The following is a 238215-nucleotide window of genomic DNA, read 5'->3' as shown; positions in this document are numbered from 1 at the left end:
CATCACCGAGGAGGAGGAGGAAGGAGCTCTGCCTCTGGGTGACTCAGGGCTGGGAGAGGGGACGCAGCGGGACCGTCCTAGCAGCGCTGGCAGAGGGACCCGCCAGCTCCTACAAACGGAAAGGAAGGGGGCTATGAAGTACCTGCACGGGCAGCCCTGCGCGTGCCCCTCGGCCGGGGCGCTGCTGCCGGGCCACGGCCAGGCACCAGGCAGGTGCCTTTTCTGGAGGAAAAAGAGAACAAAAACAGCTATGGAACAAGGCGGTAGCATTTAGAGCATTAGAGTCCAATTGCTCTACTTGGAAAAAAACCTACAGAGCCAAGCACCGGCCTTCGGGACCAAAACAGGCGTCCCCTCCCCACCTTGTTCCCTGCTGGAGCCAGGCTGGGGCTCAGCTGGGGGGTTGGGGGGGGGCAGCACTCAGGCCATGGGCGCTGCGGCCGGATCCAGGCTCGGGTTGTGCAGCCATGGTCAGATCCCAGCTGGGTCCATGAAGCTGCGGCCGGATCCAGGTTTGGACTGTGCAGCCATGGTCAGATCCCAGCTGGGTCCACGCAGCCATGGCTGGATCCGGGCTCGGGCTGTGCAGCCGTGGCTGGATCCCCGCTGGGCCCCCCGTGGCGGTGGCCGGATCCGGGTTTGGATGGTGCAGCCATGGCTGGATCCCGGCTGGATCCGTGCAGCCGTGACTGGATCTGGGCTCGGGCTGTGCAGCCGTGGCTGGATCCCGGCTGGATCCGTGCAGCCGTGACTGGATCCCGGCTGGGCCCGCGTGGCCGTGCCCGGCCCCATGGCCGCATCCAGGCCTTTGTTCCAGCTCCGGCCCCGCTGCCGCGAGATGGCGCCTGCAGCGAGCTCCGGCACGCTCCGGCACGCTCCGGCACCGCACACCCGCCCGCCAGACGCCCCTTGTTGTCCGGCCTCGCCGTGCAGCAGCACCAGCCCCGGGGCCGCTTTGTGGCCTGCTTCCTCCTCCTCCTCCTCTTCCTCCTCCTCCCTGCACCAAACGCCCCAGCTCCCGGGGACAGCCGGGACCCGCATCCCCCCTGTGCAGGGACGGGGGACACCACGGCCATGCCGCAGCAGGGCTGGCACCGGGCACCCCAGCACAGTGGAGGGGGGGCCCTTCCTGGTGCCCCCCAGCACAGACCCCCGGCCCGTGCCCGGGGCGCCCGGACCCCTCGCTGCGACCCGGCCGGGCCCGGGGTGGCCGCTGCTGCTCCCGCCGCCTATCTAGGCCACCGGAGCACCATCTGTCCCAGCAAGATTATTGCAAATGAAATAAGAAAGGTCTTAGCCCGGAGATTAAATATTTAATAGACGTGTTTTTTCCCCCAGAGGAGCCTTGCGCCGGGGAGGCCGGTGCCGGCAGAGCTGCCCTTTTGCAGCCCGCCGTGCCGGGGCCGCACTCGGGGAGGGGCACGGCCGGGCGCAGAGACCTGGCCGCTCGCTGCACCGGTGGCGGCCCCGGGAGAGGAGGGTGCCGGCACCCGCGGGTGCCCCAGGCAGCCTCCCCGGCCGCGCGGCGCTCGGCGAAGCACCGAGCTGCTGCCTGTTTCCCCAGCAACAGCCGAGCACTGATTTATTTCCAGGGTAATTAAAATCGCCGCCAGCGCCGCGGCCCCCTCCGAGAGGCGGCGAGGCTCCGGGGTCCCGGCCCCCCCCGGGAAGCCCTGCCCTGCGCTGGGCGCTGCAGCCCCCAGCCCCGGAGCAGGCGGCGAGGGAGACGCCGAGGCCGAAGGCCGCCCGGATGGAGGCAGCCGCCAGCGGACTCGCCCGCGCCTTATCTCGGCGGCCGGGCGAAGGGCACCGCAGCAAGGGAGGGGACGGGGACCGGGGGGGGGGAGGAACGAGGCGGCGGGCGCTGCGAGGAAACCCGTGTGTGTCCAGCCTTTCCCGAGGATGAGGGTTTCCTTCCTCCCATTGAGCGGGACCCTGAGGTTAGCACGCAGCCGCGGGGCGCCCGGCCCCAGGACGCCGAGGCCCGGCGCGGGGCGAGAAGCTTGGCGGGGGGGCATCAGGCCGCTTCCCGCTCCGCACGTTTTGCCCCGCTTTTCCTGGTCCCGCCGCGGGCTTCCCTAGGCGCCGCAGGATTTTCTGGATTCCCAGCAAAGGCTGCTCCTCCTCTCCCGGCAGCAGGGAAAGGCTGCGCGGGGCGAAGCCGGGGCAGCTTTCGGTTCCCTCTGACGCTGCGGTTGCAAGAGCTGGGTTTTCCCGCAGCCCCGGGGCCGGGTGGAGCGGGAGGCCTGGAGATCCCAGGGCGGGAACACCCCTGCCGGAGCAGCCCCCTCGGCCCCCTCGGCGCTCCCCGTTATCCCCACGCTCCCAGCTCCGACTCCGGCTGCCCGCGGGCGCCACTGGGCTCCATCTGCCGCCCGCCCCGCTAATCCCGGGATTAGCCACCAGCTGCCCGGCGCAGGTTTGCCGCAGGTAACGGCTGCCCCGCGGGATCACCGGCGTCAAAGTGCCAGCAATGAAGGCTCGTCCCGCATCGGTGCCTAACGAGCTGGGCGGCTGGGCAGGCCGAGCTCGGCACATTCCCGGCCCCGGGAGGCTTTGCCGGGACACGTGCGCCCGGCATCGCATCGCCCAGCATCGCATCGCCCGGCACCGCTTCCCACCAGGGCAGAGCCGGCGGGAAGCGGCTGCTTTTCCCGGGAGAGCCCGTTGCAGGGGGTGGCTGCCCCCGCCGCGGGGACCCCCATCCCGCTGGCCTCGCCGGCCCCCCGGCATCTCGCGCCCGGGCCGGTCTGGGGGGAGACGGAGGGGCCCCGGGGGCAGGGGCAGGCCCCGGTCCTCCACCCCCGGGGCTGGTCCTGGGGCCAGGCCGGAGGCGGTTGCCAGGCAACGCGGCTCTCGTCCAATGGGGGCTCGCGCCGATGAGGTAATGGCCCTCGCTGGGCTCCCATTGGCCAGGCAGAGCCCCCCGGGGACCAGCCCGCCGCTAAGTGATGGGGACCCCCGAGCCCCAGCCGTGGGTCAGGGACCCCCAGCGGTGATGGGGGATGGAGGGCAGGGACTGCCCCAGGGCTGGGGGGCTGGGGGACACGGGGGTCAGGGACCCCCAGCACAGTGATGGGGGACCAGGAAAGTGGGGGCTCAGGGACCTCCAAGCCCCGGTGATGGGGACCTGGGGGTCAGGGACCCCCAAGCCACAGTGATGGGGGACCAGGGGGATGGGGGGTCGGGGACCCCCAGCACCAGTAATGGGGGACCAGGGAGGTGGTAGTCAGGGACCTCTGAGCCCCAGTGTTGGGGGCCTGGGGCCAGGGACCCCTCAGCACTAGTGATGGGGTGCTGGGAATCTGGGGGACCAGGGCCACCCAAGCCCAGGCAATGGGTCCAGGGACCCCGGACAACACCCCGGGGCCTGCTCCCCACCAGTCCTGGAGGCTCGGGGGTCTCCGCTGAGCCCCTGCACCCCGAACCCAGGAGCCGCTGAGCTGGGAGGAGCCGCCCCAGCAGTGCCGCGCCGGGTGTCTTTGGGGGCTGGGGTGTCAGTGCTCGCCGGGGGTCCAGGGAGGTGCAGAGAGGGGTCCCGTTCCCCCTCCAGCAGGGCTGCGGAGGGGGGAGGTGAGGGGCAGGCCTGGCGCCCCGACCTCCCTCCCCGCTGCCCCGGTGATAGGAAGGTTTCCCAGCTCCCGGTTTTTCTGGTTCCGTAGGAATCCCTTTGAAGCCGTGCTGCCCTTGCAGCCGCACCGAGGTGCTGCACGGCCCGGGGCGAGCGCGCGGTGCCGAGCCCCAAAACACACTGCCGCGGGCCGACTGCTCATCTCCACGGGCTTTGCAAGCAAGGGGGGACGGCAGCTGCCGCAAATCCGCCTCTGCTCATAACACGAAGGTGCCGGATGCCCCCGGCTTGGGGCCTCAGTTTCCCCATCCGGAAAGCGCAGGTGGCTCTGCCCTGGCACTCGTGCAGCAGCGACGGCCCCGGTGCCGTGCCGTGCCGGGTAACGGCTTGCCACGGGAGCCGGGAGCCCTCCTCGCCCCGGCCAAAACTGGGGCAGGACGCAGCCCACGAGGCCCCAGCGAGACGGGCCTTAATTGGCAGCACGCAATTAGCCGGTGCAGCTCCTCATTAGCAATTACGCACGCACACACGCCCTGGTTTTCTGCTCCAAGCGAGCTCAAGCCTGGCGGAGGGGCAGGCGGGGCGGAGACCCGCGGGCCCGAATTAGCGGAGACCCGCGCGCCCGAATTAGCCGACGGGCGAGAAGCAGCACGAGCAGCCCCGGGGCGCGGGCGGCCGAGCGGGGAGGCGAGCGGGCGGCCGCGGTGCGGAGGGAGCTCCCCCGGCGCTTTGTGCGGCTGGCTCCATCCATCTGTTCATCCCCCCTTCTCTCTCTCCCTCCTCCTTTTCTTCTTCCTTCCCCGCTTACCTGGATTATCCCCGCCGCCGCGCACGGGAGCGCCTCGCCGCGGGAGGGCTGCCCGCCCGGTCCCCCCTTTCCTAACCGCCCGAGACCGCTAAACTCATTGCACTTGTGGAACGGAGATGAGGGGGAAGCTCGGGGCACGTATTCACCGGGCTGCACCACTGCTTCCGCTGGGACCGAGCCACAGCCGCCCGCTGGCCCTCCATGGGCCTTTCGTGGCCCCGCGAGCCCCCGGCGCGATCCCCCCCACGGCAGCAGCCCCCGGGCAGCGGGGCCGGCCCGGGCGGAGCAGCACCGCGGCGGTGGCAGCGAGCAGATGGCACCGCGCAGCGCGACACAGCGCGGCACAGACTGGGGGACAGATGGAGCGCAGGGCGAACGGAGCAGCGAACCCCCCCCCCCCCCCCCAGTTGCGCTGCCATTTTACTAAACGGGCTCCAGCAGCGCCCGTGAACATGGAGCAGCTCCAGCCCCTGCTCTGCTCTCGCACCCCCGGCAGCTCCCCGCCGCCGTGACCCTCACCCCGGCACAGGGCCGCACGGGCCGCGGGGGTGCCGATGTCGCGGGCCCCCCAGCAGCATCGCTCTGCCGTAGCCAAAAGGAGGTTTAGGGGAGGCTTTGCAGGATGGGGGGGCAGCGTCACCCCCCCGGGGGAGCCGGGGCTGCTGCAGCAGCGTTTCCCAGCACCTTTCCCAGAGCCCGGCCAGGGTCTCCGGGGCTGAGCCGAACGTCCCGGCGTGGGCTCCCCACTGGTGCTGGGGACGCCGGGGTGGATGTGGCATCTCCTGGCCCGGCAGGGATGTCCTGTGCCCCGGCCAGGGGACAGCACAGCCTGCTCCTGCTGCGGCCCCTCACCGTGGCCTCTGGGCGTCTCCGGCTCATCACGCCGCAACAGCCGGGCCGGGTGCCAGGAGCTGTGCAGACCCACGGTCACGGGTCGTCTGGGTCCCCAGGAGCTCAGAGGTTAAACCTTCAGCCTCGTCCCTACCCCTTATGGGGCACCCGACGGCCGGGGTCGCACCCGGGCGGGTGCAAACCGAGCAGCAACGACCCGGCGTGCGCCCGCAGCACTTCCCGGCGCCGGTATCCCAGCGAAGCCCCTGGAAAGGCGGCTGTGGGGATTTCACCACTCCGGCACCGAAGCAGCTGCAGCCTCTCCTGCGGCAGAGCGGGCCTGCGGGTCCTGGCGTGCCGAGGGCTGCCGGGGGCACGCCGGGACCTGCACCCGCGCCGGTGTGCACGGCCAGGAGCTCCCGCAGCAGCACCGTCCTGCCGCGGAGGGAGGCTCTGCCGGGCCCCGGCGGGGCTGCCGGGACGTGCCGCGGGCGAGCGGCTCCGCAGGCTTTTCCAGCCCGGGCGGCCGGCTCGGCCCCTTTCCCAGCCCCCCCGGCGCGGCCCTTCCCGCTGCACGCCGGGGTGGAGGAAATCCGCCGCGGCCGCCCGGGCAGTGCGGCGAGGTCCGGCCACGGCCCCCGGCCTTTCCGCCCGCTCTTCCGCCGAGCCGGGGCCGCCGGCCGCCTTCCTGCCCGGCCCGGCCACCCCCGTTTCCCGCGCCCCGGCCCCGCGCCGGGGTCGCGCATCAGCCCTTCCTCTCCCCGGCCCCGGCGCTGCCCTGTGTCCGCAGATCCTGCCGGAAGCCCGGGCCTGGGATCGCAGCCGCGGCCGTGTCCCAGCGCACGAGCGAGCCAAGCGCTCGGCCCTTTCCCACCTCATCCTCTCCCTCCGGCTCTGCCCCGTCCCGGCCCCCGCGGCCCCCCGCGCCCTGCCGCCCCGGGGCTCGTCCCCTCCCTCGTCCGGCTCCGGCCTCTTCCGCCGGCAGCGAGCGCTCTGCTTTCTTCCAGCTCAGCGATAAAGCGATCGAACGGGACGAGTGGCCTTTCCCCGACTGCCGGCACTTTTGGGGAGCTGCCGCTGCCCTAGTTGGCAAAGCACCGAGCCGGGTCTCGCGCGAGCCCCTCGGGCAGCAGCGAGGCAGTTGCTGAGCAGGGACCCAAAACCGCCCTGTTCCAGCCCAAAGCCCCAGTCGCCCGGTCCTGGGAGCCAGCCATGCCGGCGGGAAGCAGCGACGGGCACCGGCACGGCCCCACGCGCCCGGGGCATGGAGGGAAGCGAGGAATTTCCTTTCCCTCCTCCAGCAGCGGAGCCGAGGCTCCCGGGGACAGGGAGGCCGGGCTGCTCCCGGTGTCCGGCGCAGGGAGGGGTGGCCGCGGCGCTTCCCGCGGGACAGCGGAGCCACGGGCCCGGCTGCCTGCTGTTCCCAGAGCCGCAGCATCCGGGCTTTAATGAGCTGGAACAGTTAATTAGTCAGTGTCAATTTATGTTAATTAGCCAGAGGAATTGCAAGAGTGATTCCTCCGCCACCTGGCTGGCACCGGGAAACGCAGCGCTGGGGCGAGGGGGGGACGCACGAGGGCGCGTGCGCGTGTGCGTGTGCGTGTGTGCACCTGTGGGCGTGCAAGTGTGCATGCACGTGTGCGTGTGCATGCATGTGCGAGTGCATATGTGCATTGCGCGTGTGCATGTGCGAGTGCATATGTGCGTTGTGCGTGTGCACAAGTGCGTGTGCTCGCGCCTGCCGCGAGCTGAGCCCCCGCGGGTGCCCGGGCGGCGCGGGGGGGACGAGCGGGGCGGCCTCGGCCCCGGGGTGCAGCGGGACGGACGCGCGACGCAGTTCCTGCGGATGAGTCACCCGCTTCCTTGCGCTTGCTGCTGAGCGAAACCGCACAGGAAACCACAGGGATTTCCAAAAGGGCTCCGAAGGCTCTCCCTGCCCCCACCAGCACCGATTTTGATTTCCAGCCCCGGCCCGACCCGCTCCGGCCCTCGCCGGGGCTCTGCACAGGATCCGGCCCGGCAGCCCCCGGCTCAAAGCAGCCGTCCCGGTTTCCCCCTGCCAAGAGCTCCCGACGGGCGCCCGGGGCTGCCGGCAGCACGGCTGCGCTCGCGTCACTTTCCCACGGGCCCCGCTGGCTGCTGCCGGAGCAAATCCCCTGCCTTCCCGCCGAGGCTTGCTTTTTCTTTTTATTTTTTTGCTCCCCTCCTTTGGAATCGCACGGCTTTGCCATCACAAAAACGTTGCCGGGGCCAGCTTGAACGCAATATCGCACGCCGTTCCCGGTCAGGGCGCTCCTGGGCCTGCCGAGGACGAGTGCCGCGGGCTCCAGGTGCTGCTGCGTGCGGCCCTCGGCTGCTTTACAGGGCTGATTTTCTCGGGTTCTTTTTTTCCTTCTACTTAAAAAAAGGCTTCAACTGTTTTGCTATCTGTCTGCCCTTCGCAGCAGCCGAGCAAGCTGCCGTCCGCAGCGGGGTCTGGACGGGGCGGCCACGGCGGCAGCACCAGGATGCGACCACGGGAAAAAGGCGAAACCTCGGTCCCCAGCGCCCAGCTGCAGCCTGGCACGCGGCGGGGGGGGGGGGGGGTGAGCGCTCCGTGCACATCTGGGCAGATGTGCGCCGGGCGGCCGCAGCGCTGCAAGGGGCCGGCGCAGGGCAGGCTCAGCCTCCCGCAGCGTGGCACGAGCCGGCGCGGGAAGGGGGCCCTCGCCCGGGGGAGGCCCTGGGCACCCGGGCACGAGCCCCGCGGGGGCACAGCGCCCGGGTCCAGCCGCCGCAGCTGAGGCTGCCCGCGGCCGTGACACCGATGGGGGGGACGAGGGGGTGGATCTTCCGCACCGCTGGCTCGCGGCGGGGCCGTGCCCGTGCCCTGCACCAGCAGCGCCGAGCCGGAGCGCGGGAAGGGCTGGAGCTGCCGGGGATCCACCCGGGAAACCCCCCGCGGCCCCTCGCCGGAGCGGCACAGGCGGCTCCCGCGCGGCAGCGGCGGCCGGGGCGAGGGCAGAGCCGAGCTCCCCCGCGGGCCGTCGCTGCGCGTGTGCACGCGCGTGTGCAAGCCCCCGCAGGCCGCAGCCTGCGTTTTGGGCGTTTTTAAGAAGAACAGGGTTAGTGGGTCACGCCAGCGCCCGAGGCTCTCCTCCAGCCCAGCTGCTCCGCTGCCAAAGCCGCCCGGGCTGGGGGGCCGGCGCCGGGAATGCGGCTGCGGGCCGCGGGCAGCATCTCCGGCACCGCGGGGCCGCCGGCATCGCCGCTGGGACCCGCGGCCACCTGAACGCGGGGCTGCACATCGCCCCCCCCCCCCGGCCCCGCCAGCCGGCCCCTTCCCCCGCCTGGGCCGCGATCCCCCCTCCGCCGCAGCCCCCGCCCCCCGCCCGCCGCCCCCCCGCCCGGATCCTGCAGCCGGAGCAGCTGTTGCCATAGCTACGGACATGCAAGTCTTGGCGAAGATGCATCTGTCGGCGAAGTGCGCCGGGCGGCTGGGGGCGGGGAGGCTCCCGCGCTGGCGAGCACCGCTGCTGCCGGCACCCCCGGCCCCGGGCAGCCCCTGCCGGGACGGGACGAGACGGGGAGGCCGCCGGCCCCCCGCAGCACCTTGCACGGCGCCCGTTGCCTGCCGGGCGGTGCTGGGCCCCTGCACCCAGGGTGCTGCAGAGCCGGTGCACAGCGGGACGAGATACCTTACGGCATCGCCATGCGCCCGCCACCCTGAAAGCTCGGGGCGAGAGGGTGACGTCCCCCCCCCCCCCCCCCAGCACCAGCCCGGACTGGGGTTCCCAGGCTCCGTTTCCATGGCGACCCGCTGAACGGCTGCCGGGGATGCGGGTCGCTTGCAACCGGAGCATCCGTGCGCCTGCGACCCGTCCTGCGGCGCCGAGGCCCTGCGTGTTGCAGCAGCCCCGCGGCCGCGTGCCCCGGCTCGGAGAGCGGCAGGCGCCTGATTTCAAGCCGACCCAGCCCGCGAGGCTGCAGGCGCCTCCCCGACGCCTGGAAAGCAAAGGGCTGCCCGGTCTCCGCAGCGCCAGGCTGGGGCAAGGCGAAGCGCCCGGGAGCCCCTCACCCGGGTCTCTGGGCTCCGCCCGGTGCCCAGGCTCCCAGCTGGGCACGGACCCGCTTGCCCTGCTCCCTGCGCGCGGTTATCGGCCGAGCGGGGACGCAGGAACCCCGGGGACACTTTCAGTTTTGTTCTGAGCGCGAGGGGAATTTTGCTCCCGGCGATTGAGCAATCCCGGCCGCTGCGGGCAGGCGAGAAGGGAAGCGGGGGATTTCTGCTGGAAAGTTGCAGGCGCTCCTGGGGCTGCCTGCCGGCCCGCGTGCTTCCCCGGCACCGCGCTCGGCCGCCCCGGCCCTGCCCAGCTCATACGTGTGACGAGCGCGTCGGGCGGCCGTGGAGCCGCAGAGCGCGACGACACCGGTGCCGCACCGGGCCCCACCGGCAGCCCCGGGCCGCTCGCGACACCGGGATTTACACGGAGACAGAGCCCGGCTGCCGCAAGGCGAGGCCCTGGGCCGGGCGCAGGCGTGGAGGGAGGCCGGGAAAACCGGCTCTGCGCCCTGGGCTCCCGTATTCCCCCTCGTCCCGGGCACCCCGGGGCAACGCCCGGAGCACGGCGAGCTCAGCGCCCCGACACGCCGCCCGCCCCGGCCCCGCGGACCCCAGCGAGCGGCTGTTTGCAGACACAGCGCAGCCGGGTGCCCGCACGGCACCGCGGGGCTGGAGCATCCCACGGCTGGGAAAAACAAGCGCCCGGCAAAGCTTGCAGCCCCTCGGGCCCCACGGAAAGGACGTGCCCGTCCTCCAAGCATCCCTGACCTCCTCCTCCCGGGCACCTGAGCATCCCTGCCCGCCTCCTCCCAGGCACCCCAGCATCCCTGACCTCCTCCTCCCGGACGCTCCCCTTCCCTCCAGCCCTTCCTGCCCGGCAGCGGCAGAGGCCCGGCCGGGTCTCCGCGTCCGGCATCTCGGCGGCCGCCCGGGCGTCCAAGTCCCTTCCCCCACCTCCGTCCTCCCGCGCACACTGGCCTCTCTCTGCCGGGGCCGTCAGATGTTGCTGAAAGGGAACAATGCGACGTATTGTCTCGCCCCGCTCCCAGGCAGCGCAGCCCGGCAGCACAACAAAAAGACACATTGACTCGCCGGGAGAAAGAGGCCCATACATCGCCCGCTGCTCGGGGGGGGCCCGCTGCGCCCCAGCATCCCAGCGCCCCGTCCCTGCCCCGGTCCGGCCGCGCGGCCCCGTCGCTGCAGCGGGTGCAGCGGGCGCAGCGGGGGACCCCCACGGCTGCCCACACCCCACAGCCAGGGCCTCCCGCCCCGGCGACGCGCGGCCACGCTGCCGCTGCACCTCCGCCAACGGCTCCGGAGGAAACGGAACGGGAAAAGCTCCCTTTGGCCCGAGAGCCGCTTTTGTTTTTGTAATGAACTTCCCTTCTAACGAGGAAGGCGGCTTGGAACCGCGCTCAGCCCCCGGCCGCGGGGACCCTCCGGCCGCGCTGCCCGTTGGCCGCCGCAGCCCCTTCCCTCCCGGCTCCCCGCTGGCAGCTGCCTGCCGCCGTAACACGCCCGCACCGGCAGCGCACGGCACGCTCAGGGTCGGGCGGCTCGTTATCAGCGCCGAAACGGAGCCGCCGGCGGGGACGAGGGCGATAAGGCGCGGGGGCGAGCGTCCCGCCCGGGCGATAGCCTTGCAGCGAGCTCCTGACGCGGGAGAGGCCGGCTGCTGGGAACAGCTCCGGCGATGCCGGGCATGGGCTGGCACCACCGGGACCCGGCCCGCGGCAGGGAGGGTGCACGGCATCGGGGAGCCCCTGGCTCCGGCTGCAGCACCCGGCCCGGGCTGACGCAGCTGGTCAGGTCCAAGGGCTCTGCGCTGTTTGCAGATGCTCAAACTCCCGGCCCAAAAGAAGGGCAGATGGTGTCAGAGTTGAGAAACCGCAGGGCAACAGCCTCGGGCGCGCGGAGGCGGTGGAAGGTCCCTGGGGCCCCGGCACCGCAGCACCCGCTGCGACCCGTGCCGGGGGGGGGGAACAGCTCGGTCGCACCTCCCGTGCAGGACGGACGGCTGCGAGAAGTATGTTAGCGCACTAAAAAGCAGCCACAGAAATAGAAAACGCCGTTACACAAGGCTCCGGTTGCCATGGGATCTGCACAGCCCGAAACGGCTGGCGACCGCGAGAACGGGCCCTTTCACGCGGTTCTAGGGGAAGCGGGTGCCCCGCGGCAGCCGCCCCGGGCAGAGGCTCCCCAGGGCGGCCGGGCTCGGCGGCCCCGGCGGCTCCCGCGAGCGCTGGAAATCCCTCTGCTCCACTCCCAGCGTCGCGGGTCGCCCTGGCTGGGCCTCCGCTGACTTGGCCGATCGGACGCTCGCGAATGGCTCCGGATGCATGAATAAATAATTGCATTAATTCTTCACCGGGGCGGCAGAGGCAGGGCCGGGGCGCCAGGCCGTGACCCGCACCGGCCGCCCCCGAGCCCCGCGGCTGGCGCAGGGGCTGCGCTCGCTGCCGCGTCTTGCAGACTGTCAGCGCTCGACACCCAATAAATTAATAATCAGCAGCAGTTTAAGTAGGTCTGCAAAGTGGAAAATAACAGCAGCAAAGCTCCTTCGTCCCTGAGGCCTTTCAGACGGCAGCGCGCAGCGAGGCAGCCGGATTTGTCTGCCCGTCCATCTGCCGGGACGCGGGCAGACCCGTAAGCGCCCTTCTGCCTGCGCCCTGCAAATCCCGGTGCTCCCGGCCGGCCGCAGCCCTGGAGCAAAGCCCCAGCGCGGACCGGCCCCGGCCCCGGCCAGCAGCGGCCGGGAGAGGGAAACTGCCCGTTTGCGGGCTGAAAACAGGGAAATAACGTGCCCCGGGCTGCGGCTCCCGGCTCGGCAGCAGCAGAAACCCACGGCGGGTTTGCTGCCGGCGGGGTGGGCGCGCTTGGCCCGCTCCCTCCCCAGGGAGGTCCTTCCCTCCCAGGCCTCCGGAAGGCCGGGAAATCCTCCGCGGCTCCTGCCACGGCCCTTGCGGCCGCTTGGGCAACTCCAGGTTTTACATACGGATCGAGGAGCGGGCGGACAGGCGAGAAGCCGCAGAGCAGCCATTCAAAGGCCTTTATCAACTGACAAGCAAAAGTCAATAAGGAAGATGCCGCCTGTTTTAATTAACACAGAAATTTCACTCCAACGGGGGGGAGACGATGTGTGTCGGGGGGGGAGGGAGGCCAGAGACAAAACATGACCTTGTTGGCGAGGCGCGCACAGCGGCGCATTGTTTTCCCCGCGGAGACGCTGGCCTTGATGCCGCACGTAGCTCGCGGCGCGCAGCTGGGCACCGCGGCGGCAGCGTGGGGCTCGGCCCCGCCGGGCTGCAATGGGCTCGGAAGAGCCCGGCCGGCCGCTTTCCCGCGGCTCGCGGCACGTCTCGGTGCGGAGCGGAGAGGTGCCAACGGGCCTGGCTGGCAGGAGCCTCCCGCAGCCCCCGCCGGCACCACGGGAGCACGAGGCACGCGGGAGCGAGGCCACGTGCGACCCACCGCGCTGGCGTGGGGCGGCTGCAGGCCCCTGGCCACCGCCACTGGCACCCGTCTGGGCTCGGCCCTACTTTCCTTTCTCCTGCGCTCTCCCTTTCCGGGAAAGCGGGGAGGAGGAGGAGGAGCCGGAGGGGAAAACCCGACCCGTGTGCGCCCGGCGGAGCGGAGCAAAGGGCAGGGCACAACCCCGGTGCAACCCGCCGCCCGGAGCGGGACCCCGCCGGGGCGGTGGGGCTGGCGGCACCCGTATGGGGGGGACGGGCTGGGGGAGCGGCCCCCGGGGGTGGCAGGGCCGGGGCAGCCGCGCCCTGGAGGTGATGGCGTCGGGGGCAGCCGCGCCCTGGGGGGGGGGTGTCTGGGTTGGGACCCCCCGTCGGGGGGGATGGGGCTGGCGGAGCTGCCCCCGCCGCCCTTCCCAGCGCCGCCGGGGCGGGGGGAAGCGCGGCCGCGAGAAACCCCCATCCCCGACGGGGCGGCGGCGGCGGCCCCCGCCCCCGGGGCGGGCTCGGCGGCGGCCCGCCCCCGCCCCGCGCCTTATTACCGGGGCGGCGGGGGGCTCTGCCCACTGCCTCTCGGCGCCGCTCGCCCGCCGAGCCCAGCGCCGCGGCGGGGCTGCCGGCTCCGCGCCGACGTGCCGCACCATGGGCAGCCAGGGCTCCAAGGCGGCCAAGGCGGAGGTGAGCGCCCAGCCCGCCGGGGCCGCCGCCGCCGCCGAGCCCGCCAAGGCCAACGGGCAGGTAGGTACCGGGGAAACGGAGGGGGGGAACCGGGGCGGGGGGGGCGTCCGCCGGAGCGGACAAAGGCGGCGGCTCGACGGGGCGCGGCCGCGCACCGGGCGCTGCGGCGCCGTCGGCCCCCGGGGCCGCTCCGCGGGCGGCCGGTACCGGGCGGGGGCGCCGCCGCCAGCAGAGCCCCGGCCGCCGCCCCGCCCCGGTCCCGGGCGTGGAGCGCGGGCGCCTCCCGGTGGCGGCGCAGCTCGAACCGCCCCCCCCGTCGTGCAGCCCCCTCGGCTCGGTGCGCCCCGCTTCCCCCGTGGGCGCGGGCTGGGCTTCCCCCGCTGCACCGCTCCCCCGCCCCGGCTCGCTGCAGGCAGGGGGCTTGGGTGCTTTTTTTGGGGGTGGAGGGGGGCTTGGGTGCTTTTTTGGGGGGTGGAGGGGGGGCTGATTCTTACGCCGCCGTGCCTAACGCGGGGGTCCGCTCTCCGCAGGAGAACGGCCACGTGAAGCTCAACGGGGACCTCTCGCCCAAGGCGGGCGCCGAGGCTGCGCCCCTCAACGGCAACGGCTCGGCTGAACCCCTCAAGGAGGAGAGCAAGGGCGAGGCGGGCGGCGGGGACGCCATCGAGCCTGCCCCCGCCGCCGAAGGCGGGGAGGCCAAGCCCGAAGGCGCTGCGGCCCCCAAAGACACCCCCAAGAAGAAGAAGAAGTTCTCGTTCAAGAAGTCCTTCAAGCTGAGCGGGATCTCGTTCAGGAAGAACAAGAAAGAAGCCGGGGACTCCTCTGCGTCCTCGCCCACGGAGGACCAAGGCAAAGCAGACGCCAAGGGAGAGGAGAACCCCGCTTGCTCCGCGAGCGACGCGGAGCCGACGGCCCCCCCCCAGGAAGGGAAGGCGGAGGAGAAGGGCAGCGCGGGGGAGAGCAGCGCTGCTGCTGCTGGGCAGCAGGAAGCTGAGCCCAAGCGGGAGGATGCAGAAGCAGGGGAAACCAAGGAGGAAGAGAAGCAGCAGCCAGGGGAAAGCCAGGGGGACACAGCCAAACCAGAGGAGCCCTCCAAACCTGCAGGGCCTGAGCCTACAACAACTCCTGCGGCAGCTGAGCAGAAGGAAGAGTAGAGCCCACTTGGCACTGTCCTAACTTAAGACTCTTACGCCATCCTCTTCATCCCAGTAACACCACGGACTCGCTGCCTTGCCCACACACCTTCCGTATTCAACGTAGAACTGACAAGCGCTCTCTAAAATCGCCCCCCTGAGTTATTTCTTCCCTTCTCCTGTTAGAAAACTGGTCTGGATTCCCACCACCATCACCACAACTTGGAGTAGTTTTACCTGAATCCTTTAAAACTGTGGAGGAAGACTATCCTGGACATAACTGGAATTTACAGTTTGATAAGAACCCAGATTTTTACATCGTGCTCTGGTATCTCCGCTGGCCTGACTGTTCCCGCTATCTTCCAAGCAGCCTGTGAAGCCCAGCAAGCCAGTGACTGTTCAACGGATTCTTTTTCTCAGTTCACATTCCTGGTTCTGACTTCATTTAAAGTATTTTGTGCTTTTTATAGAAATCAATGGTTTAAAAGCTAATCTGGTTAGTTTTTTATAATGTCTTACTATTGGCTTAAAACCATAAAGCTTGTAAGTCCGCTGTGTTTAATTCTGCTTCTGAGGGATAACTTTTGGGGTGTGGGGGTGGAGGGAGGGGGTGTGCCAGCTGTATAATGTGAAGCAATGTTGTTTTCTCTGTAAATAATTTTTTAATGGCCAAAACACTTGATTTGCAATTTTCTAACTTCTAAAAAAGCTGTATGGGTTTTATTGTAACATTTGAAAGGAATAAATGGTGACCCCTTTATGGGTGAGCTTGAGTCCTTCTTGCCTCGGATGCCAAACAAGGGCCAGTGAAGATGGCAGTTGCTGATTTAGTTCACCAGCTGCTGCATTTAATCACTCCAGCCCTAGCTCTGCTAGCAGTTAATTGACTTGCAGCAGATGTAGAGCTGCAGCCACAAAGGACTTTCTCACACAAGCCTCTTGCCACTGCCTTAAGCTCACTGTTCATCTAGCTGCTCTGGACTGCTGTGTTCTTAGAGATCTACCCAACCTTCTCCTGGGGGGTGGGAGGTGAGCCCACTCTTTACTCAAACAGGCCCCTGAGGTTTTTCAGGGTTTTTGTAGGGTTTTTTGTTTGTTTTTTTTAAATGCATGGTTCCTCTAGACAAAGCCTCAGCATAAAATCTGTTCTTCTTCCCCTAAAGAGAAGTGCTAGATCATAACTATGGTATCTATGTCCTCCCAAGCACTAGGAGGAAAGATCCACTTTCAAAGAAAAAAATGAAGGCAAAGCAGGTGCCTCGATCATTTCTGCTGTGATCTATGCAGTGATACAGGCCAGCTAGGCATAAAGCAGAGGGCAGGAGCACTACCCAGCTACAGCAGCTCAGAGCATGAAGGTTACAGCCTCATTAAGAGCTCTTGCTGCCAGCTTATTGACTGTAGCAATAGTTCACAGCCTCTTTCAGTTGGTGGCCTACTTCTAATTCCCTGATCGATCAACTGCCTCTGCTATTTCAGCTGGCAAAGAGGAGTCCAGAGGAAAGCGAGCCCACCATCAGCACCACGCCTGGTAAGCTAGGGGCTGGTGCGGGGAAGATAAATGCTCTCCTGGGGCCCTCGAGGTAGATGGAAGTGGCCTGAATCTCAGTTTTATGCAGTGCATCCTATCAATGGTGCAAAGCTAAAGCAAGGGACCTGCTCCCAGATTCAGTATTTGAGGGACCAAACCTGGTCTTTTAAATATAAGCAACGTGATCTGCACAGCGTTTCTAAGCTTGCAGGATTGCTGTGTGCGCCACGCTAGACGCAGCTGCAGTGTGCTCCAGCTGAGATACCGGGCTCAGCGCATCTGCCAGGGCGAGCAGTATTCGCTACCATACAGCCTCACGGCAGCCATTTTAAGAAACACTGAAAACAGAGAGAAGGACTGCAGTGGCACACGGGCAGGCATGATCGGGCAGGGGTAAACTTGAATTGTACGGTTATTTTTGTTGAAAGAAAAGAGCATTTTGATTGTCTGCTATAGGAAGAAGGATAACTAAGTATACTGGAGTATTATTACAGCAATGAAGGTCAACTGTGCCACTCAAAGCTTTTCTTTAACTATATAAACAGGAGATTTGGCTTATGAACCTTCAGTCTGCATTTCAGCTATGTGATCAGTACTCAGTTCTAGCAAGGCAAAAAACCTGCTCCTGATTTCATTAAAGAAACTTTTTCACTTCAATACCAGATAAAAAGCGCTTAAGTTCATCCAAAAATGCTCCCTTCCCATATCTAATTATTCCCTTTCCAAATTAACATTGCAAGAATCAGCTGCACAGAGTACTAAACTCTGAGCAAACCGCAAACCCAGTGAGCATCAGCAATGCTGCTGGACGTGAACCCAAATGCAGTTTAGGGAAGAGAGAGAAGAATTGCCCAGTGAGCCTTAGTGGAAGAGGTGTGAGCAAACAAAACCGATCGTATTTCCACTTACCTTTCCTGGAGAGGAGTCAGGAGGAGAATTTCAAGGCTATTTTATAAAGTGGAGAAAAAAAAAAAGGAACTAGAGCAAGCTTTTACATGTAGCACAGAGTATGTTTCACATAAAATGCTATAGGCTTTGACGGATCAATTTTGGCCAACATATCTAGCCCCCTTCCTGAAAGAGGGGGGGAAATAATCACGGCTCACCTTTCTCCCCAAAGCCTTCTTTCTGCTGCTTTTTTTGTTGTTGTTGGAATCTATACTACATCATGATCACGACCAAGCTGCTGCACCATTTTCCAGCAATGACTGAAAACAAACAGAACTCCCACTCTAACCTAGTGTTTCCTCTCAGCAGAAAGCAGTACAAACTCACGCCAACCATAGAAATGTACCAGTTTTATTACAAAGATTCTCAAAATTCAAAATAAAAGCATCTTTAAAAAACCACAATATATTTTCCCCCCAGACACAAAGATACACTGATCTCTCTCGCTTCACATACAAACACTGAAGAGCGGGAGTGACGTCACTCAGATTCAAAGAGACTAAAAAACTCACGGTGGAAAAGGGGAAAAAAAGTATTTAAAAAAATAAAACATTTAAAAAATAACCTGTGTTAAGTTAGCAGCATTATTAGAGTTGAAACCATCAGCAGCGCTCCGTGGGAGGTACAGATCCTCTTGTGGACAGAGGAATCCCCCTGAGAAAGGAGAGCAGCGAGTCAAAACTGCCTACAAAATTTCTGCAAAGCTGGAGCTCAGCAAAGCATTTCACAGAAAACTCGTCTAACGATCAGCTGTAAAAAGTGAGATGCAAGAAAAAGGCCAGTTCTGGTCACAAAAGGCCTTTGGGGGTGAGATAACGTGTGGGAGTAGGAAGAGGAGTAGTTATAAAGATGTACAGAGCCCCATCTGCTGTTCCCTTGTAAAGATAACAGCTCAGACTGCAGATAAAAAGGTTCTCCACATTTACTGGCCTTGACAGCAAGAGAGAGAAAAGGTTCAATCTGAAAACATTTGTACTTCACTTCAGAGAAGAATTTTTCAGTGAGTGACACACACTGACAAGGGGTTTCAGCTGGGCTCTGTTCAGTCTGGTCTTTAGATGACTTGGGAATTTCTGCAGTGGTTTCAGCCTAGGACACAGATTGGTACTGAAAAAGCACATTACAGCACGTGTAGCCAAGGGCAGAGCAAGCAGGGAAAGCGAAGTTGGAGGCCAAATGGGCAGTAACTCACTTCCCCCCCTGCAAAGAGGGGCATTGGTATAGAAAAAAAATGTATAAAAATTTCATCCCTTCTCTTGAGATGCATAATGCTGCCACACTAACTGGATCTGCGAGATCGTGGAAAATGTTAACCACCGCACTGGGGTGATTTTCATTTTGTATTTTCCAGATCTGCACCTGGAGGGCTCTTGGGCTGATTCACTAAAGCACTTTTCAGATCTGCTTTTAAGCTGCTTCATCTCTTTCCACAAGTTTGCTGCAGGGAGGTAGCCAACTCTATTCAAGAACTGCACTATTTGACCCTGAGAAGTGGCACCAGCTTGCAGTTACTTGCCATGGTGGAATCAGACTGAAGACCAAAGGAATAGTCGGTCTCTCACAGGCTTCATTTGGGAACTCGTATCTCCCACCAAACAAACAAACAAAAAATTTCATGGCCATCTTTCCACCTAACCTGAAATGCAGATACTACTTCTACTTAAATTATTCTTTTTCAAGGGTGGTTACTTCAGAGGAGAAAGTAAAGAAAGGAAGTGATTTTTTAAAGACACACCAAGGAGGCAGTGGAAGGCAAGAGTGAAACTTCCCAGTCACCAGTTCTGGGCAGTGCAGGTCTGTCTACTCCGCAGAATCCTCCCTATCTGCTCCCAGCAGAGTGCAGCAAGGAATAATTTACAGTTCTCAAGTCATTTATATATTTATATAGAAATATATACAGAAACATATATAAAATATAAATCCTGTGGAATGGGAGGCAACCAGAGAAGCTAACCTATGGTAACTACGCACTGACAGGTACTGTCCAGCTGCAGCCATCTCAAGCAGATTTAGTCTCTTCCTTCACCCTGTGAAAGCAAGCAGTGGAGAGTTTGCTTTAGACAAACAACTCAGGCTGTGCCAAAGCTTCAACAACAGGCTAGAGCCACAACATAAAGAATGCTGCTTAGATGGCCTGTCCTAAAAACATTTACCATACTCTGATGTCAAGCTTCATCTAAAACTTGCGCATCGCTGACACGCAAAATGTTACTGAATGAATGCCCAGCATTTTTAAGCCCTCTTCATTGAGGGCTCTTGCAGTGCTTTATCAGTCATGCTGTTCTACACACGCAAACTCCTTCCTGTCACAAACCCACGACAAAGCCATCCAAACTACCATGCCTCGCCTCCAATCCCGCAAGTTATGCAACATCCCAACACGGGCATAGGCAGATGCATAAGGAAATACAAACGCAGCTATTTAACTGCCATGCCAGGATACAGGGCTCACCCTTTGGGTTCTGCTTTCTCCTCTTTTGCTTTTTCCTCTTCTTTCTCATCTAAAAAAGAAAAAAAGACACATAGTAGAACAGTAGGAAAATAGCCTGCAGGGACACAGGACATTGAAAATGGAGAGAGGATGTTAGACCAGAACTGACTTTTTTAAAGCCCAAATTAAAAATCAGAAAGTAGAGCTCCCCTCAGTCCTTCAAAAAGAATAAACGTCCCAAACCATGAGAGAACAAGAGCGAGCCAAGGGTACATGCATGCCAGACAAAGTTCCGTGAAGCTAGGAGGACTTCCAGTCCTAGCTCTCATGCTTACCTTTCTTCTCCTCTTCCTCCTTTTCCTCTTCTGTTTTCACACGCTTAGCTTTCTTAAAGTTGGCAACATTTTTGCGGCCTCCTTCCCCTTCATCTTCAGAGTCAGAGAATTCTTCATCACAGGATATTCTCTTATCAGAATTGCGGACTGAGAATGAAGGGGACAAGTGGTTGTTTCAGCAGGTTTAGAAGTCAGGAGACAGCAAACACTAACTTCTCCAAGTACATCTACACACTGGAATGAACTGAGCCTAAGTAAGTCACAATAAGGCCTCAATAAAAACACTTCATCTTTCTATCTGCTTTATCTGTTAACTGATCACTCTTGACTGCTTCCGCCTAAGGTCCAAGATCACATATGCCATTGCATCTGCACCACAGTAATTGTTTAAACTCTCAGATTAAAGTCCAGGTTCTTCCATTATGGAAATTATCTGGCGAAAGTACCATTTCTTCAAGGGAGAAGGACTCTACCAACCCTGCAAAGCTTAGCATCAGGGCTTGGTCTTATAAAATCAGTCACAAAGGTGATTCAAACTGAAGGACTCCAGAATCAAGAGAGAAATTTATATCACATATCCTCCTCTGTTTAATAGAGTATCTCAGCTTAGAGCCTGCACACCTCTCCAGCCTCCCAATCCTGCTCAGCTTTGGCACCCACAGGCTCTGAGCAGCATGTTTCCCAGCAAGGCAATGCAACCATGCCCAAGGCAAGCACATACTTGAAATGCGTTTCTCAGGATCTTCTTCCTCTTCATCTCCACTGTCTTCCTGAACAGCATCCTCAGGAATTGGCTGCATCTGGACGCCAGGGGCATGAGGCAGCATGCGCAAATTCTCAAAGAGACGTTGCCTAGATCCAGCCAAGAAAGGAACACCTCCGTCAGCAAGGAGCCATCCACAGCTGTGAAGCCCCCAGCAGAAGATGCCAGTCTTGCCGAGAGAAGCAAACACTTACTTAATCTTTTCAAGATACTCATTTGTATTCTGGTTGGTCATGTTTGAGGGACTGATGTGGAGTTTAAAGTCCGGCCCAAAGTACTCAAAATAGTCATTATATGGAAGTTCTGCAGAAAAGTCAAAACAGAGCAAATACCAAATTACCACTGGACCAGCAGTGAAATACCACATACACACTGCTCTTCAGTGCAACATAAAGACACAAGTGCATTACCCTAGAGGTAGGAGCTGAAGTTCTCACAGGCAAAACTCAGATCAAAGCAGACAACCTGGCAACAGTGAGGTCAAAGCTCACTTGGCAGCCAAACACTATTAGCATGCACAAAAGTTTTCAGCAGAAGGCCATCTCATTTCAGTAAGACAGCAAGACTGCTGGAGACTTTTCGCTGGAGGTGAGAGCTACAGGACTAAAACGTAAACAAGAACAGCTACGAAAGATCAGGTTTTCTAAAAACTCTTCCACAGTAATAATAACGAGCTAGTGAAATATCTCAGGGTTGTTACACCACCCACAGCAATATTATTTCCCTGAGCTCTGTTGCTAGATAGTCATTTTCTTACTCTTGCTTCAAAGACTCCAGGGGAGAATTACCGTTCGGAATTTCAGTGTCCAAAGCCACAGCGGTCTCATAGGTCCAGCATCTAGCCACGTTGCGGATTGTATAGCCACCTCCTCCCAGCATCAGCATAGGCAAATTAAAACTTTTTACAAACTCCACACACTTGGCATGACCTGTAGCAAGGGCGGTGGGAAAAAGGTCATAACCTCATGGCATAAGGAAGGAAAAAACTTTTCCATGCAATCTAACTATATTAGTTACGCCAGTTTAACGTGAACGCTCTACTGTACAGCTCCAGCCTCTCAAGATCACAGACCCAGCCTGGCTACTTTGGTGGCAACGCTGTACTCTTACCTTTGATGGTCAGATTAAAACAACCCAGCCTGTCCCCTGACAGAGAATCCGATCCGCACTGCAAGACAACTGCACTAGGCTGGAACGTCTCCATCACTTTAGATATCACCTAAACAAGAAACCCGTTGTTACACTCTCTCCACAGGACAGTGTCACAATAACACAGCAACATCCATGTCAGCAAGTGGCATGAAGACATCCCTAGTGTTCTCACAGCTGTTGACTCCCCTATACTGATAACACTGGGGCTCTTACAAATAGAAGTCTACCAATGACAGGCTGCAATTGTTAGGCAGAAATACAGCCCTGAAGAATCTTATAACAGAGGACAATCTCCCCAAAGAGCACTCCCCCCCCGAGCCACCAAGATGACAAAGTACCACCCCATAAAGAATCACTCAGCAAAGACACTTACCGGCTTGAATATTGCCTCATACGACTCATCATCAATTCCGTCCCGGAGCGGATAGTTGACAGCATAATACTTGCCTTTGCCTGCACCAATATCCTATTAGAGTGAAAGATAGGAGACCACAAGGTCACCAAAGAACCAACTGCAACACACAAATCATGTGCCAGCTTAGGAAGGGAAGTCTGGGATTCCATCAGTGTTATCCAAATCTAAGCCTAGGCTCTCTGGGACAAATACTGTCTTGGCATGAAAGGACAAGAGTCAGTTGACTCCAACAGAGCCATGGTATAACCATGGCAACGTGGCATAAGTGGGTGCACTTGGCCCTCACTATTCAACTCACTAATTAGACATTAAGAGTCCGAGAGTATTGTGGGATTACGTTTAGAAAAGGGAACGAAGCGAGCACCTTGGCATTCAACTTGCACCTTAATCATTTCCTCAACAGGTAATCACTTGCAAGTGAAAGGCAAGAGAATTAGATCAGGGGAATCTAATTCCATATTACACCAGAAAGGGCATAACACGAGTAAGAGATCTTTCACCCCTGAGAACAGCATTCCGGCAACAGCAGAAGTCAAAGTGAACCACACCTGTATCTAACTTGAAAGAGTGCCACAGGTTACACCGCATGATTCATTAATGTGCAGAACTGACTCATAGGAGGAAACGCCAACAAGATATACCAACACACACAAAAGCACTCCCTGACAAATATGCACCAAAAGCTCCTGTGACCAAACTCAGTTTGCAAGTAGCTACTGATGACCAAGATGCCATCTTCAGAGTCACTTTTCCGAGCGTAATCCCACCAGAAGGGTGCCAAATGACTGATATTCAATTCCTGATTTTATTACTGTACAGGCTATACATGATCCCAGGAACAAAGCACCCACTCCAGGAGTCAAGCCAGCTGCCTCACATATACACATTTCCTCCTCAGTAAAAGGATGCTATTTTGAGAGCATACATTTAAAGTAGGAAAACCCGGAAGAACAATGATTTTAGTTAAATTAGTATGACAGCAAAGGGAGGGAAGAAACCAAATTTCAAGGGAATTTTCTGCTAAGCCTTCATTCTCACCCTCAGGTCCCCTGTTCCTGGGAAGTATTCTCCATACTTATGAAAGGACACAGTCATGACACGGTCCGTGGTGTAAAAGGCTTCCTCCACGCCATCTCCATGGTGAATATCAATGTCAATATACAGCACTCTCTGATGATACCTAGGATCAGAAGGGAGTCAAAATGCTGCATTTCTTCAGAGCAGAAACTGCCTTTACCAGCAGAGCAAATGGGAGGAGAGCAAAGAACGCGGTGCTAATCCCCAGGCTGCACAGCTAGCAGCCAGCTGTCTCTCTGGAGTCAAAGCAAAAGGCAGGCGCAGAATGGCCATATGCCTTGGTCAGCAGTGGAACAGAATCACCGAGGAAAACAAAGTGGCTTTTACTGCTGCAACCGATCTTTGAAGGCAGATTCAACTCAGTTCATTCACATTCAACCAATAGACTCTGCGTTTTATGTTCAAGCCTCCCACTGAGGTTTGCCTTGAGCAAAGAGCTGTCAGGGTGGTAACCAACAGACACATCTTACAGCAGTGCCCCCTTTTTGTGCGGGAGAAGAATGGTCTAAGAGCAATCAGACAATGCTCCAAACCTTTTGCCTACTGCACAATGCCACAATTAGAGAGACCCCTTTCTAGAGAGAGGGTACTGCATCCCAAAAGATATCTGATTAAACCCTCCCCAGAAAATACAGAGCTACAAAGGCAACAAAAGGAGCAGACTGGAGGAAAAAAACGCTAAGAACTCAGAGGAAATGCAGCAGAACAGACAAATGAAAGGGGTAAGTAGTACTGGGCGTACTTTAGGAGCTCCAAGATAGCTAAGACAATGTCGTTGACATAACAGAAGCCAGAAGCCTCCGACTTCTTAGCATGGTGAAGGCCTCCTGCCCAATTCACGGCAATATCTGTCTGTTGCTTGTTCAGCTTCACAGCACTGGCTGTAGGGAGAAGAATTATAAAATGTTAGCAAAGGAGTATAAAATAAGGGCAAAGGACTCATGACAGAGACTGAGGGGCAAAAAACAGGCCCTTTACAATCACATCATCACGTGTGTGTGTGTGTGGATATTTTACAAAGCACAAACCCAAAGTTTTAAACACTGGATGTCTTGACAAACTAACAAAAGGCAAGGGAAAAGAAATTCAGCCTCTACTTTGCCTACACAAGCACCACTTCCCACTTGTGCCTCAGAGCATAAAATCTGCAAAAATAAGCCCACAGCATTCTAGTTTGGGTTGCAGATGAGGGTAGTCTAGATTTCTTATTGCCCCAGACAAAAAACTGTAATGAAAAGTTTTATCTACTATATTATTTAGGCCCTCACAAAATATGCATTTAGGCAAAGAAAGTTCTCCTCTTCCCCCAGCTCCTTCACAAAGTTTCTGCAATTTTGCACGTCTCCCAGGACCAAAACAAATGATATTTTCTGTGGAATCTACAGCCTTGGACCAGAGATCCTAACTATTTCAAAAACTGCTGTAGTCTGTGCTTGTATAACTGCTGAAGTGTTACAGGAAATAAAGATTTCTAAATGTCATTGTGGGAGTAGCAGCCACAAAGTTTTAATGCTTGTGTACAGTAACACAGTTCCACAATATTTTGTCTTTCTGCAACAAAGTATCTGAAAACAGTGAAAGCATTTTAAATGTTCCAGCTTTCAGAGAGCTTACTGAAACCTTTCAAATCCTATTTTGCCTCATGTCCAGAGACAAGTGGCTTTTTGTTAAAAGCAACAGAAAAAGCAGTTTTCCTTTCCACATTACACTGACCTGGAACAAGGCTTTTTACAAACAGGGAAGACACCTCTTCTGTAAAGCTCACGTGGATTTTTTTTATTAGACCGTCACTGCTGTTCTTGTTTTTAAGTCATCACTTGCAATGCTGTTATATCACTCAAAGATTTCTTCATATATTCCCTAAAGTAACTTGGACTAGTGAAGGTATGCTTAACCAGTGTAGAGGGATCTGTCAATATGCAAAGCCTTCTCACATGAGAAGAAATATGGATCTAGTTTTTAAGGAAATTAGAAATAGGTTCACAGGGCTTCAATGAGTTCCCCACTACCACCACCACCAAATTTCTCTCCTAGACAGAAATATATCACATACATCTGCTCAAGAGAAGAAAAGCATGTAGGATTTGTGAGCTTACCAACTGAGCCTCCAGCAGAGAGCTGACAAAATTCAAACAACCCATCAAATACAGGGCAGTCTTCCCCAACATTGACTTGAAAAGAATACAAAAGAGTTAGTGAGAGAAAACCACAAATAAATGGCAAAGCCTATACTACCAACGTAATTTAAAAGCCGAGCGGATAAGCTATCAAACATTTTAAGCAGAAAAAATGCCACATGCATATAATAAAGAGTTAATGCAATCAACCTTGGATTTCCTAACGGGGCGAAAAGGTTCACTACTGCTGCTTTAGGGAAGCTGCTCCCGACCTTCCTGCGCGTTGCAAGCAGGCGTGAAGCAGGTCCCCGGGCTCTGGCGAGAGAGGCACGCCATCTACCGGGTGCGCTACAGGGGAGCCAGCACTCAGCCAGCCGCGGTGCAAAACGAGTGGGTGGAGAAGCGACGCTGTCAATAAAAGCTGTGTCATACTGACACACATCCTTAGCAGTAACTGGAAGGTCATTTGTTGAGGCTGCACATCTACAGTATTTTGTTCTATTCCAGCAGCACATGCTGGTCACCAGGGGCATGTGACACAAAGGGTGCAAAACGGGGACCAGCACCCCTTGCTATCCCACGCGGGTCGCAGACAGAACCGGGCTGTCCCTGGAAGCTCACACCTCGCAGGAGCAGCGCTGCCTGCCCCCAAGCTCCGTGCATCGGCCCCAGGGAGAGGGCACCGCACCGGCCGGGGGGAGCGCTGCCCCTTCGGGGGCTCCAGGGCTGATGCTGAGCTCCGTGTCACCACCCCACCTCACCAGGCTGAACGTGAAAGGTCTTTGCTCCTGCTTCCCGCTGTACTGCTGACACGGAGCTGAGAAAGCAAACAGTGCCAGCACTGCTGGAGGGAAGCGGGGAGGCAGGGGATAGCTGCGTGTACTCGGGGAGGAATTTACATCCACATCCGTTCTTTCACACTTTGTATATTCCTTTCGCTTCATATTGGACAGTCAGCTTTTAAGTTCGCAGCAGTACTATCATTTTGGCCTGGATAAATTTCACAGTAAATAGTTTCAAGATTAAAAATAAAAACAGTAACAACAGACTTGCACTGAACCTAAGATTTGCTTTTATGAACAAAAAAATCTGTATTCTTGTAACAACATCTGTAGAATACTTTCTTCCACGCTTAATGAGAAAGGAACAAATAGCACAGATCCTTGCAGCATGAGAAACTCCTCAGTGCATAGACTCCACAGAGATTGTACGGTGCGATAAGGGAATTTAAAAGGTTTCAATTCGGGACTGAGTTCTCTGAAATGGACAGCACCCATCAGGAGGCCCAGCAGGAAATAATTGCTCCTGCCTTTCCAACTGTTTCAGCAGGGCACTGCAAGTGGCAGAGTTGAAATAATTAATTCAAAGAGGTGGTTGGAAGCTTTCCCTGTTAAGCGAGGAGAATTCAAGTTGTCAATTTCTGCATGCTTCTCATTACAACAAATTAAGTTTCTTGCCCTTTGGGTTACAGAGTAGTCTTCCCCAGGCCTCCGACAGAGAACAAGGCGTTAGCAGAAAAAAATTAGACACTGCTCACTACCTTTACTGCCTCTCAGAACTTTGTGGGCAGCACCGACAGCATTTGAAGGCTTCCCTCTGCGATACTGGCAAAGACACAAGCTGCTACTCTGGGGAAACAGAAGCCAGTTAGGCTTTTTCCCACCGGGCCATTCAAAGCAGCCAGGACTATGAGGTGAGATTATCAGCAACAGGAGCCAATCATTCAGCTAGAGGCATGAAGCTCTGGCACAAGATACATAGATGGCACAGAGGGCTCAGATGCTCCTTCTTCCTTACACTGAGGAGCTTCATATCTGGGAGAGTGACCAGACAGAGCCCAACATGGAAACATCCGCAGGGAAATCCCAGCGCCTGCTCCTTCCTCAAAAATGAAGCTAGAGCACCAAGCAAACTACAGAGATCTGCCACTGTACTTGGGAGTGGTGACCTTGTCTCCTGTACTGCTAATCTCTGTTCTGACCCTCCTGAGCTAGTTCCCTAGCTAGGCAGAGGCTAGTATTTTGCAGGTCTTGTTGAGAAAATATCCGTCTCCCGCATGTTTATGATTAGTTTTCATATTCTGCCTCCTTCGGATAAAAACATTTCCATGAAAGTACAGTGCAGAAAATATTGACTATCAGAAAAAGCAGAGTGGGTGTTTATGAGCCGTATCAGCTTCAGGGGTAAACAGTTCAGTTTGTGTAAATATGTACTTTGGTACATTAAGGCATATTATTTTCTGTAGGAAGTCTTCTGACATATATTACTCATGAACCATATTACCCATTCCTCTGATGTGCTTGTGCCTAAATATCCTGTCCCTTTTGGCTTATACCAGATTTTCAAGTGCATCTGCTTCAGACTTGAGACCCATAATTCTTCCAATTTGGAAATTACACTCACTTCACATAAATGAACCCCATGGGCTAACAACTGTTTTCTGCTCGAAGACTACAGTGTGCATGATCAAAATACTCTGTGAATGAACTTTGAGCCCTCCCCCCACATTTGTCTATACTAGCTAGAAACCTAGTCTGCTGCACAGTAATTGCCGAAGAACATCAGCACAGATTTGCAAAGAGGCCGTAAAAAGGTTTCTACAACAATAAAGTTGCAAAGAGATTCTTAGCACTTTCACAGACTCAAGGGGTTAGAATGAGAGAATAGCTCATAAAATTCACCACTCTAACACAGAAAAAATGGACAGCTATCACTAAGCAACTCAAATCACCTGTATTTCCAAACCCTTCTCTGGGCCCTGTAAATCCTTCAGTGCTACTGCAGATTTTGGACACAATCAAATACCTTCTTTCAGGGGAAAAAAAAAATTGCACAACCCTTTCCCACTTGAATACTTTTTGGTTAAAGATAAGCAATGACACAAAATTCATGCAGCACAAATGGAGTAGTTTGGACATCTCTGAGCCAAGTTAATTTAGAAGAGCTCCCATTAAAACACAAGGCCAAAAGAGACTGAATTATTTCTAAAATGCTTGATTTGCCAGGTAAATTAAAAATAAATCAGGAGATATTCAAGTTTCCTGGGCTTCCTCCTACTCTTTTTACCACAATCCCCTAAAGTAGACCCAGAAAGCAAGAATTTTACAATTGGCAGAAACTATACTAATATATACATAGCTTACATCTTTGCATCTGCTTGCTGTACTCAGACATGTTATCAGGGCGAATAGATCTCAGAAATTTTATGTAGTCATCACTGTGGTACTTGGTCATTTCTTCTGCGTTTGCCTTGTGAGGACGCTGCAAGGACAAAAAGAAAGCAAGGTTTGTTTTGAAACATAACTCTTCTCTCTCTCCCTAATTCCTATCCCCAATCTCAGATTTACTCTCAGGAATAGCAGAAAACTCAAAACAGCAGCACTGAAGAAGAGAAACTGATTTTCAAAGACAAGAATTATTGGAGACTGGAACTTTTCACATATCTAGTCAGAGAAAATATGTAAGTTACAGAGAGGAAAGCAATTTTCCAGTTTCCAAAGCTTATCTGAAGCAAAGAACATCTCACTAAAAGAAAAAAGCAGAAATATATCAACTCAACTATTTTCCCCCACCTCTCTTCTTTGGCTTGTCAAGAGAGAACATGACAGTCTGAAGCATCAGAGCTAAAACTGGTAAGGGGAGAACAGGTAAACTAAGACCTTTCCTACACATTTTTCTTCATGACCAGCCCTGTACTTACATATATCTCCATCTTCCTGTAGAGGCCATAGTTCAGCAGTAAGTTGTGGGTCATCCGGATCCTGTGGGGTTTCATTGGATGTCCCTGGCCATAATAGTAGTTTCCAACATCACCTAGGAGCAAAAAAAATTCAGTTTCAGCAGGGAAAAATATGAATTCCTTCAAACAGAATCACAGCTGAGCTTCAAGAGCCACCATTGGTTCATCTGCCATTTTATCTGTCCTTCTGCAGTGCATCTCTTCACAGGGTCTTGCTCACACACAGATCTCTGTAGATTCAAAAAAGTTTATCCTAGACTCAGATGAGACAGACATTCGTAAGACAAGGTTTGGCCAAACAAGGGAGTTTTTAATGCTCATTCTGGGAAAGGCACTCCAAGTACAGACACTCTGCGCAACTAAAATTGTGCTGTAGAAGTTAAAAAGGGGGAGCTCCAGCTTCCCCTGGACAGGGCAGCTTTGGGCACCACGTTTGCCTATCCTCAATAAATGACAATTCTCTAATACCCTCTTAAGACGGTTCTGATCCATTTATGACATCTCATATTTACAGAGCACACAGATTTCACTGGAGCAGTGCAGCCGTACTCCGAGCAGGGATTTACGTGCCAAGAGGCACACGAGCTTCGCCCCAGCTCGGAGGGTGACTCACTGCTCCTACCAGGTATGTCAGTTTCCTACTATTTACTCAACAGAAAGGGGATACAAAGTAGCTAATTCTCACCCAAACAAAAACAACCAGCTGTAACTTTACAGCCCCAATTTTGCCCTTTATGGTTGCTTGAAATACCTCAGAAGAATCTCAGTCCCTATCAGCTGTGCAGCCACACAGGTGCACCCTGATGAGCTATTTTTCTGGGCACCAATGTTAATGAAGTTAGCTTCCTACAACTGTGTCCCACAGGTAATCTCCCCATGTGGATTCTCTTGTACCTGGTAAAAGCTGAGTTTGTACTGCAGTGTCCCATGGTAGGGGTCATTAATCATGTGCCCCCCCCCCCCCGGTACTTATTTTCATGAAACTTACAGAAATTTAACTTTTAGATTTCTGCCCCATCTGATTTGTTTAAGAGATGCACAAGGAGGAAGTCTGCAGACAGCCACATGCAGCGACAATACCCCATAAGCCTCATTTTCTTGGGAAACCTGACTAAGAAGTTCACATAGCTTTACAACTCTCAAAGAGTTTAGGAAGCAAGAGACCCAATCCAGTCTGGCTGGTGACTCAGCTGGGAGCATTAATATTTCATCATCAATCTTAACATTCAGGAGAAACTGCTACTTCCTCACAGCACACAGCTGTAACTCTTCCTCGTGGGTACGGCCCTATTTACAGTCAAGCAGATGAAACAGTGCAAATCCCGCACCCACATGATTCTGCTGCCGAGGTTTAACTGCACGTAGCACTACAGTGAAAATGGATGCTCTTTGTCTATGCTAATGTTTTTTACTGAGGCAACTATGTCTACACCAAAACCAGGTTAAATCAAGCTTTGGGGAGCTAGAGATGCTCAAAACCCTATCTAGAAAATACAAATAAGAAATTACAGAAAGCTTTGGGAAATTATCATCTGCCTTCTTTACTGCAAGCTGCCAATGAAATGCCCCAGGCAAGCCCCAACTTCCAGAGTCTTTTTGGGTTCATTCTGCTAAATATAATGCACCAAACTCCCACAGAACAGCAGACGAGCCTACAGCTTTTAGCAGCTTGCCTGCGTGTTCAAGTCAGCGCAGATTAAGAATGTGTGAACTTAACAGATACCTCTTCCTGTCTGCTAGGGTTAAGTAAGTTCCCACATGGGGAGTTAATAAAGAAGAAGTTACTGTTCTTTAAGTTTGGATCCTAACTTAGCAGTTCCCAGAATTTCCACGAAGGACCCTTAAGATGCCTGACTACTTTTTCCCCAGCTTCCATCTCCCATCTAGGCTCTCTCCTGTACTCAGGGAACAATCTCTACAGCAGTTTCCTTCTCCATCCCAGGACACTTTTCTGCCACATGAAATTTATGCTCAAGGAACAGACCCACCCAGTATCCAAAACAGCCTCCCAAGTGCCCTGGGACCTCCCTTTTAGGAATTACTGCACTAGATTATTCCACCCTCTACCTCCCTGCATAAGAAAAAGGCCATCGTAAGCCGGCCTCCTACAACTGCAGCTTTGCCTTCCCTGACAATAAAAGCGCACTCTCGCTCTAGGATGCACAGTGGATGCTTGCCAGCCCCTCATAAAAGAGCAGTTGAAACAAGGCACTAAAACTTTACCACAGAGTAAATTAGTGAGGTCAGCTATAGACAAGAGTGTATAATGCTAACTTCACATCGTTACCATGCAATAAAGACTACAAGGATATCATCTCTACTTAGCATTTTAAAGCAAGATGACTAGTTATTTTGTGTTTAAAACATCATCTTGTGTCTCTAAAGATTTCAGCTTGCTCACAAACTGACAAGCTTTCTTTGCGGAAACGTTATATCCTAAGGACAAGGAGCAGTTTGGACGTACAGTTTTCTTTCAACACCTAGGTCACTCGCACACGTACGGCATTCTGGTATTTCCTGCAACTATCCTTCAAGTTTAAAGTAGGCATTTTAGGGCCCACAGCACCAGTACCCCACTGTATTTTGATCCGCTGGGTATTGCACAGACATCAGTTGTATGTGGCACTGGGAATGGAAAGGATGGTCCGTAGAAGCCAGGCTCAGTTTCACTGCACCGAGAGTCCTAATTCGCACTCTTCCTCGCCACACTCCCCTGAAGACTCTGGCTGAGTCAGAGACCTGGTACAGCTATCGTTACAGATTACAAACCTGCCACTCAGATTTCGAAAAAATAAATGCCCTCACTATATGCCTGAGACACTAAAGCAGTTTAAAAGAGACCGCTTTACTGCCTTAATGAACGCTGAACACATCCACTTACCACAGGAAAAAGCTTCGAGAAAAAGTTTTTATTTGACTTCAGAGACTAAAACCCATGATGAAATAGAGGAGATTTGCACAATACCTTTCACACAGAGTGATCACAGACTACAAGATCAGCTCGCTCACCACTGAAACACCAGTTCCCCCCTCCAAAGGGGGGGCAGTTGCGGATGTGCACAGACTCCCCCCGCTAAAGGGGAGGCAGTTGTGAACGTGCACAGAGGTGACGCAACTGTGATTTCTCTCGAATGCTATAGGGGAAGACAGGGAAGCCACACAAGTCACCTTGTTTGAGATCCGGCCAGCTCTAATACCCTATTACTCGCCCACCCCAATGGGATGGTTACCTAGCCAGAAAGCAGTGTTTCTCTATCCTCGTGAAAGAAAAACAGAACAAAGCAAAAAACACACAGTCTACAATCCAGCCAAGTTTAGAGCCAAAATTAAACAATACTCCTAGACACAGGAACTCCCTACAAATAACCAAGCCATTGGTCTGGCTGCCAATGTCTTCATTTTTGTCCCTTGCTTGATAGTAACAGCACGGATCCAAATGAGTTTCAGGAATGCCTCTTCCTCTTAACGGGGCTCCCAGCGGCTCTATCCCCCCTTAACCCTTCCTCTCCCCCCAGCATCTCCCGAGCACTCCCCATCCCCCAGAAACCTTCCTCAGCATCCTGGCACAGCTCCCAGAGCCTCTCTCAGCCCCTGCCCCTCTCCCCATCTTGGCCCCTTCGGAGCCTTTCCTACTTCCACCCCACCTCCAATGCCCTAGTTTTCTACTCCTTCCCAGCTTATTCCACCAGCCTCCTCCTGTTTTCCATCAGTGCTGCTCCCTGTCTTTCCCCTGTCCCTTATCCTTCCCTTCTGCCCTCCAGTGTTTCCCCACATTCCCCTGCTGAACCCCCTTCCTTTGCAGGCCTCCCAGTGCTCCCCTACGCCCTTCCCATGCTCCCCACATCCTTCCTGTGACCCCCAGTCTTCCCCAACCTTTCTCCTGCCTTCCAGTGCCCCCTACCCCTCCCCTCACTGCAGCCCCCCATACACCTCACCCCCATCCATGCCTTAACCTCTGTGCCCCCACCCCCAGTGCAGTCCCCATCCCTTACGTGCCCCTCAGTGTCTTCCACTACCCCACCCATGCCCCAGTGCAGCTTCCAGCCCCCTATGTCCCCCCATTATCCCTCCCCCTACCCTTCAGTGCAGTCCCCAGCCCCCCATGTCCCCCAGTGCCACCACTACCCCCCCAATGCACCCCCAGCCTCCCCGTGTCTGCAGCATCCATCCCCCTATTACCCAGTTCAGCTCACGCCCTCCCCATGACCCCTATTATCCAGCCCCCAGCCCAGCCCCCAGGCACCCAGTACACCCATTATCCAACCCCCAGTGCAGCTCCCAGCCCCCCACATCCCACAGTACCCCTTTATCTGTCTCCTAGTGCAGCCCCCAGCCCCCCACATCCCCCAGTGCCATTACCTATCTCCCAGTGCAGTCCCCAGCCTCCCATGTCCCCCCAGTCCCCCTTTATCCATTCCTAAGTGCAGTCCCCAGCCCCCCATGACCCCCAGTGCTCCCATTACCCATCCCCCAGGGCAGCCCCCAGTCCCCCACATCCCCCAGTGCTCCCATTACTCATCCGCCAAGGCAGCCCCCAGCCCCTCAAGTCCCCCAGGGTCCCCAGTATCCATTCTTCTATCCCCCAGTGCAGCCCCCCATGTCCCCCAGGGCCCCCATTACCCATCCCCAGCCACCCACGGCCCGCATTACCCATCCCCCAGGGCAGCTCCCAGCCCCCCATGTCCCCCAGGGGCCCCTTTACCCATCCCCCAGGGCAGTCCCCAACCCCCCAAGACCCATTACCCATCCCCCAGGGCAGCTCCCAGCCCCCCATATCCCCCAGGGCCCCCATTACCCATCCCCCAGGGCAGCTCCCAGCCCCCCATGTCCCCCAGGGGCCCCTTTACCCATCCCACAGGGCAGTCCCCAACCCCCCAAGACCCCTTACCCATCCCCCAGGGCAGCTCCCAGCCCCCATGTCCCCCAGGGCCCCCCTTACCCATCCCCCAGGGCAGTCCCCAGCCCTCCGTGTCCCCCAGGGCCCCCATTACCCATCCCCCAGGGCAGTCCCCAACCCCCCAAGACCCCTTACCCATCCCCCAGGGCAGCCCCCGGTACCCCATGTCCCCCAGGGCCCCCCTTACCCATCCCCCAGGGCAGCTCCCAGCCCCCCATATCCCCCAGGGCCCCCATTATCCATCCCCCAGGGCAGTCCCCAGCCCCCCAAGACCCCTTACCCATCCCCCAGGGCAGTCCCCGGTACCCCATGTCCCCCAGGGCCCCCATTACCCATCCCCCAGGGCAGTCCCCAGCCCCCCAAGACCCCTTACCCATCCCCCAGGGCAGCCCCCCAGGTCCCCGGTACCCCACTGCCCCCCTCACCCCCTCCCCCTGCCGCCTCCCCTCCCCCCAGCGGTGCCTCCCCTCCCCCCCGGCGGCCCGCCCGCCCCCCAGCCCCAGCCCCGCCGCCCCCCCCCCGGCCCGGCGCTGCCCGCAGCCGCCCCCGGAGGCGCCCCGCGGCCCCTCACCATCGTAGTAGTAACAGACTTTCCGCCTGGTCCCCTGCGTCAGCGCCATTTTCCTGCCTCCCGACAGCGACAGACCCTACCGCCGCGCAACCGAACCCGCCCCGGGGCCAGGCGCCCCGCCGCCCCCCCGCAACCCCGCCCCCGCGGGGCAGCCGACCTATCGGGGAGGGGCTTCACGCCCCCTCTCGCCAGCCGACCAATAGGAAGTCCCGGCGGCGAGGGAGAGCGGGCGCGGGGGAGCTAGCAGGCTAGATCGAGCACCAGGGTGCTTGGACCGTACCAAGGGGGATGGAGGAGGGGGGGACCGGGGCGGACTACACCATCGCCAGAGAGAGGGGGGGGGATGGTGGGCAAGCTAACGGGGAGGGGGCCCCAGGTGGGTGGGGCGGAACCATTGGCGGGGGGGGGGGGCGCCAGGTGGGACTGCACCATTGCCGGGCCGGGGGGGGGCCAGGGGGGCCGGGGGTGGTATGAGGGGGCCGGGGGTGGCATGAGGGGGCCGGGGGGGCCAGGGATGGTGTGAGCGGGGCCCTGGACCCCCAGTACACTGGGGCCAGGGGTGGCGTGAACGGTGCGAGGGCTCCCGGCCTCGCCACCGCGATCCTCGCCGGCCTCCTTCCGCCCGCAGCTGCCTCCGGGGGCTGGTTCAAAGGCCTTTATTTTCCAAAAATAAGACAGCAGTACGAGACAGGTCTTGGCGAATAAAACATGGGGAGAAAGAGGATCCTACAGCCAGCGTCCGGTCCGTCTGCATGGCCCGTTCCTAAACGGGCAGCGTTTCTGCTGGAAAAGCCTCTGATGGATGGACGCGCGCGGCGTCCCCGGCGCTGCAGGGCCCGGGAAACCTTCCCGGCTCCGGCCCTCGCCTCCCTGCGGCTCCCCCTGCCCCTCCGGCGGCCGCAGCCCCGCCGGATCCCCGCTGCGTCCTGCTGGGCCGAGTCCGGGGGAGCCGGGGCCCGGTGCATCCGTGTGGCGGAGAGGCCGGGAGGGGCCCCGGCAGAGCTGCGCGGCCCCCTTCGGCACGGGCCCGCTGCCGAGGGCCACCGCTACGTCCCGACGCAGGGCCAGGACGGCTGCGGGGTGCTCCGGTGGCGGCCCCCCCGGAGGAGTCGCATGGCAGCTTTGGGTCATCACCTTCTTCTGGGGGGGGGAGAAAAATCCGCTGCTCCAAAAATGCGTCAAATCTTTACTGTGGCCTGCGAGAGCGGCGAGGTCCGTGTTTGCAAACGGTGTGCGGGGACCCGGCGGACGGGGAGCGGCGGTGACGGCGGCCGCCGCGCGGGCCCCTCACGGCTGCTGCTGGTACTGGCCCTCGGTGGCCGTGAAGAAGTCCTCCAGCACGCTCTTCATGTACTCGAAGGTGGGCCGGTCCTCGGGCCGCTCCTTCCAGCACTGCACCATCAGCTCGTACAGCTCCCGCGGGCAGTTGTCGGGCTGCGGCATGCGGTAGCCGCGCTCCAGGTTCTGTATCACCTCCGGGTTCGTCATCCCTGCGGGGCGGCAGCACCTCACATCTGCAAACCCCAGGGAAAGCTCCCCCCCGCCGCCCCCCGCCACGGATGTCCGGCCCCCCCGGCGGTCTGTGGGGCTGGCAGCGTGCGTTGGGAAGCGGGCAAAGCCGTCGCGGGCCGGGGGGCCGGACGGGGCGGCATGCGTGCGTGCGTGCGTGCGGGAGCGCATGTAGGCGCCGGGCACCCGCGTGCGCCTGCGTGTGCCGGACCCGCCGCGCAGCGCCGCAGCTGCCGGGAAATCCTGACCTGGATACGGGATCCGGCCGTAGGTGACGATCTCCGTCAGCAGGATGCCGAAGGACCAGACGTCCGACTTAATCGTGAACGTCCCGTAATTAATAGCCTCCGGCGCCGTCCACTTAATGGGGAATTTAGCCCCTGCGACACAGGAGGACAAGTTAGAGCCGAGCTGGAAGCAACCCCCCGGCGCAGCCCTTGGCCCTGGGACATGCTGGGCGCGGGGGCTGCGACCCCCCCGACGCAGCCTGGGGACCCCCCCCCGGGGCCCACGCACCCTCGCGGGCCGTGTACTCGTTGTCCTCGATGAGGCGGGCCAGCCCGAAGTCGGCGATTTTGCAGCCCAGCGTCTCGGACACCAGGATGTTGGCGGCGCGCAGGTCGCGGTGGATGTAGTTCCTGGCCTCGATGAAGGCCATGCCCTCGGCGATCTGCGGGGCACGGCCGTGGCGAGGGGTCCGGCGCCGCCCCGGCCCCGCCGCCCGCTCCCACCCCCCCCCCCCCGGCGGCGGGGGCCCCCTGACCTGCGCGGCCATGTCCAGCAGCTTGTTGATGGTCAGCTTGACGCCTTCCGCCGTCTTGAGGAAGTCCACGAGGCTGCCTGCGGCGAAGGCGGCGGGTCTCAGCCCCGGGTGACCCCGGGCTGGCAGCGCGCTGGCTCGGGAGCCGCGGATCCGGCGCGTTTCCTCCGGGAGGGCTGCCGGCTCCCAGAGGAAGCCCCGGACCCGGAGAGCAGCCTGTCCTCGCCCTCGGGCTCCGGCCTCTGCGACACCGCTGCTGGGAAGCTCGCGGTGCCCGGAAAGGCGGGGGGGGGGGTGGAGGGGACGGGAGACGGCCGTGGCGGCAAGGTCCTTCCCTGTGCTGGGAACGATGCCGGAGCCTCGTCCGCTCCGGCCGGGCCATTATCAGCACGGAGAGGCGAAGGCAGCGTCCGGCACGGGGGACGGCCGGCGGCACGAGCCCAAACCTCGGAGACGTGGAGCTGGCCACCACGGCACGCATCCTTGCCGGTCACCAGGCGTGGGGGGACCAGCAGCCCCCCGTGGCAGAGGCACCCCCGGCTCCACAGCACCTTTTGCACGGCCCTGCCCGCGGTATCGCCCGTGCCTGGCAGCTCCCCACCTTTCTCCATGTACTCGGTGATGATGTAGATGGGCTCCTTGGTCACCACGGCGTAGAGCCGCACCAGCCGCGGGTGCTGCAGGTTCTTCATGAGGTTGGCCTCGGCCAGGAAGGCGCTGGGCGACATGCTGCCCTGCTTCAGGCTCTTGACGGCCACCTTGGTGTGGCCGTTGTAGAAGCCTGCGGAGAGACGGGGCAGTGCGTGACGGGGGCCGGGGGGCCCCCGCGGTCGAGCTGGAGCATCCTGGCCCGAACCCGCACGAGCGGGAGACGCGGTGCAGGGGTCCTGCCAGCCCCGGACGGGGAGCCGGGAAGCCTGAGCTCATCCCCTGCTAGGGCAAAGCAGAGCAGCCCCCGGGCTGCTCCGGCTCCTGGTGCTGCGGTTTGGCCCCCACTCACCCATCCAGACTTCTCCAAACTGCCCCGCTCCCAGCTTCTCCACCAGCTTCAGCGACTCCCGCGGCACCTCCCACTCGTCCTGCCACCACGGCTTCTGCGGCTTCTGGGTCCGGCAGGGCTGGCCCAGGCGGGTGCACAGCCCGTCGGGGCTGTCTGCGGGGCCGCGGCAGGCAGAGCCGGCGTCAAGGCGGGCGGAGGGCGCGGGGGGCCCCGGGGCGAGCTGCTGCCATGGCTTCACGGATAGGTCCCATCCCACCGCATCCCACTGCATCCCATCCCATCCCCACCCCATCACATTGCATCGCATCCCATTGCATCGCATCGCATCCTGTCCCACCCCACCCCATCCCACCTCACCCCATCCCATCCCATCCCATCCCATCCCATCCCATCCCTTCCCTTCCCACCCCCATCACATCCCATCCCAGCCCATCCTGTTCCATCCCATCCCATCCCCACCCCATTGCATTGCACCGCATCCCATCGTGTCCCATCCCATCCCACCTCATCCCATCCCATCCCTTCCTACCCGCCACCACATCCCATCCCATCTCATTCCATCCCACTCCATTCCATCCCACCCCACCGCATCCCACCCCACCGCATCCCACCGCAGCCTCCTGCCGGAGACCAGACCCCCCGGCGCGGGGCTGCCCGGCGCTGCGTACGTGTGTAGTACTCCACCAGCTCGTGCAGGCTGCCGAAGGTGACGCGGGGGGAGATGTAGTACCCGCCGTTGTCCAGGTTGCGGATCTTGTAGTGCTTCACCGTCTCGCCCTGGTTCTGGTCAAAGTCCCTCACCGACAGCGAGTAGGAGCCTGGGGGGCCGGGGCAGCGCGTGGGGCCGGGGCAGCGCGTGGGGCCGGGGCAGCGCGTGGGGCCGGGCTCCAGGGCCCGTGGCGGGGGCGGCGGGGGCGGCGGGGGCTCCCGCTGCGCCGTCGGTACCTTTGGAGGTCTCGCTCTCGCGGATGAGGAAGGAGCCGTGCGTGTTGCCCGAGGCCAGGAGCTGCCGCTCCGCGTCCTTCCTGCTGAGGTTTTTGAAGAACCACCTGGGGCGAGGGGAGAAGGGGCGGGTGGGCTCAGGCGGAAGGGGCGGGGGGGCTCGGGCCCCCTCCGGCACCGCCACCGTCCCACCCCGGCGTCCCCCGGCCGAGCCCCTACTCACGGCTCCGGCTCCAGGCTGTTGACCATGGCCACAAAGTTGCTGGGGATCAAGCCCTCCTGGCCGGTGGTGAGCGACTGCGCCTTCCACCACTCGCCCGTCCTGGAAGGAGACGGCGGTGGGATGAGGCCCCCCCCCAGGCCGGGACCCCCGGGGGCTCCGGGATGCCGCCGGCGGGGACGGGGCGCGCTTACTCTTCGAGGATGCGGAGCTTCTCGCCCTTCTGCAGCCCCAGGTCTCCGTCGTGGTTGGGCTCGTAGCTGTACAGAGCCACCACCAGCTTCTCTGCGGGGGGGCAAAGCGGAGCGGCGGGGTGGAGGCGGCGGAGGGGGGGTCCGGCGGCCGCCCCCCCCCCCCGCCGCGGCCGGGCCCTACCTTGCAGCGGGGAGCAGGGCGGCGCGGTGGCCTCGTAGGACACCAGCGGGTCTCGCACCTCGGAGCCGTTGCGGAGGAGCCTCTGCGGGGAGCAGGGAGCCCCGTGAGCGGCGGAGCCCCCCCGGCACCCCCCGTGCCCCCCCGTGCCCCCCCCCCGCACCTGCGCCTTGCTGGCGGGGTCGATGGGGTAGTTGCAGTGCTCGCAGATGTCGATGTTCTCGATCCAGTCCTCGTCGTAGTCCGAGCTGCAGCAGCAGCCCATGGTCGCTGCGGCCGGCGAGGGGCCCTGGGGGAAGCTGTGCCATCCCTGTGCCCCGTCCGTCTGTCCCTGTGCCCCGTCCGTCCCGCCGCCCCCCGCCCCGGCCCCCCCCGGCACAGAAACCTCCCACCGAGGCTTTGCCGTCGGGGCTCCCGAAACCGAGCCCCTCTGTGCAGCTCCGCTTCGCCCCGCCGCGCGGCACGGCCACATCCTCCGCGGCACGGGAGCCTCGCTGCCATCGGCCGCAGGTTTTGTTCTGGCTTCCTAATTAAAAACTCCGGCAGCAATCAGTGCCGGTGCTTCCCGGGCTCCGGGGCGGCCCGTCCGGCGCGGCCGCCCCGTCTGCTGCACCGGCTCCGTCCCCCTGCCAGCCCGAGGCTGATTCCTGCCTTCTCCCTTTTAGCTCATCATCTTCTCACTAACAGCAATTAATAATTCCCGGCATGAAGCGGCATCAAGCGTCTCACGAGGTTCTGGGCCTTAAAAGCGGCTCCGCGAGGCAAATTCAGCGGGCAAGAGCTGGTGCCCCTCCACGCGCCCCCGCGGCGCCCCGGCTTCCTCCTCGCCCCGGGGCTTCCCCAGCCCTCGCCCGCGCGGGGCCGAGAGCGCTGCGGACCGCGGCCCCCCCGGCCTCCAGCATCCCCCGGCTCTGGTCCAGCTGCCCCCGCCCCGGCAGCTCTGGCCTGCCCGTGAAAGCCGAGCACGCGACGCCGGGAAAAGCCTCCTCCGCAGCATCCCCGTGCCGCCGCGTGGGCACCGCCGGGCGCTGGAAACGCTGCCGCGGCCGGGCAGGGCTGCCACCGCCTCGGGGCCGCGTCAGCAGCCGGGGCTCGGCTGCGCTTTTTTGGCATTTCGTGTGTTTTCTCCTCCCCGTGCAGGGACGGCCGTGACGGGGGCGTTTTTGAGGCCGGTGAGCGTCCTGCCTCGCCGCGGAGGAGCGCGAGGGGCTCGGCGGGGCCGGCACAGCGGGGGGACGTCCAGCGAGCCCGGCTGCGCCGTGCCCTGCTCTCGGCTCCGGCTACGCTCCCCAAAATGCTCTTGGCTGAGGCCACTGAGCCGGGTGCAGCCAAAGCAGGGCGAAACCCCGGCCCGGCCGAGGAAAAGCCGTGCGACCGCCCGAATCTGAGCACTGACGCGCTCGGAGGCAAACGGGGCCGAGGGGTGTTTTTTCCTTTCCGCGAGAAGCCGGGGAGGGAGGGAGGTGCTGGGTGCCTTTCTTCTTTCTCAGGCACTCAAGCCACAGCGTAATTTCCACCGAGCAACCGTTCCACCTGCTCGGCGCGAGGGGCACGCCGGGCTGCCGGGCGTTTGAAGTCGGGTTCCGCTCCCGCATCTGCGTAACCGAATTTCTCGCGCCGGGGCTGCGTGCGAGCGCTGTGTGTGGGTGCCGGGGCCGGGCGCGCAGGTGCCCGGGGCTGCGTGCAGGTGCCGCGCGCGCCCGCGGCCGCCGCTCCCCGGCCTGCTCGCGAGCGTGTCCACGGCCGCGCGGCTGTTTCCGGAGGAGCCGCGGCGTGCCGGCCCGGATGCCGGGGCTCCGTGCACGCGCCGCTTCGGCCAGGCCTGGCCGGGTTGGTTTGCAAGCACGCGGGCGGCTGAGCGGGAAGCCCGGCGAGGGCCGCGGGCCGCCGACCCCCTCGCGCCGCTCTCCAAGGGTCCCTGGGTGCCCGGTGGTCCCCAACCGGCTCCGGCCCCGCTGCCCGCGGGCACCAAGGTCTTGCAGCAGCGAAGCCGCTTGCTGCAGAAAGCCCTGTGCCCGGTCAGTCCCGCGGGCACCGCGCAGCCCAGCCCCATCGCTGCCATCGGCCCCGCGCGCCTGCCCCTTCCTGCCCCTGCGGCACCGAGGCGTTTGCAGGGAGAAAAACACCTAAAATGGTCACGTCGCAGAGCCTGCAACCGGCCGGGTTTAACCAGGCGACGGGCACCGAGAGCCAGCCCGGCCCTGGTCCCTGCCGCCTGCACCGGGGAGCCGGGACCCAGCGCCCGGCACCGCCCCGGCTTTGCCCCGGGAAGGGGGCTCGGGGCCGGCCCCGCACGCCGGCAGCCCCACGCCGGGCGCGGGCTCCCCTCGGCCCCGTCTCCGTCCGCACCCGCGGCCACGTGCCGGGAGCGAGCCCGGACAGCGGCACCGGCCGCCTCCCTCCCGGGGCACCGCGCCGACCCCGTCCCCATCCCTCCAGGGCGGCTTCGGGGGTGCAGAGGGCACCGGGGCAGCACCCGCGGGGTCCCGGCCAGGTGGCACCAACCCTCCGCCCCGCCGCGGGCGCCCCGGGGCCCCGCTACCTGCGGCGGCGAGGCGAGGAGCGGCCGCGCTCAGATCCCCATGGCCCGGCGGCGGGAGCGAAGGCGCCGTCCCCGTCACGTCCTGCTCGCCATCCCCGGCGAGCCCCCGGGCGCGCGCCCGCCGCCGCCGCCGCTCGCCGCCTTCCCTGGCTTCCTGCCTCACGAGCAAACTCTCGAGAAGCTGGTTCGCAGCTCGCGCCCGACCGCAAGCGTGAGCGATGGCCCCGGGGCTTCCTGCCAGCCCGGCCGGGCCGTCGCGCCGCGGGCACCGGCACCGGGGACCCCGCGGGGGTGGGAGGGGGCTGCCCCCAGCCCACCCGCCTTAATGCAACAACACAAGAGGGGGAAAAGCGAGCTTTGGGGTCTTGCACGCCGGGAGATGCTGCGAGGGGCCGGGGCATCATCACGCCACCGCGCCGTCCCCCGGTGCCCTCCGTGGCGCAAGGGGCCCCCGCACGCGGCCACCGCCGGGTCGGTGCAGCCGCGGGGCCGGGGAGGGGGCTGCCGGCCGCGGGGGCTCCGGCGGGCGCGCGCAGCGCCGTGCCACCTCGCCCGTGCCGTGTTTTCGGAGCAGAGCAACCGCAAAGCTATTGTGTTGGCTTCGGCGCTCGGAGGCGAAGCCGCAGGTAGCTGCAGGCTGCTGCGCGGAGGCAGGGCAGGAAGCCCAGCCCGCGCCGGGGGGCCGCATCGGTGGGCCGGGGGCTCGGCGGCCGGCACCCCCACCACGCCAGGGACCATTCCCGGGGCTGGCAAGAGGCTGTGGGATGGGATGCAGCGGGAGAGAGGATGGGGGCAAAGAGCCCGGGCTGGGGGCTCTCACACACACACACCCACACACACCCACCCCCGCCTCCGGCTCAGCCTGCGTGCGGTTTCAGCATCGCTTCCTGCCCTGGGCGCACCCCGGCCCCCCGGGCGCACGCGACAGACCACCGCTCCTCTCGATCGGCTCCTTTTATTGCTCCGCGGCCGGTCGCTGCGCGCGTCGGCCCCGCGGCTGCCGGGCCCCCGGGGCGCTCAGCACAGCGAGAAGCGGCGGGAGTTGATGTTCATGCGGGTGACGCCGATGTGCTTGAGCGGCATGGAGAGCAGGAAGGCGGCCCGGGGCGGGATGTTGCAGAGCAGGTCCGAGTCCTCCTCGCAGCCCTCGAGGCCGAAGGTGGCATCGTCCAGCAGCTCCTTGTGCCGGCGGCAGGCCTGCTCCACCTTCAGCCGGTGCAGCTGCGCCCGCAGGCGCATCAGCTGCCGGGCCAGGAGCTGGTCGGCCGCCTGCATCTCCCGCTGCGCGGCGAGGGCGAGCCGTCAGCACGCCGGGGCCACCCGCGGAGCCCCGGCCCTCGCGGCGGGAGAGGGGGAGCCGGGCTGCGGCTCGGCCCCTGCGCCACGCACGCACATGCATGCACATGCACATGTCCCCAGGACCCATGCACCATGCACACGCATGCACATGCACATGTCCCCAGGACCCATGCACACGCACGCACACGCATGCACACGCATCCCCAGGACCGGCACGGCTGCACAGCTCTTGCCACCTGTGCCAGCTGCTGGTGCCGCAGCCATGCCACCAGCAGAGCAGAGTGGAGGGGGCGATGCCCAGAGGCGGGCAGACCCGAGGCCCTGGACCACGGCACCGTGCAGGGGAGACCGGCAGGGATGCGGCACCGCAGAGCGTGCACACCTTGAAACCCCCACCCCACCCCGTGCCCCGGGCACGCTGGGCGAGAGCACAGCCGGAGCGCCCCGAGCCCCACACACCCCCACGCTTCCCATGCAGAGAAGCCCCGTGGCCGCCCCGAGCCCTTCCCCATCCCCCGGGACCCCCGGGAGCCGCGGCTACTCACCAGCTCGGTCCGGAGCCACTCCAGAGCCTCCTCCAGGGAGGCGAAGCCGCAGAGGCCGCTGGCCGCCGGCTCCTCAGGGCGTGTGGGGGCCCGATCTGCCCCCCGCGGCCCCCCGGCCCCCTCGGGTGCCCTGCTCGGCCAGGGCTGCCCCTGCACCCGCGCTTTCCACTCCAGGTAGGAGGGCCGCCGCGTCTGCAGCTTCAGCTTGGCCGCCAGCGCCTTCACGCTGTCCAGGCTCTCCTCGTCCGAGCCGGGCTCCTCCTCGCCCAGCTCCTTGAACTTCAGGTGGCCCAAGGGCATGGCGGTGCCCACGCAGTGCCCAGCGCTGCTGCAAACGCTGCTGCCCCCCAAAAACCCTCGTGCAAATGCTGCCCCCCCAAAACCCTCGTGCAAACGCTGCCCCCCCAAAACCCTCGTGCAAACGCTGCCCCCCAAAACCCTCGTGCAAACGCTGCCCCCCCAAAACCCTCGTGCAAGCACTGTCCCCCCCTGAGCCCTCGGCAAACAGCGGCGCGGGCGGCTGAAGCCCGCTCAGCCCAGCTGTGCGTGAGCCGCGGCTATTTATTTATCCGCAGAACAATAACGGCTGGGGACGCCGGTGATAATTTTAACGAGCAGGAACTTTGCTTATCCAGAGGGTTGCGAAGGCTTGGTTTGTTTTTTTTCTCAGTTCTGTTTCTTTTTTGAGTGTTATTGTCTCCGGCTGGGAGGAGGCTCCCGCTCGCGGAGGAAGCGCTCACGGGGACAGCGAGGCCTGCGGGCGTGCGAAGGGGTTATCCTGGGGCACTCCTGCCCTCCCGCACGGTTATCGGCCGGGGCGGACACAGCTGCCCCGGCAGCGCGGGAGGGCTGCGAGGCCGCCGGCGACTCGGGGCTGCCGCCGAGCAGAGCGAGAAAAGGGGAAAGGGAGAGACCAGGCTGCTCCGTCCCGCAGCGCCGGGGTGGGGGACGCCCACGCCGGCCCCGGGGACTGCAGCCTGGGGTGCTGCCGGGCTCCGCGCGCAGGGCTTTGGGCGGCCCCGGTGCCAGCTGTGCGGCCAGCTGTGCACCGCCAGGTCGCTGCAGCCCTCGAGCTGCTGCTCGCAGCTGCACCGCCGTTAAGGTGGAACCCGCCAGCGCCGGCGGCAGCGGCGGCCCCCGGAGCCCCGTGGGCTCGGCCAGGCCCCTCCGCCGCCCGCTCGGCCCATCCCCGGTGCCCGGGGTCCCTCCCCGCGGGGTCAGGGGGTGCCGGCACCCGCCGCGGAGCAGCACCGCCGCGGGGACCCGGAGGAGCGACGGCAGCTCGCGGCCACTGCTGCCCACCGCCACCTCTGCGAGGACCGTGCCCACCGCCGCCAACCCCGCGGGCAACCTGGGGACGTCCCCGAACGCCCTGCCCGCAGCTCCTCTGGCCCCCCACGCCGAGAGCCCCCGCGGCCCCGTGCGCTGCCGCCCACGCTGCTGGTCCCGGGGCGCCCTCGGCCCCTTCCCCATCCTGCCCTCGGCCCCTTCCCCATCCTGCCCTTGGCCTCTTCCCCGTGCTGCCCTCGGCCCTTTTCCCGTGCCGTCCGTGACCCTTTTCCCGCGCTGCCCTCGGCCCTTCCCTGCCCAGGTCCGAGCATCCCGCCCTGGCACGAGAGCATCGCCGGCGGCCCCGGCGGCACGGCGAGGGCCGGGTCCCCGGCGGCAGCACCGCGGCAGCGGCGCCGAGGCCAGGCCACCTTAAACCCGACATCCTCCCGGGCGCCGAGCCCGCTGCGAGCCTCACCCGCAGCCCTGCAGCCCGCTGCTCAGTTCCTGCGGCCGGGGCCACCGCGCCGCCGTGCCCGCGCCCTCGCGCCCGCCGCCGGCTCCCGCCCGGCCTGCCCAGGCCGCCCGCTCGCACCGAGGGCCGCCGACCGGAGCGGGTAAGCACGGCGGGGGCAGTGGGGCTGGGGGGGGGGCAGCCCCTGCTCGGCAGGCCCCACCGTTGCCGCCCGCAGCTGCTCCCTGCAAAGCGGTAGTTGCATTTTCGCCCGCCACCAAAGCCCTCCCTGGCAGCGGGGACGGGGCGCGGGGGATCCGGCTCGGGGTCCGAGCGCCGCCGGGGCCGAAGCACCGTCGCCGGCTCTGCCGGACCCACCGCTGCGCCGTGCCTCAGTTTCCCCCCGTGACAGCGCAGTTTGGGGGGAAATGAGCGGTTTTCCCTGCATTTTGCAGCAGGAAGCACCACGTGCCATAGGCACCCATGGGCGCCGGAGCCCCGGGCGTGCTGGGGCCGAGGCCGGTCGCCGCACCGGCGCGGCGGGAGGGGGGTCTCGGCGGCCGGGCCGTCGCGCTGCAGGGTTTCCCCCTCCCTCGCCAGCCTCCCCGGAGCAGCGCTGGCGCCGCCATGGAGTTTGCGGAGCTGATCAAGACGGCGACGGTGGAGAGCGTGCTGCTGTCGGGCGCGGGGCTGCCGCCGGTGCGGGGCACCCTGTGCATCACCAGCCACCACCTGCTGCTCTCGTCCCGCCCGGGGGGGGACGGCGCCCCGGGCTCCGTCGAGCTCTGGCTGCTCATCCGCAACGTGGACGCCGTGGAGAAGCGGTGGGTGCCCCCCCCCAGGCATCCCCCCCCCACCCCCGGGCTCGGCGGCCCCCGACGCCGCGGGCTTTAACCTCCTCTTCTCCCCGCGACCCAGAGTGCAGAATCTAGGCTGGTACCAGCCCCCCCGGACTAACGGCTCCCAGCGAGACACCAGGTTTGGCTTCTCGCACCCCCCCCAAGCCCCGCTAACCCACCCGGCTCAGCGCCCCCCCCGCAGCCCCCCGCTCGCAGCAAAAAGATGGATCGCTGCACAACCCACGGGGGCAAGCGTGCCCCCAGCTCGCCCCCCCCCCCCAGGCACAACCCCTCGTGCTGTTTTGCCCCGTGGGGCGGCTGACCCCCCCCCGCCGCCTGCCTCCCCCAGGCTCGCCGGCTCCTCGGGCACCATCACGCTCCGGTGCAAGGACCTGAAGGTGCTGCAGCTGGAGATCCCGGGCATGGAGGAGTGCCTCAACGTGGCCAGCTCCATCGAGGTGAGCGGCGGCCCGGGCCGCCAAGGGTGCCGGGGGGGGGGGAAGCACACCCGCCCGCCCGCGCTGTTTGCTCTGCCTTCGTCACGAACGTGGGTAAACACGCGGCTCCGGCTCGCACGGGCACGGCCCTGCCGGGCGGCGCAGGGCTGGCGGAACCCCCCCCCGCAGCGACGGCCGCCCCCGCTCCCGCCGCAGGCCCTCTCCTCCGTGGACTCCGTGATGATGCTGTACCCCTTCTTCTACCGGCCCCCGAGCCTGCGGCTCGAGGCGGGCTGGCACCTCTTCCCCCTCGAGCGGTACTACCAGCAAATCGCCGCCCAGGTGAGCCCGGAGCGGGGGGCCGAAGCCTCGGCTCGGGGGGGGGCACGATGCCCCGGGGTAGAGCAGCCCCGTGGGAAAACGGCCCGTGGGAAAAAGCACCCACGGGAAAAAGCCGCGACCCCGCTTCTCCCCCAGACGAGCCAGTGGCGGCTGAGCAGCATCAACCGGGACTTCAGCGCCTGCCCCACGTACCCCCCCGCCGTCATCGTGCCGGCGGCCGTGGACGACGAGGCCCTGAGGAAGGCGGCCCGGTTCCGGCAGGGAGGGCGATTCCCCGTCCTCAGCTACTACCACCGGAAAAACGGCACCGTGAGTCCGTCTCCCAGCGCCGCCCGCGGCTCCCGAGCCGCCGGCACGGGGACGGCTCCAAGGGCCCCTCGCCCGCAGGTGATGCTCCGCAGCAGCCAGCCGCTGACGGGCCCCAACCGCAAGCGCTGCCGCGAGGACGAGCTGCTGCTGGGGACGGTGCTGGACGAGGGCGAGCGCGGCTTCATCATCGACACGCGCTCGGCGCAGGCGGCGAAGCAGGCCCGCATGACCGGGGGCGGCACCGAGCCCAAGGCCTCGTACCCGCGCTGGAAGAGGCTGCACCGGCCCCTGGAGAGGTGAGCACCGCGGCCGCGCTGAGCCCGGCCCGCTCGTGACGCGAGTGATCGCACTGCCCCGCCGTCGGCATGGCGAGCCTGGCCCAGGACGGTATTTTCTGTCCGTGCCAGAGGCCGGCCGCTGCAGGAGAGCTTCGCTAAGCTGGTGGACGCCTGCAACGACACCGCGCTCACCATGGACCGCTGGCTGAGCCGGCTGGAGAGCTGCCGCTGGCTGAGCCACGTCAAGGCGGCCCTGAGCACCGCCTGCCTGGCGGCACAGTGCCTGGACAGGTGAGGGGGGGCCCCGTGCCCCAGCTCTCCCCCCCCCCCGCAGCACTGGAGCATCCCCAGCCGTGGGGCAGCGCAGGGGTCCCCCCACGGCTGGCGTTTCCCCGCAGGGAGGAGGCGTGCGTGCTGGTGCACGGGGCGGAGGGGACGGACACGACGCTGCTGGTGACGGCGCTGGCGCAGCTCATCCTGGACCCGGGCTGCCGCACGCTGGCTGGCTTCCAGGGGCTGCTGGAGCGCGAGTGGATCGAGGTGGGAGCCGCGGCGGCAGCCCTGGCCCTGCTGGGGACCCCTCGGTCCCCTTGGCCAGGGTCGAGCCTCAGCGTTGACCCCCCTGCCCCTTCCCCCCCCCCCGCGGGGGCCCCCAGGCCGGCCACCCCTTCCACCTCCGCTGCGCCCGCTCTGCCTACTCCCACGCCCGGCTCAAGCAGGAGGCTCCGCTCTTCCTCCTCTTCCTCGACTGCGTGTGGCAGCTGAGCCGCCAGTTCCCCTTCTCCCTGGAGTTCGGCGAGCAGCTCCTCCTCACCCTCTTCGACAACGCCTACGCCTCCTCCTACGGCACCTTCCTGGGCAACAACGAGAAGGAGAGGCGAGTGGGGCCGGGGGCTCCCTGCAGCGGCCAGGGCAGAGCCCTCGCGGTAGCAAGGCGGGGTAAACCTGGCCTGCGACCCTGGGCGAGGGCTGAAACGTGGCTCGACTCTCCTGCAGGTGCCTGTGCAAAGTGAAGGAGAGCACACACTCGCTGTGGGCCTGGCTCAACGAGCCCGGGGAGAAGAAGAAGTACCTGAACCCTCTGTACTCGCACAACGCCCTGGTCATCTGGCCCTCCGTGGAGCCGCAGAGCATCCAGCTCTGGCAGGGTGAGCGAGAGCCTTCGACCCGCTGCAGGGAGCCGCGCTCGCCCCCGCAGCACGGGTTAGGGGAAGCTGCTCTGCTCTTCTCTCTCCTCCCGAGGCTACGGCACAGCTGACATAACACGAACCCACCATCTCCTAGGTTTATTCTTCCGCTGGATCCGTTCATCCGAGTACCTAGATGAGGCCTGGGCTGAGATCCAGCGATTAGTAGAGAACGATGACACCTCCGTGGAGGAGAGCGCGGGGAACAGACAGAGCCAGGCGCCCTCAGACACCGCTGCCCAGACTGAAAACAAGCGATAAGCGGCAGCACGGGGGACGACGCGGGCGCAGCGCGGCCGCTCCCTCCCGCCACCTCGGGCGCCTGCAGGCTGCCGGGCCCAGGCAAGAGACGCTGCAGCTTTCCGCAGGAAGCGCTGCGCAGGACGCGCGCCCGGAGGAGCCCCGACGTGCCTGCAGCGCGAAGGACATCCTTGGGAGGGTGGGACGGACTCACGCTAGCAGCCTGTGGGCTACGCAGACTGAGCTTGTTACAGTAAAGTGGTCTCTGTCACAGTCTGCTCCTGCTTTCCACGCGGGTGCTCCTCAGGCAGGAGCTGGGCAGCGCAGCTCTCGGGAGCAGCAGCAGCAGGCTCCTCGGAAGCAGGGCTTGTTCCCGCTTTCTTCCCCAGCAATATTTCAGCAGCTCTTGCACCGGGACCGCCCGCGGAGCAGAAGGGCAGGAGACAGCAGGAGGTCAGTGTGCCCAGCAGCCACCGCCTGCGACAGCTCCCGCTGCTGCGTCTGGCTCGCAGCCCCTGCCCCATGACCAGGGCACGGTTGGCACAGCAAAACCTAAGTGGCAAAACACGCTAAACTCACCCTCTGCACAAAGGGCGCGTTGGCTGCGGCCTAGGTATTGCATCAGTCACTGGGACAGGGAGCCAGCCTGAGAAGTCTGCCCTTGAACCCAGTATGGAGGAAGGAAAGAGCTGCGAAGCGCCCCTCCACACAGGCACGGGGAGAGAGGGTGGAAGGAGCAGGAATTGCAACACGGCCTTCCCAGTGCAGGAAATAACTGTTCCATGAGGAAAGTTGGCTCAGGGTCAGTCCAGCAAATAAACAAAGCACCAGAACTGGGCACGCGTGTCATCTGGAAAACAATGACTGACTACTACATTTCCAGCCTGTTTACAGATTCAGCATTTCTAGGCTTTGGCCCGAACAATAGATGTAGATCATCACTGGGAGAGAGTTAACCTGGGCCTGGGGGAGGAGAGAAGCCCGGGGAAAAACAGCATTGCTGTCTTCTGACAGCTGGAGAGAGCAAGGCAGCCAACATAGCCGGGAAAGCAAAGAAGTCAGGTTAATTTTTTCCCAGGCCAAAAGAACAGAGGCACTTTTCATTGTCTTTACAAAAGATTTCTATTTATTTCCTGTTGGTTTTTTTCCCCACTGATATATAAATATGCCCAGCAGGGCAGGAAGTTAGCATCCACAGGAGCAGGCAGGGAGCCAGCCCAACTCCTTTCCCTGCCTTCACTCTACCTCACGCGAAAGCCAGTCCTGCTGTTTCGAGCTGGCTTGGCTCCTGGTTCACCACCTTCGCGCAGCCCCAGCGTGTGCTGCTGACCACTTCCTGCTGCCTCCCGTGGAGCAGACTAACTTCAGACCTTACAACAGTTCTGCAGAGAAGCCGACGGATTGGGAAATGGAGTGGAAGAGGAAAGAAGAGGAGACGAAGTGCTCCTTTAAGCTTCAAATTCAAACTCAAAGTACTGGGGATCGAAGTAGTGGATGCGAACATAGCCATCCTCACCACCGCTGCTGTAGCTGTATGGGAGAAAAGACAAGACAAAAATCACCAAACCTTGTCAGGAGCTCACTGCTTCTAGGTTTACACCAGCAAGTGTTAAGAGTCTGTTTTCATAACTCCCTCCCCAAACTAACAAAGGAGTCACAAGATGAAAGTCCAGCCAGGTATAATCCATGCAAGGTGGATGTCACAGCATCCTGTCTGCAGGGGCAGGGGGAAAGCCTGAAGGGAGAGAGCACCGAGGATGCTTCTGCAGAAGCGATGTTAGAGAACTGCCTACCAGCTCCTTGGAGAGGTCAGTTTTGCATGTTGGGGCACTCAGGAAAAGAGAGAGGAAAACAGAAGTCAATAGGCCTAAGTCAGGTGTGTTAAAGCAGCCAGTTTATCAGCAGATGTTCTTGCACAGGCCCCACAGCACCAGCGTTGCTTAGCTGAGAGCCAGCCCAGCTATAGGGAGTTCTGTCCCCAGGACGGCAGGGCAGACTGCCAAGAACACGGTGTTTTCTTCTCCCGGAGAGTTTGGAGATGCTACGTGTTAGTCTGAGGAGTCAGAGACGCAGCCAAAATGTGCAGCAGGGCGTAAGTGAAACCCCCAGCCAGCTCTGAGGGAGGCGGCAGGGTTGGCAAGGTGCTGGGGCCGTTCCCCCTGCAGAGCCCTGTGAGCCAGCCGCAGCCCACGTTTCAGTTAGGATAAGCTTGACCTGGCCATGCTGCAAGACCCACACAAATCCTCACCTCTTCCCATCGGGGTGAAAAGCAACGCTATTTATCGGACCAAAGTGACCCTTCACTCTGCCAAACTCTTCTTCAAAAGCCAAATGGAAGAACCTGAGAGAAGGAAGACAGTTTAAATTACCACAAGAAGTTGGGAGCCCTGATTGGGCACAACCAGGGTTTCCTGAAAAAGCTCTGCAATTTTAATGACTCCTTCAGGTCTGCCAGGAGCAAGATGCTCGGGGAATTGCATCCGCTGGCTGTGAGAACTACTCTGAGTGAGGAAAAGGGCCAACCTCGCCTCAAATTTGCCAATCCTGGTGGAGGTCGTGGTCACATCCATGGCCTCTTGCCCACCACCAAGCACAACCTGCAAAGGGGAGAAGTCACACGTCAGTGCTGCTTACACCACACGCAGTCGGCAGGAGCAGGAAAGCAGAGAGCCAAGTCCTGGAGAAGCCTCCTACTAACTTGGCAGATCCCACAAACCCGTTAACAGGCCAGGTTCCAGTCCCAGAGAGGTTCCTGCCTCTCAGACACGTTTTTTGCAGATAGGAAACAAGGCTTTGTGTTCTCTACAGAACACAGCAGCTGAGTTCCCACAGCCCACCCCACGGCCACGTTTTTTAGCACAGACTGGGCTGGTGACACCGCGCCTTCCTGGTGGAATTTCCCAAGGAGCTCGGCACGCCTCCCTCCCCTCCCCATCCCCAGCCGGCGTCACGAGGCGGGCGATAGCACGGCTGCCGCAGCCAGAGCTGCCAGGTGGCACCACAATCTCCCAAGTGTTTACGCTGACAGACACCACAACAACTCCGAGCAGGCCGGGCTCACAGCCGCACTTCCCTGACACGCTGCACTGCCGGGAAAGCCCTCGCTCCCCTGCTGCGAGGCTCAGCAGGCAAAGCCTTTCCCCACCACATTGCCTCTGCCAGAAACTAGTTTACAGGCACCTGCTTCACGCCAGCCCCCGCCAGCACACAGTGACAAATGACGAAGCACTGCGCAGTGTATGTGCTTGCAGGGCTTCCTGCAGCAAGGATACAGTGTGAACACAAAGACGGGAAAGGGCAGCAGCACTAGAGACACCAATAAATAGGATGAGTATCACTTTCCATAATCCTCCTCACATCCCGACACCAGAAACCACAAGGTACACCCTGCACGCACACACACGCACGTGCCTCCCATTCCCGCTACCTGGGACAACACGGGAATCACAGTAAGACCTAATAAGATCATTCTTACATGATCAAAAATGGGGGAGAGTGCTGCAGAGTTCACTGGTCGCTCTGTCCGGAACGTCTTCAGATGCTCAAGTGTTGTGCAATCAAATAGCTAGGAGACAAAAGGAAGAGAGAGTTATTCTGCAAAAGAGCTGGGAGAATCATCAACTTACAAGCAGACCCTGTGGTTTTTGCACAGGCAACAAAAATTATAAAGCAATTAACTGACACAGATCCCAGCCCCTGGCTGCCAGTCTTCACCTGAGCAGATGTTAGCTCTCCAGTCTCTAAGGCCTTTCATGGGCAGCCAAATCCCCAACACATTTCCACAGAATCCCAAAATACCAGCCTAAGGCAACTCCCACCTCTGTCACCTCCTGGAAGCAGCAAACTGCAGTCTCAGTTTTGGCAATATTGTCTCCGATGCCTGTGTACTAATCTAATATGGCAGGGCCTCCCCTTGCTCACTGAGCTTTCCCACTGAGCTTTGACTTTATGCCTTCTCAATTTTCTAAGGAATAAACCTCTGCGACAGCCATGTCTTTGAACAGGGTCCCGTGAGCAAGCGTCAGAGTCCACTGTCTTACGAAGAGGAGGCCTCACCTTGGCTGTGTTGTCCTTGGAGGCAGTGATGAACATGGTCATGTCCCTGGAGGTTTGAATATCATTGATTTGCTTGGTGTGCTCCTTGATGTTCGAAAGCTGCTCCCCTGACTGAAGGATAAACAAGGCAGTTCCAGCATGCTGGCAAGCAAAGCGAGCATAGAAAGATCCCCATACACGCGACTTTCCCATTAAAAATAATTTAGGAGATGCCACTGTCAGCGGCAAGGCTGACACTGATATATTAGCCTTGCTCAGAGAAGCCTCGTATTTTAACTAGTCTTTCCATGAGTCTGCTGGTTTGAGCCAAAAGTCCATATTCTGCCCCGTGGCCACAACAGGAACACTGCAATATCCTCCCCCACACAGATACCAGAGGGAGACGCTGCTTCTTATCACACTGACCTTGGCACTGAACTGGTTCAGCTCCCCGCTCTCATGTCCTGCAATGATGAATTCTCCCAGAGGGCCCCACACAGCACTTGTGATTTTAGAGTCACTGCAGGGGATTTTCATGTAAGGCTCATTTTTCTCTGCAGGAAGGAAGGAAGGGAGACAGACGGACAGAATGGCACCAGCTCCAGCTATCAACACTTCCCCTTAAGTCCCTTGTGCCGGCATTGCCCGGATTCCTTACCAATCTGGCTGGAGTCACGAAGGTCGAAGAAGCTCACAAAACACTGATATCCCATCTGCTTGTCTGTGGAAAACATGATGATGTTTCCTCCAAAGTCAAAGCCACATGTCCTCACGGCTGAGCTAGTCTTCACCAGAGCAAGCTGCTTTCCTAAACACAGGGCAGAAAGCATCACCTCACCGGGTCTTTCACGGCAAGATTAATGAAAATAATCAGTTTAAATACAAAGTTAGAGTGATGGCGAGAGCATCCAACATGCTGACAAGCAGGTTTGGTGACCTGCAGGCGTTAACCGCGCACTGACTACTTGGGCAATGAGATGAGTAAATAAACTAAGTGTTCATTAGAGACCAGGAACATAAGCAAACCCTTTCCTCGAACAGGCTGAGCTGGGACTTGGACATCTTTCAGCAGGTTAAACAAGCACGTGTTACGCTGCCAGCATGTACTCCAAGCAGACTTAACAGCAAGGCAGAGCTGGGAGTCAAACCCAACAGCTCGGGGAGAGGATCTTACCCGTTTCACAGGATCTTACCCGTTTCACAGTCCCAGAGCCGACAGCTGTTGTCTGCAGAGCCAGTGAGCACATGTCGCGTGTCCCCTAGATCATCGGTTAGGGAATATCAACATGCTCCAAAAAGCTACTGTCTAAATAACCAGCTAATAGTTATACACAAAATAAAAACAGCATTGTTACACAGAGAAATTGCAGATTGAGCAACTTCCATTCCAGGACTGGCAGTACTTCAGTACAGACAGACACCGAGTCCAAGCACTCGCATTGCAAAACCCCAAACTTTTCTACTTGACATATTAAAGAAAAAGGTTGCAGTTCCCAAAGTAACATAACCTTTGCACACTTCCATCTCTGTTATCTGCTGCTGGCATTAGAGACAGAAGATCTTGTGTGATTCAGGAACCCTCCCAGAACTCCCAAGGCCCCGTCAGCAAAAGCAACGGGGCACAAGTGTGAGCAGAGGGTGCACGTTGCTCTCCGCTGCAAATTGTTCCAAAGAACAGCTGGGGAAGAAAGGAAAAATACCCACAACAGGGAGCAAGGGGAAGGCAGCAATACAGTTAATTGCACTGCAATGCCCCTGCATGCTCTTTGGGAAGCATGGCAGCACAGCTGAGAGGAAACCACCGACCGGACAAGCGGGTTCGAGCAACCAAAGGATACAGTCCGCGTCCACGCACCAGACGGCTCCCGTGTGGCCATTGTAGGTGCCGAGCCTCTCTCCGTTGACCGAATACCAAACGTTGACAATCTGGGAGAAGACGACAGTCAAGAAGACAGTCAAGCACCACCACCACCCTTCATCGTGCTAATGGACTAGCGAGGCCCGTTAGGAACCGACCCCTCTTTGCTGAATTATCGAGACTTTTTGCCACCGCACACGCGGGGGCGGGGGGGGGGGAAGGGAAGGTCCCCACGGTAGGGGGGAGCCGCACTCACGGGGTCCTTGGCCACGGTGAAGAGCAGGTCTCCCTCGCGGTTGTACTTGATTTGCGTGATGGAGCGCTCGTGGCCCTGCAGCAGGATCGGCTTCTGCGGGGAGGGGAGAGGAGGGGGGAGACGCCATTTAACGCCTGAAGCGAGGCGCGGCCTAGGCCCCAGCCGGAGCTCCCGGGCCGCGGGGGGATCGGGGGCGGCAGGTCCCTGCCGCCCCGATTCCCCCCCGCGGCCCGGGAGCTCCAGCTGGGGCCCCACATCGCCCGTCCCCGCACCCCATCCCGCTCCCCCCATCCCGCACTCACCATGGCTGCGGCCCTGACAGGATGGTGAGGCGCAGCGGCTGCTTCCGGGTCACAGAGCCCACCCTTCCCCTCACCGGGCGGAAGTACGTCACCGTAGCTATGGCGTCGGCGGGTGAGCTTCCGGGGTAGCCCGTTGCTAGGGGGCCGGTGTGGGGCTGAGTGGGGACGTTGCCCCGGGCCCGGTGTGGGGCCTTCCCTGGGGTGGGGGGCACGGCGGGAGACCGGATCTGGTGTGGGGCCTTCTCTGGGGGGGGGGGGGCACGGCGGGAGACCGGGCCCGGTGTGGGGCCTTCCTTGGGGGGGACATGGCGGCAGGCTGGGCCCAGTGTGGGGTCTCCCCTGAGGGGGGACATGGCGGGAGACCGGGCTCAATATGGGACCTTCCCTGGGGGGGGGGGGAATGGCGGCAGCCTGGCCTCGGCGTGGGGCCTCCCCTGAGGGGGGACATGGCGGCAGGCTGCGCCCAGTGTGGGGTCTCCCCTGAGGGTGGGCACGGCAGGAGACCGGGCTTGGTGTGGGGCCTTCCCTGGGGGGGACATGGTGGCAGTTCGGGCCTGCTGTGGGGCCTTTTCTGAAGGGGACGCCTCAGTGAGCCAGGCCCGGCTGGGCCTTCCCTGCAAGAGGATCTGGTGGCAGGCCAGACCCAGCGTGGGGCTTCCTGGAGGAGGCCACGGCCCCTGTGCGTTCCCAGTGCGGGCCCCCCTGGGGGGGACGGCAGCCAGCTGGGCCTGGTGCTGCCTGGCAGCAGCAGCCCGCTGAGGCACAGCCATGCTGCAGGAGAGGCCGCGGCGCTGGTGACGGTGGCCGTGCTGTGGGGCGGCACTGGGCCGTTCTTGCGGACAGGCGCCGCGGGGCTGGAGCAGGTCCGGGGCCAGGGCCGCCTGCGGCAGCTGCTCACCGAGATCTGCTTCCTGGGCCTCAACTACAAGGTGTGACCCCGCTCTGGCTTCTGGGCCAGGGAGGTATCCGGGTGTTAAGCTGCCTTTCGGGTCATTTCTATCCACTCACTTCTAGACTTGCTATTTTTATTTGAACTACTAAATAGCCCGGCTATCATCAGAATTACTTATTCTCTGTAATATTTCATTTACTTGTATACAGCACTGTTCTCCCGTTGCTGAATTTAGACCATTTTGTAGACAGCAAGTCATTAAGCCTCTTATTTTGCATAAAATAAGCACTATCTGCCTTTTTCAGGTCAGGAAACTAAGACATTGAACAGTTTGTTACCAGCAGCAGAATCACTAGTATGCTGCATTTCTGCTGCTAAACAAATCTCAGAGCACAGGGCAGAGCAAGGGGGTCTGGATTCCTTTATTGCCCACTCCTGGGGCTGCTTTCATGGGGTGTGTGATGGTTTTGTGTGCAGCGACTGACAAGCTCGTGTTCTCTTTGCAGTACATGGTGCCATTTCTGCTCAATCAATGTGGATCACTCCTTTTCTATCTCACCTTGGCATCCACAGGTTAGTGCTCATTGCTTTTGTGGAGTGGGTGGACTGGGATTTTGGGAGGAGCAGTCTTATTCATTAGTCTGGTGGCCCAGCTAAACATCCAGCAGCTGCCTTGTAATAGCAGCAAGGTCACTTACGTACTTAGTGCCTGTGATTTGTAGAAGATCAATCATTTTTAAACTGTGTTGAAACTGTTTAATTTCAGATCTGTCCCTGGCAGTGCCGCTCTGTAACTCTCTGGCTTTGATAGCCACACTAGTGACGGGGAAGATTCTAGGAGAGGATATTGGTGGCAAAAGTAAGTTAGACTTGAAATACATTTTGTCACAGTGCCTCCTGCACATATTTGCTGACTTGATAGCGTAGGCTGCTATGTTTTGGTGTGGTCTCTTTGGTGTTTTTGGGGTGGTTACTGTTTATTTCTGTAGGGGCTGTGGCAGGAATGCTGATCACTGTCCTAGGAGTCACTCTCTGCGTAGCTGGTTCATACACAAGACACAGTGAGAAACAGCAGGAAGAAAACCTGTTCCAAGGTAACCCCCGGGTCTGAAGAGGGGAGTTTCCAGCTCAGCAGCAGACCATTGGGCTCAGTTGCATCTAGGAAGCTGCATTTTGACACACGCATCTGAAAACATGGATTGTATTCCCTTAGCACCATGGTGGAGCAAGGCATTTTTCAAGGACATCCTATTTGATGTCCTGGGTTAAGGAATTTTTTCCATGAGCATTTTGAGTCAGGGATGACTGAATTCTCTTGTTTGGCACTGCAGGGATAATAAATTGTTAATAAATCCTTCAAAGAGACTCTCCTTTGAAAATTACTTTGCCTTAATTATGAGCCAACTGATTTTCTGTAGAAGGAATCAGTTGGGAAGTCTCCTCTTTCATGGCCGAGGCTGTGAAAGTGGCTTCCTTCATTGCTCTCAGCTGCAATGTATCCAGGTCATGTTGCACAGCGCAGAGGTATACCACAGGGCTCTGCTCCGTATTCTTCAATCTGTAAAATAACAACAAGTGCAGTTTGCTGCTACAAAAGGAAGCGTCTTTCTTTTCAGTGAAATCCCCAGTCCAAAATACCAGATAGATCACTGAAGGAACATCTTCGTTACCCTTGTAATTAATCATGAACTCTAAGGAAGGATGCAGAAAGTCTTGCACAAAGCGTGTTGAGACAATAGGCGTTCATTACTATGACTTTTCCTGAATTAGGCAGGTGGTCTTAAAACAAGTCTGCCAAATTTGGGAGCAGATTTGATTGCTGCAAATATTACCCAAGCATTCCAAATTAGAGGGACAATGATGCTATGAAATATTTTTAAAAGAAGTACCTGACACAGCAAATTTTCTGGCAGATATTTTATTATAAAGGAGTAAATTCTATTTTGTAATTCTTCCTTCCCAAATTCAGATACAAACCAGTTTCTACATTAGACTTCAGAAAAACAGCCATCTCCTCTGCCAAATCATCATACTGCAGAGATGAGGAAAGGAGGAGTACTTGTATTGTTTAACAAAATTGTGCATCTGATTCCTAGTTCACTGGTAGCTTCCCTCTCAAGCCCAGATAATTAGGGTGCTTGATCTTAGAAGAGTTTGTTAATTCATCAGAAACCTTGGCCAATCTTTGGTGTTACATAAATCTGAGAATCATATGCTTTTGCTATCTGTGGCTATCCAGATAGCAATCTACCTAACTGTGTCTCTCCCATCACAGTCCCTTTGTGAAGTCTTCAGAGCTCCTTGCTGCCAGGGAAAGACATCATTCAGTGCTTTTCATCCTTGGAGTCGCTGGCATACCTTTGCGTTGCCATGGTCTTTTGTGATTTGTCTGTACTCCACACCTTTTTGTGTTAAGAAAGAAATACAGTTATTAATGTAGCACTTTCTGCTGTTACAGACAGCTTCTGGCACTAAACTTCTGAATTCTATTTCCAGTCTTGCCATGGCTTTGGCAGGCAAACTTAGGTCCCTAGGCATTAAGTAAGCCACTTTTGAATTTAATTGAATGATTCTCACTGCAGGGGAGAGCCATGAAACTCAGATAACAACACCTGTACAGCAGCGTGATCTCATGGGGGAGGAAAGGCCGACTTAAAGCAATGGCATTGGAGTGCCTCCCCATACCCCGATAAAGAAATGCTGGCCCAGCCTCTCGGGTAAATACAGCACATCAGATTCCACACTGAGCCAAGAAGTAGCTAATTCTTTACTAGGGTTTTCTCTAATTTAAGTTCAAAGGATGCATTTTCCTTTGAAGTTCTAATTAATCCACAGAGACTAACTAGGCAGAACTGTGAATCATCTTTAACATAACGTATGTCATCCCATTACATCAGTTCTAAGCATCCTTATGAAGACTTTAAAACATGAATGCTCCACTAACACTAAGCATCTTTCAGACATTTTTCACACAGATTCTTGTTTTTAAGATGTTTTTCCTTTAAGTTTCAAACTTACTATTACCTAACAAATGTGTTCAGTCATTTTAGGAATTACGTGTTTATAATCCTGTTGGCTTCCAGTCTGCACCTGCCTAGAGGCAAATTCTGCTTAAAAATTATATTTGAGGCTACTAAGTTTTAGCATAAAAAATCTGCACTAGAACACAGCCAGGAAGGATCTTACACATTTCACAGAAACATCAAGTAGAATAAATACCTTGTTGTGGTTTCTCATTTTGGCTTTTTCTATAAACTCCTCTTCCACAGTATCTGCAGCTCTCTGGAAGAGGGGTAAGGACAGAAGTAAGACCAAAAAAAAAAAAAAAAATCCAGGAGAGCCTTTGATATCGCTGCTATAGTGGAACACAGTTCCTCTTACATACCAGGAAAAGGGAAATGTTCATTACCAGATTACAATCTCTAGACTTTCTAAAATGCAGAGCCCTGCAGTAACCCAGTGTCCTCTGGCTTCTGAAGTTCCCCCTCATGGTTACTTTCATTGCTACAAATTCCAGAGGAAAGTGCTGTATAAACCTAGTGTAAAGCCTGACTGAAAACAAGCAAGAAAAAAAGGAACCACTTCCCCAAACCATTGTTTTAAGCTACTGATTAATCTGTTCTCACAGCTGTCTCGCAAAAAGGAAGCATTTCTCTATTCTCGAATGGCTGTCCCTTGGAGTCGGCCTCCCTGCTGCGCAAAACCAGGAGCACCGATAGATTCTAGTGGGACCGTGAATACCTCCCTGCAGCAGCGTGAGACTCCTGAGAGGGCAGAAAATTCTCTCTCATACCTGATCAATGGGTACCTCCACCTTGGTGTGTTCATCCTCTTTTACTTCCTGCGCACCTTGCATCTCCTTCCTGGGATTTTTGGCTTTATAAACACCTTCTGCAAGGAGGAGAAAAGCTGTTAAATGGGTATTGCAGGTAGACATGGCCTAGTCTTGTTAAAATTGCAGAAAGGTCATGGTCCTCATATGTGCCCCGATGAGAGAGGAAGGAGCAGAAATACAGACGTTATTAGGTACACCACATGCCTGCTTTCTGTTAGCACATCTGCAGATATTTTGTCCTTTAGCATCAAAGTAAAGCCAGTCTTTCTCAACATTTATAGCCAAATGTCCTTTACCTTGACCAGGCCAGTGCTGCACATTTGTGTTACTCCTCCTGTTTTGTCCTGCACGGACAGGTTTAGCATAGAAAACAGACTCTTCCTCTTGGAGGTGAGATTTGCTGGCTTGCTTTGACAGTGGTGGTGAAGCAACTGCAATCTTGTCTTTCTCTGTGGCTTCTGTGGTCTGCACCCTGCGACTGTCCAGCTGAAAGTATTCATCACACGCTTCTGTTAGGCCTTCATGATAGAGCAGTTTACAAAACAAGCAGTTTTGCAGGGCAGTGCAGTAAAAAACACTGCGACTTCCTGCCCATGAGCCCTAACCCTGACTGGTACGAAGCTGTAACATTGCATTCTCTTAACAAGGTTTTAAGTTGATATTACAAGTGAATAGGTACAGGGAACACACAAAATTATTTCTGTAGTCACTACCTGTTGAGGTGGGAAAGCAAGAGCAGAGTCGCTAGCTCTGTCCTGGGAGGTGGTGGAGAGTTTGCCAAACTGAAAACAAGAGGAAAAGGAAATTTTAAAAGCAAAATAGCACTTTCAAAATAACAGAGAGAGCACAGATCCTGCTTTCAGTGGACAATCCAGGAAAGCCCAGCTGCTATACCTGCAGTCTCCACTGCATATTTTCCCCACACAGTGAGCAGGAGAGAGCTCTCAGCCCCAGTATGGATTCTCCCTCTCCACCAGCCAAAAAGGAGACGAGATGAGTAAAGCCACTTTAAGGAGATTTTCTTCAGGCAATGAGATTTAATTCAAGTGCAAACTTGCCATGTCTTCAGCTGCTCCTTTGGGGATGGTGCCAAGTAAGGGTGCTGCAACCATGGCAATTGGGAATGGAAATTGCTATACCCACCCATTGCTTATGGACTGATGTCTGCACAAGCGCAACTGTGCTCACAGCACATGCAGTTCCACACCAGCTGAGCCACCTACCCTTTTGCTGTAGTTTTTGCGCCTGCTATTTGGGTGGTTCCTGTAACAAAGAAGCAGCAGGTTCTCGTTATCAGGCAGAAGTCATGGAAGGCATGATCCCCCCTCCCCTTTTCCCACAAGGAAGAGCCCCGGAGGCATCTGTTCTCAGCACAGGTAGAGCACACTCCACAGCAGCACATGTTCCCCCACCAAGAACAAGCAAGTCTGATGCAGCTGAGGCAGACAGGACACAAAAGGCCATCCTAGAGGCAGACAGCTTTATATTACACTGCTGACCACAGGCCTATGAGAGTCAACGCTATTCCTAATATGCAGGTGCTCTTCCGTGCTTGCTGAACACTTGAGAAACAACCAAACCACTTGCTTTCTCTGGTGGTGAACTCTGGATTTGAGGAGCTCTTACACCAAAAGCTCTGCAGCCGTATTCTTTCTACCTAAACTTCCATCGCATGAAGCAGAATTCAAGCCTCAAGGCAGACAACACTGAACAGAAGGGCTACGGAAAGGTGGGCTTTAGTTAAAGACCATCACAAAGATGACTCTTTAAGCCAGCCAGCCACAAATACCTGCCTACATACCATAGTGTCCTGTACGCAGAAGTCTGGGGCACCAACAGCTCAAAGTAGGGCAGGTTTTTGTATTTCTCAGTTCCCACTGCCACATAGTAACCACCATTCATCAGCTCCTCCCCACCTGACACCTGCGTTCCATCCAGCCTGCAGAGCCTCAAGGAAAAGATATCAAAGAGTTTAAACAGAGCATGCAAGGGGAAGTCACAACCCTTTCAGCGTGGAAGCAATCAAACAAGTGCAAAGTGGTAAACACAACGAAGGCAGGTCAGAGGGGATAAATTTATTCTTAGCATTACTGTAAGGAAGTAGGTGGAGATATTATACCAGAGGATCAGTAAGATCCAGTAGATTTCAACTCTCCTTGGGTGTCAGCAGCCTGTAGTAACTAGATGTTTGAGGAGAAGGTGGACTGTATTTTTGAATAAAAGTGCCTCCCTCTTCCCTTCCCTGTAGATATAAACCCCTTTTTATGGCATGCCTTATTGTTTGCTTATTGCTGTTTCACCTGACCACCAGCAACATCCGGGCACTGGGGTTATCCCTGATTTAAAGATGGGGAAACCTAAATTCCAGGACCATGGAAGCAAATGAGCTTGCCAAAGCAGGTTAGAAGCAGCTGTCTGAACTCCCAGTCCTCTGCGCTAATCAGTGATGCTCATGTCCCTGGACAGAAGAGCCCGCAGTGTCTTGTCTGGATACCCACTTGTGAACAGCTCCGCTGCGCAGGTTGGCTTTCTCTGTTAGCGTGGTCAGGAGCGTGTCCCACTCCAGCGAGGTGCTCCTGGAGAGCTGCAGTCGGAAAGGAGGGCTCAGCAAATCTCCGTTCCGGAAAACGCTTCAGGAGAGACAACGCAGAGCATGTGGTGAGCTTGTATTCACGCAGCTCCCACAAAGACAACGCTCACTGCGCCAGGACATTTCAACCCCCAGGCCACTGACGCCCCTTATACGGTGTTGGGTGGGTCACTCGCCACTCAAAAGGCTGCAACCAGGAGTCACAGAAATGTTCTAGTAACGCTTACGAAGACATCAGCTCTCCCTGCACCTAGTGGTTCCTAATCTAAGGACATCGCCAGGCACAGGGCAGTGACGCTGGTAATTGTGCCAGGACACCAATGCCTGGACAATATTTGCAACAAATACTTCTGGCAGAGGCTGGGAAGTGTCCCTGTAGGGCAGTATTGCCAGGATCACACAGAAATTCCCTCTTCCAGCCTCTGAAAATGATCCCAGAGCCACCCCCAAAGGAGAAAACACTGAGGCACTTACTGTATCACGCAGGGCAGGTGGGTATGCTTCTGCCATTGCGCCGAGATGTTCTGCTTCCAGGGTGCTACAGTGCGGGGCTGGAGACCAAGTTCAGTGCACAGAAACAGTCACAGCCTTGGCACAGAGCCTCTCAGGGCTGTTCCCTCTTCTCTGGCAGGAGCTGCCTGCCCTGCCTTCACACTTGCTGCTGCTAGGTGGGGTTTGTTGTCAGCAACACCAAGGCCTGGAGAGGCTCTTCGCATAGCTGGGTGCATTCCAGGATCACCAGCACCCGCAAACTGCTGTGCACAGATCCTTCCCCTGCACTATTAAGGGGGATGGAAGGTACCCAGCAGTGGTCCCTGCGCTGTCACACACACAGAGAGTCCTACTGATTTCTGTGGCACTTTTACCTATCTCCACTGGGCACCTGGCAGCCTTTCAGCTCAGCTTTTGTTTCATCAGCATCTTTCACACTTCTTTCCAGCTCATTCTGTGCTTCTGCCTGCCCCCACTCAGCTCAGGGACTCACCTGCATGCCATTGCTGTTCCTTGTCTCACTGAGTTGCTTCATTCCATGATTTAAATAGCTGCAAGAACAAGAAGAAATTACCACGTACTAACTGGGACAGTTTGTGAAGGGCAACACTTCCCAGGAGCTGTGACCACTGGCATATGAACAAGCCAAAAGAGAAAGAACAGGCCACTAGCCATCGTGGCCAGATTTTCAGCTGCAGGCCAAACCATCCACATGCAGTATTTGGGAAGTGGCTTGGTCAGTGCTGAAGCTCCAGCCTGACTTTTAGGTGATATTTCACACTGTGGAAAGGGTCCAGGTCCACATCCATGCAGCTTCCCTCCTAGCAGTCTCACTTCGAGCAGGTTCTTCTCCTTCGAGAATTACACATGGCTCACTAGTACTTTGACTTAAGAAGTGTCACACACACAAAGTGAATCTGTGGTGCGACCAGAACTGAATCCTGAGCCACAGCTGGCTAGAGAGCTGTAAGGACATGACTGACCCCTGCCTCAGTGTGTCACAACCGAGTATGTTTATTGTTGGGTCACTTCTGAAACAATTTTCCAGGCTTCTCATCTCTAGGGCCTTCAGAACTTCAGGCTAAATTTAAGTGTTACATTTAAGAAATTTCCAGCCAAACTCGGAGCATTTCAGTTCTCCATGCTGAAGACATAGAAAACATTTTGTCCTTTGAGCTAATTGCTGATCCAGGCTCCCAGGGCTGACCAGTATTAATACAGCTTGGACCGCTTCCTCAATAAAATGCAATATGCACAGTGAGCCAAATTTAACCCCCCTACAGTATCACACAAATCCCCGGAGGATTCAAGTGATGCCAGGAATCTTTTTAGGCCTCTGTCTTTCAGGATATACCAAAAGCTCCTCATGCATGAAGCAGAAACATGTAGGATTAAAAAACAAAAAGCACTCCACCAAACCAATCCAGAAGTATTTGTCAGAGTGGAGACAGTGCAAACGGTGACTCTGACAGGGAAGCTGGCAGCAGAACCTCCCACACGCCACAAAGTGAGATGTGTGCAAGGCAGAACAGCACCTATCACAACATCCCCAGAGAGTGCATTCCTCCCCCAGCATGTTTTCTTCTGAGGGTCAAATGACCTTACCAGGAATATTTGCACTTTCCAAGCAATCTGGAATATATCCAGTAGATTCCAATAAGAAAAGAAATTAAACAGAGAGATCTGTCTCTGTTTTTAGTTGCGTTTGCACCCCTTTTACCTCTTTTATTCATTCACACCCCAATATATCCCCCTACAGAGGTGATTTAAAGCCACTTTCCAAACCCAGAAACCAAAGGTCCATCTACTCACTTGAGCCTTTTGAACCTTTCAAAGCCTGCAGCCACGTACTGGCACCCATCCTGCAGGTCCCCCAGCTCAGCGACACGGTGGCCCTGCCTGGGCGTGTAGAGATTCCTCACAGCCAAGGGTGCACCGATGCTCCTGGTCACCTCATTCAGAAATGCCTCAAAGGTCAGGAACTGCCGCTGGTTCACCACAATCTTTCTCCCGTAGAAGAAAGGGTCCCCGTTGCGATACACCACCACATTCTTGGCTGGAGGTGCCAGAGCTAATCCACGGGAACCCATCACCTATGGGTCAAGCAAGCTGCTCTGACCAGAGAGGTAAAAGGACCAGCGTGGGGCAAGGAGAGCTCTGCCCAGCTTCACACTGAGCCAAACCCCTTCTGACCAGGTGCCTTTGTGTTCTGCCTCCCATCTCAGCACAGCCCCAGGAGCGACTGGCCGTCTCCATGGCTGCAGGCCCAGCAGGAGGAAGTTGTGGGCCAGTCCGGAGACCACATCAATCAAACTGCAGAACATCTTTTTGTTTGAGAACCAGGAACCGCACAGCTCTTTAACCCTCACTCTCACCACACACCGAGTACTGTGAGCTCCCTCACTGGCCAACGTGGCCACTAGACTCAGATTAAGGGCAGTAAGTGTCAGTATATTTATGGCAGCAGCTCACATCCCATCCACGGCAGTGGTATCCAGAAGCCCTCCTCACCTTCCTATGACTTGCCCCCTATGCGAGAAGTGCAGTGTGTTTCTGTCCTGCACCTATTGGACAAATATCAACACCACAAGGGGAGGCACCACCGTTTGCACTGAAATTATTTTATTTCAGTGTTGCCACAGGTCAAAATGGGCTAGGGGCTCATGTGGCTCCATCCAGGAGAGGAAGGCAGGACAGACAGGGACAGGCGGATCCAGAGACGAAGTTCAGGAAAACTTTTTATTTGCAAACAAGTCAGCATCATCAGAAACAAAAAGCTTTATCCGCCATACGGCAAGAGTGTTTGCACAGAAGACTTAGGGTCACAATAAGGAACCACAGCACCGTGTGGAAAGTCCCTTTCTGAGGGCCATCGGACACCCCTGAACTAGAGCAAAGTGAGCAAAGCATCTCTGGACAAAGTGCTTTCAAGGCATGACACCAAACCCTCTAAGTCCTTACTTGCTTCCTCAAGCAACGGGGGTTCTGCCTGAGTGACTGCTGCATACCTGTGTTACCGCTGCCAGAGACGTGCAAGTCAGGAACCAAGCCTCATCTCCTGAAGGTCAGATTTGATGTGCCATCTCTTCCCACCAAAGCTAGGAAACTTTCCTCCTAACTTAGTGCTTCAGCTAGGTGTTCCCAAAAACCTACCACAAATGCTTGGAGATCCCAGATACTGCAGAGCTGTGACATAGTTCAGCAACAAGCAATCGGCTGGTCACTTGGAGCTGGTCAAAAAGCACCTTCTAAAGGCTTTCTTGCCACATTCATCTGAAGTGGAGAACATCAACCCATGGAGCTGGAGTTCGCCCAGGCTGCTGCTGTCCATGAGGTCACGCTATGATGATGGTCCCCCAGTTCAGCTGCTTCTCCACACCAGTACAAATTTCCTGCATCCTCTGGAATGCCCTCCTACAGGTCAGGAGTCCCCAGCTTCTTTTTCAGCCTCAAGTACTGTAAGAGAAAGAAAAACAAGTGTTGATGATTAAACCTAGAAGTAGGAAAGCCCCTGCCTTGGCAGACTAGCCAGTAAAATCGTTAACACCTGACCAGAACATTCACGTGAGTCTCACCTTTAAAGTAATGCAAATAGCAACTTGCTGAGTGCCAAATATGTACTGGTGTATTGTACAGACATGATATTTATCAAAGAAGCAAAGTCTCTGCAACAGGCCAGGAGCTAACCTTGTAACCAAATCTAAACAGCCTCTCTTTTCCTTTAGCATTCCTTATTTTCCACAGAAGGAAAAGAAGGAAGAAAGAAAAAAAAAACATTGCTATCATCTGATCTAGTCCTTGAGTAACTGAACTTTCACTGTTCAACCCCCAGTCTCACCACAGACGGCACTTCTCTGGCTGCAAACAGGCACCAGTCCAAACCACTGTTTTGCAAGAGGCAGGTCAGGCCCTTACATTTTTACGGCTCACGATAGCTTGTTGCAACCACTGCAACTCCATGATCAAGTGATTTCTATAGGACAGGAGGCCAGGCACAGTCCGAGGAAGCTCCTTGAAATCCTCGAGTGGAATTTCTGCAAAGAAATGGACAAATAAACTATTATCAGAACAAAAGCTTGGTAGCCAGTCCCCTTTCCCCTGCAGCCAGAACCAGAGAGAGCTAAGAAATATTCTCCCAGATTCAGCCCAGTTTCAGCATAGCTGGACACTTTGCCAACCAAGCTTCAGTTTGTCCTTAGCTATAGCCATAGGTAAGTTACCTATAGGGACTCTAACTGCAGAGAGCAGTGCTAAGCAGATGCCACACATCTTAGAAAAGGGATTTCAACCAAAGGCCCAGGCCAGAGACCTCAGATTGCATCTATTGTCTCTTCTGCAATGAGTTACTTGGACTCGCCAGTATATTCTTGAGCTTTTGGCTCTCCAAGACCTCCTTCGCCACCCTCACTTACTGCTAGGTCAGTCAAACTACACAGGGAGAGCCCGCAGCTCTGGTGTGTGAAGTGACTCCTGTCCCTTACCCAAGCTGACTCCGGGGGACTCCATCTCCAGGACAGTGCTGTCCCATACAGACGATACGCTGCTGTTGTTCTTCAACCCCTCACCTTCTGCTGGGGCACTGCCCTGCTTTGCACTGGATTCATCTGTATCAGTCCCTATATTTGGCCTCACTTCATCACCTTCACCTTTGGAAGTCGTTTCCTCACTCTGCAGCTCAGCTGTAGGTTTCACGGTGCTGCCACAGCCCCAGTCTTTTTCTGGCTCAGAGGCCTCCAAGAGACATATCTCCTGCTGCAATTTTTCTGTGCTGGCCTTATCACTTGATACAGTCTCTTGTGTAGTTGAACACTTTACTTCCACCGGCTTCTAGAAGAACAACATGCGAACAACTGAACACAGAGACAAAAATATAAAAATCTCAAAGGCTGGCTCTTCTGTGGGCCAGTGTTTTTGTCCCAGCAGAGACCTGCAGTTAGCAGTAACTCTGGCACGATACCAACACATGCTGGTTTGAACCATCACTAACGTTTTAAAGGGCCTTTGTTCCAGAAGTGGTGAGCTCATTAAAGAGCAATGCTCAACCACCGCAAGAGCTGATCAGATTACTCAGGGTGAACAAGCGAGGTTGGTACACATGGGCAAAAACTGCAGGAGTCATGTGCACAGTTCACATGTTTAATTTGTGGCTAAGGTTCATCCACAGGAAGAAATCCTCAGTCTGGAACTCAATGACACAAATCAGGGAGACCAAGACAGGCCTTTGCTACATAATCATCATTTTTTCTTTGGTAGAAATACAAGCTACTGAGACTACACTGCTGAAGAGAATCGTCAGCAGCTTTGCTGTCTGGACATCAGGCCCCACCACTCGCGTGGATCAGTTTGGTGCTGGCGCACTCTTCCCTCTCAGACCAAGCTGCGAAACCCCAGTCCACCCTGCAAACCAGCTTTCCCAGGAATGACAGCACGGGCGAAGGCACGGACCTTCTCCACAAACACCGGCCTCAGCAGGTACTGCCCCCTCCACTCCAGCTGGTCCAGGTCTCCTTCGATCTCCCTCACCACGGCCTCATACTCTGCCCTCAAGCTCTGAAGCTGCTTCCGCCACAGGTAGCCCCTGACGCAGGCCTGCAAGCACAGGGCAGAGGTGCTGGTGGAGCCGGGGGTGCCGTTAAGACTCTGGATGCCAGCGAGACCCCTGCCCGCCCCCTCCCCGGTCTGTGACCACGGAGCCCCCAGGGGAAACGTGGATTACGGACAAGGAAAGAACACGCTCTCTGTTGGCTTTTGGATGGTTTCAGCTTTAATGAAGCAGTGCCTACAAACTGTCCCGCTGGCCCAGGGCCCCTCCCGCCGCGCAGCCTCCCCCAGGGAACCCCATCTCCCCGCTCCCCCGACCCCCCAGCGGTGCCCCTATGGGCCCACCCGGCTGTGCAGGCCCCGGGGCGCCCCCCCCACCTGCCCCCCGGGACCCCCCCCCGCCCCCACCTGCAGGCGGATCAGGCCGCGCAGCCGCCGCCGCCCCTCCTCCCCCGACCCCAGCTCCAGCTCCATGGCCGCCGCCGCCCGGCGCTGCCGAATGACGTCACCCAGCCGCGACGGCGGGGGGCGGGCCCGGCCGCCGCCGGGCCACGCCCCCTCTCGCCGGGCCACGCCCCCTCCCGACCGCCACTCGTTATTGTGGGTCCCACCAAAATGGCGGCGGGGGAGGGGGTTGACCAGGTCTCCCTCTCCCCTCAGCCCCCATCAGTGTGATGAGTTGCCCCAGTCTCAGCACAGGGCTGTGTCCCCACCACGCCGCTTCCTGGCAGGGGCATGAGGGCGGCGGGCTGGTGGCGGCCCACAGCAGTCAGGCCGAGGCGACGTCCTCAGGCTCCGGGTGCTCCGCCAGGTGCAGCTTCTGTCTGGGCCGGGCGTCAAGGGAAAGCGCGGCCACGCGGCCCCACCGCCATGGCGGTGCCCACCCTCCCAGCGCCCTGCCCAAGGATACATGGAGTTGCTGAGCTCCTCCAGCTGCAGGGAAGGAAAGAGGAGAGCAGCTAGGACGCCGGCCGGCACACTGCAGCCGCGGCCGAAGCCGGAGCAGGACCGGGCCGGGCAGGAGGAGAAGGAGGAGGAGGAGGAGGAGGAGGAGGCTCACGTTCATCAGCAGCTGGTCCAGGTTCCTGTCGGCCACCGTCTTCTTCTGCTCCTCGGAGAGCTCCTCCACGTAGACGTTGAGGCCGAAGTGGAGGCGCGCCAGCTTCTCCTGCATCTCCCGCACGTGCTCCAGCTGCTCGAAGGAGCACTCCTTCCCTGCGCCGGCCCGGAGGCACCGTCACGGCCCGGCCCAGCCGCCCCGGCCCCCGCCCCGCCGCCCCGCGCGCCCCGGCCCCGCACCGAAGGCCTGCAGCTTGCCCGAGTGGAAGTCGTTGAGGAGGTTCAGCAGCCCGCCCTCCATCTCGCAGACGTCGGAGACGTCCGTGAGGAAGCTGTGCTGCAGCGGGGCCCCCAGCGCCACCCCCGCGCTGCCCCCGGCCGCCGCCACCCGCCCTTTCTCCTTGCTCGTCCTGCGGGGAAGAAAACACCCGTGGCGTCGCCCGGCCCTGGCGCCGCGGGGGGCTGCCGCCCGCCCCGAGCCGGCACTGACCGCCGGAGCTTGGCCCGCTGCTTGGGCGAGGGCAGGTGGGGCAGCGGCAGCGCGAAGGAGGTGCTCTTGCTGGCGGGCAGCGGCAGCCTCCGCAGCGTCCCGGCGGGCGCCGGCTGCGCCAGGCACGCCTTGGGGCTCCGCTTCTTCTTCCTGTCGTCCATCGCGGGGCCGGCCGAGGGCTTGGAGCAGCGGGGGAGAGACCCTGCGCGGGAAGGACACGAGGTTCTTGGCAGCTCCGGCCCCTCCAAAGCGTTTGTGACCCTGGGGGTCTCCTGTCCTTGTGCCCCCGGAGAGCAGCAGGTTCCCTGGAGCCGATGGGGACGCGGGATCCCCGTGGGAAGCGCTGCCCGTCCTGCCTGAGCTGTGCCTGGGTTTTTCCTTGGGCTCAGGCAGGGCACCCCAGGACCCCGCCGTGCCGTACCGCACCAACTCCGAGTGCAGCTGAGCCGCGGCAGGGCTCCGCGGGCTCCGGCAGCGGCACGGCACGGCACGGCACGGCAGCAGGCAGGAGGGCCGCAGCCCAGGCACTCGCCGCCGCTCAGGCTGCGTTATCCCCGCGTCTGTGCCGGAGCATCCCGCAGCGCGGAGCAAAGCCCGGGGGCCTTATCCACCCCCACCAGGCACCGAAGAACGGCCCGGACATTCCCGGCAGTGAGTTTTTTTCGCTGGCGTTCCCCAGAGCTGCGGGAAGGGAGGCCAGGGCAGGGAAATGCCCCGGCTGCCCGAACCGAGAGCCAGGGCTGAGCCCACAGGAGGGGCTTGGGGGGGCTCCCCCACCACCCACCGCGTTTCGGCCCCAGCCAAGCGCCGCCGTCCCCCCGGGCCCCTTCGCGGCAGCGGGACGGGGCTGATCGGCGGGGGCCACGCGAGCCCCTTTGTCCGCAGGCTCCGGCCGCCCTCCCCGAGCAGCGTGGCCCCGCCGGAGCGGGGGGCACTGACCTGCGCCAGGCCGCGGTGCCCGGCGTGCGGTGCTGGCCGGACCCCGTCCCCGAGCCCGCAGGACACCGCGTCCCAGCTGCAGGCCCAGGCTGGGATTTGCATTTAAAGGGGAAGGGAACTTCCTCCAGCTCCCGCCTGTCCCCGAAGCGGTGGCACTGCTGGACTCTGCGCGTCCGAGCAGCCCCCGGCGTGCGAACGGGCTGCGGGGCCTGGCCTGGACCCTGGCACCGGCTTCACACGGCGGGGGGAAAGAGGGCAGGATCCGGCCCCCGGTCACGCAGAGCCACGGGCCGGTTTGCACAGCGAGGGCCTGATGAGGGCCGGCTCCTGCGCACCTTCCCCAGGGCACCGGACACCTCCCGCACCAGCGGCTGCCGCCTGGCATCCCCTCCAATCCGCCGGGGCTGCCGCTCACAGGGGTTTACACCCCGTGTGCCCCGTTTCTCTGGTTTTGGCATCCAGATTCGTGCGATCACAGGAGCCCTTTTCACCAAAACAAGCCTCCAGCAGTCAGCCTCAAACACAAAGAATTGAACACTGCTTCTTGTTTCCGTCATTGCAGGATTTTAAGCCAGTCTTAGGCACCCGGGGGTGACACGGATGCCCAGGGCTGGCCGCTCCGGGGGGTTTGATCCCACCAGGATGTTTCCACCCGCAGAGCTGTACCTGCGGCCGGGGGGGGTCGGGCGCACCGGGAGGGAGGCTGGCTGCCCTGGGGGACAAACCCTGGGGGCTCCCCACGGGCCAGGACCCCCGCTGCTCCCGGCCCTCCTGCCCCACCGGCCAAGGGGGCCTGGGCCAGCGCTTGTTTCCTGCAGAGGAGCTGGGGCCTTTCCCTCCCCTGCCAGGAGCGCGCGGGGCTGAAGGCCACAGCTCTTCCTCTGCTCAGCTCCTTGCTTCGGGCACTTGCAAACAGAGGAAGCCTAAAGGCTGCTCAGTGCCACGCGCAGCCCCAAACAGCCCCTCATCACCAAACTGAGCGGGACAGAGACAACACAGACACCAGCAGCAAGTTTGTGTGCATTTCTATTGGGTACGCGGATACATACAACAAACCCCACGCAGGGGCTATCTGTACCATAACAAAAAATAAAGGGGTGGTGACTTGTAAGAGGTTTTTCTGTTACTGAAAGAGCAGGAAGGAAAATCCGGCGACAGGCTGCAGCCCTCGCTCACACAGGCCGCGGGGGAACGGTGTAGTCCCGCCAGGCCAGGGCTACGCTCGCTCGCTCGGGGAGAGCCAGCTCCTGTCAGAGGCAGACACATCCCTGTGCTGGAAGAAGTGATACCGAAAGCGAGGGACCAGGAGATAAATCCAAGCTAAGTCCCGGGGAACATGTCCTGCTGCATGTTCAAGACTGCAGCTTGGCCGAGGCTCGTTAGAGCCCGTCTCCGCTGCAGATGACCACGTTTATTAAAACTGAATTTGCTGGAAACCTGGTGGAGGAAGGGGGGTGCAGGGATGCAACTCCTGCAGGCTGCTCCCCCCAGCAGCGAGGCAGGTCCTTCACAACAGTGCTGTACATTTGCGGAGAGAAGACGTGAGAGCAACCGTGTTGCCGGAAGAGAAAGTTGTTCCACTAAATACATCCACCACGAGGAAGGGCTCAGGCCAGCTCATTTCAGCTTGAAGCAAAAGGAAGGCAATGCTGAAAATAAGTCTGTTGTAAAGAGAAGCTGCAGCAAGAAAGTTTCCAAACAAGCAGGGGTCTCCCAGAAAGAACAGGGAAAATAAAAAGTCTTGAGAAACTAAGCAGAAGTCCCCCATGCACCGTGCTGGCAGGCCTCACGCATCTGTCCGTAAACAGCCTCCAAGCACAACGTGGTCCTTTGGGCAGAGCACTTCAGCATTCGTTCACCCCATCCCGCGGGCAGGAGAGGCCCCAGGCGTCCTCCCAGACACGGCGGCGGTGGCGCAGGCAGGGTGACAGCAGGGCACTTGGGAGATGCTCCTCCAACAAAGCGAACGGGTAAAGAAGAGAGAGGCCTGTCCTAGCCCCAGAGCACCAGCACAGCCCGGCGGGAGGGTGCGACCTGCAGAGGGACCAGCCCAGAGCACGGTCCTTGCAGCGGTCCCAGCGATTCAGCTAAAGCAGCGAGTCCTGGAGCAGACGCAGGGTTTATCCTCCTGGAGCTCCAGCTCCATAAACACCTCCGAGACCGCCCCGCTCAGCACTGTGGGATGGGCGCTGGGAAGTCCAAACGCAGGGAAGAGGATTTCAGGTGGAAGGACCTCCCCGTCCCCTTGCACAACTAATCACACGCGCTTGTGCAAAACATTTAGGAATTAGACCTTTGGATTAACTGTTTAATACACTTGTGCACATGTGCGTATAGCAAAGAGGCAACTGTGAATCATAAGGCTATTGAGACATTGGCAGGTTTGGGGAATAGCAAAGGCCCCGTGGGAGGCCTGTGTGTACCAGGCACCCACGATTACTCTGCTTCTTTTTGTTCCCATTCAACACACAAACCCAGACAACAGGGGAAAGAGTCTCTTTCTCTGTCGTTTGCTGAGCTCACAGACGAGAGAGAGTTGCCAGTCAGGACATGAAAACATGAGAACAAGTCCAGGAGCTCCCTCCTGCCTGAGGCCGGATCCAGAGGAGGGAGAAGCCAGTGCTGGGAAACGCATCAGCTCTCCCCTGCTTTAACTCGCCTTGAGAGCGTTGATCTGAAGCTGGAGGAGGCGACGCGTCCAGCTGTCCCAGTGCCGCGGGCTGGAGGAGGGCCGGGCAGTTCCACACACCTGCTTTCCTGAGCTGTGCTAGATTTTAGGGGAGTCACAGCCTGCCAATGACAAGGTCTTTTAGTGAAAGGGACGATCAGTTGAGTCTCCATATATTAGTTATTCACACACACAGGGAGGTGGGTCATTCTAGTTGTCATATATATCCATATATAAAGTGTATGTTGCCCTGCACATATTTTATATATCATATATATATATCATATATATATATAATTTTAAAAACCCTCCGAAAACCTAAACTAGGGAATCTCAAAGCCCATGGAGGGCTGGCCCCTCACACTGGTCCAAGGACTGGGACGGGGTGTCAGGTCAAGTCTGTGAAACATTCACGTTACCCTCCCTTGCCCTACCTCTGGCTACTGCACAGCGGGCTCAGTCAGCGCCCTGAGTGCGTTCCTCAGTCCCACTCTGCCCCAAGGCTCCTATGCTCAGTTCTCCCAGGCTCTCCGCAGGGTCTGGGCTGTGTGTCGGCTTTCCTGAGTGAAGGCAATCCTCGGCCAGGCGCTGCTCCGCTGGCGCACCTCCTGCCGCCACCTCGGAGCCGTCCCGAGATGGGTCCTTCAAAGGCTCCGACAGGTCCGTGTCGGCCTGGGGCGCGTGGGCGCACAGGTCCTGCACCTTCTTGTTGAGGTCGTTGCGCTCTGTTTGCAGGGCTCGACACAGTTTCTCCAGGCGCTGGATTTTCACCTGAAGCCCCTCTAACTCCTTATCCCGAAGGGTTTTCTGCAAAGAGAAAAGCAGCTCAGATTTTACCGCTCTGGGGAGGGAGGCAGAAAGGGAGAGAGAAAACCCCAAAGGGAATTCAAGGGGAATATATCTGTGACTGAGCAAACATTCAGCATTCAAAGGAGCTGGTGCTATTGTCACCACTTCTTTGTCCCTTTGCCCCGTGGAGGCCAAGTGCAGCTGAGACCGTCTCAGACTTCTTCCAAGCACCTCTGTGTTCATTAACCCTCACTTCTGCCACGCAATAGAGGGCTCTATCACCATGTATAGGAAAGGAAACCAAGCTGAAGGGAAAGACAATCCCCACCATACGGCACGTCCACAACAAGACAGGAGCTGTCCTGCTATTCCCCAGCTCTGGCCCAAAGCTATACAGTATGTCACCAGCTGCCTGAGTCAGCACAGGAAAGAAAAACAGCCAGAGCCTCCTTACCTCTTCAGCCATTTCCAACAGAGCCTTGTTGCTGCTCTCCCAGCGAGAACGGTACATAGTGGTCTCTTTCTCTAGCTTCTTGATTTTCTTAGTCATCTATAGAATCACAGCAACAAAAAAAGAAACATATAAGCCACAGGCAGAGTGCCACAGCTGGTTACATGTAGGATACCCTCAAACAGGCACCCACTTTCCCAGCACAGACAGCGAGACGTTGCCATCCTCACTGGCCTGGGAAACGTCTCCTCGTCTTGCTGGAGTCAGCTTCCCCAGTGGGAAACACCAACCAGGCAACAACAGATCCAGGAGCCAGAGGTAGCCCTGCTTGTTCTGATACATGTGTGCGCACAGCAGTCACCTCACAAGGATGCATCTGTCTTCTACAAGCAGCCAGCTCATGGCCGATTTTAATATCCGTAAAATTGAACAAAACCAAGGAGCTGCTGCTTCTTGGCTCGCAAAAGCAGCGAGGAGAGACAGGCAGTGCCTCCAGCCCATGCTAGCTCTGCGGGGCAGTGACAGAGTTACCCACCTTCTCCATCTCCTGTTTAAACGTCGTGAACACTTCACTGCTTTTGGAAAGGGTGTTCTGGAATTCTTCAAACTTCTCTGTGTAGAGAGCCAGCTGGGGAAGAGAAAGGGTTACAGTGCCTCGCTGCTCACCACGGCACCTGACGGTCTTCCCACTCAGCCCTCCCCTGAGAGGGGAGATTTCAGCCAAGACTCAGCTAGTTATCTTGGGGCTGGACTTTACAACAAACAACTCACAGCACGGAGCTGCTTTGCCAACACAGGCAGGGCAGAACGGGGAACAATCCTTCCACTTTCTTACAGGGACAGCCTTAGAACGATGCGCCCTGCGAATGTCTCCTGGCCTCAACACGAAGCACTTGCTGGGTCTGATTCAGCAAGGTACGTTCACACAAAAGCCCCCAGCACTGGGAAAGGTGCTGGTGAAACCAAGGCCACTTTCTCCAAGGAGGCTGAAGAGCTGAAGGAGGCCCCAGCTCATGCTGTGCTTCCTGTGCTAACATGGGCTCACCAATGTCAAATTCAGGGACAATCCTGTCCCCGTGTTTTCCAGCTTAAGGAGCTTAAGCAGCTCAACCCCGCTGAGGGAGGAGGGAAAACCAAGCAGGCCAAGCACGCAGACCAGGTAACTCACCTGCTGCTTGAGATGGGTCTCCTGCTGCTTCATCAGCTCACACATCCTCTGCGACTCCACAGCTTCCTTCAGCAGCTAGGGAAGAGTAAACACAGTTACCTTGCTGCCACCAGGGAAGGCTCTCAACATGTCCCTGCACAGCTGGTGCTTGGCCTGGAGGCCGCAGAGGGCTGGGAGAAACACGCAGAGCAGAGCAGGGGCTCCAGTCTTGCTCCTGAGGCAGCTGGGGGAACGGTCATGGCTGGGTACGCGGCAGGCTTGGGATGGCCTGATCCAATTTGGGCTCTGCACTCAGAAGCTTAATGGTAACAAGCCTTCACAGAGCGATGAGGCAAAGGGTTTGCTGCCATTAAAGAATCGCAGTAAGACTTACAAAGTCCTTCTCCCGCTGGTGCCTCTCCTCTGCCTCCTTCAGCATTTCCTGCGCTTGCTGGAGCTTGGCGTCCACCAGCTGCTGCTGCAGGTCCTTGTGTTTGAACACCTTATCGATGTGCTGCCAAGGGAAACACGCCACCGGTCACTGACCTGCTCAGCCGGGGCCCTGTTGCCCACGTGGCAATGGCAGTGATCCCAAGGGAAGATCCCAGGAGCCCAGAGGTCCCCTCTCCCCTCTGAAGCCAGCAGCTGTCACCGCCCCAGGGACACACTCCACTGGGCAGAACAGAAGCACCAGAGCAGCCCTACACCAGGCCTCCTGCCCTGACCCACCTCCTCCCGCAGCTCGTACTGCTCGATGAGCTTCTTGAGCCGCTCCGCCAGCTCCATGTTCTCCTGGCGCAGCTTAGAGTTCCTCTCATTGTGTTGCTCCATCTGGAGCTGGATGTCGTTCAGTGTCACTTGGAAGTGGGATGTCACCTCCTTCCGCTTCTCCTCCTCCTCCCGTGCACGCTGGACACCCTCCTCCTGCATGAGCAGGGCAGAGGCAGCAGGACCACGTCAGCCCCTGTGCTGGACAGGCAGGGGAGCAATCCTGCCCAAACCGTGGTGAATCCACCGAGCCTCCCACTACTGCTTACACTGATTGAGAAGACACTTTGCGCCCTGCTGGACTGCCCCTTCCTCAGCCTGCTCTGGGCCTTTCCCCTCCATTTCTCCAGCAAACAGGCCCTGAAATAATGCTCGGGCACAGTGGGCAAGTTATATTTTGCCCTCCTAGGTGTCTGTATGAATTTACCTCAAGGGCTGAGGTGGGCAGCACTGTTTGGGACATAAGGACGTGCAGAAGTTTGCTGACCCCAGAGAACTCCCCTGTTCAGCTGCAGCTCTAGCAAACAGCTGGATTGACAGTAACCAACACTCCAGGTCACTGCTGGTCACGGTTACCGAGACACACGCTAGGTCCCGGCCACTGCCCCACTTGCCTTCCCCTATGACATTTGAGCTAGCCCACAAAGCACCCTGCTCTTCTCCACTCAAGACAAGATCACGAGTGCTGACCCCCTTCCCTCCTATCGCTTGCCTTTTTTGCAAGATGATGGCTTAACAGCAAAATTAAAGCGCTGCCCTGGACACTAGACTGTGGGCAAACGCAGGTGAAGGTCAGTCTGCCAGTGGCTTGCAGCCCCGCAGCAAACGATCCGAGTGCTTGGGATCAAACAGCTCCCAGAGTAGTGGGAAAACACAAGGCACTTGCCTTGAGCGTGCGGTTGTGTCGCTGTAGCTCGCGGCACAGGCTCTCCAGCTTGCTGCGGGCCAGGATGGCCTTGCTGTGCTCGCTCTGCAAGTGGTCCTTCTCTTGCACCAGCTGCGTCTGCTTCTTCTGCAAGATCTTCATCTGTTTCTGGGAGTTACGGTGCTCTTCCAGCTACAGCAGAGGAACAAAAGGAACAGATGCAGCAAAACACATCAAAGCAATGCTATGCCCTTGGGAGGGGACTTGGGAATCAAAGAAGTGCTTGACGTCTTCCAAGAGGTGGACAAGAGCTTTAGATCACAAAAGCTGCCACTCTAGAGCAGAGCAGGACTGCCACAGAGTCCAAGATTGCCTCAGACATGACCTTTCTGCTTCCCAAATTGATCATCCTGCTGGAATCTGAAAGACTTGCACATTTATCCAGCATTTCCACACGCACATTGCTCAAACGGAGCAGAGCTCTGAGCACACGGCCGGCTGCATGGCAATCCTGAACACGTCCACTTTGGACACGCATAGAAGGCCCAATACTTCTGTGCGCTGGGTCTAGGCACATACCTGGATCTCCCAGCCCTGCTAAACGTGGCACATGGGACTCATCGGATTTTTTGTGTGCACACTCAGCTGTGCAACACACACAGAGCAGTGCAGCGACTCTGGCAAACACACATTTCTTGTCAAGAAATTATCAACAGAAACACAGTGACTGAGTAATAAGAGACTGGAGAAAAGCATTCGTGCTGTTCTCTATCACAGCTAGGCCTGCCAGCATGCAGCTGAGCACTGCCTGCAGAGAGAGATCAGGACACGCAGGCCTCAGCATAACAGACCTGGCCACAGGACTCTCCTGAGACAGGACGGGCGACAGACGCAATATTAAAGGAGAGAGGAAACAGACCTGAAATCCTCTCCCATGCAGATCTGCCAGCACTACTCCTGTCCTCACTTGCACCTCTGCAGAGCCCCGAACAGTGATGCCTGGCTGGACCAAGCAACATCTGTCCTCTGGAATTTGGATATCCAGCATCGCAGGGAGCCCAGAACATACATGCAAAGCTACATGAGTGTACCTGGACTGTCCCTCCCAACGCCAAGGGAAACAAAACAAAACAAAACTACAGCCATCTTCAGCTTTGTGAAAAAGTCTCAGTCCTTGCTGTTGTGGAGCGTCCTTCCCCAGAGCCTGGAACGAAGAAATACGGACTCACCAGCTCAGCGTATTTCTTGCACAGCGCTGCCAGCTTCTCCTCTGGCGTGCTCAGGGTGTTCAGCGTCTGCATCAGCAAAGTGATTTCTTTGCCTGGAACGAGACATAGAATTTAAAAAAAATGTATCCCTTACACAGAGTTCTGGCTCATAAGGCAAAAACAGGAGAGAGAAACCAGGCATCTGTGCATACCCTGTCTCAGCCACAGCTACAGTCTCCAGTGCCTTCTCTAGGCTCTGCCCCATAGATTTTACTACATACAACCAGGGGGGAAATGAAGCAGGTGTGGGGAGACTTGGCTTTCAGAACGGGCACAACCACTGGGCTGACTAGGCAGAGCTGTGTCTAGCAGAAGGGAAATGCGCAGAATTCAGAGGCTGCAGCAGCACTCGGGACCAGCCAGTGCCTTTGCAGCTCTCAGTATGTTTCCTCACGTACCACAAGAAGGAGATGCCGTATTGTTTCCAAACACTGCTGTACATCATGCACATAAGGTGCTTATTTCACCGAGGGCGGTCAGTGCAGTATAAAAACAAAAAAAATCAATGTCTGCACTGAAGTTCTCAAGCTGGCTGCCTACCACAGTGGGGAACCTCTTACCCAGGCCTTTGGCTTTCTTCTTTTCCTGAGCCTTCTTCTGATCCCGCTCCCCACACTCCTCGCCGGGTCGAAACTCTTCGGTCCCCTTCGAGCTTTCCTTCTCCCCGTTCATCTCGGGGCTGCCCGACTCCTGGTCGCCGTTCCTCGGGGACTCGCTACGACACTTCTCTGCCTCTTCTGGCTCCGCAGGCTCACTCTGTCCGCCGTCCTCGCCCGGACCCTCCTGGCTGGCATCCACACAGTACGTGTTCAAGATGTCCTCAAGCTGTCTGCTCAGCTCTTCAGAGACGTCACGCACGGCAGGCCGGGAGGACTTCGTGTCCTCCTGTGCGAGAGGAGCTGGGGGAGACGGGAACACAAAAGCATGATACTTCCCCCACACGGTCTATTCTCTCGTCTCTGCTACGGCCCTATAAACACAGAGCACAGGAAAGGTTTCCCCAGCACCCCACTGCACAGGGCAGGCTAAACTTGCAGCAACATAAGCTGCTTTGTTCTGGCTGCGTCTCCAGCCAGCTGCCCTGACAATAGAGGTGCATTCCTAACAGCCTCTCTTTTGATCACGAGAGCATGACCAAGCCCCTGACATCTGTCAGGAGCAAAATTTCACACCCCCCACCATCCTTTAACGAAAGCAGGTTTTGCATGAGTTTCCCTTCACAGGAACAGCCTGCTAATATCCCTGGAGCGAGGCTTTTTAAGACTACAATAGATTTAAAACCCAAGTTAGTCTCTCTTGTCACATATAGAACAGCTGTATTGGGTCAGATCAAAGGTATCTTGTCCCTAAGAGCAACCAACAGCGGATGCTCGGGGAGGGAGCAGGCAGCACACCCCTCAGCACACTTCTGAGCTTCCAGAGTTCCCCCAAATGAGACTCCTTGACGACAGACAGCAGTTGGTTATTAAACTAACTCTACGTGCTGGGTATTCGCTACACCCCTCACTCGCTAGGCATCAGAACATAAGGCAGGGTTAATTTCAACTAAGCACCTACTTTATTAGACATGTTTTTCTTCTTCCAGAGAATTATTTTTATGACTTGAAAAGTGCCAATAACAGGGCAGGTCACTCAGTATAACACTGTCCCAAGGAAAGACCTGTCTGACTTTTTCCTGTACAGGATCCTTAAGGTCTAAGCAACAGTAAATAACCCATCACGTTCAGGTCAGGATCAGAGGCAGATGCAACTCCACACTTTGGTAACCTGTTCCCCAAGGAAGCAGTAACTACTTCAGAGCTGCCTGTACATAGAAGTGATAAGAAACAAGGATGTTCTGCTCCTGACATCACAGCTGCTCTTATACAAGTAAAAAGGGCTGGATACAATGGCCCACCCTCCTACGGAGAAAGCAACAACCCAGCTCTTTTCAGGCCTAAAACCCGCCCTCCCACTTTTCCTGCGCCTCACTGCTCGGGCGTCAGCACTGTCCCCCGCCACCGGCAGGGAGCTGCGCGTGCCGGGACCTGCGGACTGCCCACCTGCAAGGGGTGCTGCGGCCTCAGGTGAGTCGCCTTCCTCCAGCGCCAGGCCGCTGCTCATTTTGGAAGAACTAGCAGGCCGCGGGGCAGCTTTGGTCTCCCCACCTTGGTTCTTCATCACGACTTTTCTCCCCACTCGGTCTCAACAAACCCTAGTGAAAGAGAAACAGCAACTACATTTAATTTTAAGAAGTAACAGTTTGGGGGATTATAGTAGGATTCATCACCTTGCTGGGGAGTCAGCGACAACCGATGCACTCAGAACGGAGAAGCGACTCATTTCTGGGGAGGCTGCTTCCCTGCTGCCCACCTGCAGCTCAGCATTTCGTGATTTGAGCCTCACTGCAAAGGCCACTATATCTAAATAATTATTATTCTTCCAGTTGAGAGATGCCAGAAGCAGCCCCTTCTAGGGCAAGGCAGCAAATCCCGAATCAGGCACAGCATGTAGCTTTCCTAATCTATAGGGCACAACCTCCTCAGTGCTGTTACTTCCCCCTGCCCCCACCACACTTTCCCCTTAGAACATTTCTCCCCCCGCTAACAAGCGTGTTTCACAGCTGAGAGTGATCTGCGCAGGCTGCCTGCGAACCCCCCTCCCCACGTGGGAGGCCCAGAGACCAAAGCCTCCACGGGAGGAAAGTCAGCAGCAACTAGAACAGTAACCCGTACCTGGCCGGAGGAAAGCGTGCGGCTCCCAGGCAGAGCTGGAGCTCAGCGCTGAAAAGATTAACTAGCATCACCATGAGCCACGACTAACAGACCGAGCTCAGCTCCCAGCTCCTCGCCTGTCTTCCCCCTCTCTCCCCGGCAGGGCATGTTCTCTCTGACTCTCCCCCCTGCACCCTCTGCTCCAGTTACGATGCTAATTACAAAGCAGAGGCAGCCAGCGCTCCTACTCTAGAGCCGAGGGATCATTCCCCAAGAGGTGGGGAAAACCTTCGCTGCAATTCCGCAGCGGTCACCCAGTGAGAGCTGGGCTTTTTCTCTGAGAGCAACCCAGGACACGGCTTACGAAGTAAAAACACAGGAGAAAATCAGGAGCAGGCGCAGGAGCCAAGCACGCGTACCAGCCGCCCACCCGCGGCCGGCGAGGCTGTGCCCCCTCCCACGGCAGGCCCGCAGCACCCGGCCCGCTGCTCTCGTGCCCTCAGGCGCCCCTTTTCCTCGGCTGCCGTAAATAGCGCAACTCCCGCGCGCTTCCCCGGGCTCCGCGATGACAACCGGCTCCGCGGCACCCCACGCGCCCAGCCCGGGCTAGAGGCAGCTCCTCCGACCCTGCCCGGCCTTGGCCTTCCCCTCCGAGCCCGACCCGGCACCCCGCGCCGCCCCCTGTGTCCCCACCTCCCGCCCCACCGTGCAAAGAGCCCTGCTCTCACCCTTAACACCCCCGCGCTGACCCACAGTGAACGTTGCCCCTCCTGCCCCTCTCCCCCGTCAGCACCGACCCCCCAGTCGGTACCCCACACCTGAGCCCCCGGGCAATGCCTGCCCCCGGGGCCCTGCCCCCCACGGCAGTGCCCTACCCTGCCCTCCCAGCCCCTCCATTAACACCCTGACATCTGCCCCCCGGCCACTGCCCCCATCCCCTGTTATACCCCAGCATCTGCCCCCCTGGTCACTGCCCCCCCCGGTTGCTGCCCCTGTCGCCCGTTATAGCCCAGCATCTGCCCCCCCGGTCACTGCCCCCCCGTTATACCCCAGCGTCTGCCCCCCCATCATTGCCCCCCCGCTATACCCCAGCATCTGCCCCCCTCCCCTGGTCACTGCCCCCGTTATACCCCGGTCCCTGCCCCCCCCCCGTTATACCCCAGCATCTACCCCCCGCCCTGGTCCCTGCCCCCGTTATACCCCGGTATCTGCCCCCCCCGCGGTCGCTGCCCCCCATTTCTCCGTTAATTCCCCAGACCGGCCCCACCCCCGTTAATACCCCGCCCGTGGCACCCCCATGTGGCACCCCCGCGGCCTTGCCCCCCCGACATGACGTGCCAAGCGGGCACACATCCCCCTCCCCCTCCCCCAAGCACCGCAATGACGTCATGCACGTACCCCGTGACGTCACCGCCAGGGGGTCTGACGCGCGCCCCCCCTCTCCTCAGCCAATCAGCGAGCGGGACCCAGCGGCGCCCCGGCACATCGGAGGGGAGCGAAGACGGAGCGGCCCCCTCCCCGGCGCCGCCCCGCCGGTCCCGCTGCCGGCGGCGGCTCCGCAGCTCCTTCTCCCCGCCTCCCCCGGGCTCCGCGCCGAGGAAAGCGGCTCTGGCCCGGGCCTCCGAGCGGGCGCGCAGCGCGCATGCGCCCCCGAGCCCCGCCGCCCAATCAGCGGCCGCGGCGCCGCGGCGCCCGCCGGGAAATACCGGCGCGAGGCGGCAACGGCGGCGGAATGCCGGTGGCACTACAGCTCCCGGCGTGCCTCGCGCGGAGAACAACTCCCGGCGTGCCTCGCGCGCGACGCCCGTTACCGGCGCTGAGGGCCCGCTCCCCACCCCACAAAATGGCGCTGGGTGCCCGGCGGCGGAAAGGGGAGTCTGTCCCCGCCAGTGCCCCGGGAACCCGCCCGGCAGAGGGGCCCCGACCCCGACCCGCCCCCCGCGGCCCCGCCACAGCCACACGGCAGTCCGATGCACAGATGTAGTTTATTCGTTTCACAGCAAAGGGCTCGCGGCCGGCGCCGGGCCTCGCGCCCACCCGCGGGTCCCTACTCCAAACCCGAGCGCGGGCAGCGAGCGCCGCGGCACCGGCCGCCCCGCTCTTCGTCACCCCGCGTGTTCAGCTCTGTGTTTAAGGAGATCTTGGCTAAGTAAACTCAAGTCTGGTAGAGGAGTTTAAGACAGATCTATGTTTGCTTATACAGTACGTGAGTAAACAGAGGAAAAGAAGCAGGACAACCAGTGAGTGAGTTCACAGACCGTCATTTCCAGGTATGCCTGCCTCACAGTGCTCTATTTACATAAATTACAGAAATTTCATATATATTGTTCTCTGAAGCCCAATTAGACAAATATCTACCTATATATAATATAAAAAATACAGGGATTTGACTCTTCCTTTTGAAGTAAAATGTACATGATCCAACTGTGAGCAGGAGTTAAACCTGAAAACTCAGGCCTGTTGCTACTGAAGTTAACACCACACACAACACTGCTGTCAAGTGTAGCTATGTCCTCTTCCTCCCCAGCCCAGATAATGATCCACCCCAACCCAGTCAGAAAACCCAAAACTCAAAACATGTTTTCATGAAAAAAAAAAAAAAATTCAAGTAAGGATGAAGATGGGTTTCACCATTTCAACAGTTTGTGACTTCAGTCAGTAGCAATGCAAACAAAGCCTGTGCAATGGCAGCTGTGCTTCCTCTTTCAAAAGCCACCCAAGCATCCCACCCTCTTCATAGTTACCATCTTTGGGGTTTTGTTGCTTTTTTCCTTGTAAATACCACTAGCAGTTCTTCAAAAAAAGAAAGAAAAAAATCTAGACAAAGGGAAGAATCCTTCCCCCAGAAAGCCTTCCCAGCAGTGGGAGACTTCCCTGCTTCTTTGTCCATTTACAGTATATTTCAGGGGAACTTGGCCCAGGTCCAACAGGACTGTCCACTGAAGGAAGGTCGCAGAAAGGCCAGGGCTAAACTTTGCTCTTGGCAAATTAGAGTCTTTAATAAAGAGTAACATGTGCAAAAAATTAAATAGATCAACCCAGGTTTCCAGAATTATTGTTGTCAGAATGCTTACTTTCTATTTGTGTTCTTACCCAACCCAATGCTGAAATCTCAATTAAGTACCCGAGGTAAAAAGTGACATTTGGGAGAGATCACCAAAAAGAAAAAACAAACCAAGAGGTGTAATCTGTTACCTCAGTGTCCTTCCTCCACCCAGATGCCTGCTTTAAAGACACATATGCAGCAGCAAAAAGAAAAAGTGTAAGAACATCCCCTTCTCTCCGTGAGGACAAAGCACTGCTTCTAGTTGTTTTTGAAGGAGGAATTGTTTCCTAACAGGTGGAGTGGGTGTTTAGCCTTCCATTTGCAAGGAGGGGGGTGGGACCATCAGCTGTTCCCAGTTGCTTCCTGGCAAGTTTGTGGTGTTCTTTTCCCCTCTGGACACATTATAGCTGGAAACCTTCCATCGGGGCTTCAGGTTGCTGGAAGATGAATTGCTGCTGGTTCTCATCTACTTGGGGAGCTAGAGCAGAGTCATCCTCTACTCCAAAGTAGTGCTCAATCAGGTCAAAGGCCTTCTGGTAGATCTCTTGGTTCTCATGGCTCTGCAGGAACTCTATCTTATCCAAGCCTTAGAGAAGAGAAAAGTGGCATGTAATGAAACAAGGAGATCCTAATGTTTACGCTGTCCCACAACCATCCTTGCTCCTGTTCAGGACAAGACCCCTGCCTGTGTTAGATCTGCATTTTGTCAGCAGCACTCTGACATCTAAAGCCAACTCTTCCTGTTACTCCAGAGTCGCTTGGGGATTTTATCTGTATCAGACAGCACTGACATCTTCACAACAGTAGGTTTAGCTGATACAGCTAAAGCAGATTTGCTCACATCTCCCTGCTGAAGACTAAACTGAAATCAGTGAAATTAATACAACTGGCTGTGAATGGTTAGACAGTCCTGGGGTTGGAAGGGGGAAGAAACAGGCCCTGATCCAGTAGCCTCCCTCCAGCAGGAGGGCAGTGACTGCTTTAGCTCTCCAAATTAAATCCATTGCTGGAAAGGAAGCAGCCAAGCAGTAAACACTCTTGGGAATTTCAAGAATTGCTCTTACTGGGAGAAGAGAGACATTTCCAAAGCTAGTTTGGAACATAATCCCTTGTCTGGTACACATTTAAATGCTTCACAGGAATGAAACCAAAGTCAGCAACAGACACCTGTCAACATATCCTATGGTTTTCAAAGTCAATATTAGCAAGGCCACCAGCCACAACCTACCATAGGCCTCCTCGATCAGGCTGCAGTAAGGGTTGATGCCTGTCCCGCTCTGATTGGCCTCCTGCTCTCCAAGCCTCAGTATGTTCTCCAGGCCATTCAATGCCACCTGAACAATCTTTGAGTCCATGACAGTCAGCAGGTCACAAAGAGGCTTGATACAACCCAAGTTTACCAGGTATCTACAGAGAGAGCACCAAGAATGTACACTCAGCTTTCAGGATAGCAAGCATCACCTTCATTCGTTTAAGAAAAGCTCAAGAGAATGAGTCAAACTAAAATAACGTTACCTAATACAGTAGTGTGTTTTACTGTTTTGCAGCCTTAATCTGTATCCACTTATTTCTATTCATATACAAACCTCATTTAAAAAAAGAGCTACCAGCTCCCTTTGAAATCCAGGTGATACTCAGATTAAGTCCACACTGAAGTTTAATTTGTAAGTGAGGTTTGGACATGCAGCCTAGCTATTTAAAAATGGGGAGGGAAAGCAGTTTGGATTAGCCTGACACTTGCTTATCCTATTTCAGAAGGAAACTGCAATGCACAGCAGAGCATACTGTCTAGCTGCAACTTTGCCTGTGTCTCAAGTACTCTCCCACAGGTTCTCCAGATTGCTCCCTTACTACTTTGTCTTGCAGTTCCAAAAGACATAAAGCTGCCATACATTCAGAATGATTTTCCCTAAGAGGAGCCATAGGGTACCTGATCTGTTCTGGAGTTCCTCCTGACGTTGCATTTGTAATAGCCCATGCTGCCTCTTTCCTTGTACGGAATTCTGCTTTCTGCAAGATTTCTATCAGCACCGGGAAAATGTTTGCATCTATGACTGCCTGGGGAGAAAGAACAGTAAGAAGTGTTTGAATTGGCAACATGGTTTCCAAAAGCAGCTGAAAGAAACCTCTATTTTACAATACACTTCCCAGCCTAAACCTTTTTCAGCAATTCCTCCATTTTATTCCTTTACTAAATCCTATTAATGTAGGATATTCAATTCCATAACTAGCACAGTAGACAATCCCTCCTTATTGCATCAGTACTGTAGAAAGTCTTTCATCATTTTATCTGCCTTTATATGTAGGCCCTTAGAAGGCCAATTAAACCTCAACAAGCTACAGGTTTTCAACAGGGTATCTCTAATTGAACATGGAGAAATGGTGGCTTTATGTCCTTTTCTTATTCCAGTGATCCAACAGGGGGTACTCATTTTAGAGTAGTCTCTTTGTAGGTACAATTAGCAAATTTTAGTTATTTTATTTGGCAGACAGCTGGGAGCAGCCTGCCTGCAAGAAAACCTGCAGAACAGAAGTTAAAAAAGCCTGTACATGTCAGATAAACTTCCAGACTCTCAACACTGAACTTGGAATCCAAGATCACTACACATAAATAGAAATGTCTCAAAGCTGTACCTGTATTTGCGCTCTGTTTCCTGCTGTGATGTTAGAAATAGTCCAGCAGGCTTCTTTTCTAATTGACTCCTTGGGACTGCTTAATAAGTGAAGGAGACAAGGCAGTGCTGAACAGTTCAGGATCACCTTATGAGAAGGAAAGCAGAAGTGAGGTCACCAGTATTAGGTACAGAGCTAAGTTTTCCACCTTCTTTCAATTCTCACACAGTGGATATGCTGTATGGGTGCTGCATTTCCTCCTCCTCTTTCTGAAAAGGTCAGGGAGGGAAAGGTACTTCTACTATTATATAGTTGGGAAAAAAGGTACTTTGCCCCATCTTCCATGTATCTTGAGATCAGCCTTTCTGAAGCTCCATTTAAGAACCACACAAAAACAAAACACCCACCACACATCTAAAGTAACAAAGAAAAGCAGATGCTATTCTGATGTGCTTTGCCTTGCTGCAGCAGTCAGACTAAACCATGCTGATGGAAAACAGACTACTACCAACTAAAGCACTCACATGGAAAGCGATCATGCACTGATATGCAAGAGACTTTCTGACAACCATAAGTGTCATTAGTATCAAGAGTTGTACTCCTCCTTAGTTGCACCTGTAAGAGGGTCAGATCCCCTCACCTGGGTCTGGATGTCATCGCCTGTCACAATGTTGCCAACAGCTCGCAAAGCTGGGGAGGCCACTTTGTAATCATTGTGCCTGCAGAAAAGATAGTGTAGGGATAACCACAGATCTGTCAGATCACATGCACCTGAATCTTTAATTCTCTCCAGTTTCTCATCTGCACCATTTAGAATTCCATCCCCTAGCATACGGGGATGCACTATGGACAGAAGTTTTCCATACTACCACAGGATAAGCAGAGACTGAATATAAACTTGTGATAGGGACAGTTTTGATCTTTTACATCCTAACTGCATCACCTTCATCTCAAGTACATTATCTGACCCCCTTCCTGAACACAGATGTTAATGCAGTGAAAACACCCAGAATTTTTCCAGGAGAATTTTGGAAGCAAGTAGCTATCTATCAATTATCAAAATTTAATTAAAAAGAGAAGAGGCCCATGCATTCAAACTGCAAACAGAAAAGATTTTTGCCCAAGTTTCCATGTAGCTATCAAAAAGACAAAGCCAAGCTGACTTTTACTAGACGCTGTTGTTCTTATTGTCCTATTTGTCTAGTGACTACGCTTCTGTGAGCACATTTGAAGAGTCTGAGGGCGTGAGACGGACTACGCTAATCAGCACAATACTCTTTCAGAGAGTAGCCTAAGTGTCAGTCTGGACTTCCATTAAGTTCTTCCCAGTATACAGTATTGTTACTCCAGCACTAGAACACTCAGTATCTCTCAAAGAAAAGCCAATAAGCTACAGCCCTCAGCCTGCATCAGCCCCTAACGTAACTGCTCCAGATTTAGCTAAGGTATCCGAACAATCCTAGATAGTGCCTGGATTCTGTGCCCACCAGAAGCAGCAAGTACGCTGTGGCAAATTTTGGTATGAACACATGCTCAGCCACGTGCTGCCCATTCTCACTGCTTCAGCCCTGAGAGAGACAAGATACTTACATTAACAGCTCCACCAGTCGTCGACACACACCAGAGTCAATAACTGCTTGAATTTTCTCATTTGGGCCATCTGATAAATAGGAAAGAGCCCAGCATGCATCTGCCAGCAAGTCAGAGTCACTGTTGAATAATAATCGGGACAACACTGGCAGGCAGGGAGATACCTACAACAACAGCAACCACCCGGGAAGTTTAGTCACATTCTGTCAAGGACCGCTGCATTTGCATGTAAACATCATGTGGCTATGCTGACTGCTAAGATAAGTGTTGTATGTCCAGTTTTCTTCCCCGAAGTCAGCAGCTTCCCAGCTGGTTTACATGGCTCAGAGAATCTAAGATTGCCTCAACAGCTTTATTTCTAAACTAAAACTATATCCCTTCCTCTTGGACTAAGTCTAGACTCCCAAGGCAAGTGCTACTGTGCATGCTACAGTTTGGAAGCTACATACATTTCTTATATAAGAACACTACTCCATTTCTTGCTCTTAATAATCCTAAATAGTTCAGTACGCAGAGCTGGAACCATTAATAGTTCCACCTCTGATTACTCTGCTCATTTGTAAGTGTCTTTATTACACTCAATTCAGATTTCATCCCTCACTGCAGGCTCCCCAGCTTTCACAAGTGAACTTTCAAGTGAAATAGATCTTAAACCCTTTTAGTTCTACCAAAAAAGGATGGGACAGATCTGAATGGCCAGTAGAGCCCCTTAGTGACAGTGGCACAGCAGGAAAGGGAAAACTATCACAGCTGTTTGGTAGCTGTAACAGTTCTGAGGGAGTCCTGTTTTGTAGCATTTAGAAATCTCAGAATCAGGTTTTAATCATGATTTGGAATGAAGCCTCAGACGTCCAGAGTTCATCCCAAAAGGGTTCAGAGAAGCCCAGAGCATGTACTCCTTGCACAGAAGTCAGGGTTCACCCCTCGCTTGAGCAGCCCAGCTGATGGCCTGTCAACTGAGCGATGTTAAGAGGTTGGCAGAAAGCTAAGTGGGCACTCAAATACCTGCTGAACAGTAAGATCTCAATCTCAGCAGGAAGAACCTCACCCTATTCCTTCCTAGAATGCCTTACAAAACAACTGCCAGAAGTAATTTGGACCAACACCTTGACTGGGTGTCTCCCCACCAGCTGCCTGCCAATAAGGTATTTATTCTCACCTTATCAAATTCAGGCGGTGGATTCTTTCCTCTGCACAAGTTTGACAAGGCCCAGACAGCATTTCGTGTCATCGTCAACCTGGTGGACTTCGTAAGGAGCCTAAAGAGACAGTTACCATGAATTATAGCCTTAGTGTAGAATGTAAGTTACTGGGAACCAGCAAGGGAATCAAAATTGAAGAAAGCTAACTTCAAGGAAGCCAAGCCACTATGATACTTGCTGTAGCTCAAGCCATGCTGTTTGTCACTTGAGCCTCTCAATAAGCAAGAAAGTGAAATGCAGCTACTTCTAGGATGAACAACTATCGTTCCTAACAATGTAAAGTAACACTGAACAGGAAGGCAAGTACCATGGTAGGCAAGTTGCAGAAGGAAGTGTATGTTAGTAGAACGCAGTTCCAAATTTGAATTCAGCCAAGGCAGATACACACTTTTCTGAGGTCAGATGGTTCTCACTAGAGACCAGCTGACAGGAACTGCTGTGTCTCAGCTCTAATGAATACCATGAGCCCTGCTGGCTGAGGAGGACTTCGGTCAGCAATTGCTGCTGAAAGAGGAGATTGACAGAAGTGTAACAACTTAAGAGTTATTTGTGACAAAGCATCAGTTTGCCAAGGACAGCTAAAGTAAATATATTTTTTCCAAGAGCAGCAATTAGTGCTTGAGAGCAGGCTTCCAAGACAGAACATGCCACACACTAGCTGCAGAGAGAAGGCAGTATGCAGAGACCTGCTCCCCTTCCTCAGTCCTAGAGGAGCCCATTCAGACAAGCTTCTGAAACTCGTAGCGTAAGCATGAGGAGCAGGCATCCAAAAGGACACATTGAAACAGCAAGCCCCATGACTTCAGAAGGACAACCACACTGCGAGGGCACTCACTTCAGATTCAAAGCAGTATAAAGGTCTGTGAGAAGGCATGTTATCTACCAAGTCCCACTCTACTTTATCAGATATTGTCTGAACAACTGCCAGTTTATCTGTTACCAATGGTTTGATTCCCAGTAAACACTGACACATATTGCTAGGGAGCCTATTCACCTAGCATGCATATTGCTCTGCTGTAGTACAATGGGACTTCAAGAACTGTATTGGCAAGTATTCATGGCTACTCACATTAACAAGGGAGGAAGAATAGCGCAGTTAAGGACATAATCTCTACACACAGAGCTGTCTCCAGCAATGTTCCCCAATGCCCAGACAGCCTGAAAGGAAAGAGCAACAGTTTTAGCATTCACAAAGTCTCTAAACAGAGGAAGAAAAGGGCAGTGTGCTAGAAAGGCATTTTCCTACAACTCCAGGTAACTGATACTTCAGTTCGTGTCTGAAGCCAGTTGTCAGATACCACTCATTTTGAACACTGCATTTTAATCATGTGCAGTCCACTGTGGTTCTTTCCTACCCCTAAAGAAAGAAGTGAGCCTTACCTGTTCTTGAACATCCTCAAAGTCAGAGTTTAACAGCTCTATAAAGATAGGGACTGCCCCAGCCTCAATTACTATTTTCGTTTGTTGGGAGGTTCCTGATGCAATATTCGTCAATGCCCAGGCTGCTTCAAACTGAAACAAGCAAATAAATGATACAGGCATGAATAAAACAATTTTGATACAGCAAGATATTCACCACTGAATTTCGGTTGTTATTCTCTTGTCCTCTACTAAACATAAAGGTTGAGAGAGGAGAAAAAAGTTACTCCATGAAACACCTCAGTACCTGAAGAAAACAGATTTTACCGTCTTGAACAACAGACAAAACATGTCCACTAAATGCTTTCTCAGAGGCTATAGCTTCTCAAAGAATTAACAAGTGAAAACACTGTCAGTCACACCACATCATCTCACTTATATGTCATACTGGAAAGTGGCCAAGTGAAAACATGTAGCCTAGAAATACACATGAAGTAGAAAGTTTAATCTATCCAGTGCAGACAGCCAGTTCTAATCTACCCCCCGATCTGGGTAATACCACAGAAATGTCTTAAGTTAAAATGAAGTTGAGCAAGAAGTTCTCCGCTTTTGTTGCTTATTCATTACTTGATTTAAATATAGATTTCCATTCAGTTCTCCTTGAAGGTAAGCCCCTATGAGATAAGGTCTTGGGCTGGAGGGCAGGAAGGAAGACTGTCATCAACTCTGACATCAAGTCCCATTTATGGAAGTATTTTTAACCCCCACAAAGTAACTATAGTTATTACCAAGCTGGAAGGAATCTCAGGAAGCCATCATCCCTCCGCCCCACGGCGGGATCAGCTCTAAGCCATTTCTAACAAGATACTTCGCATATTCTTAAAAGCCTTCCAATAATGGAGATTTTTCCCTACACAGTTTGTTCTAAGGCTTAAGTATCTACCAGCAGAAAGGTCAGACACAGGAAAGCCAAACTTTCTTTTGCTGCAACTTAAATATGATTTCTTGTCCTACCTCAATTGACAGCATATTTAAGTTATCATTTTTACTAATATTTTTCCAGGAATTGGATTTAGGGCAATTTATAATTCCCTCCCTTTTGCCTCTTTACAAGCTTTATGTGCCATCTTTATCTTTTCACATCCACAATATGATCTGCATCTTTGTGTTCAAGACATCACTTTTCCCTAATGGCACTTTTGGGTTCATGTTGCTCAGCTGTGAAATTAATGGTTACATGGCATGAAAAAATCATACCACAGAGTCTCCCTTACCTGTAGCGTGCAATTTTCACTTCTTTTCAGGAATTCAACAAATCTGTCCACCACTCCCTGAGTGTTTATCACTTCATCTATCGGAGGATTTGGCTCTGAAATAGCAAGGCAGCGTCAAAACAGTATATAGGCCTAATACAGAGGAGTAAACAAGCATGGACAATTATGGAACTGAATTGCTTCCAAGCTGTACTCAACTGGACAGATCAACTCCCCAGACTCACTTTCTGAACAGTTCATCCAATCATAAATCATTAGCAAATTTACTAGATGATCAAGTTTCTAGAATGATGCTTTCCCCAAACCCAAAGTTGCTAAGCTTCTGTATAGCACAAGCCCACAAATGCTCTCAATAGAAAAGCTATGTCTGATCTTGTAACATGGATAAGATCAGTCATATTTACCTTTGGACAGTAGCTTCCTGAATTTCTGGGTGGTTGCTAGCTGTAGATCAGGGTCATCTGAGAAAAGCATCTCTACCATCTCCCTTGTAATCACTCCCTCCTGAAAGGGCAGAAAGGGGATAGAAGTATTCCATTTCACACCAAGGTTACTAAAGGTATTGCAGTCAAGACCACCTATTGATTTTGTGCTTAGCTAGTAATCCAAAGATTCACAACTCAAGATTACAGCACGCTATTTTAATTCCTGGAAGACTCCTCCAGTTCAATATAGAACACTTGCAACATTCCCAAAAGTGGGGAAAACAGAAAGGCAAAGCTTGTTAGTTCTATACAGTCTGCAGCATTAAATCTGAAGGTGCGACTGCAACAAAGAAAAGGCGCCTTACCCCACATGTTGTGGAACTGACGTAAGAATCCGCAAGAAGGCTATCAAACATGGAGGCATCTTCATTAATCAGTTCCACATTTCTTCTTTTAAAGAGCTAGGGGGGAAAAAAGAAAAGTCTTTATTAGGAAGCAATGATGAACAATCTTCATAACTAGATATTCTTGTTCCACAAACAAGATACTGTCAGCTAGACTAAATGCAACCTGAATAAAAAAAGCAGTCATTAATAACAGCTCTGCACTCCGAAGACCAGTTTGGCATACAAACCTTGATAATAAAACAAGTCAAGTCTTGCCCTCAAATATGCAAATACCCAAGTCACTGAAACACTGGTATGGACAAGTGCAGAATTTAGCCTAACGAGCTCAGGAAACTAGGGAGAAGACAACTTGTAGACGGTGCACTAATAGAGCACATATTTAGTCAGAGCCACACACATCATTGGGAACTCACTTTCATAGACCTCCAAGCTAAAAAACAGCTCAGAGTTGAGAAATACTTTCAGCCCATACTTTCATTTACTTTTTCTGCTTCTTGAGGAAACAACCCTATTCACTAATTGATCAAAAAAGTCTTAAAAGCAAGGATCCATTAACAAAAGCCTCCAGTACCCCAAGGACAAAGAGCTTGGAGAGCTCTTGATGTGAACTACAGTCTGTACTAGATGCACAGCAAAAAAATCTCAGCTGGAACAGGAAAATGACAACTGCCAACAAGTCTTAATACACCAACTCTTGAAGGTTCCAGTCTAACAGGAGCACACTCCCAACTGTGTTAAGGCTGTATATAAGCTAGTCAAGGTGAGTTACCTGTTGCTCTCGTTTCTGTTTGCGCAGTTGGATCCCTTCCTCTTCTCTTCTCCGACGCATTTCCTCAGGATTTAGGGCTTTATTCTTGTAACTCTTCATTCGATAGTTATCCTTTGCAGGGCTCGCCATGGTTTCTGTAAAGAGAAACTATCTGCTTCAGATTTCTTTTCATTCTCCATTCTATTAATCCACCTGCCCTCCTCAAAGTCAACACACACAAGACCAGGCATGGAACAGCCAGATCAGACAGCCTTTTAGATTAAAAAGCAAGAGTTGGTTTCTTAAACGCTGAAGTAGAAGTTTCCAGTTAGAATGCAATTCTGACCTTAGTTCACATGATATGTGAAGACAAGAATATTATGAAGTTTCTAGGAAGTACGAGAGTAGATTTATTGCTCTGAAAGCAACCTCGACCTGACTTCAATATCAAGCACACTACCCATATGAAAGATTTTTACTTACACCTCTTGAGGACAATGAAGCCATTTATACCTAACTTCTACTTGGGTTTTCAGCAGAAACTGTTTCCCTGCTATCATCATGGCATAAATCACATCTTAAAGATTCTTTCCTAGATTCAAAGGCCTATCGAAGGCCATCTGGCAAGAAATGGATTGTCAATCAACGCAACTACGTCAACTTCAGTATTTTTAGAGCAGCCTATGAAAGCATCCAAATTCGTACGCATGGCAAAATACAACGGAATGTACAGCAAACACTGAGGCCTTGATTTCATGCTTCTAACAAAAAACATTGAAAAAAAGAATAAAGCTGTACATAACAGAGTAATCTGGTGGGACAAACATGGCCTAAGTGTTCAGTTCTTGACCTACTTATTTTGCTGCTTTGTATTTATCTGCCTAATGCAGTACTTCAAACTCGATTACTTATTTCCCTCCTAGTCAGGGAAATGACACTCCACTATCTGGCACAGTGAGAGCAACCAGTACCAAGCAGTAACTTGAGTACAAAAGGATATCAACTCGTTAACTGCATCTTTTTACTGCTTTGACCAGATCAACTCCTTGCATCTTTCCAAAGGCTCCCTTTCTCCAACTTATGAAACAGATTGTTTGGCTTCATTTCTGTGACCTTCAAAGGACAGGAAGGAAACAATTATGATATACAGTATCAAAATGCCAATTAACCCTGTGACCAACAACTTACTTTACTCTGTCAGACTGCTGGATACCAGTATCTTTGTTTTCTTCCACCTGCCTCTAGCATTGGAAGGAGTGTCCTGGGAAAGTCTGCAGTGCTATCTCATTATAACCTCTTCTTTCAAACTTTGAGCACTCCTCAGCCATGTTACTTACAGAAAATTTAACTGACTGTTATCAACCGCCTCCAGACATTCTGGAACCATTCCAAAACCAGCTGTAGAAGTTTCAGAGCTCACCGCCCTACTACTGGGAAGGCCCACAGCCATGCCAGGGGAACGGACACACAAGCAAGGTATAAATACCCAACATTTCACTGCCATGGAAAAAGAAAACCACTTGAGGAATTCATGTGTTAACATGAGAGGCAACAAAATACTTTTGTTCTGTGATTTCAGAGAAATAGCTAAAAGAGACAGAACACTAGGTACGACCAGGAAAAAAAAGAAGACTCCATTTCATAGTATCTGCTGTTTAAGAGGGCATTCCCTTACCTAGCCAAGGCATCAAGAGGCTGTTCTTGTGAAAAGCAATGGAAAAAGCGAAAACCCCACCAAGATCCAAGTTCCTCTAGTCATTTGCACTGTAACAAGTACACATGTCCCTGGTGGACAGCCCTGACCCCACACTGTTCAGAGTTGCAAAACCATTTTGAAGCTTGGCAACTGACAGCTGCAGCCAGAGACATGATGCTTGAAGAGATGAGGTAGCATGAGCTGTAAGTTTATTAGCAACTCGAGTCTGAAAAAAAACCAACCATAACTCTTCATCAGCAAAAGCAGTATTCCAGTGCAAGACTAGAAAGTCCTTTCCAGTAGCCTGCATAAGACACACTAACAACCTGGGTGTGTGCCTAAGTGGGTCAGAATTTGTAAGAAAAAGTGACTACATCATCCTAAGCACCACGAAGGAAGATGTATACAGCCTCAAAAAAAGACTGCAAGACAAGCAGAGGCTGAGGACCGCAGAGAAGCTATGCAACTGCTCCCACTCATCCATTCCTCTTCCCAGCAGCCCTTTATGTCAAAATTGCAGGGAAGGCATCTTATTTACTGAATAGCAACTAATTCAGAAGGTAGAGAACATTCAGAAAAAAGTCTATAGGCTTTAGGGGTTTATATCTGCTCCTACAGTAGCAAGATGTCATCTATACACAGATTTTAATTCAGGCAATATTTAACTACTGCTGCTTGTTCCGCAGGTGCAAGTGTTCCTATTACTATCCCAACACTAATGGCTGTTACATCTACACAAGAGAGTAACGGTGGCTAGTTCAATTCAGAAAGATTACAACACAACCCCTAACAAAGTCAAACTTGTTACCTCCCTTTGGAAGGTGAGGTCTCCAATTAAGAGGTAGTTTTAAGAAAGGGAGGAGGAAAAAGTGATTAAGCAGGTTAATACTATATACAGGATTACCAGCCAGTTAGTCATATAAATAGCTAAATGACACATGACAGTTCAGCTGCCTGGGAACTTGCACAATCCCACTCAGCCAGGCGCACCCAGCGCACTGCTCTGGACAACCTGCGTTCTGGGTGTCGGGAAGCAGCTAGGAAGGAAGTTAGGCCACGCTACGAGCTCTCAGAGCACACTAAGCAGCTCTGTCATACAAGGTACAGGGCATAAGAACACTGTTACACTGTAGGGAAACCCCAGAGATAAAGCAAGCCACTGACGAGGGAGCTTCGTGACAGCTGTCTAGCCATACACCACTGCCCAGTGGTGTACCTGGCACTTGACTTTATTATATCTTGCACACATTTACCACTTCAGACACTGCTTTTTCCAGTCTGTCATCTGTCCCAATACTTTAATGAGATTGGAACACTAATTTGTTACATTACATCTAATTTCTATGGAAACAGATGAATGTCACAAATGCAGGATTATGACTTCACTGTGAGCTCAGCAGATGCTGGAGGCAGCACAGACTGCAGCAAGCACAAACCGATGAAAAACAGAACAGACAGCGAGATGCCAAGCACATACAAATTCTTTACTTGCACTGTTTCAGTACAAAACATCTAGCTAACCCAGTATATCTGCAAGTCAGGCTTCAGTGTTAACTATTAACTCAAATTCTATCAATGTAAACAGCCACAAAACTATCTCACTAAGTCAGACTATTGGAGTGATTTGGATTTTATAGTTAGGAAAAGCAATCATCCACTCAGAGGAGTGATGCTCAGACAATACTCAAGCCACAGATTTTCACGTTGCATTTTAACTGTTGCTCTGAGAAGTTTCTGCTTTTAAAGAAGAATTCTTGATTGCAAGATGGCCAAGTTTCTTTAAATGCAGCAACTAAAGCTTTGGAGCTTCTATTTAAGACAGCTGCCCTAACCTTTAAGTGCCGTCCTACTAGGACAGCATCTTATACTCTCTCCCAGGAAAGATTTTTCTTCTCTAAAAACCTGCTAAGCCCTACCTTAAATCAAGATAGCATGAGCTCACACCCTGGAATTATGAAGTTGTTCTGATGTTATTCCAGTCAGGACTCTGAGCTCAACTACAGCACTCAAACTATGCGAGAGGACTGTTTCCTCCTACACCACAGTGGTCATGCCACAACCTGTCAGCCAACTGCAGCATGCCCAGAGCAAATCACAGCCTCCCGGTGCCCCTTCTCCGAGACCACAAGCGGCCTGCACACCAGAGGAGCTGCCCCGGCCGTGCCTGCAGCCTGCTCACCACTAGCCTCTGCCCTCAAGCCCTGACCAGCCTCCTGTCAGGACAGGTATGGGCACCCATTGCCAGCACGGAGGAAGAAAAGTGCAGGCACCCAAGCACAAGCACCTTGGGGCTCAGCTCTGAGCCAGCAGAGCCAATCTAACAGCTCACTGCACAAAGAGGGCAGACCTACTGCACGTATTATACATACACCTCAGCACAAGACAAGGAGAAAGCTATGCAGCCATCTAGCTAGAATGGCTGGACACCACAATCCCAGCACAGTCCCTTCGCAACAGGCACAAGACCGTATTTTCACTCCTAGAGCTGCTCATGCAACAAGGTAAGCTCAACTGAGTTTGCTCAGAGTAAGGCAAGGGGGAGGGAAGCCACCCACACAAAACAAACCCCCCAAAACAAAGCCACATGCATGTCTTTTTTGGAGCAATACTGTTCGACAAGGGCCAGAGCTTGCCCTGCTCTACTAAGAGATCAGCACAGCGTGAACACATTGGTAGAGAAAGGAAAACAGTAAGAATTAGGACAGAAGAGCCTTAGCATGAGGCACCTCCTCCACCAGGAGAAAGAAAAGCAAATAGTCTTTCCAAGTAACAGCAAAAGCCACTCCAGCTACTTATATTTCAGGCCCTTGCTCATGCTTTGTTCCTATCACCCTAATCTCCTGCTGCAAAAGACAGCCTAGCTTTCTAGGAACCTGGTTTCCTCTAAGTTCAGCATCCCTTGGATTAACCTAGAACATTAAAACCTGTCTTTTCCTTTTCCATTGGTCAATTAAACCTGATTACTGAGAGTTCCTTAGAAGTATCCAAGTTTCCTGAACAGTATATTGCCATTCACATACCACTCGTTACAAAATAGCTCAAACTGCATTATCCTCAGGTTAAACTCTTCTAGTCAGGTTCATCTTCCCCAGTGCAGAGGTAAAAAACAGAGCTAAAGCTTGTACTGCCTGTTACAAATACAGCCTGCAGAGCCTTCAACCCATCTCCTCTTAATACCTCTGCAAACAGTTCCACTAATCTACAAGAGCATTAACTCACTTTCCAAATATGAGGATCGCTTGAGGATCTGCTATTTCACAATGAAAAACTCATGGTGTTCATTCAAGAAAAGCACAAGGAGACTTACGTAGTTAACCCCACTTAAAATAGTGTTCTGACCAAGCCTGGACCAGATACCACTTCTGCTCTAGGAAGCCCCGACCTCACACACTCCCTAAGTTGGTGCCTTTCACAGCCACGTAGCTCCTTGCAATAGCGAGGTTTATTCACAGCAGCTCCCCTGAAGAAAAGTGACAGTATTTGCATTTAAATAGAGCTCTCCTGTTGAGCATCTGAGCTCTGTACCTCCCATCAGATCTGCCAACTATTAGCCCCAAGATGCCAAACCAGACATTAAATTCAGTGCTAACATGACACATTAAATAGATTTAAGGATTATCAGGTGCATACATAAAGATCTATTTCTATATCCTGAACACATAACAGCAGGTAACCCCGGCTCTGCAGGACAAGTTTTGAAATCCGTTTGTACACGTCTGACAATTTGCTTTAATAGAGCTCAGCTATGTAAAGCTTTGCTTAGACACCTCAGCAGCCACACAGCTGTAAGGCTCGCTGAAGAGCCAAACTCTTCCTAGCCCTGGCTCAGAGGGGCTCCTCTCTCCTGATGAAGAGCAATAATTGGTGAGCTTTGCAGAAAGATCAGAAGAGAACACATACTAAGTGTCATATAAACTCAAACATACCCTATCACCCCTCCCAGGCTAAACTGAAAATACCGGGGATGACCACAGCACAAAATTAGCTTTTTATAACTTTTTAAGAAGACTGGCCTACATCCTCAAGACTCACATTATTAAAAGCCCATACGAAACAATCAGCTTCTCTATTATTCTTCATTATTCCCCCTGCCCCAGAGGCGTGGAGGTGGGGGGGGAAGGCCCACATGGGATTTCCAAAGCCCTGCAAGATCTTGCCTCCTGGTATACAGCACATCTTCAGCATACACAGTTAAAAAGTCCTCATGCCAACACCTTTGGAACCAAGTTATTCACAAAAAAATATGCAATTTAAGTCAAAGCAAGGCTTTATCAAGCTAGTCATAATTCATACTGGGAAGGACTTTAGTATTCTGTGAGCTGAGAATCCTGTTACAAGAGCTACAGAAGCAGTCAAACTTAGGGACAAAGTTTAACTGAACGATACCTTTTCCTTTCAATTCTTTGTATTAAAGAAGCCCTCAGGAGACAGGAGAATCTTGGCTCCTGCTGTAGGTCTTGTTGGTAAGTTTGCTTCACTGAGGAAAAATCCTTTTGTGTTCTATTCATTCTTCAGTCCCTACCATATATTGAATGATGAAGAAGAGTATTCAGTTTAAGTAAAAGAACAAGAAAAAACAGTGAGAAAATTTGACTTTGAAGGCTCAGCAGAGCACCCAAATCCTGTAAGCATCTATGTAAAGGCCAACATAAGCTACAGTTTTCAGCTAGAAAACTAATTCCAGGGCCATTACTGCCACACCAAGATTATCAATTTCTTAATGTTACTGGATCAGAAACCCAATCTCACTTTTCTCCAGATAATGTTCTCCCCATTTCTCTGCATTACAAAAAGCATTTGCTCCAAACATTTTTCAGCTGCTGATTAAAGCTTCCCAGCTGAGTCACTGCAGGGACTCATATGTCTAAATCAGGACTTGTGCTGCTGAGTCAGACTGAAGCAACAGAACAGAGAAACAGTTACCCTGACAAATTTGACAACTGTTTTTAAGCCTAAACACCCTTTCACAAAGGTAATCTTTATAAGATACCCATTACAGCTCTGTTACTGGGCATAAGACATTTATCCCTAAGACAAAGCCTGCCGGCAAGGAAGACTGACAGCCACATGTCCAGGGTGGGATATGGCAGCAAGAGTATACAAGTGTAACCAATGTATTTGATGAATTCTATAAGCATTGATCAATTAGCGCCTACGTGGTACATTTCAAAGTTGCCCAGCTGGGAACAAGGGTTGGACCAGATGACCTCTGAAGGTCCCTTCCAAACTGCATTTTCCTGTGATACTATAAACTTGGTCAGTTACAGTTAAGAAAACAAACAAACACAATTTGACTAGCAAAACACAGTAAGTGAACTACAAAGTTCCATTTGACCAGCCTTGCTTGCTATATTCCCTGGATTTTTTCCATCTGGCAGCAAGTTCTTCCATTTCCAGAGGATTCCAGAGGATTTCCAAGCTCCTCCAGGCCTGCCTCCCCATTTGCACAGGCTCCGAGCTAAGTACCTGCCCCTATGGCATCACACCCCTGCCCTGCTGCCGCAAGGCAAACTGCCACAAGTACAGCAGTGGTTACCACTCTTTGCTGTCCTCAGTCTCCTCGTATTCATGGTCCAACACATCAGACAAGATTTTTGTCACACTGAGTTGCGGGGGGATGCAAAAAGCCACTTCACAAATTCATACAGGTTTCCCCCCTTTCAGGGCACCAAGGAGATTCACAAACTGGACAGAAAACACAGGCCTCTCCCTTGGAACAGTTATCAGGAGAAACAGCTTGGTAGATTTTTCTCTGTAGTTTTTGTTTTCAACAAAATGTTTGTGCTATTCCTGAAGGGCATGGTGTTGGAAGCACAAAGTTTAAATTAAGCTGATTTAGCAGTAAACATCGGAGCAGTTCAGATCATATGAAGTGAACATTTTACAATTAGAAGAACAAGGTAACAGTACTAAAACAGAGATTGAAGACTCATATCACCTGAAAATGTTCATGGCCTCTTGCGTATATTACAGTTACCAGGGCATTTTTTTAAAAAAGAAAAAAGAAAGCTTCTCTGATATTCTTAAAGCTGGGGAAGGAGGGGACTGGAAGAATATGCCAATTATTATCTCAAGCTACAAAGAGTCAATAGCAGGCAGTGAGTATTAGGCTGACTATACATTATGCCTTCTGGAGAAATGAGAGATCATGAAGCAGTGAATACTAACATTTGTTACTCAAATTCTCATTATTTCTGCAGTCAGCTAGTCAAATACAGCTCACGAGAACATGCTGACAGTTAAGCCTTGGAAACTTGATTCAGTATGAGCTGAATGCCCAGCTATATCAAGTATTTTGCTTTTTTGAGTCAATCAAGCCAATCAGTAGCTGTGGTATGAATCCAAAGTACTTGGAGATCACTGAGTAGATGGCATTGTAGGTCTGTCATGTTAGTTTTGAACATTAATTTCTTTTTGCTATCATCTATTTACAGCTAGAAAGAAAACTTCTGGCCACTTCTACGTTCTCTAATTGACACTTCTTTCCTCAAACTGTCAAAGCTGCTGTTTTAAGTGAACAAACAAAACCATTCAATGTAACAGACAATGGAACAGTATTAGGCATTTCTGAAGTGTTTCAAAATCTAATCCCTCTCTAGTGTATTAGCATTAATCAATAATTCCTTTGTAAATTTAAAGAGTGTCACTTTGAAAACCATTGCTGAAGTCTTGCAGCTGAAGTAGTAACATCTGAGGCTACCTTAAAATAAATTGCTAAAACTACTTCTAAGTTCACTCTACAATTAGCAGTGCTTACAGAGGGAACACAGAAAATTCATGTGTGTCATTTTATCATTTGTGAAAGAGTTCCTTAACTTTGAGAAGCAACAAAAAATTCATCTGCAACTCAGATCACGTAATGTATTGTACATCATTCGGACCGTTGAGATGTCCTTAGCTGAGCATATTGAACTGAAACACCTGCTTTACAAGGCAACAGAAGAATTCTTCGTAACAGCAGCTACAAATAGGGACATATCAGCTTCTCTATAGAGGGTTCTCTTCAAAAAAGTGCATCTCATACAACTTAACTACTTCAGTTGAGACTGTAGAAAGAAAACAGTAAACAATACATGCTTCTTTAATACAAGTCAAATGAATTTTGTAGAATTACTTGTATGCACCCATATAAAAAGACAACGCAAACTGCTATCAAAAACTAGCTAAGAATAGGTTCTTTTTTAAATCTGTTATTTTATCTACCTGCAATTTGATAGTTTTACAACTAAGAACAAACTGGGAAAAAAAAATCACTTCACTGCTCAGAAGATGCAGAGGGACAAGGAAACCAAACAGTTATGCACACAGGAAAAAAAACAACTACGTAAGAAGTCCTGTCAAAGAGACAGCTACTGAGGACTTTTCCATTACAGTCTTGAAATTATCCCAGCTGGTGTTAAACCTTGGAGAAGTATCAAGGGTTTGTGGTCTTGTCACTTGTGCACTTCTGTTTTGAATGTTTTAACTCTGCTGCTTTTCTGTTCTCATGTAGATTCTTCTCAACTGTTTACTACGAACGAGCACCACACGGATTCAGTAATCTCCGAGAGCTGTCTTGAACACAGCCTGCCACTATCCCCGAGCTGGGTGCTTTACTAGCACAGAATGTACTGTGTGCAAAACGCTTATCCATGCAGTTATTTGGCTGTCTGGTGCAGCAGTCACCATTGGCTCATTCCCTTCTGTTTTAGCTACCAAGAGCCAGTGATGTGATATCATTACTGGAATGCGCAACCGCTTTGCTGATGGTGCTGGCTGCGAAGGGGGAAGGGAAAAAAGCAAAAAAACATTTTCTTTGGGAGAATTAACAATCGTACAGTGTACTTGTCTTTCATTAGCGTCAGTCTCGCATTAAGACTCCTTTTACAGTATCTGTGCCCCAATGTGAGAACCCACCTAATCCTAAGTCTGGTTCTCAAAACACTAATTTCACCTCTACCTAACCTTTTCACCCCAAATCTAAAGTTTGGGGGCTTTAAGTTCTTTGCAACCTGATTCCCATGTTCTGAGACATTCAGATTTCCTTAAGAGCATACCAATGATCTACCAGGTATAACGATGTCTCACCAGAGGCCAGACAGTCCTTTGTAACAGTTCTAAAACAAACAGACAATAAGTCTTTGACTAAGCCAACTCAAACTCAAGACGTGCATGAGCTACAGGAGTTAAAGCAACCAGAAACAGTTGAAGGCAGTTGGAAAGCTCTAAGATCCTGACAAGCTCATCCTTCCCAACACGTGCTTTGCTACAGAAACAAAACAAACAGTACTGTCTGGTTTTTGATGAGCAAATTTGATGTTGAGTCTCACTAGTACAATAGTTGAAAACTGAAAGGATGAAAGAATTAGTACTTTCACTGTTACACTAGCCATTTTAATAGCTGAGCTCCCCTTTACAAAGTTCATGTTTGCTCTCTGCTAAACACAAGCAAACAAAGAAAACTAGCCAAGTAACTAGTTAAACTCATCATCCATCAGCCACAGAAGCTTTGGTTTAAGAATCAACCGTTACATACTGCTTCATACACTGTGGCACAATAAAGACATTTAGACATGCAATTTGCACAGTGAATGAAGGAAGACCTGATGACCATTTCCAGTAACACTGGCAAGACCAATATTCTACAACTACGTACAAGACACAACTGTATTCAACCTGCAACATACAAAAAAAGGGGTAGCAATGTTGTCCTTCCACAATATAGCCACATTACCCCAAAACATTGACAAAGCAGACTTGGTTTATTAAAAAAGACTTTAAAAGTTACACTAGAACAACTCAACGAAGGACGAGTATTAAGTTGTTGCTGTCAAGAAAAAAAGACTCTGCTTGAAGCTCCAACAAGCAACTGAGGAGTGGGAGGGGAAAGGAAAAGCTTCTTTGCATAAGTGTCCTCAGCTATGCATAACACACACAGTTTTCAGACATTCACGAACAAGCCTGAGGACATTTTTCTACTCAAAGTTGCCACTCAAGATTTTAAATCTCGAGTTATAAGTTTTAAAAGCTGCTCTAGACTGAGTAGTTCTGTAGCCATTGCATATGCAGACTTGCAGCCACTTCTGGAACATCACAAGAGATGTCTGAAGATGGAACAAGGGTTTCTGACAAGGTTGTTTTGATCAAGCTGCATCCCACGATGAAGGGCATTTTTAAGACTTCTGAAGGCAGGGCTGGTTAAAAGATAATAGTGCTGCTTAAAAGCAATAAGAAACTAGTCCTTACTTCACAAAGGAGTCTTACTCTACTTCGTAAGGGATGAGCCTGCTATAGGCCTGCTTTTCACCTTCACCTCATCCATTCAAAGCCTGCCTTGCTACTTTAAGCCTCAAGAAAGTGACAGTCTTGCTTCCTTGAGTGGGGAGCCTTGATTTGGAGCTATGTCAGAGACAACAAAAGAAGTCTTCTGTTATTGAAATGCCTTTTAAAGGGCAATGCTCAGTTATGATTTATGTGTAGCTAACAAACTATCTGCTCTCTCTCCAAACCCTTGCTTAAATATATTTAGTTATACTGCTTATGAATATACAAAGTCACCCACTCTATTTGCTTCCCATACAGTGTCAGGAGATGTATTTGTTTCTTTTGTCTCCAGTGACATGCTGTACAGAATCAATGCTATGTGACAGCCTCTACGCTTTTATGTTCGCATTTAATACAACATCAGCAGTAGTGTGAAGAGCTCACTCTAGGTTTTCTACCATGGCAAGAGACAAACATAATCGTGTGTAAGTAGGGTTTTCATCTAGCTTAATTTGGAGTTATAGCGTGGAATTGAGATTTATACAACACAGTAAGGTAAAAATCATATCCTCCTGCATTAGTGTAACACATGAGGTAAAACAACAGGGCCCGCTAGGTTATGAGAACACTGACCAGTATAGTAGGAGCTCACATAAGCGAGTCCTAGACTCTCACAAACTTCAGGATTTAAATTAAATCAGACACCCGAGGGGTGACAGGATGCCACCGACGCTTGGATGAAGCTGCAGGAGCAGCAGCTCCCCTCAGCCACTGCTGCCTCCGAGGGCTCCGGCTCGGCGCCCGCGGCAGAGGGAGCTCCCCGCCCCCGGACGCTTCGGTACCGAATAACCCGCTATTCCCGGTGTCCCCCCGCCCCGGGCAGGGCCCAGCCCGGGCTGCGCCTCACCAAGCCGCTCTCCCACGGCCGGGGCAGCGGGCAGCGACCCCCGCGGGCAGCAGCCCTGCCGCCGCGCCCCCAAACCCCCGAAACGCCCCCAAAACCCCCCGGCCCCGCCCGCAGTGGGCGGCCCCGGCAGCCGCGGCCCCCCCACCCGGCCCCGCCCGCAGCGGGCGGCCCCGGCAGCCGCGGCCCCCCCACCCGGCCCCGAGCCGCCCGCGCCCCGGGGCCCGACGCGGCCTCCCCCGCCCCCCGGCCCGGCCCGGCCCGGCCCGGCCCGGCCGCGCCGCACGGCGGGCAGGCGGCCCCCGGCCCCCCTCAGCGGAGCGGCGCGGACGGGCTGCCACCGCCGCCCGGCGGCGCCTCGCCGCCCTCCCCGGGCTGCCCGCGGCCGCCCTCACCCATCGCGGCTGCTCCGGCTGCGGCTCCCGAGCTGCGGCGGCCACAATATGGCGGGGAGAGAGAGGCAGGGCGAAGGGAGAAGGCGGCCAACGGCGGCCGCGAAGAGACAAACCTCCTCCAGCGCCGCGGGCGCCCCGCCCCTTAAAGAGGCGGGGCGGGGAGGGGGCGGGGCGCCCCCGCAGCCAGGGCGCCCCCAGCGGGCGGGGGCGGCGCCGCAGCCGCCGCGCCGGGCGGCCCGGGAGCGGCGGGGGGGTCCCGGCCCGGTGCGGCCCCCCGAGCCCCCGGCGGCGGGCGGACAGCGGGCCGGGCCGGGAGGCGCCGGAACGCTCTAAGAAGTCCTTTTATTATAAAGTGCGTCGGCGCCGCGGGTGCCGCGCCGCCGCGGCGCGGGGCCTCAGGTGGTGCGGGGCCGGCGGTTGCCGCCCATGGCCAGGAACACGTCGATGGGGATGTGGGGCAGCGTCAGGCAGTGGCTCCCGGGGCATCGTCGCAGCTGCCTGTGCAGGGAGAGAGCAGCGTTAGCTCGACGGCGTGGCGGGGCGTGGCATGGCACACTGGGGCGCAGCGGGGCACGGCGTGGCACGGCACAGCGTGGCCCAGCATTGCATGGCACAGCACGGCATTGCATGCCACCTCTGGGGCTGCATGGCAGAGCGTGGCACGGCATTGCACGGCATCGCATGCCACCACGGGGGCTGACCAGCACAGCGTGGCACGGCATTGCATGGCATTACATGCCACTGCTGAGGCTGCACAGCACAACGTGGGACGGCATTGCACAGCGTTGCATGCCCCTGTGGGGGCTGCATGGCAGAGCGTGGCACAGCATTGCACGGCGTTGCATGCCACTGCTGGGGCTGCATGGCACAGCGTGGCACGGCACAGCATGGCCTGGCATTGCACGGCACAGCGTGGCACGGCACAGCACGGCATTGCATGCCCTCGTGGGGGCTGCACGGCCCAGCGTGGCCCAGCGCTGCACGGCACAGTGTGGCATGGCCCAGCACACCGCCCGCACTGAGAAAGCAGGAGTGGACCAGGCCTCCCCCGTGGGACGAAGGGGCTTGGGCCGTCGGGGCGATGTTTTGGGGAGCAAACAGCTGCATTCGCCAGGGAGGGGGCACAGTGCGTGCGCTGGGGCCCCCCCGCAGCCCTGGTGCATCCCGGCAGCGCGCAGCCCTTACCTCCCCGCGCTCTGCTGAGCGGCGACCGGCTCCTGCGCTTCGGGAGCCACAGCCAGGCCGGGAGAGTCGCCCGCCTCCATGGGAAACCTCCGGGCCTGGGGGGTCTCCTGGGAGCTCATGTCGGCGCCCGGACCTGCGCGAGCGGAGGGGAGCGGGGGCGTGAGGGCGGGGGCGCAGCCCACCCGGCCGCTGGCTGCCAGGCGCTGGCCGGGCCCGGGGCACGCGGTGGCGGTGGCAGTGGCGGGGCCAGGCGCTCTGTGACCCGCCGCGCACCCCCGCATCACAATGCGCTGCTGGGAGCCCCCCGCTCCCCGGGGAAATTCGGAGCGGAGCCAGACACAGCGAGGCGGGAGTGGGGGGATGATGCTGGCGATGCGGCCGAGGAGCTTCCCCACCTGCTCCCACTCCCCCCCTCTGCTGCCTCCCCAAATCCTGCCCCGGGGGAGGATCAGAGCGGCAGGGCTGGGCCGTGGGGGGGGAAGAGCCAGCGGAAGGACAGGGAGGGCTCGGGGGGGCCCCCAGCCCCGCGCCCCCCCACCTGCTCACGACACCCGCCAGGAACCCGTCCCGGCACAGCCCATCACCGCTGCCACCGCCCGTTTCGGGCCCGGTTCACGCGGCGTCACCTGCATCACAATAGGGCACCCGCGTCTCAAAATGTCCCCGGTGCCCCCTTGCCCGGGGCCTTTGTCCGGGCCGGGGGGGCCGCGGCGGCCGCCGGGCGCGGGCAGCCTCTCGCCGGGCCGCTGCAGGATGCCCTGAGCGGACGGACGGGCCCCGTCTGCGAGCGGAGATGGAGGAGGTTTTGCTCGCCAATGGCTACCAGCTGGGCAGGACCATTGGGGAGGGAACCTACTCCAAAGTGAAGGAGGCTTTTTCCAAAAAGCACCAGAAGAAAGTGGCTGTTAAGATTATCGATAAGAGGGAAGGCCCAGACGGTAAGAGGAGACCCTGGAGAGGCCTCGGGGCTGCGGCTTGGTCCCTCCTTGGAGGCTTCTCATTCTTGGCCGAAAACTAGTTTCCCAAACTTTCCTCCTACAAGTGGACGGGGAGGGTCTCGGGGGGCACCAGCCACCCCTGAGCTCCAGAGGGTGGGAGAGCTCCTGTTTCCCTGCCGGAAACCGCAGCCCAGGGGCTCAGGCCGTGCTTCCCCCATCCCTGCAGGAGCAGCCCTGCCGGGATGCTCAGTGCAAGGCCATACGGAGCAGGGACCCGTGACAGGACCTTCCCGCGCTCCGTGGCCGAGTCCGGGAGGGGTGGCAGGAGCCAACGGCTTGGGGACGGAGGGCCGCCCCGGCCCCGCAGCGCGAGCAAACCCCCGTCTCTCGCCGCAGAGTTTATTCAGCGGTTCCTGCCCCGGGAGCTGCAGATCGTCAAGCGCCTGGACCACAAGAACATCATCCGCGTGTACGAGATGCTGGAGTCCGCCCAGGGGAAGATCTACCTGGTGATGGAGCTGGCGGAGGACGGGGACATCTTCGACCGCGTGCTGCACGAAGGGCCCCTGCCCGAGCACCGCGCCAGGGCCCTCTTCCAGCAGCTGGTGGAGGCCATCCGCTACTGCCACGGCTGCGGCGTGGCACACCGCGACCTCAAGTGCGAGAACGCCTTGCTGCAGGGCTTCACCCTGAAGCTGACGGACTTCGGCTTCGCCAAGCTGCTGCCCAGGACCCGCAAGGAGCTGAGCCAGACCTTCTGCGGCAGCACGGCCTACGCGGCGCCCGAGGTGCTGCAGGGCGTCCCCCACGACAGCCGCAAGGGCGATGTCTGGAGCACGGGCGTCATCCTCTACGTGATGCTGAGCGCCAGCCTGCCCTTCGACGACACCGACATCCCCAAGATGCTGGGCCAGCAGCAGAAAGGCGTCTCCCTGCCGAGGCACCTGGGCGTCTCCGAGGAGTGCCAGGACCTCCTGAAAAGCCTCCTGGAGCCAGACATGATCCTGAGGCCTTCCATTGAGGAAGTCAGCTGGCACCCGTGGCTGACTAGCCCCTGAGAAGGGCTCGTCACGCTGTCCCAAAATAAAGGGGACAGATTGCTTCTAAAACGCTGATACATTTCGATGTCAGTGTTTCCCATCCACACGTCCCCATGGGGGGACAGAGCCAAGGAGATGATGGGTCCAGCCCCTTCTCACTCAAAGCCCTTGGTCTTCAGGGGTTGAGGAGAACAAGGCGTGCTTTATGTGAGCTTTAAGGAGCTTGAGCAGTGTTTGCCCACCTTCCCAGTCATCCCAAGCACTGGCATGTCCCACAGGGCTGGTGGATCCGCAGCAACGCATCCCCAGCCACGAGCACAGCAGGGAATCTGCACACCAGCCCTTCTCCTGCCCATCTAGCCACCGTGGAGAAGGTGCAGCCAAGGCACTAAGCCAAAGGACAGTCCAGCATGTCCCATCCCTCTCTCCCAGCATCCTCCCAACCAAGCGCACATCCCTCGGGGAGAGGTGGGAGGGAAGGGAAAAATGAAAAGTAGCCTAAGAGATGCAGACCCTCTGGGTGCAGTCCCCCACCCCACCGGCGGACGAAATGAGGACACCCAACGCAGGCAGCGACTCTGTAGAATTCCTTTAATTGCTGTTAACTGCAAGTCTGTAAAAGGTTTGGAGAAAGTCGTCATTACAAAACTACCAGCTGTTAGAATTGTTTCTGGTTTTCACCCCAGCTAGAAAAGGCTCAGGGAGATGCAGAATAGTTCAGAACAGAGAATATTGCACAGACAACCAAACGGTTAATTTGACTAAAGAAAAAAAATGACACAGACGAGCACTGCACCCTCGGCAGCTCCGCTGCAGGCCCAGGGGTGCAGCCAGGACTCACCTTCACACCCCACAGCAACACAGCCCAGCAGCGCCCACGCAGCCCTTCAATAGAAACAGCCCCACCAGCATCAGGGCACCAACCTACAAGTTTCCCGCTGTAGCTAAACTTGGCTCCTGCCTCTGTACAGCGAGAATGCAGCTGCCTCCTTGGGCTGTGTCAGAGCCCAGGACAGGGCAAGGCGGCAGCACAGCTCGGAGATGCTGCTGGGCCCCTTGGACATGAAGAAGCAGGAGCTGCGCTGCAGCAATCCCGGGCCCTTGGGACTTTTGCAGTACCAACAAGCTCTCGTGTTTGGGCCTGAAGTCACCATTAACAACCACCAAGCCGTGCAGGCAGCTGCATTTAAGAACCTCCCCAAAGAAAAAAAAACTCTCCCAAGTACCCCTAAGCTAAGGCTATCCAGAAATGGAAGAAAACCCCTAACTCCAAATAAGCAGCTCTCAAAGAGGCAGAATGACAAAGGTAGCATGGATAAAATCAATGCCTGAAAGGCCAGACACAGGGGTGCGGGCTCTGTCCCTTTCGGATGACTGTAGATTAGCAACATCCATCAAGGAGCATTTTATGACATTAGAAGGGAACTGCTCTGGGGATAGAGGCCGTGGGTCCCAAGGGAGCATTGCAAGCAGTGGCAGCGTGGTTTAAGTGAAGGACACCAGGTGTGCACAGCAAGGCTGGTAACCCTGGCAGCCACGTGAAGCCTGGTGCAGCTGGGACATGAGGGAGGGTCAGACCAATTAACACAGTCTCAGCCAGCAGGTACCAGCCACACTTGCCCCCCCTGCCCTGGGAAGAGAGGGGATCAGCTGAGCCTTGCAGCCAGGGCAGAGGCTGACATGGTCAGTGGGCTGCAGTGGGCACCACAACGGAGAGGTTCTGCTCCCAGGGTGACCCAGATCACTGCCAGCCAGAGTGCTCAGGTAACAGCAAGCCACAAGCACTTTGCTTGGAGAATTTAACTAAAGTACTCAAAACCCAGCAGAGGAAAGTAGTGCAGCTGGGATGGCTGCAGAGGGGAAAGCGTCAGCCCTTGGCTCTTAGAGAAGCTGCTGCTCTTGCAGCAGGAAACAGGAGTTTCCATTAGAAAAAGCTTCCAAGACAAAAAGCCAGGCCAGGCAGAAGCTCAGGAGCTGGCAGAGAGTTTGGCTCCTTCCAGTAGGGCCCAGCTTTGGGCCAAAGCCACGAGCCAGCTGCCTTTCCTCGCGGTGCTGAGTGCTAGAGCAGGAGCTACTTCAGCTGCAGCATCTCCAGCCCCCGGCCAGTCCCCGTTCAGGGGCTTTCTCCAGGGACGGCTTGGCAGCGCAGAGCAGCAAGCGAGCGGGAGCAGCTTGCCTCGAAGAGCCTTTGAACTGCCGCACGGTAGGTTACGCACACACACAAGCAGACAATCAGCCAACTGGCAGTCTGGGGGCACCAAGCGATCCTGCCAGGTGTCTCAGTGCCCCGCTCACCCTAGGGACCCCTCGCTGCACCACACCTGCCTCCACCCAGTCAGGGGCAGTCAGTTCTGGCCTTGCCAAGTCTCTAGGACCTACGGACAGGATGGGCTCCCTAGCAGCTAAGTGTACAAGTGAACTCCTGCTTCCTCCTCCTCCAGCTCTGAACAGGTCATTTGAGTTGCCCACAGGATTTAGCAGGGATGAAACTCTTCCAGCCTGGAACTGCAATCCCCAGCACAGTTACACACAAAGGAATAGCCGGTCCGTGATTTAATTCACATTCGATGGTGGAAATGAGCCTGTGACACACGCTGGAAGCAGTCGCTTTATTCCCAGTCTTCCCACTCTTCATCTTCCAGCTGCAAACAAGAGAAACATCCCTCAGTTTCTTTAACTTACCAGCCATCTGTCAGTAAAGATCCCCCAGCCCAGGACACCTGAGTCGGTGCAAAGCCTGACATATCCACACACATCCATGCCCTCACAACAGGGAATTGCTTGCCACGTCCCTCCCCTTGGGGAACTTACACATTCACTTCCCTTTAAGCACACTCAAAAAGCCATTCTCTCCTTCTCTAGCTAATACCCCCATGACTTCCATGACAAGATCCCAAGCTAAATTTGTCTTCCTCAAAAAGGAACCATGCCTCTGAGAAATTCAGTGCTGCAGACTGGATGCTGCAGGTAGCCAGGGACCTACTTCCAAGCCAGCAGCAGCCACGTCTCCCTGAAACATGCTGCACAGCCTTGGGTCCTGCACAAGGGCTGGAAGCAGAGCTCAAGCCAAGGGATTTGCCCTCTCTCCCCACCCAATCCTAAGCCCGGGGAAGCCCTCAGCAACGCAGAGCTCTCAGTATCACCCCAGGGAGCTGCTGAAATGCTGATGCTTTCTGGGAGGGACTTCCTAGCCTATGTAAGCCAGCACCTCCCCTGCACTCACCTCCCCACATACTTCCACCTTCGAGAGCGCCAGCTGCACCTCCTCTTCAGTCATGTCCAAATCAAAGTCCTTTTCCCAGTCCTCACTGATATCAGTGCTGGAGCCTGTAACCACAAACATCAGGACTGAGCCTAGCAGGCTTCTTCTGGGAGGACCCAGAGCTGTGCACGCTCTCCAGACACTCTGGCCAAAGCTGCTGGGCAGCTGCACAACTGTCCGAGCAGGCTTATAAAGCCCATACAGTCACAAGGCTTGGATCTAACACAGCCTGACCCAGGACAAAGTCTACCCAGTTCCCAGTAACATGCTGTCAGCTTGCTAACAGAGATGGGATGGGCTGAGCGGGACTTCTATCACGGCAATGACCGTTTCGTTTAGTACAGAACAAGTGGGAGAGGCGAATGCCAGAGCATGTTCTCCTCCAGCCCCAGAGAACTAGGTTGTGTCACGCTTCAGTCACAGAGAAATTACAACAGATGAGGAATGGCAAGAGTGACCTAGATAAGGGAACTGAAACAAATCCCAACAGGAATCACAACCTCACAGGGCAGAGGAGCAGCAGGGACACCCCAAGAGGTGATATGAAGAGGGGAGAAGACACTTTTCCCACACACAGACCTCAGCCTGCCCCCCTAGTATCCAGCAAGCCAGGGACGAAAAGCACTGCCTACTCAGTTCAGCAAGGAGACTTCATTTCTTCCTTATCTAATTTGATTCTGCTCAGCATGAAAATAGATCCAGTGCATGATACTGAGCCACTTTCCCCAAGCTTGGGTTATTTCCAGCTGCTTTATAATCCTACAATTAGCATAACCATTGCACTAGAAGATGTACAGCAGGCCCTGCTGAAGGCAGCATCGCCTGCAACAAAAGCTTTGTAAACAGCATCGGCCAGAGCTGTAACTCTTCCTCCTTCTCAGAGCCAGGCAACATCACCGAGGAGTCTTGCCCTCCACTCTCCCAAGGAACAGCAGACACTGACAATCTGCCATGATCAACCTGACCCTGCCCAACAGCATAAGGATGTGTTTCCACTTTAGTTCAGCTATTGGGCAGTGTTTGGACCACAGCTCAAAGCCCAGAAAAGGCTGCACCCAGGCTTCCTTTCTGACTCTAGCCCCTAGCCCCTTCCCCAAGAGTTGCCATTCCCAGCGGAGGGTTTCCAGGCACAGGGCTGGTCCCCGCGTACGCACCTTTCTTGCCGTTGTTGGAGGGCGTGGATTTCCCACTATCAGAATTCAGCTCGAAGACTCGTAAATCCGTTGGTCCTTCCTCTTTCAGAGTCTCTGTCCTGCCCTGGGCTTTGCTCTCCACCTCCTTGGGCTCTGTGGCAGCTGGCTGCTCTGAGGATGCTGGCGGCTCCGAGGCAGCGGCAGAAGGATGGCCAGGCTCCGCAGGCTTCGGCGGGGAGCCCTGCTCTTCCGAGGTGGCCTCCAGCAGCCTCTGGGAGAGGTCCCGGGCCCCAGCTGGTTGTGCTCCAGTCTGTAGCTGCGCGGCAGGCACAGAGGCAGGGTTTGCAATCTGAGTCACAAGGGAGACGCTCTCACTGCTCTCAGAAGGGCTCCCCTCTGCTGGGGCCGACTCGGAAGGGGGGACAGCCCAGCTTTCCTCTGGGGGTCCCTTGAGGGGGGTGGGGTGGCTTCCCTCCGGGGCTGCAGGGGCAGATTCCTTCTCTGCTGCTTCTGGAAATTTCACATTTGCACAAGGCAGGGGTGACATTCCCAAAAACTCCTCTGTAGGAAGGCAGAAGAGAAGCAAGAGATGTTTCAGCAAGTGTCATAAGCTGGGAGCAGCAACAGCACCACAGCCTGGCAGTCCCCAACACTGGGCTTGGAACCACCGCAGGCCTCTTCTAACCAGGCTCAACCAGCCTCTTCTGCCCAGCCCTCCAGGGAGGCCTCCCACATCACCCCACCCTTCTTCCCCCTCCCACCACCCTCCCCAGGGGGCTGCAGGGCTAACTCCCCCCGAGGCTACAGCGCTGGGCGTCTCGGTGTTCAGTCACTGGTGCCGTGCAGAGCAGATCCAGTCGGAGCAGTGCTGGGGGATCAGCTTCCTCCATGCTCTAGCCAAGCAAAGAGCAGCTGAGAGCAACCACGAGCAGCTGGAGCAGCTGGTGGCCCAACTACGAGTGCAGCGGCAGCTGACAGTGAGGCAGGAATGGCTGTGGCCAGGCTGGGAGCCAAATTTGTGGGAGTGAGAAGGAGCCGCTGCCCTCTCAGCTCAGAGCTGCTGGGGTCCGCGTGAGCCCTCCCCATAGATCCTTCGCCATCCAACCCACCTTCATCCTCCTCCCAGCCTGGCTCCTCTCGGTGCATGCTCTGCTCCACCCTCTGCTTCAGAGCTTCCCTCCGGACCTCATCCTGCAGGGAAGCCAGAGTCAGCAGCCAGTCACAGCCCCAGTCCTTTCCTCCCCAAGGCAGTCCAGCGTCAGCGACAACAAACACACGGAAAAGGCAGCCCAGAGCCCTGCTTTTCAGGGGAAGGCACCTTCCTCTCTCTCTTTGGTCTGCATTAGAGCGCTCCTCGGCCCACTGAAGAAAGCACCCTCCTCCTGACCTACCTGCTCCAGGCGATGCACTTTATAGAAGTAGCGCTGCCAGAATTCAGAATGAGAAACAGCCACGGGGACCTGGGAACAAGGCAGAAAATGCAATGAGTCACTTTAAAGTGACAGCTGCAGTTGCCACCTTGCTCCTCTCTCCTGAGACTTGCAGTTACCCTGTAACCTACACAGGTCACCTGCACTCTTAGGGGCTCAGTCCCATGCTGAATTGGGACTGAGCATCAGGTACACACCTGCAGGTGCTCGGGTAGACACCAGAGAGCTGCAGAAAAACATGTCTGTTTACTGCACAAGCACAGTCCTGCCGAAAGCTCCAGGGCCCAAGCAGCTTCGGGCTTCCCTGTGTCACACCCAGCTCCCAGTCAGTCAGAACTTGCCCACGACAGGTGCCTCACCATCTTGCTGTAGAGCGCGCGGATGGAAGGGCTGGTCGCCAGCAGCTCTGAGATCTCCCCTTTCTTCTCCTCTAGGTTAAACTGAGAGAGCCAGGCCTCAAGGAGCTCAGCAGGGCCTGTAAAGGACAAGCACAGATAGCAAAATCCTTGGCACAAATACAGCAGGAAAAGCTTCATGGGAAAGATACTACAGACCAGCCCAGCTGGGGTGAACAAGGAGCAAACCACCTTTCAGAGGCCTCACGCTGCAGACAGCAGCTGGGATGGCATTCCCAAGCTGGATGCGTCAAAGCAGAGCAACCAGGGGAGCAGGCAACAGCCCAAGTTCACAGCTCTTTAAAAGCCAGGGGCAGTCAAGGCATATGGGGGTGCACACATGCCCACCCATCCCTCCCCCACACGCTGGGCACTCTCCCCTTCCCTGGGGAAAGGGAGCATTTCTGCAGCTCAGCGAACACCTTGCTGCTGCAAGGACTGCACGGGGCACCCTGAAGCCCCAGGAGAGGCTCAGCAGACAGCACCTGAAGGTCACACGCTAAGCGACGGGCACCAGAATCGCACTGGAAGGGCTGAGGGGGAGACATGGGTCCCTGAGCCCATCCTACATCCTGGGTCCTCCACCAGCAAGAGGCCAGACAGCACCAGCTGTGGAGGTGGTTTAAACAGACCCAGCAAACTCAAAGCACGGGTTAGTCCTCAAGGGCAACAGACAGATCTGCTTGCTATCGCTGGTGACCCAGGCTGCAGCCAAACCAGCAGAACCAGGCGATTCGGGACAGCCCACGGACACCCACACAAACACCAGCTTTGCTCGGCAGCCCTGCCCAGCCCCACGCGTACCGTCGGGTTCGTTGCAGTAGGTGGCTGGGTCTGACTGAAGACTGTAGAGACGAGCCTGGAGGAAAACACAGGAGGGAAGAGCTGTCGGCAGAGGAGCAGCAGCTAAGCCCCGAAATGACAGGGCTCAGGACTCCACACCCCAGGTGGAAGCTTCAGAAGGGGACACTCACCTTAGCACTGTCATAGGGCTCCGTGGTACCCGTGGGTGTTGCCATCAGCGTTATGACATCGCAGTCAATGGTCTTATCTGGCGAAGGAGCAAACGTGTCCGAGATGACACCCAGGAAGTCGGAGAGCCCTTTCCTCACCTTTTCAGTTGCACCTGAGGAACCTTCTGTCTTCTTGAAGAGAAAAAGCAACATAGCATAAGTAACAGCGCCTGAAGCAACAGGACAAATCTCAAAGAGTCTTTCCTGGCTAGGGTCCTTCACAGAAGAAGGATTTTTCACCCCTCAAATACACGCTAGTGAGACAATTGCGTGGCCAGGGCTGGGCTATGAGAACCGTGCGGTAGCAGGAACCAGCCTCAGGTGGTGGCAGGCAGGTGGTGGCAATAAGCTGGCAGGAAACCAGGCCTGGGTTGTGAGATGGGAAAGACACAGCCAGGTTTGGGGGTTGGACAGTCACAACAGCTGCACAGGACAATGCTGACGGCCTGTACAGAAATGCGATGTCACATTACAGCGACACTGCCAGTAACCTGTCTACATGGCACAGGGGGAGAAGGGAGAGAGAGGAAACCCTTCTCCACTTGTCCCCAAAGGCTCCTCCCCACAACACAGCAAGATCGCACAGGGCTTGGTACAGAATTGGCACTGGGGAGAAAGTCTGAAATCTGAAGCCCAAGTTTATATCTTGGGTTTTGTTTAGAAAGGATTGTGTCCTTAGAGGCAGAACCCGTCTGCCTGCTGCAGGCACACCTTGTTTACCCCCAGTTCTGCTTTCCGCAGCAATCCCAGCTCCCTCACTCCTATACTCACTGCCAGCTTGTCCTTGACCACGCTGGCCGTGGCGGCGATAGTGCAGGCTGTATCGTGCTGCACGACTTGGGTGAACTCGGCCAGGTCCCGCTTCATGAATTCCAAAGCTTCTGTCGACTGTAAGGAGGAGAAAGGCAGATTACGTGATCCGTGGAGTCTCCGACAAACTCATTAGTGCCCTACGAGCACGCGATAACGTTACGAGTATTAGTGCGTCAGAGCCTTTAACGCAACTGAGGTTCACACACAACACGTGCAAGGGGTGAGACCATAACAGCAACAATAACAGTGGAAGACAGCTACTCCCAAACCACATTAGTGGGGTTTTTAAGCTAAGGATGGGGAAAAAACAAGTTAGGAAAAGCAGTGTTCTAAGTCTTACATATATAACTAGTATAAGCAATGTGTCACAGGCAGGAAGTTACACACCAGAAAGCAATGCTATGAGCACTCATCCTCGCGGTTCAGACGGAGATTTTCGCATCACGGGCAGAGCCCCCCAGGGCACCGAGCCCCCCGGAGCGAAGCAGCCGGCCCCTCCACGCTGGGGCCGGTAACAAGCAGGGGCCGCGGCGCAGGGGCGCGGGGCAGAGGGCTGCTGCGACCAGGCTCCCTGAGCTGGGGATCGCAGGCGCCCCGGGGGGGGCAGCAGGCCCCAGGGCCGGCGCTAGCTCGGCATCTAAGGCGGCTGCGGCCCGGGGGAGAGGCGTTGGCGGAGCCCGTGGCACGGGGGGTTGGGAGGGACGCCCGCTCACCCGCCGCCCCGGGGCCGCCACCGGCCTCCTACCTTCTCCTTGACGGCCTGGTAGCTCTGCTGCAGCCAGCTCCGCCACCAGCCCGCGTCCTCCCTGCGGGACACGCGCGTCAGGGGGGCCCGGCTCGGGGCTCAGACCCCTTCCGGCACCCGCCGCCCTCCGGGCCCGGTCCGGTCCGGTCCCCGCCACCGCGGCCCGCTCTGCCGACCCAGCCCGCTTCTCACCGCCCCCAGCTCCCGGGTCGCGCCCCCCCCTGCACCGAGACCCCATCGCCACCGCCCCCCGCCGCGGCGCTGCTCTCACCCCTCCGCCATCTTGGCCACCTGACGTCACCACTATTTACCGACCCCTCACCCCGCAGGCCCCGCCCCCGGGGCGGGCCGCCGCCGCGCATCCCCGCTGCGCCGGCGGGAGGCGGCCCTCGCGGCCGACGTCACTTCCGCCTTCCGGGAGGGCCGGCGGCGGTACGGCGGCCGCGGGGGGGGCAGGGGGCCGGCGGCCGGCGGTGTGTGGCGGTCGGGGAAGGTGAGGGCCGGGCCGGGCCTGGCAAGGCCGTGGGGCTGCCCCCGGCTCGGGGCCGCGGGTGCTGCGCTGCGGTCGGGGCCGGGGGCTTCAGCGCCCTGGGAGCCGCGGCAGGGCCGGGCCGGGCCGGGGTCTTGCGGCTCCCTGGTTCGTGAGGCCGCGCCGCGGGCCGCCCCGGGTGGAGGCGTCGCGGGTTTGTTGGCGGGGCGGGGCGAGGGCAGGGCCGCGGCCCCCGGCACGGCTTCCCGTGCTCTCTCGGGCTGCCCCCTCCCCCCCCCCCCCACACCCCTTCGGGAAGTTTGCGGCTCGGCGGTTTGGCTTTCAGGGGAGGCTGGCGCAGGGGACGCGCCGGGGTCCCCCGCCCTCCGCGGGCTGCTTGTGTAACGGCTTCCTCTCGCTGATTCTCGGCAGCAACCGGAGGCGGCGGCGGGAGCGATGGAGATGCAGTCGTACTACACCAAGCTTTTGGGAGAGCTCAATGAGCAGCGGAAGAGGGACTTCTTCTGTGACTGCAGTATCATCGTGGAGGGGAGGATCTTCAAAGCACACAAAAACATTTTATTTGCAAACAGTGGCTATTTCAGAGCCTTGCTGATTCACTACATCCAGGACAGCGGACGACACAGCACCGCTTCTTTGGACATTGTAACGTCCGAGGCCTTCTCCATCATCCTAGATTTCCTTTATTCAGGGAAGCTAGATCTCTGTGGGGAAAATGTTATTGAGGTCATGTCTGCAGCTAGCTATTTGCAGATGACTGATGTGGTCAACTTCTGCAAAACGTATATAAGGTCGTCATTAGATATTTGCAGGAAAATAGAGAGAGAAGCTGCTTTCTATCAGGCTGATAGCGGGAGTGCTAGTTCTGCGAGAGAGGGCACCTCTTACGGTTCAAAGAGCCAGTGCTCTGCCTCTGTCTCTTCCCTGCAGGAGAAGGAAAGGATTTCAGATTGTCAGCGAGATCCTCCCTGTGGTGAATGCAGCAGCTGCCATCCCTTGGAGCTCGTGGTGAGAGACCCCGTGAGCAGCGACTCTCCAGATGACGTTAATTCCTCGCTGCCCAAGGGGGTAGAACCCAAAGTAGAGTTTGACCCCGATGGAGTAGAGGTAGAAGTGGGGGAACGGCTGCAGCAGTACCCGACTCCGTTGTCCCTTGAGCAGATGGAAGAGGGGCTGCACGGTGGGCAGGCGATGGACCTGGCCTGCAATAACTATCACATGAAACAGTTCCTAGAGGCCCTGCTGCGCAACAGCACAGCTCAGAGAAAGGACGATGTGGTTCACCACTTTGTTCGGGGCTTTGAGGGTAGGCCAGAGGATGCAGGGGTAGCCATGAGTTCCATGATGGACATTCACAGCGACTGGTATGGTGAGGATACAGGTGAGAGGACTCCTGAGGGTGTAGCGCGTCTGTGTAATTGATGAGGAAACTGCTTAGCTGTGCAACTCCCTTTGTTAATTGAACAGTTACTCTCACTCTTGTTCAGGAATATATTGCTGAATTTTGTGCCATAGCAAAATAAACTATTGTTGTGGACTTCAAAGAAAGCTGTACTCATTTATTCAGTGCAGCATTTGGAAGGTAAGTATTTCTGATAGTTTTTACAATCTTTTTGAAGCAGATCCTGGAGCTTAATGTTGGTGACCCTGCTTTAATAAACCATCTCATCTGGGACCTTGTTGGAATGGCAGCTGGATGTTAAAAGACAATCTTCATCTCATGACTTCAGTGGTATAAAGAGCAATCAGAAAAACAAGCTGGGCTGCCCTGAGGGGGATGTACTGTAGAAACCGACACGCCAGAGGTAGCTATTTCCGCTGGAGCTCCTGTCAGCTAATCAGTTGCTGGGTGATAGCCTGTTTGCCGATACTTGCTTTGAACTTCAAAAAGGCAGAAGTCAGTTTTATTCAATACTAAGTGGTACCTAGAATGTCTTTAATGCCTAAATGTCTAAAGCACTGAAAGCTTAGAGGCAGACTCCTTTTTTGGCTGCTGGTTGTCTGGGCTTCTGCTGTTTTCACTAGCCCGGTGTCCATTGGATTGTCTTAGCACTGGCAGGGATGTTGCATAGCAGCAATGTCAGGGACCTGCAGAAGTTCGTGTCCGTATGCGTCTCCTGAAACGGACACTGAGGATTTGGGCGTTTTATCTGCTTACAGTAATGCTGGAGCACCACTTACCTTGTGCAAACTGTCTCATGAGGGAGGGAGGCTGCTCTGGCGTACGCTGCAAGTGTTACAGGCTTTCAGGATATAACAAGTTAAATAGAGGTGTGGGCAGCACAAAGGAAATCTTTCATAGACCTAGACAGCAAGCTTACTTTCATGCCATTTCCAGCTCAAGCAAGCATGTGTGATCTTAAAGCCAATAAAAGCAATATATCCTCTCACTGTTTTAAAATAACAAATCTGATAAAGTCACTAATCCAGTCTCAAAGCTTCACCAAGAGACTGAAGTTATCAGAACAGAGTGCTGTCACCAGATCATGTCTACACCTTTTAAGTGTTGTGGTAAGGCAGGGGCATCTAACAGACAAACTGTACTTAACTATTTTCCTCTTAAAATCTTCAGATGGTTAGCGTAGCATTGAAACGTTTCTAAAATTTGATAGAGAATATGAGGTGTTAGGACAACATATTAGAAATGTTAAAGCTAGGAGTGCTTTAAATAGGAAACAAACCCCTTCCATTCAGTTAGTGTTTCTCTGCTAAAAATGAACATCATAAGCATACAGTAGAATGGGAATATCTCTTCACTGCTTTTAGCGCTCCTGGTATCTGCAGTGTTTTCACAAGAAACAACCATGAAGGCAGGTCCTGATAAACAAAAGAATGACTCTCTCATACACTCAAGCTTTTTGAATGCAAGACAGATGAGGTAAATACCATTTAACTTTAAGCATCCAGATCTGTTCTAGACATCCTGGTCTTCTTCCTAGCTGGTGGAGGGAAACAGGCACCTCTAGAGTGGCACTTCTCATCCTGAGGCAGACTCTGGAAACCTTGTAGAGCTCTAGAATTGGGCCAGTTGAATTTCTCCTGAAGGCTGCATGTCGATACTTAACACTCACTTTTCTTGAGACTGAGATGGACAAAGTTTAATTCAAAGAATGCTCTAAAGCTCCATCTTCTTTGGTCTAGCTATTAAGGAGCTCACAGCTCAGTATGCAAATACTTTCCTGAATCAGTACTTAAACTGTTAAGGAAAGCTAATCTTTCAATGTAACACCTCAGTCTTTATGCTACAAAGGAAGCTCAACATGTGGGCTGCTACTGAAAAACTTCACAATACTCATGTTTATGTAAAATATAATCTTCAAATTAAATTCTCAATTTTTGCATCTGACCTCATAAATTAAATATTTATTGTGTGTATTAGACTGATTCTAGGAAAAGTGAAACAAAATGAGTAAATACATTGGAATACTTCATCTGTTATTTCCAGTAGAAAGGCTAAAGTGAATGAGAGTAGAAAAAAATCTTCATCTTTTTAGATGGGTTCCCCACATCTAAATTAATGCACATTGTAAAAGCATGTGGGAAGCACTGCACTACTTCTGCCTGTGGTTTATGTTAAAGATTCTAATATCTAAGGCTGTTTAATGCTAATGGCATCTTAAAAAAAAAAAGAGAGAGAGAAAGACTTTTTGTGGCTGGGTTAGTAGAGAGGCCCCACTGCTCTAAACACAGATTTTTGGCACTTAATTAAATGGCTTTTTAAAATAAAATTAATTTGTCTTTCTGTTGTGAGCCAAGTCACTCAGAATTGTGATCCACAGAAGTATAGTCAACCTGATTTTCAAGGGACTTGATCATCTTCAGCTGCATTAATGTTTTCTGAAATTGTACAACCTGCAGAAATCCCAGGTAAGCCAAATGCAAAAAGAGGGGAAAGTACAGTTACCTTGATTCAGATTTGCAATGAGGGTAAGAAGCCAACAGAGCTAACGTTGCTGAACTGCCTAATCTAATGCACTGTTTTCTTTTCAAAAGGTGATGTGTTAGTTGTGCCAATCAAGCTTCACAAATGTCCATTCTGTCCCTACACGGCTAAACAGAAAGGAATACTAAAACGGCACATTCGCTCTCACACAGGTGAGAGGCCCTACCCCTGTGAGACATGTGGGAAACGTTTCACTCGGCAAGAACACCTTCGGAGTCATGCTTTAAGTGTAAGTTTGAAAGACGGTATCTATTAGGAGATTTAAAAAAACAGAGGGTCTTTGGTTTTTTGCAGTCATTATGCTATCCTAGGTAAAAGTCATATTCATCATATTTTGAATTAAGGCTGTTTTAAAATACATTGGACTAAATGCTTGCTGCCACCATGTGAGACAAACTTTGCCAATAATAAGTTTAAGCATCTGCCCAATAACTTAAGTGTAGATTTCTTTCTGTTGTAGGAATATATATATGCAAACTAGCCCCCTGAAAAAAGCTAAGGCAAGAAGGCAGGTTGAGTTTTTACCGTGACATTTTATTTTTAACTTTAGGTGCATCGATCAAACAAGCCAATTATCTGCAAAGGTTGCAGAAGAACGTTCACGAGTAGCATGTCTCAAGGATTACGACGCTTTGGCCTGTGTGACAGCTGCACGTGTGTGACCACTACACATGAGGACTCAATGCCCATTAACCTCAGCCTAATGGAACCTTCCTCAGAAGGCCAAGAGAAGGGTGATACAGATAATGATTGGCCCATATATGTGGAGTCTGGAGAGGAAAATGATCCAGCTGATGATGATGATGCTGATGGTGATGATAAGCAGGAAATCCACAGGAGCTTATCAGACCGAGAAACACTTATGTAGCAGTGAGACGAGAGTGGGAGGATTTAAAGCGACTCTGACAGTGGTCAGTCTGCAATGGAAAAATGGGTATTTGTCCAGTTAGTGAGACTGTACTGCTTTTTATCATTCAATTTTTTAAAGAACAGTGGGGAGAATTGGAATTTTTAATACTTTCAAGTTTTCAGTGCTGTGCACCAGAATTCTCTGGAGAATCTTCTGTCTAGGGTTCACAGAGGTTGTACTTGAACAATCTCCCGTTGTGTCTCTGCATCCCAGCTTTAAGAGACAGCACATTTTGCAAATGGAACATCTCTGTTATTTTGATAGCAGGTTTCTTCCAGTACTGTTGTCATGGCCCTTAATCCCTGATCTCAAGCAGTCACGGCGTTCTCTCTGAAGAGAGATGTAGATTAAAAGAAATGTAGTTTTCATCCATTACCTTGGACTTTTCCAAACTAAGTTGTGATCCTTCTCTGTTAGGATGGTATTATCTAAACCGTAAACCTTAGCTGTTTGTTTAGACAGGATTTGACCTGGTAGACCAACCAGGCTAACAAAAATATGCTGCAGATGAAAGTATAGACAGTAAGAATAAATATATTTCACATATCTTCAGTCGTAGGTACTTAGAGAGCAAGCTTCTTTTTTGAATTGTTTTCCCTGCATCTGCCTCTCTTGAGATTGGACTACAGATCTTCAGATGTGTCTTTAAAGACATTCAGACAACACTAGATCTGGCTTAAGAAACACTAAGCACACTTAAGATGTTATAACATTATGGTGTCTAATGCTCTGGTCACTCAGTTGAGAATAAGTGAACTGCCCAATTCTCTTCACTTTTTTACAGTGGAAGTTAAATCTGTTAATCAGGTTACTTAGGAATTCTAATACTTAAATATCCAGATTCACAGCTGATGTAGCTGAGGAGCAGTTAAATATAAGTATCTGAGCTATGCATTATGAACCAGCTCTGTATACCTTTTGGAAGCAATTGGGTGGGAAATTTCAGAAATTTGTACTAGCTTCTTTGTATGCACATCCTTTTCTTTTTCTCTTACTGTATTTTATTTTAGTCTTTGGCAATCCTCCTCATGGTTTACATTGTTGTGCAAATTTATCCAAGTACTGTTTTGCTGAAACTCCACTGTGGACCTCCTGTTTCGCTGCTGAGATAGATAAAGGTTGGCTTTCAAAGGAGGTGAGGTCATGTTACCTTTCAGTTACCAAATTGATATAAACTATGAAAATCAAGCTGGGAAGCTTTAGAAGAAAACGAACCACCAACAGAAAGCCTATTTGTTCATGCGTAACCTTCTGTTTCCTAATGAAGAGACAATATTGAAAGATTCTGTGAAGTAAGACTGTATAGAGTTAATACTTCTTTGTTATAAGTGTTTAATGAAAAGGCAGATTGTATATGAGTCTTTCTAGCTGGAGTTAAGTGCTAGATCAGAGGGAGCCAGACATGGCTGGCAAAGATTAAGTTCCTCTGACTTAATAAGACAGTATTTCTTGAAGTTTTAAAGAAATACTTCACAGTGGGGAAACATACCATGAAACCTGGGGGAAAAAGTCCTCTGATTTAACCAGTTATTTTTGTATATCTTGTGCTTTTATTTCACATATTGAATGAGAACAGTTCAGTTTCTCTATCTGCTTCATTCTGCAGTGAAGCAATAATCCTGTTGCAATGTCACAATTTATTTGTACAGAAGTGATTCTGATATCACAAAGCAGTTAAGAATTCATTGCCAGATCAAGCAGGGTGAGGAAAGAAGAAATAAGCTTATTTTTAAACAAGTTGCTTTTTTGCTACTTAATGATTCATAAAAACAGCAGAAGGTAAATAGACTTGTTTTGAAATCTCTCTCTAGATCTGCGTTCTTGGTAAGTGCCACCTTCTCAGGAAGATACTGGCATCACTTCCTGAGTTTATTTTCTGAGACTTAAACTGAGCAAGCAACATATCACTTTTAAGATCTGCTATTTATAGCTGCATTCTGAGTTTTAAAACTTTCACTCTATTCCACCCTATTCCAGATCATTTATAAATTGGGAGTTTGTAATAGCTGAACAGTATCATAGTGACACGAGAATAGAAAAAAAGCATTGAGGCAAAGTTTTCAAAAAAATTCAGGACTCTATAGTCCCGGTCTTAGTCATCTAAATAAAAACCTTTGAAAAAACAGTTCATGTAGGTGCCAGATTTGGAGCAGGGCTCTTTTGAAAATCCTACTGTAATTCTGAGTGCCAAACACTTTTGAATATCTACACAAAAAGTAGGCTTCTAAATCACGTAGGCACGTTTGAAAATCCCCCCTGTAGCTCACTGGGACTACTCTTTTGGACTACTCTGTTTTCGTTGAGCCCAACTTCAGAGGGTATTTTTTTGGTATTTGATTATCTGATAAAGGAAGGACTTCTGTGTGTGAGAACACCTGAAAGGGAGTCATGATATCTGTGATTGCTGGGAGACTAACTGGCATAATGAAAGTGGGGTAGGAATGTAAATAGGGATCCGAAATGGTATTTAGTGACTAGGCATCCCAATCTCTGGTCGTTCTAACAGGAGAATGCCATCTCATTGTAAATATTGTAGAGGCCACTAGACATGGAGTATCCGCTGGGCATGGTGCTGGCTAGTGTGCTACAATTAAACTGTCAGATGATTTAGCTTACCACACTGTTGAACTGTGCTGAGGTGCAGACTAGCTAACTCTGAAATTTTGAGGACATTCAGAGAAGGGAAAATTAAACTCTTATGAAAGTCTGTATGTAATAGAGTTAAGAGCTGCAGAAAAGACTGCAGAGATCTTCAGCAATTTTACTTCAACCTGCTTTGTTTGGTATTAGAGATTATTGTTGTGTGTCTTGTGCGTAGAAAATGCAGCTGTGTTAACTTTTGTGTAACACGGGGTAAGGGGTGGGTGGGGGAGGCATTACATTCACATTTCAGATTGAAAGTGACCACCAAAACTGATGTTTCCTGTTGATCTGTCATATCGTGCTACTTTGTTTTTAATGGAGTCCTTTAGCCTTTGTATTTAGTAGAAGAGGGTGTAATTTACCCACTTCCTTGTGACCATGTTCATGTAAATCTGTTTGCTGTGCTTTCCACCTAGTTTTTTGGTGTTTTTCCTGAAATCTTCCATTGTAAATCCAGCCTCTACAAGCTTTGAGAAAAGGATGTGGCTGTTTTAAAAGGTTCTTATGGTGCTTAATGAAGAATCAAAAATAATGTTTTTGGAAAAGTTATTTCTAATATAATCTCTTTCTCAAAGTTTTTAAAAGGCCATGCAGGCGCATATCTTAAAGTCTTAGCTCTATGTAACCCACTTTGTTTAGGAATATACATTTTAATGTACTTTTGCACATAACTGCAATGTATTTCACTAAAGGAATACATGCTGCACTGGTATTAATAGTGCATTTTACCTCTTGGTGCAAGACCTTGTAAATCTTCCAAATGTGGTCATTTAATTTTCTGATGTTTTGTAAGGCAGTTTCATAACTGGAGTCCTTTAGTCTAGTTTAAATGATGAATTCTTATAAACCGAAACCTTATTTGTGGAAGTAACTTAGCTATAATAGTGGATCTTGGAGCACTTTGGAGGTTTTTGATTGCCTAGAAAATAAAATAGTCTGGGAGGGTAGCTTTTTTTTCTTTCTTTCTTTCTTTCTTTTTTTTTTTTTTAACATTCACAAAGTTGACTAAGATATAGATTAAGTCTTGCATTTAAATTTTGGGGAATTAAAAATGAATATATCCATTGTTAGCACAAGATACCATGCAAGCAAAAATCACATTCATGTTAGGAAAAGATTAAAAGGATGCTGTCAACTTAAAATCTAGCCAGCTGTTTTTTTGGTTTTTCTTATAAATTCTTTTATATTATTAACACTAACTTTGTTTCCCTACCAGTTTTTGTAGTTTTGTAATCATCTTAACTTTTTAAACTCTTTTTTTAAAGCTTTCCCTTTTTTATGCCATGGGAAAATATGCACGCAACTGGGAAGCAGTCACTGATGTTGGCCGGAAGAAAATGTTCTCAAATGCCTACAATAAAATGCCTGGAAAAAGGGGGGAAAAAATCCTAGATTGCTCTGCAATGACAGTGGATATTTCACAATCAAACTTTTTTAAAACCTACTTTTACAGAATATATTTAAAACCTATATTTATCTGTTGATTTAGACTATCTTGAGTCAATGGAAAATATAATAAAACCTACTTTCTTTTCACTGTTTTCATTTAAACAGTGAAATCTGTTCATTTTTATTTTATTTGGGATCTTTATGTTAATATTTTTGTGTTTCAGAAGTGCCTGGGAAGTATTCCTGTTTCAAAACCTGTTTTTTGAATTTTTTAAATCATTAAAACCTTTCCATTAGAATTAAAGGTTATGTTTATAAAACTGAATTTTTTTTGAATCCAACTTATGTTGACAGTGCTTTCTGCCCTTTAATGTGCACACACAAATTGTATTTATTCTGTTAAAGCCTATTAATATTATGCCAACCAAATAATTGAAGACAGTCTTTTTTTCTCTGTTGTTGAATTGTTTAAAATTCAAATTTTCTATATGTCTGGAAATAGTTTTAACATGTATTAGAATCTAAAGGGCATTAGTTGTTAAAACCTTTCCAATGGCTCCTTTAGGCATGCACATGTTTTAGTAAAACAGAATCCTGACGATAACTACAACAGCTTCTTTGTTTTCTATTAAACGTTTATAGGCAGTAGTCTGGATACTAGTAAATAAATTTAAAAAAAATCTCAAAACAGTAAGTACTGTACACAGCAACTTTAAATGCCATTCCAAAATATCCAAAGGCAATATGCCAGACCTCAAACTTTGCACTGCCAATCAAGATGCAAAACATTTTATTTGAAATGAACTGCTAAAATATATGACTCTGTGCTTCTTGCATTACTTTAGCATAACTAGCTCAGTCTGCAGTTCTGTAAAGGCTTAGACACGTGATCGATCCCATTGATCATGAGCCTAGTTACTAGGGTAAAATTTAAGCATACATGAACAGTTTTTCAGAATTAGAAACCAAATCAGGTCTTAGAAATACAACTTTCTAAAAGTGTCCCAGTACATGAAAAATATGGGCACTTAAAAAAAGAAGACAAAACAGTATCTAATATTATTTTGTCAAGAAAGAGAAGTGCTAGGGAATGGAAGAAGGGACTGACAACCAGTTTTTCATGCTCTGGTTCCATCAGATTTTAGGGCCAGTAATTCTGTGTGGGGAAAAAGATCATGTAAAGTTCTAAATCTGGGATCTTTATAGTATTTTACAAAAGATAAACTTTGCAATATTTAGACAATTCAGAGTACACTCCACATAGCGATGCTAACCCAGCAGACCTTTCCAGATTTAATAGCTGGACAGTTTCCACAGATCAGTAATACAGAAGTTGTACTGACATTATATCCGGAGCTGCCAGACTTGCAAGTGTATCTGTCTTGATGTTGAAATGTCTGTGTGTGTATGTATTGGGGTGGAAGAGATAAAAATAAATAACACCAAAGTTGAGAATTAATGTGCATCACCACTATATAGGCAATTTACCCTTTTAAGGGGTGGGGATCAAATCTTTTAAGTGCTTTTTGTAAGTTTTTTTCTATAGTGGTGCATAACTGAATCTGTCTTTATTGTATGTTAAATTACACATGTACTATATATGTTCATATCATTGTATGTAGTCTGGTTTTTTTATAGTTAAAGAACAGAAAACATTAAATATTAATCTAACATTAAGTGCAATTTTTTTTCCATTTCCCACAGAAAAGGAGGACACTGGAGTTAATTAGATATCTTGGTAGTAATCTTGTGAGATTTTTTATCTGGGGATGTGCTTTAGCAGAGATTTGCCAGGGTTACTTTGGGGGCAGGGAAAGAGACCTGGATTCAGCAAGGCTGTGTAGATAAATGCATAGAACCATTCCTGCAGTTTTGTCATATCCTGTACTCTTCACAGGTTGTAAACATAATGTTTAGAAGATAGCCTACTCAACTAAGGTTTGGCATACTGGCAGTTAGAAGATTCTTCCCGATATTTAATAGTTTAGGACAAGATACAATAATTTCCTTTTCATCCTGAAATAACACTGATTCTGATAAATCACAGAGCTGTGACATTTCACACAAGAAAAGAATCATTTCTGTGTTATTGTATTACAAATATTTTTTTACCTAAATTTTCACAGATCCATCAGGCTTGCAAGCCAATACACGGAAAGTGTAAGTGTCATATGATGTTGACAGGACAGGTAGTCCAAGAGGGGACAAGGTGTTACAGAGTGTGTAATGAGTGTCTGCATGAACCTGGCATAGAAAGTATTCCTACTGACCTGGAGGCTGAACAAGCATTTGTGTTCATACTAGAAGACAACAAGGGTGCTAGCTAGGGATCTCAGTGAAGACCACAGAGCTAAAGAAATCCTGTACAAGTCTACTGCCTTTGTCATGCAGAAAGCTGATGAAAGTCAAGATGATGCTAAGACAAAAGAACTAAAGCCAAATATTAGCTGGCAGTGTCTTACATCACAGTAATAATCTCATCCTTAAGCTCATTTCCGGTGTCTTGCTCCTGGTTCTCCTTTCTCCATGTCTACTTAACTTCAAAAAGCTCTTTCATTATGACTGTGATATGTTCTTGTCTGCACACTGTATTCCTCAAGGCATCAGGCCCTGTAACACAGAAAAATATCCTGAGATGAAATGATGAACAACTCACCTACTAACTACCAAAATAATATATTTTTATGTAACACAAAGTTTCTCAAAAGTTTTCAAACAAACAAAAAATGTTCACTGAAAACTACTTTTCCTTTAAGAGGTGTAGTACTATTTTAAAAGCAATAATTTTTGCAAGAATGTAGATTATAATTCCTGTTGTTCACATTCTCTCATTATGTACGTTTTACATCCAGGAAAAAAAAAGAAAGAGGCAACTAATTAATCCTCCAAGCATGGTACATTTCTGATCCAGTGGAAAAGACTGGCAATTACTTTTTCCATGATGGAATGAGGAAAGGAATTGCGCTGCTTTAGCCCCAAGCTGTTTGTAATTTTACTTACACTTTCATAATTTAAAAATAAATTTAAAATAAAAATGTTGGTAAACGCATTTTACTTCATTCACAGATTTGAGAATCAATGCATATCAGTCAGTGACTCTATAGTACCTCAGTTGTACTGTCTTGAATTTCTTTGGCAAGATGTATCACATAATATTTAAAGACAAAAATCATACCCTAATTGAAATTATGATTTCTCAGAAATGTTATTTTTAAGGGAAACTGAAATCTTTTAATTGGTGCTACTGTTAGTTATACTTGGTTACTGAAACCCAAATAAGACAATGCAAAATTTATGTTAATAATTTTCATATCAGCACTAACAAAGAAGGTGATTTTGTAAAGTCCTGTCTGTACATTGCTACCTAAAAGGCATGCTATCAATCTTTCATTTGAAACACTCAATCTCATGTTGCTGTGAGAAGCATGTCCTCTACATAGTTGCTAAGTTTATTCCCATTGCATAGGCTCTCCAAGCAATATCTCATCTTCAAGTGGAGCTTTCTTGGCCAGGAACAGTAACTGAAAAATTTAGAATTACAAAACAAAGCACAAGATTAAATAACTAAATACACTTCTAGAATCAGTGTATTGTTTGTGATGTATTGTTGTGCAAAACAGGATGAAGTCAGTCCCTACGTATGAGAAAACCGATAGTCAGTTCCGTGGCTGCTCCTAGCAGCAGTGAGCAGACCCAGGGCAAGGTCACTGAAGTACTCCAAGCAAAGCACTTGCAACCTCTTTGAAAATTCTAATTAAAACTACTCTAGATATCACTGCATTTTTTCCTGCTTTTAAAATTCTATTAGTCTGCTCCTAATAGATGGGGAACCCTTGAGTTCTCACTGGCATTCATACAAACTGCCATGCTCAGCTCTCACTGGTATACAAGTGAGAGTACAAATTATCTGAAAACTCAGCTAAGTCAAATAGAACAACATATGCCCACAAATAGTTTGTTTCAGAAGGAAGTTTTCAGCAGATGAAATATTTTGGGCATGGATCTTAAAAAAATGTGTAGGATGTTATATAAAAAGTGGTGCTACTTAGTTGAATTTGCAGGCAAAATCCAACTTCAGAGGAATGAATTCGAGCACTATAAAAGCCTGTTACTGCAAATAAAAAATCTTCTTTAAAGATTTATAATAAATTTAAGTATATTACTATGTGTTCCAGTTTTTGTTTCTGAGAGAGTTTAATCTTAGTATTCTCACACAACGTTCCCTAGTTCCACACATACAATGCTTTTTTTGTGGAAAGTACGGAAAAGACTTCAGGTCCAAGGACTCAACCCTGTTTAGCATGGTCAACCTCTGTGCTTGTGCATACATCTCCATAGAAATCAGCAAGTATCAAAGAGACAGCGATCTGCGTTGGCAGAACAATTTACATAGTGGTGATATGTACAGAAGACTAGGAAAAAAAAGGCTGTATTTGAAGAAAACTTGCTAACTGCTTATTAATATCCTAAAATTTGAAAATAAATATATTTGTTGAAGATGGAGTTTTGTTTATAGCAAGATTATCTGGATTGACAGAGTCTAATTTTAACTTATTCCTGACTTTAGTGACATTGCTAGATGTCTCACAACTTAAACGTTGAGAGGAATTTACCTTTGGAATAAAGCCATCTGTAAGTGGGCACCTTCAAATTCAAACTGGGCACTCAACAGCAGATAATAGGGATATGCCATATTGTTACCTTTTGTGCTGTTACCTACAGAAACAAGCATACTTTCACCATACTTGCCTGATGAAATACTGGCACTTAGAGACACTTCCTAAATAGGATTTACCAGTAGCTGTACAACAGATCCTAAGACTACAAATATCAGGAAGGCATTTAATAGACACCTCTCATTTTTACCACTTTCAAACAAAAGGGATAGAAGTGCATATTTGTTTATTTCTGTAACTAAAATGTCTAAAATCAAGTGAATTCACCATTTAAAAACCTGAAGGAAATTATTATGAACTACTTACGTTCAAAGAAAAGTGTTGTGCAGCCCATTTGCAAAGACATTCATTTGTCCTGAAAGATAGTTAGCCACTTGGTGGTTCATTCACCTTTCTTACAGCTGGACTTTTTCCTGACGTAGAGGAGCCAACTTGTCTCCTTGTTTATGTAATCCACCGCAGTGGTGGTTTCTCTCATTGCCTGTATTGACTTGCTTTGGACTACAGGTAAATGTGTCACATGCCAGGTGAGCCTCTCTAAACTCAACTTATATCAGTGCAGAAAGGAATCATGACCAAAGATACGACGTTTGATTCTGGTACTCCTCAACCTCGACAAGAAACATCTGCTGCCACAGATTAAAGCAAGCGCAAATAAGTGTCTGCAGATACACACTGGATCTCTCCACTGGGGAAAAACAAAACACATACATACTAAATAACTCTCACAGTAATTTCTATATAGTATTTTACTGGAATACAAATAAACTTCATCCAAGGCTGGAAACTGATAAAGTTGGCATGAGAACAGGCAAATGCACACATCACATGTCCACAACTTTTAGGCATGAGACGGTAAGGTCTTCTGTGGCTTGCAGAAAGGAATACTGTATGCGTTATGAGTGAATGCAATATTAATAAAATGTGAAAGATTGTTTTGTCCTGTCTTTCCTCTTTCTGTCTGTTTGCTTATGGCTACAGCCTCTTTCCTTTCTTGTCCAAATTCTCTTTGCTTCTTTGGGAGAAATCAGGAGGAACTCATTTTGTTTGCTCTGTCCCTGTCACCAGCTAGCTTCATTTGATACCACCTTCTTCTTATACTGGAGTAAGCAGTGAACAATCAGTCCTATTCATCTACTTGGGACTTTATAGACTTTCATCTTACCTCATCTGCCTCATTTTTTTTCCAGTTTGGAAATTCCACACTATATAGACGTTTGCACAAAGCTGTTCCAGACCTTTTATCATTTCTCTTTCCCTTTTCCGAACCGTTTCAGGCTCCTGTGTATCCTCTTTGAGATGAGTGACACCTGGACTGTACAGAGTAGTCAATATGCAGGTGTGCACTATTGAATAATGTAAGATCTAGGAGCTGGGTACTGGGTAGTTGGGCTACCCCGAAAGATGTGTGGAATGATGAGGAGGAAGAGAGTTACTAATGGTCCCCTGTACTGGCTTTGGAATCAGTTCAACTAATACATTATTTAGACTTTGACGTAAAGGCACAATACAATGTTATGAAATTTGCAGATGACACATTCTAAGGAATTGCCAATACCATGCAAAATGGAATTTACAGGATAAACTAATGTCTTTTTGGACTGCGCTAACAGAGATGGGGAAAATTAAACAGTACGAAATGCAAAAATCATGACTTTAGATAGAAAAATACATATTACAAGCTATTGGAGACAACAGAAGACTAGAGGGATGTACGCACTGATCACAGGATGACTATGAAGCAGCACTGTGACACGGCTTGAAAAGGCTGGTCAGTTGTAGGATACAGCAGATTCAAATGTTTTCAGTTGTCAGAGCATTAATACCATTGTCCAAGGCACTGGAGTTTCATGTCAAATACTGTTTAAGCTCTGATCACTCTTATGTTCAAGAATGTTTAATTTAAACTGGCAGGTCTTATGAAAGATCTGAGAGTGCGGCCTGCATATCGAAGTTTGAAAGGAGATGGAATCCACAAAACTAAGGAAGATTATTAAAAAGAGTGAATTAAATTGACCTTAAATATTGTTACAACATATATGGATATAAATGGGGTATGACTAAATTTATATGATATACTGAGAGAACGTTTCTAACTATCAGAGCAAAGACTCTTTAGATAACTTTCCCTTTTCCCCATAGTGGGGAAAGGAACGTAAATTGTTTCAAGATGGAATGTCTTAAGTTTACTGAAGGAAGGGCTAAAAAGGACACAAAGGATATGGTTAAGGCAGAATGGCTCCCACGGGAAAAGAGGTATTTATGAGAAATATCTGGGGTGTCAGAGCACAGAAAAGACCCTGGTGGTAAGAACAGGAAAGAGAAAGATTCCAAACTTCAAGTGAGAGAAGGTGAGAGGCTTCGGTGGAAGGATTTCAGACATCATGGTTTCTTCAGAAGATAATGGAGATATGCAAAAAAAGAGGAATACCACTTCTCCTCTTGAGAAAGCTGCAGGCATGTGAAAGAGGGATTTGGGTCATCAAGGCCCCTGCTATACATAAAGGTGTGAGAAGGAAGCATCTAGGGCATCACATCCCCTCTCGGGTAGCATGTGGGTGTGAGAAGAGGGAAGCAGCCCAGACTGCAGGGCGATCAGGCGGAGGAAGCTGCTGGGCTGTGCCTGCAATCGGTGCGTTGCCCCTTTAATTGTGTCCCCAGCCCTCGGGCGTCTCTGTCCAACGCCCACGTCAGCAAATACCTTTTGTTTCTCTCACGTTCGGGCTTCCAGGGTTTGGGGCTGCGGGACCAACACATTGCCTTAAACCGCAAAGAGCCCCGACGCGGGGGCCGGGGATCCCGCATCCACCGCCTGCTCCTCTCGGCTAAGCGGCAGCGGCAGCCACCCGCAGAACCCAGCCGGTAAGTGGCGGCTCTCGCACGCCGGCAGGCCAGACAGGGCGTTGGGATTTGGGGGCGGAAAGGGCCCCAGAGCGAGCCTGCTGCGAGGGGCAGCGAGGGACGTCCCTCGGCTCCGCAGTCCCCGCGGGCGCCGGGGCCCGAGCGCGGCCGGCGCGCTGCCCGCCGCCGCTCGGAGCCGCTCGTTCCCCGGGCTGCACAGCGCTGGGAGAGACCTAAGCGGGCGCCATTTGCAGCCCCGGGCGCGGCTGCGAGGAGCCAGGCACGGCAACAAAGGGCTGCGCGGGAGCTGGGCGGCGGGTGCGGGGCGAGAGGGGCCGCGGCGGGGGACGGGGCGCGGGCAGGGCGCTGCCGGCGCGGCGCGGCGGAGGCGGCGGGCAGCGGGGGCAGGAGCTGCTGGGGCCACGCCGGGCGCCAGGCGCCGGGCTGCCGCCGCGCGGCGGAGCCCCCGCGGAGCCGGGGGAGCGGGAGCCGAGGCTCCGGCAACGCGGGCGGCTCCGCGGTCGCTCGGGGCTGCGGCCCCGGCGCGCCAGGCGCGGCGTCCCGCTGGGGAGCGCGCAGCCGCCCGGAGCCCTGGCGGGCGCTGGCGCCCCGCTTCCCGCGGCAAGCGGCGGCGGCAGGACCGGGGGCGGCAGCCCGCGCAGCCAGGAGATGCCTCCGCGCCTTGGCGGGCGGGCCCTGCGCCGCCGGGCGTCCCTGGCTCCCGAGGGTCGAGCGACCAATTCGGCCGGGCGGGAGGGTGAGTGACGGCGACCGCTACCAATGCCGGGGAGCCCGGGCCGGGAGGGCTGCGGCCGCCGAGGGCTTCGCCGCTGACTACCCATTTCTGGTCCCTTCGGAGGCGAGGATATGAGCCCAGCCGGACCAGGGCGATGTGATAACGTCAACTCACGGCATGGACGCACTCTTCAACCGAGACACTCACAACTGCTGAAGGGCTCGTCGTCTTGTTGCTGACTGTCTGAAGGTTGTACAGCTTCCAGCGAGTTGCACACATCCTTAGGAAGTAGATGCTCCTAGCTGTAGCACACGCATCTCTGCCAAATAACGTGTACAGGTTTATTTGGCTTTTTCTGTTTCTGGAGTCTTTTCTTTTCAAAAAAAAAAAAAAAGTATGGTTACGCATATTGTTATTTAAAAACATATTTTAAGAAAAATTATTTTAAAAGATACCTGTAAAATTGGGTCCAGTATCTTTGGCTGAGTTGTAGGATGCAGAACTCAAGACTTTAATTATGTTTTTATTTTAGAGCAACCCTACATTTCACCTTTTCTGGAATGGAGATTTCTTCTCACCAGTTTCACCTCCTGCAACAACTAAATGAGCAGCGCAGGCAAGACTTATTCTGTGACTGCAATATCCTGGTTGAGGGAAAGGTCTTCAAAGCACATCGAAATGTGCTGTTTGCCAGCAGTGGCTATTTCAAAATGCTCCTCTCACAGAGTTCAAAGGAGACTAGTCAGCCAACAACAGCTACTTTCCAGGCATTTTCTCCTGACACGTTTACAGTTATTCTAGATTTTGTGTATTCGGGCAAACTGTCTCTTACCGGTCAGAACGTCATTGAAGTCATGTCAGCGGCTAGCTATCTTCAGATGACCGATGTTATCAGCGTGTGTAAAACATTCATTAAGTCATCACTGGACATCAGTGAGAAGGAAAAGGATCGCTACTTCAGTCTTTCAGACAAAGACGTAAATTCAAATGGTGTGGACCGCTCCTGCTTATATGGTGCTGGCTGGAGGGCAGAAAGCAGCCCTCCACATTCTCACTTAAATCCAGATCAAGGGACATGTATGATGGGTGGAAGTGCTTGGAGCAATTTCAACTACTATCCAGCTTCTCAAAGAAATGCACAGCAACAGCTGTCCAAGCACGAGCAAAGGCAGGATTCCATAAAAAAATCCAGGCACCTAGGACTGCAGCAGCCTTCTGACATTCCTCACTATAAATCAAGCAAACTTGAGGACAGAGCTTCTGAGCCTGCTGGCCACGTTACTCAATCCGAGGAGCAAGTTCAGATTGAAACAGAAGTTGAATCTCCTCATGTGGGATACCAATACGGTCAAGGGTCTGATGTGATACCAAGGAGTTTGGCTGTATCACAGCAAGGGCATGAATCACCCCGTTCTTCTGGTAAATCCAAGTCTTCAAAAGCAGACGAGCAGTATACAAGCATGCCCTCGATTCTAGGTGTCATGGGAAGCTGGGCTGAAGGTAAGAGTTGTTTTTAATGCGCTAAGTACACAATCATCTGTTAATCGTTTGTTCTGTCAGTGAGAAAATACACATTACTAAGAAAGTGTATATTGACAAAAATTCATCTGTATTGCCCAGAAATGTAAGTTTGGAAAGTTTAATGCTATTTTTTAATAATTATGAATGATGGAAATATCTGTCTTAAATTGGTCCTGATAGCTGTACTAGTTTATTAAAACTAGCCTTTCAAAATGCATAACCTTTAGTGTTTCCACAGCTTCATCCTGCAAATATAAGTCATTAGTCTTTTTGGATATTTTAAATCCACTTTAATATAGCTAATGGACCACTCCATTTCCTTTATTGCACTCTTGTGTAATTAACAGGAAAGACAAGATCTTTGTATTTGACAAGACCTATAATAATATTTTTTTAAATAAAAAGGGCTTATTTGTGTTGCTTTTCATAACTAGAATAACCTTTTCCTAGAATATTACATGACTAGAGTTGTTATGACTTTTAAAGTTTTTCTTAAATTATTTTCTAACAGATGATCTGCCCAGGATGCGGTTCAAGTGCCCATTCTGTACACACGTGGTGAAAAGAAAAGCAGACCTAAAGCGTCACCTTCGCTGTCACACAGGAGAGCGCCCTTACCCTTGTGAGGCATGTGGAAAAAGATTTAGCAGGCTAGATCACCTAAGTAGCCATTTTCGAACAGTATGTATTTTTAGTAACTGCATGATTTGTTTAATGTGTAAATCCAACTGTGTTAGTATAATTAAACACAGTATAAGTGTTATCTCGTTGATATACGGCCTACCTTAAGAGGTAATACAAAATTAATCTGGTTTTGTTTAAGTCAATGATGTGAAGCATAATTCATATGAAAATTCATTGTTAATTGATGGCTCAGAAAGGTACTGTGCTCTATGTAAGTCCTGAATAGAGTCTAAGTGGGGAATTACAGAGCCTGTGTTTGTTTCGTTTTTAACATTTGGATGACTGTCTCTCAAAATGAGTTAACACTTCTGTTTGACACTACTCCAGCCCTACTTTTTGTTATCTGAAAAAACACTTCTTCCCTGTGGATAAAATATCAAATTTATTCATTTCAATTTTCCCAGATTCATCAGGCTTGTAAGCCTATCTGCAGAAAGTGTAAACGCCACGTGACTGAGCTAACGGGACAAGTGGTCCAAGAGGGGACAAGACGTTACAGACTCTGTAATGAGTGTTTGGCTGAAGCTGGCATAGACAGTATTCGCATTGACTTGGAGGCTGAAGCACCCCTTGAATTTCCACCAGAAGGGGATAAGGATTCCAGGTGGCACTATGGGGAAGACAACAGATCTGATGTGGAGATTGTGGAGGATGGGTCAACCGACTTGGTCATTCAGCAGGTTGACGACAGTGAGGATGAAGCAGATGAAAAGGAAGTAAAACCAAATATTAGGTAGTTGTGAGATAAGAATTAGTAAATTATCCCTTTTACATTGAATTCCTGTGTCTTGACCATAAGCCCTCCACCAGCCTGTTATCATACAAAGACGTATTGCTTTCTCTTGAACAGGTCCAAACTTGCATGCATTTATGGACATGCCATTGATCCCATTTTGAATTTTGTTATCAAAATACGTGTATTTTGCTTCATTAGAAATAATCCATCCTTAAATGGAATAATGGATGAACAAGGAAACTGAAGTACTACATGGATAACTTTTTATAGTAGGCAATGGGTCCCTTCTAAAAGCCTCTTTCAATGGGGTAGAGTCTAAATACTTAAAAAAAAGTGACAAAGCATTGTAAATTATCCACTTCTTCAACTTTTAGAGATGTGGGTTTTATATGCAGTATCACCTGCTGATCAAGAAAGTATTAATACCCACCACCACCACTATAGAATACAGAGAAAATCTCTTTCCAGCATTCAGAAGTGAAGATTCCATGAAATTTCATGAAGTCTTCATATTGTGATTAGAAAAGCCAGGCAGAGAATTAAGAAAGAACATACAAAAATGTTTTAGCATAAACATCTGGAAAAGCACTTTCTTTTAAAAAAATATTCTGATAAGGAGAATCTTTGAATCTTTAGGAGATCATTCATTCGAGAAATATTTCTTTACAAGAAAATAAAACACATACGTACTATTCCTAGTCAACGCATCACAGATAAAATTATTACTCATATGGATCATTAATTCATACAGGTAGATGTTTTATTCACTGTGAAAACTGGGAACTCAAGTTGGGGTGTGTTTTAGTAACCATGGGAATTTTTTTTTTTTTTTTTTTTTTAATCTCAGAAGTGCTGATGTGATGTGACTGGTAGCTCAGCATCCACAGCATTATCAGTGGCAGTGCCAGCTTTTCAATGCCAATGTGAAGGAAACAATCTTTACAAGGTTGCTCTGGCCTTTGTGTTCTTTCCTTGTCCCCTATTCTAATTGCCAATAATGATGGCAGAGCCAGCTAACTTGTACACTATATATACTATATCATTAGAAATGGAACCGATGAGATTTACATCTGAAGCCATTGACTGTTCTTGTTTGTATTGACCTGTACTCAGTTTAAACTGATGAGTTTTAAGATGCAGTCAGTATCAATTTATATATTTGCAGAGTCATTCAGTCACCAAGAGATTTTTAACCTTTTTCAGTTTCTACTATACACCAGTGAACAGTACGTACTGAAAGCTCTAGACATTTATTTGTGTTACTTCACCTACAGTTAGACTACAAGAGATGACTAATGGTGAAGAAAGTTTACTTTGAAAACAAAATGAGCCACTTTATCTTCTAACTTAGTGAGTTTATCTTAACCAGCACTGTAAACAGGAAAAGAGCAGAAGTATGCTGCTAGGGTGCTTTCACTCTGTATTTTCTTGGACAGATATGAGTATTACTACAGGCTTCATCCTCTGATCACTGAAGTCAATGGGTAAAGGCTTAGAAAACTTTTTTTTTTTTTTTTTTTACTACTGTGTAAGCATGTTTGGCTGAAACCTGGGATTAATTACAGAACAATTCCGTATATATACTATATAATCTCTTTCCCAGGGGCAGCTACAAAGTCACTATTTTATTTTTATTTCTGTAAAAACTGTATAGCCTTATTAGTATCATCATTACCAGAGAGTGCAGCATTTTCTTACCAGTCTGCAGATGGCTAGCCTACAAGTCTCTTAAATGAGAGCTCAAGCGCTACCTTACCAAGTTGACAGTGTAAGCATTAAGTGCTTCCCTCCCCACCACCCCCGCAAAAAAAAAAAAAAAAACAACTTGCAAGACTGTCAAGAAATAGCCTGCTCGTATGTTCTAAGGATACTCTATTTCTTTTTATCCAGTTGGGGACCAGTGTTTATTGCTCCTACAGAAATTATCATTCATTGGCTTGGATTTGGGGGGCAGGTGGAAGGGCGGGATTTATCAAACTTTCTAATAACCCTCTATTTTATGTTACATTTTATTCAGCAGTCCACAAAATGGACTTGATGTGAAAATAGCTAGTAACTTCTTGGAGCTTATTGCTCCAAAAATTTGTAATACAAAATGGTTAAAAATATTCCATGAACAACCTTAACTAAATCAAATATAGAACAAAGGAATTTATAAAGGAATATGGAATGGCTTCAATCAATTACAAATTCCAAGAGAAAATGCTTGCAGAAATAGAATTTAATAGATTTTTCCCTTTCCCTTTAAATTAAACAGTATGCACAATAAATTCTAGGTATCTGTGCCTACTGTCCCAGAATACTAAAAGAACTGGGATGTATGTATGTGTGTGTGTGTGTATTTGGGGATGGATTAAGGGGATGGGAAAAGACAGTGTCCCTCGTAAGACTGAAATCCTTCCAACTGCCAACTATAAAGATGAGAATATTAAGGAGTTATATATGTCTGGGGAGGGGTTTCAGAAACAAAGGGATTTCTGGATCAATATTCAGTCTGATTACATATTCTAAATCTAAGAATAGTGAGGACCAGATGCTTCAGAAAAAGATGTGAAATACTATAATGGGCAATTATACAAAGAACAGTCTATCCATATGAAGACATTTACTTTTTAAGTATAGGCAGATTAACTGCTGATTTATGTCTTGGCAAACAAGGGTTTTTATTGCTTTTTTACATTATTATTCTCAGTAGCATAAATAAATATTTGTAGTCATTTTTAAAGTATCTTGCTAAGCTTGGAGTTTTAGCTCAAGACTGCAACTCTCATAGGTCAATTATGTTTTGTATTTAAAAAGGTATAATTTTTACATTTGTTGCCTTATTTCAGTTGTTGTTCCCTTATTTTTGTATTGCAAGACAAGATAAATGTAAGTGCCTTATATTTTCTACACTGTCCTTCATTTTACATATCCAATCATATATTTTGCTTGTTTTTCTCTAAATGAAAGAAATCCTCTTTTCTTCTTTTGTTTTTTTTCCCACCTCCTTGCATTTCCATGCCTCTGGTCACTCTCTTCTCCATGTTCCTGTTAATATCACATACCACTCATTACCAGAAGTAAGGTTTTCCTTCTTTTCAAGGAGGAAACCAAAGATCTTGTAGGAAACTTTAAAAGAAACAGCTTTGACAGTTGTTCATTTCATAGGATTGTTCCCACAGAATTTAATTTATTGATAAAAGCTGATTTTAATGTGTAGCTTTTAGAACTTTGCCAGGTTACAAGTAAAGTACCTGATTTTATCTTTAAATCCTAGAGAAGGCTATTTAGGACTATATTGACTTCTTCTGCTAACATTGATCCATTCAGATTCAGTTTCTGTACTGTCTCTGTATGTACAAATCTCAGTTTGGGGGGTTCAAATTGTGCAGCACTGGAACAGGTTACCCAGACAAGTTGTGAGAACTCTGTCCTTGAAGGTTTTCAAGACTTGGCTAGAAAAAATCTTGGCTGATCTGTTGTGATCTTGGTGCCAGCCTTGTTTTCTGTGAGGGGTGGGATTAAAGACCTTCAGAAGTCCCCTATGACCAAGAGTTCTATGATTCCCTTCAAACTGCTTTTTACTAATGTCTTCAATGTGCCTTTTACTTCTTTCTGCTTCTCCATGACTGTTTGCCTTGGATGCTCTTAAATACTACTTGTTAATGCATGTTTTGGTTCTTCACTGATTTTCAAAATGTCTTTCTCTTGTCTGCTGCTTTTCCATTCCCCATTTCAACTGACTAACATTGGGGTGTGTCCACTTCAAGTGACACTCCTCTTTTAAACCTCTACTTTCTGTGGAATCCTACTGTCTTTGTCCTTTTGTCTCCTCTATCTATACTTTGTCACTGGAAGACTGTCTCTGTTTGCTTGGCTCATGTTTATCATATGTTCATGAAACTGTGGTCAAGAATGAAGACATAGATTCATCATGCTCTGTTTAGTACCTGACCTCTAACTATCCTTGCTTTGTGGTGACTACCTTGCCATCCGCTCAAATGCTAAAATACTGTATTCTAAAGCATTTCTCCTTCCCCTCTTTCAGAGGAACTGAGTAGATACTGACACTGTTACATGTATCATCCTTTCTTTACTTCTGTCTCTTCAGAAAAAATACCCCATCCTCCAGGATTTTGGTACCCTTCTAAATTTTTCAATGACAATTTAGGAAAAACTTCTCCCTTGGATATCAAATTATTATGAAATATATTACAACATTTCTTCCCTGAAGCATCTGGTCACTGTCGGAGATTATATTATTCCATTATCTAGCTATGCCAATGTCAGCATTTCTTAAATTTTGGTCTGTTAATCTGCACTGGCAGCAACCATCACACAACAGTATTAAGACAGAACACCTGCAGTATAAAACTGAAATCAATCATGCTGTTGTAACATCTGATGTGACAGCTATGATTAACAAGCATGCTGCATGTTGATGTTGAGGATGTGGTGGCAGGAGTATTTTAGATTTACTTATTAAGATTTGAGTTGCATCCTCATCTTAAGTATCTTATAACATGGAGTTGTCCCTTAACCCTGTATCTAAGGCTTGTACACAGTATCTTAAAAAGAGACGGATAGTTCTAAGTTCTAATACCTTCAGTTCGGGTTTGTATTACTTTTTGGTGGACTATTTTAAAATGCTGCTGAACTGATTGTGTGCATCACCTAGCTTCAGTCACTGAACAGTTCCACACAGGATAACTTGTACTTTCTTCTGAAGGTAAGCTGGCAAAAAATCATTTCATATTAACCCTCTACACATTAAAGATAAAAGCAACATTCAGTAAAAAGCAAGCAAACTATTTTTCCAATATTTTCCAATAGTTGACATTTTTACCAGAAACTACCTATTAAAGGTTCTTTTTCTTCACGAAAGAATATAAATATTAAAAATCTACCAAACCAGATCTTGAGATGACTTCTAGGTGCATCTTAGAGTTTTATAAACTGAGCAAATTCTTTTAAAAATCCCAATTTACTTCTTTAAACAAAATAGCACAAACTTGAGAACACATGAGACTATTGCTATTAGCATAAGAAATCAATAGTACAAGGCATATATATTTTCACTACAATGCAAGACATTCATCCATTTGTATAATTCTACTTATTTACAAAGATATAAACTATTTTATATTAACAGATATAACAGAAACAAACAAGCCAACAGTTTGTAATACCCTAGTCTAATATTTTAGTAGTTGTCCCCAAATGCTGAACTTCTACTCTCTCAACTCTTTCCTGACCGTCTGTCCTTATATCAGGCAGCCTATGCTTTTAGCCAGAATAAGGTTAGAAATACTTGGCTTTGAACTTCTGATAGCCTAAATAGGGATGATAATAGCTCCATATCTTCAGCACCATTTATTATTTAAATGGACTTTGATTAAGCTGAAAAATGCCTGACCTGCCATCTGGCTTTAATCGAGTCAATGACTGTGTCTGGATCCCAGGATCCCTTTCTGATAGTCATTAGCATCTGTTAGCACAACAGTAGTGCTAAATTGAATATCTATCTAAAATCTTAACTGCTGAGGCTTAGTAGAGTCTAGATTGGTGTTAAGTGAGGATTACAGTTAAACTAAACTTGTTTAATTGAATTTATCCTAAAAAAGCTTATTTTTATTCAAGCCAGGAGGCTAAAGTTAGCATTACTCAGACTAGAATAAGCACAAGACTGCTGAGGCCAGTACCTATGTGATCTGGTGAAGCTGGTACTGGTGACTTCCAATCATTTGCATGGTAGAGAAATATAAATTACAAACCCAGAAAAGCCCAAATAGTTAATTCTATAGTCCTTTCATTGTTTCTACATGAATAAGTAAAACTGAATTGTAAATGCAGTATTTCAGTATTCTAATATACCCATTCCAGATCTGCCTTTTTTGTAGAATATTTCAGGAAATTTAGAAGCCAATCGGGGGTTACTATTAGTTCAAAGGCAGCCATAGTTAGTTAAACTAATAGCACGATATTAGTTCAAGAACCATTTTCTGTATTATTTAACTTTAAAAAACTCCAACATTTGAGTTAGCCTAACCATTAATCTTATTTAACTCCGAAATCCAAAGAAAAGAGGTGTCTTATTTGATGCATCAAAAAAAACCCAGGAACACAGAACAAAAAAACTCTTCTCTAAGGAAAAGCTGAGAGAAGTGGAAGGCAAAAGATTTTGCTGTCTTGGTTCATCTCCTGTACTAAATGTAACACTAATGAAGTTCTCTGCAGCACTCCAACTCCATACCCTTTACTTTGAAAATGGGAACTGTTCTTTTACCCTATTCTAATTGGCCTGCCTTGAAGAAGGGGTTGTACTAGATGACCTCCAGATGTCCCTTCTAAATGAAATTATTCATTGATCTTCAGGAACAAGACTGAAACTAACTCACATTCTTACAGGCATCCTGAATTTTTTATTCCACAAACAAACAAACAAAAGGAAATAAAAGGATTATCTCTAATACTGCACTCCCAATTCCAGTACTTGAGTTCTGGATGATCTCCATTGTTAGAATACAAAACTTCCCTGCTTATAAAAAAAATGCTTCCAAATCGAGGAACGTAATGTGTCCTACTCCATAGTAGTACAGATATTTCCCATTCAGGTGGTGCCTTCCTTCCACATACAACGCTATCCAGACTAGCCTTTAACAATAGCGATGCATTGTATGAAGTAAGTTAGTGGGCCTCTTGGGTAGCATGTGGGTGTGAGAAGAGGGAAGCAGCCCAGACTGCAGGGCGATCAGGCGGAGGAAGCTGCTGGGCTGTGCCTGCAATCGGTGCGTTGCCCCTTTAATTGTGTCCCCAGCCCTCGGGCGTCTCTGTCCAACGCCCACGTCAGCAAATACCTTTTGTTTCTCTCACGTTCGGGCTTCCAGGGTTTGGGGCTGCGGGACCAACACATTGCCTCAAACCGCAAAGAGCCCCGACGCGGGGGCCGGGGATCCCGCATCCACCGCCTGCTCCTCTCGGCTAAGCGGCAGCGGCAGCCACCCGCAGAACCCAGCCGGTAAGTGACGGCTGTGCAATACACCGACAAGTCGGATCGGGCGTCGGGGCTGAAGGCGCGCAGGGGCGAGGGGCAGCGAGGGACGTCCCTCGGCTCCGCAGTCCCCGCGGGCGCCGGGGCCCGAGCGCGGCCGGCGCGCTGCCCGCCGCCGCTCGGAGCCGCTCGTTCCCCGGGCTGCACAGCGCTGGGGGAGACCTAAGCGGGCGCCATTTGCAGCCCCGGGCGCGGCTGCGAGGAGCCAGGCACGGCAACAAAGGGCTGCGCGGGAGCTGGGCGGCGGGTGCGGGGCGAGAGGGGCCGCGGCGGGGGACGGGGGGCGGGCAGGGCGCTGCCGGCGCGGCGCGGCGGAGGCGGCGGGCAGCGAGGGCAGGAGCTGCTGGGGCCACGCCGGGCGCCAGGCGCCGGGCTGCCGCCGCGCGGCGGAGCCCCCGCGGAGCCGGGGGAGCGGGAGCCGAGGCGCCTTGGCGGGCGGGTCCTGCGCTGCTGGGCGCGCCTGACTCCCGAGGGTCGAGCGACCAATTCGGCCGGGCGGGCGGGTGAGTGACGGCGACCGCTACCAATGCCGGGGAGCCCGGGCCGGGAGGGCTGCGGCCGCCTCCATGTGCGGTTCTGGTCCGCTCTGGGAGAGGCTGCGGCCGCATCTTGCAGCATGTAGAACCAGGCACGAACTCGCTCTTGAATCGTGGCACTCCGCACTGCTGCAGGGCCAAGCTCTTTTTTCTTGCTGAATCTGTGAACTATTTAGGTTTCCATCGACCTAATCTGAATCTTTTGATATGAATGCCGTAATCTTGCCGAGGCATCTTTCTTGCAGAGGTGTTAATTTCTCCTCCCTCATGTAAAGCATATGTGGTGGGAGGAGAGGTGGGAAATAGAAACGTATTGGGAATGTAGTAATATGCACGATTTTCTTATTTTTAAAGAAAGGACTTATCTGTTCTTAAAATAGGATTCAGCTACGTTGGATTATGTGTAGATTGTCATGCTTTGTGCTTATTTACTTTAGAGCAAGACTTCCTGTTATTCCCTCATTGGAATGGAGATTTCTTCCCATCAGTTTCACCTCCTAGAGCAGTTAAATGAACAACGGAAGCAAGATTTGTTTTGTGACTGCAATATCCTGGTCGAGGGGAAAGTCTTCAAAGCACATCGAAATGTGTTGTTTGCTAGTAGCGGCTATTTCAAAATGCTCCTTTCACAGAGTTCGAAAGACAGCAGTCAGCCAACAATAGCTACTTTTGAGGTCTTCTCTCCGGAGACATTTATGGTTATCCTGGACTTTGTATATTCGGGCATATTGTCTTTAACTGGTCAAAATGTCATCGAAGTAATGTCAGCTGCTAGCTATCTGCAGATGACAGATATTCTTAATGTGTGTAAGACATTCATTAAATCCTCACTGGACATTAATGAAAAGGAAAAGGATCATTACCTTAGCCTTTCAGCCAAACGTACAAACAATGAACCTGCTCACCCATCACTTTATCGGTCAAGAAGGAAAGCAAAGAGCAACCCAACACGTTCCCATTTAATTCCAGATGAAAAGGCAAGTATGGTGAATGAAAATTCCTGGAGTAATTACAACAGCTATCTGTCTTCACAGATAAGTCTTCAACGGCCAGAAATGCAGCTATCAAAAAGAGGCCGAAAATTGGGCCCAACAAGGAAGCGCCGAAAACATCTAGGACTGTCACAGACCCGTGATTTTGTGCAGTATAAATCAAACAAAACTGAGCAGACTAGCGGAGGTTGTAATGCATCAGATTCTAGCCACACCTCTCGGGCAAGAGAGGAAATTCAATTTGATGCTGAGAATGATGTTGATCATGATGATTATGGATATAATCAAGAATCAGAAGTCATACCAAAGAGGTGGTCTGTTGCTCAGCTAGAACAAGAACTTTCAAGAAATTCTCCTGAGTTAATGGAATTAAAAGCAGATGAGCTGTACACGTCAATGCCCACAATTTTAGGTGTAATGAGTAGTTGGAATGAAGGTAAAAATCAGATATGGTTTTGGAAAGTTTTTCTTTGTCTGGAAGAAGTCAGCAGATCTTTTGGAGAGAATCCTGGATGGATATATTGGCATGAAAACCAAAATGATGATTGCAGATTTTCTTGCTGTACTTTATAGTAGTGCCTAACAGAATGAGAGACTTTGTAAAGTCAAAACACAGCGTGAGAATTACAGTCAGAGAACCTGGCCCAGATATTCAGTGGAGTTAAAATAATATATGTCAGATTATCTGGACCCAAGTGGAGTTCATGAGGCCTATAGAGCTGAAATTGGCTTGGGGATGTGGCAGTATTTGCACTCAATCTACTGTTTTCTTTGCAAGAGAAGGTCATGTCATTGGCCACGTAGGATCTTTAGACTGAAGCATTCTCCACTTCCCTTATGGTCCAAACAGCCTAAACTTCATGACTGTTTGGTCACGCTACATAAAGCATCAAGGAAGTCCCTGATGAACGGAGGGCATATGCCTGAGATGACAGAATAAAGTAGACGGGTGTTTTCTTATAGAGACTAATTTAATGTATCAATATTTAATTACAATCGCATAATTTTAAGACTTCAGGCAGCCTGATATGCTATATAGGGTTTATAAATATCTAAACTAAAAGCTATTTCTTGATGCAAATGTATATTGCACTTAAATATTTACAGCCTTCTATATGTCTAAAGAACACTCACTCTGTGCGAGGGGAAAAATATACTATCAAATACCTGTTTAACATATTCTGTAAAGAATATTGTTTGCTGGAGAAGGATGGGAAGAAATAGTTTGGGGTTGTATTTTGGGTTTTCTCCTGTTTAGTGATAAACCACAGGACAAATGAACTGCTTATTTAAGCTTAAAAATAATGAGATTACTGTATAGAGAAAGACTATTAATATTTGACATATTATGTTTTTCTCTGTAACAGATGATCTACCTCGAATGCGATTCAAGTGCCCCTTCTGCACGCACACAGTGAAACGGAGGGCAGACCTAAAGCGTCATCTTCGGTGTCACACAGGGGAGCGACCGTATCCATGTGAAGCATGTGGGAAAAGATTCACCCGACTAGAGCATTTACGGAGCCACTTCCAAACAGTATGTCATTTCAATCAGATTCAGCTTCAGAGAAGAAAACAAAACAAAACAACCCCAAGATGCAATTGGTAACAGCTGTTCAGTCATTTCAAGAACGAGTACCGGAAAAGCTTCCTAGCTGCAGCCTTAATTATTCATTATTTAAATTGGCAGATTGGGCTGGTGTTCATGGAAGATACACATCTGAAAGAAATTTGATTATCTATGCTGCTCCTGCGGTATTTATTGTCTTTCTTTTGCTGCTTGTTTTTCCTCCAGAAATTGTGCACCAGTGTGGTAATTACAACATAGAAAATATTTTCTTTCTTAGAGATGTTGCTTTTATTGCATAACTGAGTTTTTTTGTGAATAACTGAACAGCATTATAAAACTAGAGTGAGATTTTGAAAACATAGTTAAAACAGCAATGTATTTTAACAGACTTTTTATAAAGTGATCTGTGCTTATCTTCTGCTCCCAAATTTTTATATTTTTACTTTTATTTTCAAAATGATTTAATGATTGTTTTTAAAAGAATAAAGAAATCTGCTTTTGGATGAGCACTGACATTTTCAACTTCTAAATCTCTTTAGATACATCAGGCTGGCAAACTAATATGCAGAAAGTGCAAGCGTCATGTAACTGACCTAACAGGATGTGTGGTTCAGCAAGGAACAAGGCGCTACAGACTGTGCCACGAGTGTCTAGCAGAAGCTAGTTTTGACAATATCCCCGATGATCTAGATGCAGAGCATTCTCTTATCACCTCTCCAGGAAACAAACATTCCAAATGGGCTTTGGAGGAAGAACAGAAATCGGATGAAGAGACAATGGAGGAGGAACCATATAATTTGGTTATCCAACATGTTGACGATGATATTTCAGATGAGGCAGATGAAAAGGTGAAACCAAATCTTAGGTAGATATATTTGTATGTTTGTTACTGCTATATTCAAGATTAAATTACCTGTGTCCTGCCAACTAACACTGGCTTATTAGTTTCATTAATAAAACTTTAGTGATATTTAACTCTATGAAAAGCAAAATAAGGTCTACAAACACACTGTTTTGTACTTATGGACATGCAACAGTATAACTACTTCTGGATACTGTCCTAAAATTATTTAGTATTTGGAAACTATTTAGCAGAATTGCTTTATATTTAATCAAAGACTTACTCTGAGTGTCTGTTCATAATGGAAGTGTGAACAACTTTACAGTTCTGCAAGGGAGATTCTATACTATATAAAGAAAAAGCTACTATTGATAACTTGCTTTGAAAAAGTCTTACTAAAACTAGCAGCTAAGAAATGTAATCTAAATTTTTGTAGACACTAATTAATGTGTAAATACACTTGGAAAACTTCATAAGAAAGGAGTAAAAAAAAAAACCAAACAGAAATTCTTCCAGCTGACTGATCTATTTACTAAAGCTGTGGTTTTTTTGAGTGAACTTACTGCTTCTTATAGTTCAGAAAAAGCATGAATAGTTTAAAAGAATACACAAAGCCATACAGGGTAGAATAGTGAACAGAGCAGCTATAATGCATTTGGCTAGCATGAGTTTGCTTCTTCAGATATGCAGTGCTTTTGTACTATGAATTTAAAAAAAAAAAAGTTACACTAACATGGTTCCAAGTAAATAAAAGTACAATCACTGGAAGTATGATTAACACGTTTTTTCCATTTTTTCAGGACCAGCGCAAGAAACTCTTGTCTATCTTTTGGAAAGATAATAAATAATAATAAATGAATAAATAATAATAAACTTGTCCTAAGTCCCTTTTATTTCAACGGGACACCTGTAACTTAGATCACGTAGCTACTTTAGGAAGCCTTTGCAGCTTACATAAATTTAGGAAGCTCAGAGGCTGGCTGGGCAGTCAGTATAAAAACACTTATTTCTAAATACAACTTCTCTTATAGTTTAAGCAACCTTTGTTATTCTGAAGTTTTTCAGTTTTAGTAATCACGTTTTTCTGGACTCCCAGAAAGTACCTGCTAGCTGATACCTGTCATTCCTTCAGCTGTGGAAATGAAACAAGGAGAATGTGAAGCCTATTTTCAGTAAGTACTTAATAAATATTAAAAAAAAATAGATGAATAAAACTTACTTAGTGAAATCCCAATGTCCTTCTACCAAGTTCCAGTCACCAGTTTCAAAGCAAAGCAGTTTACTGGTGTCACTGCAGTCTGTGACTGAAGGCATAAACAGGGCATCTTAACACTTCAACAAGATTAAAACTTAGCGACATAATTTTCTCTTCTCCCTTTTTAGAGGGCTGGGCAAAAGGAAAGCAGCCGCCGTCGCACTGCCGTCCCCCAACGGTCGCGACTCCCTCAGGCTCTGGAGAACAAAGCAGCCTCAACTCGACGCCCGATTGGCTAATCCCGGTCGCCTGACCCAGCCAGCCAATGAGGTGTCGAAGCCGGAGCTGAGGGACCGGGCGTTCGGTGCGCGGCCGCCCTGGCTGCCTGCGCCCGCAGTTCCCAGTCGCTTTTAGGGGCGATAAGGTGCGGAGGGAGAGGCTTAAAGCTGTTTATTTGGAGCAACTTTAACCGGCATGCCCCGGCCTCACTTCTCCACAGCACCCCCACTGCGGCTGGCATCAAACCACCGATGGCCTGGCTCCATGGTGAGCAAGTGCTGGAGCCCTGAGGCTCCCTCTGAGGAAGAAAGTCCTGGGCATGCAAATCATAATAATTTATGCATCATCTACAGCAGGCATTTCTTAATTATTACTGACACAAAAATCTGTTCACCTTGCCAGAGAACAAAGCGCAAATGTTAATTTATTAACCTCAAAAATCCACTGGCCAAAATTACTCACACATGCACATATCTGTAATTCTTTCTTAGTCCAGGTTTTATTTCAGTATTAAAGCTTTATCAAAAAATAAAATGATTTTATCCCCCATCTTCACAATAAGGAAATAAAACCTCAGTCTTCTCTGTTTAAGATGATTTTACAACAAAATGAAGATGAGAAGTTACCTCGGGAGGTGAGGCACTTGCAGCATTTACCAGGAAAAAAAAAACAGGTCACGTCAGCCCTGACTTTGTATTCACTGTGCCCATCTCACGTTTAAATAGCGACGGCAGATGACACACATTAGCTGTCCCATGATTTAAAACAAAACACACACTTTTTGATTATTATTCTTGATTCAGTGAATAAAAGTTAAAGAGTTTTCTGACATTAAAGGCAAAAGGAAGCTTTTCCGGGATTTGCCACACAGTCTCACAACTCTGTAGTATAATGAAGACAGATAAAAACCATAAACTCTTCTCAGCAGAAGCAGCAGGAATAATCAGAGTTACAGACACGTGCCTCACCACACAGTCCTCCTGCATGGCGGGGGGGAAGCTCTGTATTGCTGTACTTTTTTTTTTTTTTTTTTTTTTTTAAGAGGAAATGGAATCTTATTTGAAGTGTCTGCTTAGTTCTGTTTTAAAAGGAAATGTCTTTATGATGAGACATAGTTGGGAACAGAGCTGCAAAGAACTCCAGTGCATCCCTTTTCACAGCAGCAGCAAAGCAACCTCTACTTTTCAGAGTGGTAATAAGCGCTACTAGGATTCCATTATACATAGTCACACACTTTAGCGCTTCGCTTGGAAACTTATGGCAATTCAGCACCACCTGGTGGCATTACCTTTTTTTTCTTTAAGTACTCTAGAAGTTTTTTGAAAGATTGGTTTACTTTCTTTGGCATCCTCCAAACAATCAGAAACTTTTCTACATTAAATCTGACTCACTGCAGGTATTTTGGAGCCTTCAAATAATATGGAGGGACATCACCTCAGAATTAGAATATTTAAATCTGCAAATGAAGTCATGCAGATTAACAATTATTATCCTCTGCCACCCTACAAAAAAGCAGTATTTTCATTACTGGCTCCACTAATCTATTTAGTTCATATTCCACCTAACACATACATCAACCTTAAAAGTTGATATAAAATACCAACTTTCCTGAGAGACTTTCAACCCCTACAATTCTCTCATCTCCCCCCCCCCCCCCCAAAATAAAAGCCAAACAGAAAACCCCAACTAGTTTTTTTTCCTGACGTACAGGTCTTTGTCTGGCTCACCGTCCTCAAGTCAAAACACAGATGTACATTCCCTGCAATTACTCCCTTCAACTTATGATTTGAATTGGCCAACTCCTTAGTTACTTCCAAGAGGACTGCTGTTTTTGAGGGACTTCTGCTAGCCAGTGATAAGTATCCAGTCATTTCATCACACTTTTGCTTTAAATGTCAATGATGACAAAGACTTCTGGCTTCTCTTCTTCACAGATCTGCATTGCTGAGTAAGTTATGGCTTTGACCTCTGTGCCCTACAGAGAAAAGACAAAAAGCATGGATTTTCTAAAGGAGGATTGCTTACAGCAGTTCTTCATGACAATACACAATATTTACCACTTTCTACAAATGCTATCCAGATTAAGAGTTTTTCCCTCCCAAAAAGCTGTAACTGTATTTGTTCTGGTGAATACAAAAGTTAGCATATTAATAGCAGTGACTTGGTCAGACCAAATACTGAACAAAACTCCTTCCTTCTTGTACACATTTCTCCTTTTATCTCTGACAGAACATCAGCATTGCTATTCTCATACTGACATAGCTAAAGAGCAGGCTGGGAGGTAAGAATTGGCTTTTACTAATTCTTTAGAAAATAAACTTGCAAAAAAGACTAAACAAAAAGCTGCGATAACTGTATAAGAACCAAACTCATGCAAACATTCTGAATACAGATTGGTTTACTGTGTTATTAGTATCACAAAAAAGGAAGCCAGCTGTTCAGTTTTATCAGTGCTGAGGAACCATGAGATGCACAACTCAACAGTTTCAGAAATGCATTCACAAAAAAAGAGGTAGGAAGTGAGATCTTAAGTTATTGTGGCTTCTGAATGCTAATTCAGAAGTGTTTATGCTCCAATATCTTGATAACTTAGAAGTCTCATTTAGAAGAGATTTCCCCCCCCACACACACACATCCTACCCTTAAAAACATAAAAGATGTACAAATAAACCATTACATACCTGAGGGTGTTTGGGTAAAGAAAACTCTTCTCCCCACCTTTAATAACAAAAACAAAACAGGTGGTTGGAATTTTGGTTATATTTATCAAATGTTATAACTAGTTTCATTAATGAACATGGGACAGTGAAGCTTTCATTTAAAGCCTCAAAAGAAGAAAAGGAAGTCCACAATCCACTTTTTAGAAAGCATCAGTGAACTTCAGCACATCATAGTATTTCAGAGTGATCACTAAAGGCAGTATGTAACCCTCCCAAAGTGTTGAGTGTTTCCAGTAAAGATATTCATTACTCAGTTGATCCTTTAAGCTCACCCAATTGATCTTATTTTGAATTGCATTCGGTCAATGTGAAGCACTTTCACCTCCTGCAGAGAAAGAAAGAGGAAAAACATGTCAGTAAAGTCTTCTATCTTCTGGCAGAAAATCTCAGCAAATCCCCATTTGCAAGACTTGCATTTCCACTGTTCTAAATAGAATCTGAAACCAGGGAATCTGAGCAACCTCAGAAAGACACACTGATACTGGGAACTTAAACACAACAGAGCTGTCTCTATCATATAATGACAGCTAATGGTGGTATTTGTGATAACAAAGCTAACAGTTTATATATTGGGTCTTTCTACTTTGGTATCCTCCATGCATTAAGTAATCTGTTGTATCTTTTTTTCCTAAAGTAACATTGTATTCAGAGTAGGTGATATCAGAGCCTCACCTACGAAATAGAAAAAGAACAGAACACTTACCCTGGGTATAAAGAACTCATTAGCACTGAATTTATACAGCCACTCATCCAAAAAGTGAAAAAGAAGAGACAGCATGTCATGTCCTGCAAGGTTGAAGGAGAGAAAGATAGTCAGCTGGTTGTCCCAGCAAGCACATCGAAACATTTTTTAGAAGTTTGTCAGAAGTACAGGTTCTCCACTAAGAGAAGATTAGTGATGCTTAATCAGGCTTTAATTAACTGCAGCAAAACTGCATCTAAAGATTCAAAGGATTTTTGCACCCTTCTCCCTCAGGGTTCATACAGTTCCAGTATAAAGTCGCTACAATCTTACCTTCTGCCTGTACTTCTACAGTATCCAGAGGTTCCACAGTCTCTGTATCAGTCATGTAGCCAAACATGGCCATAACACACTGCTCAAATGCTTCTTCCAAAGTATCTCCCCAGGCATGGAGCCTAAAGAGACACAGGATAATTCATGGGATGGTAACCACAAAAACACCTAAGTTTTATACAGGTGAGGCATCTGAACATGAGGATAAATGCAAAGAAGTGAATGAACAAAAATGCTGGCCTTTCTATACCTATGCATTCGGGCAGGAGATTACATATATAGAGATATTCCTTCTTGCAGTATGTGAGAAGAAGAGAGTTTCTTCTTGAGAGAAAATGGAAAATAAATATTTTATCAGATAACAGGAATGTCCTTTCTTGCTATGGCTAAAAAATAGACTATTCTGAAGCAATTTGGCTCTAAAGCAAGGAGATTAAAAGCTCCATTTTGAAAGACATTTTCAAATAATATACTAATAAAATAATAATCAGAAGCACCAAAGGATTATTACATTAGAGGAGAAGCTAAACAACACAATGCTTCTATACTCTCCCAAGAGCAGAAACAAAACAGACCACCCAAAAACCCAGTGCGAGTGTGGCATTTCATAGCTGCATAAGGTATACATCTGAAACCAGTCTTCAACAGTCATTCCTGATTTACAGCAATATAAGAAATAATCAATTTGTTATATTGTGAAATCCCAGCTGCCCGTACTTACTGCACATCTGCTGTGTGATCCAGATCTGAGGGTGGAGGAAAAAAAAAGGCATGAAGTCACCAAATGTATTTTTTAAATGAGGAATTTTTAAAAAGAAAAAACAGATACTGTTATACAAGAACTTTTTGTATTCATCTTGACACCTCGAACAGTGATACTCTTTATTTTCCAGTATATTAGAAAAGCTTCGCACAGGTGAAATCTTGGATTCTTTCTTGCCAAGCTTGACAGAAGAAAAATAGTGTTTAATATAAATTACATCACTGCCCTGCATGTAGAGCACTGTGTACAAGGTATGGCTGTTGAAAGGCAACAGGGTTCTGCAGGTTAATTGCAATAGAAAAAAAAACTTTAACCAGGGATAAGTGACTTTTGCTGAAGTCTGCAGGACTGAAAATGAGTCACGCAGAGTGTAAGATTTGCAAATGTTTGCAGCTCAATGAACAAATATACCTGTCCACACCCAAAACACCCATTATGTAAAAAGGATACTTTGAAAAAGTATATAATACAAAATATTCAGTAATCTTCATTAACAAGGTAGTATTAACATCCCAAGCATGTATCAGGTTTTACATGAATATCATTCATATTCACTTAGATGGATGACAGAAGTGCGTAATAATACCAGGTTGGTAGAAACAGAGCTAACTTGGGACAAAGAACGAATGCCATGATCACTCCAGCTGAAACACTGTTCTGATGCTGCTTAGATCACCCACACACTATTAATGGTTCTCAACAACTGTCTCTAAAGCAAACAAATTCCAGTGGATTTAAAAGGAGAATAAAACCTCTTCCAATTATGGAAGGAGCATGACTATTGTAATAGGTCACTGTATTTCTGCACTGCTATCAAATAAAGATCTAAACACATCCTAAAAATACATATTCTAACACGGTAGCATACAGCATCCCTCCAGAGAAACGCTGCTCAAATAGAAAGACAGTCAGACACTGAATGGTCTGCAAGTGCCTGAAGCTAGTCCTTGGGCTGACACCCACTTACTCAGAGATGTTCTTAGAAGACATTCCAGGGGTGGGGAAAAGGGAGAGATAATGATCTTTTAGTAGTGCATGTCAGGGGAAAAAAAAACAAAAAAACCCACTCACTTTTTGAATATCTCTTTTTATATAAGAGAGGTAGAAAAATGTACTGCCTAGCTAAGAAATGGCTTGAAAGGGGAAAGTTTTCAAGGTAAGACCTGTAATTAATTTATTCATATCATCATTTCTTTAGCACCCATGACAGAAAAGGCATTTATCTGCAATAAATATGACCATAGATATCTCTATTATTCAACTACAGATGCATCCCACAGCCCGAATACAGGACACCGGCATATTAAGAAACCCCATGTGCCTAAAAAGACGTATCCTGCTCACTTCCTTCCTTCCCTTCTCCCTCCCCCCCACATTACGCTGTCACACATGCGCTCTGCCTGGGTAACATTAGAAATACTCACATTCATACTTCTTCTTGACTGGTGGGTATTTGGCTTTGATAGCCTTCTGCTCCTCCGTCAGGTTATAGTCCCTCTCATCGCCTGCCATAGCTGTTGGGCTTGAATAACGCTCACTCACTTCCTGGTCTCACGAAAAATGGCCACCTCCATGCACGCTTCAGTCTTGCCAGGCTTCCCATGTGATGCTAGTATTAAAAGGGAAAATTCCCTTTTAGTTCAGTTTCTTTCACTTGATACCAGTTTTGTAACAGTTGTACACACACTTATATTTTTTAAACAAGACTTTAAATGCATATCTTTAAGTTGTTTGCTATTAAAACTGTCACTGGGAGATGGGTTTAGAGCTCAATCCTCCACCGCTTGCCTTACTAACCTATTTAAGTATATTCAGTCAGTGAAGCCAAAGAATTGCAGTCCTTACATAGAGAACACACTTAGGCCTTTTCAAGGATCTTCAGGAACCACGTTTCATCCTCTCTGTTGCATACAGCACCACACATTTGATTCACTCTCAAGTAATAAACAATTGTAATAATGAAAAATAATCAAACAGCAATAAAGTGGATTAAACTGTTACGCTACTACATTTTGGGGTTGAGCATACTCAGCCCACTAATGTGTTACACAGCAATCTGAAATATCCATTGCCTCCAAACCACAGGACGTGATAGGAGGAAAGATCTGTAGCCCTCAAGTAGGACCCTTCTCTAGAAGAAGTAACTAAGCTTTTTTAGGACAGGGACTGCAATTAAGGCTTCAATCCTGGAATCACATACATGGTAAATATGGCTCTCATACAAGCACAGAGGTTTTCCTATATTAATTTGCTTGCAGAATTTGTCCTTTTTCTTTTAAGCAAAGAACTATATCAAGTCTCTGCTTAAAATTCTCAGACCAGAGCCTGAGTTTCATACAAGTTTTTCATTTGTAAATCTAACAGACACAAACTTCACAATCCAATCAACTTCAGGCCTGTTACTCAGACCAGACCTCTGCAAGTTCTCACGCAAAGTGGTCATTCCTGTGCCCTCTTAATATTTTTGTGCACTGAAAGATTTATTCACAGCTTCCCCAAATAATGGCAATGATAAATTTACAGATGACACATGACACCATCAAGTCCCCCAATTTTCAATCTAAGGGTCAACTCGTGGTTCTTATTGCTAGTCCTAGATACGACAACACGGTATGGGGCCTCCCAGCTTCCATTTCCCAAGAAGCACCTAGGCCTACGTGGGGCAAAGAAGAGCTTGAAACTGGGAGGCCAGTGCTGCTCAGAGGGAATAAAACCAGGTGAGCGTAAAGCTTGATTTTAAACCTGTTTCTTGTCTGCTGCCGGTCAGATCCGCGACTGATTGTGCCAGGTTATCCACAGCTAATCGGGCTTGGTTTATATACCGGTCCAGTTGTCTCTACAGCCCATCTCTGCAGGGAATTATGAGGAAAAAAGGGAAGTTATTAGTCATTATCAGCAATTAATAACCCAAGAGGAGGCAGGAGGATGCTCTGGAGGTTGCCAGGCCGCTCTATGGAGAGGCAGGGCTGGGCTGGGCCGGGCCTCGGCCCCCCACACAGCGATGCCCCGCGACTGGAGCCACGGGGCCTCACGGTACCGGGCCGGGGCCTCGCCCAGGAGCCGCGGGGACTCGGTCGGCGACAGGAGGCCGCCGCGGGGTGGCGGGTCCGGGCTGGGCGCTGGCCCTTTAAGGGCTGAGTGAGGGGCGCGCTGCACCCTCCCCCTTCCCCTCCGGAAAATGGCGGCTCCCAAGGGAGCTTCAGCAGCACCTTCCTCTCCCCGCCGGCCTCCCTCCCACGTGACCGCCGGGCGCGCTCGCCTGCCCCTTGTCCCCGCCCCGTGCCACGCGCCGATTGGCGGCCGCGGCCCGGCGGCCGGCGGCTATTGGCCGGCGTTGGCGCGCGAAGGGGTGCGCGGCGCCGGAGCGGCACGCAGCGGGGGCAGGAAACAATAGAGCCGCGGCCGGAGGGGTCGGAGCAGCGAGCGCAGGAGCCGCCCGCCCGCCCCCGCCCGCCTCGCGCCCCGGAGCCGCCCCGCGCCCCTTCCCGCCCCGCCATGGCGGACAAGGAAGGTAGGGCTCGCGGCGCGGCGAGGCCCCGGGGCGCGGCCTCCTCCCCTCGGGGCTCCGTGAGGCGCGGGGCGCCCCCCCCCCCCCCTCACGACGGCCGCCGGCCTGAGGCGAGCGTGCGCGGCGCGGCGGGGCGGCCCCGCCAGGGGGCGCGCAGGGGCCGCCGGGGCGTCCGTGTTCCCCCCCCCCCGCCTCCACGCGAGGCAGGGTGGCCCCACGCCGGGCCGGGGGCCCCTGCGGCCTCCGAGGCGGTGCCCGGTGCCCCCCCCCCCCCATCCGCTTGCCGCTGCGCCGGGCTGGGTGGCGCTTGGAGGAGGAGGGGGCTGATTTATATATTTTTATTGTTATTTCCGGAGGGGTGACAGCGTGCCGGGAGCCGGCCGGGCCTGGCGGAAGCGCGGAGCGCCCTCGGCAGGGCTTCCCGGCCCGCGCCCGGGCAGGGGGTGCGGGCAGCCGGGCGCCTGGTGCGGACAAAGAGGTGCCCGGGGCCACCCGGCCATGTCACACGTCGGTGCGCTGCCGGGCAGCGCCTCTGCTCCCTGGAGCTCCCATCCCGCCTCCCAACCAACGCGGATTATAACCGGGTCAGACCAAAGGTCCCTTTGGACTCATGTCCCCAGCAGAGGCCAGCGGCAGAGGGCACGGGAAGGGGCGTGAGGGACACTAATGCTGAACGAGCCCTGGTACCCTCCTGGACTTGGCAAATGAGTAGGTCAAGGCTGCACCTGGACTGCTGTATTTTACAGTTTGCTGCACCTCCCCCATTTAGTCATCTTTAATACTCTAATTCTTGTTTCTGCAATATCCTGTGGCACAATATTCCACAATTTCACTATACTGCTCCTGTTAAGATGGTGCAGTTTGACATAATGGAGGTTAATTCGGAGCCATATATGTGGAAACAAAAATCACGTGCAACAGAGGACTTTGAATGGTTTAATAACTGCTCTGTTAGAGTAGTCTACCAGCAAATCAGCGTGGTGGTGTAGGTGGCTTGCTATTCAGTGTCCACTCAAAGCTTTGTCTATATGTTTTGAATATGTTCATAAAGGCTAACTTTATGTATTAAAAAAAACTTTAGCAGCCTTTGATGATGCAGTGGAAGAACGTGTGATCAATGAAGAGTATAAAATATGGAAAAAGAATACTCCCTTCTTATACGACCTGGTAATGACCCATGCTCTGGAATGGCCCAGCTTGACTGCTCAGTGGCTTCCTGATGTAACAAGGTATACCGGTCCTTTTATTTTTTAAAGAGGAAGATATAAGAGTAAATTTAGGATGCCTTTTGTTCTAAGACAGTATATGATTATTTTTGGTTTTAATCAGCTTTTTGCACCTTTGCCTTACCAAGAGCAAGTTGGAGGCTGAACATTGGAGAGAGAAGCAGCATAGATGTTTTTAATTTGTAAAAATGTCTTTTATCATTGAGAAGACATTTTCATACATTTGATTTTGGAGCTTTTTCCAGCATCACCCTACCCTTAAGAAACAAAAAAACCCTCTCCACAAAAACAAAAGTAAATATAACTTCATTATCCAAGGGCTGTGGGCAACTCATCTTGTGCAGTATAACCACCATGTTGTCCTAAGCTTCCAGACGAATGTTCTTGCAGTTAATGTTCATGTACCTCAAAGTTTTATTCTGTGAGAGTTGCAAATGTCTGTTAAAAGAAGGCCAGGGAATAGTGGTGGTGTGTTTCCGTTATTTAGAGATAGGGACTGTGCTATGAGAATTTCAAGTTGAGATCTGTCTGGAGTTAGAGTAAGTTATTTTTGTCTGAAGGAAGAGGATTTGGTGTTGGAACAGGAGAGCAAGGGTAGCTTTAAAAGGTGTTGCTAGTGTTAGAAGCTGTCATCAAAAAAAAAAAAGTGTTTTAACCAGCTCAGTGTCTGTGTAAACTGCTTCTTTTGTTTCTCATATAATTCTCTTCTCTTGCAGACCTGAGGGCAAAGATTTCAGTATTCATCGATTAGTCCTGGGGACCCATACTTCAGATGAACAAAATCATCTTGTGATAGCTAGTGTGCAGTTGCCTAACGATGATGCGCAGTTTGATGCTTCACACTATGATAGTGAGAAAGGAGGTAAGGGACCAGAGGTGTGAACCAAGTGGAGTTTTAACTATCTTTTCCTCCCCATTCCAAGAGAATATTGGTCTTTCCTTAGCTCTCAGGCAATAAAGTATAGATACTATGTCTAAACTAAACAAACTAGTTTATTTCTAAGCTGTATCCTTAGTGGACAAATGTAACATAGAACATACATATAGAATGTTTTAGTAATATCATTTTGAAGAAAGGACGTGGTAGGCTTACTGCAAAAATATATAGGGAAAAGACCTCTCCCTTCCCTATTTCTCACCATAAGTTGGCATTGAGTTTCATGCAGTGTTGATTATTATTCTTTTATTATCATTTTTATATAAGTGATTTTCTCACTGAATTTATTTTAGATGAGTGTAACATTTCAAATGTTCTTCTCCAGTTTGAATTCTGCTGCCTGATATTTGTGCCAGTCCCTCTTGAATAAAAAGATGACTGTATTTTGTTCAGTTTTATCAGGCTTGGATTCTGTGCTTTCTGTAATCTTAGTTGGCTGTCAGCATTGCTACTACTTAGGCATTTCTCATTTTTACTTGATTGAATCAATCTTTTTACATGGTGAAAGTCCTTAATGATCCAACTGTTAGCTGTTCTTTTTGCCAGAAGCCTGGATTGTGCAACTGGTATTTCAATCTTTCGGATTCTTAGAGCTATTTGTGAGCACAGTGTTGTCTAATAAATACTTGTGTTAGTATTTCTATTTTATTTTAGTATTTCTCAAAAATAAAATATTCTGTTTAAAAGCAAAAAAAAACCCAACCAAAACTCTTTTTGCCAGAATGGTCTTGTGCAATTGTGTGCATTATTAAGTTACTGTAACTTTAATTGTAACGAGAAGGCAGCTTTAGCAAATTGTATTATGGTTCTGTATCTTAAACATGGTGTAGCAACTTGTTTTTACCAGAATTTTCACTGTTCTGCAATGCCGAATTTTGTGATGTTTGAAAGTGTGGTTACAACATATCTATTTCAATAGAGCACTACCTTTAGTAGAGGTAGGAGTTTTAGATATGATAAATTTTGAGCTTATGCTGGTAAGTCTGAAAGAGTAAGAAGTTTCCAGGAACAAACTGTCTTTAACTGGCTCTGAACTTAGATAAAGTCCTGATGTTTTCATATTACAACTACTGATAGTGAAAATAACGTGCCATTTGAAAACTGGGTTATTTTAGTTAACATGTTTCTTTCTGTGACTGTTCCATCAAAATATGTGCTTGGTCATACCCAGTAATTGAGTATGGATCTCTGTATCTTGGTCTGAAAATGGTGTGTTATTTACGATTGAATTCTGTTTCCAGAGTTTGGAGGCTTTGGGTCAGTTAGTGGAAAAATTGAAATTGAAATCAAGATAAATCACGAGGGAGAAGTTAACAGAGCACGTTACATGCCGCAAAACCCATGTATAATCGCTACAAAGACACCATCCAGTGATGTCCTTGTCTTTGATTACACCAAGCACCCTTCTAAACCAGGTATCTGCATCTTTGTTATGTCTGTGCTTCAGAACTCATGCAAAAATCTCTATTAGCCGTTCCTTAAGAAAAGGCTGATGGTGGTGCAAAAGAGACTGAAAAGTTCTGTGGGTTGCATGTCATCTGTAATTTGAAAGGAAAGTGGATATTGACTGTAAAATATTATTTTACATGAAGCTTAAACAAAGACGTATCCAATATATGTCAATGCAAAAGTATATTTGTTTATTTTGCTTCTTTGTTTTGTGTTTTGCCATGTCACTGTGTGTAATGGTATTTGGAAGGGTGGAAGGTGCTGAGTGGCTAGCTGGAAACTGATTTGCTGGGTCACTGAGCTGTTCTGGTCTGTAAGGATAGTAATAGGAATTTACTGATGAATTGGGCAAGATCATATAGAATAACTAATTTTGCCACTTGTGGGGAGGATCAGAAGTGCATTTCTAACCTTTAAGTGCAGTTGGAGATAAAGAAACACGATGCACCAGCAGATTGTTTAGGAAGGATTTTTTGAGCAGTAACGGTTACTCCGTTTAGCTTGACCAGGTGTGTCATGCCAAAGCATGGAGGCAGCTAGCTGGGTTTCTTTGACTCTTCAGCAAGTAGTACAGTGTGATACTAAATTAGAATGGACCATTCCTAGATGATTCAGCTGGAAAAAACCCCCATCAACTTGGAAAAACTTGCAGTGTGCTTTTATTAGACCAAGAAGACAATCTGCTGTGTGTTGCCTTGGTACATTCTGTTTTTATGAGGTGATTCTTTGCTTGGGGAAAACACTCAAGAGGGTAGAGAGGGGTGCTGTTGGAAATGTCAAAGCAAAGTTTAGTAAAGCACAGCAAGACTTATGCCAAATATTCCGTGATGTGCTGGAGGTGATGCTAGGCACTGGAGTTCTTACGCTGCGTCTTTTCAGACCCTTCTGGTGAGTGTAACCCTGATCTGCGTCTTCGTGGACATCAGAAGGAAGGTTATGGGCTGTCATGGAACCCAAACCTGAGCGGGCATTTGCTTAGTGCTTCTGATGATCATGTGAGTACTTCAAATACAGCTGCGATGCAGTCTGCACTTTGTTTGGCAAAATTTCATGTTTGGGGGTTGGGGGGTGAGAATAGAGTTGCTGCCTAAAGGTGCAATCTTTCTATTGATTTATTTATTTATTTTAAGACCATCTGCTTGTGGGATATTAGTGCTGTTCCAAAAGAAGGCAAAGTGGTGGATGCAAAGACCATCTTCACAGGGCATACAGCAGTAGTAGAAGATGTATCCTGGCACCTGCTTCATGAATCTCTTTTTGGGTCTGTTGCCGATGATCAGAAGCTCATGATGTAAGTGGGGGTAATATCTTTATAAATTGAGAGCTTCCATCCCTTTCCTTTCCCAGCTACACCCTAGTCCCTCAGTAAAATGGCATCTAAACCTTTCTTTCAATTCTATGTTTTCTTTTTACAGTTGGGATACTCGGTCAAATAACACCTCCAAGCCTAGTCATTCAGTGGATGCTCACACCGCTGAAGTCAACTGCCTCTCTTTCAATCCCTATAGTGAATTTATCCTGGCTACAGGATCAGCTGATAAGGTATGTCTGCCTTGAACTCGAAACATGTTTGTTTATTTCTGATACATGAATGTGGATGTGTGTGTTGGTTACTTCAGAAAAAAATGTGGTTTTTGTTGTTTGTTTGTTTTTTGACTAGACTGTTGCTTTATGGGACTTGAGGAACCTAAAACTGAAGCTGCACTCCTTTGAATCACATAAAGATGAAATATTTCAGGTATAACAAAATATCTTTCTCTTTTATGCACTTAGACTTAGTTCTTCTTAGCTATCTTGAAAAAATGAAAAACATTCCTTTCTGCTTATGTTTGTATTAAATATGTTTTCATTAAAAACTCATGTATTCTTTTCTCTCATCTGCTCATGGTTTTTTAGCTTATTGTTGTGGAGATGTGTAGCCGTCTGTGTAGGGCAGAATTCTCATACAGATAGGGGTGTCCAGAAAGCCAGGCGGAGGATGTAACAAGGAAATGGCAGAAAGCTTTGTCCGCAACAGAAGAGTGAAATGCTAGCAGTACGGAGCAAATCTAAATTATTCATGGCAGCAGATTGAAGCAGGGAGGCACAATGAAATGGCTGCAGCATTTTCATCTTCTCAGCCTGGTCCTACAGGAAGGCTTTGGCCGGTGACCGATTAAGGGGATTGCCAGGCCATCTAGTGACAATGAATGACTGCAAATTTTACTAGTGTAAATATAGAACATTAACATCATTGGTAGCACGTGCTTAGGAGAAACAATATTTCCATCTCCAACTCTTGCATGACTCAGAAGAAAAGTATGTAGAGACTTTTTGATAGAAGGATTGTTACTTGAAGACCATAGTTACTTCTAAATAAAATTATACATGGAATCTTGAAATGTCAGGTTTGTGTGCAGAACTCTGTGCTCTTTCCTAATCTTGTTATCCTATTAAGCGGTATGTTTTGGAGAGATTTGTCTCCAGCAGAGGTGGTAAATGTGAGCTTTTGGGCCATTAAGCTTAACTACAGTCTGTTTTGTTTTGTTTTCATTTATAAACCATTCCTCCTATTTCAGGAATACATAGTTTGTGTTCGTGTGGTCCGTATTAAGGTGAGGAGCAGCTAATATCCTTGGGAGTTGTTTACACTTTGTAACATGTAGTCCTGGTTAGAGAATAGCTTAAAGTACATGTGATACATTTTGGAGCTCAAATGCTTCTTTAGTGTATGAATGTTCACAAACATGCTTGCTGTGTTAGAATGTTACCAGTGGGTGTATTCACATGTTAAGGTGTTGTCAGTTTGAGTTTTCATAAAGCTTTCCTGATACAAAATACTGTGGTGTCTGTCCTGCATGTCTGCCATGCTACATCTTCTTAAAACTAACTTCCTTTCTAAATTCATTCTTGTCTGTAGGTTCAGTGGTCCCCCCATAATGAAACCATACTGGCTTCCAGTGGCACCGACCGCAGGCTAAATGTTTGGGACTTGAGGTAAATCCCCAATTAGTCACGTTGTCCTGACAAAGTATTACTCTTGAAATGCATCGCACGGGGCAGGGGGAGAAAAGCAAACTCATTTTCCCCTTGTTTTTATTACAGTAAAATTGGAGAAGAGCAATCCCCTGAGGATGCTGAGGATGGCCCTCCAGAGCTGTTGGTAGGTCTTTTGAGTCTTATTAATTTTTGACCTACTATTCATCTCTGTAATGTGGATTTGAAAACATTCCCCTCTTATTTCTCCAATACCAGTTTATTCATGGTGGTCATACTGCAAAGATATCTGATTTCTCCTGGAATCCCAATGAACCCTGGGTAATTTGTTCTGTATCAGAAGATAATATCATGCAAGTCTGGCAAATGGTAAGTTGTTTGGGAAAGTGGGGGAAGCGGTAGATAAGAGCTAGTGTTGAACTACCTGGATTTCAGCATTCCTGGTTTTATTTACAGCTCTCAGAATGACGTGCTTTGTAGCACTAGCTAAATCTCAAAGGGATTGTGAAATCCATTTTAGGTTTGATAGAAACAAGGACTTACAAATACTGAAAATCTGTTTCATGTTTCTCATGATAAAAAAAAAAAAAACTACTGGAGTAGAAATAAGCCTTTTCCCTTTCGTGTTTGAATGAAAATACAGTGGATGAGAACCAAAGGTGAAATTGAGGTTTCTGTTAGGTATTGTGTAAAAGAATGAAATCTCTGCAAATAATATAAGTGTCCTCCTGTAGATGGAGAGGGGTGGGAGTAAGTAGAAAAAGTATGCTGACCTCAAATTAGCAGCTGTTAAAAGCTTTAGAAAACAATCTTGTGTACCTTGAATAACCTCCGACAAGGTCATTCTCCTAATTTTTGTTTATCTATAAATTGGCTCACAGCGGCTCTGTTCTGAACACCATTCTCTATAGTTCTTTTGGCAAATGCTGCTGCAAAGCAGAGAATGTACTATATGTATGCAAAACACTGCAAGAGTTACTTTAATTAAAAGAGTAATTTCTAGCTTAAGAAGGCAGATACCTAAAAGCTACAATAACTTGCAGAATACTTCTGAAATGTTTTGAAAACATGACTTTTATGAAAAAGGTCGTTCATGCTGCTGCTTTAATGTTAAATGGCCTTGAGGGATCATGGATAGGAGATATCTATCTGCAGCTGAAAAACTGCCAGAACTCTTCAAAGTGTTCTAGCAGATGGAATCCTGTTCAATGTTATGTTCTTCTCCAGCTCTTCCATCTCCTTTATCTTACAGGCTGAGAACATATATAATGATGAAGACCCTGAAGGAAGCGTGGATCCAGAAGGTCAAGGATCCTAGATGATGACCTTTTCCTGTTTTTAGTCTTTTTCCCTTTCTTCCCTCTCAACCCTCAAATTGACTTAACACTGGTTTTGAGACACACGTAGACTTTGTGTTCAGCCATCTTTATGTAGATACCATCAACAATGCTTTTTAACCCAGACAGCGAGTACTCCCTTAAATGAGGGCTTAGCCTGACTCAGCTGTTCCATGCTGTAGCTTCTTGTTCAGATTTCTTACAGCAACCTCTTGTGTATAGAGCTGGCTATCCCATTTTAGCTGTCTTTGTCACACAGAGCAAACTTGATTTTTTTTTTCCTTCTTCTGTCTTTAGCTTGCTACAGCTATGGGTTTTTGCCTAATTTAAACAGAAGTTAAGTTGGTAGAGCTGCCAGAATATGCTTGAGCGAATGCCATACACATGATGAAAGTGTTAATCCACTGGCAGTTCAGAAATGGAGGGTGGAAGGTCTTGTCCTCTTCAGCAAGACTCAGAAGTCTTGGGATTCCTTTAGTTAGTCTGTACCTGTGTGGATTTTTCTGCCTTTGCAGATACCAAACAGACATGCAGATTCTGACTTAACTAGTATTACATTTCTTTCTATGTTTTTCCTCTCTACTGGTAATTCTGGGGTTTTCATTCTTTCCTTCCTTCCTTCCTTCCCCTTTTCTCCCATCTGCTGGGCAACAGCGGTTTGGATACGTTAGCTATACCTGCAGAACATTGTTCACCTTCCATGTATCTTGCTCTATTGTGTGTTTCTTGAGCTGTGTTTTCACATATATTTCTTTCCTTTCTGTGAAATGGTTTTAAAAACTTGGGGCCACCAAGTTGTAAAGGTGTATGTTTTTACCGACTGATGTACCACAGATGGCATGCCCAGTAATCTAAAACAGCATTGGTAGCTGGTATATGTAAAGCAAATTAAATGTGGATGAACTACTTTTTTTAGGAGTTAGTCCTTGACCACTAGTTCCTGCACATCTTCCACTAGGGTATCCTGTTCCACCAGCAACCTGTTACTCTCCGTGCTCTTCATGACTAATTGCGTGTAAGTGCTTCAGATGGAATAAATTTTTCTACATAAACACTGTGTAGCTTTGTTTTGTGCAGATGTTTTTCTTCTGCTTTAACTACTTTCTCAAGGCTAAACTGTACCTCTTAAGAAAGCACTGAAGTAAATGCGTAGAGGTTTTATGCCCATAAAAGACACTAATGACTTCTAGGAGGACTCTTAAGGTTTGAGCAGGAAATTCTGCTGTGCAGAAAACAAGGGCGTAGTCTCTCTCTGTATGTGTCCAACGAGACTCTAGGTGCTGGTATGGATATGCCTGACACTTCCTCTGCCGCTTCGTCAGGTTATTTCCTATACAGATGGTGTGCCAAAGATTTTAAAACAAACAACCAACGTCTGCCTCTCCCCCCCCACCCCCCCCATGTGAGTTTCCCTTGCTGAGTTGTGGGGTACCGCAACTGCATCTTTTGGCAGTCTTCCAAGAGTAGGTTTTCAGATGTTGGTAGCTGTGGTGATGTTTTTATGTTCATGAAGGGAAAATACAGTTTTCTGTAACACAGACACACTCTTCTTCAAGGACACCAACTCGTGTTTCTGCTTCTTTCGTTGTGAAAAGAGTACTTAATATCTCCAAGCAGTCAAGAATGCACTGAACTGTGCATTCGATTGGAAGCGTTCTGCTGCCTGAATCTCAAGACTGCCTGTAACCCTTGGCACTGAACTTTTTTTTTTTTTTTTTTTTTTTTTTTTTGGGTAGTCTGTAACATGAATAATTGGATACCTTACAAATATCTTGGTTTGATCATAGGAGCTTGTTCTTTTCTCTTTGAGACAGAGGTTTGAGAAATAAAAGGATCCTTAAACTCTGGCCTTTATTTTCAGTGTGAGACTTTCTACAAAGTGGAAACCATTTATCCACAAATTTCAGTTTGTGGCCCACATTGAACATGTCACAGCAGAGACCCATTGAACTACAAAAGAAAATCCTGTTAAAAGGATAAAGCTTCTCTTGCATGTAAACTTTAAAAATCAAACCCCTAACACAGGCTTCCAGAACAATACTTTCTGCGCAAGCTTATACAATCCATCTACAAGACAAGATACATTTTCCAAACACAGCAAAACATACATCTGTTATTCTTCATATATGTCTATTTTCAGTGCAAGTATACTTTTCTCTGCTCCTCTCTGGAAAAGCAGTTTTATTAGAAGATCGACAGCAGCACCTCAAGAAATACAAACAAGCAAATGATTGTCTAGTATTCCTGATTTTAGGCAGCTGCTATACATCAGGTGGGAAAAGCAGCAAGAGGGAAATGTCCCCTGCAGATGCCTCTGTCCTTCGCTTTTGCTAAAAAGGGGGAAAGTCCATCATTCCTAATAGTCTTGGTCTGCTTTTTCTTCTGATTTGCAAAGGTGTCCATAGATTTCTAAGCAGCCCCTGTATGGGTAGAAAGTACGTTTAGGCTACTGAATACTTACATGAAGTGTCCACCTGGAGAAAGCAGGAGATGGGGACATAAGCTAATTCTGAAAAGCATTCTTCCTTCTCACGGTATGGAAGAAAAGTAATCTGGTAAGAAGCTGGCTACGTGCATGGTGTGGTGAGCATGCAGACCTAACCCAGGCTTTCTAGGGACCAATGAGAAGCTAGCTCTAGCAGAAAGAAGGGAATGTAATCTTTGGTGTAAGCTACAGGAGAAAGCAGCTCAGAGACGTGCTTAACTCTGAGATTCCCCCACTCAAATGTGAAACTTAATGAGGTGGTCTGATATTTAAGCAGTCTTACGCACTATCACTTCCACTGATGGCAATTCACAGGTCCCCAGGAGTTATGAGACACTGCTGCTGCTGCACCCAGGCTTAAATATTGGCCTCTACAACCTGTGATTTAGAAGGATCCCAAGTAGCAAAGACATGCGGTTGCTGGTATCTGTTCAGGATCCTGAATACAATTACTCTTGTTCATAAATATTAAGAGAATGTCTGGTGCCATGACAGGCTAAAACAGAGAGATATGTGCATAAAATAAAACTATACCTACTCGTGGTAGGGAATATCCTTCCATGGCACATTTGCATGAGCAACTTTGGAGGAGGAAATGGGGAAAAGGGATGCTACAGTAACAGTGAAGCTACAGAAAATGGTTAAGAGTGTGTACAACTGCGGCTGGAGCAATACGTAAGAACGCAAAGTTTGGTAAGTAAAATAGTCCACAAACTTATGATCATTTTCTGGAGCTTTAAAATATCCCATGTAACAAAGAAGTCCTGAGCAAAGCCAGCAGCATGGATGCACAAGTAGAAGATAGCTCTTTGTTGATGAAGAACATCCGCAGTGGTGTTTCCCAAACTTAAAACTCAGCTCCTTTCCGTGTGTTGCTAAGGGAACAGCTAATTTTTAGGTTGCCAGACCTGTTTCTTGGAAAACAATCTCTACTTTTAATTTGCACAGAAATTTCCATCAAATTACTATTTGCTGTAGGGTGAAGGGTCTGGAATTTCCGCTGTGCTACCACAGCAGACTCCTTGTTCACGCAACTTCCACTCGTGCAGGAACTGGGAGCCAAAGGTTTAGCTGTCTAAGAGCTAGTAACCTCCATCTAGAGCCTGAGCCGCGTTGCAGTGCGTTCTCCACCAGACTCTTCCTTGCCGCCCTGCTATACAGCTTTGCCTCAACAAAGTAAAGAGAAACAGACTGACTTGTAAATGGAGAGCTCCTGGTGGAGGCTGGTCCTCAGCTCTTCCAGCTCTTGATTCTTGCGCTGCTGAAGCTGGACGCCGTTCTTCAGCTCTTTCAGCCTGTCTTCCAGCTCCTCAACTTGTTCCTGGGGATTAAAAAGACGAGACTGAGTTATTTGGGGGAGGCAGGCTGCTTCAGAGGCTGCGGGCAGCTGTTGCTGCTGCCCGCGGGGGAAATGCCTGTGCGTGCTCTCGGTCTGGGCAAGTGCGACCGGGCTGATGGTTGGCCAACCAAAAGCTTAAAAAAACCTCCGCAAAAAGCTTTCTTTTTCTAGCAAGGCAGGAGCTTGGGCTTAAATGCAATGCACTGGTTCCTTAGGCTTCTCTTTGCTAGTGGGGTGTTTCTCTAATCCTCATTTTTTAATGGATTATTTTATCCCTTAGTCTATTTTGTGTGTGTGCTGAAAAGCTATCAGAGATACGTAAAACTGAAACTCAGAGGAGTTAAACAAGGAATTCAGGAAAAGACAAGGGGAGCCGCATGAGGGATTTCTGAGTGAGCGGCGACGCGGCCGCGAGGGTTCGGTCCCGCCGCTCTCGCTGCAGCGTCCTCGGGGGCAGCGGCGGGCGCCTGCCGGGACGTTTTCAGCGGGGAGGGAAGGCGACGGCGGAGGGGGAAACCGGCTTCCAGAAGCTGCCCAGAGGCAGCCCGGGGAAGGAGCAATTGCAAACCGAGGAGCAGGGAGTGTCGCAGGGCTGGAGATTAATTGCGGAGCCTCTTTGCCAACTGCACTCTCGGAGATATTGAATTGCTTTTCCTCCCGACGCAAGACGAAGCGGGGGGCGGGGGGGACACGTGTGGCACTGCCCTGGCCCTTGCTTATAAATAACCCCCGTGGGGAGGCAGCCCGGCCCCGGGGACCGGCGCGGGGGCCAGCCGCGTGCTGGCGGCGGGGAAGGGGCAGGCGGCCAGGCAGGGATCTCGCCCGGGAGCAGCTGCCAGCCCCGTCCTCGGCCCTGCGGCTAAGCTCTCCCACACCCGCGCGTTGGCTAGCGGTGAAGGATGGCTCCCGGGTCTTTGGAAAGCGAGCACGGAGACGGCCCCGGCCCCGGCCCCGCCGCGCGGCCCCGGCGCCCCGGCACGCGTACCCGGTACTGCCCGACTTCCTCGTCCCGCTTCCGCTTGGCGAGGGCGATCTGCTCCTCCAGGCTCCGGTTCTGCAGCCGCAGGCGGCCGACCTCGCCCTGCAAGGGCCGCAGGGCCTCCTTCATGCCCTGCAGCTCGCCCTGCATCTCCTGCAGCGCCCGGGCACCGGCCTCGCGCCGCTCCAGCAGCCGCAGCAGCTGCGGCTCGTAGTGCTCCTCCAGCCCCCGGCGGCTCTCCGCCACGAAGCTCTCGAAGGCCACCGACAGCCGGCGGCTCTCCTGCAGGTACTGGTTGTCCCGCCGGCACGGCGGCGCCTCCAGCTTCTGCCTCATCTCCTCCTTCTCCTTCTCGCAGCTCTCCTTGAGCCGGGCCAGCTCCTCCGCCAGCTGCCCGGCCCGGGACTCCAGCTCGCCGCGGTAGGCAGCGGCCTGGCCCAGGTCGTGCCGCCGGCTCTCCAGCCGGTACTGGCAGGCCACGCACTCCTTGGTCACCCGGAACAGCTTCTGCTTGATCTGCCGGATCTCGTCCTTCAGGTTGTCCCGCTCCAGCTCCACCCTGGCCAGCAGCCGGTAGGCGGCCAGGATCTCCTCGTGGGCCTGCCGGATCTCCCGCAGCGCCGGCTCCCGCAGCAGCGCCAGCTCCCGGATCAGGCCGTCTCGCTCCTTCTCCAGCCGCTCCACGGCGTCGATGCACTCCTGGAAGTAGTCGCCCAGCTCTTCCAGGGTGAGGCACCGGTGCTCCGAGCCCTCCGCGGCCAGCGGGGTCCCAGCCCCCTCCGCGTCCGCTTCCCACGGGACTCCTGCTCCTTCCGCGTCCACCTCCAGCGGGATTCCTGCCCCCTCTGCGTCTACATCCAGCAGGATCCCCGCTCCGTCTGCAGCCACTTCCCACGGGATCCCTGCCCCACCTGCATCCACCTCCAGCGGGATCCCTGCTCCGTCTGCACGCAGCTCCCATGGGATCTGTGCTCCATCTTCATCCACCTCCAGTGGGATCCCCGCTCCGTCTGCACGCAGCTCCCATGGGATCTGCGCTCCGTCTTCATCCACCTCCAGCGGGATCTCTGCTCCGTCTGTATGCAATTCCCATGGGATCTGCGCTCCGTCTGCATCCACTTCCAGCGGGATCTCTGCTCCGTCTGCGTCCAGCTCCAGCGGGGTCCCAGCCCCGTCCGCGTCCCCCTCCAGCAGGCTCCCCGGCATGTTTAGCTTGGAGGAAGGGTCTGGGAGAGCTGCCTGCAGCCCCCGGCGGGCGTCCGGGCCGCCCGCGTCCGCGGGAGCAGCCGTCGCGCCCGGCGCGGGAACCGAGGGGCCGGCCGAGACGCCCGGCTCCGGAGGCGATCCCGCGGGCGCTGCCGCCGGGGCCAGGGAAGCTCCCGCCTCCTCCACGTGCGGCTGTGGCGCGGGCGCTGGCGCTGCCATCAGGTCCCTGGAAACGAGAGGCGACAGGAATTAGAGCAACGACTGCAACAGGTCTCAGCCTTTCCTTCCCTCCCGGCGAGGCACCGGCTCCCGGCACGGCTGTGTCAGGCCGCCTCCCCGGGTCACCCCGGCGCCGTGACACCCCGCCACACTTCCAGCGATCCTTCTGCCCTCGGCGTTTCCCCCGAGCCGCCGGCTTCAGCGTGCACCGACACAAAGGAATAAAACATGCCAGAGCGACGGAGCGGGGCGGAGGACGAGCAGACGGTTCAAGCCCCGGCAGCTCTCTGGGTCCCCGGGGAGGAGCCCCCGGGGCAGCTCCGCTGTGCAGCGTCACCCGAGCCGGTCTCCCCCCCACCCCGTACCTGCCACCGCCGCCAAATCCCGGGGTGCCGCCGGCGCCGGGGGCCGGGGCCGCGCCGGGGCTCGCGGGCGGCGCGGGGATGCTCGCACCTCCACGGCCCCGCGGCCCTGCGGGCTGAGCTAATGTCTAGTCATGCTCGGAGGAATGAGCGCAGGCTGGCACCGCGGCGGCTCGGAGAAAGAACTGATTTTCACCGATACTTTCTCTCCTAATAAGGTAGTTTTCTGCAGCGATGACACATCAGAGCCTCGGACCCGGCCGCCGGCCGTTGGAGACAGGGAAGCGCGCGGAAAGGTGGGGAAAGGGCCCCGCGCCGTCGTCCTCCTCGGCTGCCAACGCTCATTTCTCAAACTTCCCCGCTGCTCGGCGGCGCGGGGGGGCGGCGGCGGCCTCGGTGCCCCCCGGCCCGGCCCCCCCGGCGCGGGGCTGCTCCTACCTTGCTCTCCGGGGGCCCGGGGCCTGCCGGCGGGCTCGGCGCAGGGGCGCAGCATGGGGCGGGCGGGCGTTATTAATAACCGCCGCTGGAAACGAGACGCCGCCGAGCAGCCGCCGCGCGCGGAGGCCAGCTGCGGTGCCAGGCTGCCGCCCTCCCTCCGCCCCGGGAGGAGGAGGAGGAGGAGGAGGAGGAGGGCGGGGAAGGCCGCGCTGGGTTGCCAGCCGCAGGGGCCGGCTGCATCGCTGCGTCCCCGGGGAGCATCCTCCGGCGGGCGCTGGGTTTAAGGGGGAGGTTTTCCTTCGCGCTGCCTCCAGCCCGCCCTGCCCTCCGGTGCCGGATCCCCCTTCCCGGAGCCGCGGGACCCCCGGGGTCCCAGTGCCACCAGCCTCCCCCGGGGCACGTGCTGGGGGGGGAGCACCAGGGATGCTCTGGGATGCGGCGCGGCCTGCCCGAGCGCTTCGGCCGCATCCTGCACACCCGCCGGTGCCCCCGCTCGCGGCTGGCGGCGAGAAACCGAGCGGCAAAGCCTCGGGCGGCCGGGCCGGCTTGCAAACGCCGCCCTGGCTCGCGGCCTCCGCTCGGGGCCCGAGGCGTCGCGGGGAGCGGAGGGTCCCTACCTCGGCCGCGGCCCCGCGCCGGCTCCCCAGGAAGTCGCTCGCCGCTCAGGAAGTCGCCCGCTTACGTGCCCCGAAGCTGCCGGGCGCCGCCGCTTGCGACATGCCCGCGCCCGGCCCTGAAAGCGGGAGAAAAAGCCACTTTTCTCGTTTGCTTTCTCAGCCGCCTCGCTCCCTCCAGCACCTTTTTGCCTCCCGCTCTCGCTCCCTCGCCACGAAGCGCCTGGTTGCGCCGGGACGTTGGGCTCCGCGGCGGAGGAATGCCGTTAATTCGGACAAGTCGTGTGTATAAATATACATCTATATCTGAACGCGCCGGGGGGCAGCGGCGGGGGGCCGGGAGGGCCGGGCGCAGCAAGCCCGGGGAGGGGAGGGAGCCGCGAGCTCCGTCTGAGCCGGCGCCAAGGGCCGGCGGGGCCGGCGGCGGCTCAGCTGTTCCCTGCCCGTAAGCGGATCGCCCGGCCGCCGCGCGCGGCTGTTTTGTGGACATAACCAGGCAACGGGCGGCTCGGGTGTCGGGGCGGGCAGGGGACGGCCACCGCGCTCTCCCAAAGCGCCCGGCTCCCACGGCCGGGAGAAACGCCGCCGGGCGCGAACCGGCCTCTTGGACTTTGCTCCGGCACCCGGCGCTGCCAGGGACTTATCAGCCGTGCTGCCGGAGGGAAGAAGCCAAAGGCAGGGGCGTATTTAAAGGACTAAGCGTTCCAGCTGTTAAAAAAAAATAAATCACAGCATCTCCCATCGCTGCGCGGCGCTTGCTGGGGCTTTCTCAGGGTTGGACCTGGCAGGCTGCTAAAAATAGCCGGTCACCACCGAGAGCAAGAAGTGCACTTAGGTCATCGTTTTCCCTCCGCCTCGTTTAACCGTTGCCGGCGCTCGCCGTCGTCCCCGGCTGGGTTTCCCCTCCCTGCCAGCTGCGGGCCGTGCGCGGGGCCCGGCTCGGCTCTCGCCAGGGCTCCCCCTCCGCTGCCGTCCCCCCGCGGTGCCGCCGCTCCAGCCCGCCCCGTCCCGCGGGCTTGGTGCAGCCATCGCACCCATGGGAAAAGGCCGCGGCGGTTGGGGGGGGGGGGGGGGCTCAGCCACGGGGGGATTCGCCCGGCACTGCCGGACCCGCTCCCGGCTGCGGCTGGCTGCGGCCCTGCGCGGGTGGGAGCTGCAACCTGATCCCACGGGGAAAAGGTGAATCACCGCCGGAGCCGGGAGCGCGTCCAGGGAGGGAGGCCGGTGCCGCAGGGAGGCTGCGCCGGGCGAAGGAGGCACCATCGCCGCGACAGCAGCTCCGAGCGAGACACCGGCCCTGCCGCGGGTGCCCTGCCCGCACCGGCTCGTGGGTGCACGAAGCAGCGCTTGGCCGCGCTCCTGCAATGCCGGCTGCTGCGTGTGCATGCGTGTGCATGCGTGTGCATGTGTGTGCTTGGGTGCATGCATGTGTGTGTGTGCATGCATGTATGTGCAAGCACGTGTGTGTGTGCACGCGTGTGCGAGCGTGCAGGATAGCGATCGGGAGCAGCGGCACAGCAGCCGGCCGGCGACGTGGGTGTGCGGCCCAGCCCGCGTGAACAACCCCGTGACAACGAGCCGTCGCAGCCAAAGCCCGGCCCTTACGCACAGCCCGCGGCGTGAGCGGTGCCGTGTGCCTGTGTGCTGAGTGCGGGACCTTGTCCCGGCTGCCGCGGAGCCGTTAATGAGTAACGAGGCTGCGCCGGATGCAGCGGGCGCCAGCCCGCAGCCGGGATCCTCCGGCGCTGGGAGAGAAACGGGGCAGGAAAAGGGAAAAGGGGCTCGTTCCCGCGGGGCGGCTCGAAAGCCGGTGCCCGGGAGGGATGCGTGGTCGCAGTGGCCACCTGCCGCAACCCTAACCCTAACCCTGACCCTAAACCTAACCCTAGCCCTAACCCTAACCCTAACCCTAGCCCTAACCCTAACCCTAACCCTAACCCTAACCCTAACCCTAACCCTAGCCCTAACCCTAACCCTAACCCTAGCCCTAACCCTAACCCTAACCCTAGCCCTAATCCTGACCCCCCCATCTGCTGCAGGGGTCCCACGCCGGCCTTTTCCGTCACCCGCCAGCGACTGTTGGCAAAAGGGTGTTTTCGCCTGTTGTCACCCTGCTCCCCTTCCCCAGACCCTCTGCCGAGGGCGGTCTCCCCGCAGGGTGACCGATGCTCTCGTCGGTCTTGCCGTAACGATCCAACAACCGCAGTGCCTTGTGGCATTTGCCAACCGTGTGGCAATATTTTGCAGCTGGTCCTGCTGACGTCCGCGGAGGGGGGAGACACGGAAACCAGGACGGTGTTTTTGGAAGCTCTTCGCTGGGAAGCTGGAGCCGGCGGCGGAAAGCCCAGGGCCGGGATCACTGCTGCCCCGCGCAGCACAGCTCCGTGAGGCCGGGGAACGGCAGGGTTGGGACAAGCCCTGGCCCTTCCTGGGGACACCCAGGACTCGCCGTCGCCCCCGCAACGGCGAGACCCGATACCTGCCCCCAAAGCCGGCGCTCCGGCGGGGACGCAGCCGCGCTGGGGTGTTTCTCCGACTCTTCCAGGCGTTTCTAGCAGTTGGCCAACGGCCCCAGGAAGGCGGCCAGGCTGCTCGGGAGCCTCCGCAAAGGCTGCGCTTAAGTGCACTTTCGCGGCTTTTCCCACGGGGAGCGCGGCAAGCCGAGCCCAGCCGCAGCGAGAGCCCGGGCGCTGCTGCCGAAGCTGCCGCTTTCACGGCGTTTGCAGCCCCCGTGGCATTTGCAGCCCCCATGGCATTTGCAGCCCCCCATGGCATTTGCAGCCCCCCCCGGCACACGCTCGCTGCGTGCAGGGGCCGGCAGAGCTGCAGCAAGCCACTGGGAGAGGAAAAAACCCCAATCCTCTGTCGTTTGGTTTTCAGGGTGTTGTTTATTCTTAGCAGCACGAAGCAGCAGGGCCCAAGGTGCTGCGTGGGGACGGACGTGCTGCTGCGTGTCGGTGGCCCGGTGGCACCCGGAGTGCCGCAGCCAGGAACACCCCGCCACCGGGTACCTTGGGGGCCGTGGCGAGCTGCGCCCCCTCCTCTGGGCAGGGGGAAACCGGGGAGACCCCCCCCGGGACGGGGACGCCCACCCGGGTCCCTCGCGGGCAGTTCTCGGCGGTTTCTCACGGCCCCCCGGGCAGGGTGTGGGGCACTGCGGGGGGGGGTTCAGCTCCCGGGGCACCCCAAACACGGCTGGGCCCCGAGGTCCTCTGGCCCAGGCACCCCTTAGCCTTGGGGGGGGACCCCCAGCAGCCTCGAAGAGGGGGGGACAGCTCACTGTTCCCCATCTGGGGACCCCCCCGCCATCCCTGGCCTGGTGACTCCCAAAGTCCTGATTGGGGGGATCTCACAATGTCCCCGTCCAGGGGACCCCCAGCAGCCTTGAAGGGGGGGGATCCATCACCACCCCCAGCATCCTCGGAGGGGGGGGACAGCTCCCCATCCCCAACCGGGGCACCCCCGGCAGCCCTGACATGGGGGGCACCCTCGCCGTCCCCAGCCCGGGGTCCCCCAGCAGCCTCGAGGGGGGGCACCCCTCGCCATCCCCGTCCTAGGGACCCCCGGGAGCCTTTGGGGGGGGGACGGGGACCCCCAGCAGCCTCGAAGGGGGGCACCCCTCGCCGTCCCCGTCCTAGGGACCCCCAGGAGCCTCGGGGGGGCCGAACCCCACGATGTCCCCACCCCGGGGCCCCCCGCAGCCCCGGCATGCGGGACCCCCCACCCGGCGCGGGGACCCCCGGCATCCCCGAAGGGGCCCCCGGCGCCACCTGCGCGGCGGGCGTGTCCGGGGGCGTGTCCCGAACTCGGGGGCGTGTCCTGCACAGGGGGGGCGTGGTCGGGGGGCGTGGCCTGGACATGGGGGCGTGTCCGGGGGCGGGGCGCGCCCGGGGCTCCCGCAGCCGCCGCGCCCGCAGGCCCCGCCCCGCCCCGCAGAAACTTTCCCGGGCGCCGCGCGGGCGCAGCCCGGAGCGGGGCCGCCGAGCCGGGGCAGCGGCAGCGGCAGCCGGGCGGGCCCGGCCCTATGGGCAGCGGCGCCCCGCGCTCCCCCCCTCCCCCGCCGCGGCCATGTCGGCGGCGGCTGCACCTGCGGCGGGCGCCGAGCGGGAGCGGGGCGGCGGCGGCGGCGGCGGGGCTCCGGCCGAGGCGGCCCCGCGGAAGAAGAAGGCCAAGGCGGGCTCGCTGCGCCGGGCCCTCAGCTGGCTGCGCGGGCGGCGGCGGCGGCGCAAGGACAGCCCCCCGCCGGGCGCCGAGCCCGAGGCGCCCCCCGAGCCGCGGGGCAAGAAGGGGCGAGGTGAGGGGCGGCCGCGGGGCCGGGCCGGGCGGGAGGCGGCTGACGTGGCACCGGAGGGGCCGGGGTGGTGGCCACGGGGGTGGCAAGGAGGGGCCGGGGTGGTGGCCAAGGAGGGGCCGGGGTGGTGGCCGTGGTGGCTGGGGAGGGTCAAGGTGGTGGCCCAGGTGGTGGCCAAGGAGGGCCTGGAGTGGTGGCCAAGGAGGGGCCGGGGTGGTGGCCACGGGGGTGGCCAAGGAGGAGCCATGGTGGTGGCTGGGGAGGGTCAAGGTGGTGGCCCAGGTGGTGGCCAAGGAGGGGCCGGGGTGGTGGCCACGGGGGTGGCCAAGGAGGAGCCATGGTGGTGGCTGGGGAGGGTCAAGGTGGTGGCCCAGGTGGTGGCCAAATGGGGCTGAGCTGGTGGTCACGGTGGTGGCCTGGGAGGGGCCAAGGTGGTGGCAATGGTAAGGGCCGAGGTGGTCGCCAGGGAGGGGCTGAGGTGGGGGTTGTGGCGGTGGCTGAGATGGCCAAGGAGAGGGTCGAGGTGGTGGCCACGGTGGCACCTGGAGGGGCTGAAGCGGTTGAGGTTGTGGCTGTGGTGGCAGTTGACGGTGGCTAACGAGGGGGCTGCGATAGCGGCCGTGGTGGTGGCCAAGGAGCGGTCAAGGTGGCCGAGGGGGGCTCGAGGAGGAGGCGGCCGCGGTGGCCGCCGTTGCGGTGGCCGCAGCAGCAGGCCAGATCCGGTTCCCTCCGGAGGGAACGGCAGGCCCCGGTGCAATCTCGTCCCTGCCCCGAGGGATGTTGCTGGTTCACTGGGTAGGTTTGCTCTCCGCTGAGTCAGAAGGTCACCGGGGCTGAGGGAAACCTGGACCCATGCCATCCGCCTCCTCCTTCTCCTCCTCCTCCTCCTCCCCCTCCTTGGGAGGGTGTTTGCCCTGCTCCAGGTGTGGCCCTTCCTGCCCTAGATACGGCCCCCACCCCGGGCCGGCGTCGCGGGGCGCCGTCCTTGGCCACCTGGGCACATCGCTGCCTCCGCCCGCCAGCCCGGGAGAAGCCCTCGGGAAGGGTCTTGGCTCCCGCTTGGCCCCGGGGCTCGTCCTGCAGCCGCGTGTGTCCCCTTTTCGCTGCCCGGGGGGACGTGACGGGGAGCCGGGGCCCCGGGCGGGCGGTGGGTGGTGGCACGTCCCCTCTCGCTGGTCTTCTCCCCGCGGTCGGTGGCCCAGCGAGAGCAGAGCTGCCGGAGGTGCCGCCCGTCGGCGGAGGCGTGCGCGGCCGCTTCCGTTAGGGACGCGGTGGCCCTTCCCGCAGGGCACGTCGCGGAGCTGTCGCCGCCTCCCGGGCTCTTGCCGAGGGAGAGGCCGCTGGTGGGGCACCCCGGCCTCGTGCCGCTGCCTCCATCCTCCCGGCTCTGCCTGCGCCGTTCGCTTCCCGGCGGCTACACGGGCCTGTTTACCGCGCCGCGATCTGCGATAAGGAAGGAGCCGGGGGAGGCGAGAGGGGATCCTGGAAAGAGGCTGCACTTTCGCTTCGGAGGTTCCCCCGGTGCCGCCGTTGTCCGGCCGCACCGTCCTCCCGGCACCGCCGGGATGGGCCCGTGGCCGCAGCCCGAGCGGAAAAGCGCCACCGTCCTCCTTGCAGCGCGGGAACGCCCGCGCCGGCTCTGTCATCCCGGCCGGCATCCGCGGCCGCCTCGCTCGCCCGCTGCGGGTCGGACGGTGCCTCCGAGGCCGGGAACGCCACTCCGAGCGCCGCTTTCCCGCGGCGGGCTGGAGGGGCCGCGCGGCGTCCCCGCGTCACGTGCCCGGCGGCGGTGGGCAGTGCTCAGGGGCGCGCGTGTGCGCGGGGGGACGTAGGACCCTCCGCCTCCCGGGCTGCCTCGCTGCCGGCCGGGAGCATCCCCCTTCCCGGGCAGGCCCCGGAGCCGGAGCCGCGCGTTTCCGCAGCACGGCTGCTCGGAGGTGCGCGGCCGGGACCGGCACGGGCGTGCAATGATTGCAGCTGGCGTGCCTGATTAACTCGCTCTCCCCGTGCTAATACCAGCTCCGTGCAGAGCAGCAAGGGCCCCACCCGGTTTAACCGTCTCCAGCCCGGCCGCCGGGCCCTGAATTTCCCTGGGGCTTTGCCACCGGAGCGGCGCGAATCGGGGGCTCGAGCACCGGCTGCAAGAGGAGGAAGCCGGGCGGCGGGACGGGCTGGCTGCAGGGTGACCTTGGATGAGTCAGGCTCTGCCTTTCAGCGTCCTTCGCCGGGCGGCGGGGCCGGTGGCACTGCCCCAAGCGCCGGGAGGTCGGGGAGGCTCTCCCGCTCCGGCGCGGTCGCGTTGCGGAAGTGGAAAGAGTGACAGCTCTGGAAGCGCCGAGCTGTTTGCCGCCCGCGGATGCTCGGTGCGGGGTCGGGTGACGCCGGGCTGCGGCCGGGCCAAGCGCTGACCTGCCTGGGGGCTGCTCTGCCCCGGCCTGGGAATTTTTCCAAATGGGAGGCCGGGAGCTGCGGGATGGAGGAAGAGGAGAGCTCGAGCAAGTCATTGTGGGCTCTGGCTCTGCCGCTGCCTCCCTAGGCGCCTCCCTGATGCCGGATGCCTCGCAGCACACGCGGCTCCTTCCCCGGCTGAAAGTCCAGAGAGCCGGGACAAAGTCCGCTCCTGCCGCCTGCCCGGATGCTCCCTGCGCGCAGCTCGGCGAAGGCCCTGAGAAGCTTTTGCAGCGGCGTTCCCTCTCCGCGCGCGTCACGAGCGGCCGGCGTGGCTCTGCCGCGCGACGCTTCCTCTTGCGCCTGGTACGTGTTGTCGGGCCGCTCTGCTCCAGCGTGTCCTTCCCACCGCCCCGACGGAGGTCCCAGCCCTGCTCCTTCTCCGCGCTCGCCTCTGCTCCTCGGGGGAGGGAACCCATCGCCCCGGTCTGCGTCGGCACCCGGGAGATGCAAAATGAGTTGGATGAGCAGGAGAAGGTTGGCTAAAGGAGCACCGCTGGGAAAAGCAGCCCGTTTCGGCCGGATCAATGGCACTGGGTGACGCCGGCGACCGCGGGAAGCGGGACGGACCCACGGCGCATCTCCTCTCCTCCCTCCGGCTGTTTCGCCTCGGACGGTCTATTTTAAGCCCTTCCGTGGCCCCTGCTCCCGGGGTGTCAGAGCACCTCTCGGTTCTCCCTGCGTTCGTCCCCGCCGTTACTGACCCCGGGGTGGGAGCTGGGGCGCGGGGAGGCCCCGCGACCTGCCCCGGGCTGCGCAGATGGTCCGACCCGCAGCGAGAGCCCCGGGTCCTGCCCCCTTTTCTGGGGGAACAAACAGCTCTGGTGTCAGTGTGAGGTTTCTCAGCGGGGAACGAGAAAGCTGAAAGCTTTCTCCTCGCCTCGCTGAGCGGCGCTTGCGAGCCCACGCGGATGGAGGCGGCCTGTCAACCCCCGGCGCTGCCGAAACGGGGTGCAGCTCGGGGGCCGGTGCCGGGCGGCGGTACGTGCGCGTGGTTTCAGTCCGATTTCTGGCTGTTGCTTCACGCAGGTTTCATAACATCGTTCTTAATCCCCTTTTGAAGTAAAGGAATTGACGTTCCAAAAATTTTAAATTAGGATTGCTTTCTTTTTTGTCGGTGCCAGCTTATTCCAGCAGCGACAGGCTTCCTGAGCGCCGGGGTCGCCGCGATGTCAAAAATAAAGCTGTAAATGCTTTGCACCGTCAGGGAGCACTTGCCGGAGGCTGCGCGACGCTTCGCCGCGTGCGGCAGCGGCTAGGCGGGGCCGCGGACGGGACGCGGGGGGCTGTGGGGTGATGGAGGAGCGCGCTGGGGCTCGAGGCGCCCCGGGGCCGGGCTGCAGCGACGCTGCTGTGTGTCCGGGCGGGAAGTTCCTGCGTGTTGCTCTGATAATAACCGAGATGTGAAATCTCGCCGAGCGCTTGATTTCCTCTGTCTCCTGCAGCCATATGGCAGAAGTGTCGCTGCGTGGTGCAAACACGGCGCCTGTATTTAGTCCCCAGCTTCTCGGCTCTGCCGGGACGAAGGAGGCCACGGGGACGTGCCGCATTCCCGCGCCTTGCCCCCCGCGTCTCCCGCTCCCCGGGATTATCTCCAGGAACGTGGTAATGGATTTGCTGAGCTGTAAGAGGCAGAGTGACACTTCAGAAAATGTGCACACCAGGAATCCGGCGGCCGCCGGGGCCGGGAGCCGAACAAAGAGAGGTGTGTCCTGCTCCGCGGCCTTCACCTGGGGACGGCGGCGGGGATCGCTCCGGCAAGTCGTGTTCCCTGAGATCCGATAAAACTACTTCGCCGGAGTCGTGTTTCTTTGGAGCAGGAAGGTTTTATTTCATAAGACAATATCATCATTGACTCCGGCTCCGGCGCTGGCGGGAACATAAGCCGCGGGAAGGCGGAGAGCCGCGCGGAGACGGAGGGAGAAAGCCTCGACCTGCCGAGCGGGAGCCCTGGGCCGTCTCGGCACCTCCTGCTCCGGCGAGGAGCACGGGAGCAGCTCGACGGGAGCGCGGAGCTGAGCTGTGGGCGCTCGTTAGAGACTCCCGGGCTCCGCTCGAGCAGGAAATCGCTCCAAACCCTCCTGGTTATTTCTGTTAATGATTGGGGATGGGGCGGGGGTGGTTGCCTTGGCCTCGCCGAGCGAGGGCTGGATGCCTTTCCCGTTCGGGCGGTGCAGAGTGTCCCGGCTGCCCGGGGCTGGGGCTCGCGGCCCGCCGGGGGGGCCTGCAACTCGGCGGGGGTGGGACGTGTTGGCAGCCGCCACGAAGCGATGGTGAGATCTGTATCTCGTTATCGGCTTCCTCGACCCACCTAGTTCCTTGCTATTACTGGAGCCTTTGCAGTGAATGGGGAGGGGGGGCCGCGCCGGCCCCCGCAGGACTTGCCCACCGCCCGGGCGGCTGACCCCTCCCTGCCCTTGCAGCGTTTAATTTTCTAATTAAAAAGCAGCAGGGAAAGCCGTGCTCCACGCTGGGCCTGCCTCTGCCAGGCTGCCCGCCGGGGCCGGGGCCGGGGCGCCCGCAAACCTGCCGTCCCGGGCTCGGCCGTACAGAGCCCGTCTGTTGCGCGGCGCCGCCCGAGCTGCCCTTACACAGACCTCTTTATTTTGATTTTTTTTTCCCCTTGTGCCAAGTGCAGCTGGCTGCCTGCTTGCAGAGCCGCGTGCGTTCGGCGCGGGGTCACGGGGCGGCGAGCAGCCGGGGTGGGGGGGGGGTTGCACCGGAGCGGTGGCCTCGTGGCTGCTCCGGCCTCACCTGCCCTGCGGATCGGGACCGTCCGTGGGGGGGTTCGGCTGCGTCGCCGTGCGATGGTGGGGTTTCTCGGTGCGACTTTGTGCGACGGCTGGAGCCGGCCCGCGTGCTGGGGTTGGCGCTGGGGGTCTGCTCCGGGCTGGTCTGCACCGCGGTACTGCTGCCGTGAGGCAGTTTGGGGGGGGGGGGTCCCAGTGGGGCTGGCGTTGGGGGCCCGGGACGTGCCCGGACCCCGAGGGGTGCTGTGCATCGGCGTTGCGGTGAGCCCCAGCTTGCAAACCGGCGGGGAGCGGGGAGCGCCGAGAGCATCGCCGTGAGCGCCGCGGGAATCGCCTCCATGGTGGGGAAAGTTTGGGGCCACCGTCACCCTCTGCCCGGCAGGGCCGCGGGGCCGGGAGGGTGCCGGGGGATCCGCCGCGATCCCGATCCCGGCGGCTCCCGGGAGGCCCCTCCTCTCTGCCTGTGCCATTGGCTCCGGCGGCGGCGGCCTGCGCGAGCCGAGCTCGGCCGGAGCGATGGGAGCCGGGAGCTGAGCGCGGGGCCGCGGTGGAGCCCCCCCGGCTCGGCCATGTAGGGCCCCGGCTCCTCTGCCCGGCGGCGGCATGGGCAACGCGCACCGCAAGAGGAGCCCCGCCGGCACCGGGATCGGCTCCTCCTGGCTCTTCGGGAGGCTCCGGGCGGGTAGGAGCGGGGGTCCCCGGCCAGCACCACCCCCGGGTGCTTTTGGAGGGGGCAGTTTGGCTCTGGGGCCGGGGGCCGATCGCTGCCGGCCCCCCCGGGAGGGCACGCCGGGGCGCGTGGCGGTGCGATGCTCGCGGCGTTCCCGCGCTGCCGGGGCGGTTGCGCTCCGTGACGCCGGTCCCCGGTCGCTTCTCCCGGCGTGCCTCGCTTTCCCCCGCCGCGGCGGGTCCGGGGAGCGTTTGCAAGGGGGGAGCCGGGTCTCCGGCCCCCATGGCTTTTCCCTGCTCCAGCGCCGCGGATGCAGTTGGAAAGCCCGGGAGGAGGCAGGGGAGAGGGGGCAGGAGGGGGGCGAGCGGGTCGGGGTGGCGTTAACCCGCTCGCTCGGCTTCTGCTCTCCCTCGTCTCTGCCGCCGGGATGCTCCGTCCCCCCGTCCCCGCTCCCGTCCGTCCCCCCGTCCCCGCTCCCGTCTGTCCCTCCGTGCCCGGGGTCTCCGTGCCTGCAGCCCGTCCCTCCAAAGCGGGGAAACGCCGGGATTTGCACCACGGGCATCGCGGCTCGTCCAAACCCCTCTGCAGCCGCGGTGCATCCCGGCGGCCTCCCGGGCCGGGGGGACATGTCACCCGGGAAAATCCTTCCCGGCGTGCGTTTTCCCACCGAGGCTGCTCCGAGGCCGGGCTGCTCGTCGACGGCTCCGGTTCCTCCCCTAGCCTCTCCCGCCGGGACGCGGCGGATCCGGGGACCGGGGGGCCGGGGGGCGGGAGGTGCTGAGAAAACCTGGGGCGAGTTCTGTTTGTTCTCTGCGGCGGCTCCATGGCAACGGGACGGAGGCCACAAAGCCGGAGAATTTGCATTGTGTCGCCTCAGCGTTTCGTTTCGGAGGGCGGCGGGGCGGCTGGGGGCAGGGCGGGCGCCCCGGCCCTACCCGCTGCCTTCCCCCCGCCCGGGCCTCCGCTCCGGGAGACGGGGCGTCGGGGGGCTTCTCCCGCCCCACGTCTGTCTCCGTGGCCGTTGCGCCCGTTCCCCAGCCCCGCCGTCTCCCGGGGGAGCTGCTCGGGGAAGGTCCCCGCCGGTCCTTGAGCGTCGCGGAGGCCGGAGCCTCTTATCGCCTCCTTATCGGCGCGGCGGAGCCGGGATGCCGGGCTCAGCTGCGCCCCGGGGAGCCGCGGGATCAGCCGGGATGCAGCCGGTGCTGCTCCGCTCCCGGGGGAGGCTCCCGGGGCCGGCAGGGCCTCGCGGAGGCCCTGGGTGGAGGCCTCGCCGCCGGCTGCCTCCCGGCAGGCCCCGGGCGCCTCTCCCGCGCCGGGCCGGCTCCGCAAACAGCCGATAAGGGCCGGGCCCGCCCCGGCGCCAGCGTTTACCCTGGCGCTGGCCCCGGCGCCGCCACCCCGGGCTCCCGGGGCCGGAGGGGGTACGAGCAAGGCGGCAGTGCCGGGGCGACCCGCCCGGGCGAGGGCACCCGCCGCTCCTCGGGGATCCCGCCGCCGCCCTCGCCCCGCTGCCCTGCCGGGCCCTTCCCAGCTGGCAGCCGGATCCGGCCGGGAAGGGCCGTGTTTGCCTTCAAACCTGTTTGGTGGCTTCTCCCGGGAGGGGCCGAGCGCCGGGGCGGGGGGAGGCCGGGGCTCGTGCCTGGCTGCACCGCGGCTCCGGCTGCACCGCGGCTCCCGGCTCCTGGCCGCAGGGAAAGGGGAAAGTGCTCGGAGCAAAGTTGCTTCGGTGCCTCCGCTTGTCCCGGTTGCGCCTCGTCCCGCGGGGACGTGCTCCCTCGGGGGGGGGGGGCGGGGGGCTTCCCGCCCTGTGCTTTAGGGCAGAAAATGCCCCGAGCGGCTTTTGCATTAGAAATTAATTTGGCTCGCGCCTCGGCACGGGGGGGGGGTGTGGGTGTGAGATCAGGTGGCGGTTCAGGTTGGGTCGTGTTTATTTACTTTGCGGCACTATTTTCCTCGCCGAAGCGTGGGCCTGGGGGGGGATTTGCAAGAGCCCCGGGGAGCCACGCAGCCCCCCCCCCCCCCCCCTCCTCCTCCCCATTTTTCGCCGGTGAGTCAGCGGGGAGCCGGGCCGGGCGTTGCTGCCGCGCGCGGGAGCCGGCAAGTCGGGGCATCGCCGTGCGGGCAGGGGGGGTTCGACGCCGCGTGCGGCCCGGGCGTCGCGCGGAGGGAGGCGGCAGCCAGCGCTCGCCCACGTGTTGGGAGAGCGAAGAGCAGCAGCCCGGCTCCTGCCCTGCAGCCGCCTCCGCCGCGGGATCGGGCCTCTCCGTCCGCCTCCCGCCCTCCCGGCTGCCTCCCTTCGCCAGGCTGTTCCGTAGCCGGGAGAGGCTGCCGGGACGCGGAGAGCTTGCGGATGGGGCAGCCGAGCTCCCTGGGAAGGGGAGGGAAAGAGGCCTCGGTTCATGCACCACTGTGTTCCTGGTGCGAGGCTCGTCCGGTCCCCGGTGCTCCCCTGGCCCGGCTTGGGCCCGCTCCAGCGGCACCGGCTGTGCCCCCGCCATCACGGAGCGGCGGGAGGCGAGGAGGGGGTGTCCGACCCCCCAGCGCTGCAGAGGCATCCCGGGAGCGCCGGCTCTGGGGCCCGAGCAGCCCCCCGTGCTGGGGGGAGCGTCCCGCTGGCACGCCAGCTCCGCGGCACTGAGCCCTGGCGGGGGCTGCAGCAGGCCTGGATAGGGATTTGGAGCACTTTTTGCTCCCCCCACCCTGCTCCGGGGGCCCAGCAGTGCCCGGCCGGAGAGGACGGAGAGGCGGCAGCGGATTAACAAATCCCCCTTGTGCCTGGGAATTTGCCGGCGGTGCCTGGCGCTCGGGAGCATCCGTGCAGGAGGAGAGCTCCCGCTTCCCGGCGTGCGGGGAGGAGGGGGGGGGGCGGCCCCCGGTGCCGCCGCGCAGCCTTCCCCAGCCCCGCGCGGCCGCGGCTGCGCCGGCAGCATCTCCGCCCGGCCGGGCATCCTCCCGCCGGCCCCCGCGCGCGGAGCGGAGCCGAGCCGCCCCGGCGCGACAGGCAGCGCCGGCCCCCGCTCCCTGGGGACCGCAGCCGGTCCCCGGCCACCATGGTGGTTTTCCTGGGCAGGAACCTCCCCTCGCTCCTGGCTTTCTTCAAGAAGAAGGGTGAGCGCAGGCTGTCGGGGGGGAAGGATGGAGGGGGGGGAGCGCCGTGTCCTCACGCCACCCCTACTCGCAAGGACCCCGCGCCGGCGGGGAAGGTCCCCCCGCTCGGTGGGACGTTAAGGGCATAAATCACTGCGCTGCTCTCCGCTGGAAGGTGCCGGGGGGGGGTCGGGAAAGGGGCTGCCGAAATTGCAGGGGCCAAAGGCTTCTGGAAAGGGCACGGGTAACGGGATGGGGGTGGCGGGGCTGCGGGGGTCTCGGGTTGCCGGATCCGGCCCCGTGTAGGGCAGAGCCGGGGGCTCCCCGCGTGCGCGGCCGGCTCCATTGTTCCGGCCGGCTCCATTGTGCTCGGGGCTGGAGCCGGCGCCCGCTCGGAGCCGGGGGCCGCAGGCTCGGCGTGTGCCGCGGGGCGTTGCCAGCCATCCCGGCGGGTGCTCGGCCACCGCCGTGGGTCCCTCTGGCCCTGCGCCGCTGCTCGTCTGCTCCCTTCCCATCTCCGGCGTGAAGTTGGGTTTTTCCAGGCTGCTGCAGCCCGGGCAGGAGGAGCCGGAGGCTTTGGGAGCCGGCTGGGCCGGCGGCCGCGTCCCCGCGTCACCCCGGCTGGGCCTCTGCTCCGGGCTGTGCCTCGGTTTCCCCCCACACCGCAGGCTCGTGGCCCCCCACCCGGGCGCGGGGGCAAATCCCGGCTCTGTGCGGCTTTGCAGGCCCGGAGGGTGGTGCAAAAGCAGCTAGAGAGGAAAGTCATCCTGCCTCCTCGTTTAATCATGCTCGTTTGCTCCCTAACGAAGTTGCCGGGGTGGCGGGTGGCGTTGGGCCCCCGGCGGTGCTGCTCCGCGGAGCAGGAGGAACCGCTGCGAGACAGCCCGGCTCCAGCCCATCGATCGGGCTGGCAACGCCGGGGGGGCCGAGGCGGGCCGGGCTGGCGCTGGGGGGGCACCGAGGCCCCGCCAGGCCGCCTGGGTCCCCCGGAGGCAGGGAGGGGTCGGCGTGCCGGGTCCGACCGCGGCTGACCCCCCCGTGCCCCCCCAGGCACCGCCAAGCCCGACAACGCCAAGCGGCTGAGCGCGCCGTACCCGGCGGCGGACGAATGCCCCGACAACGTCTTCTTCCCCAGCGCGCGCCCGCCGCACCTGCAGGAGCTGCACAGCCAGGCGCAGGCGGGGCTCAAGTCCCTGCAGCACCAGGGTAGGTGCCCCCGGCCCCCGCGGTGCCCTGGACGTCGCCCCGGGCGCGTGGGCGGCGTGGTTGCGGCTGTCCGGAGTCCGGCGCGGCCCCACGTGCCGGCGGCGTTGCCGGAGGTCGGTGGCCGTGGCGCTGACTGGCTGCTGCCTGCCCTCCTCCTCCTCCTCCTCCTCCTCCTCCTCCTCCTGCTCCCTGGACCCGCGGGCTGCGTCCTGCCCGGCTCCCGCGGCCCCCCGCAGCCGTTTATCCCCCCTGTTGCTTTTTTTGCAGAAAAGCAGAAGCAGACCAAAAGTGCCTGGGACCACGGAGACACCAACAGCCTCCAGGTGAGTGTGGACCCCCGAGCCGGCGGCCAGCACGGCGCTGGGTGGCTGCCGGGGGGGTCGGGAGACCCGGGGCGGCCCCTCGCTGCCCCGTGGCGCTGGTCGGGGCCGCAGGGCCAGGTTTGAGGGGGGGCCGCGGGCAGGGGACGGGGTGGATGCCCAGGAGGGACCTGGGGAGCGGAGCGGGCGGCGAGGGGAAAGCGGGGCCGAGGCGCTGGGGCTCGGCGATGGGGGTCCGCGGCGGCGATTCCCATGGAAGTGTCTGATCCCGACCCCCGGCTGGGCCGGGAGATGCTGCAGGATCCCCGGGATGGGGCTGGGGGTGCAGCAAGCCACGTCGGGGAGCGGAGCCCGCGCGGGGCTGTTCCCTCCGCCTTGAGTGGGGAAACCAAGGCACGGAGCGGGTTCGTGGCCCGGCGGGGGTACCGGGGAGCGGCCGGGATGGAGCCCAGCCGTGGCTCATCCCGGCTGCGCGCTCCAGCCGCCGGCAATTCCCGGGGCGGGGAAGCGCGGCGCGGGGGTGGCAGCCCGCGATGGCCCCGGCCCCAGCAACGCCCGTGGCTCAGGGAGGCCAGCGCGGGGCCCCCGTCGAGGCCGGGCAGCTGCCCCCAGCCCGGCTCCCCCCTCCCGGCCCGCGGCAGCCCCCCAGGCCCGGGCGCAGCAGGGCCGGGCGAAGCCGCGGGGCGGTTTCGGAGCTGGGCACGGGGCCGGGGGCCGCGGCGGGGTCCCTGGGGCTGCTCCGGGCCCCGCTCCGGGTGGGAGGACTCTGGATGCCGGCGCGGCTGACTCAGCCTTTGGCCCTCGGAGCAGCTTTTGTCTCCGCAGCGCCGGGCTGTGGAGTCAGTTTGCGGCGGAGAAGGGGCCAGGCGGGGGCCGGGGCAGCTCCTTCCCCGCGGCCCGGGGGCCGCCTGACCGCTGCCTCCCCCCGCAGTCCTGCGCCTCCTCGGAGGATGACAGCCTCTCCTTCCGGAGCCGCACGGCCTCTTGCGCCACGGACAGCACCTCCGAGGATGCCCTGTCCATCCGCTCCGAGATGATCCAGCGGAAAGGTACCCAGCCGGGGGGGTGGCAAGGGGGTGCGAGGGGGCCTGGGCGTCCGGGGGAGCATGGGGGGAGACCCGGGGGGCTTCTGGGCTGCGAGCTGGTGTGGGCCCGAGCTGGCGCGGGGATTTGGGGGCTCTTGGGGACATGAGAGCCACTTGCTGAGTCAGAAGCTGCTGCAGGCGTTGGGTGGGACTGGGCGAGCCGGACAGACGGAGGGACGGACACCGTCTCCTCCCTGCTCCAGCCGTGCAGCTGTTTGGCAGCTGCTGGCTGCCTCGAGCTCGGCTCGTCCCGGCAGCGTGAGGGGTTTGCTGGGGCCGGGGAGGTTGGGGACGCCCCGGCCGGACCCGCTCGTGCCTCCCGCAGGTTCCACCTTCCGGCCCCACGACTCCTTCCCCAAATCTTCGGAGAGGTCTGGCAAGAAGAGGAAGGAGAGGAGGACGACGGTGCTGGGCATCCCCCAGCACGTCCAGAAGGAGCTGGGTAAGCGTCGCGGGCAAGGCGGGTTTTCGGCTCCCGTCCCGTCCCTGGGCTTCGCTTGCCGTGCCGTGGTGCGTCCGGCCGTGGGGTCACGCGCGGTTTGTCCCTCCCTGCCCCAGGTCTCCGGAGCAGCCGGGAGCCCAAGGGACATCCCGCCGATGGCCAAGGGCAAGGCGGGCACGGGGGGAGCCCGGGCGGCCGGGTGTCGCGGCCCCTGCTGAACGGCGGCCAGGTCTCTGGTGACTCCATCCGCATCCCCACCATCGACGGGAAGCTGCCGCCGCCGGCCGCCCCCGGCGGAGCCCGCGTCTCCCTGGGAGCCTTGGAGGAGGCGGACGCGGCCCTGCAGAAGCACATCGAGCGGGTTTACTACGACGACACGCTGCTGGGCAGGAAGACGGCGGCCAAGCTGTCGCCCATGGCGAGGCCCAAGTCGCTGGCCGTGCCGGGCATGACCACCAACGCCCCGGAGCTGCTGAGCCCCGTCATGTCCATCTCGCCCCAGGGCACCTACATGTCCAAGATCATCCCCAACGCCATCCTGCCGCCCATGGTGGACGTGGTGGCCCTGACGCGGAGCAGCGTGCGGACGCTGAGCCGCTGCAGCCTGGTGTCCAGCCCGGCCTCGGTGCGCTCCCTCGCCCGCTTCTCGGAGCGCAGCGCCCGCAGCCGCGAGCCCTCCTCCTCCAGCGACAACTGGAGCCACTCGCAGTCCACGGAGACCATCGTCTCCAACAGCTCCACCATCTCCTCGCAGGGCGGCTCCGACCGCCGGCAGGCCGAGACGGGGCCCCGCGGCGAGGGGGAGCCGGCCGCCCGCGCCGACCGCCTCGGCGTCCCCGGCTCCGCCAGCCCGGCCGGCTCCGGGGCGGCCCGCGGCCTGCTGACGGCGGGGCCCCGCGGCGCGGCGGGCGGCAGCGGCCGCGCGTCCCCCGCCTGCAGCACCGGCAGCCGGGCCGAGGGCTCGGACACGGCCAGCCTGGCGAGCGAGCGCTCCTCCGCCCGCAGCGTCTCCCTCAGGAAGATGAAGAAGCCGCCGGCTCCCCCTCGCCGGACCTACTCGCTGCACCAGAGAGCGGAGGGGGAGCCGCGAGCCGAGCGGTGGCACGGCGGCCCGGCGCCCGGCAGCCCGGCGGGCGAGGACGACGTCTTCTCCCCGGCCCCGCCGAGCGGGGCGGGCGGCTCCCCCGAGGCCGCGCGGGGCGGCCCGGCGGCGACGGAGCCCGCGGCTCAGCCCAAGTGGAGCTGCCCGGACGGCTCCGACCGCACCATGTCCCCCTCCAGCGGCTACTCCAGCCAGAGCGGGACGCCCACGCTGCCGGCCAAGGGGCTGGGCCCCCCGCCCGCCTCCCCGAGCCGCGCCCGCGCCCAGCCCCGCAAGCCCGAGCGGGCCTGCTCGCTGCAGTCGCCCGCGCTCTCCGGCTCGTCCTCCCTCACCTCCATCTCCTCCTCGGCCTCCGACCCGGCCCCCGCCGAGACGCCGCCCTGCGCGCGGAGCCGCTCCGACCGCTTCGTCATCCCGCCGCACCCCAAGGTCCCCGCTCCCTTCTCCCCGCCGCCCTCCAAGCCCCGGCAGCCCCTCGCCGCCTCTCCGGACCCCCAGGACCCTTCGACGGCAGCCAAGCCCGGCGGCAAGTCCCCGCCGCCGTCCCCGCCGCCCGCCTACCACCCGCCTCCCCCGCCGGCGAAGAAGGCCGAGGCGAGCCCGGAGCCCGCGTGCGAGGCCCCCACGGACGCCGCGTGGCCCCCGCCGCCGCCGCCGGCTCCCGAGGAGCAGGACTTGTCCATGGCAGACTTCCCCCCTCCGGACGAGGCTTATTTCTCCAGCCTGCCCCTGCCCGAGCCCCAGCTGGCCGCCGCGGCTCCCCGCAGCGACGCCTCGCCGGAGCCGCCGGCCGGGCAGAAGCGGGCGCCGAGCCCGGGGCTCCGGCCGGCGGCTCCGTCTTTCTCGGCCACCGTGTCCTCGCGGATCCAGCAGCAGGGCCCGCCGGCCGGGACGGCGCCGCTGGTTTCCCCCGCCGAGCCGGCTCCCGAGGCCGCCGCGTCGCCCGGCAAAGCCACCGCCGGGCCGGCCGTGCCCCCCGCGCCGCCTCTCCCGCCGCCCGCCGCTCCGGCTCCACCGACCCAAACCAGCCTTAAGAAGGTGGCGAACGGCTCCCGGGCGGAGGCCAGGAAGGAGCCGGCGTCCCGGAGCAAGAGCGGCCCGGCGCCCAAGGAGGACGCCAGCCTGCCCATCGTCACGCCCTCGCTGCTGCAGATGGTGCGGCTGCGCTCCGTGAGCGTGGAGCCGCCGGGCCCCGGCCCCCAGGAGCGGCCGGCCCAGCCGGTGCCCCAGAAGCCCGTCCGCCGGGCCCTGTCCCTGCGGCAGCCCTCTCCTCCCAAAGACGCGGTGCCTTCGAGCCAGCTCCACGACGCCGTGCGCCTCAAGGCCGCCGCCTCGTCTTGCGGCGAGGCCGCGGAGCCGGCGTCTGCCAGGCCGGCCGAGAAGCCCCCGGGCAGCAAGGCGGCTCTGCCGGGCCACGAGGGGCCCCCCGGGGACGGCCGGGTCTCCCCGCCGCACAAGTCGCCGGCCTCCACCGCCAGCTTCATCTTTGCCAAGAGCTCCAAGAAGCTGGTGATCGAGACGCCCTCGTCCCCCGAGGCGCAGGCCGACCTGAAGAGGAACCTGGTCGCCGAGCTGATGAATTTCTCCGGGCAGCGCTCGGCCGCTCCGGCCCCGCAGGGCCCCGGCAAGGCGCCAGCACCCCGGAAGCCCGGCAAGATCCCCCCTCCTGTCGCCAAGAAGCCTTCGCTCGGCCCGGGGCCGGCTCCGTCGCCCCTGAGCCCCAAGGCGCCGGGCTCGCCCTTGCCGGACGGGAAGGCCAAGGCGTTCTCGGCGGAAGAGCGCAGGACTAAGAGCGAGGCGGCGGGGAACGCGGCCCCTGCAGCCGAGGGCGGCACCGCGGGGTCCCCCACCACGGAGACGCCAGCGCAGAGCCTTCCTGCACAAGGTACGTGGAGACGGGACCGCTGGGGCTGGTGACCCCCCCGGTATGGCTAACGCAGGCCCGGTTCGGCTGCCCGGGATGCCCCGTGGGCGCTTGTTGCACTTGCTTGGGACTCCTTCGCTGTGGACACCCTGGTAGTGCCCCAGGGCTCGAGCGCTTGCTGTGTGGGCTGGGGAGCACCGCGGAGGGGCGAGAGGACCCAGCACGTGGCCCGTATCGGGGCTGGGGTGACACCGGGACGGCTGGGTGAGCTGAGCGGTGCTGGGCTCGTGGCAGGAGAGGGGCAGCGCAGGAACACGCTGGGGCTCTGATGGGCTCTTCCCTCTTGCCTTGCAGACAGACGGGGAGAGACAGCTTGAAGGACGGAGCTGCAGGACTGGTGCCCCCGCGGACAGGAATCCAAATCTCTCAGGGACCTGGGCAGGTCAATGGACGAGTGTGGAACTGGCGATTAACTTAATACAGGAAGCAAACAGCCTTAGCCTCCACGGCCTTGATGATATTTATGCAAAAATGGTGTTGGTTTTACTTTCCTAAGTACTACAGCTTTATTTTGCATTTTTTTTTTATTGGACTCGAGGCCTGTGCTCAGAGCCAGCACCTCCTCCCTGCCGGGCTGCGGCTTGGTTTGAGCGTGCGGAGCAGAGCAGCCACGCAGAGAGGAGCGCGGGGGGCTGAAGACGCACCGCCCCGCCAGCCGGCAAGGACGCGGGAGGACGCGCGGTCCTGCCTGGCCGGGGCTCGGTTTCGCAGCTGGAGGAGCCGCTCCGCTCCCGGCCAGCCGGGCCCGCGAGGAATCAAAGCACTTTGGACGAGGGAACTGGAAGGCTTCAGCCACAGCACAGCGGAGGCTCAGCTGGCCCTGGTAGGACTCGGACAGGAGCAGGGGGGCTGGACGGAGGAGCTAACGCCAGTGGCGCTGGCTGGGTGGGAGCCCGGGCTCAGCAGCACTGGGGGCTGCCTGTGGCGGGAGCCACACTGGGTGGAGGGGGAGCCCGGCTGCCCCGCGAGCTGGTCTTGAGGCCCTGGGCTCTGGGGTAGAGCCTCGATTTCTGTTTCTGTAAACTTGGGTCACATTTTGATTTCTTTGATTGTAAAAAAAAAAAAACAAACAAAAGCAAACTACCCTCTGCCGCCGAGTAGCGCTGCTCAGAGCTCTGTACCTGGCTGGTAAAGATGATGACCAAAGGTTGCTGCCTCCTGTGCTTCCTGGCTTGTGGCCCAGCCCGCGCGAACCACGGCTGCGCCGGCTGCAGCAGCTGCTGCTGGGACAGGTCGGAGCGCCAGGCCAGCACCGGCCCCAGCAGCACCAGCTCCGGGGCAGGCCTGGCCCGGAGCAGGCCGGCTCCCGGCACCCCTGTCTGCAGAGGGCTCGCGCTCGGTGTTCGGCTTTTCCCAGCAGCACTAAAACGCAGCAGTGGAGAGGGCCGCGAGGAGCAGAGACAGCGGGGCGCAACGAGGTGCAGTCACATCGACGCTTTATTTGGGTTCATGACAGACATGGTTCCCGAGTCAGTGTTTAGGGCTCGTGCCCCCTGCGGCCATGCAGAGCCCGCACCCCCCGCCGGCCCCCGCGGGAGAGCAGCACGGGCAGGGCCCCGGCCTCCGGCAGGCTGAGCGGGGAGCGGGGGCTGCTCGGGCAGAGGGGAGGGGGCCTGCCTGGCTGCCAGGCAGCTGCCCCAGCCCCCTTAGCAGCAACACAGGTTTGAGCAAGCAGCCTTCCCTTTTAACCCCCGTTGCTTCCCCCGACTGCGCCGTCCCGGGGACAGGACCAGCGGGCAGGGCTTCCAGGCTGTGGCACAGCGGAGGGCGAGCCTACGGCCCTGGTGGGAAGCTTGGAGACACAGCGCACACGTCACACGGGTCCCTTAGCCGCGGTGACACCACGAGTCCCCAGAACTGGCCCGAGGCACAGGCCCGAGCAGGCCCAGGGTGAGGGGGGTGGCGGAGGCAGCTCTCCAGGAGGCCTCGCGCTATCACAAGGGGTGGGGGGGGTCGCAGTCCCCAAACCCCTGGGTCCCTCAGGGCTGAGCCCCCTGCTCGGGGCGCTGTGGGAGGAGAGATGGCAGTGGGCCGGGGAGGAGAGCCTGGCCGGAGCGGTGGAGGGAGCCAGGCGGGAAGTACGAGCGGTGGCTCTGGCGCTCGTTAGCCGATGCTCCCCCCCTTCAGGGTTTTACACGAGATGCTCCCCAGCTTGGTCAGGAAGTTCCTCTGCTTCCACTGGGCAACGCAGTCCTGGGAGACGCGGAAGTCAGCCTGGGGAGCAGAGGGGAGGGAGACGGGAGTCACCTCTGGGCCAGCCAGGCTGGGGCTGTCTGTGGGGCAGTGGCGCCTCCCCTCAGCTCACAGAGCCGGGGAGGATTATCTCCTCCCCAGCTTCAGCCTCGCCGAACCTGCCAGGGCGGGAGGGGAGGCCCTGCAAACACAGCGCTGAGCAGGGAGCAGAGAGACTGGGGTCACCCAGAGGTGGGGGGGGGACACTAGGGCCTACCTGGCCCCAACCGCCGCCCCGCTCCACTCCCAGAGCCCCTGTTGCTCCGTGCTGCGGCTCAGCCCCTCGCGCGGGTCCTCACCTGCAGCTTCTCAAAGACCTTCTTCTTCGGCTTGAGCTCGTCGTCAGGCTCCCCGCCCTCGTAGCCCTCCACGTAGACGCGCTCCCCGGCGCAGCACCCGGCTGGTGGGTCCAGGGGCTCCACCTGCCGCGGCTCCCCCACACTGGAGGGGAACGGAGGAAACCGAGTCACCCCGAGGCCGTACCCGCCTGCCCCTCAGTGCATCCAGAGCGGGGGCTCGGCTGGGATCACTGTGCGTTCCTGCACACTCCCGGCTCTGGGGCGGGGGCCTGGAGTGCACCCCAGGCCTGTCCCTCACCTGGAAGCGCACAGCACCATGCCCTGCGACTCCACTCCCCTCATCTTCTGGGGCTTGAGGTTGCAGAGCAGCACCACCAGTCTGTCCTGCAGCTGCTCCCTGGGGACAAACTGCACCAGGCCGCTGACCACGGTGCGAGGCTCGGGCTCGCCCACGTCGATTTTCTCCACGTACAGGCTGTCCGCATCCGGATGCTGCCAAGCAGAAGCAAAGGCCCCTCAGCAGGTGAGCAGGGAAGTGGACTGGGGGCAGCAGAGAGAAAAGCGTGCGCACCGTGTGCCCATGTCACCCTGTGGGAAGGTTACTTCCCACTGCCCATTGGGCCCCTACCTTTTCCACGCTGATCACTTTGCCAACGCGGATGTCCAGCCGAGATGGGACCACGTTCTCTGGCTCCGAGTTCTTGGTGCCCTTCTCTGCGGGCTCTGCAGTGCAAAGGCAAGAGTCGTGCCGCCCAGCGTAAACCTGGGCCCCCAGCCAAGCCCCAGAGCGCCCACCGGGCACCCCAAATGCTGGATCTGGGCCCTGCTGAATTCCCTGCTTGTGTCTGTGACATAGAGCAGACAGGTCCTCCTCCACTTTGCTGGCATCTCAGGCAGCAACAGAGATGTATGCTGGCATTTGTCCTCTCCAGGGCAGGCAAGCAGCCCTTGCGTTGGCCTTTCCTCACCCCTGCTAATGCTCAATTGTAATCTAATCCGACAGCCACCAGCCAAGGACAGGCAGGCAGAGCGATGCCAGACACTCTGGGGCTGCTCCCGAGATTCAAGTTCCAGGATTTCTCTCCAACCTCAGCCCCTGGAGACATCTTCTCTTAGCTTGGCTCTGTGTGGCCAAGGCCCCATTTCCCTGAACTCCCAGCACCTCCTTACTGGCTTTGGAAGGGTCGGGATACGCTGCGTTGGTTAGCTTCTTCAGCTCTGGGTTGTTGAATTTCTCTCTGATGGGGTCAAGCAGCTTGTTCAGGGCCACTTCCACTGAATTCTTTAGGTCTCCAGGATGTACGACCTGTATCGCAAGAAAAAGCCGGATTCCTGGATGGTTTCCTCCAGGGTAGGGAGAGAAGCAGAATTCGATTCACTGATCTAAGGCCAGAGAGGTGCTGTGATCTCTCCTCTCGGCTCCAACAAACAGAGATCTTGGCGTTCTTCCCAGAACAAGATTAAAGCACGTCTTCTGGAAAGACAGCCCTCACCTGGAAGCAAGATGCAGCTCCCTGTGCCTGGTCTCGGTTAGACATACAGGCATCTCAAAGGCGTTAGGAGATACCTTAGCTTAGAAGCCTCGATAAGGGCACTGGCTACAAAGGCCAGGGCTGACTCTATCTGGAGAGGAGACAAACCCTTGTGAAAACACCTGGCGCAGGTGACTCGGGGCTGGTCGAGACAGCCCTGCAGCAGGGACAGCCCAGTGTCACCACCTCCCAGGAGGGAAGAGTGAACGCCTGGAGATGGGTAGGAACAGGAGACCAGGCAGGGCTGAGAGATTAACCCCAGCGCCCGGCCTGATTCCCCTTCGGACAAGGGCCCTCTCCTGGATACTTTTGCTCACACTGGGAACAGCTTACAGTCCTGCACCATGCAGTTTTCCATCTCCCACTGCTCCCAGAGCCCTCCCTGAGAGCACTGGGGAACCTCACAGATAGCTGGGACAGGTTTCCATGTCCACAGCAGCCGAGCGAACGTTCAAGCCCTCCCTGCACTCACCTGCTCAGCAAAGTCCTTCTCCAAGGCTTCGTAGGCTGTGTAGGTTTTGTTTCCTCCCCATTTTTCTTCTCGCAGAATCACAAACTCTGTGACGTGGAGATTTTAAGGCTCAGATTAAGCCAAGCGGAGATGAACTCAGCCAGATAAACCACCCCACTTTGCCCAGGAGCTGAAGGGGAGCACAGCGGGGACTGCGAAGCCACCAGGCCCTGTGCCTAGGCCTTGCCAGCGTGGGCTGGGGAGGGGGCCATCAGCAGGCAGTCTGCTCTAGGGAGCGCAAGGAACGTCCCCTCCGCTTACCCTCGGGAAAGACTAGCCCCAGTGCCCAAGCCGGGGGAGCCCCTCACCTGACTTGAGAGGAAAGAGGACGTGTTTGATGAAGGAGAGGACGCCGTTGTTCTCCACATTTCCTGGCTCGCAGAAGGCCTTCTTCAACTTCTTCTTCACATCCTCCTTGCGGTCTAGAAGGTCGATCTTTGACTCCTGGAGGAAGGGATTCCCTGGAGTTATGCTGTGCATGCAGCAACTCAGAGCACCCAGTTTAACACTCACTGTGAAGCTGAGGGGGGTTTTTTTTTTTTTTTTTTCCCCCCTCTCATCCACAACAGAGCTACCTCCCAGGTTCCCTACGGACTGCCACCCTTTTTCCAACCTCTTGCCCAAAAAACCATGCTGGAGTTCTTAGACCCCAGCACGAGGGAAGAGAGAAGGCACCTTCTCTCCCAGCCCCAAACCCCTTCGCTTGGCAGGATCCCTGATCACAGCCACCATTCAGGGACCAACCTCTTCTGATGAGCTCATTTTGCTGCCTGTTAGACCAGGAACCATCGGGTTCATCAAATGGACGCGCTTGGCATAGCCCAGAGAAGGAAGGTACTGGGGAAAAACAAGGAGGCAAGTCATGGGAGATCTTCTGAAGATCAGCTTTAACCCACAATCCCTGCTTGCTCCTGGTTCCAGATAACCGTGAGCATGGTAACAGGACCCAGAAAGCTACCACGGGATCACAATGTGGCAGCACAACAGGTTTCACAGACACCAGAGCTCTGCGGACTGTGAGAGCAGCAGGAGGAGCTGCGAAGAGCTCTGTGGTGCTAAGTGAAACCCTGGACGTGCTTCCCCCAATGGATCAGCGAGAGTTCGAGCCCTGCGCCAGGCTCCAGCATTGCGGCAGGCTCAGAAACAACCCTCACTCCTAACCTTCTCTGCAAAGGTGAAAATCTTCCTCTGATCAACTCCTCCGAACTGTGCGTCAACCTTGAGGTACTCCTCATCCAGGGCCTGCAGAGAGACATGCAGAGCCAGCCTTGAGCCTGGCCCCGAGACTCCCCACTCCAGCTGCGCTCAGCCTTCGGAGAGCCGGCCCGTCCCGCAGGATCTGCCCAGCCTCCACCCGGAGCTGCTGCCCTGGGCAGTGCTGGAGCTCTCTGGACTGCCTGCTGGCCGCAGGCCTGCAACCCGCAGGAGCTGCTGTAAAAGCAGGTCCGTGCTAGGGCTGTGTTTTGTGCTACTGCCAAACATAATATTGGGGTGGAGCATAATGACCTTGGCACACGCCTTCAGCCTCACATGTCCCTGCTTCACCCAGCACCTCCCGGGTGAAGGGGCTCTGCCAACCGGCCTTGCGACGCACCTGCAGGCCTGGGTAGAGCAAACCGCTCAGCAAGGGGTGCTCCACCTGCTTCACCACCTCAGCTCCCGCCTTCTTCGCGTCGTGCTGCGTGACCACGGACGAGAGGCGGTACACGTCCAGCGTGTACTCCCTGCGGGAGGGACAGGCGTTAGCACTGCTAGCACCAGGGAGCGGGAAATCTTTTAGAGCTGGCTCATACAAAAAGTGGTTCTGGCTACACAGAGAGGAGCCTGAACCTGGAGATATCTTCACTGTGTTCCCTGAATGACAGAGTGGCGGGACAGCAAAATATCACACTTCTGACACACTGCTGGCTCTTCTCAGGAGCGGAGGAGCAATTGCAGACACACCAGAGCCCCACGTGAGGCTCCTCCTTCCCAAGAGGACCAAGTGCCCTGGGACTCACTTGCTGAGCTGGTAGTCGGTGCCCCGGACAAACTTCAGCTTTTCCAGGGGCACTCCAATGCTCTCCAGCATGGCTTTGATCACGTTCTCGTAGTAGCGGGTGCGCAACTCCAGCAACTCCCAGGGGGCCTTCATGTTGTCTAAGTAAGCATGGAGATCAGCGAAGAGTATCGTCACCTAGTATAGAGGTGGACAGGAGCAGGTGGAACATCACACTCGGGGCTGCACTGGTCAGAGAAATTGCGCATTTCCACCCAGGCAGCATGAGGACAAAGCCCCCGGGCTCCCAGTTGGCCCACGTACCTCGCATCCTGCCTTCAGGAAGTCTGCGATCTTGGACATTGGCACAAAGTAGGCCACGTGCGGCTTGCCTGTGGTGGCTGTCCCCCAGTAGATCCTCAACTCTCTTTCCTTCAGGATGGACATGAGCTTATCCTCCCCCAGCACCTCCTGCAAACGGCCCAGACCATGTTTAGCACGGCCACCCTTGTGGCCGAGATGCCCCGGAAGCACGCTGAGAGGGCCAGAGGAGGACGAAGGGGAATGACACCCCCCGGAGAGGCCAGGCCATGCCTGGGCTCGGGCTCACCCCGAATGCAGCACGTCCCCTGGGCCTGTCCCCAGCTCCCGGGCAGGAGAAGTGCGATGGGGAGGATCAGCGTGCCGGGCCCAGGGGCCGGCCCAGGCCTCCTCCACCGCGCCCAGGGGCTGCCCGGAGCCCCGGCCTGGCCCGGCCTGCCCCGAGCTATGGCCCCCGCTGCCCGCGGCCCGGCCTGCCCCGGCACCGCCGTACCTGCAGGTTCCGGGTGATGAGGTGATACTTCTCCTGCGGGCCGGGCGCGGCCTCCATGGCGGCGGCTGCGGGCAACGAGACGCTGTCACCGGCGAAACCGGCACGGGCCCCTCGGGAGCCCCCTGGGGCCCTGTCAGGGCTGGGAAGCCGGTTACCGAGGAGGTCCCGGGGCCCTCCCGGCGGATCCCCCGCCTCGCCCTCCCCTTCTCTCCCCTCCCCTCCCGGCCCCGGGCCCCTACCGACCGTCTCCCGGTTACATCAGCTCCGCTCGGCGCTCGCCTACCGCCCCTGAGCGTCACTTCCGCCAGCGGGGGCAGCCGCGCGCCGAGCTGCCGGATGGGGAGCGGGGCGCGCGGCCTGGCGGCGGGGCGGGGCGGGCGCGGCCGTTGGGGGCGGGGCCGCGCTCCGCCAATGAGCTCGCGCCTCGCGCGGCCGCCCGCGCCGGTAAGATGGCGGCGGGTGAGTGGGCGCGGGGGCGCCCGGCCCGGCCCCTGGGGCGATGCTCCCTGCCGTGAGGCGTCCGCCGAGGGGGGCCGAGCCCAGCCCTGTGGGGACCTGCGAGGAAGCGGCGCCTCCGGCCCGCCGGTGACCTGAGGCCGGGGGGGGCTCGGCGGGCTGCGGCGTAGCCCCGTTTTTTATTTTATTTATTTTTTAATTTTATTCCTTGGTTGCTGTGTGGGGCCGGGCCGGGCCCCTCCCGGCGCGCAGCAGGGCAGGGCCCCGCCTTTGGGGCCGCTTCGGCCGCGGGTGGTGCCAAGGGTGCGGGAGGGGGGGGGGCAGAAGGGAAGCAGGCGCCACTGACGTGGGCGAGTAAACGGGTACAAACGAAACCGGTGACGCAGGAGGATGATGAGGTGAAGGAGTTGGGGTTAGCTCGAAGGTGGAACACCGATACTTGCCTTTACACCCTGCAGTGAGGTGAGATCGCCCTTCCCGTATCTCAAGGCTTTGCCTTTCCAAAGAAGACGTCCCACACGATGGGACTCGCAGGGCAGAGGAGGCCGTTGCCCTGCGGCTTTGTGCCCATGCTCTCCAGCGAGGTCCCCTTGTTCCGCCTTGAGATATGGCTGAGGAGCAGGTCGCAGAGCGGTGCCCGAGTGGCTCTGTCGGGGTGGGATGGACTGGCGTGCCAGCGCTTGCCACTTGGGAGAACTGCGCTTCCACGTAGCTTTGTCATTGGGTCTTGGTAAACACTGGTCATGTTTAATGAAGCCCGTGCTAGAATTCCCCCATACGGCTTGTGTAACTCTCCTAAGACTGGGAAAAAAAAAAAAACTATCTTGAAACCTTTCTCAAACAGTCCCAGCGGTGTGCAAACGTGAGGGTGCAGGTCAGAGGCTGCTGGTGGTGTGGCTGCTGTGAGCCTGCCTTGCACTCCCCACCCCTGCCCCAGTGCTGGTGCTTTGCAGCTGGGGTGAGCTGGCTCAGACACGCTCTGGCCCTCTGGCCGCGCGAGTGCCCTGGCTGGATGAGAGGGTGGGGGCAGGCAGCCTTGTCTTACATCATTTTATGAGCTATTTAAACTGCTGTGAAGCATTACCCTAATGTAAATCCTTAAACAGGCCCTGAATTCAACATGTTTTCTTCTACTCTATACTTAGTTCTGTCTGTTTTGACTTACAAAACTCTCATTTGGCCCTTACAGAATCAGCAGAGCTATGGGAAGTGGCAGGGGATTCTGTCTGGGCTCGTGCATCACCAGGCACATTGTTACCTAAGTTCCGCTTCCAGAGCCAGTTGATGTGAGACAGTACAGACCCAGCAGAGTTCGCAGTTAGTGAGGTGAGTTGGGAAGGTCATGGCAGTAAAGAAACCATTTCTGTGTCTGTAACTGAACCTGGAGACAGCTCTGAACTCACTGCTAAGACAGTTCCAGCAAAAATGTTTGAAACTCTTGGTTCTGGGTCAAGTCATTACTTGTTAGGAACTAGAATATCGGACTGCTGTACCCTGTAGGATCGAATCAGTGTTTAATTTATTTTTATTTGTCTTTGAAGCAGTTGAGCACCTGTAGCTAAATTGCAGAACTCCAGGCAAGTCATAACTGCTCAGGGCTGTTCATGACTTTGTATGTTCTTGTATAGGTTTTTGTATGTATGTAGCTGACTCCTGAGATATTTTCTTCCTTCTTTGTGGGTAGAGCATCGTTCTGAAAGTGCTGTTCTCTTATTATTCAGACAGAATGATAGGAGAAAGTAGCAGAGCTGCCTGATTTTCATTTCTGGAATGGGTAAATCTTCTTTTTGAAAGCAGTAAGTAGTCAAATCAGTGGAAAGACAAAAGACATTCCTCTAAATCAGTTGGTCAAAGAGGAAAGGAAAGTCCTGAGTCCAGATTCTCCTGCTGGTGCAGAGTCAAATGCAGGGTGCTCAAGTCAGAACATTCATGTTGGTGTGAATTTTTGCTGACATAAAAACAGGTTTTGTTTGTGGATATTTTTAAACTATTGAATTTTACAGGAAGGTTTTTATCTTTTGCCCTTTCCTTATAATATGCATTTTGTATGAGTGTTTTTATGACTGTAATACACTACTGAATGTCCTTTTAGCTCCTTGGCAGAGTTAGTCTTCCATTGCTCAGTTTTTCCTAACCAGAAAAAGACTTTTTTTTTTTTGTTTAGCTTCTTTGAAAGATGGGAGGTGGGGAGTTGGGACAAAGCAAGGGTTTGTGAGGCACTATTTGATACCTAAAGTATGCTCTGCTACTTTAAATGTGAGGTGGTCAAGAATGTAATTAGTGAGTACTGTTTTCAGGTGTTACAATGATTGATATACAGCAGCTTCAGAGGAGATGGTGCAGACTGTTGGTGATGGGTGCTTGTATTAATCCTGCTTGATAAAGCATGCTGAGCAACCTCACGTATGAGAAAACTTATGAAATGAGGGTCTGGTTATTGTTATATATTGTTAACAGCTAAAATGATTGGGAGTAGAGGTAATGGAGACTGGATAGTGTTAATGTTGGAGACTGGATAGTGTTAATGTTGGAGTACTTACTCAGTAAACAGATAAGTATTGATTCTTCCTTATTTTTGTGTGAGAAAGACTTTAAGTGAACAGTGGAGATACTGAAATGAGTGTTTATATTTTGTCAGTTATTTATTTGTGAAACTGTGTTGGATGATGGGTGATGACTCTGGTTGTGCTCTTAGTTTGTTAGCTGAAGTTTGGACTTTTTAAGTAGCTGTAGCTGTTTTGCAAGCAAACATCTAATTATGTCTTTGGACTACACAATCCATTAATTTCTGGAGTAACTGGTGTCAGTAACACTAAGGGGCCTCATTCCAGAGGAATGCTGGGTATTCTGCATCAGAGGAAAATCCAGCGTTTATCTTGCCTAGCCGAGAGAGTGGCTTGTCTACTTTTGCCTGAGCTAACATTACTGCTTTCCCAGTTACGTTGCTGCTGCTTTGGAAAACAGCTGAGTTTTTTATTTAAGATGTTGTCTTTTGCTGGCAGGTTGAAGCGGACTCTGTTGCTGATTTCCTTTCTGAAAGGGCTGATCAAAGTGGCACCAGGATCAGCTGAGCTTCAGAAGGTGCTTCTGGAGCTGCAAGCAGAAGGCACAGGGGTCACTTAAATACAGGGACCGACAGCAACATGGATGACCATTCCCCTCACACCTTTGGGCTTTCTCATTCTCATGAATTTAAGCCTACTGTTAATAATACAGTTCCCAGGGCCAAAAGGCCTTTAGATTCCCCCAGGGAGGCTCAGGTCCTGCAGGCAGCTAAGAAAGCTTGTGTGTTGAGTCATCACTGTAGCATTCCATGTCCGTCAGAGAAGCTGCTGCTCTGTTCCCCAGATTCTGCCTGCTTTCAAGGATCCTCTCATTTTCTGGACAGTGCTGGCCATGATGAGGTTGTTGCCAGCTGTTCTGAGTCAAAGTACAATGATGTAGCCACTTCTCTAGATACAGCCAGATGTTTTGATGATAGCGAGCCAGACGACTCCTTGTTGGAACTGTCAGACAGTGAACAAGGGAATTCTCCTTTCAATTACACTGAGGAAGAGATCCAGGAAATCTTGGCAGATGATTGCTTGGGATCTGAGCAGTGTACAACTAGAAAAAGCACTGTGAGCCAAAATGTGAACGGAGAGAGTGAAAAGGACGTGAGCAGCAGCTGCACTGGGGCATCAGTCATCAGTGAAGATGTAAAGGTAGCATCAAAGATCACAGAGAAACCAAACGTACCTCTGTCTAGGGTGTGTTCTTCAGTTGGTTTTGAATATTATCCTGACCTTGCAAATGAAACGACTAATTCAAATGTGAACGATCTACAGTCAGCCCAAGTAACTGACATGTTGTTTGACCTTGATATTCAGGAGCTTCTAAATCTTAGCCCAACTGATGCTGACTATGTAGATCAGCTTCTGGAGGACAGTCATTTGGAGGAAACCAAAAGAGAAACTTCACAAGCAATGATAAGTGATTGCCTAGAATATGATAAAATTAATGCTAATAACTTGATTCTCGGAGAATCTTTAGAATGGTTGATGTCTAAATGGCAGCATAGCCTGGGCGTGGATCCCATGGGAAAAACTGTATTTACAAGCAGAGATATGACTAACTTCCATGGTGGTCCTGCAGAAAATTCCATGCTCTCTTCTGACCTTGCCTGTGACCAGAGCAAAGCTGATGAGAGTTCAGCACCTGTGCTGCTGATGTGTCTCAAGCCGTCTCCTGGGTCCCGACACCAAGAGCTTTCCAAAGCAACAAGCAGCAGTTTTTCAGGGAAATTTGACCCCTCAAAGGATGATGGGGGGCAGGAATCTTCAGAAGCTGAACAGCCATCAGACAGCGTTAAAGTAAACACAAATCTTAATTCTTCTAACTAAAACATTTTTAATTCTAGTACTTTTGATTTGTGCTTGAGGGTTTGGTAGTAGTGTCTGTATGCACACAAGCGTGTGCTTTTACACAGTAAGTGAAGGCTTTTAAAGCAGGGGAAAGTGTGATTTTTGTATAAGCGTATAAGCAAGACTTACATGGAATGTGCTTTTATTAGGTGTTAATCCTCTTTTTCCTTATCTTTCTAGTTAAATGATACGGCTGTAGGCCAGATTGGGCAGAAAGAAACAACAAGTGGGAAGAAGCTAGGCAAGGTTATTCCTGTGCCACAGGTGGAGGAAAGGTAATGTCTTAGCCTCTGAATGCCTTTGCATTCTGAAAAATGACCCAGCAGTTCCCCAAAACAGTTTAGCTGGTTGTGTGCTGCTGTATTTCCCTTCCTTTTGTTAAGGTGCACTGAAATAGAGGGGAAAGTGTTTAATGTTTTGTCTTGCGGGATACCACGAGGGAGAAAGAATATAGGGCTGGTCCAAATGAGCAAGAAAGTTGCCAAAACAGTCCTGAGCAGGGGTCTGCAGGGCAGAGAGAGGGATGCTCATGTCGGCCTGGCTTAGCCGTGGATCTCCTTTTCGGCGTGGTTTCCGGCAGATGGCAGTAGCAGTGCAGCCGCTGGGGAGCGGAGATGGCTTTTTGCTCTCCAGCGCTGCTGCGTCTGGAGTTGTAAATTCAGTTTTTCTTCCCTGTGGCCACTGCATACCTGATGCATTTTGATGTTCCGTGCATTGTCATTCCCAGTGTGGCCTTGAGTAACATGAAAAATCTGTTACTCTTGAGAGCTTACTGCAGGTTTCTGGCTTGTTAATCAAGACAGTGACTTGCTGGTTCCCTTGGCTGACATCTTCTGTCCTGCTTTGCACTCAGTATGTTACCTTGCAGCTTTATTTGAATAAACACTTCTATTTTTATAGTCGTGGTGTCCAGAAGAATAGTGCAGTGAGGAAGTTCCTATTGGTACTAATTCTGTAGGACACTTTGTCCCTCTTCTGCAACTTGACAGGTATTTTCAAAAAATTAACACCTTGTCCTTTATTTTAAAGACTAAAACAAGGGGCATACCTTTCAGAAGTGGAACTTGAGCAAGAGAAACATTTGTATCCAGTGTGTTCCTGCCCATGTGAAGAAATCTGTAGATCCTATACCAGGTAACCCACAGATGAGACCGGAGAAGGCTATACCAGTGGGGAGGGGTGTTACGATAAATACAGGGATATTATCAAAATGGGGCTGTTACCTGGGAGGAGCAGAGCTGAGCTCTGGCCTGTAGCTCTGTTGGGAGGGTGCTTGTTCTTGTCAGTCCATAGCTGTGAACCCAGACTTAGGGATTTAGCTTAAATGCTGAGGTTTGGATCTACTATCAATACCTTCTTTACTATGGCCCTCTCAGCTGTGTCATCCCAGAGCTTTTGCCAATAGAGATTTAAAGGAAAGTGTCTGTGTAAAGAGCAGCTGTGGATATTAACTGAAGAGCAGTATCTAAAGGGTTGATTAATAGAACTGAGATTTTCTGAAGGGCAAAAAGCATTCTGATAGCTTCCAGAGATGGCCTCCCACTGTGGTTATTCCGACTGCTCATGGGTGCAGTAATTGTCATTTCTTGAGAGTTATAAGAAACTGACAGTTGTGCGGCTCGTCGCATGGAGCCTGCACTTATCTGGGCAGCACAAACAGCTGCATAGCCACAGGGCTGCTTTCCAGTATATGAATACAGCATAAGTAATGTGGAGGGGACTATGCAAGGAAAGCTAAAATGGCCTGTTTTCTCTTCCTTTCAAATTAAAAATGCAAGAAGTATGTTCTGAGTCATAGCAAATCAGGCAGGAGCTGCAAATGAACAAGGCTGGTGAGTGAAATAGAGATGTATTTTGCTGGGGAAGAACACTACCTGTGATGCACACAATTTTTTTATTAGTGCAAACATCTCTTATTCCAAATAGCTGTAGTCTTGGAATTTAGCTCAATAGACAGAATGGGTTTTCCCAGTTGTCACAGCAGAACCTTCTCAGTGGGCTGAATTTGACCTTGTATGGTACCTCTTGTGTTCACCTGCACCTGCAGCAGTCTTGTGTATCCCTTGCCTGGGAGCTACAGAATCCAGAATGATCCCTAAAAGAAAATTAGCAGGTTTGAGAGCCAGCCAGGGAATTCCCTTTGGGAAGTGGTAATAACTGATCAGGTGACTCAAATTATAATGTACTGCTGCTACACATTTTCAGATCTGTTTTGTATTGCAAGTTTCCTGGCAGTTGTATTGTGATAGTGTTTGACTTTGTTATTCCCTCCCCTGCATAATCTGTATATACTTCCTTGCATCCTGTCGCTGGCTCCTTATTCATGTGTTGTCTGGGTGGATTCCCCAGGCTAATTATTGCACGGGCTTCGTCTTTGCGCTTGTCTTCATGGTATCTTGCACTTGTAAATTCTCTCCGAATGTAACTTTTCTGTCTGAATGTAGACTATTTGGAAGAAATCCTTTTTGTATTCTGAGTAAACCTTTCAAATCTGACCATCTCAATGAACTGGTAGTACAGAATAACCTGTGGTTCTAGTTGTTCTTCCTCTAATTATAGTTTCTAGAGGATATTCAGTATAAATAGATACATTTATTTGCAGCTTCCCATAGAAATCTAAATGCTGCTGAGGCTGCATTGTAGCAGATGTAAAAACGAGATGTGATTTGAACATCTGCTTGGAAATGGGTGGCTGAAACTGATAATTGACCACGAAAGATTTCTGCCAGCTGACCGTTTGTTAGGATTCACTCTTCATTATTGCCCTTTATTCAACAGTAAATAGAATCATATCCTTCTTGATGAGATCCTCCTCAGCAATTCTGGTTGGTTCTGTATCAGCCTACAGATGTAATGAGGCCCCTACTTTTATGACTGTGACTCTTGGCACTGAATGTTAGGACACTGCTGCTTAGTCTTGTCCTAAACAATGTATGTAGCTGTATAGGTCTGTTTCTTAAAAGGGCAGGGAAAAGATGAACTTAACAGGAAAAGTATTTCCCCCTCTAAATGTAGCCTTCTCTTGTTTTCTACCCACACATCTGTACTTCAGGAGATCTGCTTTCACAGGTCGTTAACGTTGCAGTTGTGCATATGGGATAGGGCTTGCACCGACTGCTGCTCAGACAACTATTCTCATGTCATTTGGAGGAGGATCACTCTTCAGCAGAGCCATGCACCACCTGGTAGCTGGAAAGCTGTGCTAGCTCCCATCTGACCTCCAAACACTGCTTTCCCTCAGAGAACTGCTAGCAGGACTCCACCAGGAGTTCTCTCTGAGGGCTGGTTTGTTTGATAGAGGTTTAATTATTGTTATTTTGGAGAAGAGCTCTTTAGAATGATGCCCCCCAATTGTATCAGACTTCTTGGAGCCTGAAAGGGACCTGATAGATTATTTTCTTGTGTCCCTCTTGAGTCAAAGGGAGAGGAGGAGGAAATACCTTATAAAGAGCCATAGATGTCTGACTATCTGATCTTGTAATAGTGAAGATCAATACCTTTAATAAACAGACATCCCAGGTTTAAGGAGATGGAAAGGTAGCCTAGAATAAGGGAATCTGAAGAAACAAACATGTGAAATACAAACGAACACTGCCAGCAGCCTCTGCCTTGAAACAATCTGGTCTGTTGACTGGTACTGAGCTTGCTGAGGGAAAGAAACCTTACTCTTGAAACAGTTCTTCTATTCAAGGAAAGCGAGTCTTAGCAGGTCAGAAAGCACACAGGGAAGGTACAGCTGAGCTGTCGTGAAGGAGGAATTACAGTTAGGGCTGAGCCTAGGAAGAAGGTTTGAACTAACTCTTCAAAGCAAACAAAGTGCATGAAATCCACTTACAACACCCAAATTTCAAGAGGGATGTGAGATGGAGTTTGGAGTGAGGGAGGGGGTAGGAGCTGATAAAGCAGGTTGGAAAGAGGCTTACGGTGAGGGACAGGCTGTGTTTTGGGGACTGGTAGGAGGAGTTAGCTGCTCTTAGTATTGTGATGTTCCCTGGTCCATACCAGTGTGGTCCAGGGGCATCTGTGGGAAACCGCATGGCTTCAGTATGTGGATACTTTTGTTGAGAATAATCAGAGCTCCTGGCATCCAAATCAGAGTGGGACTTTTCTGGAAATCTCATCCTAAATCTCTAGTTTGATATTAACTGTTCTGGAAGGATGGAGGATGGACTATGCCCGAGGAGAAAGGAAACAAATTAGTGTTTTAAATTCTGTTCCATGGCAGTTCACTTTATCCAGGGTCTCATTGTTCCCTTTCCTGATGTGTCACGGCTGTAAGGATTCTTACGCTCAGACCTTTGTGTTAGTTAAATAAGGCACTGTGATAATAGCACTCTCCAAATATTTGTTGGTGTTACACTCTGCTCCTGGGACTTTCTGCCTCTTGAAAAGCTGAAACCTCTTACTAGTGTGAAGTGCTAGTGAGTCAGCCAGTGTTTAGTCTCACTTTCTGTTGCTGAATTAATTTGCAGACTTTAAATATTTGCTTTCGGAAAGGACCACGGGAAACATTTAGTAAATGGGAATATCGGACTTTTTTGGTGGTGGTTTGTCTTTTTAATAATAAATACCTTGGAGGTACTTCCCTAACCAAATTCTCTCTTAATTTTCCTTTGGGGTGGAATTTTACTTCTGTGGCAATGTGCTCTAAAAGAAAATTCTGACCATCTCTGAGGTGAGAATGAGAAGGTAGCCAAAGAACTTGCAGAAAAGATCTACCCCTAGTTTCTTTTTTAGGAATGAAATTGGTGGCCAGGTTCTGACTTTGATTCTTCTTTGGGTAAAGGTAAATTGAGCGTAAGGTTAGAAAAAGGGAAGTTTGATTAATAGGCTATTCCAGGATTTCTCTGCTCCTGGGAGTTCTTGGGTAGCATAGAAACAGAAGTGACAATTTTACATCCATCTTTTGCCGTAGTGGTAAAGCAGTCCTAATTTGTGCTTCTCCCTGCTGACTTAAATGCTGGTAGTTTTGACAGCTTCTTCACTTCCCTCAGGTACAAGGGTTGAGGGTGGAGCTCCAATAGTAGCATCCCCTTGTTTCTGGGACCCATCTCAACTGTGGCTCAGAATGGGAAGGAAGGGGGACTTCTGTGTAGGAAGACTAAGAATTTGTGAGAAGTTGTGATTTCTTCTAGTCACGCACACATCTTGCATCAGCTTACTGCTGCCAACATTAACATTGTGTAATGTGACAGTGAGAGTTTGCTTTTTGTAAGCTGTCTTGGAGTGCCTCCCTTCTTCCTCAACAGCACAGCCTGAAAAGGTGGATTTTCGAGAACATTTCAGAAATCCTCTCTAGAAGTGTCTTTTTGACAGAAAGTTATTCCTTTGGGCAAGTAAAGGCTGATACTGCAGTTTACGAAGGAGACTTGGATTTGCCCAAGAGACATTATGTTCCCTCAAAAGGAAGAAATGTTACGCAGAACCATGATTCACATCAATCACATGATTGTGGTGGCAGGATGGAAGAACCTTTGCACTTCTACTGGACAAGGACTTCTACTGGACACCCACTGCTCTGTGCTGAGAGCACCTTTAGGCAATGGACTTGAACAGTGGCAGAATTCCAGTAGAATTAACTTTCACTTAGCCTGTAGTACCTGTTTTGAGTGAACAAAAGGACAAACACTACAGGCAAGGTTGGAGCTACTGGTCATTTCATAGTTTGTGACACAAATACAAGGATTCCTTCATTTTGCTGAACCATCTCTTGCCAAGGAGTCAGTGCAAGGCCTTCAGGACTGCTCTCTATTCGTAGAGGGACTGGTTCTTGTAGCCACATAGCACTGTCTATATGATCAATAGTACTAGGGGGTTCAGTGGTTGTAGCTGAAGATGTCTCCCTACCCTTGGATTATGTTTACACATGCAAATAGATTGTTGCGATAGGCTGTCACAGCAGAGAGGCACTCAATCTTGGAAAAGAAATTATATCCTGTCCACTGTGTCAATTGTAAATACTGCTTCTGGAGTCTGGGGAAATGTTGCTCAAGTGTCTTTGGAAGTGGGAATCCTCCTTTAAATCTTCGGACTTGGTCTGCCAGTTGTATGGTGCAAGATCAGCCTTAAAGACCAGGAACAGCATTAAGAGTCAGACTGCTATATCCAGGCTCTTGTAATACATTTGATCTCCCAGTAATGCCTTGCTTTGCTGAACTGCAGATGTTCTAAATGAGTTGTACGCTCTCATGAATAAGTCGTATGCTCTCTATATCATCTAGGCAGGACTTAGCTTTTCTGAACTTTACAATAAATTGGTATATTAGGTTGACCGTAATACAGATATTTCTCCCCAGCTGTTGGCATGATCAGGTTGCTTTCCTGGCTTGAGACCTGTTTGGTCACTGGCTGCTCTTGCTGAGCCACTGCTGTAGAAATGAAGTGCTCTGTGTTGTGGATGCGACTTCCCTGTGTCAGCCCAGATGCTCCTTATCCAGTATTTTTGTAGGAGTGACCCCTGTGGGTGGTCGTGCTCCCTCAGATGGGTCTGCAGTTTATAAATGCGATTTCCTGACTTATGATGATGTCTCTGCACAAATGAGGAAAAAAAGATAGCAGAGTTGGCTTTTTTCAAAATGCACACGAGGCAAAGCAACATCTCATGATGTGGAAAGGCTTTGTAATTCTCTCTGAGGCCTGGAGATAACCAAGTTCATTGAAATGTAATTCATTCTTTAATGTTGCTCCTATAAGACTGTTTGAAGTTTGCAGAATTCTGTCTTGTTATTTGAGAATGTGCTTAGATGTAGGAAATGAGCACTTATGTGTGTACAGCACTTTGAGGGAAAATTTGCCTTTTGTTTAAACTACTGTGTAGTAGAGTCTTGAGCCTTCTCTGTTTGGGTCAGGGAGAAAGAGGCCTTTCCGATGAATGTAACGAAGCACTAGGCAGTGTTCCTGAAAGGGGGGCTTTAAAAAGTGGGCAAAGTTTGTCATTGTCCTAAATGTGCAGTGACTGAGGCACAGAGAATGTAAGTAATTTGTCCAAAGGATAAGCAGTGAAGCTTGGAATAGAGCTTGGAGTTGCCCAACTGCAAGAACTCCTAGATAGTACTACAGCGGTTAATGAAAGGATCCATACAGGGCAAGTGTGTGTATATCTTTTCTGGTGGGTCGCACAGGCATAGGTGGGGCATGCCCAGGGCTAGGGCTTTATGTCAACAACTGATCTTCTCCTGTTTAAAAATAAAGTTCTTAACACCAACCTATCTGACTTTCACTACTGTAAATTTTGCTAGCAGAGAACCTTGCACAGAAAAATAAGGTGGTAACCCTCGACAGCTATTGACCGGCTAGTGTGGGGGTTACTAGCATGTGGTGATCTTTTTAGCTGTGAATCCTATGTATTAACTTGGTAAGACATCTTTGAGAAAGGAATAATGTACATGAGGTCCTGAAGGCAGCATCACATGTTATCCAGGTGGCTGTTAAATCTGTAAAGTCTGCCTACTCCTAATACATATAATAAAGACAGGAGGAAGTTTGTTTCCAATCATATTGTTCTAGGAGTCTGAAAAGGAAAATGAGATAGCAGGACTCTGACTGCAGAGCCTGTCCCTGACTCCCCCTTACAAAAACAGCCTGGAGCTTGCCTGCTTGGAGGGCTTATCTGATGTTAAACTAGTACCATGCTGGCCCTTCCAAGGCCAAGAAGTAACGTAGGCCTGGCAGCAGCTGTTGCTGCAGTCAGATACTGCTGGGACAGTGAAGCTGTGGCTCCGCCAGTGATCGATGGTTGCTGGCGATCAGCAGTGATGTAATGGAGCAGGGACGGAGGGGCAGAAGGAGCACAGGCAATCTGCTCCCTTTGCTGTGTATGCTTAGGTGTTGGCTCTTATGCGTTCAAAGGTTTTTGTGCTAGCTGTCTTGATTTTTATATGTCTGTCTATGAGGTTAGTATTAAATAATGTATAGCCGTCAGGATGTTACTTAAGTTGGCCTTTTATTAAAGCAGGTGGTCTGTTGCCAGTTCAGCTATGCTGAGGAAATGAAATTATTCTGAGCAGGCAGCACCTTGTGAGGATAGTGAGAGGATGGTGCCTGTATGCGTGCTGGGTCTCAGACCAGCTTCCCTGTGCTGGAGGACTGCAGACAGAAGCAGTACCTCCTCTTGAACGTGTGTTTTGTGGTCTTTGTGGATACGAATCTCCCACGTAAATTAACACTGCCATGGAGCAACTCTGCACTTTGTAAAGGCTCTAGGTTTCTGGGCAGCCTTGTTGCTGAAGATTTTGTTCTTTGACATTGTGGCTGTGATTCATAGATGCTGAACTGCAGAGATACTGCAAGGGAAGAGAAAGAGGTTGTGATTCAGTGTTCATGGGAGGACATAATGCATGTTTGCTGCTAGAGCACAGCCAAGGACTCTGTCGATGACTTTTGCTGTAGTACAATCCAGCAACATCAGATGAGACTGGAGGAAACTGTTTTGTGCAAGGCACTATACTTGCACATAAACTTTGTGAGCCCTGTGATGAAATGTCTTACAATTCAAAATCTAATGACATTCAACAATATATTGCACTCTAATAACAGCAGCTAGAGAACAATCAGATCAAAATTCAGCTAGTGTGCATAGTTTTTTCTGCTGTCCTTCCCAAAGTTATCTCTTTGCTAGTTTTGTGCTGTAAGATAATTCTAAATGGGCAGGAAGAAATTGTACCCTGAAACAGTAGTGAGAACTGATTAAAAAAAACATTTTTCCCTTAATCTGTGGTTGCAGTAAGTCATCAATTAAAAGTTAAAAGAATCTGCTCTGGCTTGAGAGTATGTTCAGAATTATGCTGGTTGCATCCTCTGAAAAACGGGTCTGGATGGTATAAATAGGTTATATTCAGCAGTTGGTGGCACTAAGTGAGGTTTTTCTTGTCAGTTAAAAAGGACAGCAATGTGCTGTAAAGTGTCAAATGGCATCGTGGGGCTATGTCATTATTGCCACTCAATGATTCCACATCCAATGTGTTCAGATCGCAAGCAAAAATGGCTTTTCTGGCTGCCAACTTTGCTGACTCCATCTGGGATCTAAAATTCAAGCTGTATCTTTCCTGGCTCTGTCACTAATAATAAAGGTTCTTCATTTGGAACTTAGTTAAACAAAATTGATGCTGATGCATGAGCTGAAATAGAATCTAGCTCACTCTCCCTGAGACGTGTGGGCTAAGAGCGCTAACAAGTAGGAACATAATCATTTTAATCTATAGGATCATCAAGTGATTTAATAGACACCAGATTTGTGGAGAAAACAGAGGACATTGTAGCATAACAAGCATGTTGGTCATAACACTTTTCAACAAATGCTGGAAGACTGATTGAATTTGGTCAGTTTGCCTGCTTGTTAGGGCTCTCCTTCCAGACGAGGCAATAATAGCTCATTAAATGTAGTTAGGAAGCTTTTTGCGCATCTAGGGACATTAAATTTGGTATAACATATGGTATAATCTTCAGCTCTGTTGGGAAGTGAAGTCTGACTACTCAGTCAATGAATTGCCATATTTTTATCAGTGAAATGGGTGTGCAGCTGTGATGTACGCTTTTGAGTGATGTAACCTTTAATGTCTTTGGCAAATACTGGCATTAGCAGGCTGTTCCTCTCCATTTACATCTCCTCCAGAAAGTCATTACCAGCTGAGATTATACTAACACTTTCTGTCGTGTAGGTGTTTCCTCCTCTGATGCTATTGAACTGTCAGTGGATAAAATGCCTAATGTTCTCATTTTCCTCAAAGGAGACAGAAAACAGAGTTTGTGCTGTTCCTTATTGTACAGAGGGAGGTGATGGGAAATGTATGGCACTGTGTGTTGTGAATTGGAAGGACGTGCTGTGTGAGATTGTTTGCTCTGCACTGCCTCCTGTGGTTCAATTTCCCTAAACTTGTGGGGGAGGAATATATTGGCTAAATTGTGCATGTGGGCATAAGATTACTGTGCTTGAAAGGATGAAGGCAAGTGGTGCTTAACTTTAAACATGCACTGTGTCTATTGGTAAAGGGTTCTGTTTTCTGTTTCTTGCTCCTTATTGTGCTCATAGTCTCTGCTCAGTTGGTTCCTGAAAATCAACAGAATCGGCCCCCAGGGGCTGCATGCCATCAGCGAAGCCGGCTGGAGGTTTGCTTTCCTTTGGTTCCAAGTTCTGTGGAAAATCAGTTCTTGTTGGGCTCTTTCAAATCCCTGTCATACAAGTCCACTCCCACTTGCTGCTTTTTAGTATTCATTGAAACCTCCTTTTTTTTTTTTTCTAGGCCCTGCTTCCAATAGCCAGCAGTCGGGCAAAAACATGCAGGGAAACATGGGTGGCCTTTAGGGTGAGTTCTTTTGTGGCCCAACATGAATTTTTTTCCTCAGTAGTCTTTTTTTTTTTTTCTTCTTGACCTTCCCCCCCCCCCCCCCAAAAAAAAAAAAAATACTGGCTGAAAAACATCTCTTAAGTCTCATCAAAAGGAGTACTTTTGGCAAATGTTGATGAGAATCCAGTATCTCTTCCGAAGGTAGGCTTAGGCTTGAAGTCATACAGGCCCAGAGCCTTAATGGTATCTGACTCTCATGGATTACAGTGGAAGCTGATACCTAAACGCCAGTTACGGCTGTGGTGCCTATGACCTTTAGAAAATAACACCTTAAGTCACCTTACTTAAGGTGACTCTTATTAGGGCTCTTTTCAACTCCTGATGAGAGATACCTTTTCCTAAAGTGTAAACTTATTACATCACTGATTCGTAGTTGCTGAAAACATTTCCTTTGAGAGAATCACTTGAATTTGATAGCTTCGAACCCCTCTCTGATAAGTCAAGTTGCTGCCAGCCTACATTATTTCTTTTCACTAATAGCATTATTACCTTACCTTTACATCCTGCAGATATGGAACATAATGATGAGCCTTTTACCTCCTGCCGCATCATGGTGTGAGTACTTAATTCTGAGCAAACACTGATGCTTTACACCTTTAATTCCTCTTTTCTGCCACTCAAGGAGTGAGCATGTCTTTGTCAGGAAAGAAATGGTTTAAACCTGTCACTGGGGAGCAACAACAGCTCCTGTAAAAAATGGGCTATGGTCTGAATTCCCAGGGACAACTTTCTTTAAACACATGCGTGCGTGTGCACCCCCCCCCCCCCGCCAAAAAAAAAAAAAAAAAGAAAAAGAAAAAACCTGCCAAATTACCCAGGCTGGATTTCCTTACTAGCAGGCTGCTGAGGGCTGCTTGCTTGGCTGTCTGCTCTAGGATTATGAGAGAGCATCTCCCTTATCGTTTTGCACATGCTGTACCATCTGTCCTAAATCTCCCTTTATAGGGCTATGTATTCCAAGTGCCGTTTCTTTCTTAGGAAAGAACAGACGTGTCTGAAGAATCTTGCTAGGTAAGGCTGTGGTGCTATTTATGTTGCAGGCTTATTTTTTCCCCCCTCATCCCACAGCCAGAGTGAACTCTGGTAAACCTTTCTGGTTTCCTGCATCCAGACATGGAGAAAACAGTTTGTCATAGTCCCTGGGAAATACAGAGAAAGTCCCCCTATTCTGTTGTGTGCATTCTGTTCAAAACAGATGAAGATGAAATGGTACTAAAGTCATATGTCACAGGGACACAGGATAATGTCTTTAGTCTTTTATTGTACATTATAAAATGTTTATTGCTCTATCTGTATCAGAGGTGTTGACCTCTCCCTCTTGGTGATGGAGAAATATCTTCTGGCAAAGGATCCAGTGATGAGCCTTTTGTTTGGGGCTGGCCTGCCTTCCGGAACTGGCACAAAGGAAGATCTTGCTTGTTTACAAACTGTATTTGATCTGCAAGCAGAATTCCTAGTGCCTTTCTCCCAGATCAACTATTTTGGAAAGGCTGGTGACTATGGAAGTGGGGAGATGGCTGAACTCAGCTACTGCCAGCCTGTTTCTTTGCTTTGACTTTTAAACCAGGCTTATCTGAGTGCAAGTTTGTTATGAGATTTAAATCCTATTCAGGCCAACCTATCTTGGTAGTTGATGGAACAAATAGGATCTTGCCTCATCCCCTAGTGTGTATGGAGTGGTCTTGTGGAGTAATTAAATAAATACAGATACCCCATGGCACACTACAAGGAATAAATCTTTTCCATGTGATGGACTTGCATCTACCAGCTTCCAGAGCACCAGCAGTCCCAGGGATCCTGTCAGCTTACAAAGATCAGCACTTACTAAGAGAGAAGAGATCCCCATCCCCTTTCCCATTTGTCATCGTCCTTTTAATGGAGGACTGACTCAGACAGATACCTGGCATTACAACGTCACAAAAAATAGTGCAGACGAGACGTGTAAGGAGAACCAGACCTCCCTGTGGGAACCCTGCTAAAAGAAGCAACCTGTTAAGAACTTAAGCCCTCAGAAAAAAGGTCCTTTAGGCAAGTCTTTCACAATAAATAGCTATCGCCACTAGAGACCTTGCATAGCAACCGATATCACGAGTTGGTTTTTTTGTGTGTTTTTTGTTTGTTTTTGCTGACTGGCTACATTTTCATGGACTTTTTATCACACTGTTGGTGGACTCGGGCCCAGCTGAAAATACCATGAAGAAAGTGGTTGAAATTATCCTGGAAGCAAAACAACAGCTTCAGGTGTCCTATCGCATTGGTTTGTGCCTCAGTGTTCGGAGTGCCCCGATCATCCAAGGTGAAGTACACCAGTGCAAGACGGGAGAGAGCGACAGTGGAGTCACGTGCTGCAGCCTGACTGGAGAACAACCAGCGAAGTTCTCACAGTTTGGATGGAAACGGGGATATACCTTTTCTTGTTTGTTTTAAAAACCCATCTGCAAGACTTGTTACACAACAAACATCAATGGAACAAAGCAAGCAAGAGCATACAGCAGCCAAAATCTGGTTGCTGGTCATGTCTGCGATGAGCTTTCCTTCTTTCTTGCTTGAAGAGGAGTGACAGTGACTGGTGCCTGAGCTCATGTTAATACTGTCAAGATGTAGTGACAGACAAAATAAAGATACAATAAAACCGTATACATTTCCAAAGACAGGAAAATTGTTCCAGAAGATGGAGTGTGAGGGTGGAGAGGAGTGTGTGAGAAGTCGCTCCAGCCTAGGTGATTCATGAGTCCAGTACAGGATCACCGGCAGCAGCTGTCTCACTGACGCTTTTCCATCTTAATTGTTTGTTTGCGTTTTAGGGAGGAGGGTTTTGCAGGATTTTTCTTTCTGGCCAGATGCTTTGCAGAACAAGACAAGGAGGTCTGTGCCAGCAAGTGACAATCACGAGGTCTCTTTCCAAATTGCTTCAACAATATTTCACCTCCCTTAGTCATCAAGGCTCAGAGGCAGAAAGTGAGAGTGAGAAATGGAGTCCATCTATCAGATGGTAGGCTGTCACGCTTCAATGATATTCACTGAGGGCTTGTTTTTTGGAAACTAGAAGAGGAGACAAAGGAAGAGAGAATGTATAGGAATCACTAGGGAGAAAAGGAATAAACATCAGAGGTTAGTGCAGTGTGCTGGAGAATTTTGTTTTTGTAAAAGTTCTTGTTCCATCCCCTTAGGATGATGGAAAAAGGGCCAGAACTGAGGCGAGTCTTAGCTGTGGCTGCAGCAGCTGTGCAAAGAAGCTGGCTCGCCATATGGATTGAAATCTCTGTTTTACTGATGGGGACACAGAGGCTGACCCAGAGCTGGGAGTGAAATGCTGGTGTCTTGATTTGCCTGGAGGCTCAGACTGCTCTGGCATGCATGGAGGTGAAGGAGTCTTCCCTTACTCCCTCCAGGCCCGGCAGAGGCTGCAGTGAGGATGTTGAGCAGAGGCTGCTTTTTGGGTAACCTAGCTGAGGCCCAGCTGGAAGTGGGTCGGCTGCCGCGTCCCCCGCTGCGTGCCAGCAGCATCTCACCTTGCTGCGGAGCAGCCCTCCGCTCTGGTGCTCGGGAGTGCTGTTCTCCGAGGCGCTCTTGACTTTCTCCTTGCTGTTATTTGGTTCATTATCTTTGATGATATCATACTGTCTGCAAAAGAGGGCGATCACCCCTAGCAGGAAAAAACATTAGTGATCACACAAATGAGCCTGGGCTCCAGAACCTGCGGTGATCAGCGATCCCTTGCTTGCCAGCCTGCTTTGTGCCTTGGCAGAGATCTCGGCAGCATCCACAATTGCTCCCAAGGATCGCTTTCTAACACAGCTAGTCAGTCCTCTGGTTGTTTGATTCTCAGTGCCAAATTACATGCTAAACCAGTTAGACAGGACAGAAGATTAGTTATATTCTGACTTTGCTGTCATTAAATGAGACAAGTGTTTTAAGCCCTACGTTTGGATAGGCATTAACGCTAACCGTGTGGTTAAATGGGATCTTTGCTTTGCAAACACAGGAGCTCCTGGTATTTCTGGCTAGTGGAAATGTGTCCTCTGATCTTCCTCCTCTGAGATTAAGAGAAGGAGCTAAAGCTGGGAGATGAGAGGCAGGTACCGTACCTGCCTGCATATGAAACAAGCCGGGGTCTCTTGAGCAGCAGGGCAACATCTGTAAATATGCAACAGTGACGACAGCAAAAACTGCCAGTGGAAATTTCCTCCCACACACCGAGGCCCATGAAGAGCAAAGCAGGTGCTGCCATGACGAATAAGAAGACTGAAAACGCCTTTCTCAGAAGCCTTTACGTGACATTTTGACCAAATAACTTCTCTGCCTGCAGATTCCAAACACAATGTTAAAGTAGAGCTGGACAGATGCTGCCTTCCCCCTTACTGGAAAATATTCCAGCTCCCCTAACAGCAGAGGATATGTAGAGCTTTCTTCAGTTCATCACAAACTGCTCTATAAAGTGAGGTGGTGGTAGGGCAGCAGTCCCCAGGTGTTACTGATAAACATAGTGGTCCGAATTCTGCCTTGTGTGTGTGAGCAAATGGTTGGTCCTAGGAGAATAAGTTAACATCTGCCGTAATCGCACCTTCTGTCATTTCTGATGGTAAAACTGAGGCACAGAGAAGCAAAACAGTGAACAATATCCGAAGTATAGTCAGCACAAGAGCCCAGGTCTTGTCTCTGAGTTCAGAGGCCTGGGCGGAAACTGGTTGCAGTCTGCATTTGCTAAAACATTGTCATAAATTCGGGTTACCAGGCCAGATTAAAGGCTGGAAAAAAGTAGTTTGTATATTGAAACTTTGTAAAGAGCCCATGAGGTGTAGATACATTTTCCCCCACCCCCCTACTGTCCTTCATAAATACGTCATCTACCTAGAAGGGAAATTGTGGTATTAACAAATTCTTTGTTTGGATAGTGATCTCAGTTTTAGGTCGTACTACAATGAATCAGTTGTTCAGTTACTTTGTGTAATTATTCATGATAGTTTTTACAGGCAGGACATTTAAATTTGAATGTGCAGAGCTAAAACTTGATGTGAACATTGAAAAGACCGTGGACTAGAGCCTTTGGACACCTTGTATCCTTAGTTTAGGTTTTCATTTGGATATCATGTTTAGCAATAATTCTAACTGAGGAGGATTTTCTGTGTGATGGTTTACACTGTGTGTGGAAAACTGGTTTGGCTGGGACAAGGGGAGTAAATACTGACTGGTAAAGGTGGTCTTTTATGGATTAGGATTTACCATAGTGTTAATCTGCCTGCCTGCCAATTTCCTCAGGTCACCTGAACCATTTCTCCTATGGGCAGCATGCTCTGTGGCTCACAGGGAGCAAACACATCATGCTGTTTCATTAATGTTTTACGTTGCAGCAGGAGCAGCAGCTGAGTGGCAGCCAGGGGAGGCTGTGGCTCTAAATAGAAAACAAACATGTGCAAACTTTATTTTCTGTTAATTCATGCATAAAATTCCCCGCCTGAACAAGCTGAAGTGCTGGCTGTAGCCACTCCAGATACCATAAGCAGATAGAGCAGAACATGGGCATTTTCCTCTCTGTGTCTGCTAGCTTAAAATGCATGAGCCAGATCTGTCCTAGTTATGGTTTGGTATAAGGGCCTGCTGAAACGTGGTCCTAAACTCATGCCAGAAAACTCTTGCTTCTCTTTGGACATTTTATTTATATCTTTGTATTTCTTACGAAAAGCTGTAGTGAAGGATCTTCATATTGAAGGAGCATGTTTATTTGATGGTCTGTTTGTTAGAGGCTGTGTTAGCGTACGCACCCGTAGCTATCCCCAACCCATCCCACAGCGAAGTGGCCCTAGGACTGCTTTTTTCACCTCCCACAGCATCAGGGGCTCTCAGCCGCAGCCGTGCACGTGGCCTTACTTATAAAAAATATATATATATATACCACAGTAGCAGTCTTGTAACAGAACCTCCACTTGGATTAAAAGGATTAGTGGCTGCAGGATGTCAGAAAGACCAAGGCAGATTTCAAAAGATTGCCGATAGCTGGACTCCAAAGTGCACTTTTGGACACCTAGACATGGCCCAACTTTCAGCTAATGCAAGTCACCTTCCCCTTCCCTCCATCCTAAGCTTTTGTAGACTTTTCCTTCCTTTTGGTTAATATGTTTCTTGTAATGTCCCTCTTCTTCCTATTAAATACTATTCTTTATGTTAATACTGGATTTTGAGAGGATCTGGTCTTATTGGTGTTTTGATATTTGGGGCTATTTGTTGTTTCAATACTATTATTTTAATGGATTTTAAAGTGGGTTTTAGTAAATATATAATAGTGGGTGTTGAGAGTGAGACAGTCATAACTCACTCTTGGATGGCTTGTGTCTGTTTGGCAGAACTCTTACAGGAGTTTGTTTTGCATGAGACTTGGTGTTGTACAATAAGCCAGATAGTGACAGTGACTTGTATCATTTGAAGGGCTCGAGGCATCCTGGTGGATGGCTGAGGGCATTATCATCCGTGCTTTCTGGGAAAACTGAGATTACAGGATTAGCCATGGTGAGTTAGACAAGTGGTTCATCAAGTCCATTATCCTGCTTCTTGCTGTACCAGATCAGACCACTGATTCACCCAGTCCCCATCCTCTTCTGGCACTACCCAACTTCTAGTGCTACAGAGGGAAATGAAATGCCCTTACAGCTCAATATGCAATACATTTTATGGGAGGAAGGATTTCTTGTCAGGTCTTAAATGATGACACGTGCAAACCAAGCAAGCAAGCAGGCCTTTGGGATGTTACGTGCTTTTGACAGAAAGATTGAACTGACCTGCCCACATAAACAACACCACAACAATGATGAGAATTTCCCCTGCCCGCAGCTGTTGGTTTTTCTTCGCCATCTCCTTCATTGTCACCTCATCTGCACAAGGGGAAAGAGAGATCATGAAATCTAACCACACGGCTCAGTCAGGCTGCTCTAGGCACCGGTTTAACAGTGCCCTTGACTCAAATCATCAGTGCATCAGGGTCAAAGCTAGCAAAGAGCAGGTCCTCACCCGTCAGTCACATACAGAGCATGAATTGCGCTGTGAACTTGCAGTGCATCAGCTGCTCTGCGGTAACTGCCCCACGCTCTCCCCCAACAACCTGCAAGATGTGGGGGTGAGCAAGGAGCAGTAAACAGGATTAACAGGCAGTTACCACATTGGAGCTGCTGTGGGGTAAGTCCGCGTGGTATCTGGCCCTGTGCCGATTCGCACTGCTCTGTCTCTGGTCTCTGTTAGAGCCGCTGTGCCTGTCACAAAGCCCTGCATGCTTCAGCAGTTCCTCTGCCGGTTCAGGAGTGTGGAGCCTGGCGTGATATTTTTCGGTGGAGCCATGGGATTCAGAAATGAATAGAACCTTTTTGCGAGGCATAATGTGCCTCCATGGCCTCAAAGCACTAAGAAGATTACAGTTCAGGCCTTCAGGGAGGGAAGCAGTGCTCCTCTTAGTGCTTTCAGATGAACAGCAATTCAGTATTTACAGACACCAAATCATTTTAGCAGAAAGAGTAAAGAACTTGCAGCATCCTAGGAACCATGGCCAAAAGCCCTGCAACAGGCTTGGTCCTTCGGTAGGCAGGCAGTAACCCTTTATATCCTAGACCCCTACACTCCCCAGTGCTTTTCCAGCAGAGATCCTTGCTGACATAAAACCTTCCCACCATCTGGTTTGGCTCAAGAGGGACAAATGAAGGGGCTGCCAGTCAGGAAGTGCCTGATTTGACAGAAACATTTGAAATCTGAGAAAAGTGGGAGTCTCTGGGTATCTTTTTCCTGCTCTCCTGGAATCCAAGCGCAGGAGGCTCAGTCCTCCGAGTGCCCTCTCGGCACAGGCTGCTCAGGAGTTTCCCCTGGCATTCTCCACTTGCAAGGATGCTGAACACAGATCCCGGGCTGTAAACCTTCTTCTCATCGTTGTGCCTGTTATACCTAATCTGAAACGGGGGAGGAATGAACAACCAGGCTTTGGCAGCAATAGCTGCGGAGCTGTTGGCGCTATTTTGCTGGGGCACCCTGGCCTGCTTGGTTAGCCTGATATAGTTAAAGTCGTTGTAACTTGTGGAAGTGTCCTAGTCTTAATATTAGATGTACTCTGTTTTATTGAGGTGTAACCCTACCGAGAGGCTCACGTAGAAGTATAGTGATACTGCAGACACGCTGTGACGACAGCCCGTGCAAGTACAAACTCGCAGGGCTCAGCCCTGGTAGCAGCTGTAGCCTCAGCGTCTCCCTCGTGCTTTGCACCCGCATCTGCCTTGCCTGCTGATACGCTCGCGGCATCCCGCTTGTTCAGCGGGGCTGTGGGAGAAGGGCTCAGCCCTGCCTGTGTTTAGCCCAGTGTTCTTGCTGCCCAGGACGCTGCTTTCCTCTGTGGAGCCCTCTGCCCTGCACTGCCTGGGCTTCCCGGGGCCACACAGGAACTCACCCACACTTGCCTTTATTTTTAGAGGCTAGTTTCTCAGCTTCTCTGGGGGTCTTGAAGAGGACTGGCTCACTGGCAGGGCTCTGGCCTTGGATGCTGATGGACTGGACATGCACTATGTACTCAGTGTCCTCCTCTAGGTCCCAGAGGGCGCAGGAGCGGGTGGTGGTGTTCACCTCCTGGATGAAGCGCAGCATCCGCACGTCCTTCTTCTGGAAGCCGAGAGAGGAGAGCACAGAGTGGTGGAGAGGGCTCCTGTGTGCACTACTGTGACCTAAGACGGCTGATTCCTGCCCTGTCCACCACGGACGTGGAGACCATCGGACCCTTTCCTCTCTGCAGCTACCACTGCGTGAAGGGCTGCTGCAAAGAGGACAGGAAGCAAGTCCCCTTCCAGACCATGAGGGATAGGGCAGAAGGAATGGGCTTAAACTGCAGCAAGAGAATGTGGAAACTGAGGGAATCTGGGGTGAAGATGAGCATGACTGAAACTGAGTGACTGTAGACACTGTACCTGTTGGGAAATTGCAAATCCAATGACAACTTCATCCTCCAGAACATCCCAAGTCACAACGGCTGAGTTGGCTTTCAGGTGTTTGACTGTGACATTTACTGGAGCCGACGGGCTGTCTGCAAGGAGGGAAAGCAGAGCCTTTACGGAGGCAAAGTCACAGCCGCAGGCAGGAGACAGAGCAAAGGCGAGGGAGTGGGAAGGGACCTTGCTCATGGGCACTAAAAGAAAACAGGATTTAGCTGGGGTCCAAGGCACGAGAAACTGTGAGTGGCAGATGACCTCTCTGTAGGTGGCTGTGGCCATGGGGCGTGAAAATCGCAACTATTCCAAGTTTTAAGTAATAGTGAGGTCCTAGGAGATCTCTGCTGAGAATGTGAAGTTGTATTAGATGTGTGAAATATCTGACTGTTAGAAACAGCTTCTGTTGACACCACAGCACACCACTGATTATCTCAGCCATTTCATCCTTCTCAGTCATGTACCACTTTTTGTCTGGTGTCTCCTGTTATAGTCTGACAATGACAGCTGGGAGGAAAGGCAAAAACTGCCTTGGAAGTGTGGAAAGGTGAATGCTTTGATGAGCACTGATAAGATTTGAAATTCAGGTGTAGTAAACAGGGGAGTGTTTCTTTGTTTTTTCCCTGTTGCTTTGATTGCAACAAGAATTTTGCAGGCAGTGCCAGTGAGGCAGGTGGGGTGGCGATGGTTTCCTTCTTAGTCCACGCATTTTAAACGTGCGGGTCGTGAGGCTGATGGGCTGTCTCTCAAACGGCCTGTTGTTGGTCAGTGAACTTCAACGACTGTCCACTTAAGCTATCAAGATAAACATGCTGTAAAGGCACTGACAAGCATTGTAATGTGAAAAGGGCTAGCTGTGAAAGCGTAACCTGAGGCTCTGTGTTTAGTGTTTGTTTCCAACCCAAGAGCAGAGCTGCTGAGTTCCTGACCGCATGGCTGATCTGTGTAGCTGCCAGCCTTGCCAAGGCGAGCCGGGCTCTGGCGTACAAGCTGGGCTCGTGCCCCCCTGCACACCCTCATCGGGAACCTCTTCCTGGAGGGGCTGCACCATGTGAAGCCCTTCTCTGTATCTCAGGAAAAGCTTCTGCCTTATGAGCTTGGCACAGTCCTTCCAGTGCTGCGTGCAGCAGGTTGGATTCCTGCTCCCTCTCCACTGGTAAAATTTAATTCCTAATCTCTAACTCTTGCCCCTAACCAAAGACAGTCATCCCAGCTAACCAGGCTGCTGGGATTCAGACTACCCCAGGGAGGTCAGTAGGGTGAGAAGGGGTCTTTTTTTCTGACTCGTATCAAAGAATAATACTTTTATTGCTTTATAACCATTGTGCAACACAGCACTTCTGGGGCTGGGGCTGAGGTCAACAGTAAAAGAATGCATTTGTGCACATCTCCGATAACGCTTGTTGGATTTATAGTCAGTCACAGCCGCCTGGATGTGGCCGAAAATATTCTAGCTCTAGTGTCAGTGTCTCCTAACAACTGACTTCACGCCTGGTGAATGTTCCCGAGGGAACAGGGAAGCCATGGGAGCACAGAATTCCCCTGCTGAAGGTCAATCCTGTTCTACAGTTAGCAGAGCAATGACTTCATTCCCTTCTCTCCTCCCTAAACAACACCCAGCGTCTAGCTTCCCTTTCTGGCAGATGGGAGACTCACATCTACCAGGCCTGTTAGCGAGACCCTTAGGAATAGGACATCTAGACAAATCGTTCAGATACAGACTCATTCTAGTGAGTCAGCGAGCTAAAAGGCCAGTGAAAGGTGCATGGCTCAGTTTGCATAAATTTGGGACTTTAGGAGGAGCAGCAATCAACCAGGGGCTCCAGGATTTCATAGAAGGAGGTGTCCTTCTTTGGAGTATATGGTCAAGTCAGTATTGACCCAGAGCATTATCATCTCTTAGGGGATTGCCTTCATGAAATGAGTCAGTGGTCTCCAGCCAGCTTTAAGAGGACATAAACCATTATCATCCCCAGGGTCCCTGCATGCACTGCCTGCTGCTGGCTGCAGCAGCAAGGCCAAGGACAAGCTGAGCCAGGGAGACAGATCGCCCTTCTCAGCCAGAGCACTGGTCCCTTTTGGACTCAGCTGGCTGCTGTGACATGAGGAAGGGATGTGGATCTGCAGTTCCTCACCTTCTCCTGCGACTGAACCCACGTGCCAATCTGAGTAAGGTCTAATTTTAGTAAGGGGCAGTCAGCAGATGGGAATGTGCACGGGGAAGGTCTGTGAGTCATGCCTAATGAATTTGCTAGAACATACGGAGGACATGACGGAGTTGAGAGATGGGAGACAAAACAGTCTCCAGCTGCAGACAGGCACTTCGCCCTTCTCAAAGTACCACTGTACAGTTAAATCCCAGCATGGTTGTCTTTTCTGGATATTTTTAGGAGAAGCTACCACTGATTTACCCAGCTTAGGTCAAGGAGGCCTTTGAAAACAGATGAATTAACCTCACAGAAATAGAGAGCAAAGTATCAGTGAAAAAGCTTCGGGCTGGGAAAAGGGAACGTACAGCGCGCCACAGTTGGTGCCTGAGTCCCTTTTGACCTTAAGGGAGGTATACATAAGAAACGTCTAAGTTTTCTGATGACATAAAATGTGGGGGAGTTGGAAAGATATAGCAGGGCCGGAGGAGGAGAACAAACAACCTCTCTGGGAGTCGGCGAGAGAGGGCGGAGGGCTGCAAGGTGGAAGGGAAGCACTCGGCAAATCTGCAACCCAGAGCCTGGAGCCTGTAACGCGGGACTCTGAAGGTAGATGGGGGAGAGATCAGCTGGCATGGATGGACAAGAGCACTTTACAAAACCCCTTGATAGTAAGACCTGAGAGAGAGACAGGGATAGTTGAAGTCAGCAGATAATACACTAAAATTTAGGACAGCAGATCTGGCTGCATTTCTCCTCCACTACTACAGATTAGGAGTAGCTGCACATAAATCAGTGGTGTCAAGCCAGTATAAAAGCAATATGAAAAGAGAGTTACACACAGCATTTGACAGAAGTACAAAGCCAGGAAAATGAGTTCCCTGCTCCCAGAGTCGAGTGAATAATTTGGAACCAAAATTTTAATCCATGAGGATGCTTTTCTCTCTGCTCCCAGGAGATACATGATGAGATCATGACTTTCTAAAATCTAATCACTGTTCCAAGATGTTCCACACTGCTTTTGGTTCCCTGGGCCAATTGCAGTTCTTTGTAGTGCCAGCTGGACTGGGGTCAGGTAGAGAAGACATAATTTCTGTTTCCCAGCTGGGTCTAGGGGGTCAGCATCTCCAGCAGGGCCTTGAGGTGCCAGATCCAAACATTCAGTTCCATTTAGAGTCATGTGCAACTCCTGGAAACTTTGCTTCTGTGTCAGCAGCCAGTAAAGCTCGGGATATTCTGGGGAGCAGGTCTAGCGGGTGGGATGGCCCCAGGGGGAATTAATTCCCCCCTTCAGCAAGATAGCAAGGAATATCCTGTGCATCAAGCCTTTCTCATGCATGTTTACTCCAGAGACACTGACAGCACATCCCCTGTCTGGTCTGTGAGGAACCCATATGGTACAAGGTTTGTGATTTAGCAGTTTAGTTTCATCCCAGCTCAGAGGCTGCAATGCCAGCCTGAGCAAATTACACATTGCAAACTGGCAGAGGATCTGTTTGGCCGAATTTGAATTTAGAGCTGTATGCTCGTATGAAATGATGCTCTCTTTTTCATGCCAGCAGAACTTGCAGCCTCCTATTTGATTAATTAAGATAAACTCGTGACGATTTCTAACTGGAAATGGCTGCTTCAAAATTGATCATGCTTAAACTATGTCTCATTTTCTTTTCACAGGGACCTTTCATCAGGTGAGTTGCAGCCCTACATCCCCCAGCGATGTGTGTCTCAGCCCTGCCTCACCCCTACCCACCCCGGGCCCTTTTGGCAGGAGCAGGTCAGGGCCTCTTCCACACAGCAAGGAGGCGTAAGCAGTGAAGATTACCCTTAATCCCCTCTTAATGCTGAGAACTCCTTCTAGCCTCTCATTAAACGCTCTGCTGATTATTAATGGACTTTCATTTGAGAGAGAGAGAAAAGAAAAAAACACTTTACAGCTTTGGGCTGATTCCTCCCTGGCTTTTCATTGTCGACACAGCAACTGCTGGCACAGGGAACAGGAAACCACCCACCTGCCCCTTAGGTCGACTTCGTCATTGGAGCTGTAGCAGGGACAGGATGAGGAGGGGAGAAGAGGGGGAGAAGGTATGTCCCCAACCCACTGCTGCTGCCACCTGTGAAGGGGAGGCTGCTGGTGGAGGGCAGTAGGGTGAGCAAAGGGGGCAGCAGCTGAAAGGAGGCCGGGGAGGAGTGTGGGAACAGCGTGTCTGAGACACCAGAGTATCTTGCCATAGCGCTGGCTGTCTGAGGGCTTGAGATCGCAGCTGCTGCTGCCTGGCACGCTGCCTAAGCCCAGCTGGCACAGCTACTAGCAGGGAGGAATGGCATGGGCAGGAGGGCACCATGGCAAGGCCAGTGACAGAGCACTTCATGGCGGTACTACCAGGCTGGGAGCCACTCCTCCACACCAAGCCATCAGCACCAAACAGCTGGTGCGCGGCTACTGCTCGCTCCATACCTAGTACCTTCCATACCGTGTACCCAAACCAGTATATACCACTGTGCGTGTCCAGTAGCTTCTGTCTAGTAGAACTTAGGGATATCAAACAGCCTGTATATAGCTAACTTCAAAGGGGTATTTAATATCACAAAGATCACAAAGTATAGGTTTTTATGCTTTTATACTTTCCTAATACTTTTAAGTAGAGACAACATGTAAATTGACACTGGAAAGCCAACATGAGAATGGCCATGGTGAACATGGCCACCCTGGAATGTGCTGGGCTGTTTGTATCCTGGTTGTGCAAATGGAGGGGTTGAGGCTGAGAAGTCAGTGAGGTACCTAGACCTGAAAGGCCCCGGCGTGAGGGGTTCAGAGCTCCTGGCTCCTCCGCCACGGGCCCTCTCCTCACCGTCACAGCTCTCCCTTTTGAGGCCACTCTCAGTTTGCAGTTTCTGCTGTCCAGCCGTGAGCTTGATGTGGCTGGGGGTGGGAGCCAGCTCGCTGCCTTTGGCGTGCAAGCTGCCAGAGGGACCATCCGCATGGAGTAAAAGGAAGACTCTGTGCTAATATCACACCCTTTGAGGTCAGCTCTGATAGTGGAATCATCTGCTCCGGCAACAGATTTGTTATTAGAGTGTGTTTCCAGGTTTATCTCCGCAGCCAAGGGATCCAACCTCCTCATAAATCTGCTCCCTTTGAGTTCAACTTTCTTGGAAACTGCAAGCAGGCCTAGAGCTGTACTTGGAAGTGGCTGGAGTAAAATGCAGTTGCTTCCTACACAGGCAATGCTACGCTCTAATCATGGCATTTTCCAGTTCAGTTAGCTCCAGCAACCAAAGTGCCTGCCAAGGCTCTGAACTGGAGCATTCAGGGCTCTCCTTCCATCCCCTGGGCCCCGGCAGCACCTGCAAGCTGCGTGCCCTTTCCTGTGGGAAGCAGTAAATGTCAGCCTTAAATCACAGTTGCTCTTTGTTCCTGCACTGCGACCTTTTCTGTGGACCCGGGAGATGGAAGAACATGACCTGCAAGGGGAAGGAGCATCCGGTAAGGTCCCGTGTGATGTTCTGCCCAAAGCGCTGCGGCGCAGTTACTCCTGCCCTGGGGCATGAGGTCCTTTCTTTCGCAGCAGATGAGTGAATGTGAAAAGACCTGCTTTTGCTGTCTTTCAGAGCCTTTCTTTGCTCTCCCAGCAGGGCTCTCTTCAGTGGATATAATTGCTTGTCAACTTTATGGGGTATTTAGCAAGGGCTGGAGCACCGTTCAGCTTCCCCGAGTGTTTTAATGAAGAGAACCTGCAGGGGAGTGGGAGGGAGCAGGGACCCACCGCTGCCATTCCCGCTCCCAGTCGCATGGGAAACAGGGCTATTTGCTAAGCTTTGACTATTTCAAAGAGCAGAAAGACCAACTGGTGGTTCTTTAGTATGGGAAAGAGTCATTTATTTCCTGCTGACCGCCCACTCTCTTGTACAAATGGGATACTGATAGGCCTTGCCCTCCCCGGGCCCTATCGCTGTTTCCCGGGTGAGTGGGTGTCTGAATGCGCAGATGGAAATGCAGATTGTCGGGGAGGCTGGAGCCCTTCTAGGGAGCACAGAGATGCTCCCCGTGTCCAGCCCTGGCCACCGGGAATTCCTTAGGGCAGGAGGAAGGGCGGAGAGGAGTCAGCGTAGCTAGTCAGCAGCAGCAAAGCAGCATTGAGATTAGATATGTGCCTGTCACCGTACTTTGGATAATTACCCCTGCCTCCAAGCCTCCCGCAGCCCTGACGCTGCGTGGCATTGCCTTGGGTCCTGTCAGTGCCATGGCTTGGGTTTTAACAGTGCCAGCCCAGAGGCAAGACACCGCCATGGCACATTTTATCCAGGACCCAGCTGTCCTGGGAGGCCTGGGTACCATGGTCTTTTATACAGCTCTTCTCAGCCCACAGCTGTGTAATACAGATGGGTAAGAAGAGTTTGTCGGAGGCAGCATGGGGTGAGCAAGCCTTGGAGTTTCCCGGCCAGCCACTAGACACCAGTAGCCGGTTCTCTCCAGAGAGCTTCCTCTCTAGTCCCGAACCAGGTCTGCTCTTGTGTCAAACACTCACATTTTTACTGTTCACATAAAGATTTTCATGCTTCAGTGCTCAATACATTTATGCTTTTAACTGAATTATACTTGTGTCGGGCTTTAATTTGGCCTCTGGGTACTTTATAAAACAGGAGGGGTTTATTTAACAATAAGTGCTGAAAGGACTGAGTCATATTCAGCACCAATAGAAGTGGGCACAAGTCCATCGAAGGCTGCTTTCAATTCTGCCCACTGTGCCTGTGCCTGGCTAATGTGCGTGAGCTCGCTCCTCTCTGGGAGGCATCGCTGTTGCCCACATGCATGTTCTCAGCGGGAGGTGGTGTTTGGAACAGGATAGCACAACCTTGGCCGCTTTGCACAACAGCTTCCCTGCCGAGAGGCTGACACCGAGGTTAGAATCCTCCATATTTCAATTAAATCTCTCTTGTGCTGAATGCAGAAATCAATAAAAAGCTTATGTCATTCATCAGCTGGCCAGGAATCTCCATGGCCGTTGTGAGATGGGAAGGGGCCGGAGTGGGTTCTTGTGCCAGCTGCAAATAGCTGTCACTCTGATCACTGCTTTGGCGCACAGAGCACTGCGCGTTGCGTGCTCTGGTTTCGATCATGCACATGGTCCTGCCGCACAGCGAGGACCTTAGTTCCCATGGCTTGAGGGAGAGGTCGAGGGGCTCGGCAAGACACAGGTCTGGGGACAGTGTCCGCAGCTGAGCTTGTACCTTCAGCTTGCTCTGCTTCACCCCCTCGCAGTCAGCGGAGCTGTCTGGGGAGAGCGGGAGGGTAGAGTCACCTCAGCAGAGACGGAAGCGAGGCAGGAGAGTACGGAATTGCTATAAAGCTGATTAGCACCCAGCCAGATGTTTAGGGCCCCTTTTTGGACAGCAGCGGTGGGTGAGGTGTTCATGTGCCTGACTCCTTGAACTGGAGGCCAGTCCCGATCCTGCTGAAGATTAAGAGAAGGTTGAGAGCAGGATGGGGCCCAGAGCTGCGCTGGAGGATAAAGTTTTGCCTAACCCTGTAAAGAGTTTAATCTTTCCCCTCCATCTTCCAGGAATAAATCTGACTTCAGTTGCTCTGCGTCTGCGTATCTCGCAGGGATGCTGTTTGCCCTAGGAAGCTGCGGAGGCCTTGGCCTATTTTGAGGTCTTTCATCGTCTTTGCACAGCATCGCCCTGCTGCTCTCACGGTCCTTAAAAGCAGCCCCGCGACTCCGCGCTCTGCACAGCTCACTTCCCCCTTTCATTACCTCCGCGTAACGAGGAGTGGGCCGCTGGCAGCGCGGGGCCACGTGTGCTGGGCAGAGCGGGCCAGCAGCTTCCAGAACAAGCAGTGTGACAAAACTAAATTGTTTTGCAGATCTGCTACACAACTTAAATACTTTCTCCATGATCCCCTTGAGCAGGCAGCAGCAGGAATGAGTTGGAAGGCCTTGCTAATGCAGTCACCGGCGTGATGCTGAGAGCTATCAAAGCGTTAGTGTAGAGGCAGTTTGACAGCTCCCTTGTCCTCTTGGTCCTGCTTCCCCTTCCCACCCACCTCAGCATCGTCTTGCAACGAATAGTCCTGACTGGCCTTTCAGAGCAGAGCCGTCTGTGTGCAGGGCCTGCGCTCTGCCGCTCACTCATCAGCCCTTGACTGCTGAATTAGCAGGAATTTGCAGTGTTCCCCTCCAGCCCTTTGCCAGGACAGTAGCTTTAGCCTTTCACAACAGGTATTTAAAAACTGCCTGCACGAGCTCTGGATCCGAAGGGGAGGGCCTGCCGAGCCCCCCCCCGCCTGCGCCTGCTGGGGCTGGTCTCAGCTTCCCGGGCCTTTCTGGAGACTTTCGGCTTGGGCACCCGAGCTGCTGCCCCAGGCCCCCGCCAGTCACGGACACACGGATGCTCTGCCCTCTCCGGCAGCGGGGACCTCAGTGCCGGCGGCAGCGTTCGGGGGGCCTTCACGGCCCTTCTGCGGGACAGCACCGTGCCGCCGTCCTCGGCGTAGGGAGCAAAGGGAGACTAGCAGGGGTCTGGTGTCGCGGCCCCGCTGGGCAGGGCTGGGACCCGGTGCTGACAGTGACGCTGTCATACCCTCTCCGCGTGACCTTGGGAAAATCGCTCAGTACCGTTGTCCTCCCTATGTGAAAAACGGGGTCGGAGCGGGGCTGCCGGCCAGCCAGGCTGCCGGCGAGCGCATCCGCGGCCCCTCGCAAGCAACCCCGCGAGCGGCGGCAGCAGGGTCGAGTGGCCACCAAGGTCACCGCTTTTCCAGAGCTGAGGACAGCCAGGAGTCCAGCCTCCCCGCTGGCTGCTGTCACCGCTAGACAGTGCTGCTACATATGTATTTATATACCTGCTCGGCGAGTAGAATCTCGTGGACCCTTCACCGCACACAAACACTGACTAAACACCCAAGCGAACGGCAGCCGCGGGCAGGGACGCAGCTCCGTGTTTGCTCTCGGTTGCCGGCTGAGGTGATTCAAGGATAAGGAGGAGCAGGGGAGAGTGCCCTAGTTTGGAGGGAATCGGGGAGGCTGCTACAATTGCAGATGCCTCCGTTGTGCTGGGTTGTTTTCCCCATCGCTCCCTTCTTTCAGGAATGTTTATTTAATCAGCCCGTGTCCGTCAGTTGTGAACCGGCAGCTCCAGCATGCCAATGTCTGGTCAAGGACAAGTGTGTCGAAGCCGAAGGCATCTGGGGGGTTTCTGCGGCCCCAGCGCAGACAGGACAGGGGCGAGCATAGCTCCAGCAGCTCCCCGGGCTGCCTCGGACGTAGGAATTTCCCCTCCCCGAGCTGTGCAGCGTTAATAGCCGTCTCCCGTCCCCTGGAATGCAAGACATTCTGGCAATCAGCGTTTTGCAAATCAAAGCAGCTGTTCCAACACCATCTTGCAGCCGCCCTGCCTGCGCTCCAGCGGACGGGGGAGCCGGGCCTCGGCATGAGCAAACAGAGCCCGGGAGGGCGCCGGGCTGCGCCGGCTCCGCGAGGCGAAGGCGAGGGGTCGTGGCAAGCAGCTGTCGGCCCCCACGGGGACGCGGCGCCCGCGCACGGGGTGCTCGGGTGAAAACTCGGTTGGGCTGATGCGGAGGAGGCTGGATCTGAGGACGCTCTGGTTGTTTCACTACGAGAATTAGCTGCATGGGGACCTCTGCCCTTCCGAGGGGTTTCCCGTGAGCAGGTCCGCTCAAAGGGGCCTGGTTTTAGCAAGGCGGCATGTGCAGTGCCCCCAGGAAGAGGCAACAGGCTCCTCTGGGCGGCTCTGCCTTCTCCGTTCTGGTTCAGGCTCTTGGCACGGGCAGGAGCCGTTGCACCGGGCAGGAGAAGCTTTGCCTCCCCGGTGCCCGGGGCTGGGGCCGGCGTCTGCTCACGCGCCCCGGGCTGCCGTTTTCATGCCACGTTTCTATGAGCTGCCTTTTCGGGAGACGACCAACTGCGAGCGCCCGCAGTGGGACGCGGATGGGGCTCTGCCTTCGCCGCCACCGGGGCGAGTGCCCGGCACATCCCGAAAGCCGGGGCTTCTCCAGGGCTGCGTGTCCCAAACCACCGCGCTCCTCCGGACGCGCCGGCCGGGCACCCGCAACCAGCACCCGAAGTCGCAGCCGGCGATGCCCGAGAACTCCTTCCCTCCCGGCAGAGCCCGCGGCGCCGCGCACCCACCGGCACCCGCTGCCCCCGTCCCCGCGCGCCGCCACGCTCCCGCCGGGGCTCGGTTCCCCCCGACCGCCTCCGGCCGAGCCCACCCCGAGCCCGGCAGCCCGGCGCCCGTCCGCACCGGCACCGGCACCGGCACCGCGGCCGCGGGCGGCTCGGCCCGGGCCCCCGGGGCGGCGGGGCCGGGGGGCGGGCGGCCCTTACCTGCCTCCACCGGCAGCAGGCTGGCGTAGCTGAAGCAGAGCAGGAGCGCGGCGCCGGTGCAGCCGAGGAAGGGCTCCATCCCCCGCCGCCGCCGCGCCGCGCCGCGCAGTGCCGGGCCGGGCCGGGCCCCGGCGGCGGCGCGTCCCCGGCGCGGCGGCGCGTTCAGCACCGCGGAGAGCGCCGCGGCCCGGTACCGCGCGGGGCGGCCCGGTTCGGCCCGGGGCCGCCGGGCGCCGCTTGGGGAGGCCCGGCCCCGCTCGGCTCGGCTCGGCTCGGCACCGGCCGGTACCGCGGGGCTCGGCTCGGCGCGGCGCCGGCTCCGCACGCCCCGGTACAGCGCGGCTCGGCCGGGAGCTGGGGGCGGGCGCGGCCCCGCCGAGCCCCGGCTCCGCCCGCTGCAGCGCCGGGCAGCCCCGCTCCGGTCCCTCCCCCGGCCCCGGGGGCGGCGGGACGGGGAGGCGGCGGGGGCGGCGCGGGGCTCCGCGTCCCGGCGGGTCCCACCCGCCTGCCTCAGTTTCCCCGTCCCGCGCCTCCCCCTCCCGGCCCCGGGGGGCACCGGCGACCCCCCCCGGGGCGCTCAGCCAGCCTCCCCCGGGGCTGCCCCCCCTCCGCGGGGCCAGCGCAGGGGGCCGGGCCCCTCCCCGCGCCGCTGGGACGGGGGTGCTGGTAGCTGTGACATTTTATTGTCGGGTTTAATGTAGCCCCTGCGAGTCGCCGGGCTCTAAATCCAGCGGTAATGAGTATTGGATGAGCTTCTCGAATTAGCTGTGCATTTAGGTTAATTAAGCCGGCAGCGTTGTGATTTACGGTAACTAGTTGAAGGGAACAGAAGCGATTTCACCAACTTGGCTACTGGCTGCCAGCGTGCGTGGACGTGGCTGGTGGCAGCGGCTGGGCTGCACCGCGCGCCGGCGGCTCGGGGTCGGGGCCGCGTGTCTGCACAGCATCGCTCACTCGCTGCCTCTGTCTGGCGCGGGTATTTATTTCGCCCTGCTCGCTGCAGTCTGCCGGCAGTCGAGACGCGGCCCGCGGGCGCCCGGGGAGCTGTCAGTGTGGTCCTGGCAGCTCTGCTGGATTTGGCCCCTCCAGGTTCGTTTTACGGCCCGGTGGTTTTTCTCTGCTATGCACCGACGACTCCAGCAGCGTCACGCTGGGGTGAGCGGGGAGCGCATCAGCTGTGACCGGCTCGGGCTGACGGTCCGTGCTGCTTTCCTCCTCCGTATCCGCCCGGAGCAGTGCCGGGCACCCTCGGCCCCCGCGAGCCCCCGCGGCTCTCACAGTGCAGCCAGGCTGAGAAGGGCCATTCCCGGAGCAGCGCCGGGCGCTTGCAGCCCAGGTGGGAGCCAGGAAGCCTCTGGCAGAGCCAGGGGACACCGCGGCCTCCCCCGGCCCAGCCCCGTGTCTTTCCACACCGTTTTTCCTTGGCAAATTAAAACTTCATCGCTTGAGA

General features: G+C 53.4%; 24 protein-coding genes and 1 long non-coding RNA gene across 63 annotated transcripts; 10 read left to right on the top strand and 15 right to left on the bottom strand.

Annotated features, from left to right (window-relative positions):
* Positions 1-13262: 13262 nt before the first annotated feature.
* On the top strand, positions 13263-15290 carry MARCKSL1 (MARCKS like 1). The gene is made up of 2 exons (XM_064525184.1): positions 13263-13457; positions 13928-15290. The coding sequence occupies exons 1-2, from the start codon at positions 13362-13364 to the stop codon at positions 14549-14551; spliced, it is 720 nt and encodes a 239-aa protein (XP_064381254.1). The 5' UTR covers positions 13263-13361; the 3' UTR covers positions 14552-15290.
* A 2054-nt stretch (positions 15291-17344) lies between these two features.
* Positions 17345-34656, bottom strand: HDAC1 (histone deacetylase 1). Its single transcript, XM_064525183.1, has 14 exons — positions 34507-34656; positions 29000-29112; positions 28443-28560; positions 25279-25353; positions 23925-24063; positions 23144-23285; positions 22064-22156; positions 21649-21757; positions 21327-21467; positions 20733-20841; positions 20497-20627; positions 19776-19922; positions 19462-19510; positions 17345-19036 (listed from the first exon to the last, which is right to left on the bottom strand). Exons 1-14 carry the CDS (start codon positions 34553-34555, stop codon positions 19009-19011), a joined length of 1443 nt encoding a protein of 480 aa, XP_064381253.1. The 5' UTR covers positions 34556-34656; the 3' UTR covers positions 17345-19008.
* A 490-nt stretch (positions 34657-35146) lies between these two features.
* Positions 35147-41975, bottom strand: LCK (LCK proto-oncogene, Src family tyrosine kinase). Of its 3 annotated transcripts, XM_064525182.1 has the most exons (13): positions 41852-41975; positions 39473-39598; positions 39313-39394; positions 39132-39222; positions 38941-39039; positions 38721-38824; positions 38444-38593; positions 37776-37928; positions 37377-37556; positions 36779-36855; positions 36532-36685; positions 36264-36395; positions 35147-35996 (listed from the first exon to the last, which is right to left on the bottom strand). In XM_064525182.1, the coding sequence occupies exons 2-13, from the start codon at positions 39572-39574 to the stop codon at positions 35794-35796; spliced, it is 1527 nt and encodes a 508-aa protein (XP_064381252.1). In that variant the 5' UTR covers positions 39575-39598; positions 41852-41975; the 3' UTR covers positions 35147-35793. The 3 variants fall into 3 exon arrangements, with proteins under 3 accessions (XP_064381252.1, XP_064381250.1, XP_064381251.1); XM_064525180.1 differs by having other exon boundaries at positions 39132-39394; XM_064525181.1 differs by lacking the exon at positions 41852-41975 and having other exon boundaries at positions 39132-39394; positions 39473-39647.
* An 817-nt stretch (positions 41976-42792) lies between these two features.
* FAM167B (family with sequence similarity 167 member B) lies at positions 42793-44115 on the bottom strand. Of its 3 annotated transcripts, none has more exons than XM_026098220.2 (2): positions 43696-44115; positions 42793-43132 (listed from the first exon to the last, which is right to left on the bottom strand). In XM_026098220.2, the coding sequence occupies exons 1-2, from the start codon at positions 43993-43995 to the stop codon at positions 42869-42871; spliced, it is 564 nt and encodes a 187-aa protein (XP_025954005.2). In that variant the 5' UTR covers positions 43996-44115; the 3' UTR covers positions 42793-42868. The 3 variants fall into 3 exon arrangements, with proteins under 3 accessions (XP_025954005.2, XP_025954007.2, XP_025954008.2); XM_026098222.2 differs by having other exon boundaries at positions 42793-43093; XM_026098223.2 differs by having other exon boundaries at positions 42793-43072.
* A 1524-nt stretch (positions 44116-45639) lies between these two features.
* On the top strand, positions 45640-49321 carry LOC112982048 (myotubularin-related protein 9-like). 2 transcript variants are annotated; one of them, XM_064525171.1, is made up of 11 exons: positions 45640-46242; positions 46337-46396; positions 46607-46715; positions 46911-47036; positions 47172-47345; positions 47424-47641; positions 47753-47914; positions 48022-48163; positions 48280-48500; positions 48620-48771; positions 48908-49321. In XM_064525171.1, the coding sequence occupies exons 1-11, from the start codon at positions 45902-45904 to the stop codon at positions 49069-49071; spliced, it is 1869 nt and encodes a 622-aa protein (XP_064381241.1). In that variant the 5' UTR covers positions 45640-45901; the 3' UTR covers positions 49072-49321. The 2 variants fall into 2 exon arrangements, with proteins under 2 accessions (XP_064381241.1, XP_064381242.1); XM_064525172.1 differs by lacking the exon at positions 46337-46396 and having other exon boundaries at positions 45641-46242.
* Positions 49322-50147: 826 nt separating this feature from the next.
* On the bottom strand, positions 50148-55596 carry EIF3I (eukaryotic translation initiation factor 3 subunit I). The gene is made up of 11 exons (XM_026098129.2): positions 55502-55596; positions 55200-55292; positions 54924-55011; positions 54279-54344; positions 53744-53893; positions 53512-53639; positions 53107-53217; positions 52526-52615; positions 51574-51647; positions 51299-51391; positions 50148-50580 (listed from the first exon to the last, which is right to left on the bottom strand). The coding sequence occupies exons 1-11, from the start codon at positions 55502-55504 to the stop codon at positions 50499-50501; spliced, it is 978 nt and encodes a 325-aa protein (XP_025953914.1). The 5' UTR covers positions 55505-55596; the 3' UTR covers positions 50148-50498.
* Positions 55523-72450, top strand: TMEM234 (transmembrane protein 234). 3 transcript variants are annotated; one of them, XM_064525176.1, is made up of 5 exons: positions 55523-55613; positions 56279-56430; positions 56900-56966; positions 57160-57252; positions 68564-72450. In XM_064525176.1, exons 1-5 carry the CDS (start codon positions 55523-55525, stop codon positions 68731-68733), a joined length of 573 nt encoding a protein of 190 aa, XP_064381246.1. In that variant the 3' UTR covers positions 68734-72450. The 3 variants fall into 3 exon arrangements, with proteins under 3 accessions (XP_064381246.1, XP_064381247.1, XP_064381248.1); XM_064525177.1 differs by lacking the exon at positions 68564-72450 and adding an exon at positions 57383-57758; XM_064525178.1 differs by lacking the exons at positions 57160-57252; positions 68564-72450 and adding an exon at positions 57383-57758.
* DCDC2B (doublecortin domain containing 2B) lies at positions 58295-66602 on the bottom strand. The gene is made up of 12 exons (XM_026098130.2): positions 66464-66602; positions 65123-65403; positions 63804-63861; positions 63293-63369; positions 62727-62858; positions 62030-62176; positions 61452-61491; positions 60942-61010; positions 60525-60714; positions 60187-60284; positions 59613-59675; positions 58295-58795 (listed from the first exon to the last, which is right to left on the bottom strand). The coding sequence occupies exons 1-12, from the start codon at positions 66503-66505 to the stop codon at positions 58718-58720; spliced, it is 1275 nt and encodes a 424-aa protein (XP_025953915.2). The 5' UTR covers positions 66506-66602; the 3' UTR covers positions 58295-58717.
* IQCC (IQ motif containing C) lies at positions 66032-69342 on the bottom strand. The gene is made up of 5 exons (XM_064525175.1): positions 69260-69342; positions 68756-68899; positions 67792-68137; positions 67226-67344; positions 66032-66766 (listed from the first exon to the last, which is right to left on the bottom strand). Exons 1-5 carry the CDS (start codon positions 69323-69325, stop codon positions 66725-66727), a joined length of 717 nt encoding a protein of 238 aa, XP_064381245.1. The 5' UTR covers positions 69326-69342; the 3' UTR covers positions 66032-66724.
* On the bottom strand, positions 69536-70561 carry CCDC28B (coiled-coil domain containing 28B). The gene is made up of 5 exons (XM_064525179.1): positions 70401-70561; positions 70151-70320; positions 69912-70066; positions 69762-69784; positions 69536-69675 (listed from the first exon to the last, which is right to left on the bottom strand). Exons 1-5 carry the CDS (start codon positions 70559-70561, stop codon positions 69621-69623), a joined length of 564 nt encoding a protein of 187 aa, XP_064381249.1. The 3' UTR covers positions 69536-69620.
* On the bottom strand, positions 72348-83671 carry TXLNA (taxilin alpha). 2 transcript variants are annotated; one of them, XM_064525174.1, is made up of 12 exons: positions 83387-83671; positions 81338-81489; positions 79856-80194; positions 79257-79348; positions 78049-78219; positions 77124-77318; positions 76789-76908; positions 76416-76490; positions 75783-75875; positions 75251-75346; positions 74442-74814; positions 72348-74129 (listed from the first exon to the last, which is right to left on the bottom strand). In XM_064525174.1, exons 2-11 carry the CDS (start codon positions 81453-81455, stop codon positions 74464-74466), a joined length of 1650 nt encoding a protein of 549 aa, XP_064381244.1. In that variant the 5' UTR covers positions 81456-81489; positions 83387-83671; the 3' UTR covers positions 72348-74129; positions 74442-74463. The 2 variants fall into 2 exon arrangements, with proteins under 2 accessions (XP_064381244.1, XP_064381243.1); XM_064525173.1 differs by having other exon boundaries at positions 72348-74814.
* Positions 83672-83954: 283 nt separating this feature from the next.
* On the bottom strand, positions 83955-107029 carry KPNA6 (karyopherin subunit alpha 6). 2 transcript variants are annotated; one of them, XM_064525170.1, is made up of 14 exons: positions 106891-107029; positions 94674-94807; positions 93863-93958; positions 93477-93576; positions 93073-93167; positions 91820-91951; positions 91509-91597; positions 90397-90496; positions 89238-89401; positions 88288-88366; positions 87669-87794; positions 86965-87092; positions 86263-86441; positions 83955-85620 (listed from the first exon to the last, which is right to left on the bottom strand). In XM_064525170.1, exons 1-14 carry the CDS (start codon positions 106892-106894, stop codon positions 85436-85438), a joined length of 1611 nt encoding a protein of 536 aa, XP_064381240.1. In that variant the 5' UTR covers positions 106895-107029; the 3' UTR covers positions 83955-85435. The 2 variants fall into 2 exon arrangements, with proteins under 2 accessions (XP_064381240.1, XP_025954002.1); XM_026098217.2 differs by lacking the exon at positions 106891-107029 and adding an exon at positions 95841-95948.
* Positions 107030-108598: 1569 nt separating this feature from the next.
* TSSK3 (testis specific serine kinase 3) lies at positions 108599-110071 on the top strand. Its single transcript, XM_026098237.2, has 2 exons — positions 108599-109013; positions 109410-110071. Exons 1-2 carry the CDS (start codon positions 108869-108871, stop codon positions 110069-110071), a joined length of 807 nt encoding a protein of 268 aa, XP_025954022.2. The 5' UTR covers positions 108599-108868.
* A 556-nt stretch (positions 110072-110627) lies between these two features.
* BSDC1 (BSD domain containing 1) lies at positions 110628-119181 on the bottom strand. Its single transcript, XM_026098258.2, has 11 exons — positions 119116-119181; positions 118845-118905; positions 118058-118174; positions 117248-117418; positions 117078-117132; positions 116238-116353; positions 115840-115908; positions 115558-115639; positions 114470-115009; positions 113277-113380; positions 110628-112695 (listed from the first exon to the last, which is right to left on the bottom strand). Exons 1-11 carry the CDS (start codon positions 119124-119126, stop codon positions 112663-112665), a joined length of 1359 nt encoding a protein of 452 aa, XP_025954043.1. The 5' UTR covers positions 119127-119181; the 3' UTR covers positions 110628-112662.
* Positions 119176-128823, top strand: ZBTB8B (zinc finger and BTB domain containing 8B). Of its 2 annotated transcripts, none has more exons than XM_064525164.1 (4): positions 119176-119276; positions 119746-120715; positions 123328-123506; positions 123828-128823. In XM_064525164.1, the coding sequence occupies exons 2-4, from the start codon at positions 119770-119772 to the stop codon at positions 124143-124145; spliced, it is 1443 nt and encodes a 480-aa protein (XP_064381234.1). In that variant the 5' UTR covers positions 119176-119276; positions 119746-119769; the 3' UTR covers positions 124146-128823. The 2 variants fall into 2 exon arrangements, with proteins under 2 accessions (XP_064381234.1, XP_064381235.1); XM_064525165.1 differs by having other exon boundaries at positions 119220-119337.
* On the bottom strand, positions 123791-136805 carry LOC135330692 (uncharacterized). Its single transcript, XR_010392694.1, has 3 exons — positions 136680-136805; positions 130682-130829; positions 123791-124517 (listed from the first exon to the last, which is right to left on the bottom strand). It is a non-coding gene; the product is annotated as an uncharacterized LOC135330692 (long non-coding RNA).
* Positions 135448-142676, top strand: LOC112982123 (zinc finger and BTB domain-containing protein 8A-like). 3 transcript variants are annotated; one of them, XM_064525161.1, is made up of 5 exons: positions 135449-135757; positions 136596-136721; positions 137005-137972; positions 138505-138674; positions 139082-142676. In XM_064525161.1, the coding sequence occupies exons 3-5, from the start codon at positions 137033-137035 to the stop codon at positions 139412-139414; spliced, it is 1443 nt and encodes a 480-aa protein (XP_064381231.1). In that variant the 5' UTR covers positions 135449-135757; positions 136596-136721; positions 137005-137032; the 3' UTR covers positions 139415-142676. The 3 variants fall into 3 exon arrangements, with proteins under 3 accessions (XP_064381232.1, XP_064381231.1, XP_064381233.1); XM_064525162.1 differs by lacking the exon at positions 136596-136721 and having other exon boundaries at positions 135448-135757; positions 138505-138620; XM_064525163.1 differs by lacking the exon at positions 136596-136721 and having other exon boundaries at positions 135451-135757.
* A 3427-nt stretch (positions 142677-146103) lies between these two features.
* Positions 146104-152643, top strand: LOC112982083 (zinc finger and BTB domain-containing protein 8A-like). 11 transcript variants are annotated; one of them, XM_064525157.1, is made up of 7 exons: positions 146104-146183; positions 146283-146413; positions 147420-148410; positions 149342-149511; positions 150084-150409; positions 151482-151557; positions 151769-152643. In XM_064525157.1, exons 3-6 carry the CDS (start codon positions 147450-147452, stop codon positions 151543-151545), a joined length of 1521 nt encoding a protein of 506 aa, XP_064381227.1. In that variant the 5' UTR covers positions 146104-146183; positions 146283-146413; positions 147420-147449; the 3' UTR covers positions 151546-151557; positions 151769-152643. The 11 variants fall into 11 exon arrangements, 9 of the variants coding, with proteins under 9 accessions (XP_064381227.1, XP_064381229.1, XP_025953975.1 ...); XM_064525159.1 differs by lacking the exon at positions 146104-146183 and having other exon boundaries at positions 146198-146413; positions 150265-150392; XR_010392693.1 differs by lacking the exon at positions 146104-146183 and having other exon boundaries at positions 146199-146413; positions 150265-150409.
* ZBTB8OS (zinc finger and BTB domain containing 8 opposite strand) lies at positions 152335-159628 on the bottom strand. 3 transcript variants are annotated; one of them, XM_026098194.2, is made up of 9 exons: positions 159567-159628; positions 159100-159206; positions 157782-157966; positions 156316-156340; positions 155595-155716; positions 155283-155365; positions 154852-154904; positions 154541-154577; positions 152335-153834 (listed from the first exon to the last, which is right to left on the bottom strand). In XM_026098194.2, the coding sequence occupies exons 3-9, from the start codon at positions 157867-157869 to the stop codon at positions 153748-153750; spliced, it is 495 nt and encodes a 164-aa protein (XP_025953979.1). In that variant the 5' UTR covers positions 157870-157966; positions 159100-159206; positions 159567-159628; the 3' UTR covers positions 152335-153747. The 3 variants fall into 3 exon arrangements, with proteins under 3 accessions (XP_025953979.1, XP_025953978.1, XP_025953980.1); XM_026098193.2 differs by lacking the exon at positions 159567-159628 and adding an exon at positions 159395-159559; XM_026098195.2 differs by lacking the exons at positions 159100-159206; positions 159567-159628 and adding an exon at positions 158155-158280.
* Positions 159629-159680: 52 nt separating this feature from the next.
* On the top strand, positions 159681-168842 carry RBBP4 (RB binding protein 4, chromatin remodeling factor). Of its 2 annotated transcripts, none has more exons than XM_064525168.1 (12): positions 159681-159868; positions 160950-161094; positions 161808-161953; positions 163270-163443; positions 164357-164472; positions 164608-164768; positions 164893-165019; positions 165138-165215; positions 166377-166453; positions 166562-166619; positions 166712-166822; positions 167706-168842. In XM_064525168.1, the coding sequence occupies exons 1-12, from the start codon at positions 159853-159855 to the stop codon at positions 167769-167771; spliced, it is 1275 nt and encodes a 424-aa protein (XP_064381238.1). In that variant the 5' UTR covers positions 159681-159852; the 3' UTR covers positions 167772-168842. The 2 variants fall into 2 exon arrangements, with proteins under 2 accessions (XP_064381238.1, XP_064381237.1); XM_064525167.1 differs by having other exon boundaries at positions 160947-161094.
* A 780-nt stretch (positions 168843-169622) lies between these two features.
* Positions 169623-175678, bottom strand: SYNC (syncoilin, intermediate filament protein). Its single transcript, XM_064525169.1, has 4 exons — positions 175436-175678; positions 172600-174025; positions 171472-171596; positions 169623-170210 (listed from the first exon to the last, which is right to left on the bottom strand). Exons 2-4 carry the CDS (start codon positions 174016-174018, stop codon positions 170147-170149), a joined length of 1608 nt encoding a protein of 535 aa, XP_064381239.1. The 5' UTR covers positions 174019-174025; positions 175436-175678; the 3' UTR covers positions 169623-170146.
* Positions 175679-179333: 3655 nt separating this feature from the next.
* Positions 179334-195903, top strand: NHSL3 (NHS like 3). Of its 3 annotated transcripts, none has more exons than XM_064525149.1 (7): positions 179334-179726; positions 189729-189884; positions 190152-190207; positions 191136-191253; positions 191615-191731; positions 191848-194718; positions 195052-195903. In XM_064525149.1, exons 1-7 carry the CDS (start codon positions 179501-179503, stop codon positions 195072-195074), a joined length of 3567 nt encoding a protein of 1188 aa, XP_064381219.1. In that variant the 5' UTR covers positions 179334-179500; the 3' UTR covers positions 195075-195903. The 3 variants fall into 3 exon arrangements, with proteins under 3 accessions (XP_064381219.1, XP_064381220.1, XP_064381221.1); XM_064525150.1 differs by lacking the exon at positions 179334-179726 and adding an exon at positions 185283-185603; XM_064525151.1 differs by lacking the exon at positions 179334-179726 and adding an exon at positions 188007-188699.
* Positions 195904-196176: 273 nt separating this feature from the next.
* Positions 196177-202523, bottom strand: YARS1 (tyrosyl-tRNA synthetase 1). Of its 3 annotated transcripts, none has more exons than XM_026098215.2 (14): positions 202367-202523; positions 202124-202188; positions 201634-201780; positions 201332-201507; positions 200926-201055; positions 200493-200573; positions 200076-200168; positions 199640-199775; positions 199293-199378; positions 198459-198594; positions 197917-198011; positions 197587-197780; positions 197289-197430; positions 196177-196971 (listed from the first exon to the last, which is right to left on the bottom strand). In XM_026098215.2, the coding sequence occupies exons 2-14, from the start codon at positions 202178-202180 to the stop codon at positions 196861-196863; spliced, it is 1584 nt and encodes a 527-aa protein (XP_025954000.2). In that variant the 5' UTR covers positions 202181-202188; positions 202367-202523; the 3' UTR covers positions 196177-196860. The 3 variants fall into 3 exon arrangements, with proteins under 3 accessions (XP_025954000.2, XP_025954001.1, XP_064381222.1); XM_026098216.2 differs by having other exon boundaries at positions 202363-202498; XM_064525152.1 differs by lacking the exon at positions 202367-202523 and having other exon boundaries at positions 202124-202262.
* On the top strand, positions 202451-230301 carry LOC112982051 (uncharacterized). 9 transcript variants are annotated; one of them, XR_010392689.1, is made up of 9 exons: positions 202518-202582; positions 203769-203905; positions 205582-206283; positions 207163-207257; positions 208012-208116; positions 217221-217283; positions 217835-217880; positions 218304-218336; positions 230092-230301. XR_010392689.1 is itself a non-coding variant. In XM_064525154.1 (6 exons), exons 3-6 carry the CDS (start codon positions 205723-205725, stop codon positions 230243-230245), a joined length of 915 nt encoding a protein of 304 aa, XP_064381224.1. In that variant the 5' UTR covers positions 202451-202567; positions 203769-203905; positions 205582-205722; the 3' UTR covers positions 230246-230301. The 9 variants fall into 9 exon arrangements, 4 of the variants coding, with proteins under 4 accessions (XP_064381224.1, XP_064381223.1, XP_025953917.1 ...); XR_010392692.1 differs by lacking the exon at positions 218304-218336 and having other exon boundaries at positions 205582-205660; XR_010392688.1 differs by lacking the exon at positions 218304-218336.
* On the bottom strand, positions 220306-236839 carry FNDC5 (fibronectin type III domain containing 5). 2 transcript variants are annotated; one of them, XM_064525156.1, is made up of 6 exons: positions 236766-236839; positions 226253-226368; positions 225752-225950; positions 224099-224191; positions 220838-220971; positions 220306-220367 (listed from the first exon to the last, which is right to left on the bottom strand). In XM_064525156.1, exons 3-6 carry the CDS (start codon positions 225933-225935, stop codon positions 220326-220328), a joined length of 453 nt encoding a protein of 150 aa, XP_064381226.1. In that variant the 5' UTR covers positions 225936-225950; positions 226253-226368; positions 236766-236839; the 3' UTR covers positions 220306-220325. The 2 variants fall into 2 exon arrangements, with proteins under 2 accessions (XP_064381226.1, XP_025953920.1); XM_026098135.2 differs by lacking the exon at positions 236766-236839 and having other exon boundaries at positions 226253-226881.
* Between the last annotated feature and the right edge of the window lie 1376 nt (positions 236840-238215).

This window comes from Dromaius novaehollandiae, chromosome 23 (genome assembly GCF_036370855.1).
Source record: "Dromaius novaehollandiae isolate bDroNov1 chromosome 23, bDroNov1.hap1, whole genome shotgun sequence".
Classification (NCBI taxonomy): Eukaryota; Metazoa; Chordata; class Aves; order Casuariiformes; family Dromaiidae; genus Dromaius; species Dromaius novaehollandiae.
This window is presented reverse-complemented; position numbering and strand designations above follow the sequence as displayed.

Bases quoted from the DNA above. Each gene is read 5' to 3' on its own strand.
- MARCKSL1 (XM_064525184.1), top strand. From the start codon at position 13,362: ATGGGCAGCCAGGGCTCCAAGGCGGCCAAGGCGGAGGTGAGCGCCCAG. The intron at 13,458-13,927 runs GTAGGTACCGGG...CGCTCTCCGCAG, and splicing joins CCGCCAAGGCCAACGGGCAG to GAGAACGGCCACGTGAAGCT.
- HDAC1 (XM_064525183.1), bottom strand. From the start codon at position 34,555: ATGGCGCTGACGCAGGGGACCAGGCGGAAAGTCTGTTACTACTACGAT. The intron at 25,354-28,442 runs GTAAGCTATGTA...ATTCTTTTCAAG, and splicing joins CAGCAAGCAGATGCAAAGAT to TCAATGTTGGGGAAGACTGC. The intron at 23,286-23,924 runs GTACGCCCAGTA...TTCTGATCCTAG, and splicing joins GCTATCTTGGAGCTCCTAAA to GTATCATCAGAGAGTGCTGT.
- LCK (XM_064525180.1), bottom strand. From the start codon at position 39,574: ATGGGCTGCTGCTGCAGCTCGGACTACGACGAGGACTGGATCGAGAAC. The intron at 39,040-39,131 runs GTAAGCGCGCCC...GTCTCCTTCCAG, and splicing joins AAGCTCCGCATCCTCGAAGA to GACGGGCGAGTGGTGGAAGG. The intron at 36,686-36,778 runs GTCAGGGGGCCC...CGTGCCCCGCAG, and splicing joins TGCTGGACATGGCCGCGCAG to ATCGCCGAGGGCATGGCCTT.
- FAM167B (XM_026098220.2), bottom strand. From the start codon at position 43,995: ATGCCCTTGGGCCACCTGAAGTTCAAGGAGCTGGGCGAGGAGGAGCCC. The intron at 43,133-43,695 runs GTGAGTAGCCGC...CTCGCCGCGCAG, and splicing joins AGTGGCTCCGGACCGAGCTG to CGGGAGATGCAGGCGGCCGA.
- LOC112982048 (XM_064525171.1), top strand. From the start codon at position 45,902: ATGGGCGCCGGAGCCCCGGGCGTGCTGGGGCCGAGGCCGGTCGCCGCA. The intron at 46,397-46,606 runs GTTTGGCTTCTC...TGCCTCCCCCAG, and splicing joins GGCTCCCAGCGAGACACCAG to GCTCGCCGGCTCCTCGGGCA. The intron at 47,346-47,423 runs GTGAGTCCGTCT...CCTCGCCCGCAG, and splicing joins ACCACCGGAAAAACGGCACC to GTGATGCTCCGCAGCAGCCA.
- EIF3I (XM_026098129.2), bottom strand. The intron at 52,616-53,106 runs GTGAGGCCTCCT...TTTGTCTCCTAG, and splicing joins CCAAGGACAACACAGCCAAG to CTATTTGATTGCACAACACT. The intron at 50,581-51,298 runs GTGAGGATTTGT...TCTCCCATACAG, and splicing joins TTTCACCCCGATGGGAAGAG to CTACAGCAGCGGTGGTGAGG.
- TMEM234 (XM_064525176.1), top strand. From the start codon at position 55,523: ATGGTGAGGCGCAGCGGCTGCTTCCGGGTCACAGAGCCCACCCTTCCC. The intron at 56,431-56,899 runs GTGTGACCCCGC...TTCTCTTTGCAG, and splicing joins TCCTGGGCCTCAACTACAAG to TACATGGTGCCATTTCTGCT. The intron at 57,253-68,563 runs GTAAGTTAGACT...TTTCTTTGGTAG, and splicing joins AGAGGATATTGGTGGCAAAA to AAATACAAGCTACTGAGACT.
- DCDC2B (XM_026098130.2), bottom strand. From the start codon at position 66,505: ATGTCACAGCTCTGCAGTATCTGGGATCTCCAAGCATTTGTG. The intron at 61,011-61,451 runs GTAGGTGGCTCA...TCTTGTTTTCAG, and splicing joins GCAAAAACTACAGCAAAAGG to TTTGGCAAACTCTCCACCAC. The intron at 58,796-59,612 runs GTATTTATTCTA...TAACACAAAAAG, and splicing joins AAATGAGAAACCACAACAAG to GTGTGGAGTACAGACAAATC.
- IQCC (XM_064525175.1), bottom strand. From the start codon at position 69,325: ATGGAGCTGGAGCTGGGGTCGGGGGAGGAGGGGCGGCGGCGGCTGCGC. The intron at 68,138-68,755 runs GTCCGTGCCTTC...TTGTTCTTCTAG, and splicing joins GGCCGGTGTTTGTGGAGAAG to AAGCCGGTGGAAGTAAAGTG. The intron at 67,345-67,791 runs GTAAGGGACAGG...ATTTCTTTGCAG, and splicing joins GTCCCCCGGAGTCAGCTTGG to AAATTCCACTCGAGGATTTC.
- CCDC28B (XM_064525179.1), bottom strand. From the start codon at position 70,561: ATGGACGACAGGAAGAAGAAGCGGAGCCCCAAGGCGTGCCTGGCGCAG. The intron at 70,067-70,150 runs GTGCGGGGCCGG...GGGCCGGCGCAG, and splicing joins GGGCAAGCTGCAGGCCTTCG to GGAAGGAGTGCTCCTTCGAG. The intron at 69,676-69,761 runs GTATCCTTGGGC...CGCCCGGCCCAG, and splicing joins GAGGAGCTCAGCAACTCCAT to ACAGAAGCTGCACCTGGCGG.
- TXLNA (XM_064525173.1), bottom strand. From the start codon at position 81,455: ATGAAGAACCAAGGTGGGGAGACCAAAGCTGCCCCGCGGCCTGCTAGT. The intron at 77,319-78,048 runs GCAAGTGCCTTG...CTGCTCATGCAG, and splicing joins GACACAACCGCACGCTCAAG to GAGGAGGGTGTCCAGCGTGC. The intron at 74,815-75,250 runs GTAAGGAGGCTC...TTCTCTTTGCAG, and splicing joins TGTTGGAAATGGCTGAAGAG to AAAACCCTTCGGGATAAGGA.
- KPNA6 (XM_064525170.1), bottom strand. The intron at 91,598-91,819 runs GTAAGGCTCACT...CTTTCCTTTCAG, and splicing joins TTGAGGATGTTCAAGAACAG to GCTGTCTGGGCATTGGGGAA. The intron at 88,367-89,237 runs GTAAGTATCTTG...TCTTTTCTGCAG, and splicing joins CGACTGGTGGAGCTGTTAAT to GCACAATGATTACAAAGTGG.
- TSSK3 (XM_026098237.2), top strand. From the start codon at position 108,869: ATGGAGGAGGTTTTGCTCGCCAATGGCTACCAGCTGGGCAGGACCATT. The intron at 109,014-109,409 runs GTAAGAGGAGAC...CTCTCGCCGCAG, and splicing joins TAAGAGGGAAGGCCCAGACG to AGTTTATTCAGCGGTTCCTG.
- BSDC1 (XM_026098258.2), bottom strand. The intron at 115,640-115,839 runs GTAGGTCAGGAG...GCTTCCCTGCAG, and splicing joins AAGTGCATCGCCTGGAGCAG to GATGAGGTCCGGAGGGAAGC. The intron at 115,010-115,557 runs GTGGGTTGGATG...GCCTTCCTACAG, and splicing joins AGGCTGGGAGGAGGATGAAG to AGGAGTTTTTGGGAATGTCA.
- ZBTB8B (XM_064525164.1), top strand. From the start codon at position 119,770: ATGGAGATGCAGTCGTACTACACCAAGCTTTTGGGAGAGCTCAATGAG. The intron at 120,716-123,327 runs GTGAGAGGACTC...TCTTTTCAAAAG, and splicing joins CTGGTATGGTGAGGATACAG to GTGATGTGTTAGTTGTGCCA. The intron at 123,507-123,827 runs GTAAGTTTGAAA...TTTTAACTTTAG, and splicing joins TTCGGAGTCATGCTTTAAGT to GTGCATCGATCAAACAAGCC.
- LOC112982123 (XM_064525161.1), top strand. From the start codon at position 137,033: ATGGAGATTTCTTCTCACCAGTTTCACCTCCTGCAACAACTAAATGAG. The intron at 137,973-138,504 runs GTAAGAGTTGTT...ATTTTCTAACAG, and splicing joins CATGGGAAGCTGGGCTGAAG to ATGATCTGCCCAGGATGCGG. The intron at 138,675-139,081 runs GTATGTATTTTT...CAATTTTCCCAG, and splicing joins TAAGTAGCCATTTTCGAACA to ATTCATCAGGCTTGTAAGCC.
- LOC112982083 (XM_064525157.1), top strand. From the start codon at position 147,450: ATGGAGATTTCTTCCCATCAGTTTCACCTCCTAGAGCAGTTAAATGAA. The intron at 148,411-149,341 runs GTAAAAATCAGA...TCTCTGTAACAG, and splicing joins AATGAGTAGTTGGAATGAAG to ATGATCTACCTCGAATGCGA. The intron at 150,410-151,481 runs GTAGATATATTT...CTGGACTCCCAG, and splicing joins AAGGTGAAACCAAATCTTAG to AAAGTACCTGCTAGCTGATA.
- ZBTB8OS (XM_026098194.2), bottom strand. From the start codon at position 157,869: ATGGCAGGCGATGAGAGGGACTATAACCTGACGGAGGAGCAGAAGGCT. The intron at 154,578-154,851 runs GTGAGCTTAAAG...TTGTTATTAAAG, and splicing joins TTCAAAATAAGATCAATTGG to GTGGGGAGAAGAGTTTTCTT. The intron at 153,835-154,540 runs GTATGTAATGGT...TTTTCTCTGTAG, and splicing joins CTTTACCCAAACACCCTCAG to GGCACAGAGGTCAAAGCCAT.
- RBBP4 (XM_064525167.1), top strand. The intron at 161,095-161,807 runs GTATACCGGTCC...CTTCTCTTGCAG, and splicing joins TGGCTTCCTGATGTAACAAG to ACCTGAGGGCAAAGATTTCA. The intron at 161,954-163,269 runs GTAAGGGACCAG...TTCTGTTTCCAG, and splicing joins CTATGATAGTGAGAAAGGAG to AGTTTGGAGGCTTTGGGTCA.
- SYNC (XM_064525169.1), bottom strand. From the start codon at position 174,018: ATGGCAGCGCCAGCGCCCGCGCCACAGCCGCACGTGGAGGAGGCGGGA. The intron at 171,597-172,599 runs GTACGCGTGCCG...TTTAATCCCCAG, and splicing joins AGGAAGTCGGGCAGTACCGG to GAACAAGTTGAGGAGCTGGA. The intron at 170,211-171,471 runs GTCAGTCTGTTT...CTACCCATACAG, and splicing joins CAGGAGCTCTCCATTTACAA to GGGCTGCTTAGAAATCTATG.
- NHSL3 (XM_064525149.1), top strand. From the start codon at position 179,501: ATGTCGGCGGCGGCTGCACCTGCGGCGGGCGCCGAGCGGGAGCGGGGC. The intron at 189,885-190,151 runs GTAGGTGCCCCC...CTTTTTTTGCAG, and splicing joins CAAGTCCCTGCAGCACCAGG to AAAAGCAGAAGCAGACCAAA. The intron at 190,208-191,135 runs GTGAGTGTGGAC...CTCCCCCCGCAG, and splicing joins GAGACACCAACAGCCTCCAG to TCCTGCGCCTCCTCGGAGGA.
- YARS1 (XM_026098215.2), bottom strand. From the start codon at position 202,180: ATGGAGGCCGCGCCCGGCCCGCAGGAGAAGTATCACCTCATCACCCGG. The intron at 201,056-201,331 runs GTGAGTCCCAGG...TCCCTCCCGCAG, and splicing joins ACCGACTACCAGCTCAGCAA to GGAGTACACGCTGGACGTGT. The intron at 199,776-200,075 runs GTTGGTCCCTGA...CCCTTCCTCCAG, and splicing joins AAATGAGCTCATCAGAAGAG to GAGTCAAAGATCGACCTTCT.
- LOC112982051 (XM_064525154.1), top strand. From the start codon at position 205,723: ATGGATGACCATTCCCCTCACACCTTTGGGCTTTCTCATTCTCATGAA. The intron at 207,258-208,011 runs GTAATGTCTTAG...TTTATTTTAAAG, and splicing joins GTGCCACAGGTGGAGGAAAG to ACTAAAACAAGGGGCATACC. The intron at 208,117-230,091 runs GTAACCCACAGA...TTCTTTTCACAG, and splicing joins ATCTGTAGATCCTATACCAG to GGACCTTTCATCAGGTGAGT.
- FNDC5 (XM_026098135.2), bottom strand. From the start codon at position 226,555: ATGGCCACAGCCACCTACAGAGAGGTCATCTGCCACTCACAGTTTCTC. The intron at 225,951-226,252 runs GTACAGTGTCTA...CTCGGCTTCCAG, and splicing joins GATTTGCAATTTCCCAACAG to AAGAAGGACGTGCGGATGCT. The intron at 220,972-224,098 runs GTCAGTTCAATC...TTTTCCTGCTAG, and splicing joins GGTGTTGTTTATGTGGGCAG to GGGTGATCGCCCTCTTTTGC.